This window comes from Pholis gunnellus, assembly GCF_910591455.1.
Source record: "Pholis gunnellus genome assembly, chromosome: 21".
Lineage (NCBI taxonomy): Eukaryota > Metazoa > Chordata > Actinopteri > Perciformes > Pholidae > Pholis > Pholis gunnellus.
Window position 1 is genome coordinate 11379984 of NC_136548.1, and position 228730 is coordinate 11608713.

The 228730-nt window shown below is 41.1% G+C and overlaps 14 protein-coding genes across 22 annotated transcripts in view; 7 read left to right on the forward strand and 7 right to left on the reverse strand.

Annotated features, from left to right (window-relative positions):
- LOC306713124 (pleckstrin homology domain-containing family S member 1-like) overlaps positions 1–8405 on the reverse strand; it is a 12031-nt gene extending 3626 nt beyond the window's left edge. The window contains exons 1-14 of one of the 6 annotated variants that reach the window (XM_079182720.1): positions 8346–8405; positions 6795–6879; positions 6290–6327; positions 5478–5575; positions 5257–5375; positions 4981–5115; positions 4312–4387; positions 4170–4199; positions 3295–3348; positions 2378–2449; positions 2114–2232; positions 1871–1921; positions 1625–1750; positions 300–413 (exon numbers count right to left, since the gene is read on the reverse strand). In XM_079182720.1, the coding sequence (XP_079038846.1) occupies positions 300–413; positions 1625–1750; positions 1871–1921; positions 2114–2232; positions 2378–2449; positions 3295–3348; positions 4170–4199; positions 4312–4387; positions 4981–5115; positions 5257–5375; positions 5478–5575; positions 6290–6314 (1019 nt within the window). In that variant the 5' untranslated portion in view covers positions 6315–6327; positions 6795–6879; positions 8346–8405. Of the gene's footprint in view, positions 1–299; positions 414–1624; positions 1751–1870; positions 1922–2113; positions 2236–2377; positions 2450–3294; positions 3349–4169; positions 4200–4311; positions 4388–4980; positions 5116–5256; positions 5376–5477; positions 5576–6289; positions 6328–6794; positions 6880–8345 lie in introns of all 6 variants that reach the window. The other 5 variants (XM_079182719.1, XM_079182722.1, XM_079182721.1 and 2 more) reach the window with 5 other exon arrangements.
- Positions 8406–8658: 253 nt separating this feature from the next.
- Positions 8659–11165, forward strand: LOC306713265 (E3 ubiquitin-protein ligase TRIM21; the record flags this gene model as incomplete). Its single annotated transcript, XM_079182918.1, has 5 exons — positions 8659–8670; positions 8817–8912; positions 9787–10014; positions 10237–10405; positions 10588–11165. The coding sequence occupies 5 exons, from the start codon at positions 8659–8661 to the stop codon at positions 11163–11165; spliced, it is 1083 nt and encodes a 360-aa protein (XP_079039044.1).
- Positions 11166–11959: 794 nt separating this feature from the next.
- casp7 (caspase 7, apoptosis-related cysteine peptidase) lies at positions 11960–20147 on the reverse strand. The gene is made up of 7 exons (XM_079182054.1): positions 20041–20147; positions 19731–19846; positions 16930–17081; positions 16723–16851; positions 15106–15281; positions 14640–14778; positions 11960–14547 (listed from the first exon to the last, which is right to left on the reverse strand). The coding sequence occupies exons 2-7, from the start codon at positions 19844–19846 to the stop codon at positions 14321–14323; spliced, it is 939 nt and encodes a 312-aa protein (XP_079038180.1). The 5' UTR covers positions 20041–20147; the 3' UTR covers positions 11960–14320.
- A 653-nt stretch (positions 20148–20800) lies between these two features.
- On the forward strand, positions 20801–40240 carry nrap (nebulin-related anchoring protein). Its single transcript, XM_079183040.1, has 43 exons — positions 20801–21020; positions 21779–21873; positions 22060–22147; positions 23422–23574; positions 24077–24187; positions 24337–24444; positions 24586–24690; positions 24844–24951; positions 25048–25155; positions 25255–25362; positions 25756–25872; positions 26976–27080; positions 27261–27368; positions 27610–27714; positions 27875–27973; positions 28108–28212; positions 28336–28440; positions 28571–28678; positions 28817–29014; positions 29120–29224; positions 29314–29412; positions 29501–29605; positions 30321–30428; positions 30629–30786; positions 31383–31536; positions 31626–31730; positions 33083–33181; positions 33398–33502; positions 33648–33755; positions 34058–34171; positions 34272–34469; positions 34646–34750; positions 34939–35037; positions 35132–35236; positions 35351–35458; positions 35704–36015; positions 36095–36199; positions 36678–36776; positions 36917–37021; positions 37137–37244; positions 37699–38010; positions 38811–38966; positions 39099–40240. Exons 1-43 carry the CDS (start codon positions 20955–20957, stop codon positions 39420–39422), a joined length of 5496 nt encoding a protein of 1831 aa, XP_079039166.1. The 5' UTR covers positions 20801–20954; the 3' UTR covers positions 39423–40240.
- A 1905-nt stretch (positions 40241–42145) lies between these two features.
- habp2 (hyaluronan binding protein 2) lies at positions 42146–46372 on the reverse strand. The gene is made up of 11 exons (XM_079182217.1): positions 46281–46372; positions 45969–46079; positions 45396–45512; positions 45138–45254; positions 44874–45048; positions 44423–44514; positions 44084–44339; positions 43834–43976; positions 43584–43721; positions 42634–42776; positions 42146–42532 (listed from the first exon to the last, which is right to left on the reverse strand). Exons 1-11 carry the CDS (start codon positions 46291–46293, stop codon positions 42374–42376), a joined length of 1464 nt encoding a protein of 487 aa, XP_079038343.1. The 5' UTR covers positions 46294–46372; the 3' UTR covers positions 42146–42373.
- Positions 46373–47524: 1152 nt separating this feature from the next.
- Positions 47525–94225, reverse strand: dnmbp (dynamin binding protein). Of its 2 annotated transcripts, XM_079182521.1 has the most exons (17): positions 93912–94225; positions 82720–82874; positions 81672–81794; positions 71332–73608; positions 55232–55446; positions 54649–54748; positions 54186–54333; positions 52878–52895; positions 51740–51939; positions 51518–51648; positions 51325–51429; positions 50820–50948; positions 50372–50707; positions 50064–50249; positions 49751–49949; positions 48952–49637; positions 47525–48643 (listed from the first exon to the last, which is right to left on the reverse strand). In XM_079182521.1, exons 2-17 carry the CDS (start codon positions 82862–82864, stop codon positions 48458–48460), a joined length of 5184 nt encoding a protein of 1727 aa, XP_079038647.1. In that variant the 5' UTR covers positions 82865–82874; positions 93912–94225; the 3' UTR covers positions 47525–48457. The 2 variants fall into 2 exon arrangements, with proteins under 2 accessions (XP_079038647.1, XP_079038648.1); XM_079182522.1 differs by lacking the exons at positions 71332–73608; positions 81672–81794; positions 82720–82874; positions 93912–94225 and adding an exon at positions 64210–66075.
- A 4344-nt stretch (positions 94226–98569) lies between these two features.
- cpn1 (carboxypeptidase N, polypeptide 1) lies at positions 98570–112324 on the reverse strand. Its single transcript, XM_079182238.1, has 9 exons — positions 111905–112324; positions 109458–109654; positions 107633–107788; positions 104281–104457; positions 104043–104154; positions 101776–101915; positions 101054–101153; positions 99167–99285; positions 98570–99015 (listed from the first exon to the last, which is right to left on the reverse strand). Exons 1-9 carry the CDS (start codon positions 112137–112139, stop codon positions 98905–98907), a joined length of 1347 nt encoding a protein of 448 aa, XP_079038364.1. The 5' UTR covers positions 112140–112324; the 3' UTR covers positions 98570–98904.
- A 2889-nt stretch (positions 112325–115213) lies between these two features.
- LOC306712912 (integrin beta-3-like) lies at positions 115214–130399 on the forward strand (the record flags this gene model as incomplete). Its single annotated transcript, XM_079182388.1, has 15 exons — positions 115214–115286; positions 115872–115957; positions 116724–116928; positions 117072–117324; positions 118665–118827; positions 119077–119238; positions 119396–119491; positions 120184–120273; positions 120750–120884; positions 121876–122320; positions 125161–125383; positions 125477–125577; positions 125799–125918; positions 128964–129130; positions 129707–130399. 15 exons carry the CDS (start codon positions 115214–115216, stop codon positions 129773–129775), a joined length of 2388 nt encoding a protein of 795 aa, XP_079038514.1. The 3' UTR covers positions 129776–130399.
- Positions 130400–131229: 830 nt separating this feature from the next.
- LOC306712856 (serine/threonine-protein kinase tousled-like 2) lies at positions 131230–142204 on the forward strand. 2 transcript variants are annotated; one of them, XM_079182293.1, is made up of 21 exons: positions 131230–131681; positions 132589–132683; positions 133951–134022; positions 134547–134619; positions 134740–134777; positions 134985–135077; positions 136195–136302; positions 136822–136914; positions 137258–137368; positions 137466–137602; positions 137695–137847; positions 137986–138052; positions 138191–138288; positions 138401–138482; positions 138694–138785; positions 138937–139026; positions 139553–139722; positions 140318–140456; positions 140583–140694; positions 140784–140891; positions 141011–142204. In XM_079182293.1, the coding sequence occupies exons 2-21, from the start codon at positions 132591–132593 to the stop codon at positions 141182–141184; spliced, it is 2103 nt and encodes a 700-aa protein (XP_079038419.1). In that variant the 5' UTR covers positions 131230–131681; positions 132589–132590; the 3' UTR covers positions 141185–142204. The 2 variants fall into 2 exon arrangements, with proteins under 2 accessions (XP_079038419.1, XP_079038420.1); XM_079182294.1 differs by lacking the exon at positions 134985–135077.
- Positions 142205–142235: 31 nt separating this feature from the next.
- becn1 (beclin 1, autophagy related) lies at positions 142236–146864 on the reverse strand. 2 transcript variants are annotated; one of them, XM_079182295.1, is made up of 12 exons: positions 146728–146864; positions 146375–146503; positions 146196–146260; positions 145510–145568; positions 145264–145354; positions 144983–145119; positions 144696–144890; positions 144452–144598; positions 144135–144284; positions 143962–144022; positions 143719–143861; positions 142236–143214 (listed from the first exon to the last, which is right to left on the reverse strand). In XM_079182295.1, exons 2-12 carry the CDS (start codon positions 146499–146501, stop codon positions 143046–143048), a joined length of 1344 nt encoding a protein of 447 aa, XP_079038421.1. In that variant the 5' UTR covers positions 146502–146503; positions 146728–146864; the 3' UTR covers positions 142236–143045. The 2 variants fall into 2 exon arrangements, with proteins under 2 accessions (XP_079038421.1, XP_079038422.1); XM_079182296.1 differs by having other exon boundaries at positions 146832–146862.
- Positions 146865–147146: 282 nt separating this feature from the next.
- On the forward strand, positions 147147–166021 carry LOC306713483 (uncharacterized protein). Its single transcript, XM_079183196.1, has 21 exons — positions 147147–147224; positions 147747–147836; positions 147966–148019; positions 148119–148199; positions 148287–148375; positions 148451–148487; positions 148802–148920; positions 149083–151629; positions 151827–151906; positions 152851–152977; positions 153193–153223; positions 156035–156105; positions 156449–156654; positions 156737–156824; positions 158064–158141; positions 158314–158354; positions 158824–158907; positions 160937–160994; positions 163028–163101; positions 163579–163636; positions 165842–166021. Exons 2-21 carry the CDS (start codon positions 147763–147765, stop codon positions 165934–165936), a joined length of 4092 nt encoding a protein of 1363 aa, XP_079039322.1. The 5' UTR covers positions 147147–147224; positions 147747–147762; the 3' UTR covers positions 165937–166021.
- Positions 166022–176382: 10361 nt separating this feature from the next.
- On the reverse strand, positions 176383–202257 carry LOC306713530 (rho-related GTP-binding protein RhoN-like). Its single transcript, XM_079183260.1, has 5 exons — positions 201957–202257; positions 200811–200898; positions 183051–183160; positions 179845–179979; positions 176383–177388 (listed from the first exon to the last, which is right to left on the reverse strand). The coding sequence occupies exons 1-5, from the start codon at positions 202062–202064 to the stop codon at positions 177134–177136; spliced, it is 696 nt and encodes a 231-aa protein (XP_079039386.1). The 5' UTR covers positions 202065–202257; the 3' UTR covers positions 176383–177133.
- Positions 202258–205602: 3345 nt separating this feature from the next.
- On the forward strand, positions 205603–218817 carry LOC306713383 (synaptic vesicle membrane protein VAT-1 homolog). Its single transcript, XM_079183055.1, has 6 exons — positions 205603–206195; positions 210917–211124; positions 214258–214428; positions 214571–214660; positions 215347–215585; positions 216545–218817. The coding sequence occupies exons 1-6, from the start codon at positions 205812–205814 to the stop codon at positions 216731–216733; spliced, it is 1281 nt and encodes a 426-aa protein (XP_079039181.1). The 5' UTR covers positions 205603–205811; the 3' UTR covers positions 216734–218817.
- A 2633-nt stretch (positions 218818–221450) lies between these two features.
- Positions 221451–227070, forward strand: LOC306713428 (putative phosphatase phospho1). The gene is made up of 2 exons (XM_079183109.1): positions 221451–221519; positions 223498–227070. The coding sequence occupies exon 2, from the start codon at positions 223534–223536 to the stop codon at positions 224305–224307; it is 774 nt and encodes a 257-aa protein (XP_079039235.1). The 5' UTR covers positions 221451–221519; positions 223498–223533; the 3' UTR covers positions 224308–227070.
- The last annotated feature ends 1660 nt before the right edge of the window (positions 227071–228730 follow it).

The following is a 228730-nucleotide window of genomic DNA, read 5'->3' on the forward strand; positions in this document are numbered from 1 at the left end:
CAGCATTCCTCTCCGGGTTCTCATTTAACCCAGTCACCTTTTTCTTCTCTGTAACCATGACAAAGCTGTTTTTGACTTTCTGATCAGCAAAAGCAGACAGTACCTCAGTCTGTGTTTCAAATGTGTCTTATTACTATTAAAAGTAAAGCAACTATTGAATGAGTACTAATGATAACTCTATGCTTCAGTTGATCATTACACCCCACATAAAATGTCCCTATTTGTAGTGTATTCTTACTACAAGAGAGGTGATAGCGCCCACTTGGTGGTTACTTCTTTGGATTCAAGGTCAATCTCACCTTTCAATAGAGCTATGTGTCTGCACATTTTGTCCCTCCAGCATTTCTACAGGAGAGATGGCATCGTTGTCACTGGAGCTGCTGCTGAAGTCTGACGTAAAACGCCTTCTTTCGCTGCAAAAGCAAGTAACGGCATGATGGGATTATAACATCAGATATTGGCGTGTGTTACATTCGGTTACCAGTCGCTGATGAACTCTTGGTTAACATCTAACAAAAGTCCATAAGCCAGCTTGGAGAGACAGTGGGAATAAACCACAACAAGGCTTTCGCGGAGCAGGAACCACGGCCAGCGCTCTACGGTGAGTATGAAACAACATCTGAATTATTCCAGATGTAAAGTTGATTCATAACAACAAGTCCCTCCTCGCAAGGGTATTCCAGCTTCAGTCTTACTATGTCTGGTATGACTGTTAGCTCATGGTGGCTAACTTTAGCTAATGTTTGCTAAGGAGATCAAGATATTGTTTTATAATGAGCACCACTGAGTTGGTGTCACGGTCCTGGTATTTTTCTTGTAGTCTGCTTTCTGCTTGTTTAACTTCCTGTATTTGAGAGTTTTCCCGCCTTCTTGATTGTTGGCCACGCCCTGATCAGTTACACCTGTCCACTTCGTCCTGCACTCACCACACTTCCTGCTCACTCCCCTAATTAGTCAGTCACCATTTATAACACCTCTGTTACTTTGTTGCTTGTCAGTTCGTCTATTGTTGCTGTAATGAGTTTTGTTTCCATGTATCGGCCAGCTGTACCTGCCCGTCTTTTGAACCTGTACGACTTTTTCTTTATTAAAGTATGTTGGCAGTATCTGCTCGTCTGGGAGTATGCATTTGCGTCCTTCCCGCCTGTCCTGCTTCAAGACTTTATGACTGCCCTATCTTGTGTTACATTTACACTACAGCTTAATATTTACAATGATCCCATACAAGGTCTATTTACCACATATTTACATGGCTCAATTGTATTTAAATTTGCATGATCAGTGCCACCTTGTTCGGGTAAAACCTCTTACACAAGATGAAAAGATATGCATTTAGTCAAGCACACAAGTTGCCAAACAGGCTCTGCGGTTTTGCCTTTCTTAGATTCTTGACTGGTCTCTTGAGTGTCAACAGTTCTGTGCTGTAAAAGTAACGCCCTCATTGTTGTCAGTTTAGGTATTTGAGGCAATGAGATTGCATTTATCTCTGACGACTGAGCTATTTCTGTATCTAGGGCACGGACAAAACACGTTATACAAAGAGCATAGGGCACTGAAGACAAGGTGAATACACACGGCCCACAAAAAAAATAGAAAGCAACCTTGCAATTAATCTCAGCTCTACCTGTACTCAGCTGCTGTCTCCTCATCGAATGAAGGCAGTGGGGAAAGCTGTGTCCTCAGCTTGTCAAAGACTTCAGTGACAGACCTCATCAGGGTGCCTGGGGTAACCTTCTCACCTTCAAGGTCCCTAGAAACATTTGGCACAATGATCTGCTTTCAGTCTTAACAATAATAAACAATTATCATCATTATTGGGAAACCTGATTTGTTTTTTTTAGAGATCTTTCACTCTGTAAATCAAACTTACGCTGCCTGTGCCACTCGTGCTTTCTCTCTAATTTCGAACATTGATTCATATCTGCAAGGGACAGATATTCAAAACAACAGACAAATAATATGAGATACTGTAGAGGTCACAATTTCAGCTTGTATCACTTGAACAAAGTAGAACTAGTGAGGATGAATGGGATTCTTTTTGTCCATTTATAACTGGAAATAATAACATGTATCGGATCAATACACTGTCGCATATACAATAATCAACACTCACACTGAGTCCAAGCTTCTGCGACGGGTCGAGGCATTTTTCTCTTGTGTTAAGTAGGCTTTCGGATAGTCATAGATTGGATTCAGAGGCTCTGATAAAGGCCTTTTGGCATAATCTTCACCCTGCTGGCCAATCACAAAGTAATATGACATACTGTAGGCAACCAAGAGATCACCTCCAATTCCCCATCATCTGACAACTCTTAGAGAAATCATCCTTTGAATGAGATTTGTGTTCACTAATTACAATCAAGTTAAGATGTCACACCTTTGATTTTTCAGAGTCGGTATTCAAAGCATTTGAGGACGGATCAGAGAACGACCGAAGTTTCAACTCTGCCTGTGAACGAAAACACACACATTAAAGCACCGTAAGGAAGAATTATGAGATATATATATGTATATGTTGCTGTCAGCCCATTCATCTCAGTGTCCCCAGGTTAGATGCATTGGTTATACATTAAGCGATACTCAATTATAGATGGGTCAGGTAACAGTGAGTGAATGAAGACCTGTATTTGAGATATTTTGGGGTTATTTCACTGAAATTGATCCGAATTTCCGATAAGAACAATGACAGCACCTGCCATAAGTTCACCTGGGTTTATATTTAATTTGTGTTAATAATTCTTACATTTTGGGAGAATTTCTGGCACTAAACCGCCGAAAACACCCAGAATGGAATGTTCTTATGAGTTAGAGCCCTATTTGTATTTCTTTACTATGATGGCTTAATGTAGCTACAGGTGGTTTCAACATTCTATAGACATGGAGGGCCTTCTCAGCGGAGTGTTTAGAGCGTATGCCATATAACCGGAACGTCCCGGGGTAAATTCCAATCTTGGAACCTGTGTAGCATGTCACACCCCTCTCTCTCTCTCTCTCTCTCTCTCTCTCTCTCTCTCTCTCTCTCTCTCTCTCTCTCTCTCTCTTCTCCTCTTCTACAGTGTCCTCTGTCAAACAAAGGTGGAAATGCTCCCAACAAATATTTGCAATGATGTAAACAGATCAACAGTGAGGATACATGGATTCACGTCTTTCCCCACACAAAAAGAAACCAACGCACCAAATATATTCACACAAAGGAATGCCGTTGACTGATGTCGTTTGTACCAGACCGACAGTATGCATGCATTTAGAACATTTAGCCAAATTGATGCAAGGCATGCAACATTGTGGACCGACCTCAACAGGCACAGCTGCAGATTTCTTTTTCTGCGAAGGGTGGTTTGAAAAAACCTGGTAAAATAGGAAGAAAAGTGTAATTCCAAAAGTCAAATAGAAAGTGGATCAGTGGTTGCTTGTTGCACTCGCGAGGGACACTGAGGGGATTCAGACCGAGCAAGCGTTGTGACAATCGAGGAAGAGGTGGATAGCAGGACATAAAGGGTGAAGACGAGTGAAAAGAAGATAAAAGCAACTTGTCGGATGACAAAACTTGTTAGCATTCATTTGAGCCAGGTGACAACAAGAAATGTGAAAAAAACATGAACCTAAGTTCAACATTTTGTAAAATATGCTTTTTTTTTTCCAAGAGAAGATTGATATCACTCTCATATCAGATGGAGCCAACAATCTGTTAGCTGAGCTTAGTTTAGCAGAAAGACTAGACTGGTTCTGGTCAAAGGTAACACAGTCTGCCTCCCATGTCTCATATGTTTGTTTTCATTGTTTTACTGGAATTGTTTCTTATCCAGGAGCACTGACTTCCTGGAGTGTCCTCTGGTTGTCTTGCAACTGTTCCCAGCCATAGTTCAGCACATACTTCACTGTAAAAACTAACTTTGTTTGTTTGTACTGTTCAACCAACAAGATGTAACCTGATAATAGAGCTGGTAGGTGGTTTTTTTTTAGCCTTTGGTCACAGCCGGGCGAGCTATTTCCCTGTTTCCATTCTTACTGCTAAGCTGAGCTAGCTGGCTGTTAGTGCCTATGTATTGTAATAATATAAGAGTGCCATCGATCTTCTCACCTATAACTGCCTATAACGAAATGACTAAACGTATTTTCCAAAGTATTGAACAATTCCTGTAAATGTGGTTCGTCCTTTAAATATTTACCTCAAGTGCTGGCTGCTCATTAGACATTTCCTTTCGTAGAAAAACAAACAAACATGATAGATAAAAACAAATGCAGTGTAAGAGACTCTTGGTCTCAATAAGCTGTTACAAAACATGATAAAGAACTAGAATTTCAATGTACCTCTGAACTCATACATTTATGTGGCCGGTTTTTCAGGGCTTCAAACAGGTCGGAGAACCAGCCGTCCACTTCCTCACTAGAAGCAAGCGGGGCAAATGAAACACTTAACATCATTTTGAAATTATGGCTGTTACGTTTATTTTAAAATTCAATTCCGGAATCAAATATAGAGTAGAAATAGTGAACATTTAAGCAGCAATTTGGTGTGAGCAGAATGGAAGGCAAAGCCATTATCAGCTGATAGACAATTACTAAACAGAAAAGCAACATCATAACTAAATTTTGATTGTTTGAGCTCCCAAAATAGTCGATGGTGTGAAGAGCATGGGGGAAGTGTTTTATGGGGTGTCAGCGGGGGCCTTGAGAAGTGAACTGGCCGACCCAGCTGTGTGGCCTGAATCCTGGTGACCTTTTAAATTAATGCAATCCATGCATCTGTCACGAAAATCCCAAACCAAACTCTTAAAAAATGTATCCTGATTTAAATGGCTGCATTTCTGCACGATGATTTGGTTGGAACAAAATGTTGTTTTATTAAATACCCAGACAAACTGTGATGAAATAGTCCAGGCTGTTGATGACAGGGTTTTAATTAAGATTTGAAATTAAAGTTTTTACAGTACAGTGTAGTAAAATGCATGGAAGAAAAAAAAAAAACAGCTGACTGACCTGTTCTCACCGACGAGGAAGTAGTCCCGCTCAGCTGCCCTGATGTAGAGCACACAGGATGGGGAGCACTTGAGGTTCTTCTGGACCCAACTCCATCTCTGGTGGTCTTCAGGGCTCACATACAAGAGTGAGATTCTGACAGAGGGACACAAATGACATACATGTTGGAAAAAAAAACTAAAATGTAATGCTGGATCTTCTCTCAAAAACAAAGCTGGTTCAACTGCATTTGAGCGCCATTAAATACGGTTAATTAGTGAATTTGTGAGAACATACTGTGATAATTCAATCCCTCCAAGGGGCTTGTCCTTGTCCTCTGGACTCCTGAAATACTTCAGGAGGTGCTCTTGCTCGCTGACTTTGAACAGCACAAAATACCGCATCTTCCATGATTTCTGCAGGAGAAACATGATTAAAAAAAGAGAGAAAAGAAATGTAATAAAACGCACATACACACATAGAGAGCTGCAAATCATCCATCATGCCAACTCTGTCACCTCTGTCTTCAACCGTTTTTGGGGAGGAGACTTGAGCAGGTATCCAGATCTTATTTCCGTCGTACCTCCGATCGGTTTGTAGAACACCGCATTTCCGCCTAAGGTCACAAGCAAAGCCAGATGTTTTGGGATCAATTTGTTAAAATCGTTTTTGTTTACAGAAATATATATATATTTTTTCTTTTTCTCTTTTTTTTTCTACAGTCATTCCACAAACGCACACACACATGACAAACCCAATAAATCTCATAACACAGTTCCCCATCTAACCCCTTGATCTATTGTGTGTGGTGGCTTGTTGATGAAAATATACCCCATAATGACCTTAATCGACCCCTCACTCACCCATTAACCGGATCACACACAAGATGGACACACACACACACACACACACACACACACACACACACACACACACACACACACACACACACACACACACACACACACACACACATCTATATACATTTTAGCTGGACCTCCGGTTCTCGCTCTTACACTCATCCGTCTAAACCTGTTATTCTCCTCAGTTTGGTTTTGTCCCCTTTGTTTTTGTCCCTGTCTTACTTTGAATAATTTATTGGATGGTATATGTGTTCATGTTCTTGTCTTCACTTGTTTTGTACTCACTTTTCGACACAATAATAATACTAAAAAAACATTAGCACATTCCAGGTTTCCTTCTCAAATAGATGTTTTGTGACTTGACAAGATCAGCTGTAAAAACTGTTTTTGTTTCGTAAGCAGTACCAAAGATTCCAGTAAATAACTACACTTATCACCTAAATCAGACCTCAAAGAAGATTACCTACTTGTGCTCTTTTGGCTCTTATGCATTGTGACACCACACCTAAACAAAAATAACACAGGAATGTATCAGTCTCTGTCACCTCAAAACAGCATAAAAATATCCATAAGGAAATAGTTCACCTTTTGAACTAACAATGCAGGTCTTAAATAGGCTCACGCCTCGGTCAAAGCAGAGAATGAATAGAGCTCTATACACGAAACACAGGCAACGTTAAGGGTTATGTTCATTCTTATCTTTGATTTATAGATATTTTCCAGTAAAGGCAAATCTGCCGTTATTGAAAACAAAAACAAAGTCTAAGTATCTCAGGCCTTTGTCAACTTTTACACAATTCAGCACTCACTTTTCGAAGACGGAATCAAACATGTGTTGGCAAGTGGACGCATATTCAATTTCGTATCACATCACAAAGCAATACGGCAGGAAAGACAAATATTTTGAACACATGACTCACTATATACGCTGGCTCTAACAGCAAAAACAACACATAATATTCTTATTCTTACCTGTGGAGCACCTTGAGAGATACTGCTCACCTCGCTCTCTTTGACTCAGTGTTGCAGCATGAGGAAGCTGGATGCTTCCCGGTACCTGTTAGATAGTAAAAATATACTCATGCCGGGAACTGGAGTTTCTGGTTCCTGGAGTTGCTTTAAGGTCTACCTGCGCTGTTGTTTAGCTGTAGAATTCCATGCAGTGAAATGTCTTTGTGAAGAAAGACAATGAGCATTTAAGGCAGGCACCACATTAAAGAGCTCTGGAGACAAAAGAAAAGATTGATGCCAACTATTGACACCGGATGCTTTATAGGTTGATATCTCATGAAGACTAATGAGTGTAGCAGGGACAGGGACTTAAATGTTCCCCAAAAACAGGTGACATTTGTAGGGTAATTCTGTTCAGTGGGTTATTCCAGTTCACAAATATGTCAGATTTAAGGAAGTCAGATAATTACTGGGCCATTTAAACTCCTGTATGTTTTTTTTAAAGCATCTACAAATAACAGTTTATGAAGACGCCAAGTCATCACTTCATGAACTGTAGATGTGTTTGTCTCGATTGTATTTATTAAAATCTGTGACAGTGGTCACAAGTGAAAGCTCACTGGCATGGACTGATATCCACTTTAACAAACTTTAACTTTAACCCTCTTATTTAGCTTTCATAAGCACTATATAAACATTTGATAAAGGGTTGTAACCCAACATAATGTAGTTGTAAGCATACACAGATACATTTTAAGTGTTTAGTACAGAATTTGCCTCTGCTATACAGACACAGTTGACATTATTACACCTATATTGTCATTCATAATCAGTTTATACCCCAGCCTTTATTTCTGGTTGGTGAAAAAGTAATTAATAAACACATATATCTGTGTACAACTACATCATAGTGTATTATAAACCATTTATTAAATGTTTACATAGGGGGGGTAAAGGGTTACCAATATGTTCATAGCTAGGCTAATATTCAGAAATTGGAGCATAGAAACACATGATTTGTTAAAAGATTAACAGGTGCTTTATAAGAGAAGCAACATTTCTCACTGACGTTTTTGGAGGTAAAATCCAGACAGTTAAATGATCTGTTTCAGATTTCAGATAATGAAGCTGAGGCCTTTACATCACATTCTCAGCGTCTCTCTCTCTATAGTGGTTGTCTCAGCAATCATTGATTTGGAAATTGTCCTGCAAATGGGCATGTCAGTTTGAACAATCAGTTTCCCCGCTTGCACATATGCACAGACCATTTGTGCTATGCAAAGGTCACACGGGTCACGGTAAGGAGTTTTAACAGGCATTGTCTGAGACTAATGTAACTGGCTCAGGGTGAAGATGCACTTCAGTCACCGTGCCCTTGTGATCAAGCACTATATGTGAATCATCCATGAGATACAAAAGCAACATCAATCTCCCTTAAACTTCACAAACTCCCCCAAATGTGCATCTAGGCCACGAGCACACACACACACACACACACACACACACACACACACACACACCTACACACATACATCAAGGTCAGAGTCATGTTGGTATTAATAGAGTTCTTACGGGCTTCTTTTTTAGTCGGACATGGATAACTCTTCCTCAAGTCGGACAGTTTGCCCTTGCGTTTGCCCTTCTCTGCCCGAATCTTTGTTTCCTCCCTGTTCTCTTCAGAGTTCAGATTCATGTCCTCTCCTTAATAAAACAAGGCATGTGCTTGTAAGAGCACCAGGACAGATATCTCAAGGCCAAAATGTGCCCCCCCCCCCCCCCCCCCCCCCCCACAACATAGCCTTCACGTGTGTGACAGGCCTATAAAAACCCTTGTGGTCGTGTTGCCACCAGTCAGTGGAGTTTAGTCTGCACTACTACACAGAAAATGAGCAGTAAGGTAGGAGGGAAGGCCACACATGAAGTAAGCACTTTCACTTTTTTTTAGAAGAAAAGCTAATGCCACTATTGACCCAACGCCCTTTTATCTGCAGTTTTTGATATTTTTATTTGTTTTCATGTTATCTGCCCGTCTGTGTTTCAAAGGAGATTCTCCTGAAACATCAGCAGCACCTGCAGAGACAAAGAGATGGCATCGCCCATAGAATGAAAAAGCTGGCAGCTAAGCAGGTGGAGATAACAGTAAGTCTATTATTATATTTTCTACCAGTGTTCTGTTGTGAGTAGAAATACAATATAGTGCAAATAGCTGACATCTGTCACTAGCTGATAATTTATCACCTTAATTCTTAGCCTGAAGGCAAGTAGCCAACACCTACAAAATCATACATGGCAGTCTCTGCACCTGTTCAACTTCGGAGACGAGGTACAGTTTGATTAAGGTCCACGCTGTTCCATCAGTGTCACTGTGTGTGAGCATTATGTTTCAAAACAGCCCTCGGGACATAGTCCTAAAAACAAGATGTGTGTTGTGTGACCTGAGGAGATGGGATTTATAGTTTGTTGTACTTGTTTAATTTGATTGTAGCTAACAGTGGTGCAGCACATTCACTCTCAAGGTTAAATGAGTTCCATCAACAATGGATTATTTCTTCACATAAAACTGGCTTATTTTGGTTTTGTGCATTCTGTGGACTCTGCTGTATGAAAACTTATTCTGTAGATATTATTCCATACGAGCCAACATACTTTGAGCTGAACTGATAATAAACTAATTGTCAGGATTTGCTGTTTTTCTTCATTTTATTTGATAGTAAATTGATTATTATGAGTTTTAGACTGTTGATCAAGCAAAACAAGCAGTTTGAAGACATCAACTCAGGAAATTGTAAAGACCGTTTTCTATTATTTCCGGACATTCTTAGACCAATCAATTGACCAATTATGTGAAAAAAAAGAAATCGGACTGGAAATGAAAACCATGCAAACCACCATTGCAGCTCTATTGTGTTCAGAGGTGATTATATCAGTGGTTCACAAAGTTAGGTTTGCTGATCATATACTGTAATCTGCTAATACAAATGCATTTTAACTCCCATGGCCCTCTCATTCTTAGAAAAAGACCAACGCAGTGAAGGAGAAAATTAAGAAAAAGTACGCGGACATGAAGCGAGTTCTGGATGAGGATCTTAGGATCACACTGTCCCAGCTGGACACCGAGTACGAGGCCACAGAGAAGTTAGTGGAGGACAGGATAGAGGACTGCTACCACCTCACTCAGGAACTGGACCAGGAACTTTCTAACATTGGCGCCCAAGTAAATACACAGAAAATTGATATTCAGGTTAAGACAAGGACAAGTTCAAAGACTTCAGATTTCATGCAACTTATGTTGCTTTTAATCAATTGTACTGTTTGCCTCAAGCTGTTTTGGCAGTAACGATTTATTCTTTTTAAACCTTCTACAGAATGCAGAAACAGAAAAAAGGTATGTTTACATTTTAGGAATTCAAAGCTTGATACAAATATGAATTTACAAGCACCTAAGTTTGAGCTCAGCAAGTAGAAACTCTTTGTTTTGTCTGAAACTAGAATATCTAAGACTCTGAAGCTGACTGACCCCGACATGATTCAGATGGATGAGTTCAAGAATGACCAACTACTGAGTCTCACCATCAACCTGCTACTGTTCATCAGATCCCAGGTCCCTGTCACCAAGAAGCTGTTTCAGATCTGTGAGTTCACCTAAAAAAAAACAGGTAGATTGACATGTGAGGCAGTCTTTCTCCTGGCTATGTCAAAGGTTACAGTTACTGCTGATTATTATACGCTGTTTGTGTTGATTGTGGACTTGTGGGGAGAACATGATGACTGGTTTCATAGAAGACACTGAATCTTCCTGATGTCTGTCACACAGATGCAGCAGACGTTGTCCTCGAAGCTGAAACTGCCCACCCAAAGCTGATCATCTCTCCCAAAGGCGACTCAGTCACCTACACGGACACCTGGCAGGATGTCCCAGAGACCCCCACCCGCTTTGACACCACCCTGAATGTAATCAGCAAGCAAGGCTTCAGTGAGGGCCGCCAGTACTGGGAGGTGGATGTGAGTGGGAAGACTTACTGGGAGCTGGGGCTCACCTACCCGAGCATTCCGCGCAAGGGCCGAGAGGAGGACTCCTGGCTGGGCCGAGGCAAAGAGTCTTGGTGTGTGGAGTACTTTAATGGAGACTACACAGCCTGGCATGGTGGTGTCCAGCATGAGCTGCCTCTGCTGGCAGGAAAGCAGTTCACTCGCATCGGGGTGTACTGCAGCTTCCCCGGGGGTTTGGTGTGCTTTCTTGGGGCTGATACTGTGACCCCCCTCCACTGCTTCTGCGCCGGGACCTTCACTGACACCCTACATCAAGCATTGTGTCCCGGTCACGACAACGAAGGCACAAACTGGAAGTCCCTCAAGATCTGCGATGCCTCTCGATCAGCTCCTGTTCTCTGAGGTGGAGCAGGAATGCCTCAGCGGCACAAATGGACAGGAATGTGTTGCGCTGTGGGACATGCGCAACAGTTGCCTGATCTGACGTTCTTAACTTGTGAAACCAGATCACCTGTCAGTAATGTGCGTGTCAAGCAAGGCTAAATTTGCTTGAAGGAATTAACTTTTCACGTTTTTCTTAATACAGTAGTAGACACACCAACGCTAACATGACGTTAGAGCTGTTGTGCATACTGCGAAGCGTTTATTTTCAAAAGCTTTTTTTAATGATGAATCAGGGGAATTGAAAAAGACAGTTGAGTTGGCAAAGAAAGTCTAATTAAGAAATAGTAATACTTTGGTAAGATAGATTTGCTTTTGGACAGTCGATTAATAAGTTGGATCAAATTGTACTTCAAGGTTAATGCTGGTGATATTCTACACTTTCTTTTCTTATGGTCAACAAATCCACTGAAAGTACCACAACCAACAATGGGTTCGTCCACCGCACATTTTGTTTTATCAGATGTTACTTTTTTGGTATTTTTATGACAGCTGGAAAAATAAAGTAAAGAAAAATAACAAATAACAGAAAGCTGAGGATGTTTGTCTACTGGTATGGGTTGCTGAAAATTACACCTAACAGTGGTTATAACTTTTTATATGGATTTTCTTTTTATATATATATATATATAAGTCTAAACTACTACATTTTGAGTGTCTTCAATATTTGTTTTCGGCAATATTCAGTGTAAAACCTGTTTTATTGTGTCTGTGTTTACAGATGTGCAAGAAATATGAAACAAAACTCATTAGAGAATATTTATGTTTAATACAATAAAGTGTTTACATAAGCATTCCTCTGTTTTTGAAGTTAATTATACAAGGTATTGCCCCAAATGAAAAATAAATTGGGCCTGATTAAACTTTCAATGTAATTCATTCATTCATTTTTCCAAATCTTCTCAAATATATTCCTGAGGACAACAGCATTTAACACCAGAAAGCATTTTAAAATTTTCCCCGTAAAAATATTTTCTCTCCCTCCCTCAATTCCAATCAAAAACAAGTGGAGCAAACACTCCTTTCAGCACAGGTTGGGCACCACACCGCTGATCAGAGATCCATGTGTCGAGTTGTGGCTGTATTGGACAAGTGCACTTGGTGTAGAACGGGACATGTCTATAACTTAAGCCAACATTGACCAACATTCTGGCAACTAGAAATATGATGTAAAAGTGTTATCAAAAAATAAAATAAAAAAAAACTGATTAAAAATACAAGTGAAAAGGGGAAAATAAAATGACAAATTAAAGCTCTTGCTTAACTTTTCCCCTGTTACTGACACATGCAATGGTGTGAATAATGTAAAAACTTTGCAGCAACAAAGATTGTGTATTGCCGACATGTGGATTGTGTATGTTCAGACTTGTCACCACCAGTAATAGCTGCCTCTGTGATTGACAGACTTTGGCACATTAACACAGCGTATTTGCAGTAACAAACTTTGTGCAAGTTGAAATGACCATCAGCAAATGTCTACAATATAAAACATATTTTATATTTTACCACAAAACTCCATCATAATAATAAATGTACTAAATTATGCAAAATTGTTTTAAAAAAACTTTTTCTTTCTTGATGATTTGGGTCTTTCTAAATCAAAGGTCAATTAAAAAAAAAATACAAATAGGAAGACTTTGCTGGGTATCTCTTACCAGAGTGTAGTGTATGTTATGACAATGTACAACACTAATATACAGTGAAATGATGTGGTTTGGGCCCTAGTCCAGCTTCACAATATAATATTTCCCAAATTCATGACACAGTTTTTGACAGTTCTCTTTCTAGTGTAAAAATCATACCGCATGTGTCCTTTTATTCATCAAAGTTAATAAAGAGGAATGTCTGACTTTAAAGATTAAAAAAAGGGAAATTCATAAACTGATTTGTTGGACCAAGACGAGTGCGTAATTTTGATTGTATGCAAATATACGAACTTCACTTCCTTTGGAGTGAACAACAAGCAAGTGAAGTCTTCAACATCAGGCTAATAAAATTGGCAAATTGCAAATAATCCTTGCTTTTGTGGGAGTGGACTATATACTATGCACTTGACCCAAGATCTCATAGAACTAATCACAACACAGCAAAAGATCACACCTTCCTAGCCATACGTATATGACATTCTTTAACATTACAATAACCCACGTCATGGGACATTAAAGAACCTGAGGATGCCAGCATGCTGCTACCAACTTAAAACTTGCTAGGAAGGCTGAGACACTGAGCCTTTGGCAAAAGTATCGTCACATGTTTCTGCTCATTGGAGTGTTGTCTTTTTTCTGTTATCTCTTTTTAGGTATCTGACAACTGAAAACATTGAAACACAGATAGCTGAAAATGATCTGATCCATTTTCCAGATGCTTTTCCCCCTCTCATGCATCAGACATGGTTTGTAATCAAGGCCGCTCCCTCATCAATTCCTATAGTGATCAAAGGGTTTTAAACACTCTAATCACTTTCCTGGTGGGTATATATATATATACTTTCTATAGGCTTTTAAAACATTCAACTGTCACCTGGTTTCCAATATATTTTACTGTGCAATGATAATTACACTTTACAAATGCTTTGGGCTGCATTTGATCTCTCAGACCACTAAATGTTAATTATTTTTAAACCCATTTCATGTAATAAATACAAGAGCCATATTTAAGTGGAAGACTCCTGTCCACTCTCTACAGTTCCTTTTCGACATCTATTGCAAATGCTGGAAAATGGAGAGACTCATATTCAGATATGATTCCCCCAAACCCACAAAAAGTGGCAGCAAATTTTTCCGGGCTGGTGGAACAACATGGATATTTCACATGCCTGTCAAAAGAAGATCAGATCAAATGTGACGCCATTATTCCGAAGAATAACCTGAAGAAGAGGAAGAAGTTTCACCATCAGCACATGAACGCGGAGTGCCACTAATAATATTTTTCTTTCTCACGGAGTGCTTGTTTTTCGGGCCCAACTACACATGTAAAATGTCGTATGTGCTCCAAATGTGCAGTGTCATGCTGGGCCTGAATCATCCCTGAATGCTTTTAACGCTAAGTCGCTACCTGAAACGGTCAGTCAGTCAGTCGGTCAGTCAGTCAGTCAGTCAGTCAGAAAGGGCTGGCGTTCAGTTGAAATACAGTTCTTTCGTCAGCATAGAGACCACGCAGGGAATCTGCTTCTTCTCACTGAAGCGTGGGTCTTCAGACCAGGACTCAAAGCTGGTGGCCACCATGTAGTTGACCCGTGTCAGGATCTGCATTATCTCCAGCTGCTTGCCAAACTCGTTGAGGACGTTGCAGAGCGCCTGAACAAACCAGGAGCCGCGCCCAGGGTTCCTCCATGAGTAATAACCTGGAAAATCAACATGAGTCAGCACTGAAACTAATGTCTGTCTCAACCGATACATCCAGCACAGCACTACTTAAACGTGAAACTGTGTTTACCTGGCACAGTAGAGTAAGCAAAGAGGAAATCTGCCTCTACAGGGATCTTATGTCTTGGATTTGCATCCGTCTCCAGGGTATCGTTTGGCGGACCCGAATCTGTCTGTATACCGTCATCAAATTCGGAACCCCGGCAAGCCTGGTGAAGTAAATGAAATGACATTTCATTGTGATCCTGAGTAGCTTTCTCAACGATGACCTGGTGAAGCAATTCAAAATTAACTGTTTTTAAAAGCTGAGATGGGGCAAAATGTAACACATTAGCTATCATCTGTCCGTGGGCAGCAACTGAAAGCCTTTTTAATCTGTCTTCTCAACAAAAACACACGTTTAAGTTACATGTTTGTTTGACCATTTGGGTCCAAAGGGCTGAACGTGACACAAATCTACAAGATAATTTACAACTGTACAACATGTTTTTATATCACACCATCTTTCATAAATGAAACTCTTCAGAAATTCGTACCTGGATGAAGAAGAGTTTTGGCTTTCCGACTAAGCTTTTGCACATGTCCCCCCTGAACAGTGAGGTCATGGACTTGATGGGCATGGCTCCGTCCGTTCCGTAGATCATGCCCTCCTCACCATGGCTTAGCAGGATACAGGCGAAACACGAGCTGTCACTATGGTCTTCCTCCGAGGCTGACCCATACACACACAGACAAACACTCAACTCTTAGCTCGGCTCAGGCCTCATTAAACTGAGATATATTGTGTGAAAAGTTGACATTTTAGGGATCCGGAAGGGAACAGAAATGTGCCGGTTAAACTGAATGCCAATTAGATTTAGACTTTTGAATTTCTGGGCGCACTATAATGGGACAGGATATTGACACTCAAAGAAAGGTCAAGGGGTCACCAAAATAATTAGGATTAACCCGAAGAGGACCATGAAAGGCTGTAGCAAATTTCATGGCATCTATTCTGCGGTTGACGAGGTAACTTGCTTTGGACGCAGCGTTTAAATGAGGGTCGGACCTGAGAAAAAAAAACTGACTATCAGCTAGCCTCGCTGCTAGCTGGACAACATATGTGCAGATTCAAAAGAAAAGCCATTAAAATGTCATATCATAACACAATAAACAAAAAAATCCATTTGTTTCCCCAAGAGCGTATGGCCTGAGAGGTGACTTGTCCATCTTATTATTAGACCTAGCCAGTGGATGTGCAAGGGCTCTTATCAGTTACACCAAAAGTATTGATATTTTGGTCAAATTGGTAGCAAATTCATTAGGATGTGTTTAATTACTTTTACAACAGCCCCAGCGGCTGTCTGACCTGGCGGTTTTAAGAAACAAATGTACTATAACAGCACTCAAGAGTCTCTTGAGTGCAAACTTGTGCATGTAGATCCCACTGCAACCTGCAAGCGAATTAATCCGGCAGAGCTAATGTCTGTCTGGTATTGAGATTCTTAACTTTTCTTAAAATTGAAACATTTTCACATGAATAAAATAGGGTAACCAAGATGCTGTTGAAAGTACTATCACTGTACTATGTTTTACTGCCAGTTTATTAGATACAGATACTTAAACTAATCAAGTGAGGTACAACAGTCCTGCAATAAATCCTGTCTTCATGAAGTTAAGAATGATGAATGTTGTTATTCAACTTGTTTTGATTCAGTTGTATTGTGCCATACTAAGACATGTTTGTCCATCCAATAATATATCAAAATGAGTAGATTAAATATAAGGAGTTCTCCTCTTAACGTAACAAAATACAACTAAACAGCACTACAAACTGGAGCCTCTAAAATGACCACAAAGTGAAATCAACTTCTCTCCATTATCACCTTTGCGGTGGAAGGATTCTATGCAGAAGCGTTGGATTAGACCGCATTAGTTTTGGTGTATTAATAAACTGGCAATTGATTATATGATTGTTTACGGCGTGACTAGAATGTCAGTATGTGTATGAAGCAAGAAACCCCCCTTCCACCACTGAAAATGTTTTTACGGCATCTCCAAAAGCTTTCCTCTATTTCTTATTTGTTAGGATCGGTATTGGCATCGTATTAGTTCAACATTGTTACTTACCCCCATGAAAGAAACATGTAAAGTGTAAGGACTTCACTACTCACCCTCTCTGAGAAGACTCTCCATCTTCTCACATGTCTGATCATTGTAGATGAAGACATCGAAGCCCAGGCTCTTGAAGCATTTGAACAGCTCTCCTGCGTCTCGGTCCGTGCCGTTGCGTACATTCATCCCTGCCGAGACAATCTGCTCAGATTACGCGCTCTTTTTGAACCAGGTATACACTGTGTTTGAAACATGTCTCGCCGTACCTGTCTTTTCATCAAAGTTTTTGTTGTTGATGATGATGCACTTGCCCACTCGTTGGTGGCTCATCTTATACTGGAATGTTGGTGAAACGATTCTGTAATGGCTTTCAGAAGAGTAGTCCTGCTCCCGCGTCTTGCCATCCTTATTCTTCTTACTAAGAGAGTCAGGGAGAAACAGGGAATCACGGACAGTTAACACTTCATGGTAGCGTTGTTTGAAATTTAAATTTCTGCAATTTTATCTACTTTTGAGCTGTACTTAATGCTAAATGTTTTAAGTTCAGCTGGTCTTTTGAAAGCCTGCGACTTGTGTGGACATAAAGTTGATGTATACAAGTCACATAAATCAAATCTATGACATTATTACACACAAAAACACACACAAAAATAAATAAGAACAGTAAAAGGGATGTAAATAACAATGATGATAACAACAAATGGACAGGCCATTTGATTTTTCAACTTCCGTAATGTTAACTTTCTTATCTTACATGGCAGCTTCTTGCAAAAGTGAAACATTTTCAATAAAATATTCTCGACTCTTAGAGAGCCAAGCCCAAATGTTTCCACACGTAACAGTTACTTCATCATAAGCAAATGTCAAGACTTCCAATGCAAAGAAAACTCACGTGAAACTGACTCACTCTGATCCACTTACTCAGAAACCAAAGAGTACATACATTTTCAAATAAGGCATTAAAGTCACAGCCACATTTGATCGCAGTAATCCACCATCGGAAGAAAGAAGAAACTAGAACATTGTTGCTCAGTGCAGATACAAAAAAAATCCTAACCACGTCAAGGCAGATCGAGCGAGAGTAAATCTTCCACGGGAGGCACTTCTCAAAGACCTGTCATATTTCCATTCTTTAAAAGATGCATCCAGACAGCAAAGCCAACAGTGACCCGTTAGGGGCTCAGAAAATCCAGGCTTGTTCCAGAAGAGCCTCGTCATCAAGTTACTCAAACACGGGAACAATGCACGGCAATGCGCACCAACTGTCTCATGCACATACTCACAGGCAGCCCAGCCATATACAAATCAACATGTGATCCAGAACTTTTTGCAGCCCCCCCCCCCCCCTGCTGTGGGCTGGGCATGGCAGAAAGAGTAGCAGGTGGGAGGACGGTGAAGAGGAATACGAGGCGGTTGTGTCCTTCTTACCTGGGTTCGTCATTAAGCGCTACGCCACTCTGCATCTGAAATGCGTTGGGTTTTGTCTCCTTTTTTTTTTTTTTTTTGCCCCCAAAAAAAGTTTGTTTCTCCAGATCTGGCAGCTTAATTTTTGGCTGTGTGCTAGGATACTGACATGCTCTCTGTACTGGATGGACACCTGACTGGGCCAGCGGGTGCTGAGGACAGGGGCGGCGCACTGTGAGCCCCCTGAGTCAGCAGCCTCGCCACCACACCAGTGCTTTCTAAAGGCCTATTCACACATGGCCCCTGTGCCTCGATGCCTGCTGAGGTCAGACAGGGCAACAAGTTGCTCCTCTGCTGACAGGGACATAATCCACCTGTACCGGCACACATACATGTGAGAGCCTTATCACCATCAACTTTAGAGCTGGATGCACAAGAAGATGTACAACTAAAAAACATCTATTTCTGCTTGCTAAACACCTCAACATATGCAATAGAACATCTTAGTTATCAATCATTACAGTCTTGGTTGAAAGCAAGATTTAGCCTAAATCCAACCAGTTCAAAAGATACTTTCTAATGAAAGACACACACGCAAGTACTGTAGATAAATTGGTATCAGTTTTATGTAATACTTCTAAATATGGAGGTCATCTTTGCTACCAGATAACCACGACTAAGTGGCAAACAAACAAACCATTCAGCAGAGTAGGCCTACGTAACTCCTTGATATACAACGTGTTGTCTATAATCAATTCAGCCTATTGGGCACTTTTATTTGGTTGCAATCTAAAATGACAGATGCTTCTTTAAAATGTAAATGCCAGTCAGAGCACACAGGCTCTTGTTTCATTACCACTGTCTGGGAGAAACAGTTGACAAATGTTCCCCCACTGCAAAGGTTCACAGCGCCACCTTGTGAATCAAACAGGAACAAACAGAGTCACTGTCACACTTTTAAAGCGGACAGAGGGCCCACATTCTATGTTATCATACTGGATGAACATATCCACAATTTTAGACTTTGTTGTAACACAGTCTAATTTTGAGCAGCCACTTGAGGACTGACATCGGTCCCAAAATTGACTTTAACATCATTTCAAAGCTCCTTGCCCCGTTACACTAATTAGGCTATCCAAAACTGGGTTGCTGTGTCAAATCAAGGGTAATAATTTGATATTTTTCAAGCTTTCAAACCAGTGGCGCTCTCGTGTTACACGCAATCTTACCACAGTGACGTTTTTCATCTCTTGTTATTAGTCATTGTGAATAAGTAAATGTTTGAGTATTTAAACATGAGTGTGTGTGCACATATAGTTTATTTATAAGTGGTATAGCACCACAGCAATAGTTCTACAACCATCACTTGAGAAATATGTGCATTTAAGATATGAGAAATATATAATTGGCTAAACAAATCACAGTTTCAGATTTCAGATTCTCCTAAACTGGAGAAACAACTGCACTAAAACAATGCCAGGGGTGAAAATCGGAACAGAGGAGGAAACTGCCACGAAAGAAAACACGAAAAGGCGGAAGCGAGAAAAAACAAACAGAATGTGAGATAAATAGGACCACAGCTGCAATATTTTGCAGGACTTCCTCTCAATGATGTATGTCTTCACATCTTCAGACTACTGGAAATGTTGAAAAAGGAAGTCACCCAAAGATCAGAAATCTTCCTCTGCGGTCAGGTTTGGCGTCTGTCTGGTCTCCCGTCAGCTCAACTTCCTCCACTTCAGCTCCAAGATCAGTTGGCTCAGCAGGTTCTCCAGCCATCTGCAGTCAGGTTAACAGATGTATTTACTGTATATGATGCCACCAGTTTAATCCCCTGTTACATCCAACTTGTTAGCCGAGTGTCTGATTAAGTTAGCTCAGCGCTAGAAACGCGTCAGCCAAAAACAGTTTTCCGTTTAGAAACGGTTAAGACAGCATGAACGTGCACTCGTTCGTGTAATATGTTATGTCACCTTAAGTACTGCACACAAGTTGATTGTGGATCTTTTTTTCCTCTCCAAAGGTTTTCGGCCAAGTTTCTGTTCCTTAGAGAACTTGAGAAAGCGAAAGTACGCTGAACGTATTCTCAGGAGTGCGTAATTACGCCAGAGCGCTGCGTCAGAGCCCTGCGTCATATTCATATTAACCTATGAAATTAGCATGTTATCAAACTCCACAGTTTATCAAACATATCAGGTATGATATACAACTGTAATAAGCAGAATAAAGAATATGCAGCCTATGCATATGTCAAATATTGTTGATAAAACATGAGAATACGTCATAAGAGTAAAGAAATAGGCTTCCCCATACCATTTTAGTTGGCTGACTACCATAAAGTCCCTGATTTACTGAAAAATACTGTATGTCTTGTACTTGTAACCCTAGTTTACAGAAGTTCCCTAAACCCCGATGTTACATTTAGATGTTCCCTATTTGTTACATGAAGAAGCTAAGTAAAACTATGACATAATGTATTACGTTTTTATATGTTAGTGTCAAGGCAAGATGCCCAAAGTTGAACTAGCTGTCCAACTCAGGATCATTACACACATACACTGACATCTGACCTAGCTGTCTCTCTCTGTAACTCTCTCTCTCTCTCCCTGCAGACAGACAGCTGGACTCAGCCAGTCTTCTAGCATGGTACATGGAAGGGGGTTGGTCCATCGGGGGACATGGTGTCAAGTAAGAGACAGGTTTAAAGGTTCACAGTCACTGCGCTAAGTTTACCACCACCAGAGATATACTACCAGGACTGTCCGGGAATCACTGCCAGTTCCTCCACTAAACTGTTGCCTGTCTGTCTGACCTGAACATTTCTCAGTAGTTCACGTCTTCTGATATTTTTTCTGAAGGTTTTTGGGGAAAAGGACAAGCGTTCACCATGCAGTCCTGTGCCAGGTGTGGGTTCGTGGTCTACCCGGCTGAGAAGATCAACTGCATTGACCAGGTAACACACAGAAACATTGTGATCGCGAGAAAGTCTGTCGTGTTTCTTTGGGCATTTAATCTTACAAATACATTTCAAAATAGTTCAAACTGCTGTAAAAGTAACAAGAGAGTCAGTAATTACATCAAGGTATGGTACAAACGTTCTAAAGACCTGAGGCACTGGATTTTTATATTTTTAATAAACACATTTGTAACTTGAATATGGGAACATTGAACTTGTTCCAAGGATCTCTTCATGTCAACACGTGTCTTGGTGTGCAAACAAATACAGTTTCTGCCAATAAACTGCTTTTTAAAAACACATGAAGTGTATATAAAATGACATAATTCTTAAAGTAAAGTTTTAAATGTGCTATAGATACGAGCATACACGGAGTAACATTCAAATCGCTTCGTTAAAATATCTGCAGCATGAAAGCATCCATGTAGCTCTGAGTGGTGGCTGCCATATAATGTTATTTTTAAAAAGGTTTGTGAGGCGAAAAGCAAGAGGTATACAGTTTATCATTCACATGAAAGATATATTTAAGAACAAGTCAGCGTGACCAGTTGATGATGCTGAATAATGTCGTTATTTTGGGCCTTGTTCAATGAAATTTGTTTTGTTGATTTGACGTTATCAGAAATGACCTGTCCAAGTTTTAAACTTCTTCTGTCGTCAGATAATAAACTAGATTGAAATCTGAATTTACAGATTCAAATTCTGTTTGAAGGACCGTCTAAATTATCAATGTGATTTGTCTTTTCCTCTGTCAGAACTGGCATAAAGCGTGTTTTCACTGTGACGTCTGTAAGATGGTGCTCACTGCCAATAACTTTGTCAGCCACATGAAGAGGCCATACTGCTCTGTGTAAGTATTACCAGTATCACCTAATTACATAAGTTATTATTTGAGCATTTTCCCAAAAGCTGATCAAAAATCTATCTTCAGGGGACATTTGAGTGTGAAAATAGATTCCATGAATTTGTTTCCATGAACTCAAAATTGGCGATTCAAATGATGACCATTTAATAAAAATATGTATCTTCCATTTAGACACAATCCGAGGAACAACACATTCACGAGTGTCTATGCGACCCCCATCAACATCAACGCAAAGAAGCAAAGCAAGGCGAGCAGTGAGGTGAGATGATGTCACATGCAAAAACACACGAGCAGCAACATGAGACAAAATATTTCGGCCTTGATCTGAGTCAAGGTGCATTGTTGACATGCTGACATAAGTCACTGTCTATGCCATGAGGTGAAATGAGCATTTATCATTGGTTTGTCATGAGATTGCTATTCATAGTGGTCATTGTGTTGGTTAAGGTTTTAAAAAGAGATGGATCCATTACAACTGAATTTAAATAGACCCGTTTACATTGTTTTAAAATCCCCAAAATGTAGTCAGAAATGGACAATTCTGGTTTACAATTCATCACCCAAAACCAGTGATCTGACCCAAAGCAGATGTATCCATTACACTCAGAGAGAGAGGTGGTCGGCTGCTCGGAGTCCACGGTGACGGCAGCGGTGTGGAATGGACAGTGCTGCTCGGGTTATTTCTGTTCCCGTGACAGAGGCGAGACAACCCCCTCTGCTTAGCCCGCTTCATGCTCGGGGGGCTAAAATTATACGTCAGGAGTAAAAAAGCCTCACATCCCTTCTTCTCATCTGCCCTGCCACCTGTTCCCGTCTCTCTGTAGTTCATGCAATGTGCTTGTGCTTAAAGCAGTAAGCTAGCAAGCCCATCAGCTACTGCTCTATGTCACTACAGAGATACAGGACTTGTTGATATTTGGTCTGACCATTCGGAGTAACCCACAACCTTGTCTACTTAACACTCTCAAATATTGTATGCTGTGGTTAACATGCAGAGCTTGTCTTTTCTCGACTTATTTTCAGTGAGTTTCTGTGAGTCATACTAAAAGTCCTCATAAAAACCTATGTCTCATGTTTATTGTTAGCTCTTTAGCGATGATGCTTCAGAAATGTTAGTGCTGTCTCTTATGCCGGGCAATGAAGCTATTCTAATATTAGTTTTGAACATTTTTACAGCTTAAGGATCATTAGCAAACAGCTCAGAGTTTCACAACTCAGTGCTCCTCTCTGGATCATTCTTGGCAGGTCCGGCTTCTTTTTAGTTATTAATAACAGCACACTAATTTTATCCCTTCATCGTGAAGAATGTGAGCTGAGGTTGTCGGGTTTAAGTTGGCAACGTAAGAATAGAGGGATGTTTGGCTCTGTGGATCTGAAGTCAGGGTAATATCACTGTATGCTGATTTTCTTTTCATTATTTTGATTTCATGCATTCGACTAACAAAGTGGATGCTGTAAACACACGACTTACGATTGCATGCGCAAATGTGCGCTGGCCTTGGCTTAATGCTCGTCGTCTGTGTGCACTTGCAGCTGAAGTATCGCGAAGATGGCGAGCGCTTCATGTCCACCTTCCACCATGACCTGAGGTCCATGGAGCTGGAGAAGGCTCGCCTAGCCAGCCAGATGGCCAGCCAGATGACCAGTCAGATGGCCAGCCAGGTTACCAGTCAGATGGCCAGCCAGGTGAGCTCCTGGTAGAACTGTCCCTTACACTTAAAGAGAGTTTCAGCCTTGATTATGATCTTTCCTGAAGCAAACAATCCTACTTCTCTTTGTGTTCCTTGTACTGTTGTCCTTCTTTGCAAACAGCAAAGTTATTGTGCGCAGTGATCCCAGGTCTAACTCCAAATAATAAATAATAAAATGTGATTATGTTGTGGAAATGTTGGAAACTGTATAATTTCAGTGATCATGGAGGAGGGTAGTCAAGGAACTTATGTTATCAGGCGGTCACAGTTGGTGCATTGAACCTCATCTTCTCTCTCTTGTCTGCGCTGACAACTGCGTAGACAAAGATTTATTTGCAATGTATTAAATTGCCACTTGTTACCATCACTTCACAAAGGATAAGTAAAGCAGGGTTGTGTGGCTGATTTAAATAAGGTCCAACAGGCATGAAAGGTAAAGTGTTACATGTCCCGTGAATGGCTGGAAATGATCAAGTGTGTCCCCCATATCCATACAGGCCTTTCAGTCTCAGTCTGAGTTCTCACAGCAGCAGACATACTCATACTCAGGCATGGTGACCAACCAGGAGGTCGTAACGATGTCTCAGGCCGAGAAGACCCTCAATGATGTGAGTACGCTTTTTCTTCCTTCTTTCCTTTTTTTATTTTTCATAAAACCTAAATATGGTGTCTTTAAATAGATAAAGGAGCCCAGTTGCTAGTAGCTTTGCATCAATATTGGTGAAGTGTCTTGATTGATTTTGTGATTATTTGGCAGGTGAATTACACAGAGGAATATGAGCAGTCAAAAGGCAAAGGAAGCTTCCCTGCTATGATAACACCAGGTTACCAGGCTGCTAAGACAGCCAATACTTTGGCCAGCAACGTAAGTGAATTTCTTGGCTCACACTCTTCTGGACCAAAGAGCCAAAATCCAAACTATTTGTTTTATGTGTCTCTGTCAGTGGTTGTTTGAGTTTGACTTTATAATGAGCCAAATTAAGTTCTTTGTTTTCTTTATTTGCAGCTGGAATATAAAAAAGGACACGAGGAGAGAGTTTCAAAGTACACCACGTTTGTTGACCCCCCAGAGGTGCTTCTTGCCAAGAAACAAGGACAAATTGTTAGCGATGTAAGCTGTAAGCCTTTCATGATGACTTTATGATATCTTGGTGTGTTGTCTCTCACTTTGGACGAAATGTCGCAAACAAGACCAGTTGAGTATAAGGCAGTTTGTCCTATAGCCTTTAGGTAAGTGCCTAAATCCCTGCTTTTCTTCCTCCAGTATGCCTACACAGAAGAGTATGAGCAGCAGAGAGGTAAAGGTAGCTTTCCTGCACATATTACACCTGGATACCAGATGTCAAAGAAGGCCAGTGAGCAGGCCAGTGATGTAAGTACAACAAATTTACACGTACATGTATGCACACAAACAATCTGGCAGACCCCCCTGATAATCGGTTGTTAATGGATTTCATGTCCCCACCAGATTAAGTATCGTCAGATGTATGAACAGGACATCAGGGGTAAAGCCAGCTCTGAGGCAGGGCTAGCTGAAGCAGTTCACGCCAGAGAAAACGCAGAGAACTTCAGCCAGGTATGGAAGTTACTCTTGCTGTTTTTATTAATATATTTACTAAAAACTTCTAATTCCTGTATCTTTTTGAATTACAAATGAGCTATCTTCTGTTTACAGATCGCCTATACCGAGCAGTATGAGCAGCAACGAGGCAAAGGAAGCTTCCCTGCCATGATCACTCCCAGTTATCATCTTGCAAAGAAGGCTCAGGAAAATGCTAGCAATGTGAGTATCAACCTGACGAATAAACACAGTGCAGTGCTTAGTTATAAACACTGCAGAATATTTTTGATGAAGATACAGAAAGCCCTTCATTAGACTTCACTACATCTTGTGTCGAACACTAAAGTGTTTAACCATGTGAGCTGGTTGTGAATGCTGTCAAAACATAACAGAGTGTGGAGTGTGAGAGCTTCAGCTTCATCCGTCATTTGGCCTTGTCATCACTCATAGATGAGGGACTACAATGTGAAAGCCTCACCATGTCGTCATTCTTAAAACTCTCCTCACCGACTAAATTAGACTCTGTGTGTGCGTGCGCCGCTAATCTCCTGATCCTACAGAAACACAACATGTTGTCCTCCAATATGCACTCAATCACCTTTCATGCCTTTGCAGCTAAAATACAGGAAGGACTTAGGCAAGATGAAGGGCACCTCACACTTCCATAGCCTGACATCTGAGGACAATCTTGCCCTAAAGAACGCCCGGAAGATCAACAAGATTGTCAGTGAGGTGAGCTCGTTTGTGACCGATTGTCAGGCTTTCAAGGCAAAGATCGGACCTTCATTTATGTAGTACTTTTGAATTTTATCTTATTTTTAGCTCGATAAGGAAGCATTTCCAGGTAAACATGTTGCTGCTCAGTGCATGTGTGTGTTTAAGAGCTTGAAATATTGGATATACTGTGTCAGCTCCCAGCAGACATAGAGCCACCCAACTTGCATTTTCGGCATCTCTGACATGCCTGTCCGGTGTGGTTACAGCTTACCTCCAAGGCCACGGGACCTCCCGTCAAACTAATATTACCTCACACAGGAAAACAGTGCATCACTCTTGAGCAACAATTCCGAGCCTTGGGAATATGACTTAGAAATGTCACAATTCCTTTTGTTTGTCCGTGAGCAATGATCTGATTGAATGCTTAAAGGTGACAAAGGTCTGCCTGTGTTGTATTTGAGTGGTAACGCTGACATGTTAAATGGTGTTCTGCTGCCATTTTTAAGCTCAGCAAAGCATATGTATTTGGATTAAAGGTTTGTCTCAGTGACTCTTGAGTTATGACGGAGTGTCAGTGATTGTGACTGTATATATTTACTATATTTAGCACATAAGTGCCACAAAGGACAAGCTCTGACTGGTCAACAGCAAAAAAATACATTTTCTATGACAAATGTTTCAAAGAAGCTGCTGTAATTTTTCATTTTAAACTGTGATGTACATAGCTATAATAAGAGACATGCTAAATGGTTACACCTGACAATGTTTCGTACTGGGCTCTGTCAATTCTCCGTTAGATATAACTGGCTCAGTTATGCAACAGTTATATTCAAAATGAATTCATTCAACTCACTAATTCATTTCAAATATTGTCTTACTACTCTCTTATTATATTATTTATTTCAGGATTTATGTTTCCTACTTTATGTTTTCTTATGTTATTTGTTTTTTTTGATTATTTGACTTTTGTTTACTGAGGTGAGATTCCTCCTATAAGCCTCAAGGTTATTTAAAAAAAATCTCCCCTGCTCAACTTGCTTCTTTTCTTTTGTTGTTGTGTTTCTGCTGCTTTGTGTTATCATGCAAACCAAAATAAAAACCCTCATATTTTCTACCAGGTGGAGTATAAGAAGGACTTGGAGAACACCAAAGGTCACAGCATCAATTTCTGTGAGACACCACAGTTTCAAAATTCTGCTAAAATCCTCAAGTTCACAAGTGATGTAAGTATGACAGGCAACATAATGAATTTCACATTGTTGTTTGTGTAAATGTATAGATTACAAAAAAGTACAAGTAAACTATAAAAAACATCTGTTTGGCCTTACTGTAAATGTCATAAGGAAAAACATATGGACAATCCTGCATACTGATTTTTCTTAATCTCTCTATGCTCTTCAAAGAACAAGTACAAAGAGAAGTACATCAGCGACATGAAGGGCCACTATGAAGACTCAGGAATCGATAAGAAGACCATGCATGCCATGAAAGCCAGGAAACTGGCCAGTGATGTAAGCCTTGTTTTTCATGGACTCAATTTATAGATTTATACAAATGATCAACTCCAGTTTTGCTTTCAAGACCCATCATGACATATTGTATTTTAAATAGCTATTCGCCTTCACCTGCTATCCTGTTTTTCTGACAAAAGAGCACAGATATTAGTATTAGATTTATTACATAATCCATGGGCAGATGTTTAACTTTAACTAATGGTTGAATTATAAAACTAACTGCTCTTGTAAATTCCAGATTTCTTATAAAAAAGGCTGTGAACAGGAGCAGGGTGAATACAACTACCCAGCCACGCTCACACCAGGCTACCAAAGCCAAAGGAAACTGGACCCACTAAAAGACGTGAGTTCTCTCAAATTGAATCCCAAAGTGTCTTATTTAAGCTAAATTGACATTAGAATAACAATGAAAAACATTACACTTGTAAAACTATTTTTACAGTCCGTATCATCTTATGTGATACATTCATTATTTGTGTAACTTGTTTCCTATACGACTGCAGAAGAACTACAGGCAGCACATCGACCAGGTCAAGTACAGCCAGGCAACAGACACACCTGAGATTGTTTTAGCAAGGAAAAACGCTCAGCTGGTCAGCAATGTAAGTAAACTGCATTATATTAATCACTGCCAAGGCTTGATAATGATCACACCAACCTCATCAGCACCTTTCAGCTGCAGACTGAGCTCTGAGCTGACTGTAGAGTTTGAACGTGCGATTCATGTGTCTTTTAGCAAAACTACAAAAAAGGCTATGAAAAGACCAAACATCAGTACACGCTGTCCCAGGACCTGCCCCAAATCAAAGCGGCCAAAGCCAATGCTGCCTTGTGCAGTGATGTAAGTTAACACACACACACACACACACGTACTTTGCATGCATGTACACGTCCGAGCTCATTCACATGGTGGCAGAAAATCACTTCTCATTCTTCAAGTGATCATTTTATTGTGTTACTCCAGATTAAATACAAGGAGGAGTGGGAGAAGAACAAGTCTAAAGCCTGCGACATGTCAAATGTCATGAGTGTCAAAGCTGCTAAGGCTTCCCGTGACCTCGCCAGTGACGTAAGCAAACTCACACTCTTGTCTTCCGCAAGGAGATGCAATATAACGTTAATGCCTGAGCAAGATGTGGGTTCAACAAAAATGTAATAGCTGGCAAATTAAATTAAGTCCCAATGTGCATGTGTTTCAGATTAAATACAAAGAGACCTACATGAAGAACAAGGAAAAGGCAGTGGGCTTCAACATGAGCGACTCCAGGACTCTGCACTCTCTTCAAGTGGGCAAGATGAACAGTGATGTAAGCAGAAGTCACTTTGATCATTATTTACAGGCATTAAAATGCATTTTTTTTTCCACACATATAACACTTTTTTTGCAGCTGCAGCATACGTGCTGACTCAAAATGAATCTTTCTTTTTAATCGTTACCACTTCAGATTGAGTACAAGAAGGGCTCCAAGGAGAGCCAGTCCCAGTACAGCCTTCCTCTGGACATGATCAACCTGAGCCACGCCAAAAAGGCTCAGGCCCTCGCCAGCGACCTGGAGTATCGCACCAAGCTGCACGACTACACCGTCATGCCTGATGACATCAAGGTCATGCAGGCCAAAAAGGCTTATTCCCTGCAAAGCGAGGTGAGAGACGGGAGAAAGGAATGAGACCTAGTCTGCTATTCAGATGGTAAATGCTATAGAAAAAAAGAACTCCTCTGGTTAATGACTCTTTCGGTTGCTCAACAGAACCAGTATCGTTCAGACCTGAACTGGATGAAAGGTGTGGGCTGGGACAGTGAAGGATGTCTGGACATTACCCAGGCCAAGAAAGCTGGAGAGCTGCTTAGTGATGTCAGTAATTGTGTGTTTGTGTGTGCATCTTTCAGTTTGTTAATTAACTTAGCAACACTGTTTATTTACTGTACTCTGCTGCCTCACAGACTAAATACCGGCAGAAGGCAGACAGCATCAGGTTCACCCACGTGGCGAATGATCTCTCCATCGCACACGCCAAGAAGAGCCAGGAACTGCAGAGTGACGTAGGGTCTTCACTTTAAAGCTGTAATCGTATACATTTTAAATTTGGTGCACTCTTTTATGATATGTCTACATGTGTTTGATTTTCAGCTGGCGTACAAAGCAGACAAAGAGCAGATAATACACCAGTACACCATGACAAATGATGAGCCCCTCTTCAGACAAGCAAAGGCAAATGCTAACCTTCTTAGTGCGGTAAGTTTAGTGAAGTGAGCAGATATATGAGCAGAGGAAGTTACAACAAAATAAAGGAATTGTTCAGATTATAGACTTAAATATTTGTTTTCTAACATCTCTTTATCTTTGTAATATATTTCATTGAATTGATCACACATTGCATACTTATTCCATCCATGCAGCCTCATAGTATATACCTTATTTTGGTTAAGTATTGGACATAATCATTTTTATTTTTATAATTTTTTTATGATGATGATGGTCTGGTATACCTCAATAATGGCTTTGCAAAAATAGACTGGATTTGTTTTTTATGAGAATACGGTCATTATTTTTGATCAGTGCACTTTAACCTTTACCGTGATGCTCATGTCATTTATATCTTATGTTTATTATGTAAAGATGATGCAGATCACGACCCTTTACTTTAATTGTGGCTGGTCAACAGTTACATCAGACAGTTCTGATTCAGAGACCTCACTACTGGTTCAACACGGCATGTGTCTTATCTATGAGCTTCAACACTCTTTTTATTTATTTAGTGTTCCCATCATGCACAAAATAAAGTTGATTATTCAAGGACTTAGTCCATTAATAAGAAATTAAGAAAGAAAATCAAGCGAATCCTAACTGATTTGATGCACTTAAACTGCCTCACTTAATTAGACCCACACAACCTGTCTGTCTGTCTGTCTGTATGAAGTACTCTAGATTTTTACTTATTTCTTTTCAGAAAGTGTACAAGAGCAACTGGGAGAAGCAGAGGGAAAAGGGCTTCGAGCTGCGTCTGGACTCTCTCTCTATACTCACCGCTAAAGCCAAAAGAGACCTGGCCAGTGATGTGAGTTATTCTAAAAAGAGTCTGCACCCTTAAGGTTGGCTTGATGAGAAAAGTAGATTTTTTTTTGTGCAATAATGTTATAATATCATATATTATATACAGTATATATAACCTTGAATAGGTGCAGATTAGTACATGCCTGTAAAACAAAAAGCTGATTCAAAGACTGGCTTTTTGGAAAATCCACTACTGTCTTGCAGGTCAAATACAAGGAGAAGCATGAGAAAAACAAAGGCAAGGTGATCGGCATTAAGTCCGTCAGCGGTGACTCTCAGATGGCACACTCCGCTCTGGCTACCAAACTACAGAGTGGCCGCTATTACAAGAAGGACTATGAGGACACTAAGAGCAAAAACAGGTGAGGCTCTAGTCCTTGATGGAGCATTTTTAATGCTTGTCTCCAATCTTGGTCCATCAGACCCAGATTTTAACCTTCACACCTGAGACACAGGGAATACAGGTAACTGTAGTTAAATTGTTGTTGTTAAATTGCTGAGTGCTGTGATGATTTTAGGAGGTCTAAAATTCCTAAAGAACATTGTCTAAAAGAGGTAAAGGGTTTTAATTTAGCATTCAAGGTCATATTAGAGGTAAGTATTGTAGACTTTTCTTAAAACATAGATCCAATGGTTATATCTGCATTGTTAGCAAACTCATCAGTAACGAAAATTTCTGACATTGCAGCCAATAACGTGCCTTACGGTCATGCCAGCAGTCAATTTGACTCCTTTCAAAAATGTTGCAAGCGCTTAGACACTTTGACTTACATTTAAGATTTGCTGAGCCAAAAGACCCCACATGCCTTCAACTTGTTAAAGTCCAAATGGAGATTAAATGCTGTAGTAAGCTCCTTTTTTAAGTGGGAATGACCCCGATGACCAGAGAGCACTGCTTCAGCATAAAACCACGAGAACTGGCCTTTAATCTTGTGTCATTCAAACTCTATTTACCCAGCGTTCATCTGGATATGCTGAACATCAGCCATGCAAAGAAGGCTCAAGACCTGGCAACTGAGACCAACTACAGGACCTTCCTCCATGAGTATACGACTCTGCCAACTGACATGAACGTCGCCTGGGCCAAGAAGGCCTATGGACTACAGAGCGAGGTAAGTCTCATATAACAACTTGTTTTATGCTGAAATGATTAATTCACTACAGGACTGTAAAAAGTGAAAACTGTGTGTTTTTTATTTAGAACCAGTACAGGTCAGATCTGAACTGGATGAAGGGCGTCGGCTGGGAGGCCGGAAAATCTCTGGATGTCCAGCAGGCAAAGAAAGCCGGAGATCTTCTCAGCGAGGTAACTTCCCAGAATGCACTGCTGAAATCAGCTGCAGGTTAACCTCTGAGGTTGTGGGTAATATTAATTAAAAAAGGGAATTGTCCTCACTTATAAGGTTAAATGCTTTCCCACAGCAACAGTTTCCGTCCTTGACCTTTGTTCACATTTCATTTATTTCTGGAAATTATATTGGAAGTCAAATGTAATTCAAACCAAACCATGCAGTGTAAAATTAACCGCACTGAAGTGCTATTTATGACTAGAGCACTATGTAGGTAAATTAGCACAGAGAGCATGAGAAAAGGATAACCACGATTGTGTAACATGTGACTGTAGGGCACATATCAAAGTGTACAGCTTAAGTTAGAATACATTTAAAGAGTGGCGGACCAATCGTGGTCGGTGGAAACTGGGTTAAGTACGTGGACTCCACTCGGCTCTAACAAGTGAGCAGAATGATTATAATAACTGAAGCTGTTACATTTAATTAAAGATTCAACTTCACCAATTAGTGCTCCCTCTCTCCTTGTTGCTTTCGCTTTACAAAATTAATTTGGTTTGAAAGTCCACATTGCTTACAGTGCATTGGTACATTGCTTTATTTTAATAAGGTATATCAGGAAACGCAGGATGGTTTGTGCCATCAAGACGTTCTAAGGGAAAGCTGTTGCACATCCCCCAGTAATGTCAAGTGTCCAGTTTCTTGTGCATTTGGAAACAGGGCCCAGCGGCTTTATTACAGAAACTTCAAACCTCTGATATCTTATCTGTTTATGAATCCTAATAATTTCAACAAATTTACACGAGAAGTCATTTTGAATCACTAATGATTCAAGAATCTGTTGGATTTCTATAGATATTATAATCTATCAACATTATTGTCCCGCAAACTCCTTAAACCTTTTTCCTCTTTCTCATCCACAGACTCTTTTTATGAACGCGTCTTTGTAAATGCACGCAAATTGTGCTTAAAGATATGTCTGTGACACATCTAGTGCAGACTGGAAAACACCAGCCTCTATTCAAAACCTCTTCATAAGCAGCCACTTATTTTTAACCTCACTCCAGTCAGGGTTTCCAACAGTAGACCATGAAACGACAGACAGAACGTAAATAGAACAGAGCCTTGAGTTACTCCTGAGCAGACTCCTATATATGTATCATATAGCTACTAAATATGTCTCTGTAAAAATATGACCAGTTTCCTTTTGTTTTATTTTTGCCAGGTAGTTAATTTGTTAGTACACTTTTTTTTGCTATGATATTGTGCCCTCTACTGTTCGTCAAATGCATGTGCACGCATTTCTTTTTAATGGCTTCATCTTACCAAGACAATCTTTTGACATTCGTCACTCATTTCTTTAATCTAGAGAAAGTACCGCCAGGGTGTGAGTGGTCTGAAGTATACCAGCGTTGAAAACACTCCAGAGATGGTCCAAGCCAAACTCAGCAACAAACTGGCTGTTGATGTAAGTGCAGCTGTCATTTGTTTAATGTACCGGATAACTAAAACAAAGTACATCTGATGCATTTGTGTCCCCTAGAATATTCTGATTTGAATGTATTTTTGTGATCTTGAACTTTGCCAAACTTAGCATCTCTTCTGCACTAATGGCCTCCCATAAGTACTGTAAATATGAAGTATACATTGGATGCTCAGCAATGCCTCTCGTTCTCTTTTACAGAGGTTGTACAGGGAAAAGGGTGAAAACATGAAGCACAACTACACACTCACCGGAGAGCTGCCTGAAATGGTTCAGGCCAGGCTCAATGCTATTAACCTCAGTGAGGTAAAATCACACTCGCAACAACTCACACATACACACATGTGAAATCCATCAGACTGCCTGCCAATCAATGCATCCAGTCAGCTGACTTTGTGTGTGTGTGTGGCCTTCCATGTTGAACTGAGTTTATACATATGTGAATTTTCAGAGCTGTTACAAGGAATCTTGGAAAAAGGTACGTGATGGCGGTTACAAGTTGCGTCTGGATGCCATTCCTTTCCAGTCTGCCAAAGCGTCTGCAGAGATCCTCAGTGATGTGAGCTTGCAACTTCTTGTTATCGTGTCATAACATTTTCAGCGTGGGCCTAAAATATATATTTGTCTGCAGAATTTACAGATTATTTTCTAACACACAAAGAAGCATTTTTAATTGACATGACATTCTCAAACGAGAGAGCTTCAAACTACAGTAAAATCTTGTCTATGTGATGGATTAACAGCAGATCACTGATACATTTTTGGGTAGTTGACTATTGAACAGACTGACGGATTGAAACGTTTTACACAGCATCTCACTTAACTCATCTTACTAAAATTGTGAATTATTTGTCATTTTAGCAAAAGTACAAAAAAGAATTTGAGAAGACCAAAGGGAAGATGATCGGACTGAAGGGACTGCAGGACGACATGAACATCGCTCACTCGGTCCATGCCAGCGCGCTGCAGAGTGATGTAAGTGCTTCTTAACTGTAACTCAGAAGATAAAAAAACAAATTCAAAAAAAGATATTAAAATGCAAACACCTCTCCTCTGTACTTTTGTACCTCTCCAGCTTAAGTACAAGCAGGACTCTGCAAAGGAGCTCTCGAAGTTCCACCTGTCCATGGACATGCTGGAGGTCTCCCACGCTAAAAAGGCCCAGTCGCTGGTCAGTGATCAGGACTACAGGCTCAACCTGCATCAGTACACCTCGTTTGCTGACGACATGAAGGTGGAGGCGGCCAAGAAAGCGTACGCTCTGCAGAGCGAGGTGAGACAGAATAAAAAACTATTATTTTTTTGAAGTTGCAACATTAATTTGTGACGTACACTTATTCAACCAATGTTTGATTCCTTTGATTAAAGTGTTGCACACCTTAGCCTTCGTCTTGTTTATTCCTGAAACATTTTAGGAGCAATAACTTTTTTTTCATTTCTTTGTCACAGAAAGTGTATCGCTCTGACCTGAACTACCTGCGTGGTGCAGCCTGGATTGGCACCGGGGCTCTGCAGATTGAAGGCTCCAAGAGGGCCACAGACCTCATTAGTGATGTAGGACAACTTATTTAAAAAAAAAAGTTCTCTTGCCTACATTTGGGTCTAGATCTTACAGATCTACAGTATATAATTGTGAACATATCTTGTGTGCTGATATTCATAGATATATTTCTTGATATTAACTGTTGAGTTACTTGTTAAGAATACTACAAACACTCACTTTGTTGTTTCTTCTGAAACAGAAAAAGTACCGCCAGCAGCCGTACACCTTCAAGCACACCTCTGTCACAGACTCTCCGGATATCGTCCATGCCAAACTCAGTGGACAGATCACAAATGAGGTGGGACATTGAGCTTATTGCTTTAGTTCCATTCCAGTTGCTGTTGTTTCCCGTTGTTTCAATAGTACACAGCTCTTTTATATTTCTCTCGCAGCGTTTGTACAAAGAGAAAGGGGTGAGTGACCAGCATAACTACACTATAACAGCTGAGAGACCAGAGATCATGCAAGCAAAGATCAATGCAGCCAACTTCAGTGAGGTACTACAAGTTCCTGTGACCTGTGCACCATACAATATTCCGTGGGCTTTTCTTTTTCACAGTGTGTGTAATTTTAAGGTTACTGATCATTGGTTGTTTGTCACTCTGCTCCAGATCAAGTACAGAGAGTCCTGGAACACTCTGAGGGCTCAGGGCTACAAACTCACCATGCAGGACATCCCCTTCCAGGCTGCCAAGAGCTCCACAGGCATCGCCAGTGACGTAAGAGCAGACTAGACTCAAATACATGAAGTCAAAAAATGTGACTAACATATGCACCTAAAGTGCACCACATGCATATACCAAATACCTATAATGCAACCACATACAGCAGCACAACATCATTTTAAAATGATCATAGAGTTGAATCAACAACCTTTCAAAATGTGCATTCGAAGCTTCATAAAAGTAGGATTTACAACATTAAATTGCAGTAAACTACAGTTATTACCTCTGTGTGTCTGCAGAACAAGTACAGACACGACCACCTGCTGGAAAAGGGGAAGCACATTGGGTCCAAAAGCGTCTTGGAAGACCCGCTTCTCCTGCACTGCCAGCAGGCGGGCCGACTGGCCAGCAACCAGGAGTACCGCAAGGACGCGCTGACGTCCAGCGGGCAGTACCACCTCACCCCAGACATGATTCACCTGGTGACGGCTAAGAATGCCCAGGCCCTCGCCAGCGAACAGGACTACAGGAAGAGACTGCATGAGTACACAGTGCTTCCTGATGACATGAAGGTCAAGTGGGCCAAAACGGCTTACGACCTGCAGAGTCAGGTGAGAGTTGTGGATGAGGAAGGGGAAATTACTGATGTGATTATACTCGACTGACACATTTTATTGTCTTGATGCCTAGAATCTCTACAAGTCAGACCTCAACTACATGAAAGGAGTGGCCTGGGACGGTGTGGGTGCACCTCAGATGGTGTCGGCTATGAAGGCTGGAGAACTTATAAGTGATGTGAGTAAAGTGGTATCTAGTCTACCATCACATACAGGGCTGTAGCCAGAAAATACAACCATGAGTCCTCCAACACACGCCTCACTGACTTCTTAATATTATGATCAGACAGAAAAAATATATCTACATCTTTTCAGACTGCTGAAACATTTGTTCATTTATTATTTTGTTGAGCTAAATCTGGTCTAATTATAAATCTAACTTAGAATTAAACTCAATATAAGTTGCTAAATGGCCTTTCCTCTTTAATATTTCCAACATTTTGGTGATGTATTTGACTTCTGGAACCCAATTTAACTGAGAATTGTAATGCACTTTACTTTTTCACAGACCATATTGATTTCTTCTAGATTAAGTTCAAGGAATCTAGCCTACATTACGTTTCACTTTAAACATGACCTATTACACACTCAGGGACTAAGTCTCAGCCATCTGTATTCCCTGCTGTTAAAGTGTGTGTGTGTCTTCCTTCATGCAGAAGAAGTATCGTCAGCTGCCAGACAGCCTAAAGTTCACCTCAGTGACTGACTCTCCTGATATTGTCCACGCTAAGACGAGCTATCAACATTGCAGTGAGGTGGGTTGAAAAGATAACCATACTCACAAAATAATACAAAATCTCCCTCTAAGTTTCTGTTGTTTTTACTGTTAACTCCTCAATAATTGTGGGTGTTGTGCGATGAATGTTTATATCACTCTCATGTCTCTACACTACAGAGGCTTTACAAATCTGGAAAGAATGATGACATGCACAAGTACACTTTACACTCGGATGATCCAGACTTCGTCAGAGCCAGGATGAATGCCCAGCAGATTAGTGATGTAAGGCACACCTCAGACACTTTCTCACAATCCCAAATGCAAGCAAATGATTATAAATCCACATCAAAAGATGCCAGTATGACATTTCTATCTTCAAAATTCTTCTTCCATGAAGAAAGTTTACAAGGCGTCTGGAGAGCAGGTGAAGACATCGGGCCATGACCTGAGGCTGGATGCTATTCCCTTCCAAACGGCCAAGGCCTCCAGAGAAATTGCCAGTGATGTGAGTTCATGTGATAATGCAGTTTGTGGAAAGATTTGACTCAATTCAGCCTTTCTCGAAGCACATATTAGGATTTATTAGCAGCTCTTACTGTCTATGCACCTTTTTGTTATTTGAAAAGTGCATTATAATGTAGTGAAAACACAGTTAATCTTTCATTTTCACTTTCTACTAAGAGCTTTATTTATCTACAGTCATTTTCAAGATTTTATGTGTACAGTGGCCTTTTTATTGCAGCACAAACATTATTTACTTCAGAGGTTGGAAAGTTTAGCTCACGTATTCTGGATGTAGCATAATCAGCATAATCAATATATTAAACCCATTTTAAGGCATATCATTCAGGAGTTACTCTCTGTAATCCCTTATCCATAAAACTAAATTTAGTTACAACTTAAATGATGCTGTAAAAGTGGTATTACAATTGAAAACTGTATCTTTCTGCCTCCCACAGTTCCGCTACAGGGAGTCTCACCTGAAGGAGAAGGGCCAGCAGGTGGGGCTGCGCTGTGTGGAGGACGACCCTAAGATGGTGCACTCCCTGGCAGCCAGCAAACTCCAGAGCAACCTGGAGTACAAACGCCAGTCCAAGGAGGACCGGGGCCACTTCAAAATGCATGCCAATCAGCCCGAGTTCCTGCAGGCCAAAAAGAGTCAGGCTCAGGCTAGTGACCTCACCTACCGCAGCAAGCTCCACGACTACACCTGTGACAACGAGCAACTCAATGTCAAGCATGCCAAGAAGGCCTACAAGATACAGAGTGATGTGAGTCACACTCCATGTGTAGAGTTTATTGTAAAACCTTTTTTTTCAAGTGGCTTTGATACAGCCAGTGTCATCATTTAATTCACATTTATTCACTATATATATGAGACACTAAATCATTTTATTAATCATGAAACTTGATGGAGAAAAACTGCAATGAGGAGAACCGAGACCCCAGCCTCTATATGACATTGACTTTATGGTAATTTGATTAATTACAAATTGATTTAGTACTATTCACCCCTAAAGAAAACAAGTTGTAGTTTTAGCCAATCCAGATGTCCTCATAAAGCAGCCCTGTATCAAAACCTATACTTTAATACCATATAATTCAGAGGATTTTATGCTTACATGGTGCATATCTGTTAAGCATCTACAACCACTCTCATGTGTGTCCTTTTCAGTAGACAGCCCCAAATGGTGAAAAGACAAAGTTAGCGACTAGCAGATGAACACAGTGGCGCATTTAACAGCTAAATAACCAGATACATGGATGCCCCTCAGGAGTTGGTGGAGACCAAAAGCAGAGATATGAGCAGAGTGAATATAGGACATATTCATCAGGAGGCCAGAAACACACCTCCATGGTGAATGCGAATGTTGCTCGAAATCAAAGGCAAATAGGCAATTGTTTCTTTGCTGTATGCCACAAACTCACTGACGTACAGTAAACCTTGGGCAGTGTAGTATTCATGTGTAGAAATGCCGGTTGGTTTAGGAGATCACTTTAATTTTAAATATCGAGAGGGTCTTGTAGGCCTTGATTCCTAAAATATAAATGTTGCTTCCTTTTGTTACAGGTGGACTACAAGTCAGACCTGAACACAACCAGAGGAGTTGGCTGGACCCCTCCCGGCTCCCACAAGGCCGAGCTGGCCCGCCGGGCTGCAGAGCTGGGGCTGGCTGAGGGAGTCACCACTGACGAGGCTATTGCAAATTATCAGCACATGATGATGGTGAGGGAACATGAAATCTAGTAATTTAGTACGAATAAAGTTTTTCTATATGGAAAAAACAATTCACGTTCAATAAAGTGCGCAGGTCCTTTAAAAATGATCCTGTTAACGTTCTCCACGCCCTTCTTTCAGATGCATCGCCAGCAGCAGATGGAGCAGATGGAGCTGCAGCAGCAGCAGCAGCAGCAGCAGCAGACTTCACAGCAGGTGGAGACCAGCGAGGAGACTAAACAAGGCGTCAACATGGACGCCATGGAGGTCCTTCACGTCAAGAGGAAAAAGACCACCCAGACCGTCCAGAAAAAGTCCACCAGCACCATCTCATCCTCGTTTAAATCCATGGAGAAGAAATCCAGCACCACCACCTCCTCCTCCTCCTCCTCCTCATCGGCTGCCATCCAGAACATAGTGAAGACATCTATGTCTAGTAAAGCTGCTGCGATAAAGGAAGAGTGAGTAAACCCAGATTAGTTTTTATAGACGATAGTGTTTAGAGATGGCCACTTTCAGAAAGTGTGGTTAACTTTACAAGTGTTATTTGTGGTATCTACTTTGACGAAATAACTGTTGTGACTCTGTAGTTACATGAGATGACACATCGATGTCTAACGGAGCTACTGCAGGTGCAATAATGAACTGTAAAAGGAAGTTGAAATGATTTCTGAGGGTATTACGCATGTTGAATCAGGACAGGACTTGTCAAGTCAAAAGCATTGTCAATGTATGTGGTGAGCAAAAAATGAGTTCAGAAAGAAAGAAACAGATTGAAAGTAAGGAATTGTTGTTTTTTTTAAACTTAAATGGTTTTAAATTACCTCTAAAGAACCATGTTCAACACCAGCTAAAGGAAAACATCAAGAATACCAAAACAGATTTGAGTGTTTTCAGGACAAAAGTGATGCTGTGTGAAATATGAAAGTTTGAATTCTGTATATCAAATGTGTTTAGAAGTTATGTAGCTGGGCTAGCTGTATTGCCGGCACTGCAGAGGATTTTTTCATCATTTTTTATTTGATCTTTAGAGATGAACACAGGCTGCGAGTTGAAAGGAACAAGGCGCAAACCTTGTTGCAGTTTTCTTATGAGGTCTGCTAATCTAGTGCACTTTGAGCTAGGCTCAGTGAGAAAGAAGTAAAGGCCTCCTGAAATGATGTGTGATCTACATTTTGTCTGGCAGGTTCAGCTTTTTGAGTTTGTATCGATGCCCCTTTTTAATAACTCAAAGCTGGGCTGGGAGTAAATATTTGGTTTTATTGCTGATAAAATAAACTTTTCAAGGCAAACTGAGCTTCAGTCTGTTTTTTCCCTCCAGGGCAAACCGCACAGTTATTACTGAACTAATGTAGTTCAGTTGATCTTTCTTTTGATCCAGCTGGTAAACGCATGGACTTTGGCGTAGACACCAGGCTTGTCCCTCTCAGCGCAGCAGACACCCCAGCTCACCACACCGGTGATATAGTGTGTGCCATTTTGCTCACACACCAGGGGTCCACCTGAGACACCCTGTAGAGTTTAAAAAAAGGCAAGTTAATAATATTATCTGTAGAGGGCTTCTGAGGAAAGAAATAATGATGCCAAACTGATGCCAAAATAGGGATGTCTAAAACATACAATCTTCAAGTTTTGTATCATGTTTCCTTTCTTTAACAATGATGAATTTAATATCAATAGCTTTGAAAACAGCCATGTGAATGTATTAACAGCCCTTTCATGCATATTCTTCACATTCATAAACATACACACCTGACAAGAGTCAATACCTTCTTGCAAAGTCCCTGCACAGAACACGCTGCTGTCCAGGACATTTCCGTAGACCTGAGGAGTTTTCCATCGCTCATCAGAGATCAGGAAAGCACGTGCGTTCATCAGCTGGCTGCTGCACCTCTCTGAAAAGTGGAGTTCAAAGAGCGAGAAACTGACACAAAAGAACTCATTTTGACATGTGACAGTAGGAAGAGCAAAGGTGTAACTAATAGACTATAATGATGGCTGAATTCCATTTTGCTGCTTCAGTTTCAGGGTCCTGGTATTGTGCATGCTGGCTATTGCTTACTGGGTCACTTGGTTAGAACAGAACCATTGGTAATAGTAACACCTGTGCTTTTCCTACTTTGACAAGTCACAATGTGAAAAGGGGAAGGTTTGCTGAGACTCCAATTGCATTAGTTAGAGCAAATGGGGGCACTTAAACAATCATTTATCATTTATTTAACCTTGTCTTATTTGGCTATATATAATGCAACTTTCTCAGCAAATTTCACTTTGCGTCCAGTAATCGTGAATAAAATCGCCAGTATTGTTTGAAATTATTTTATCTCATTTAGAAAATAGACCAAGAACAACTTGTTCAAGTCTCTATGTCACGTGTAGCACACCAACGATAAATACTTAATTAATTCATCCTGAGGTGGTACTCCTAAGGCATTCAAATGCAACATACTCTAAGCTCATGATGACAGTTTTATGCAAGAAACACTGCATACAATACGGTGGAGTAAATATTGACTGGCATTATGTTCAGAATTGTAATGTCATTTCCTGTTTGTGTTTATTATTAAATTACACTGGGCCAGAAAACACACTTGCAGCTCGATCTAATGTTGTAGAACTGTCATCGCAGAAAAATTATACAACACTGCCAATGGGCATGGGCAGAGAAAATGTCTCTTTCACATGGTGCAACCCTTCAATCTGTACAGGTAGAAGACCTTTTATTTGCAGAAATGGTTGGTGACCATGAACCATGAAGCATGGCTGCACAGTGGAAGTATAAAGCAAAGAACGGTGCATTACCAGGTTACTAGTACACTTGTCCTACTCCTCGTCCAGTTGAGACAGCCATCAACCCACAAATAAAACCTCCAATTTGTATTCATGCATTTTACAACCCTGTCTAGTCCCCCCTTTTCAAATGTTTACCTATTCACTCAAACTCTTAATTGAGGTCCAGAACACAATACTTTAACCCAATGAATAAAATATTAAAGAACACCTTTCCTCTAGGTTACCTGCATCAGGACAGACCTTAGTGCTATTTGTGCAAGAGTTTGTGCTTGCCTAACGATAACCGCAAAATCTAGCCCGCAGGCTTTGATGAAACCCCCTTTGTACACATTCCTCATTATCAAAGAGTCGTTTGTTGCTGAAGATACATTTAATATCATTCGAGAGGCATTTTTTCATTATTAAAGATGTTTCATTGTAAAGATACTTGAGATTGTTTCACAAAAGTAAATATTTCAGTATTATATGGTTGGGAACTTGTTCCCTATCAGCTGAAATCTTGGCACGCCTGTGAGGTAACGTGTCACAAGTTTGGCACTCTGGGCACGGAGATCTCAGAACATTACAGAGTCAGTGGCATCATGTCAGAAATTCTCATATACATTATGGGAGCATGTATATCCTTATAAGAGTAAATGACGAGTGATCCAGTCAACAAATCTGCCGGCGTTGGCGTAGACACCGGGCTTGTTCTTCTTGGCGCAGCCGTGGCCCCAGCTCACAACACCAGCAATATGGTGGGTCCCATTGCGCTTACACACCAGAGGGCCACCAGAGTCACCCTGCAGGGACAGAGAGGAGTCATTATCTCTTTTCTTTATTCTCATGAATACAGTTACAAGAATATATAATGTAAATAAATAAGAAATCACATCTCACAGACCTGGCAGGAGTCAACACCTCCACTTAGGTAGCCTGCACATAACATGCTGTCGTCCAGAGCGTCTCCGTAAACATGGGGAGCTTTACATTTCTCCTGAGAGATCAGGCGAACACGAGCTTGCAGCAGCTGGTTTGAATGGTATTCTGAGAGAAGGCGGAGAGTCGAATCAAACTGACTGTGTGTTCAAATGCATTGAATGACACGTTAAGCCTTAAGGGATATAGTTCGAGAAAGAAACCGCTTTCATGTCGTTAATGTGGGTGTTCTACTGCTTCAGTATATACTCATAAATTGCTTAATTTGAAATATCATGAATGTTGACAAATATGTCAGGTTCTGCAGGCACGTTTGTCTTTTAAACTCAACACTTTATTATTGTTTGTCCTCGCATCAGATATGATCACATTCTTCACTAGTGATCAAACCTAAATCTGATGCAATATCAAATATTTGAAGGGCTCTGTGAAGCCGACTTTAATTTAGCTCCTGTGGCTATTGAGTATGTAAGTTACTGTTTATTTTTTCAGCAATTTCTTTTCAATCTATTCAATAATACAGTGCTTCTTCTTTGTCATCAGTTTGTAAAAGAAAACTCTATAAATAAAGTATTAATATTACAGCACTTGAAACCAAAAATGAACGAGCAAAAATACGTGACCCTGTTTTCCGATGTAAATGCGTGACATAGGTCTAGGTGAATTGGATGAATATCCATGAGCTGCCAAAGTCCAAAACATTTTCCATTTTATTGGTTTAATCTCATAACTGGCCAGTTTTTTTTGTTCAAATCAAATATACTTTATTCGTTTTGACTAAATATCAACTACCAATCTGCAAAAGCTGACCTTCTTAACTTAAACTGATCATGATGTTATGACAGTATGACAGACATGCAAAACAGTTTGTTAAACAGTCTGTAATAGACGGTGCAAAATAAAAATGATACTTACTATTTTCAGTCTCACCCCATCCTGAGATCACACACTCCGTCCCGCTGTTGAAGAGCTGGTTTGACAGGCAGGCTGTCTTTACATAGCGGGTCTCTTTGGCACAGTACGGTCTGTCCATGACTTTCAGCTGAAGCATGGCTGCACAGGAGAAGCACAACGCAAAGAACGATGCATTACCAGTACATTTAACTTCCATTTTTACGTACAATCAATAATTACATTTATATATGCAACTATCATTGCACCTCACCAATATCATTATGAAGAGCGACGGTGGACTCCCTGTAATCCTCATGCACGATGGCCTTCTCCACAGGAATGACCTGTTCGTATATTTCATCCTTCTCTAGGTCCACTCCTCCCAGCATCACCTGCATTTCCACTCCACTTTTACTGGACAAACACCAAAAGAGTTAAACAAAGGTCAGGTGTGTGTCCATGTAATGAATGAATTCACATCTGAAACTGCTTTAATACATCAAATCAACACTGGAGCTTACATGCAGTGTGCAGCAGTCAGTACCCAGCAGGACTCGATGAGGATGCCTCCACACCAGTGTTTGAAGGGATCTGAGGAGCCTTTGGATCTGATCTGTAGGGAAACCTGCCAAGGATTAGCCCCAGGAGGAGACTTCAGCCCTCTAATGATCCTTTTCCCGGGGTTGGGCATCCCACACTGGGAGAACTGGGCAGCAGGGACGTCCGGCTTGGCTGGAGTCGGATCTATTTCATGAATGGGCGGTGGGGTGGCTGGTGCTGGGAGGGATCAAAATGAGATATGCGGAGGCCAGGATCTTTCTCTGTGTGTGTGTGTGTGTGTGTGTGTGTGTTTGTTTTACCTCCGGAACATTTCCTAACGTTACAAAATTTCCACTTCAGTGTGCCGTTTTTGTTGATATAGCACCAGGGCTGATCATCTCCATCAGGGTTCCTTGAATACAGAGATTTTAAAACGCGTATTTAAAAGCTCAATAGCATTAAATTATACATTAAAAAAAAAAGTTACAACCTGGCGGCCCAAAAGTTTTTCTTGACTCTGAATTTTAACAGCCTATTACTTACTGTGTAAAAAAGACTTTGATTAACTTAACAAACCAGTTACTGACCCTTTGAAAGCGTGCCAAGAGTTACTAAGAACGGCTTTGAAGAAGCTGCAGAGTTCATCACTAAACGCAAGGTTACATAAACAGTAGGTGCCTCACATGTACTGTATTGACATTTACAGACAGACAAACATGGTAATGTCAACATGAAGTACATGTGCAATATTTACACAAGACAACTCCTCACCTGCAGTAACTGTGTGGTCCAATTCCATCAAAGCCTGGATACTGTTTGATGGGATCTGACCATCCTTTCTGCACGATGAAATAGGAATTCCAGTCCAGACACTCTTCCCCTTCAACTGTTACACTCACCATGCCGCGGTAAAACTCTCCATCCTCTTGGTAACAGTCGTTTGGTCCTAGGGCAAAAAAATCAATTTTCTTTTTTTTGCCAAAACACACATATGTGTGTTTTTTCTATTTAGGACAGAGAGAGAATTGTATTCACCAACTTCGCAGAACTTTCCACTATATCCATGAGGACAAGAACATTGGAAGGAGGAGCCTTTGGGACCCTTCATGCAAGAGCCTCCATTCTGACAGGGATTGGGCCTGCAGCGAGAAGCTGTGAACACAGGCAAGAAAATCAGCTTATGATGTCCAGTTTAAAGGCATCGATGCAATATGACTTTGTGAGTGTAATATAATGAGAAAACTAAATCAATAACATGCTGCTCTATATTCCAATATGAATTTCTAATCAGACCTTTAGTGCAGTTGGGTGGTTTGTATGGATGCTTGCACTTGCACTCGTAGAATGGAGCAGCAGATGTGACCACACAGCTTCCATGGCCACATTTCACGTTCTTGCAAACATTAGTCACTGAAAAACACACGGTGCATTTAGTTTACATGTAATAGTACATGTAGACCTGCTATCACTATTGCTTTGTCTGCTCTCATTTGCTTAGCTTTTTGTCTGTTTATCAGCCTCCTAGTTTTACCTGTTTTCTGTAAAGCAATTTTATGTTGTGTGTTAACTTTCTGCTTAACATCGTTTTGTATTAATTGTCTGCATTGTGCATTTTTCTACTTATATTGCTAACACGGTCTTTTTGTTACTACTGGGAGGCATACAAGTCATATTTATTTTAATCCTCTACAAAGTAGCTTTAACTTAAAGCTGAAACAAAAGGAAAAAAGTAAAATCTGTGAAATTATTATTCTCCAGGTATCATGATGCTTTTACCTTAAATCTCAGAATTCATTAGGTTAGCCTTTAAGTGCAAAACATTGAATATTATAATTAAGGCTCTCCTATACTTGATCTCAGTCATACTTGTCTGACACGTCTTCCCTGAGTACGGCTCAGGGCACAAACATCTGAAGCTCCCATCAGCAGCGTGGTCACAGCTCGCTCCGTTAAAACATGGGTTTGGATCACAGGCATCTAAATGAAGACAGAAACACATCAAATGTTTGCAGTAAAGACCTAACATGAAGTCTCACCAGTTACCACAAAGAGCAATTGATTATGTCTGCATCAGTGGATGTCTCGATCAATACATTGTGAGGCAGAGGGGATATCTGACTTAGTTAAACTACTGCATGCGTTCAGCAAATACAGGCAATCAAACCAGAAGTAATTTACCTGTGAAATCCATGAGTTCATATAACCAGTCATCTAGAGACAAATCAAAGTCTTCTGCAGGGATGTCGGGGGTGTAATCGTAATAATAATCATAATCTGTGAGGGAAAAAGAGGCATTTAGGCATTCCAGTCATGAAAGACTGAGTCAAGTTTTAGTTTACAGCAAAGTATAATTAAGTTGTTTTTTTTTACCTAAAGAGTCATCTATTTCTGTGAAAACCTGTGAAAAACAAAACATTCTTTATTAAGTTGACTCAGTTTAAGTTTTGCATCTCTTCCAAAATATTAATAAAAATGGAGATTCCATGTTTCAGAGAAACTCTTAACTCTTAACTCAAATACTTACATACAAGTCCTGTCCGAGGGCAGCGATTAAAGCTATGAAGCAGACAGTGTTGATGTAGACCCTGGCCATGATGGGACCAGTGAACGTCTATGGTATTCTTTTTGCACCGACAGTCCTAAATAATCTCTCACAAACACAGAGACCCCAGAAGACGCCACCCACCTGTTAATCATTAGTACGCTACATTGATTTTACAAGAGTTGCATGTTAAAAACGCACTGTGTAAAGTTCTCCCTCATATCTTCTGTAAATAGTTTGTAGTCATCAGGTTTGATTTTTGTCAACATTACTGAGTGTTTTTTCAATATGTAAGAAGGGAATTGCTTCGCTAAAGCGAACAGCTGAAGTTTTATCACAAACTCTGGTCTACAATTTACAATTTTTATGAAATGCTTAATGTTTTACAATATGTAAAATACCATGACTCAGTAATGCACTGTACATACATTTTTACAAATTCCTATTATGCTGTAACATACTGCACGACTATTAAAATGTGAAAGTAATGCTACTATAATTAAAGGGACCATACTGGTGTTTTAGTTAATAGTTTTCCTTCTTAAAGAGAATATTAGTTTTTAGATAGTATAAATGTTGTTTTGCTTTCTTCCAAGCAACCACTCTTAGTTTCATGTTAACACAACAATGCATAAACATGAGCTTGCACAGATATGCAATGTATCACATTTGAACACAGTAAGCATGTTTTTCTTTGTAAAATGTGCATTATTATTGCATGGTAAAACAGCTGAAAGTCTAGATTTTAAAAGTCTATCTTTGTTAACTACTGGCAGCTTACATCACTTTGTTATTTGTCATTAACAAACCTACAACTGGAATGACCCTGATCTTGCACAGCAGAGGAAAATCAAACAAAAACATTCAGTCGGACTTTGATTTGTTAGCTGAGCTGTTTTTTTATTCAGTGATCACTTTACAGTGGGTGCAATAGCATATTCTCAATGAACAGCACTATATATAATGTACAGAATGTGGAGAAGTCAGAGTTCAGATCAGACCACAATCTTGCTCTTGCTGTTCGTTACCCTCCTCTTACAGGTACACTGGGTCATCGCCTGTTTGCACAGTGTCAACTCAGTTAAAAAGTGTACTCAGGTTATTGACAAGTGGAGTGCTAGTAAACACTTTATCATATGCCATATGCCATATGCTTTACCCTGGCATTTAATTCATATGGTCTATATTCATATCATACAACACTCCAAATACTTCTTGATGGCTGCACAGACACTTCAAAACTTGCAACCACTGGATAATCATCATAAGTGCCTCAAACCTTGATTGTTGAACTGTATGGTATAGATTCATCTAATACTCATTCGTCATTCTAGTGGCGTAATGAACCACATGCAGAAACAAGTCCTTAACACAGTGCTAAGCTCAGTCTGTTTACATACCACTTGGTGATTGTTGAGAAGAACCTGTCTGAACCCAAAACATTCATATTTCCATTGCAATCTCCCAATGCGCTAACCTTTAAGAATGTTCTCTTAAACATACAATTCACTGTCTTCAGCACCAGAGAATATGGCAAACAATCTGGTGCAATTCACAGGTTTTCCCCTGGAAACAAGAGGGAGTAGGGTGCAGTTTCCAGTAAGTAAAAATAATATAAAAAGACTATAAATATGGGCATATAATGCTAACTTTTAGGAGCAGAGTCAGCAGCAATAGTCAGTCCTTCTCACTATCAAAGTCCATGACAACAGATCAAAAATAAGTCACAGATGCTTGTTCGACGTTTTGTTCTGTCTGCTCGCAGAGTGAGACTTCTTCCAAGTCCAAGTACAGTCTCAGGATAAGACTTGCTTCATGTATATTCTGATTTGCGGATGTAGTTGGAAGGCACGTAACCTCGCCGGCCTCCTGCCTCCCCCAGCCACCAGTCACCGTTGCCGTTCATGTCCTTGAACTCCAGTATCCGCAGCCGCTGATTGGCTGAGATGCTCAGTTCATTGGGACAACGGGCGTCGAAAGAGTAGAGAGCGTAGTAAATCTGAAAAACAAATGAATACAAACAATGTCATCGTTAGTTTGTGTTTTATCTTTTTCTAATTTAAAAGCAGAATTGATTAACATGTTTGGCCCATCTGGTGGTAGGATGAAGGATGGCCGTGACAGACAGCACTGCACACCCCACTGCACCAATGTTTACCAGGATTGTTTCGTGTTTATACAAATGGGATACTCACTCATCAGAATAACTCACATTAAAGTTTAATGCTAGTTACTACAGTCAATTTAATAAATGGTCTGCCCTTGTTTTGTTATGGTAAATGTTTGAGCAGTCACACTAAATCTCACCTGATGACTATCTAATTCACTCTCATCTTCTGGTTCTGGTTCTGGTTCTGGCTCCGGCTCCGGCTCGATGTACTCCTCTCTGGAGTTAGAACCTTTCTTCTGGCCACTACTATCTCCATTTTTCCACTGGTATGAGCTGTAGGTTTTGTCCGTGTGTCCATACCGCTGTGAGCGATTGTTTCTGAGTGAAGAATAAGAATCTGTCTCCGAGAGGTCCGACATTTCTTTGTGGCTGCTCAGACTTGCGTAACTCGCATCGTACGTGTCTCTGTGATTGCCTGAATGCCGGTAGGAAGGCTCCGTGTCTCTGTGACCGGAGGAATTCCGATGCGTTTGGTCTGAGTATTCCTTGCGATTTGAGGGATTTCTCGGCGAGGAGTTTATGGAGTTGCTCTGACTGGCAGACTCAAGGTTGGGTGCATCTCTGTGCTGACTCCTACGAGATGAGGCAGAGTCTAGCGACGGGTGCGGCGATGAATGAGTTTGGGGCTGCGATGTGGAAAAGCTGACGGTGGCCGCGTCCTGGTTAAAGGTCAGTGTGCTGTTGCTGTTTTGGCGGGAGAAAACAGGCGAGGAGCCGCCGTAGCCTGACTCATTAGACGATTGGCTCTCGATGGAGACGTCTGAATGGCTCCTGCGTGGATTGTAGGGTTTGAGGAAGGAGCTGTACACAAAGCCATTGCCGGCTGCAAAACAAAAAAAAGCAAGAGAAGACATGGAAATAGATTTTATTGATGTGTCACAAGTCAAAATATGATAAATTAAAAACCGTACAGTACTTGCAGCACAAATGACCTACCTCCATTATCAATTAGCCAGCGGTTGTTGCTACCCATGGGGTCCTGCTGCTTGATGACACCCACAAGGTCTCCTTCTAGTATAGAGATGTCCAGATCCTGCGCTGCATTAAAGTTTCTCTCTGCCTGGAAAAGTTTCTCGGGACCATAGCGTACCAGAAGTCCTGCACGGTGCTCATCGGTCTGCATGATGTGGTTGGGCTGAAAGCGACCAGGACAAGACTCACGGTTAGATCACGATCTCCTCGTGCATTATTCATTACATGTGTCATTAATCATAAGGTATGGCACAAATGGAATGAGAGCTCCACTCACAGGCGCCAGCAGCTTTTTAGAGATCTGCTTCTCAAGAGTCTTCTTCTCTAAGGTCTTTTTTGCGGAGGTGGCTGGAGGGAGGTTCTCTGGGCAGAAGCTAAAGCTCTGCAGAAGTTGGAGAACTCGACCGTACTCTTCTTGGAACTTGGCGATCAGGTTGCCCTCTGTGCCAGCTTTGCTAGAAAACTGGAGACAAAGGTAAAGAAACAGTCTGAGTTATTTAAAAAAAAAGGTTTTCTAATCAGTTCCCCCTATTCATAAGAAAATGTCCCTTTTCCTTCAAAACCCTCGTAAACAAAGTTACTCACGGCCTGGAGGAGGGGCCTCAGCTCTCCCAGTGTCGTTTTCGTGAAGTGCTTCTGGGATTGAGCGAAAGCTCTCACGCAGCCAGTCAACAGCTCCTCTGCTGCACCGTGGAACTTGGGGAGCTCGTCCAGAAGTTGGGCGTTGAGCGCCTCGTAGTTGTTGCGCGCCGCCTGCAGCTCATCCTGTACACGGCGGTCCTTGAGTCGGTCAGCGCGCTCCTTGCAGTTGTCGTAGTCCAGCAGCTTGTCGAAGCGCTTTTGGATGAGTTTGTGCGGCCCGGCGAACATGAGGAGGAGCTGGGTGAGCGGGTTGATGACTAAGGCCTCTGTGCGCTCCTTCTGCTCAGGGAATGGGGAAGAGGGTTGACAGACAATGTGATGTGATCAGAGGTCATTCCCAATGCACTTTTACAACAACTAAGTGAGGCAAAAACAGAGGAAGAAGACTTACAAATTGTGTGAACTGTTTGTCGCTGATGCTGCGGTGAGCTCTCTGGAAGCGCTCGGGGTCGAGGACACTTCGCTCTGTGTAGATGTCACAGAAGCTGATGGCTGCCAAGACCTTTACAGATGCTGATTCCTAGAGAGATGCATTGTATTGCAATCCATGTTGTTCAAAAATACAAGTAGTTCAAGACAAAATATTTATATATACACTTAAGTGGAATATGTGTTGAATGCACTGATTATGTTAATTGCATTAAATTAAATACATTTAAAATTGTTCCCTTCTGCAAATTAAAAAAATTCTTTACAGTACTATTTTTATGAACAAAAGTCTCATAAGCTTAATATAATACTGAGTCATATCAGTATAAATGATATAAATACATGTAGAATTTGCAATCAAAATGGCATGAATCAGACACAGTGTGTATTTCTAAGTTGATCTACTTCTGATATGGTCTAAAGAACAAAAGACACTCAGTTTAGTTGTTCCTGTTCAATGCTCCTACCCGTATATGTTGCAGGTACAGGGAAATGTCCCGGATAAAAGACTTGATGAGTCTCTCCTGCAGCCTGAACTTCTTCTCAGCCTCATCAAACGCTTCATCTTTAATCTGAGGACAAAGGTAGAAAGAGATCAGAACCAGCATGACGTTTTCATGCACAACACCACTCGGGTTGGCAAAATGAGCAGTGATGTACCTGGGGTGAAATCCCGGTGAGGTGTTTGAGGTGGCTGCTGACGCGGTTGGATTTTTTGATAATGGAGTGCATGCTCAGCTTGGAGATCTTGTCGATGAACGTGTCCTCGTCGACTTTCCTGTACTTAACCACTGTGGGCAGCAGAGGGAAGACAGTTCAGACTCTGTACTGGATAAATACTTTTCCAAAACAGCAGACTTTAAGTATTTTTTTTTTTTTTACCAAGGTCCTTCCTGCGCTTGTACTCATTGATGTTTACGTTGATCTCTTTGATGGCCAGCAGAGCTTGAGTCAGCTGGGGCCGGTCGTGGTGGCTCTCCGGCGTGGCCCCCAGCAGCTCCATCAGCAGCAGCGGGTAACGCATCACCCGCTGCACCGGCTTGATTAAGAAAGAGCCGAGGTTGATGTAATTTGTTTTCCCCCTGAAGAAGGGACGGAGACAGCAGATAGTGTTTGGTTGTCGGGGAAAATGAGAATATGTGAAGAGTGAGAGACTCTCATGCCACTATCACAGTCACAGCTATTGATTTATGTTCCCATGGTCATGTAACACATGATCCAATGATATGTAACCATCATCACATATTCACATATTCTGACGATGATCAATACAGTTTTGGGGAGACATAAAAGAACAGGGAAGGCACCATGAACAAGAATATTGATTTGCTTAGCTTTTAATGCGATCGAGAGGACAAATTCATTGAGCAACCAACTCAACTGGTTGTGTGATCACTTTCTTCTAAAGTAGAAATCTTTTCTCATTATTAAAAGATAAATTCTTGCTATTAACATAACAAGGATAATAAATTAGTGTTTGATTTATGGCATCTTATTATCAAATTCAAGATGAACCCATTTCCACTTTCCAAACAGTAAAACATGTCAAAACACATATTTTTCATATTATTTATGGTGTTAGAGGTGGATTTTTGGTGACCAGATTTTCTCTATTCCCCATAAAGAGAACTTTCAACACTTCATGTAACAACATTCTCATAATATTGAGAAAAGATCAGTTAATGCAAAAATGCTGTTGCTGTTTTAATCCAGAAGATGGCATTAGATGTTTCCCAGAATCAACAATTACTTTGCATGTCCACAGAAGAGGATGCATATTTCTCTTCACAGTGTGCAGAATTCACATGCACGTGCAAAAACACAAACAATAAAATATGAGTTCATCTCAGTCAAGCAGAGAGAATTGAAATGGCAGCATAGATGTTTTAAGAATCCTCCACACTCAGTGCACACAGACACACACACACACACAGAGGTAATTTCCAGGGGGGGGTTAGTGAGCAAAAGGCATGCGATTCTCATGCTGGAAATCATGACAACACTCGTTATGGAGACTTACCACTCGCGATACATGGCCCTGTTGAAGGGAAGATTGGAAAGAGATAGAAAGATAACAAAAACAGGATTTAAAAAACCTAGGACCTGATGATAATTTTCATGAATGTCACATTTTTCCACAAGTGTTAAATTCCGCAGTACGCGTATGCAGAGACTAAATCCACACAATTGACTTGAACTTTGCGAGGTCAATAAAAAAGTCAAGCCAGCTGCACCCACGGTTGTTATGGTTTTGTTTTGTGAATTGTCTCTTGAAGCTGGACAGAAGCCCAGTGTGGCAGTAAAACCTGGCAGTTTCTAGTAGGTGGCAGAACACGTGACCTTTTTAGAGCTCAAAGGGCTGCAACATACGCAGACACACTTTAGAAAAGACGATTGCAACATTGTGGTTAACTTACAAAAAGACAGGAAAACTGTATTTCAAGAGCAAAAGTACATCTAAACAAAGGGTTGACAGCACACGCAGCTGTACAAGCTCCTGATCCTTTTGTTTAAGAAGACTCCCTCTTGGAACCAGAACCCTTTTTTTTCTACAGCTTCTGGTCAAACAAAACCTGTGTTTATCTTCAAACACGGATTGCTGACTTTAATTTACAACAGCGTAAAGTCGAATGTATGAGTCACTGATGGTGAAACTAGACAGGTGAAACTAGAGAGGGCACATTTTTGTCACTGCACTACTTCACTGAGGAGCAGTCAAACTGCTTCATCTAATAGGGTTCCATGTGTTGCATGCACACAGCAGGAGTGGAGTAAAGGTATTTCCACGGACTGAAAAGGTCCTTCTTATGTTTAAAGATTTACAGCAACGGCACCTTCTCTATCAAAACTTGCCCATGAATCATAGTTCAAAGTCTGCTGAAGAATCCCCGTCATAAATTAAATCCATGCGACTATCAGCTAAAGGAGACCTCACTGTGGTCTTGAACTCATTTACAACGTGACTGCAGTGCCTTACATGTCTACAAACTCCATTTCAAAGTTATTATTCTACTGTAAAACCTGTTTAAAGTGACATTTTGAAAAGGGTTTCATATAACGCATGCTGGAACAATACAGCTGCCATTACTACAAACAATAAGTGATCCATAACCTTTTATGGTTCATGTTTTATTTCAACTGAATATTTATATTAGTGGCCACTCTTGCTTTCATGTTCTCATGCTTTTACACACACAAACATGCAAATCGTTGGTAACTCAAGTGCAAAAGATTGTTTTTAAAGTGAAACACACAGGTCCAAGCTGAACTCTAAAACTAGTGAGCGACCCCCTTTTTCAGACACATTTCCCTCCTCTCAGTGACTCACCTCAGTCTCTCCAGACACTCCAACACGTGACACTGGATGTTTTCGTCCTTCTCGTAACTCTCGAGCAGAGAGATGGCATCATCATGGTTCTGGCAGTAGATCTTGTAAACGTCTTCCAGCTCCGCTTTGAAGTCAAGGAATATCGTTCCTGAGACCAGAGGGAAGAGAAACGTAAGGTCATGTGTTCATTTAAAAAGGGAAACAAGAGAGGAAGAAGGAGGAGGATACTTACACCCAAACAGACAAAAAAGATGAGTAAGTCTGCAGACATATCAATTTGGGGGAAACCTCAACTATGAATTAAACTTCCTCAAACGATTTCAACGTTCAAAGTCTTGATATTTGACAGATGATAGTTTATGGTTGAAACGTGAATAAAGTACAAAGCACAGCAAGGAGGAAGAAGTCGCCGGTAAAAGACTTGCGTCATAGGATATGCATCTTTTAAAAACTGGCTTCTTACCAATAGAGTCTGTGTCCTGCAGTGTTTCAAACAGGCGTTGTGACAAGTCGATCACTGAGCTGATGTTGCCAAAGAGCCCGTCAAAGTCCACATTCTTCACCTTTTAGGAAATGCAGATAGACAGTTTTAAAACAGTGATAAAAGTTCCTCTGTGCTGTTCAGTGAAAAAACACTTTATGTTTTTCTTTTGAAGCATCCCGGTTATGTTTTGTTTCAATAGACTTAATTTAGAAGCCTAAAAAATGAAATCACATCCCAAATATGCTCAAAACTGTCACTTTAAATGATCTGATGTTTTCTCTTTGCCCTTGTTGTCTCAGTAAAACTCTATCTGTTTCTCTTGGAGCTGAATAATATTTCAGAGGCACCTCGTATCAACATAACCCCACAAATCCAAACATATGAAATATAAGTGTGTTAAAATAAACGTTTGTGTGCTGTGCTGTAGAGAAAGTGACACCATCCCTTGTAAAATGAAAACAAACCCATATTTTACAGTGTTTCAGACTAACAGTGTTTTCTACTATATTTCGAGCCATGCTCTTAACGTACGCCACCTCCCCTGCGTCTAACATCTCTTTACCTGCTTCCTCTGCAGGGGCTCGATGATCTCCTCGACACACATCTGCAGGTCTTTGATGTAGTCCTTCTCAGTCTGCAGCAGCTCCTCGATGACCTTTGACCTCTTCTCCAGCATCCTCAGCTCGGGATCCTCGGTGCCTGTGCCGGCGGCGGGGGTCGAGTCCGAGGTCGGGGTTGAGTCTAGCGGTTTGGGCTGGGACGACAGGAGCGTCATCTCTGGGGAGACAGGGAAAGGAGACGAGATTTAGGCTCCGTCTAAACTGAACTGAAAATGGTTTTCAATGTTAATCTTCTCTTTTATCATTGTAATATTTTTAATAAGCAGTATTTAGGATCAATCTATCAACTTCTGCTGATTAGCTGCCATGAAATTGGCACAAACACAAAGCTTGTTGGAACAAAAAACACAAAGGGATTATTCTAAAGATAACAGAGTATAAAAAGGGAAATAGAAAAACGTTCCCAGCCCATGTCTCCATTCATTGTTTCCAAACATACTCCTGCCCGCCCACCCACCCAGCCCACCCTTTACTCTTCCTCTTGTCTGACTAGCTTTTGATCAATGTCTGTCCTCTCACTCCCAGAGGGCTGATCTCTGGGGGTGCCTGGGACTGGAGGGAGAGCCTGGTTCATGCACCACTGCTTTTTATGAATGGACCCAAAACTGGAGTGGACTCAGGCTCTTTGTGTGTGGCACAATGGCCTGTGACAGCAACTACAGACGTACAGGCTCTCAGGGACCGAGCAGGCATTGAAGAAGGGGCAGTTAGAGGGGGACGGAGGGTAAAAAAGAGATAACAGCACTGGAGAGTGATGATACATGTTGTATATGTTTCTAAAGTGAGACATGAAGCTCTTAGGTTGAAAGGAGATGTCTCGTGATATTCTTCTGTTATTGTCAACAAATCCCATGAAAAGAAAACTGAATTGTTTGTGTATCCAAAGTCTGAGCTTAGTCCTTTGTGCCATCGACCTCCATTGCCGTCCAAAAACTCATCAAATCAATTAAGCCACACTGTTGGGACTTGCTGACATGTTCCTTTATTACCATGAACATCAATCCCACATACACGCATGCACCAAATCTGCAGCTGAAAAAAGTCCCCCAAAATGTACTCCTGTTTAAGTAACGTTTGCGAAAACCTGCAGTTTTATAATATAAGTTACGCTCTATAAATTCGGAGAGTTTTTATTCAAGGCCCATTGTTTAAGATTTACGAATTCAGTAGGAACAAATGTCTAAGGTGGTCATAAAGTCTCATGAGACGGACTAACACCGTGTTAATGTCTCTTCATGGATTTGTGGACAAAATATAGATTATTAGCAGCCTTATCCTGGAAGTGTGACTACGAAGTGTTCTGAAGCAGCAGAAACACGTGTGCTACAAGTTAGATTGATATATTTTGATTGGATCAGTGTGATAAATTACCATGAATGAATCTGTGGAGAGGAAAACACTGCTCTAGTTCTGTTACATCTCAGTAGCAGAGGAAGCAATATGTGCTGCGTTGTGTTGACGGACGACGGTGACGTCACCCTTGCTCCTTGAACAGATGCTGTCAGGGGCTAATGAAGTTAACTCTGCTTACCCTCATTACACCATGCACTTGAAAATACTTACATGCCACACACACACACACACACACACACCTGTTGCACCGTCACAGTTTTGTTTGAATCACATAAAAGCAGTTATTTGAAATTTTTGATCCAAACTGTGAGCACTTCTCACGAGAGTATCGAGTTAAGATCAAACGTAAGACCTTGCAAAACTTAGTTGCAAAGCTTTTTACATTTTGATGCAAACAAAGATTTTTATTTCATGACCCGACTGTGTGTCTGATCCTCGGGCCACCTGCCTTTTGTCTCCCCCCCCCTCCACCCTGACCTCATCTTTCTTTCTTCACGTGACTTGGCTAAAGCTCGACTCAGAGGAGCTTTTCTCCCCGTCACTGCTGCTCTGCCAACTGACATTACTCCAGCATTTCCCCACTGGTGAGAAAGTAGCTCACTAATGGGTTTTAAAAGTCATACAGTAGCAACACAACACAAAGAGAGGCTGAAAACAAAAGACTCAGAATATAATTGGAATCAATCGGCTCATTCCCATGTTTGATCCTCCACACACACACACACACACACACACACACAATTACATCACATGCTCCACTTCACATGGTTAAATACGCAGCTATTTCCATCATAACCAACCTGCGAAACAACATGACCAGAATGTGACCCACTTCTATGAAATTCCACTTTTCTTTGTTCTGTGAAGTATTATTGTATAGATGGAGGGTACAGGCATCTTGTTTGCACAAACACACACACACACACACACACCAAAAGGCTTGAACTATAATACACCTCATTCATTTCAAATCTGTTGTAACTACTGCAAACTGTGATTTTTAGTGTTTGAGAATTTATTCAAAAATATTCTTTATCTGATTACTGGTTTTGAAAGAAATACATTACATTAATTAGCCAATCACGCAATCGCAGGTTCCCGTAACATGAGGTGGAACATAACACTGTCAGCCTGTGGAACTGGATCTGCCCGTGTCACTCAGTCTGCAGTAACAGGAAACACCCACTTAACAATCACTTCTAATGAAGCATTAGCATCTAATGAATCACACACCCGTGACTGGATGCCAACAATCTGAGATTAATCAATCAGTGCAAACAACAACAAAACATGTTTGATTAGAAGAAAACTGTTTGATTAGATCTGGGTGCGTATGTTTTGCGGGATCATTATGTGTTGTACTTAATACAATAAGCCGTGGATGCATACAGTATATTTAATCACCCACACACACACATACTGAAGAAGTGACATGGATGTAACTGTACGATCAACTCTTTATGGGGAGCAAACATCCAGAAGAGGAAAAACAGGGATCATGACTCTGCAGGGGGCTAGGAGGTGTCAGCACAGAAAGCAGGCAGCAGGAGGGTTAATGAATGAGCGCTGACCTGGTTACACATGTTAGAGAGTTTGGAATAATAAAACAAAGACACGCCTGTGTAATGTCTTGGTATATAGGGGGGGGGGGGGGGTTATGGGTAATACAGGGGATGAGAACTGATTATTAAATCCATTGACGCTGTCGATGAGGCTCTGATGCTCAGACAATTTTAAAAATGTTGAAGTTAAAACCACTTGATTGCCATCACCACTCCTTTATGTTCCACAACACTAAGCTTATAGTTAAAAATACACCGCAGCCTGGATCTCTGGGACGGCCACAACAGGGAGTGTGCTTAATAGCACTATAAATCGGTGCGCCACACCTCCAATCTTCCAACACTCAGTATGACTGCAGTTATAGTCACACACTGACACATCAGCACGGGTCATCGAGGATTTAACAAAAGACAACGGTGCATATCTGGTGGCGCAATCAAAGAACAGCCCAGTCAGAATGCATTGCTTAAGGTTGACCAAAGATTAGTGAGATTGTGACTGTGACTTATGGTTAATATGCATTGTCTAATTTATATGATAGCCTGTGTTTTTCGTTCGTTTGACCGAACGAAAGTTTTACTTAACTTTTACCACTTTTTCCAGCTTCGCCTGCTTTAATGCATGCGATGATGTTCATAATATTCATTTGGATTCACAAAAGAAACAATGAATTTTCGGGAGAATATCCCTTGTAATGTTTGCTCTCTCCAATGCACTATAATTCGCTGCCCCGTACACAGACAAAAAGAGAAGACGCAAGGGTTTCACGCACCTGCTGCTCGGAACTTTCTTCAAACCCCTTCAAAAACAAGCACACACCCCTACACACACACACACATAGTGGTTCAAACAACGACACCCATTCTACGATAGTCCATTGTCAATCTGAAGTCCAGCTCCTGAGCCTTGTAGAGGACTGCGTGTCCCGCTGCAGAAACTCCATTCCAGACCTCCAATTACCATGAGAATGGATGGGAACCCACCATCATTAAACACACACACACACACACACACACACGCACACACACTTACACGCACAGACACCACGGAGGACGACCACTCTGGCAGAGAATAAAACCTGGAGCTGGACCGTCGCTGCTTGTTGCTTCGAATGAGATGAGAAAACAGGTGTCCTGCTTCAACACGCTGCATCCCAACCACACTACATACTAATGGACATAGTACACGGTGTTGGCTAGTATGTAGTGTGGCATTGGGACAATGCACCTGCTACGCTAGCCTCTATCCTCGCCTCTTTTAAAGTTTATGTCTGACATGACAAACATCTTTGCTGTGGCTAACTTTATATCCTGACTCCACATGTTGGTTGTCTGTCCTTCACCTGTTTACGCACCATCAGGTGTCACATGAGATTCAATACTGAGCTTAATTAATCTATTTGTTAAAAGGCATCTAATTGAATGTCGTATTTCAGATATTAACGTATGATGCCTTGTTTATCTGGTCAGATTTTAATGCTGCTATTATATAATACAGCGCACAGCTAAATGTCTGAGCTGTTACGCCTCATGAACTCACATTTGGCTACTATAACATTTGTTCGGGGGTTTACTGAGTAGCATGGATTAAGTCCAGTTCTTTGATTAATCCGTTTCATGTTTCACAGTTTACTGACACTCCTCCTCTGCTCTGAGAACCTCAATTCTATCAAAAATTACAATGCCTATAGATGCCACATCTTCCCCTCAATCCTCCTAAATTATCTTGCACTTCAGCATATTTTCAACTCTTTAATTTCCATAATAATCCAAGTAAACCTCTTTACAGAAAATGTCTCTCTCTTGAACTGTGACTTTGTTGCCCGACCGTAGCAAATCCAGTTTTCAAACAATACATGTCTGAGTTCATGGTCTGCAGTCAGCGTGCTCCACTAAAAGCCGTGTAAAGTCAAAAGTTTTGGCCTGCACGGAGCGCTCTGAGGTCAGACACACAATCAGTGCTGTGTGTGTGCGCTCTGCTCCAAAGTTCACAGCCGAATGCACAGTTGCCATCGCAACCCAAATAGCGGGGGGGGGGGCCTCCTCACATCGAGCCAAGTTTTGTAGAGCAAGGAGTGGCTTTGCTGACATGATCACATGGGAAACTCTGCGTGAGTGTGTTCAGTTGGGTCATGAGAATAAGTTGATACACGCTCCTAAGACTCCTTCTTTTACCGAACAAGATGCAAGCCATGACTTGTAATTAATACGTTATGTATTAAAAAATAATCTGTGGCGCTGGCAACCGGCATAAGCAAGGTATGTCAGCACAGGCAGAGTAAATATTAGCAAGACTCTTAAAGGGCATCAAACTGTTGCACAGGTTGACTTTGTGTCTTAGAGAAAGAGGCAGCGCTTATTTAGTTTCTCTGCAGAAACAAAATCTTCATTTTTGAATCAGCCAATTTTGTCCACATTTCTGCCATCAGGTAGAAGTTCCCTCAGAATTGAAGAAAGGGGAGTTCATTCAGTGACATACAATCCAGTTTATCTCTTTTTAGGGTCAAATGTCAAAAAGGTCACATTCCTGCTCCTGGCAGAATCTCTCAGCAACCTTTATGTAGCATTGTTAGGAATTTCTTGTAATTACAGCCCTCCATTCAGTCATTAAAAAAGCAGGTTGTGTGAGACATGTAACATTCAACATGTGATTTTCTCAATCAATCCTGTGTTTAGAGATACAACTCTTCTTGTCTGCAGGTGGATAAGACCACAGTCTAATTAACAAGTTGAATAAATAAGTTGCTACAATGCTGCATGGCAAATGGGACCAGGAGCGGGATCTCTGGCTTCCTTGGAATTTCTCATCTCGTCTCACTTCTATGACGAACAATGTCCAATTACTTCAAGAGACCATCAGTTTTGCATATGTGCATAGAGAGCCATCAAGAGAGGGACCTATTCAAAGAAAAAGCTGTACCGTCTTCAAGTTAATGGAGAAGGAGAAGACAATGGGTCTATTGGGTCTATTGGGTCCCACAGGTGCTTTGTTGATACAACATATACCAAAAAATACTTTAAATACTTTTAAATGGTTCCAAATGCAAAGGAGAAGCTGTACATTGTATGAAATGTTCTCTATTTTATGGCCATTTTGCATACAGTGTGATGACTCAGAGACTTTTACCTTGACTGTCTGTGTTGCTTCAGTGCAACCTGAGTGTGAGAACTTTCTTGAGGCTTTGAGATGACTGAACTTGCAGCATTATATCTGTTGCTCATTGTATGACAAGTAAAGACAAAGATCTGCCTGAGGGCTTTATGAGTTTCCCCACAAGTAAACAAGAGAATTTGCCTAAAACTGTTCTGGGCATTGTGCAATGATCCACCGAAAGGTAGCCTTTCTTTATATTCCTTAAAATACAACCACACATTGTATGTATTATTGATATCATCAAAAAGGTAAGCTACTGAATGTAAACACTCTCTAACAAATGCATGAATGCTATATGGTTCACTATAACATTCTGTTTAGTTGCTCTGTACAGCTGTGATGTTCAAAGTCATGTTAGTTGCACTGGAGTTGGACAATTTGAACAATCTTCAACTAATAAAGCTATCTGACACTTCATGATTATTAGAAATCATTTAAAAAGACAAGCAATAAGGATGAACCACAAAGAAATGCATGCACAACATGTGAGTGTGATCACCACTGACTCATGCAGACTTTTGGACTAACGAGCTAAATGTTTTTCTTTGCTGGCCAGCAGCGAGATAAGACGTCTTTAGAGCAATGTTGTCAGGCGATTTGAGATCTTGTTTTAACCCCTAACTCCCCCCGCCCCACCCTCGTACCGCCGCCCACCAATAGCACCGACTGCTCCAGGATTACAGAGCATACGCTGCCAGATCATAGCTGGATGACGACACTGTCCATACAGCAGAAGACAATTTTCTTTTAAAGTTCAAGAGTGCGACCATAAACAGAAATCCAGTTGCATACTTACACCCAGACACACACACACACACACACACACACACGCCTATTTCATAGGTATTTTGTTTCAAACAAGAAATAGATTAGACTGTTATGCTATTTATTCCTGAAAAAAACAGCAACCATTTTGCCAATTTTGTTGCCTTCTTTGGTTAAACCTACAAAATGTAAGCCTGTAACAGCAGCACACGCACGCACACACACACACACACACACACACACACACACACACACACACACACACACACACACACACACACACACACACACACACACACACACACACACACACACACACACACACACACACACACACACACACAAAGTTCATAACATAATTATAACTAGACCCAAACTGTAATGTTACATGTATGTCATCTAAAACATTAGTTTGTAGCTGCAATGTACTAAGCTCTATAGATTTTTCTGACCCAGGGAGAGGTCTCATATATCTAAAACGTGGTTACTGAGAACAAATGCCCTTAAACACGCTCAGAAAGCCTCGGCCATCACCTCAATGTCACTGAATCACGGCGTAAGCGCTGCAGCGAGATGGCCTAATGTTTTTAGCCGTGCTATCTAATGCTTTACTCGACCAAACCCCTGACGGAGCTGAAACAGTTTAACAAGATTAAAGGATGACAAGACACTGCAGAAGGCAAGCATGGTGCATGTGTGTGTGTTTAAAAATGGCGTCATCTCTCAAATAAGCCTCTGTAGGACCTCGCAAGCACACACACACACTGAGATTCAGTCTAGTCTTGCAGTGAAGGAGTCAGCCTAGTGCTGGCCACCGCCTGGCACCAGACAGACCCCCGCCATCCACACACCATGCTGACGCTAGGGATTAATACTTGGACTCCCGAAATGGATGTGTGGTGGGGGCCAATGTGTACTGTGCGTGTGTGTGTGTGTGTGGCCGTGCATGTGTGTGTTTCTAGGTAACTGGGGGATGGGTCACGGGGCGCCACCTGCTTCTTCTCAGACACAATGAAGCGAGTCAGAAGAGTGCTCTCTCTTTCTTCGATTCCTCATGAAACACACTCAAACACACACACAAGCACACCTACTTTTAGATGTAGTTTTAGTTTGTTTTCATGTTGACAGATAACTGCACTGTCGAAGCTTTTCTCAGTGTTAAAAGGTGATACGATCATTGCCCTGGGGCTGAGTATTTAACATCAACACTTTGAGTGCAGACCAACTGAAATATGTAAGTAAGCATCACATGGCGGATATTTTCTCATCTAAGTCAGGAAACTTGTATTACTTTGGACTATATTTCATTCATACGTTTTTTGTTTGACTGATGCAAGGCACAGTTTAAAACTTTCTCTAAACCTTCCCTAGAAGTGTCAAAATGTTAAAGTATTTATAGTCCGCAGAACTTCATAACAAGGTGGACTTTGTAACATTTAGGTTTAGGTGTTTGTAGAAAATAGTTTAGTATACAAGACATACTTGCAATTATCTCTAAAACAGGGCAACTTCACTCATCATGAACTGCTTTATAAAGATAGTTTTAAATCGTACCCCTGGCTGAAAACAGCCATCAACTGAAGGGACTTGTTGTGGGTGCACATAGCATCAGTGAGGAAGACTATGGCAGCAAATGAGAGAGACTAAAGAACACAAGAACCCACAAAACCTGTCCTGCAGGTCCTTACGCCTACAAATTCCTGACAGTTCACCTTCCTGTGAGATAGGTGATACCGTCATATGCGCGCACACACACACACACACACACACACAGGTTCCAGCACACACTTTCTAAGGAAGTAAGTCAGGCTAGTCAGCACTTTGAAGCCCCCAGCATTGATTAAAAGAGCACCTCTGGAGGTCACCAATGATAAGAAGTGAGACACCAATGACTATCGACCTCTCTATCCTGTTTTATCTAAAGGGATTGGGAATGAAAAGAAGCTTTGCAAACCATGTTCCCTCTTTTTTGTCAAAATCTGTTAAGTGAAGTGGAGTTGTACCTGCGCATTACATACGTAACCCATGTTGTGCAAATACAGCATGTGGAGTATATTCTCTCACATGACAGTATCCTTGTGTTTACCTTTGTTTTGTTTCCTGGTAGTGGCGAAATGGGACTTTTGCAGGGAGCTCGGGGCTGTCTTCCTGTAGAAGCTGTTACGATCTAGCGAGCCCATGTAAACAGGCTTGCGACCCCGTTTTGAACCAACGCTCCCAGCGCTCGAGTCGTATCCCCTTTCCTGATCTTCACTGTGCCGGTATATAACGGGATCCTCAAATGAGCGCATTTCCCTGAGCGCCAACTTCTGGTTCTGCTGCTCAACCCATTGCTCACAGTGTGTCTTGGGATCTTTTTTAGGGTATTCCTCGCATGGCGAATCTACGGATGTTGAGCGCAAATCCCGATATCTGTCTCTGGCCTTGTAGTGGGAACGATCACCTTCCCTGGAATTGTAGCGGTCTTCATCCTCATGGTCGTAGTTGTCCACAGTCCTCCGCTCACAGTGCCCCTGTGCTCTGTAGGGGTCTCTCCTTCTGGGCTCATCTTTCCTGTCATCACCTGGATCCTTGTACCTCTCCCTGTAACCACTGTGCTCGTCCAGTTCAGAGTCATACTGGCCCCTTCCTTTACTAGAGTAAGTTCCCTCAACCCTTCGATTATAGTCATCTCTGTCTTTGTAGTTACTTTCTCTGCGATCATATCGATCCTCTGCGTGCGGGTCATAGTAACGGTCCTGACTTTTTCGCTGATCATAGTAGCGGTCCTCCTCTCTACGCTGGTAGTGTTCCTTATCTCTATAGCGATCGCTCTCTTTAGAATCATAATAATCCCTATCATGGTCATCGTACTGATCATTGTCCCTGTAATTGTCTCTGTGAGCGTAGGTGTCTTTACGATCATAGGAGTCTTCATACTCACTGTTGTATCTGTCAGGTTCTCTGGAATCATAATTACGGTGTTTCCTGTTGTCATATTGCTGATTTCTGTCGTCACAGCGCTCGTATTTCCTGTCATAATGATCCCTGTGGCTGTATTTGTCCTTACGATCATACTCCTCCAAGTCTCTAGGATTCCTGTAGTCATAACGGTCATTGTCTCTGTCCCAGTCGTCCCTTCTTCTTCTGTCCTCGTCCAATTTACCAAACCCTTCTTGAGTTCTTAAGTCATTATTGGCTTTTTCTTGTGGCACTCTGCTGTAGTCCTGGTGGCTGTAATCCTCAGGGCCCTGGTAAAAACAATTTCCACCTTTCCATTCAGATATCCTCACATTTAGGTGACCGTCCTCTGAACCAGGGTGGAAGTAAACGTCCCGGTCTTGGGGCCTGTTCTCCGCCTTGTGCAGGTCATCATACTCCCGACTGGGTTGCTGGCAGACATTGCCCTGTCTAACGGGGGCTTGGTTCTCCCATTGTGCTGGCCATGGAGCAGGCACATGCACTGGAGGTGGCCCCGGCCCACCTACAGGCACCATCATGCCGCCATGTACTGGCATGGGGCAGCCTGGAGCTGGAACTGGGTCACCGGGGCTTGGCACCATGATGTGACCGGGAGGAACAACTCCATATGCAGGATATCCAACCTGTTGCTGCTGAAGCTGAAACTGGTGTAGTTGTTGAATCTGTTGCAGATGGGCTATCCTCTCTCTCTCTCTGGCCCAGCCAGCATCGCCCAGCTCGTCCACACTCTTCCCTCTCCTTACCGGGGCACCAACGGCATAGTTCCAATCCACTGGACCAAACATGACTGGGTTGCCATACACCACCGGGCTCTTCATGGCTCTTGCTGTTTAAAATCAGCCTACCCGGTGCTGAGACAGTTTCCTGTTCAACGTGGCGTCGTCTTTCTTTCCAAAGTCCTGCATTCCATAACAAAGCGCTGTGGGAGACTCCACCTGTCAGGCATATTGTCTGTAACTCTCCCACTTGTTTTCTCTGTCTCCTCTCCAATGCCTCAGCAGGACTGCCTGGCCCAAGCACCTCCCAACCCTCAGTGTAATCAAAACGTACCCTCCCCGCAGCTATCTCAGCGAATCGTGGAAGGAGAGGGGGGGAAGGTTATTGAAGGAGGAGCCTCCTTGGGTTAATGATTCAGTAGAGTCACATGAGTGGAGGATTAGCCCAACAGCCCCTCCCATTGTTTCAATTGGCTAGTACCTCTGTCTGCAGGAAAACAATCTGCCTGTAGATTTTCTTTGATGGAAGATGAAGACTAACTTCACAGTATGCCTTTAAGGGGCCACAGACTTTGGCACCAAATGTTTTTTTTTCCACCACCATGAACAATCCTCCATCCTTCCTTCTATCCTGTTTTCTTTGTGTTTGCTATTTCCTGCTGGTTTCACTGCTATGTTCACCAGGTCATTAATGCAGCCTGTGGTGACAAAAGCTACTCATTCCTTTCTGTGTTTACAACCAGCTCTAACTTACATATTCTAACTTCCAACACCGGTCTAAAAGATATTTGTGGGTGAACTGAAACAGCTCAGTCTGTCCGTTTAACTTTGCCCAACATTTCAGGAAGGAGACAAAATGTACACATGAAGACATCAACATGATTTGGTTTGAAACTAGTTGTATTTTGAAGTATTGCTCGAACGCAGAGTGTGACGTAGAAACAAGTGAAGTGAAAGATCTGCATATCTATTATGTTTAGATGACTGTAGAGAGGGAACGATTTTTGAGTCTTTATTAGTCCAGAGCAGCTTCTGAAAAAATAGCTGCTGGTGTGTACAATGAGCTTTTGTTGAGGACTGTCCTCACTCTCAGGAGAGACATGATCTTTTAGTGTGAGAAAAAAAAAAAACTCAGGCCTATTCATAAAGCCGGAGTATAATATATCCCTCCCCCTCCTTAGCGCTCCATGAAAAAGGGAGGCACTAAAGGGACAGGTTTAAAGGAATTGCATACACTCAAGTGCACGTGATACACACAGACACATACATGTCGGATAGTGTCAGTTTACCATCAATTCAAACGATCTAAAACTAAAGCCGGAGAAAAAAAAGTGAATAAATAAATAAATAAGTGAATAAAAAGTAAAATTCCTTTCCTGGTTTGATTAAACTGGTGTCAAGTTAGCCGAGTCCAGATAAACCTTCTGAAAAACCAGGAAAAAGAACTAGGAAATCAGAAATAGGGTAATTAAACTTGAAGACAATCTTTTACCAATATCAAGAAACAGGGAAGAGACTAAACAATAATTTTGACTCAAGCAGGCTTTATATTCTCTGTATACACTACAAAATACCCTCTCACTGAATGATTGTATCTTGCACCCTTATGTGTCTTGTTTACTAGAAAACTAGTAAAAACCTGCTTGTAATTCTTTCTTTAAGTCCAGTGAAATTTGCAAAAACCCATTTGCAGTGCATAGTTTCACACGGTAAGGCTGAGCATAGAAACCTTACTTAGACATTTTCCTTTTCTTACGTAATGCTGTTTAATTATCAGTGTTCAACATCTCAGCTTTCAGTAGCTTAGCACAACCGAAACTGTGTTTGTGTACGTGTGTCGACTGTAGGAATGTCAAATACAACATTCCTCTTTGTGGCTGTGAAGAGCTTGATCGACGTTCGGTACATCTCGGAAAAGTGGTGTGATGTCCAGGAAAAAGGTCATATATCAGGCTGTCTGCAGCCTAGAAGTCTCTATGTTTGTACGGCTGACTGACGGGAAACTTGAAGCCGCAACAGAGCCTCAAAACAGTGTTAAATAGATCAGGCTGTGGTGTCATGGAGGCTGATGGAGGCGTTCTAATAGTGGGTTTAAAGAATTAAAAAGGAGGCTGAAGGTCAAAGAGCTTAAACAAGGAAAGAGGAAACACAAAGAGATGGTGGAGACAGAACAACCTGCACCAATGTGTGAGAAAAATCCCCAAGTCCTACAGCCACACACACACACACACATAGCAGCTAATGTTCAAATAATCAGACAAGGTATGAAATATATAGTACTCCACTCATCATAACCCTCAGACTCTTTAATGTTCTCTCTTAAATGAAAATAACAATGAAATTAAAAGATACGCTCTGTTAGCATATGTATGACTTTCTGTTTTGCTTCAGTATCACACCTCTTTCAGCTTCTATGAGGACTTTGAACTGGCCTCTGCACTGTTACTCCCTGCCTTGCAACAATAAGCTGCCATTGTCTTCCAAATGTCACACCCTGCAAAAGCACGGACAAACACTCACTCCTGGGTGTGTGTCTGCGTGTGTGCGTAGACACATAGCAATAGGATAACAAACACATTTTATGCAACAAAGATCCCGAGGCTATGTCTGATGCGCACATGTCTTCCTCTGAGCTAAGGAACAAAAAAAGGAAAGCAAAGGGAAACACAACATCCGACTAACAAATCCCACTAAAAAGATTGTGTGTCCGAGTAATGTGTTGAGAATTACCATATCAAATATTCTGCAATGGGAGTGTGCTTGGCTGTTTTTCCTTGCATATGCCGAATCTTAACTCTCAAAAATCAAGTCACTATCTTTAGTCCATTTCCACATCTAACAGTGTCGCAAATGCCAAAGGGAGACTGATTGAACATTTGATTTTATTACTGTGAGAGGAGGGTGTGAGAATTCCTGTCGTGTGATGACTGAATGGAAACTATGTGGTTGCATGACCCTTAGAAGGTATGGCCTTAGAGGCACCTGTTGCCAATGGGATGAGTTTCCTGCCCTCAGGCTGATACCTGTCATTGACAGCCATAAAGATCATCTATTGAGAACCATTGGAGATTGACAGATACAATCTAACAGGATATGAGTCATTTGAATGCAACAAAAATAGAAATAAACACAGGCATTTACTGATTATTACTTTACTTCTATAATGTCTAACAAGATTAGGGGAACAGTATTGAATTAGAATAGGCTGGAAACATCTGGTAGTAATCAGATTACCTTAGCAAGATATGTTTAGAGTAGGTAAACAATAGCCTCCACTGTGGCTGACTGATTAGTTTTTGATCCCCAACCATTAAGACACATTCAATTAGCATGAATTCAATGGGAATGCAATAGAACTGAAACTGTGAGTACAGTGTAACATGAGACACATTAACATTAAAAAGAAACCTGCTAGTTGGCAGTGAATAGACTCAAAGCTTCTTAATAACACGCGGGTGTGTAAAAGTGAGAAATAGTGAGCTCTGCTTTCGGAATGTGAAGACACAATATCATAAAATTAAAAAAAAATGAGAAACTCATATGAACAAATAACAAGATATGAGTTTTTAGTTAAACTGCCAAATGAAATACCTTAAAATTCAAGTTAATTCACTACACTGATGAAATTATAATAATGAAAGAATCCAATGAATTAATCCAATCTACACATGCTACTGAAATTCGATTTAATTTTTCCATTTAAGAGAAAATTGTCAAACAAACAGACATCATGAAGCAGAACAAGCCACGGTCACACTTGACCAATCAGGGATAGATAATGCAGTGACTTTAATGTGATAGCCACCACTGTACAAAGAGTATCACTGATGGGTAACAAATTATTTTATCATCTGATGGTAAATATCCTCATGACAAGTTCAGCTTTTTTTTTTTTTTTTTATCACTTTTTTTAATAATTAGTAACATCATGTCTCTAATGCGGTCATAAATAAAAAGAATCGCCCAATAGTTTACAACTAATTAATATTTCCATCCTGCTTCCCTCATAAGGTATTGCATCCATACAGGCAAAGTCAATTTGAAATCTGTTTTAGTGCCTTTGAGCAAGGCACTAAAACTACTGCACTGACTAACTGACCAGTGAGAACTGCTACTGTAGCAAGCAGTTCCCAGCTGTGGCTCTGAGAAAACGTGATGTTGCAAAAACACCCACAATGCTCGGCCCACCCTGACAACACTGACTGATGAACACCAGCTTGAGCTCAAGCCTACCTGCCACTCTGTTGGACCCGGCCTGCTGATGGAGTCCAAACAGCGTGGAGAGATGTGCCACAGGCCATGTCACCGCTCGCCACAACCACACTCTGGGTCGCGCTCTCGAGTGGGCCATTCTCTGTCTGTCTCCACTACTGCAAAACTCCCAACACACACACACCTGATGTATTCCCTCTCCTCACAGAACAGATGATGGAGGAAAAGGTGGAAACCGTGATGAAGGTGAAAAAGGACATTTGGATAGCGGCAGAGGAACCAAAAGAAAGAGAGAGAGAGTGGAAAAAGAGACGGAGGCCCACGTGCTTTGCCTCCCCTCTCACTATGTGCCGGAATGCACCTCGTACCTACGTGAAAAAGTGTTGGGCTGCCAGAGACAGTATGAGACGGCAAAAACAAATCTCAGCTGATTAGCTTTGGCGCTACAACTATTGTTGTTGGACCCGTTGACTATCAATTCTTAAAAACGTAATTAAACACGAACAGTACCCGACAAGGCTTACCTCAAATTCACAATTTCCTGTTACTCCACCTGAACCCTGCAGCAACACGCTGATTCTGCCACATTCAATATACTTTTCTAAATTGGCATTGTAGTGAGACAAAGCAAAATATGCACGCTCACACAGAGTTATGATAACCCTTCATTTACATACACAATCCTCTTTCCGCTGATCATTGTGGACAGTAAAAAGGATTGTCTTGTTTGCATAGTTTACAGTGGAATTCAAATAAATAGTGTGTGTGTGTGTGTGTGTGTGTGTGTGTGTGTGTGTGTGTGTGTGTGTGTGTGTGTGTGTGTGTGTGTGTGTGTCAGGATAACAAGTCAAAAAGCAAATCTGGTAAGCACTAATGGCTCATTTCTAGATTCCTGCGATATTACATTTTAGTCTTCGGTGACTGAATATTACGTTTTGAAGTAACCTGCAGGCAACAGGCCCTCAGAAGTAAATTATGACATCAGGCAAAACAAATTCTACTTTATTTGTCTTTTCCAACTAACCCTTGCAGCTACAGTAGCTCACTGACTTCCGAAGGAAAACATCTACATTGGTGGACGTGGTCTGCCATCTTTGATGCTGCTTGCCTGAAAGCTGATGATGTTTTTTATCTCAGTTCCTTCATGTGGTAGTTTGAGTCCACTGATGAGACATTTTAAGTGATCAAATTTCACACACCCGAATCCGTTTACAGGATATTCTTGTGTTGACATCAATACCTGCAAAACGGTTTGATGCTTTAAAACATGATTAGAACCTACATTAAATAAAACAAATTATAACAACCGACAGTCTCACCTTGTAGCTGCTGCTGCTCCAGGGCCAGTGTCTCCAGCGTGTAGTTGCAGAACTCCAGATTCTCCATGGCTTGCATGCGGGCTGTCTCATCCTCCTCCTCCTCCAACATGTTCCTGAGTTCCTCCGCTGTGTGTGCATAAGCCTCCATGTCGTGCTCCACCTCTTGTAGCCGAAGCAGCAGCTGGTACCTCTCCTCCTCTTCCCTCCGTCTCTGACTCTCCAACTCCATCTCTCTCTCGAGCTCTTTCTCGGCTTCCAGCTGACACAGGATTTCATGTTCCTGGGCGGCCGCAAGGTCACCAAACTCAGCCCTCCCTTCTGTTATTTGGTCGAGGAGGTTTAGGGCTGGTTCGTCAGGGGCGTAGAAGATGGTTGGAGGAGCAGTATTTTGTCTCGGGCAGCGAGGAGGGGCGCGCGGAGCAGGGCGGGCTGGTTTGTATGCCGGCGGGGCAGAGGGACGAAGGACTCTAGGACGAGGAGGGGGAGGACGAAGGGTCCTGCGCCTCTCTAGTGAGGACGAGGCAGAGTTGGACTGCAACAGCTGGGACACCGGTGAATGGGAGGAGCCTCGCATGATATCGCTTTCATCGCCGTAGTCCATTATGGAAAAGTGGCGCAACATACGTGACTGCTGGCTCAGGTCACCTACGGAAGACGTGTCCCTGGGTGGTGCACCAGAGCTCACGTTAGTATCACTATATGAAGAAGTCAAGCTTTTCTCAAATTCAAAAAGCTGCTGGGATAGCTTGGCCTCCAGGTCACCTGCCGAGGTTGCCAGGGCATCTAAAGTGATGGATGTCGGCATTATACCATTGGAGCCACGCAACGTCAGCTGGGAGCGCTGCCGTGCCTCAGCGCTGCCCGTCATCATATCGGCATCACTGACGCTAGCATGGCGTGTTAGCTTCTTCTGCCTATGGCCCTCAGCAAGGTTAAATAACGCCTTGCCAAGACTGCCACTCCTGTTACTTGAGGTGCCACCATCTTTTCGTGGCCTCTGGTGGTATCTGCCGTTTGCAGACCCACCAGACTGAGAGCTAGGGAGGGTGAGGCTATGAGTTAATTTGGGCTGTAAGGATCGAGTGTTGCCGTTTGTATAGCTCGACCGGTTTGTGCCAGAAGATGGGCCGTGGTGCCTATGGCTACCTGCAGGCGGGCTAGGCCGAGATGGGAGTCTGGGCCTTGCTGGGGGAGTGGATTTGGGTCTCTCAGGCCCTTGCTGCGCTGGGGCGACAGGTCGACGTGGCTGAGAGTCAGGCCTGCTACCCCCATCTCTCTGTCCTCTGCTGTCAATTTGAGCTCCAGTTCTTTTGTTTTCACTTTGCCACCTCTGCTCCTCGGTCCGCTCAAAGTAGTCCAGGTCCCACACTGTATGATCCTCATACGTCCTCCATTCAGGATCATTCTCTGACCCATTAGGACATGCGTGACCTGAGCTGTAGTCAGAAGCACAGCTGTTCTCCTTGTCTTCTTCTTGTTCAACATTTGTTTCCTCTGCCGTTTTCTGCCCGTCGTCCTCTATTTTGACAAAACGATGAGGAAAAATACCGCGTCGCCCTCGCAGCTCCCCCTCCAGCCAACCATCCTCCAAAGTGCTCAAAAGACGTATGCGATCCCCCATATCAAAGTCCAACTCGCCTGGTTCAATGGCCCGAAACTCATAAAGTGCCACTACATAGACACCACCCTCCTCTTCCTCCTCTTCTTCTTCCTCTTCTTCCTCCTCCTCCTCCTCCTCTTCTTCTTCTACTACTGCCTCCTTCTGCTCCTCGTCATTTCTCCGAAAAACCTCTCTTTCTTCTACACCTTCCTCCTCTGTCCCCTCTCCTGCATCGTAGGGGTCCTCATAGCTACATTTTTCAGTATCATTGGTCAAATACTGGCAGTCCACAGGCTCCTGAGGAGATCGGAGGGATCCCTGGAGCTCCACAAACCCCTCCGGGAAGATGCCCCTGCGGCCATCCAGCTCCCCCTGGAACCAGCCCGGCTCAGGCAGGCCGGTGATGATGATCAAGTCCCCCTCGCGGAAGTCCAGCTCCTCATTGAGCTGCGCGTGCAGGCTCATGAGGGCCCGGGCCTGGCCCAGGGCGTAAGGCGGGAGCTCTGAGGCCTGGGCCTGAGCTGAGCGTTCAGACAGCTGCCTAGAGCGACCTGAGAGGGTCAGCTCCGTCACACATGATGTGGGGAAGAGACCGCGGACGCCCCAGGCGTTACAACCTCGCTGCCATGTTTCTCCGAGGTCCGTGGACCCTCCAGCCTCACCGACTACCACATCACCTACAGAGAGAAAGAAGACAGGGGGATCACATTCACATGTAATGATGAGAATCATGTTAAAGGAAAATGTTTTAAGTTAAAGTTATGCTAAACCAAATGTTTCTATTATTGCTCAGTTCCACCAGTTTTAGTTTTTATCCCGCTGATTCTATTACCCGCCAATTACATAAAAGATACATACAAAGAACACGCCTATGGGTGCTGCTTGTGGGGCCGCCAACAGACGCACCTGGCTTTCATTTTTTCGCACGCTTTGCAGAGCTGGAGATAAATACTTAATTAAACCAGACTGAACAGAACTAGATTGAACTGACTTGACTCAACGTGAATATAATTAAAGAACTGCAATGAAGTGCTCAGGTAGCTTTAGTTATCTCCAGATTACCTTCATTATTGCATTCTTAATAACTTTGCTCTGCTGCTAATATATCTGGAGAACGAGGGATTATAGAAATGTTGACCAATATATTTACTTATGGAATGTAATATAGGTTTACAGGATGTTTACTTATAGAAGATATTATATGTTTGCAATAAGTTTACTTGTAGGAGTCTTTTAACATAATCATTGGAAGTGTTGAACCAAAGTACAGTCACATCGTTATGGGGGTTCTGAGCCATGAGGCAGAGAGATCAAAGGGGACACAGAGGTGCTGGACAAATGGCCAAGGAAGGAGGAGGAGAACCGGAGACAACTGAAGGGAAGCAGACGGCCATAAAACAGAGAGCACTCCTGGGTAAGACCATGCGGTCCCAGGTCAGAGGTGATGTCAGAGGTGATGTCACAAGGGGTCTAGCCATTGAGATGAGCAGTGGATCGATGAAGGAGGCGTCAGAGCGATTGGAAGCCAATCACTGACCCCAGAAGACGGCCTTTGTGTTTTACGACAGATTTCGGACACTTTCCGACCATCAAAGGACATAAAAGGACTGTTTGCGAGGACGTGCGCCGGGCCATGGTAGTTCGCTTTGCAGGATCCGACTTGGTCGGGCCTGTGAGGGGAGTTGCACGTGGTCTCTGCTCTCGAGATGCATACTATCGATAGTGTATTATAGATTGTAATTGTCATCATCAGTTTACAGTCGTCATTGTTTAATTAAATACTGTTTTGAATTTGGACCGGATCGAGTTACTTTATGATGCGCCTGCGCAGAAAGAAGTAAACACAGCAGCGGCCTTGCGCTTCCTCCACCAGTTTCAGCCTCAACAATTTGGCGCCCAACGTGGGGCAAAGAGGATTCTGAGAAGGCTGAGGAGACGTGGATCGGTGGACACTTTCGAAGTGCGCACGAACTAAAGGTACGCAGAGCCGTTTTAATAAAAATCTGCATAGGTAGACTAGGAAACTTAGGCGAAAGTGTCCCGCGATTGATGTCTCCTGAATGCTGGACACGAGGAGGAACGCAAGCCGGTAAAGTAGAAATTTAGAGTGACTGTAATACTGTATGAGGTGCATTTGCAATCTGAAATACTTATTTAACTAGTGTTGTTAACGCTATGAGCTTCGGGCTCTAGATATTGTTGCGAAATCCTACCGGTGAGGTCCGTCCAGAAGTACGGTCCGTCAAGAGAACGGAGCGTCAAGAGAACGCAAGCTTTGAAGAAGCTAATATAGCTACGGGCTAATAGAGTGGCATAAGCGGCTCTGAGTGTCGAGTGATCTTCGGTGAAACGACGACTCTAACGGGAAGGGTACAAATTGAATACGAGCTTAAGAAGCCGAAAGAACGGGTCACGTTTTTGTTAGCTCCACTGGTTGGAAGCTAGCTGTCGCGAAACGCTGGTATGACTGAGTTCTAGGGAATTAAGACGAACCGTTCGCCAGAGGGCTAGCTATCTGGATGGCTAGCCGCTCGAAAGCGCAATAATAACTGAGTTCTAGGGACCAGTTCGCTAAAGGATTTTGCACTTTGGATTGAGGCTCAATCGCTTAAAAGCGCTATAATGACTGAGTTCAGGGGAATCTAATTTGGGGGTTGGTAATAGGTAATGAATGGGGCGAATTGTACATAATATTGTTTTGTAACGGCTGTATTTTGTGATAAATGTTGTAGTGTTGTTGAAAGTTGTGTTGTAAGAAAGGGTAACGTACGGTGTGAATGAATTGTTTGAAGCCGGGAGCTAAAGGCCTGCTCCGGTGCTTACTATAGATAGTTGGATAAACGAGGAGATTATAAAATAACCGGTGCATGTGGAGAAGTCAAAGCACGGTCTAGCAGAAATATAGTGTGTGAATTCGGCACGTTATTGAGTTCAAACTATGGTGCTTTGTGTAACGTTTTCGCCAGTTAGCTTAGCTTGTTTCGTTAGAAGACGAAGCGAGGTAGCTGCTAGCATTAGCTACAAGCTGTTTCCGGTCACATCCGGTTGAAAAACCATAGAAGAAGAAGAGAACTCTGCACAACTAGCGGTTTGGATGAGTAATTGCATGATGATTACAGAAAACTCCATTACCCAGAAAACCTAGAGATGAAATCTGTTTAGAACTGCAAAATAGTTAACTACAATACGCCACCCAGTAGATTGGTAGATCGATTACAAAAGTAAGTTTTTGATGACAAACTTGTAGCATTCATTGTTTTTGACTCTATAATCTTTTAACTTGCATAGTGACTTCAATTGTTGCTTAGCATCAACACAGCATTTTAGACTACCGTAGATAATTTTACATGTACTTGTTCGATTGGTAATTAGTTTCAATTCAATAATTTAACTTCAGATGGTACGTTTAGCTTTAATCCAATATTTTGACTTTCAGTTTTAATTCAATTTTATTCTACAATTGTTAACTTTGATTCATATTTTAACTTGCATAGTTGATTTAGACTTTGATTCCAGCAGTTGTAATTTTTTATTTTATATTTTAATTCAGAATTTTAATTTTCATAATTTTTAATTTTACGATTTTTAATTGTAATGAAAAATAGAAAGATACTTAATCTTTCACTCAGTCAGGGCTACAGTCAGAATAGAGATTCGAGGGTAGACGGAGTAGAGAGTTTATTGAACGCTCCTAGCCTGCATAATGTTTACATCAACTTCGGCGAGAGGCTCATTTTATAGCCAAGTTGACTTAGGAGTACCAAGGGGGGTGCTTAATTAATTTAAAGCCAGAAATCAGATTTCTTTGAGATACTGAAATTTGGAAAATTGACTCTGATAAAAAATTGGTTTGTTTGTTTTGGGTTTTGTTCATTTTGGGGTTTTGTTTTGTTTTGTTTGTATGTTTTTTGAGTAAAATTGGGATTTAAAAGTGCACTGAATCGGGACATAGAATATTTTTGGTAATATTCATAATAATGTTTCGATAATCAAATAATTGGGAGGGAAGCAAATTGGGGTTCCTTGAAAAGGCAGTTTTTGCCTAAGGAAAATTGTGATCAACTTTGAGTGTGCTTGGAGCAGAGAAAAAGGTGAAGCAAATACAAATATATTGATGTCCAAGAGGGAAAGAAAGAAATGTAAACCGTTAAAGCAGAGGTGGAGAGAGACGAATGCAGTGGTGAGACACACACACACACACACACACACACACACACACACACACACACACACACACACACACACACACACACACACACACACACACACACACACACACACACACACACACACACACACACACACACACACACACACACACACACACACACACACACACACACACACACACACACACAGAGAGAGAAATCTAAGAATTGGATTGTCATTTTTAAATTTGATCTCAACATTGTAGCCAACTACAGATTAGTGATGTATTCTAACTTTTACTGCTGAACTTTGGGTAGTTTTTTGTTTTGTTTGTTTTTTAGTCGAGGTACATGGTCGAGTGAATCCTGATCTGGGATTCCACTTCGCTGCCGTATGCTCCTCACCCACAAACAACATGGACGACACCACTCAACATGCCGAGGATGAAGAAGATGAACGAGACTCATTCAAGATCTACAGTGTCAGCCCTGACCGAAGACTTTCCGCCATCCATGAGCCTGGAAAACATCATACAGGAGAATTGTGTGACATGGACAGAGAAGTTTCAGCAGCACAGATGCAAGGATGCCCAGCTGATAAGGTATCAGGCCATGAGAGGAAGCTGAAAGGGGGGGCAGAGACTTTGAGACTTTGACACACACCAACTGAAGCCTTTGGGTGCCATAAAAGTGGCAGCTTGAACATCAAAGAAGAGGCTGCTCATCCTCCATGAACAAGGAGTGGGTGAAAGGATCGACAATCAGCAATCAGACTGGGGGGGTGCAGCAGGCAAGCGGAGTGGACCCCTAGTGATGGTGATGCACACAATACAACAAAGAGGGTGAGTTAACTTTAGATTCTTAAATAACAAACTCGTACATTTAATACACGCATTAGAAACTAGACAAACAACACTCATATCCACATAGCGCATGTATTCGAATGAAATTGAAGGATTTGGAAAGTTAAGACAAGTCACGTTAACTATTAAGGTATAGATGTTTGGAATGTCACATGCAGGCTGATTCACTTCACTGCACAGCACATATGTTACGTGAACTAGAGGAAGTATGACTTAGAGAAGTGGAAAGGTTATGTTATAATGAGTTTATTGGACAAAAAGTACTGCTGCTGTCTCTGTTTCTCTGTCTCCCACACAATCTGAGTTGTAAGAGGGGGAGATGTTCTGTTACGAGGCCCAGGAATGCTGTGATGTCTGACCTGCAGCAAGTCAGACTCAATACACTGACTTCAAAAGCACAAAGGATCCTGATAAACAACAGTAATAAAGATTGAGAGATGCATAACAGATTTGTTTCTCTTGAACAGGAATTTCTGCAGCTGATGCCTGTAGAATTGTGCCTTAAGTGTGCCTGCAAAAATATTCCTTACGTGTGATATTCAATTATTATAAAATTGTGAATGAATAAGCCTAGACAATTGACATGTGATCGCTTCCATTGTTACGCTAAATTAGTTTACAGCAGAGATAGCGTGGCAAAGGGGGGATAATGTAATGTCATTTTGGAATTTTGTCTGTAATTTTTGATTTTGTTGTAAAGATAGATCCACATTTTGAATTTAGTAACGTCATGAAAAATCGCAACCTTTGAATCAAGATACGACCAAAATCCAAGTCTTTTAACTCAGTGATAGGACTTTAGGAGATAGGACATGGAAGGAGATTGAATCTTATACTTTTATTTTGGTAACTGTACAGTGCAGGTTATAATCTTGATGTATGACTAAATTGACACGAGTGAAAAGCAAATTCACCACCGTTGGACGACGATGAAACACCTGGAACTAAGTGGCCTTAGAGGCACAATGTGTTGTCTACTGTTTTTACCATGTAAATTGTAACACCTATTCTGCTTACACATCATGACACCTGTGTAAAGAATGATCCTTTTCCCTACACAGCTTGTACTTATTTTAGAAATGCTACACGAGAACTGTTAGAAATGCTTTTGAATGTATTAGCCTCAAGAATTGTTAATGCAGATGTTCAAGTGGATTCCTGCAGAGATTGGTTGACAATTATTGAAACAGATATACAGGGCAACAACCAGTTATGAGTAGATGATGCATTGATGGATACAACTGTTTAATGTTCAATTGTGAGGGATTGTGTTATTCCAGGGAATTGATTAATTCGCTGTGAACAGCGAATTAGGGGGGATTTGTGGAGAATTTTAAGAATTAAAAGCATTATTTAGTAGAATTTATAGCACCCCTAGTGGCGAATGAAATTGTCACAATGATGAGAATGTAAATTATGTTAAGAGTCACAATATATTTACTTATGGAATGTAATATAGGTTTACAGGATGTTTACTTATAGAAGATATTATATGTTTGCAATAAGTTTACTTGTAGGAGTCTTTTAACATAATCATTGGAAGTGTTGAACCAAAGTACAGTCACATCGTTATGGGGGTTCTGAGCCATGAGGCAGAGAGATCAAAGGGGACACAGAGGTGCTGGACAAATGGCCAAGGAAGGAGGAGGAGAACCGGAGACAACTGAAGGGAAGCAGACGGCCATAAAACAGAGAGCACTCCTGGGTAAGACCATGCGGTCCCAGGTCAGAGGTGATGTCAGAGGTGATGTCACAAGGGGTCTAGCCATTGAGATGAGCAGTGGATCGATGAAGGAGGCGTCAGAGCGATTGGAAGCCAATCACTGACCCCAGAAGACGGCCTTTGTGTTTTACGACAGATTTCGGACACTTTCCGACCATCAAAGGACATAAAAGGACTGTTTGCGAGGACGTGCGCCGGGCCATGGTAGTTCGCTTTGCAGGATCCGACTTGGTCGGGCCTGTGAGGGGAGTTGCACGTGGTCTCTGCTCTCGAGATGCATACTATCGATAGTGTATTATAGATTGTAATTGTCATCATCAGTTTACAGTCGTCATTGTTTAATTAAATACTGTTTTGAATTTGGACCGGATCGAGTTACTTTATGATGCGCCTGCGCAGAAAGAAGTAAACACAGCAGCGGCCTTGCGCTTCCTCCACCAGTTTCAGCCTCAACACCGGTCAGCCAGAAGTCATGGGGGTTACATTCCAAAGACCTGCGGCTCCACCTCCCATTGTGTCTGGGACCAAAACTGGAACACAGCCAATAAAGACCACGGAAAATCATACTGGAAATGAACATTTAAACTCTCAGATGGCCAGTAAAAACTGTTTCCTATTTTTCCTATGATCCAGGAAGTGTTATTATGATGTTGTTGAGTTAATTTGTTCACAGGTTAAACCAAAATAAAATATGTATGTATGATAATAGGACACTAAAACATGCTTTTAATGAACAAGTCAATTCCTAACGCTTCAACTACAACTAATGACATGACAAGACATCAATGAAAGGTGTTACCGATGTAAAGGAACTTTGCAAACATCAGGGTTGCATGCATGAGGTTTTTGTTGAAAGACAAAAATCAGAAACAAGTAATGTAATCATAGGAGAGAATTCAGGAATGTAAAAAGAGAAGCCAGTCTACTAGGTTTTAGTTTGGTATTTGGGGACATCTAGTGGGGAGTTCTGGAGACGTTGTGTGTTGAGAGTTTATTGAGTCATTATGTGGTGCTGTTGTAATGGGAAATCCACCAAGGTTTTATCATATCGTACATCTTTAACCACCAGAGAGTTCTTTGTGTTTTGCTCAAGAGAACAGGACAACATTATTAAGTTTTAAATGAATTTGCAGAGAAATGTCTATCATCCCAGACTGTAGGTCTTTTGAATGACACATTTAAACAGCAGCAGGCTCAAATAGATGTAGAGGGCTGTAACAGAACTGTAAAACTGACAATTTAAGATTTATTGTAACTGATTTACTTAGAGTTCAGGTTCTAAATTACTGTTAAAAAAACATGTAAAATGCTCAGGAATGGAGACGGAAAAACAAATCTTGCTTTTAAAAAGACATCTTTCTTTATCTGAATAAGATTACTCCATTTCTGAACCCTTTCAGTCAAGAAAGACTTCACAAAACAAAAAACGAGGTTTAGAGTTAGAGTTGATTATGTATATTTAAAATGAATGTTCTTAAACTGAGATTCCCTTTCTAGGAGGAAGCCATCATGGGAAATCAGCGTCTTGTCTCCATTCACTATGATCCCTTTAATCAGGGCATGATTTGTATAAATAATTAAGTTTTTAGAGTCAATAATTCTGTTGTACAGTTATTAATATAAAAACTTAGTTTGATTTTTTATATCTGGCAACATTAAGTGTGTGTGGGTCCCAGTTTGTGTCAGTGGAGACAAGGTCACAATGTCCAACACAACTACACTACAACACAAAACAAACAATTTACCTGAGCACAGCGACATCAACAAGTAGCGTTAAGCTATGTGAGAAAACACGACCCGTTAGAATTGAACAGAAACAGTATTTAGAACAAAGTTGTGTTACAGACAGTATCCTGTGCAAAACGATTAACAGATAACAAAGCCCATGTGTGCTCTGATGAAAGTCTTTCTATTTTATGACTTAGACTCATAAAGACGAGGAGTGGTTCATACTTTATAATCTTTATTCTGTAAGTCATGATTGCCTGCATGCAGGATGTCCGTACCTCTCTTCAGGGACAAGTTGCCCGGCTCGGCTGAGCTGAAATCATTGGTGCACACAAAGAGTCTGTCTCCAGGCTTGGTGCTGGGGATGGTAACCTCTTCCACGAAGGTGCTGGGAAACTGACCTGAAGACGGGACGGGACGGGACACAGAGGGACGAACACAATCTGATGACTACAGTGAACACAATGAAAAACATCTCCAACATGTGCCTGACACCTCTGTCTCCTCAAGACAATGACAACAAGACTGAATCCAGATGTGTCTCGTGTTCATACAAGAGATATACATTGTTAACTGGATGTAGTATCTTCATCCTAATTTCATAATTTCGTAACAGTACAGGGACAAATTCAGGTATTGTTTAGTACTGCAATCCTCAAATCTTATCAGCAAGAAGATCGTCTGAACAGGTTATAAACTGTTCTCCTTTAGTTTCCAGTTTTGGTCTTTCCAGGAAAGTCCTTCCATAAATGTATTGATATCATCTGTGTTTTCCACGTGTGTTTCTTCTCCTCTGAGGGATTCCCCTTTCTCATCTTAAGTGCCTCTTGGAAAACCAAAAGGCAGAGAAAGCCAGGAAGCAATGATGCACACTTCTCGTCTTACCCAGAATGCACTGTGTTTCCTCTGCAAATTGTACGATCAAACATCAAGCGGTCAGTGAAACAAACACTTTTTAATGTGTAAGAACTTATTTATGAATTTTGAAAGTATACTTAATTAATTCCTCACATTTCAGAGTAGTTTTCATTGATTATTCTCAATTATTAGACCTGATCAAGGGCAGGAATGTTTCACTTGTAATCCCAAGTGGCCATTCATGTATGTATTGTGTAATGCATTACAAAACTCAGAGAGGAAGTAAACCAGGCCGTGTCAAACTAGTATTAGAAAGCATTGCTTTGCTCACACAAATTTAAAAAACAATAAGTTTCCCATATGTCTTGTTGCTACATTTCTTTGTGGTAAACAAACTGCAACTCCTTAATAGAGATATTCAACCACAAAAATCTATTTACAGTAAAACAATAACACCTGACGCCTTACCTGTGACGCCATCTTTGCTGCCAAGCAACCAGAACTCATCCACGACACCGAGCACCTCGATGACATCGCCGGTGAAGAGCGGCAGCTCCTCGGAGACGCTGGGGAGAAACTCAAAGACGGCACGCACCACCGATCCTGCTTCCATTACTCATAACCTGTTGAGATGATAAAAAAAAGAAGAGATGAACAGATCATACCAAAGCTGTGTTATATCAAAAATACATGAAATCCTGGAGACAAGTAAAAAAAAAGTTAGGATTAACAACAAGATGCAGAAGTCTTTCCCATGAGGGAATGTGTCTCCGTTTTCTAACCGAGGCACACTGGTGCTATTCAAAATCCTCGCCATACAAATCAACAAATGCCTCACGGAGAGTGAGCTTTTGTGAAACAACCGCAAATGAAAGGGGGAGTGAGGGCGTGAGAAACCTGCAATAAAAAAGGAGACCGATAAGCAAAAGAAGCTGTACTTAAGACATTCCTCATCACTCTTCTGTCCTTCTCCTGTTTCTCTGCTTCCTCATGAGGGTTCAAATGTACACTAACTACGCGTCTGTGTATTCTGGGTGACTGGTAGAAGCAATACTTAACACTAGATATATTTTTGGTTAAATGAAATGAATGCGCCACCTGAATAAATTATACCCAGTTTCGGCTACTGATCTTAGCTTTATTTTGAGATTAAGGACTTCATTTAAACGTGTTTCCTGCAGTACAATGAGGGGTTCAAATCCAATTCAGTGGAATACAATAACATTTACCAACTGCTCTTCTTAAAGGAGCATTCAGGTCATCCAATTATGATTAAATTCCCTAAAAATGTGCATATAGAGTAAAAGTATGTTTAGGTGTGCTGCCTACTTCAATTTGCAGCAAAATGAGTGAACGCGTACAAAACAACACAAAATGTGCATTTAATAAGTATTCTACTAGCTCTTATGTATCATTATCTGTAGACAGGCTAACCACAGGTGGGGATGGACACGCTGAAAGAGACAGGAAATGGGAGAAGAGGGCTGCAGTTTGCCCAAGTCAATGGAGCCTCTGTTTAGTTGGTCGACGGAGCCGATGGGGGGAGGAACAGGACTCTAGTCCAGTTCAGTGCCACGGCTCAGGTTATCCTTCATGTGGCTGCGAAGGTAGATAGAGGGGGCAGATGACCAGCGTTCACAGAACAAATAAATAGTGTGTGTGTGTGTGTGTGTGTATATGTAGGTTCCTCAGTGAAGGTTAAGCAGTTGGTGCTCACAGTTCGAGGAAGTAGGTTGTGGAATCAACACCACATGGTGTTAAAGCCACAGTGACACCCAAGACAAGGCAGTAACTAATGCAAGTCAGAGGGACGTGTGCAAGTAGAGGCTGAAAAACACAGCAGGCAATGAGCACAAACAGGCGGTACATGCATGTATTAAATGGAACAGAAGCCATGTTGTTCTTTGTTCATTTGTAGGTTATGCTATTCATCAATACAAAAAAATATATACAATGTGAGGCGTACTTAATGTCCTTTCTCTTTAAGAAAGAGCAGGGTGAACAACATGAGGCATACTGACTCATTAAATCATCTTTCTGCATTTCCTGAGTTCAAATGAAACAATGGCTGCCTGTCGGACACCATGGCAGATGTAACATGTCCTGGGATGCACACAGGTGAATCACATATCACCCGTCTTTGAAGGATGGCTTTCATGAAACAGTGAGTGATAATAAATTTCCCAATAACTCACAGCCTTATCCGTTGTGTCCAAGTTTACGACACAGGTTCCTGTAAACCATTTTAGAAAGATGAAGGTCTTCACAGAGATGCCTGAACTTGTGTGTTTTGCAGGCAATAAGTAAATAAAGATAACTCATCTCCCTCTGAGAGACGTCACGTTAAGACTGACTGTGGTTCTCCTTTTGACGAGCCATTCACAAATAAAAGAAGGTTGCTCACACAAGCAGAGGATTTCTTCTCAGTGTTTCGGGTACAGCCAGAAAATGTGTCGTGCCATGAATAAAAAAAAAAAAAGAGCATGACAGAAAGTCACACCATACAACGGGACATTCGTAGCAGAAACGCGTCACAAACCACAACCACTTCCAAGTTTTTACAGCGTTGAAAATGGAGACGTGTGTCTTGTGGCAATGTGACCAGCCAATCACAGACCAACATGAAAGGAAACAGTATGTTGTTTTTAAAACAGCGATGGTTGAACACTTGAAACACCTTTTTTATTGTAAAATTACAGTAAATTACTGTAAGTAATAGTAAGCTGAAATATACAGTATCTCGAAAGTAATCTAAGCCTACGGTCATTTGCTGATACAACAGTGCCACCAAACTTCTTTCCACACCCGACTGCAGTCTCCGAGCCGCTGGGCCGCTGCAGCTTTCTTCAAGTTAATCCTGAGATCTGCATCCAGCCAGACAAGCTCCTTAGTGGTATTTATGGGTCTGTCGGTGTGTCAGTGGCCCCTGTGCTCGCTGACTTTTACACCCGGCGGCGTGATGGAAACACTGTTTCGTTTTTACAGCGATAACGTGGTCACACATAGTCGTTGGAACATGGTTGGGTTAACATTTTACACAGAACAGCTGACACGTAAAATAAGCTCGTAACTTTTAAAAGTTTGACAAAGCAAATGCCTTTTTAGTGCTAAATGAATCTAGTTCTCGCCATAAATCAATTGAATTGTGATCGCATTTATTGCCAAAAAGCAGATACGAACATGATTCAGTTTCATATAGTGAGATAACAAGTGTAAATGCTGCATCAGCATTTAGCTCAAAGCATCACAGTAAACAGCCTGGCAGAGCTGCTAGCATGGCTGTAGACTCATGTTATGTTATGCAAATACTAAATATTGGTGTCATTTGCTAATATAATGCTATATTGGACAGGGTTGTTAAACTGGGAGGTAAATAACAAGGGAACCAATGTGCAGTATAACTAGCATGACAGACCAGTACGCCATAAAATTAGCTCGTAATATTATAACAATTTCACTGCATCCTTTAAGGACTGAATATTAACTTAATCGCAGGTATGGTTTGTCCAGGATGCGGACTAAAAGAGGCATCATATCCTTTGTCCCAAGCAGAATTCAGTTGCTTAACAAGCTTTGAAGACATGGCCTGAACTCTCAAATTTTTATGATGTTATATTATGTACTGTCATAAATGTTTTTTGACGTTGTCTTGCTATTCTTTTATGCTATATGTGCAAAGAAAATGACCCAATAACGGTTTCATTCATTCATTCATTATTTTGCTACGTGTTTGGCATCAATAAAATGTGACATTTAGCCGCACTGCTGCCTTTTGGACCAGCATGGCACAATGTTGCGGTTCAACATGATATCACATAACAAAACAGTGGTAACGCATAACAAAACTCCTTGATGAACTCTAGTTCAATGTCTGAACATCACTAGAAAGCCTAGCTCTACTTCAGACATGTCTTGACCGATTTAAATAAGGACAAGTGTGATTAGTTTTCATTTCTATCAGCCAAGTCTGGTTCATTATTCTCTTTGTAAGTCAATTACACATTTCCACTGCACAAATTCAATTAAGTAGCAGCAAGCATTAATCAGGGATCATCTCGCCAATGTGTAACACAAAACAATCGTGAAAACACTCCAGATTTATGCCAGAATTATGCCGTTCTTGAATCCAAATAATACATTTTAAGTACAAAAAAAGTACGCAAATAACTCTCTTCATCTACCTCTCATTGTAAGAGCATACTGTGCACGTTTCAGTGTGCGAGTGGCTCATGCTGACTCACACCAGCACCAGCTGAGAACCATTTTGTTGGATTTAAAAAAATTTAAAAAAGAGGGAAAAACCGGATCACATCAGGAGTAGCAGGCAAGTCTGGAGGAAATGTTTCAACCACGTCGGTAGAAGGGCTGTCCTCACTCAAGAAACTCTTAGTCGACTAACACGCATAATGATTATGTCAACTAATCGATAAGAGCCGTCTCAGGTCACTAGACGCATGCTGTCTGCTCTGTTGCCTTTTTCACCTAGGCCGCCTCAGCTCCACCCACAATCCACCTCTCACCCTAATCCATTTTTATGGATTAGCCGAAGAGTGAGGATGTGTCGTCACGGCCAAGATTGAGACGTCTGGAGCCACCCGCTTTGAGCTTTACGGCTTTTCAGATACCCATGGGTGGCGTCACAGAGGCTACGTACATATTCTATACACTCTATGGTTGCTAGCGTACCAGATCAGATTACTGCCCTTCCGTCAATGGAAGGCATTGCTTACTGCAGGACACGTGTTGGAAAAGTACAAGGGGCATTTCACACAGTGAAACAAGACTTCCTAACAAGTATTAAACAGGTGTGTCTCTTCCACTAGGGTTTATGAGGTCTTGATAAGCAGTGGGACTCTGATCATGACAACAGAAAAACGATTTTAACAGGAGATAAAAACACAAGACAGCACTCTGCATCTTTAAATGGTGTTTATCAGTCATCTAAATGAAGAACTTAAGACAAAAATGTAAGTCTTCTCCAACTTCAACAACACCGATGACATAATACAGGAACAGTGCGGGTTGTTTTTAGATGGAGAAGGTGAATGAGACAGTGTGACTGGGACTAGTGGGCCACTTGGCACCTTCCTGGAGAAAGTAACGGGATTACGACAGACAGCCAAGTCAACAGTTGTGTGACACACACACACACACTGTATATATATATATATACACACACACACACACACACACACATACATAACAGCTGATAGTGGGACAAAGCACCAACTGTCTGACCTGAGACATGGCCCTGCAACCATCATCACCCTCCACTAAACCTATGCCTGCGCATTTGTGTGTTTCCCAACATAACTGATCAGTATATATATACAAGGATAAGCATGTGATGGAGGGTCTGCAGTAGTAGTAGTGGTGCTCACGTTTTAAATGAGTTGTAGTGAGAACGGTTTCCATGTTGTCTCAATGTCTTTTCATCCTAATTAACGCAAAGTGATTATGCAAACCAATCTACATCAAACATATCACACATTATTCATTCATAAAGATAATCTGAAGAGAAAGACATCACAGTACGCTATACTAGACCACTCATTGGGGGCTAAACTATTTACCATTTCGATATTAAAAATGCATTTTAAAAAGAGTGCAACAGTGTCTTAAAAAGCTGTTGCATGTGACAAAATAAAAACTTTGATAGGATATAATTACAACCGCCACTTTCAAATTTAATCAGCTGTGGCGAAACCACGAAAATAAATTGTCGGCTGCTTTCCGGTGAACGTGCTCTCTGTTTAACAGCATCTGCTCTATTTAAGCTTACCCAAAATGGTTTTGTTCCACTAATGTTGACTGTGGGACCTCAACTTTGTTAGCTTCGCCAAGGAGGTTAACTTTTAAGTTTGGTTTGTTTGTCTGTTTGTCAGCAGGATTACAGAAAAAAACGGGCGTGATTTTCATGAAACTTTGTGGAAGGTTGTAGCAAAGACCATTAAATGGAAGAACCCATTAAATGTGCCCCTTCTTGTTATTACTGTATGTAGGTTCAAACGGCTCCTCCTTGAAATTTGCTGCCAGGCATCTCCGGTTGTCCTGTCCTTACAGGTACAGCAGGGTGTGTGTGCTGAAACACTGTGTTGACTGTGAGCACAGAGTGGAGGAAGTGGGATCTGCTGACTGCCTGTACCTTCTATTGAACCGGGTCATCTGATAGCAACAATGAAACCGCTGCCTCATTATCTGTCTGCCTGCCAGGACGAGGCTCACACTGATGCACGACCAATGTGCCATTCATCCTATTCAGATACACTGGAGTGGCACACTGGCACGTGGGTGTCAGCACACACACACACACACACACACACACACACAGAGACTGGTAGAAGCCTCTGGAGTGGGCTGGGTGACAGCTGATGTCTTTTGATACTGATTGTTTACTGTGCAGAAGTGTAGTCCTCCCGTCCAGAGTGCTGAGCCCACTAAAACGCATTCACCTCGAAACAACATCGCCAAAACAGGTGACCAGCCAGTGGACGGTTCTGGATATTAAAAACTGTGGGACATCTGTTGCTTTTCTTTTGGCCGTCTAGTCTTTCAGCACATGTGATGTGTGTGTGTGTGTGTGTGTGTGTGTGTGTGTGTGGGGGGGGGGGGGGGGGGGGGGGGGGGGGGGGGGCTCTGTGTGGCTGACAGTTGTCAACACAGGTCATGTGGTTTTCTAGCCATCTGTTTGTAGAGCCAGTGGCTCACACACCCCCTGTCACATAAAGACATAGCCAATTTGGATATCATTATTTTTATTCCATTGCAATTAAAACGCGAGGAACCACAGCAGGAATGAATACGTGTCATAATTTGTTGAAATGGTTGAGATCTGAACCAACATAAAACTTTATGCTGTGTGACTGCTAAATAATGTGTTAAACAGTACACACACACACACACACGCACATAAACCCATATGAAAATATTCAGTTTGAGGCATTTGTAGTGCTTGGTGGTCGAGTCCTTATACGAGGGCTGAATGTGCATTATGGATTATATGTTTGGACGATAAAATGTCTTAAAAATGTCTCAAAGCTCAAGGTTGCTCATTTTGTCTGACAAACAACCCAAAGATATTCAGTTTACTATCACATAAGTGACTATTAATCGTTTACTAAATGTATGTCTCCACAGTGTGCTCTACACAGTTATTGTTCTAAACAACAAGTAAAAAGCAGGACAGTGCAGAGAGCAGTCTGGCTTTAAAGTGCATTTCAACCAGATGAGGCAGCACTACGTGGCCTCAGCCAGCTGGATGAAATGAACACATCTGGCAAGCTGAGACAGAGGCCTAAAGATGCCAAACTCTGTTGAAATATTTGGCGAAGCCGTCTCATCCCGCTCAAACATTCAACCAGTAAACACACACACTGAGATGAAAGAGCACGCAGACATACAGTACTGTACGTTAAAGGTCCAGCTCTGCATTTCAATACAAACAATCCCTGTAGTGGAAAAAAAAAAACGTTTTTTGACACAATTGTTTACATAAAGAGACAGTAAGGCCTGTTCCTTTTTTTTAAAATAGCCTAAACAGAAAGCTGTCTTCTGTGGTTAGGCTGACGTTTGCAAATGCATCGGAACAATATTGTCCTTTACTCACAAACGGACATTTCCTCTCAGTGTTGTCCACCTTGAGACAGAAATCCTTCCCTGATTGCAGCTACATCAAAAAGTCAGTAAACATGAATCTGTTCACATCTGTACTTCTGACATCTGTACTCCTACAGCCGTCCCGTATTGTTTGCGTCTCGTCAGGACAAAAACGTTGTTTTAAAAGCAGCAAAATGTGTTTTTATTCTGCTTACTGCCTTATTTATACGAGTTGAAATACTGTCTGTAACGTCTCTTAACGGTAGAGACGGCATTGCAAGATGAGTTACTGCTGTTAGATGAATGTAGGGGAAAACCCTGGGTGGGTCCTTGGAAAAAGACTGGAAACACGCTTTTTGGCTCATCCTCAGCTCTAAGTCCACCTTCGTCTGAACATTTTCATTCAAGTGGAATATCTGCAGTTTGGTGAGCAAACCGGCATCCCTTTAGTGGAATGTGCTCATTATTCAGACTCCATTGCATCCTTTTTCTTCCTTTCCTTCGCTTCTTTTCTCTCACATATTTGTTCCTCCATTCCTTTCTCAAGCCTGCACGTGTTGAATATTAATGACCCTCGCACATATACACACACACACACACACACACACTGGGTGGAAACACTCTTTTGCATAAACATTTCCACAGCGAGGAGGACGGCTCAGATGTCTGAGCTCAGAGGGCAGAGACTGCGTTGTCAAGGATACACGGATCTGTTTGGACAGCGGAGGGTTTTCCCTGAGAGAACCCTCGAGGTGCCCGAGGATATGCCGCTCCTTTAAAACATGGCTGAGCCCTAATAGTTTGCATGTGAGCTCTTACTTAAGTCATCTCTCCCTGCCTGCAGAAACACGATCAATTCACGGAGGGTGAAATCCACCCAAACACTAAATTCTCCCATTTTCCTCCCCAAACATTTGGGTGGATTGAGGACATCGAAAAGAGAGACTGCCAAGATGGCAAAACTTAGGCGGGTTTGATGAGTTTTCAACTCTAGGGACAGCTCACTGGGACTGGAATAACTGACGTAGAGGACTGAAATACCAGCTCCATATGAATTCTTCCCAAAACACTGCAGTGCCGGTAAAATCCATCTTGAAATGGTCACGTAAGCAACAATCAAACCATGAGAACACAAACATGAATCGCTCTGTGTCAGAAATAACTGTAGATGATTAAATAAAGCTTATTAGGGTGTAAAGTTACAACAGAAGTCTCTATGGTCCATAAAACTAGTGTCTTAACTGCTTTCCACAGAGATGCAGCACATCCTAAATATTACAACAATTACATTTTCACAAGATCATAAAACTAATATACGTCTTAATTGTTAGATTAGACACTCACTTTAATTTGTAGGATGATTGCAAGAGCAAAGTCCAGCTTCAAGTTTCAAGTCCCTCACAAGTAATCTTCAAAGTATCTTTATGTACGTTGCGAAATATCAACTACATATGGCGGCCAAAGGATCATTAGCTGAGGCATTTATAAGCCTTTTATGTCGATCAAAACAAATGCATGCTACTTATTTCAGTAATTCATGCAGCACCATGCTACTCATGACAGTGGCAGCTAGCAGAATACTGAGCCTTGATGAAGAGCTGCTCTTGTTTAGTCTGTCTTCTTGCAAGCATGACGTCTGTCTTCACGGCTTATTGCCTCAGTCTGAAACACAACTATTTTGTCTATGTAAACGATTTCGGTTGGGCCTCAGCTCATTCAAAAAAAAAAAAAAGACCAAGCACTCTTCTCCATTCTCATTAATAACCTCAACCATATAATTAACGTCAGTCCACATTTCAGCTCAGCCTCACTGTGCTGAGATATATTTTTATGATGTCTAATGAGCAATGTTTAGGCGTCACCCTTTTCTCTGCAGCCTCTGCTCATACTGGCACTAAACTGGTCCTAACTTTTCACATTCAGTTCCAATCAAATTCATTTTCATGCCTTTTCAGCCAAGCTAATACTGCGCCGCCAGCAAAGAACGTGAGGAATGTCCCCGTTTAATGTCTGAGAAATGCCTTCTCTCTAGAGTGACTGAGTGTTACATCACTTTTGTAATGTTCCCGTTTGTCCCATGCGTCGTCAAGATATTTTTAAAAGTGCTATTTTGCTCTGTTTGATATCCTGTTCTACTGTTATGCCTTGGGTTGGTTGCAGTGATCATCACATCACAGTGATTCCCCACGCTGCTGTTACAATAAGCACGATGACACGTTTACAAAGGATTTATTGGGGAGTTACTGCATAATGTTTGTGTCATGTCACACACGCAAACTGACACAAACATCTCAGGTTTCTTTGTCACCAAGTAGTGATAGAGGAACCTGATACAAGTGTTGAATAATTCAGTGTAGTGCATCCAAATACCTGACTCTGAACTACACACACATGCAGCACAACAGAAAAGAAGAAGGTACCCTTGATTGAGGCTGATCGTGGTTCAAGAAGCAGACTTCAGGCGGTTTGTCAGTTATGACTCAGAAGAAGGAAAAGGTCAAATACACATGATAGTTACAATTACAGACTCTTTCATTTTCATTTTCACATAAAGATTGCAGGTGGGATCTCTGCCGGCGAGGAACACATTCACTCCCTTCGTTTATGAATGTGGAACAGAACATGAAGACAAACGGGGAGGATGATGAGAAACTGGCGTGCAGTGGAGATTCAAGCAAGTTCTGTCGCTATTTTCCAATTTCAAAACCAAAGCTCCAGTGTGTGTGTGTGTGTAAATGCTGTCATAAAGGCACATACTGTATTGTGCTAATATAACAAACATGTGGGAAAATGAAGGATACATATCATATTTGGCTCTTGCTCTTCTAACAGTGTGTTTGGCAGATTCGTCCTGATAATGTAATCGTTTGCCTTTGATTACGTTACTATGCATAAACAAATGATCACGTGGTTGTCAGTTTCAGCAGATTATTACATTCGGTCCGTATTGTGCATCGGCTTTGCAGCACACTCCAAGTCTGTTCCACTAAATCTGGATAGCTGACTCAGTTCAAGTGACAGAATGGACATCATTTAGCTTCAGACTCTTTGTGCCAAGTGGCTGAGTCAACGACACAAAAGACCTACAGACTCCTGTCAGAGCTTGAACGTCTGCAGACCCTTTACAGTCTGTAAAATACAATCAACACTACGTAACAACACTTATTGGGTCTTTACTTTAATTTAGCATTTTGTTTTGTCAGGTTATTTCATTTGCCAAGTTAAACAAAACAAAAAAACAGACATTGCCGTCTGGTCATTGTATCCTTTAAGCCAGAGAACACACACCTCTAGCTGATTGTAATAGTATGCAATACAATGAATGCCATGTCATCGGATGGGACAGAAGATAGTATAGAATCAAACAGAATATTATAAAAATAGAATAGAACAGAACAGAATAGATTAGAAGAGAGCAAAATTTGATAAAGTAGAACATATCAGAGTATTTCAAAGGATAATAGAATAGAACAGAACATAATAGAGCACAATATAATCTAACAGAACAGACAGAATTCAACAAAATAGAATAGAAAAGAGCAGAACCAGTCCTGAATATCAGTGTGCTTGAGACCAGACCACCACAGTGAAACGTGTGTGTGCGTGTGTGTGACCAGAATATTCCCTCAGTGTGTGTGTGTGATGTGTACTATGTGTGTGTGTGTGTGTGTGTGTGGCTCTCACATGGTGGAACAACTGACAGCAGCGGCCACAGGTGACAGACAGACAGCGGGGGGGATTATTTGGTCTGCAGCGCTTGTGTTCACTGCCCTCACTCATTCAGCTCACGGCATTAGTCAGTTAGCCTCATTGCTCTCTGTATTCACACCAAAGGCTGCATGCTCTGAGGACAAACCCTGTTCAAAGCACGCATTACGCACTGTCAGCACCAAACAACACAGTGCAAAACTCTTCAATTATGTATCATAGAGGAAAATGCACCGTTATTACACTCAGGCAATGTTCTGTAGAAGCTGTGTCATTAAAATATGCATCTCTACTCATACTTCATCCCATGATCGACCTATAGAATATGCATTATGATAAGTCGTGTTGTTCCTTACCTATAAAGAGTCTGAACGTCCTGTGGAAAATGTGGGATCGAGCCAGTCGGAGAAGAAATCCAACTTCTTCAGCCTGATGATGTGGTGGCCGAGTTGCTTTTTTTTTCTGCGCGACTCAACTTTTTTTGGAGCGGCTACACTTCCCACAGGTTTGGAGCTGTGCGCGCAGTCATTGTTCCCGGAAATAACGGCTTTCTCTTGTTTAGCGTCAAGGCCCGGGCAACATGTTGACAGTGTGAAAGTGACCCGGTGGTCCCGGTGGCTGTGTCTCGGTAGAATCAGCTGTCATCACGTTAGGAACGGGCGCAGGCGGGTCGCTTTGCGCTTCTCTCCATGCCTACATACAACAACGCCACCCACTTTTTCCAGAGAGACCCGTAGCTGGCCTCACTAATGCCTGACTGAAAAAAAGAAACAGTGTGCTGTTGTTTACTTGATTAAACTTAAACTTTTGCAGTTACTGCATGTGTTAGTGGCCAAATATCCAGTAGTAAAAGTAACTACAGCGAGCTAAATAAATAGTAGCCTTTACTATGAAGCACAAATCGGATTTACTTGTACTTTGTAGGGAAGTATTGCACGCATGATCACTCTATAACATCTGATACTTTATCATAGATTAAACCTCCCAGTAGAATTAAAGTTTAAACAGCTATTACATAAAAATGCTGCTTTAATCACTTATATTGATCAAATAATGTAATATTTATTATTACATTCACAGGATTGTTGCAGACTAATTTTCTGTTGACAGACCAATCAATTAAGCTCTACTTTAAGTACATTTAGCTGATAGTACTTCTGTACTTTTACTCAAAGTGACACTTTGAATGCAGGGCTTTTACTTATGGTTGAGTATTTTTGCATTAAGTGTACTTATTGAGTACTTCAAAAATAAATCCTCTCAGAAAGCAAACCCTCATTATTAATCAGGTTATGTCTACTTAAGTTTAAAGTAGGCTACTAACTTTCACTTAGGACCAACTTGCTCTGCAGGTTAAAAAAAAAAGTACTTTACCTTTAAATATTGATGAACCCCTGATAAAGACGAGTGGGCGATTTACCAGATTTACATGTTTCCAGTGTTGTATAGTTTACCAACTCATGATATTCTAACATTAACCAACTTCAATAATAATGTCATCTATTGCAGGTGAAATTGATGTGACGAGAAAACAGCAGACCCCTTTTTGTTGCAGACAATGAGCCAAAATCAACACGAACATTTCCTCGATTCATTAGCTCATTCCTGTGCAGGTCAGCAAATGTTTGGACTGTCCGCTCCACCCAGACCAAACTCAGCATGCAGATCAGTCCAAGCTTCAACATTTCTGACACTCAGCAAGAAGGTGTAACCAGTGTTCTGTTTTGTGTCTTCCATCTCAAACTGCAGCTCTTTCATTTGGAATCATCAAGACAATGAAACCCTTTTTTTTTAGAGCGATATAATCACAGTCATTGCATGCAGGATTGCACATTTTCTCAGCCATGGCCACAGATGTCTTGCGGCATGATTCACTCCATCTAGTTGTTTTTTTTGTTGTTTTTTTTGCTGCGTCTGCAGTAATGACAGCTTCCTCATATCTGTTCTTGCATGTGCAGAACAATAGCAGGAAACAACGTCAGTTGGATGCTTTTGCCTTCAAGTGTTGGCACGGAAAAGGAACAGATACAGGAAAGGTCAGATGAAGACAGGCTCAGTCACAAACATACTGTACCTTCATGCTCTGCTGTGCACATGGACATAGTGTATATACAGATTAGCTTCATCGCAATACTGCACACATGGTGTCATGCATGGTTGAAATCTGACACAACAAAAAATACTGCAGGTATCAACTTTCAGAAATGACTTTAAGCCTGAATATTGATACTGTCTGAGGGAGTTCATGTTAAGTTTATGTAAAACTGCACATTTTTATAACATATCAAGCTTTTTTTCATGTGTTAACCTTGTGGTTTTACTGTCCTATAACTTTTTCAACACAAAACCTGAAAGAATTGAAGTTACTGATGGAGAGTCATCTCATCAAACCCTCACGTTCCAACATTGCTCCAGTAAAGCTCCTAATGCAACAATATTATGATCTGTTTAGAATGTCCTGGAGATTATATCAACTAATATTTGCTTGTTCTGTATTGCTTACCAATAATTGCTAATATCAGTATCTATTCTTTATTGATTTGTTGGTTTATTTAATAGAGATAATACAGATATATATTATCATAGGGAGAAGCAATGCAACAGATGTATGGAATCTTTTTTGGTCAGGCTTTTGAATTCGGGTTCAATAAATTAAACAAACAAATGAATAAAACAGATTCAGGATCAGAGACACAGAACAACTGAAATGGATTGTTTGCATGTACTGTACATGACTTTGTGTGCACTGACATGTCGTTGCAAGAGCTTGTGTGTATGATTGTAAGTATACACAGTATGTAGACGTACATGTGACAAGTATTGTAAAAAAAAAAATAATATTACCAATATTATGGTATGTTTTCCTTGTATGTCTGACTAAAAAAAATATGGCAGTATTGTACACATATATACATGGAGCCCTAACTTGCTTTACCATAATGCCATTACACTTTCCTCTATGTCATTGTATTGTCACTGTCCAATGAAAACCATTTATCTCCAAACTGCCAAATTTTCCAGCACAACAGAAAATGATGATGTTTACAGATTCAGGCATTTTCTGGATGATTCATTTCCAGAGTGCTTGTTCTGTAACTTCCGATAAGTCGGAGATGTCTGGCACTGTGGGACCACTGGTGGGCTTCATTGACGCCACATACACAAATACTATATTGAGCCCACACACACACACACACACACACATACTGCCACTGAGAACCCTCCAGATCAGTGTGTGTGTGTATGAAATGCTGGCTTTGTCTTCTCTCACAGTGGTCACTTTCATTCAGGGCCAGTGGGTCTGTTGTTGTCTTTCAATATTTGCTGCCAGTTGATCGTCGCTATAATGCTCTGTAGGCAGAGAATACATTGACTGTCGTACAATCGTCCTATTGTGCCTGCTCTGAGAAACATTAGCTGTGACGACGTGTTGGAGTAGGCAGAAAATGAAAGTTATTGTACTCCTTTATTGTAGTTACTGGACTTATAGTCGAGCTGATGTCAGTAAGTTAATCACTTGTGATCGTTACTCAGTTTTCTCACGACAGTGGGTTTGATGCCACATGACTAACGTCAGATTTTGGTTTTCATGTTGACAATGGCTCCTCTGACTGTTACTCTGCTTGACTTTTAGTCATTTAAAAACCACTAATCTATCATTTTCTGTTGCTGAATATATAATATGTTACTCTAGCTATGTAGCTGGTAGATTGAAATGTTTTAAAATAAAGTTCCAAGATTAATAGATATATTGTTATCAATACATTAGTAGCAGAGCAGTTGTATTTGGCCTGGTAGTGCAGGTTGTGTTAATTGTTTGGGCTCAACAATTCTGTAAACTTCATCTTCAGAATGAGAATTTCACATTTCGTTATTAGTGTGAGTCCATGTTTGGATTCAGGGAAGCTCACTGTCATAAATTCACAGAGTGCCCGGTGAAGTGCGCTTTTCCTCTTTCCTGTTCGTCAGCGAGAGGCTATTGTTGTATTCTGTAGTGTTTGTGAATGGCACATGAAAAACAAGTTGAGAGATCCGTTGTTAAAGGGTCCAGTTTGTTGAGGGCCTGGAGGATTATTCTCTGGATGAGGAACCATACTGTGAAAATACATGGTTCACATGTACTTCCTGTCAAATTAAAAGTACAAATAATTCAAATAGCACACTTTCCAAATAAGGATGTACTAGCCTTGGATTTGAACACATTCATACAACAGAAAAACACATCTATGAAACCAAACCAAAGCACCGATAAGGACAAATATGTCCGTTTATGTTACTGTGCATTTATCTAACAGATGTTTGCTGCCACCTCCAGGGAGCTATAGATCACATGTCTTGTTCTGTATCATGCAATGATCAGCAGTGCACGTGGAGTGTGCTTAGAATAAGTTCTAGGACTGCACCACCAGGAAACAGTGCTTTCCTGTTTGTTTTCCCCGATCCTTGGATGATGGAATCGGCTCAGCAGACAATTGAAAATATGGTCTGCACCTTCAGTTATTCATTAGACAGTAGTGATGATGCACAGTGGATGAAAACATTGCTAGTTGATCAATATGACAAATAATAATCTTAACAGAATACTGGAAAGGATTCAGAAGCAGACGTTTGTTTGGTTAGACAGAAGCAGAATATTTTTTTCCCCGAGATAGCTCAAATTAAACTTTTTAGGAATGATCATTTACAGGGACGACCCTGTTTGGCTTGCTTCCTTGTGCAGCAGGGACATCTACTGGGGTACTTTTGTAAAACAGCCTGAAAGATCAGCAGGAAAAAGTTTCCAGTGAGTCAAGCATGATTTTCAGAGGATCGTCTTAAACATCGCACTGAAATATATATAAATATAAAAAAAATATTCTCTGCACTCTGTTTTAGGGTGGATTGAACAATGATATATTATTATCTGCATCGTTGTTATAATAGTGAGCGAGGAAACAATTCTGAACTTCATTCAAGCGCCTTGAAGACCAATTATATACGATGAAATAAAGCAGAAACAGAATATACAAAGAAATGATGACAGCAAAAACATTACTTTATTTTCACTTTCAATTTTCATCAAATTATAGTAATCAAAATCCAAAAAGTCCCTTACAAATACAGGATAGCTGTGTTCATACAAATCAACACTGTTACATAAATACACCAGGTTTGCAACATGTTCTTAATACAGACACACACAAAAACAAACAAAAACACAAAGGTTTGAAATACAAAGGACTACAAAGGTAAAATTACATACATATATAATGGTCAATTTCCCTTTCCATAACGTGTGTGTGTGTGTGTGTGTGTTATGTGGGATCTTCAGTATATGTGTATATATGCTTGTGTGCTATTGTCCATGTCTCATCTGGGGCCGAGTTTTAAGGGGGACTTGGGAGATGAGAGGTTCTTCTTGCCGTTGTGGGGCTTCACTTTCAGGTTTAGTTTTGGTGCCGTTTTCAAGTAAAAGTGAAGCTGTGAGGGAAGAGATCGAGAACAAGTTGTGAGGGATCAATACAGAGTCTAGAATACAAGAACGTACACACAATTATGAATCACAAGCTAGGTCTGGGTCTCTAAAAGAATATTTAGACACACATATATGTCAGTACATATAGAAACACACCTGTATGGCCTCCGCTGGTCCCACTGTGACAGTGCTGGTGGACGAGACGTAACCTGGTGCTGATGCTGTCACAGTGTAGGTGCCTGGCAACAGAAGTCTGAAGTAGTCGCCATCCACTCCTGGAGGAGCACATATGGGAAAAGATGTGAAAACATGCAACTAGTCAATTTCAAATGTTAAATTACACAGCGTTAGAAGAAGTATTCAGTTCCTTTACTTAAGTAAAAGTAGCAATGTACGACCAAAAAATGGTCTGGTATTGGCATGAGCAGATTGTGAGACAATAGGCGAGACAATAGACCACCCCTTCAACATAGGAGCGAGACACGCAGACTTCAAGTTTTGTTGTTGTTTTGTGTCTCTTTGTAGTCATCTTCTTTTTCATTGTGGTTGATTTGCATCTCTTTTGAGTCTCTTTGTAGTGATTTTGTGTCTCTTTATGGTTGTTTTGCCCCTTTTCGTAGTCATTGTGAGTCCATTTGTGTCTCTCTGCAGCTGTTTTTAATCTCTTTGTAGTTGTTTTGGTCTCTTTGTATTTTGCTTTTGTCTCTTCCTGGTTGATTTGTGTCTCTTTTAGTGACATTTTGCAGTTGAAGGCTCAACACATCCAATCAAATAAAAAACCCATCAAATGTGTCATTTGGGTAGCATCTGTGCTATTTAAAATGTTTTCAGATCACTGTAAAACTGATTTTTAATTACATGTCAGGTATCAATTTCATCTAAGAACTAGTTTTGCCTTTAATTTGAAAAATCAATCAATGAGACCTCTAAACAAGTTCCCGTTCGTGTGCAGTACCCCATGTATCCGCTAGATGGAGACACAAACCGTGTTTTCACATGGAAAGTTGTCCCTTCGATGCCTGACTCAGGAAAGCATGGCGCAAATCCTCTTTCATGCCGTTTAAATGAATACCGACGACGGGAATCAACTCAAAGTTGATCCAAAGACATTAAAATAGCAATTAGCAGCAGTTGATTTGCCCGTGAGCACAACTTTTGATCACAAAACAGCAAAGGTAAGACATCATTTATGGTTATGGCTGAATAAAGGGAAGTTGATCTGTTCTGTCCTTCAGCTGCAGGTTCACTGGGTTTTGGTCGTATGGTGATAAGGTTTGTACCGTTGGTATCAGTGGAGTCTCAGCCTTCATGATGACATATCGTCTGTGTGGGTACCATGAAGTAGCAAAGCTGATAGCACCACTCGTGGCCATGCACCGTTAGCTTGTGATTGTTGTGTGCTCATTAAGTTAAACACCAATTAACTGTTAATTGGTGTTTCAATTGTATTTCTTTCAGGTAAAAATGGTTATCATGAGCTTTTAGCCGAGCGGCTTTCCTTTATGTTGGTATGCAGGATGAATATATTACCCACTGTTCAGGAAACATGGCCTCTGCAGCTATGATGCTGATACAGATGCTTTAACATGTAAACATCATTTTAAAGTTGTAGTCGAACAAGGTGTGCCTGGTTTGAGCTAATTTAAATACTGTTGGGAGGTTTAATTTACTGTCTAATAATGCATCTGAATGTTTTCATTTAAGAATCTTGTAGCTTTTAGAAACTATACCTGTCAAATAGAAAATACAATAAAAAGAATACAATGTCCCTCTAATGCAGTGGACTATAAAGTACCTCAGAGTTGACTCACGGTACTCGGGTAAATGTAAATTGAGTGCATACAGTTAGCACTCTTTATTTTAATGCATTTCCACCGTTGCCCACAGCTTGTTCTATTCCAGTGTGAGGATGGACTGCACTATTATAATGCAGCATTAGCAGATCGTCTACCACACACACACTCGCATACTTCTTCAACCCTGCAATTAAGGAGTAAAACACTCCACATCTGTTTAACGGACACCCCTCCAGCCCCTTCTCACCGCTGGTCACATCGTGGTTGACGCCAGCCACCGAGACCTCAGCGTTGCCTATGGGGTTGTTGTTTTCATCATACACCATGCCTTTTATCCCATGATGCACCTGGAAAACACAAGTCATTTGTTTTTATGAATCATGTCATATGTGAAATATGTGTTAGTGTAGGCAAGTCTTAGCTTTGTGTTTGAATACTGCAATGACTTACAGCATAGGTTATAAGTCATACCAGGTTGTAAACTACATATCCAGTGAAACTTGTGTGGAACTATCCCTGCAGTCTGCATCAGTCGAAACAAGACCGAACAACCCCTTCCATTTCAGTCTGTGTAATCAGTGCTGCAGAATAAAAGGTTACGCATTTCTGAACCGTCCCTTGAGGCTTAAGAAACACTAATAGTGGCATTACATTGCCGTATTTTATCTCAGCACTCTGACAATCTTGGATGACGGATATTTGTCTTTAGACTAGGGCCTCTTTTCATACTTGACAAAGGCCTAAAGTCAGTTTTCATGTATTAAGCTGAATTTCAAGCAGCTCATTTAAAGTCACTTTATCCAGGGAGTCCGAGCCAATGTTTACAAGAAGCCAGAGTTTTGAACTTGTGACTCTTGGCAGTTGGGTTTTTGTGTGTAACTGTATGTCTGCGTATTTGTGTTGTGAGTTGTAACTGACCAGGAATTTGCAAAATAGTGAGTGTGTGTGTGTGTGTGTTTGTGTTCTGACCTGTTCAAGGTATGAAACCAGTGCTTCTCGGTTGCCCAGCCATTCTCTGGGCAGCGCTGCTGCAGGAGGAAACTTGTCACAGCTCAGCTCCAGGGTGATCTCAAAACAGTTGGTGTACAAGTAGTTGAAGTCCTGCATGCCTGAAACACACATGAGAAGACTCTACTTTAGATTTGAAGGGAGGAAGCTTTCTTTATTTCAATGGGTGGTTTATAGACGGTTTACATGGAGCCTCAGTTTGCCTCTTTAAAGAGTCATTCAGATTTGTAACTGATCATTTCAGTCCATCTACATCCAGACATTGGAGCTTTTACTATATTTTTTCACCTGGTCAAACAGATTCTTCCAAACCACTGCATTTCTCTGTTTTGACAGATCTTAAACATATTTCAGATGGACCGATTTTACACCCAACGACAGAATTGCTTTTTTAAAACCTGAGCTTTTGACGTATGCATATGAGTCTATGATTTGGAGGGAACGTTCAAATCCATGTTATAGACCATGACATAACGCTTGGCGGAGAAGGAGCCGGTTAAATAAACATAACATGCTCCTGCTGAATGCAACCATGGGCGTTTTGATCAAATTCAAAAGCTTGCATGACTGCACCCAAAAGCTCCACAGATTCACATTCCAAGGAATAATCCAGACGAGTCCAGACCGGGATTTACACATGAAAGACACGGGTATTGTTATTGTTGCAGCTTAACTGAACTGATTTTGACTATATGCCCTGACAGTCTGATGAACTTGGTGTGCTGTAGCTTCCAAGCATTCTATGGCAAAACAATTCTCAAATAAAGCAAACGGGGGAGGATGAGGACTGCCAGTGCCTGAGCTCGTATAACTCCTGATGGCCTGTAGGCGGCCAATGCCAGTAAATAATATTATATTAAATCAAACTCCAATAACGTATTTACTGGGCATTCTGGCTGCTTTCATAGTCCACTAAAATATCAGAATACACCTAAAAGAGTCACAGTTTTTTTCCTAGGAGCAAATGGTAGGCAGTAAATCTGACATGGTTAACTGCTGACGGGACACCCGGGTGACACTACTCTAAAAATACAGTCAATACACTATAAGTGTATATTTAAATTTGCTCCAAGATAGCACTATTGGCTTATAGTTGGTGTTACAATTGGGTTGTTAAAAAACAGATATGTGTAAAAGGCATGTGTTTCTGTGCATCCGTGTGAAAGTAATCTTGAGTTATGTGGCAACATTCGGATGACTGATGGGTGTACTAGTGATTTCTGCTGCACTGACGGGTCACCAGCTTAATTGTCAAACAACATGGAAGGACGGATGAATTGTTACTACAGTTGTAGATTCAATGTAAAGATTTCATCCCATTTAGGGACTGTATGAAAATGATTGGGGTTTGGAGGAAACTTTCAAATATAAAAAAAGCAAGGCCCTCCTCAGCTTTATTAAAATGTCCAATGGACCCTCCCCTTTCTTACCAAAAAATCAAAAAAACAAATGAAAAACCAAAATGATATTATAGTGCTGAATTTCTACAACTTGTTTAATCTAGTTGGTGCGTAAAAAGGTTCCTCTGTCAGTGCTAAATAGGGGCATAAATACTGTAAACTTGTGTATTATCTGGAAACTTTTAAACAACCAAATTTCACACTAGAAACAACAACAATATAGTTTTCTCAAACATCCCAGCCACTCTATGTTTGAACCACGAGCCACTAACTTCACAGTTATTACCGCTGTCAGTGCAGCCAAAGGAAAGGCCGAAACAAAATTTAAATCTGACATGAATATTTAGAGGCTGTGCGCTTCCAAAAGACCTCCCCCTCAGGAGACTACCCTAATTCATACAGTCCCTAAGGTTGTTGCTGCCATGTGGGCATTTTACAAACTTGAGCAGCTAAACTGAGGGGTCAGTGGAAGTGCAGCTGTTGGTGTGGAGAAGGTGAAGAGGTTAAAGGCAAGAGCAGACCACGGAAAGAGTCCATGACGACACCGGGAAAGCTTGCCATCGCGAGCCACTCAAGGCATCTCATTCACGCTGAAGTCTATGCCAGCGCCCGCCATCGTTCATGCCTCTCTTTGAAAAAGGAATGATAATGGACACTCCAACACTTTACATTTTAAATCAGTTTTTAAATCAGTTTTTTGGATGTGGAGCTAGTGAGTCAGTATAGCGCTTATCTATCTATAAAGATAATAGTAACATGCTTTTTCTTCTCAAAATGTGTGTTGCTTTCTCTTCAGGCTGCTCAGGAGCCAGAGTGTGTGTCACTCACCTTTGGACAGAGAGTACCAGCTGGCCCCGTTGGTGATGCCCTCATCGAAGAAGTCCCCACAGTTCCAACCCTTGTGCATCCAGCTGTGAGCGTACGAGTAGGTCCTCGCCAACTGTCATCACACACACACATCGCACATGGTGCCCAATCATGCGCATGTTATCACACACAGACAGCGATGACATTTGATGTAGGTAACATCTGGTGAGAATTTATTTTTTTTAATCTGCAGCCCCACCTTTCTGAAGATCTTGTCGTCCGGAGTGGCCGCGTACGTGGTCCTCCCTCGAATGCGAGAGTCTCTCGACTTGTCGAACGGGTAATTGGCGACCACGGCTCCTCCGTGGAGGTTGGCTGACAGGATAAAATTGTAGTTCTGCATCCATTTTATGACCGCCATAGTCTCTGGTTCAACCTGTGGAGTATATAGATATCACTTTTAGGGATGATGTACTTACAGAAGACTCATTGCATTGTAGTGCAGTAATGTCCTTCTCAAGTGTTTAACTCTTATTCTTTTTGTAAAATATCGTCAAAGTTTAGTCTACACGTTTTTTCCTAATCCTTAGTTTCAACAATCCAAGGCCCTCTTAGTGCCTGTTGGATCTACTGTTGGATGTATATTGTCATCTTGATCCCAGACTTTTCATAAACAACATGAGTGGAACTGAAGACATCTGGTTTTCTTTTCACCCAGAACCCCTGGCTTCTCTGCTTGGCTGGTTATCTGGACAAATCCTAGTTTTCTCTGCTTTACCATATGCAAATATTATCCTCTGTGATCCCGGCCCTTTTCATTTTCAAGCACTAGGCTTATCTCTGCTTTTCTCAAGCCCCCCCCCCCCCCCCCCTTAACTGATTCCTCAGCTTTACTTGCAGTGTTCTTTCTCCCTGATCCTCCAACGCTTCAGTGTATCTCATTTGATCCAGACTGGAAATGAATCGGGCATGGGTAGCATTTGTTAAAAGGCCTTCCTTTTCTGTTTTCACAACTGGTATTCAGGGAGAATGCTGAGTTTACAAGATGACGAAACATTAGAGCTGCAAGGATGGAAACACAACAGTTATTTCAAATTTACAACATGCAAACTATTGTAAAATCGTCTCCCATGCAATCTCGAACCTTTAAATTCCTACTTTAGGCTGCCATTTATTTTCTCTGTCAGTGCCAACTATCCTCACACGCTCCAAGCCGTATATCCTCCTGCACGGAGACACGGAGTAATGCCTCTCCTTGAATAAGGTATGTGGGACAATAAACACAGCCGGGTTCAGCTGAAGAATAATCAGAGACTACTGGCCTTGAAGTGCAGACTCCTGTTTGAAAGACTGGCAGGTGTTTATTGTCTGTGGATCTTTATATACACTCCTGCGTGCTTGAAGTCAGAGCTGTCACCATGGTGTTGGGTTACATATGAAGGACAAACACACACACACTGAAGATCTTTTAAGAGTTAAAAAAAACAAAAAAAAATGAACAGATAAAGGGATTTCCATGCAATTTTAAACAAATACAGTGAGACAGACAAGGTTAGTTTTCACACTGTATGAGCAATGTTCTCCACACGTGAATCCATTGTCTGCAGGTTATTTTAACGCAGGAATTAAAATATCCCATGTGTAGGTCAACTGGGAGTTTCTGAGTTATTGTAGCTAAACTGAGATCAGTCTGCTTGCCTATAAAGCAAAAATGTCTAAATTGGCGTTTAGTATGTGAAGCAGTCTCCCTCGCTGATGAAAAAATAGTTTCTTGTTCTATTAAACTCATTCCTCTGGATGAAACAGCACCAGTTGGCTAATTAAAATGTAGCGTGGCTGTGCCTGCAGGCGAGCACAGGGGGCTTGTTGCTTCATGCAGCCTGTGAGGATGTAATCCCGACCAGCATGAATGAGGTATCTGTAACAGTGGCACAGTTACTCTTTTGTGTTTGCCTTTCAGGAGGCAGTCATGTGGGTAGACAGCCAGCTCGCGACTGGGAGGACTGGGAGCGTTTTAGTTTTCTCAACACATTTGTAGCCCAGGAACTAGTAAATAGGAAAAAAGTTAAAAATTAAATAAAATCAGTAGCTGTATATATAGCTGTTTATATGTAATATTTTTTTTAAAACAAATAATAATACCACCAAAATAATGCTGAATCTAGCATTATAATCTGATGGAAACAAACACTGTTGACTTTTCATACCTCGGGGGAATGTTTTATTATATTTTTTACAGATAGATATATTTCATAGTTATATAATCCAGCCGTCACAACACCTGGTGGTTTCAAGCGGAAGAGACAAAAGGCCGGTCCAAATAAGAGGAAAAACGTCACGGAAGTTAACCTTGAGAACAGTAGACCTTGTGGAGTCTGTTGAAGATAAGAAGACGGCAGACGAGGCACCCCCAAGGATATGACCCTAATCCTTAAAACGTACTTTTCAGCAGACTATTAGCATTAGTTTGACAGCACACACGCTCACCCCTCCCTTCTGTCTACATTTCACACTGCAGTGATCTGAAATAATAAGCGCAATACTGAAATACATAAGAGTCCCCCAGAACAGAACACTGTCTCTACTGCAGCCCAGCACAAATGCATCTGTACATTTTTTTAAATAAATGACTGCTTCTTATATTTTTTATGAGTAATGGACAAGACATGTAGTTGCAAAGTACCTGACTGTTTCTGCCAAGTTAGAAATATCTGAAGGTTGCAGGTAACAGTTACACTGTGAGACCGCAGAGTAGGGCAGTTCAAAGTCTCGTGGCGGTGACGAAATGACAAAAATGTTTAGCTCAAGCTGAAGGTATTTGTCATATACGTATATCTTGTGAAAGAGCTTTAGAGGACTTCTGTATGCCAACTTTATTTAGTCATCTTCCGCTGATGTCCTTTTTAAAGTGTTAAAGCTTATTCTGAGCTTTGAATTCATCGCCTGTGCTCCAAAAAATCCATGTTTACATCAAACAGATAAGAATAAATAAAATACTCAAACTCACATTATTTGTAAAAGTTGCGAGTTTGGATCTAAAGGATCTAAGGGATATTTTCAGTCATGCTTTTGTTCCACTTTGTATTCTCAGTTGGAACTAGTCAGGCTGCCATTTCGCCCGACTGTTTCATTTAGCAAAGACAAAGGAGAGCGGCCTCTTTCTGACCCAGAGGAAGAAAAGCACCGTCTATGTGAGGAGCCACACGTAGGTCTTACAGTAAGATAAGCAAACACAACCATCCAAACGGGTCAGATAGTATACAGGCGCACACAAACATCCACATGAAACACACAGCTTACGAAGCGATTTACTGGGTCTACTCACTGTTTGAATTCATGCCCAGTTTCTTTTTATTTAGTGGCTCTGGAGTCTGATGCAGGACAAATCTCATGAAATAGTTTATGTCAACAAAGCCAAGATAACTCAGCTGTGTCACAGTTGCTCATTATTCAACTCCATATTCAAACGCTGACACAAGCATGAGACATGTACTCATCCATCCTGCTCTTTCCCTCTCTCCCACACGAGCGCATACATGTATTTGCACACATATGCACAGACACATAGACACGGATAAATATCTCCCCAGTATTTATCCAGTAGCACTGACCTGTTGCTCCCAGTTGTCCGGCAGGGGCAGGTGGTGGTTTCGCCCGTTTGTCTTCTCGTAGTAGTACATGAGTGCGTTCAGGTCTGGAAAGTTCCGGTTCAGATCCATTTCTTTGGCGTTCCCTCGACCCACCAGGTAGCCGTTGAACTCTGGACCCTGTTCACCCACAGACAAAATATAAAGTTTCTCAAACAGCAGCTCCTGTTGGGTTACCTTGTTTTTTTCCAGCAGAGTGATTGAATAATTGTTTTGGCTTCTTGGGTCTTTCAAGCTATTTTGGGCTTCTTGGGTCTTTCAAGCTATGAGTTCATATTGGCTGGAAGCAGCAAAGGAAAACTGGTTTGAGTATTCCGCAGTCTGTGGTGTAACAACAGTAAATTCTTTTCAAACAGGTTTTTTTTTTATGTATACAACATTTACTTCACAATGATTTCATTGTTTTCCAAACTCAAATCCTTCCAGTACATCTTAAAAGGATGTTGGTATTACACAAACAAGAACAAATCCAAAGACAGTAGTGCAGAGTATTATAAATATAAAGGAAGACACAGAATCTAAGGATGTCGGGACTCATGAGATTTTGTGCTTTTGAGTGAAATGTCTCTATTGGATGGATTGCCATGAAATTTGATACAAACATTCATGTTACTCGTAGGATGAATCCGTCATGACTTTGGTGATATTTGTCCTCTAGTGCCATCATCAGGACAACATTTTACTAATGACATTCCATCAGCCTCAGCTGTACGTTTTGTACAGTGTTAATTACCATGCTAACATGCCAAAAGACGATGGTGAACCCATAGATTTGAATCGTGGTGAACATATACCGAACATATACATGACACATATATGAGTTTCAAGTTGTTGACAATGTCATTGTGAGCGTGTAAGCATGCTGAGTCTGACGTGAGCACTTAGTGGACGGCTTCTTTACTGACTATGAAGCAAAGATGCTGAAGCCTTTTTTCTTTTCTTTTTTTGACATCTGAAGCAGTTCCAAAAAAACGATTTGTCCCAAAATAGAGAGGCTCTTGTTGGAATTGCGCAGTATTTCCATGCAGACTTTCTGACCTGCTTTAAGACAACCGAAAGAACAGACTGAACTCTGTATGGAACTACTTAAATCTTACCATTTTTGATGGCATGGCCACAAAAACAAAAATGTTGTTGCTCAATCTGTACCTAAAATCAACGCTATGAAATCAAGCAACCTTCCCATTATTGTCCAGATGCTGCTGCTGCATACAAACATCTGTTGATGCAACAAATTATAGTGCTTTGTTCGTGTGTCGTCTGAGGGACGACACATGGGGAGACCAGTTGCACATGAGAGAGGGACAGTCATGTGCAACTGGTCTCCCCAGGACATATAATTAGTCTCAAAGAGATTGTGCACATATGTGTGTGTGTTTGTGTTAAAGGAGGGGGGGGGGCTTGGTGTTGTTTCACGGGCCACATAATTGCCTCCCGGTAGAAAGCTTGGGGCTTTCTCAGGGAGCTGGTGGGATTATTACCGACATTAGCAAACAGTGGAAGATTTCATTAAATAACTGTTTTATCACTCTTGGTTGCATGTCTTCAGTGGATATAAACAGACACTCGCATACCTTTTAGATATATGTTATCTGATGGAGACAGATAAGATGTGTGTGATTTAACTTGCAGGCGTTAAGCTTTCCTGAGGGAACATTTCCACTAGCAAGAACACAATCAAGGAAAAAAAATGTGGAAACTTGTGCAAATGATTGCTGAAGAAAAGGTGACCAAAGATACAATTTTCAGGAAGCCCGGAGCATCACATGTGTGTCAGTGTGTACATCACCTGTTTGGCAGCCGTCTCGTAGCCATCCGGGTTCATGGAGGGCAGGATGTGGATGCGTGTGTCGTGGATCAGCCTCATGATCCGCTGGTTTCCGGCCCGATACTCCTCGCACATAAACTGGGATAACTTAATGAGCAGTTCACGGCCGAGCACTTCGTTGCCGTGCATGTTGCCCACGTACTTGAACTCTGGCTCCACTGGGGAGGAAGTGGAGAGGGGGGGGCATGAGGTCAAAAAGCCACACAGAGCTGCAGAGCGTGACATTTATAATGACTGCCTGATCATGCACGCTAACATACACACACGATACAGTAGACTCAATAAGTAGGCTGTCTTCATGTTTTTAGTTCAACCTGTGAGTTTTTTATGAGTCTTCATGGTAGTAACTTGAGTTTCTATTTGTTACAGGATTTAAATGTCCCACTTTATTATTCTATGCATTTTTTTTCCTTGTCAAAATCAGACACCATCATTACCCAAAATGCAACTTGACCGCCAACACGTAGATTCTTGTGTGTTATGCTAATAGCAGCTAATGTAGCCTCAAGCAGATATGAGTAGCTACATTTTTATACTTCTAGTCTTTAGCCTGAAACACTGACTCAAGTGACATCACTTGAGGCAATTTATCAGACTTCTCTGGAGCCACAAAAGGCTTCATACACCTTTTCACATACAAAGGAGTACTCTCCGAGACCTGTAAACAGACTTTCAACTAAGTTTGTTTTCCATTCTAAAACCAATAACTCCTTATTAATGCATTTACATTATTGGAATTTCTTGATACGGTAGTTCTCAAGGTTCTGACAGAGGTGAGCTCTGGGGACGGAGTCTGATTACAACTGATTGAATTATTTGGATAAGATCATCTGGCATGCCTGTGGGTATCTGCCACTGATTGGATGAGCCGCCTATCCAAACAGTCTCCCTCTCTGTATAGGGTTCCCTCCTCCCAGGGGTCCCTTCATTAATCACTGCTGCAGCGTTGATAGAACGAAGGACCCCCAAACCCTGCAGCTCCACAGAGCCACTGCTGAACACTTTTGCTTAAAGCTAAAGGTAATGTTTCTTGTACCCTATCTATATGATTTTACACTAAAAGCATGGTGCATATAACACTGTATTATTGTTTTTGTTTGCACGTAAGTTGCCCATGAGAAAAAAAGTAATTTTAGGTTTTTGGGCGGTGGGGTACTGTGGGGAAGAGCAGATACTTCCAAATGTATGAACACCCTTCACTAATTGCTTGAGGCACCCAAATGGCAGCTTGGGCCCTGCAATTCACCTCCTTTTCTTTAACGTGGGGCCAACTGGCCTCAGGTTCAGAAAACAGTGTTGGCTCTAGCATGCAGCTTCAAAACACACACACACACACTCAGCAGCATGCGAAAGACGTGAACTTCCCAAAGGGTGCAAGGGGGTTGACCCAGACACGACTTCAGGTCACTCCCCTCCATGAAGTGCACAGTTCCTGTTTTTCACCCTTGGTCATCTTGCAACAGAACAGGCGTACATCCTTCTATTCTACTGGAGGAAGCACTTACGTGTGCAAATGCAGGAAAAAAATGCAAGCTCAGCCGCAGCCAAGAAAGCATTCCCTGCAGTTGTCAAGTTGTTTTTTCAAAGAACCGCCATTTAAAACATCTTTTTCAATCACCTACATGACCCCTTTAGCCTGTTTTCAATACAAACATTTGCAATGACGAGGTTATAGTTTTCAATTTGTAACCAATATGCAAAATAAACACCTGGAGGGCTGATTCAGTGGTTAGTTGGGGGGGGGGACACGCAACTCTTTTGCAACAGCGGTTTCAGGGTTAAAGCCTTGTTGACTCAAAGTGAACTTTCTGTGTCATCTGCTCAGCTTTGACTCGGATGGCAAAACTTGAAATGAATCACAGATGTTCACTCTGTTCACTCATTTTCACTTTAAGTTTTCCAAAGATTACCGCCACAGATGTTTATCAAAGAAGGCAGCGTTGGATAACTTGACTCAAAATCAGAAACTTGTATTTCATCTCTTGGAGAGAAAAAACCAGAGCCCCCACAGACTGCTCTGTCTTGTGCCAGCTATGTTCTCACTCCCCACAGCAAGAAGTGCAAAACAAATGGGCAGCCAGTGACTTGTATAACCCTGTGCATTTGAAATCCATAATCAATATAAATCCATTCGTTGTACATTGTATCATGCTTGTTTCTCAGCTTCAGTGGCGTTTGACAAAAGTGTAAGCTTGCTGTCATATAGAAATTGTAACTCATGTCAACTGGTTTTCACATTTTGATTAAAATCTAATATTAACTTGAATTTGCTGTACGTCTGTTGTTATGAGTGTTTCCTAACTGTACAGTTTGAACATGCAGATTCAGATAAAGAAATCCTTCATCAATACACATTTTGATCTTATTGCGTGCTCATCCTCGCAGGGCTGTCAGCAGGAGTTACTCACATGCTTCATGGATGCCCGGGTTATCACTGAACTCCAGCACGTAGAGGTGGCGCCCTTCTACGCTGCGCCCGATGCTGTAAATGCGTGTGATGTAGGGGCACTCGCTCTGCACTGCAAACAGGGCTCGCACCATGTCCTCGTAGCAGTGATGCTGGAAGTCTGAGCCGCACACCAGGAGCCCCATCAGCCCCAGCAGGAGAGCAGCGACCCAGGGTAGAGTCCGCCCCCGCTGCATGGTCCCTCAGCCCAAGTTGTGCAGCACCGGAGTAAGAGGAGAGGTGTCCGGAGGAGAGACTTCCTGCAACTATGCAAAACACTTTCAGATGTATATTTATCTCCTTACACACCAAACATACTGCTTTCTGCTTTCTTGTCCTCTTCTTTCTCCTGCTCTCCCTCTCCTTGTGCCTCCTCCCACATACAGTCCTCACACTGAAGAGCAAGTAAGGACAGCCCCCTGCTCCTTCTTTGTCTCACTCTCCTCCTCCAACAGCTGCTTCTCTCCCTCTCTCTTTCCCTTTGGGTGCTTGTCAAGTACATGCTACTTGCTTTATTGGTGCTTAGAGTACTTCTGCTTCAAGTAGTTTGCCCCGCAGCCCCCTCGGCTCTGTGCACACACAATCTGAATTTCATTCTGTCTCTGAGACACCCATTTTCTCTCCCTTTCTTTGTCTCTAACTCTTGTTCTATACTCCCTTCCTGGGAAAGAGGGGTTGTTTCCACGGCACTGCGCTCCCCAACCCCTGCAGCCCTCAATCATCCATTCATTAACTCTTAAGTCAACACACAACCCCTGTGTGTGTGTGTGTTTGTGTGTGTGTGTTTGTGTGTGTGTGTGTATGTGCGCGCGCACGCACGCACGTGTGCCTGCACTCCTCAGATGAATCAGTGTGGGAGCTCTTTCGCAACCTTTGGACTTTTTATTTCTTCGAAGCACCATTCACACACACACACACACACACACACACACACACACACACACACACACACATGCTCTTATGGCCCAGAGAAGAAAGACCAAATGCTGCAATTAGACTTCTAAAATACACAGGTTGATGCCAAGACGCATGCACCCCCCACAAAAACACACAAAACACACACACACACACACACACACACATTTACTGCAGAGTATGCAAGGGGTGCTGTCAATCAAACCTGCTGGAGAAAAGAGGAGCTTTTTCCTCACAGCATGTTGTGCAACCGCTTGTGGAAGTTTCAAAAAAAGAGAGACGGAAGGGCAAACGTGAAGCAAGAGAAAGAGTCACAGATGGAAAGTTGAGTAACACAAGGCTCAAGAGGAAGGAGAAATGTCCAAAAAGAAACAAGAAGGATGGAGAGAAAGCAGGAGAAGAAAAAGACAATATGGTTTCATTGCATGAAAATGTGCTTTTCTGTTATTTTACTCAAGATGTTGAGCAGGAACTGTGCTTCTCACATCTGCAGATCCTGTGCCATCATTGCCCTTCTAAATGACAAGCTGAAGTGATTCGGGACTACTCTGCACTTTCCTCATTGTCTCTGCTGGTGATTGTTTTTCTTCTGCTTCATTCTTTACATCTGGTAAGCCTCAGGGCTCCGCTCCAGTTGCCAGTCCTGTTCACATCTCACTGCCATGCCAACGACGCTCCGCTCAATGAAACAATCCCAGCAAGATGCAAATAAAACGATTGTTGAGCAAGAACTAAATGTTCCACAACATCCTTGTCCCTGGCCCTGAATTGTTAAAAACATTTCAGGAGTTCAGCTTGACTCATAATCCAAATATCATAGATAAAGTCCTGGTCAAAGAATTTAACTTTGAATTTGAACCTATGTAAATGAGTTGAACAGAAATATGTGGCTTATTGTAAGGAAATGACATCTGGTGGATGTAAATTGTACTACAACCATGGACACCATGCAGGGTGGTAACATCCTTCCTATTTAACCATTATCACATATATACACCTATAAAATCACATATGTTTGTTGTCCAGTCATTGTGAATCATATTAATAATAATTCTAAGTTAGCTTGTTCTGTACATAACCACAGGTTTGCACCTTGGTTGAAGGGGGCAGCATGTCACCATAATTGATGTGTGTATAAATCAGATCCGCCTTTCTTCCCAAATGCAAAGGAAAACGAAGAGGGGAAGTAAAGAGGTGAGGAAGTCAAAATGTCGCCGGCAGAAAAATGTGTGACGACCACTCTGACTAGCTTAAATTGGCTTCAGGCAGTATTCTTGCCAATTAAAAATCTTTATTTTTAATCAACGTGGTAGAGCCATTTATAGCCTGTGAAAAAAGTTCTGTCAGTATTTGGCCAACAGAGAATCTAAATAAATAAGTGGGAAAGCACCCATTTTTATTACAAACAACAACCAGATGTATGTTTAGTGAAATAAACCTTAATCGTTCTCTTGAAACATTTAAATATTAGGCTATTATCGGTCCGTGTTTCATTTTCCAACACATTTATTGAGTAATTATTCAGATCAAATAAAAAGGCATTTTATATCTAGTGCACGCTGCAGTGTTCAGACTCGTCTTTACAGCTAGTGTCCACTAGTGGGCAGTGTATACTAATGCAAAACTCGAATAGACTTGATTACAGATCATGCTTTCTTTATATTAAGCCTATTGTTTATTTGCACAGCACAATAAAAACACTTCTTAATTCAGAGGTTCAGACAATACAACCTATATTTATTCACTGACAAATACACTTGTATTCACTACTAAATGCATGGCAACACATTGACATGTGTTGGTATACTATAAGTAGCATAATTACAGTACATTGTTTGTATTCCACTTTTACCATGAAGCGACTTCTCAACTATAGAGGCCTATAATAAAAACAGTGGGGACTGTTTAAAAAAACCTATTGGTTGTTGTTTTTATTGCCCAAAGGAAATAAAAAATGCAAGGAACATTTATTTTCGTATTGCGGACATTAAGGAGTTAAAATGAAGCTATTATAATGTTATGATATATGTTTATTACTGTATATACAACTTTTAAACACATACCAGAGTGCACAACAACATGCCAGCTGGTATGTCACATGTATGATGCTCAGACCCTCCACCAAAATACAACCTCTAACTCACAGCTTTTTGGATGCTGCGCTTTTCCCGCCCACTACACTTAATAGTATGATGATGAGAGCCGTGGATGCGGGAGTAGGGGAGGGGTGGCGTTAAGACATTTTACTCTATTTGGAGTTGTGTCGATTGCAGATGAAGAACGTTTTTTCTTGTGTTCTTGTACTTCCACCGCAGCTCGTTGGCAGGCTCCGTCCTCACAGAGAGCGCGCACCAGGATGGGTGCTCTCCCGGCGCGAGGGATATTATGGATGTGTGTTTTGATGTCTACTGGAATAACAGGAGTGTGCGGTGGGTTCTCACTTTGGGTTACTGCTGTTGTTGTTTTCATGTTGTTGTTTTTTGCCCGTGTAGCCAAGAATGTGTTGTAGAGGAAAGACCCATGAGACAAGTTTTCAACTCTACTGAGACTCAACTTGTTTCTATACCGGGAGAGAATATGCATGTCCTAGTCAGATGTCCACTTTAAGGTGTCAGGGCTGTTGTTCTAAATTTGGCATGCTTATTTTGAGGATTAATTTGGCTTGTTATGACACTGAGGGAATGGTCAAAGACGGATCATATGTGTAGAATTAATCATTTTTTACATTATATCCAACACCCGAAAACTTCTCAGATGGGTTTTATTGAACCAAAATGTTATGAAATGGAGGTTTAACGATTTCATTTTCTTAAACAAACTCTCTATGTTTGTCTTGTTCTCTCTGGCCTTCATGTTTTTACTGAGACATAAACCTAAACTTACTTTGCCACATCAAAACGTCAACCTTCTTATAGAATTATTCACAAATAAGTACAACAGGTAACCCCCATATAAGGCGAACATTAAAGAATTGCTGTATATGTTGGAAAACCTAACCCAGCTTTTGGTTACAGGTTCAATTGTCTGCACCTCCAGAGGGGCCAGCACATGCAAGCAATGTCTGGCTGTGCACCCCAGCTGTGCGTGGTGCTTCCAGGAGGTGGGTTTCTTTTTTCCACTTCATTTCTTTCAAGCAATGAGCCTTCTGCCGGCCGGGCTGGTGCAGGGTGGTACAGAGCTCCTTTTAGGCCACGTTATCTGGTTTAGAAGATTTTAACTGAGAACATCAAATAGGTTCAGGTGAAAACAAATGTCTCTTTAAAGTCAAATCTACCCTATACACCTTGAGTTATCTATAATCTGTTTGGGGTTTTTATTTGATTCCTGGCACTTAAGACACAATGACTGAACTCGTGTGACTGCATGCGGATATCGTCATATGTTCTGGTTTAAACTAATGAGTGCAATGATTTCATATCGGAAAACTTGGAGTCAACATACTCAACCTACTCAAAGTTTTCCCAAAGTGACTTCGGCCTGAGCACTCTGGTTTATTGCTGAGACTTCTTTATATTCAGAATCACCGGCTGAACTATCAGACTGTGTTCAGATAGGATGGGCATTTAAATTTCATGTGGAATTTTGCCTTTTAAGTCCGGAGTTTGTTGGAGAGATGTTGGAGTGCTTCTTCACTCCAGGAGATTTGTTTTATAGACACATATTGTTGGGCTTTTTCAGGACTGGCCCATTACAGTTTAAATGAATCCAATATGCCCATTTTATCTTAACAGCTTCATTACAGATGAGAATTCTTTAAATAAATGACTATTTGATTCCATTCCTAACACATTAAAATGCTTCCAAAGCAGCGAGGAGGTTGCTGGAAACGGCTTTTCTGGATAATATGTAAATTCCTCTTCTGCCAGGACTTTGGCCAGGGGGTTGCTAGTTCCTCCCGCTGTGATCTGAAGAGTAACCTGGTGGCAGCGGGCTGTGCTCCGTCAGCTCTGGAGTCTCCGACCAGCAAACTGCAGGTGATTGAGGACCGGCCCCTCAGCAAGAAGGCAGCGGGGGCCACGCAAGACGTCACCCAGATAAAGCCCCAGAAACTGCACATCACCCTCAGGCCAGGTAGGGTTTACCATCTGAGTTCGTGGGTCTTGTGTCTGACATACTGAAACAGAGATTTAGAGGGGAGTTACATACAATAGAAGTTACGAGTAACATCACGCATTTCTGTGTAAAAAATGGTGTTTCTGTATCCCACTTCCAAGATGATGCCAAGCGCTTCACAGTGAAGGTGCGTCAGGTGGAGGACTACCCTGTGGATCTCTACTACCTCATGGATCTCTCCTACTCTATGAACGATGATCTCTTCCGCCTCAGGACGCTGGGCAAAGGCCTGGCCGAGGCCATGAACCGCACCACCAGCAACCTCCGCATGGGCTTTGGGGCCTTTGTGGACAAGCCGATCTCGCCTTACATGTACATCTCCCCCAAAGAGGCTGTGAAGAACCCCTGCTACAGGTAAAAGACACGTTTTTCAAGAGCTTCATGCGTTATTAAACCAGCTTGGACAAAACAGTGGGCCTCCTTCACCTGTTTCCTTGTCTGAATATAAGTACCTAAACTGAATCCAGATCTCTTTGTAAAGGAACGTTTATTTTAGTGGCTAACAATGTGTTACCTTCTTAATAGGTACCTACTGGTGCTGATTTCAGCGGTTGTTTATGCCTCCATGTGGGAATAGCTTCATTATGCAGATGACGTCATTTTTGTTAGGACACTTAAACACAGCGTTGCAAACACACTCAGAGTCACAGCACTTGTTAAAGGCTTCCAGTGGCTCCCTAGTGCTCGGTCAGCTCCTCTGAATCAACCGCGGCTGATCTGCCCAGAGAGTAAGAACATCCCAATGCAAAGAGCCGTGACTCCAGCCAAAGGCTCCTCGGAGGTTGTTTTGGTGGTTTACGGTCTCTTGGGGGTCATATACTCAAACACTTTACACACAGTCTGCCGAGCTCCAGCCTCCAGGAATGTTTGGATAAAAGATAAGACGAGTGGAGAATTAAATATGGAGAGAAAGAGGGGTCCACTTTTTGACCAAATGCACATTTTTGAGAAACTAACATCTCTTCAGAACAGAAACATTTACTGATGAACAGGAGAATTTACTTTAAAGTCTGTAGAGATGGTAACGTTGGTCTGCGAGTCAGTCCATAACTTTGGTCCAGACTGAAATAGCTTAACAACTATTTGGATGGATTGAAATGTTGTACAGACATTCATGGTCCCTAGGGGATAACCCTTAACAACTTTGGTGAGCCTCTGACATTTCTTCTAGCGCTATCATGAAGTCGACATTTGATGTTTTGAGTAAAATGTATATATTGAATATCTATGAGCTGTACTTTGAGTTAAGTGCTAATATGCCAATAATACGTAGAGCCTCAAAGAGCTTCGAGCACGGCTGCAGACTCTTAAGTCTTGTTCTTATTAAAGGTCATATTAGGAAGATTGAAGTGAAAAACTGTAAAATAAAGAGCTGTCATGTTAAGACATCACCTGGGATGTAACTTACATATATGACACAAAAGACTTCTACAAAATTAAATTGGAAAATGAAACTTATTTATGTAGCTTACATTTAAATATTTATTTTAAGCATATAAATCCAATTAACCTGATTGTTTGATATAACAGCTGACCCCTCAACAAAGTATATTATCAGTAATTAGACAGCTCTTGATCCTTTGTAGAGGTCACATTTTTTTACAATGGTATATATAAACAGACATTCAGATGCATGAGCAAGCTGCCAGCAGCTCGGCTCAACCCTGATCACTGGATCTCTGTTTCACTGACAGCATTAACACCACCTGCCTGCCTCAGTTTGGCTACAAACACGTTCTGTCCCTGACGGAGGAGGTGGGCCGCTTCACAGAGGAAGTGAAGAAGCAGATGGTGTCCAGGAACCGAGATGCCCCGGAGGGAGGCTTTGATGCCATCATCCAGGCTGCTGTGTGCAAGGTGGAGAAACTCACTCACTTTCTCACAAACATAACTCTGATTTTGTTTTACAATCTTTGTCTCTTTTAACACACAAACATTTCCAAAAGACGAAGAAGTAGCTGATACAATTAAAACAGAAGTTAATCATAAAGAGCTTTGCTGCTTTAGATGAAAGTCCACCAACAAATGAAATCCCTCATCCAAAAGTTGAATTAAATAGTTTGAGCTTCCTTCCTTTTTGCTGTTTGGTGGTTTGATGGGAGCTAGGAGGAGATCGGCTGGCGCCCCGGTGCTTCCCACCTTCTGATCTTCACCTCGGACGCAAAGACTCACGTGGCTCTGGATGGTCGTCTGGCTGGAATCGTGCAGCCCAACGACGGGCAGTGCCACCTCAACTCTGACAATATGTACAGCATGTCTACCACCATGGTTAGTGTGTACTGTAAGTGTGTGTTCGGTGCACAGACAGTATGATAGAGAATCAGAGCCAATGGAACCCTTTGTTTGAATGAGTAAAGGATTAAAGGGAACATTTCAGTGTTTATGTGTGCAAGCGCTAACCACACCGTCCTGTTTGGTCCCACAGGATTACCCATCTTTAGCTCTGATCACAGAGAAGATGTCGGAGAACAACATCAATCTCATCTTTGCTGTCACCAACCCTGTGGTTCCTCTGTACCAGGTCAGAGCAGATCCAGCACTTTACTCATCAAAAATGTAAACTAAGCAAACATTTTAAAACTGAAACTGAGAGGATGGCATCCCCCACTCGGTAATCATCTCATCTTGAACATAATGTAGTTCAAGTCTTCAAAACCTCACTGGTTTTAAACTGAGATTCTTGGATCCTGCATGAATGGAAACTCAAAATGAATCACTATAATACGCTGTTCAGACACGGCAAAGTTACAAACTCAGTTTTTCCCAAATTGGAAACACTCACCTAGTGAGAATTAGAGGAAATAAATTCATAAATATAGTCATTGTTCATAAAGGAAAACGAATTCAAGAACATTGGCTGTGGCATGAGTTAGGGTGTGACACACTTTTTTAGGGCGTTTGCTGTCAACGGTAAAGGTTTGGGACAACTCTCACAACTATCTCATACCATGAAACCAATGCAACCAGTGTGACATAATGGATGAGTAACTGCTGCACGCATCCCTGTTTGTACTTTCTGCCTGCTTTGCTTTTGAACTGGGTAACAAAGAAAAAACTGGGAACATTTTTGACATTTTCCCACAAAAAGGCTTCTATCTACGTACGTATTTGTAACTGAAGAAACATCAATTATTGGTAATGGTTTATTGATAGTTTCCCTGACTGTGTAGAATGGCAACTGTCTGACAGTCTGTTTGTCTTTCTGTCTTACAGAACTACAGTGAGCTGATTCCTGGCACCACAGTAGGAACACTGTCCAACGACTCGGGCAATGTTATCCAGCTCATACTGAAGGCCTATGCTGTAGGTCACACACACACACCCCACACACACACACACACACTTTAGACTAGACAGTGTTTCAGGCGATGACATGTGTTTGCTGACACAAACCCACAGTGTCTGAGTCATAGATGTGGTCGGGCCAAAGTCTAAGGAGGTGTGAAAATGACCAAATGTGGGAGACGCCTGGCTGTGTTTCATTGTTTATGTTTTATTTGGGTTTATTATGCAAAGAACAAGTTTATTGAATGAAAATGTATTTTAGGTTCAATCCTTGCCGTAACTTTGATGTACATGTATGCACTTCTACGTCTCTACACCCAAATTAATGTATAGGCTTACTATTAGAGCAGGAGATTAAGTGATGTGCACACAGACGAGGAGAAGAAAAAAGTATTAAGACCTAACATTCGTTTATGGCCTCGAGATGCAAGCCGATATACTCATCCTTCCATGTGTATGTGTTTCCCTCTGTTTTCCTTCATCGGTGTTGCCAGAAAATCCGTTCCAAGGTGGAGCTGGAGCTTCAAGGCGTCCCGGAGGAGCTGTCCCTGTCCTTCAACGCCACCTGTCTGAACGGAGAGCTCATCCCTGGCTTCAAATCCTGCTCAGGGCTCAAGATAGGAGACACGGTCAGTCCATGCCCCGCCCCATTTTTGGGCGTGTAACCCCTTTAAAGTGAGGTAATGTGTACTTTAGATAAAATGGTTTGCATAATGAAATAGCTGTAATAATGGCATCGCCTTGAGCAGATGCAATGCTTGTTTTAAGAAAAAAGGATGCAATAGACGAGATGGGTTACGACATTTGCACAGTATGATAACAGTATTATCAACTCTCATACAAACTTGTTCACCCCCATTCCAACATGTCCTATCTGTAGTAGACATAATCATGTCTTGATTTCAAAAATAACATTAGTTAGTTCCATATACTATTTTTCACCTTCTTTATTTGCCTCTTTCCATTTCCCTTCTGGCTGACATCTACACGTCTTTAAAGTAGGATCTTCCCTATTTCCTTATGATGTCAAAGCAGATGATGGAAAAAGTGTATCAGCATTGTCTCTGAGCTTGTCTTCCTGAAATTGTTTTTTCTTCTTTTGCCAACTCTGCCTAAAGAGTTCTCCTCGTTCCCTTTTTATTTTTTGCATTTCTTCTTTATCGCAGCTTCTTTGGCTCTAGTCCTTTTTCTCTCTTCACTCCAGGTGACGATTTTTTGGCCTCCACACATTTCTTTCTCTCTGCCTCAGCCCCTCTTATTTTTGCCATATATGGCTGTCTCTCCAGATGTAGTAACTGCCTACTTTTGGACATTTACCAGATTTGGATGCAGCGCTCTATGAACAATTACTTTGACGAAATAAATATGGAGGCATTCCCTGTGTCAGGTCTTTGTGCTGTTTTCACCGACAATGATTAGACAATGCTCACAATTTGAGCGGCTATTAAATGAATAATAATTAAAGTGTTGTTACATTTGATATAATCCACTATAAAGCATGATTGGTTTTACCAAACGTGGTTGCAGAAAAAAATAGACAGGGCTCTAAACATGTTTGAACCAAATACTTTTCTCACCCAAAATGTACCAAGTTACAACTCACTCCGTCCTCTCATCCAGGTCTCTTTCAGCGTGGAGGCCAGAGCTCGAGGTTGCCCTAAACAGAAGAAGAAAACCTTCATCATTAAGCCGGTGGGCTTCAAGGATTCCCTCTCCATCACCGTCAACTTTGAGTGCGACTGCAAGTGCCAGACCAAGGCCGAGCCCAATAGCCCCAAATGTAACCACGGCAATGGCACCTACGAGTGTGGCATCTGCCTGTGCGACCCGGGTCGCTTAGGGCCCCACTGCGAGTGTGCAGAGGGTGACTACAACCCCACGGAGCAGGACCGCTGCAGCGGACCCGCAGGCTCTGGAGGATCTCAGTCTGCCATCTGCAGCGGCCGTGGTGACTGTGTGTGCGGCCAGTGTGTGTGTCACAGCAGTGACTTTGGAAAAGTCTGGGGAAAGCTGTGTGAGTGTGATGACTTCAACTGCCTGCGCTACAAGGGGGAACTGTGTTCAGGTGAGATCTTATGAGCTTCTTTTATAATTAACTGAGCCTGAGCATCTCAAGTGGAATCATAGGCTGATAGGGCTGAAACAATAAGATGATTAGACAGGTGACAGAAACTGAATTGACAACTAGGGCTGCAACTAATAATTATTTTTCATTATTGATCAATCGGACGTTTTTGATTAATTCATTGTATTGTCTACAAAATGTAAAGAAAAGTGCAACATTCTGGAAAATGTACTCATTCATATTATGAGTTTGATTAAAATAGATATAACTCTCCAGTCTGAGAGTCAAACAGGCTGGAGTCAAACAGGCTGGAGCCAGCGGCCGATTAGCTTAGCTTACAATTATGACTGCAACCACGGAAAACAGATAGCCTGGCTTTGTCTAAAGGCAACAAAATATGCCTATAACACCTCCAAAACACACTTATTAACACATTATAGCTTGTTTATTTAATCAAATACCCTTTTTTGATGGGAGGTTATATGCTGGACTATTGTTTTGACCAGGTGCGGTGACTTATTGGTGTTTCCCCGTTAAGTTAAGCTAAGCTAAGCTACGCTAAGTAAACTAACCTGCTCCTTGGTGTATATTCATATTTAACAGACAGACAAGAGGGCGGTATGGATCTTCTCATCTATCTCTTTTGCAAGAAAGCCAATAAGCGTATTTCCCAAAATGTTAAACTATCCCTTTAACATTATTTTTACATCGCACACGACGCAATCTGGGTACAAATGTGGCGGAGGTTAAAATGGCCCACTGACATTCATGAACATTGTGTGTCTCTGTGGTGGAGTTTCAGAGAATGCGTGCACCTTGGCCGTCGGGGGAGGCAGTCACCGTTCACCACACTGACTTGCCACCCACCTCATCTGGGAAGAATTACATACAATAACAACTCTCCCCTCTGCCCGGGACATGGGCTCCATTCACAATAAACACATGGTGTGGTGTGTGCACCGTGTGTGAGTGTAAGCTCAGGTTGTATGTTTGTGTCAGCCAGGCAGAGCTTTTGTGTGAGTTTGACTGGATTCATGCACAAAATAAATCTTTTTTTAAGTTTAACGGTAGCTCTCTCCGGTCAGAGGGGACTCTCACTATTCTGAAAGTTTCTCCGCCGCGGTTGAGCTTTTTCAAACAGATAAGCTAACTGGCTACTTTCTTGCAGGTCGCTTCATCTTTAAACCCGGTATCGGTCTTCTCATCTTACTCTCAAAAAGGAACAGAATAAGTGTACTTCTGTAAATGCCAAACTACTATTGTAAGGATGGCAGGATTTAAGTGTCGGAGGAAGACAGGAGACACAAAGAATAGCAAGAAAAGGACAAAAGGAATAGAGATCAGGGAGTCAAAATGAACAGGCCTCTCTCTCATTGAGCCAATGACTCTTATTGATATGTAAAATACATGAGCTGGCATTGATATATTACTCAGGGGATATTTAAAATGTGTTAATTGCAGAAGTTTTGGCCCATACTGCCTTGATTCATCACATCATCAGATCTCATATATCACTCAAACCCTCCCCTCTGCTGCTCTCACACAGAAATGTTTTTTTTTGTATTCCCCAAAGCCCCTGGATTAACATGAAAATACCTTTCTGCTTACTCATTGGCCGGTGTGGTGTAATGGGGCTAAAAATAAACCCATGTTTGGTCAGAAAAGGGCTAAGTGGGAGGGAACTGGAAATGTTCTGTGTGTAAAACATGGTCTGCTTTTGTCATGAAATACCTTTTTCAATGCGAGGACCATGGTCCATGTTCTTCCCCCACAGAATGGTCTAATTAAAAGCCAGCGGTCCTGTGGTCAAGTGGTAATGGCAGTTTGCTCATTGATCATTCTTTATACAGTCAGACTGTTCCAAGTGGCTTACTGTCTCATTGTTTATCTGCGCTTTGTTTTGCAGTGATAGGCCACAATGTTTTCTGCATTGTCACTCTCTTGCATGCACACATCACACATACAAGGAAAAACAACAAACCAATGCACACAAATACACTCACACACACTGAATCATGCATCCAAATATAAAAGCCTCCCAGACACCACAGACACACAATTAAATGGGTTTTAGGACTCTAACATGACTTATCGCTTCTGCTTTCCAGTGGTCGGGATCAAAATTCAAGAGCTCTAGAATTATAGAGCTACGAAATGTCTTAGCAGGACATATGACTAATTTTGGAATTGAAAAAAATTGGTTGTTGAATTAAGGGTTTAAAGGCAAAGCAAAGGTAGATATTGCTCAAGATAGAGAGGAACCATGTCATTTCTCAAATAAAGTTAAAACACGTCATTGCAACAGGAAAATACAGATATGTATGACACAGGCTTGCGGTATATTCACTCATAAGCCTTTAACAAGTCATGGCCAGGCATTGCAAACTCATAATGACCAGCCAATTATTGTTCAAACCCACAAAGCTTCTGGTGGACTTCCCAAAATTCCCACGCGTGTCAGTCAGGCTGAATTTTAGAGAAATATGTATCAAATAGTGCATCAATTTCTATTTTATGGAATGACGAAGCCATAGACACATGGAACTCATATTAGCCGATCAAACGTAGGTTGTTTAAAACAAATGATGCACAACAACTGAAATTACATTCACCAAGCACTCCCGCCCCTTTCCTCCCTCTTTCCTCCCTCTTTCCCAACTCCAACTACACCCTGGTTGTCACACAGAATTTAATTTGGTCACATTATCCTCTTCTCCTTTATTGTTTATTCACTTCCTCTTTCGCTGTTTATTTCATATGCCACCCTTCGGTGTGTGGAAATGGAAATCAAACCAGTAAACAATGTTATAGTAGCTCCTGTATCCTTTCCTCCCTCCTAGGACACGGTGTCTGTAACTGTGGCTTTTGCCAGTGTGCCCCAGACTGGCAGGGTGAGAACTGTAACTGCTCCAGACGCACTGACACCTGCATGTCCAACCTGGGCTTGTTGTGCAGCGGTAGGGGCCAGTGTGTGTGCGGGGCCTGTGAGTGCACCCAGCCCGGTGCCTACGGAGCCACATGTGACAAGTGCCCCACCTGCCAGGACGCCTGCACCATGAAGAAGTGAGTCTGAACACGTAGTTATAATGTTCGGTGTCCAGAAAGCTGTTTGAAATGAGCTGATGGACCGATGGATGTATATTTTTCTTCTAAAAGGGAGTGTGTGGAGTGTAAGCACTTCAAGAGGGGCAAGCTGTTTGACGACAACACCTGCTCTCGAATCTGCAAGGATGAGATAGTGCTTGTGGATGAAATAGGTGAGAAAAACAGTACACTTAATGATGGTAAAAATGCCTTTTGATTGATTATGTCAATGAAAAATGGTCCAAAGTGAGCTTATAAAGTTCATGAAAGTTTCTTTGTAGACAAAACTCAGTTTACGGCGTTCAAACACAACCAAAAACATCTGTATTACGCTGCTTTTTAAGATGTTGTCATGACTAACTGATGAACCATTTTCTCTTAATTTTCCACGCAGTGCTCCATGATACAAATGCTGTGAACTGCACATACAAAGATGAGGATGATTGCGTGGAGCGTTTCCAATATTATGAGGACGCCAGTGGCAAGTCCATCTTGTTTGTCGTCGAAGAGCCCGGTAAGAGAGGAACATACTGTAGGCCTACATGCATACCTCACCTAACAAGCACATATTTTAAGCACTAATCAATATTTTTGATTAGAAAATGTATTATCTTTCATAACCAAATGGCATACAGACAAAGTTGCAACTAGCTGGTGAGCTCAGTGGATCATTTAGCAGCTGCAGTAATGAGACAGATATTTGCCCTCAGGAGATGTTGAGGACCAAACCCAGAGCTTTTACTCTGGTGGCTACGAACACCACTCCGAATGAATGCTCATGCTGTTCTATGTGTCTGCTGGATGTGTAATCAGGCAATTGTTTGTTAGCTGTAACAATTTTATGCAAAGCTTATTTGTCAATGTTGTGTTTACAGGTTGTTCCACTGCCCCGTGGCCAGAAATAATCTATCAATACTGCTCTGAGAACAGTAACTTATTAATATGGCAGAGTTGATATGTGGAAATGGATGAAGGTATAGTCACAATGACAGATAGACAGTAAATCCCAGTGCTGGACAGGTAAAATCTACAACCACAAATGCAACACCAGCCAAACAAGCAAACTTCCTTGCTTTGTGGAATCAGTGTTTCAAGTTGTCACTTCCCCGCTGCCTGCCCTTCATCTGCTTGTTAAGTGGCCAAATAGAAAGAGCGTGGGGCGGTAAAACAGCCTTTAATGGCCACCAGTGCCCGCAGAGAAAGTCTGCCCCTGGGTCTGCCTTTAATGAATGTGTGTGTTTAATTTAGGCGCAACTGGGTAGCAGAGAAGTACACCAAAATTTGCCTTGAACACAGCGCACCCCGCTGTGTCAAAGAGGGTCGTAAACAGCTGCCCAGCTCCTCTTGGAACCCGCTGACTCTACATATCCTCCAGAGGAAATCATGAGAGGGAGAGAGAGGAGACTAAGTAAGCAAAAGAAACGGAGAAAGAACATTCTTAAAAAGAAACATGAAGTTGTGTTACAAAGGAGAAGAAGAAGAGAAAAGGGGAAGATGGGAAACAGACACCCTTCAAAGTTGACTAAGCCTTTTTTTAAATTTAGAAGTAATGTTACAGAAATAATATTGTAGCACCAATCTGACTTGATTTACATATAATCCATAATGTTGGCGGCTTTAGGGATCAAAAGGGTCAGTTGAAGAGCAGGAAATAGAGGAATGAGGAGTAAAGCTTTGATGTCAGCTGTAAAATTTCACCTTGGTTGCCCCACTACGTTACCCAACACTAATAAGCACATACGTGTGTACTACAGGGATCACACACACAGACAAATGCTTAGATATTCAGACAAACATGCAGTCTGGCAAACAAACAAGTACGTTCATTTGGACCAGATGTAACTGATGACTAGAAGTAAAAAGACATGTTTTGAAACAATGAGGAAACTAAATTGCTTCCATGTGAACACAAATATTTGTTAATAACTGTGCAACATTCAAAATGAAAGCAGCTATAATTAATATTTCTATATTGACAATGGATCAGAAGACTACTTGTATGTGAAAGAGAATTATCCCAGAGTTTAATTGCAACTGACAGCATGTTGTTTGGTTTTCCCGACCCACAACTTAAAGTCCCGGTGAAATGGAAGCTGGAGCGTCTTTAGCCTCGGTATTGTGACATATTCCACAATGAAGGGGAATATTTGAGCAGTTGTAAGAAGGATTTGAATCAAAATCCTTTTCATTTGATTGGACTACTAAAATGTTGGTGTATAGTGCGATACTGAGCTGCAAAGCTGCCGTGTGGCTCCACACACACCTCCCCTGGCACTAAAAGTTGCAGATTGATGATTTTATTGGTTGAAACTGGTTGGTAGCAGCTTACTCTTCATATTTTGTTTCACAGGAAGAGAAGATGATTGAATTTAGTTGTTTTTTTCCTGCATATATTGGAGCACAATATGACTGGGGGCATTTCTCATTTCATCTCATCGGGTGCCCAGATAGAAGACTCCAAATGAATCCAAACGGCAACTTGTTGCTAACAAGTTTGAGATATCAATTTAAAGATGATGATAGGCCAGCTTGGTTCTGCTGCCCCCAAGTGGCCAAAATATCAGTAATTACAGTCCAGACATTTTTAGTGAAAAAAATGTGGGACAACTGAGTCCACTTCAAACCAGTAAGAAGAGGACAGACAAAACATCTGAAATAATCAAAATCACTTATAATACGATGCTGTCTGAGAAAATATGTTTTCAGGGCCTTTAAAACACAGGTTATAATCTTGATCTTCATTCTCCTATAGCCTCACAAATCCAGCTTAATGTCCCCATCCAGGTTTTTGCAAAATGATTTAAGTTTAAAAAACATCCATTGATAATTAATTAAACCTGGAAACTAGGGGCCAAACCAATCAGAGTAACTAATGAGAGTGTTTAGATGATGATGTGGCTTGTTTCCTCTTAACAAATCTATTTAAACTAGATGTTGGAGACACTAGGTTTATTCAGAAAAATGTTGGGTGATTAATTGAGGAGAAAGTTTTCCCGGAACAGCTAATGATGGGAAAAAGGACGAAGGAGGGCTCAACAATTAATGTCTCATTTCAGTCTTCATGCTGTCAGTCAGCTATTGCACAGCCTTCTTGAAACTCTGCAAATCAAACTCTTGTTGAGTTTTGCCAGACCACAACGAGGGAAGGGAGATTTGTGGCCTGGCTGTGTGTGCTATTTTCCACTTCAGCCCATCCTCCTCTATGTTCTTTGGTATTTAAAATCACCATTGCCTCCATCCCCACTGTTTTGCTTGCCCTATTCTCTGGCTTCACTTGCAGATCTGATAACCTTAAAAAGCATGTTATTTGTGCTAGAAGAAACCACATCTCCGGATTTTATTCCATACACCTACCAGCTTGACATGTGGCAATATGTCTCGTCTCAGAAATTCAAAAGCAAACCTTTGAATCTGAAAATGAATGGCATTCAGAGGAGTAATCCTCTGAAAATCTAATCCATGTGGAAACAGCCTTATGAAATCAGACTTCCGCCTGGCTCCTGGCTTATCTTCTATCTGCACTTTACTCATTCATGTATCTCATCTTTCTTCCAACCAGACTGCCCCAAGGGTCCAGACATTTTAGTTTTGCTCCTGTCGGTGGCAGGAGCCATCTTGTTCCTTGGCTTGGCGGCTCTGCTTATCTGGAAACTTCTGGTCACCATCCACGACAGACGGGAGTTCGCCAAATTTGAGGAAGAACGGGCTCGTGCCAAGTGGGACACGGTCAGTGAATTTAGCATGAGGCTAGTAAATGCTCTGATAACACTGAGATATAAATCAAGGTCCAGTCAATGTTCATTTAGAGTTGCATTTTAAAATATTGCACTGAGATTTTGTTTGAGGCAAAAGAAACTCCTTGGACTCATATATAAAACATGGCATGGCATCTTCACACACTCTCACACACACACAAAAGGCCACACACAGTCTCTCGCGCTAGATTTCTGGAGATGTTTTTTTAATTATTTTGTGGCATGCTGTTTCTCCCAGCAGAACAAAAGACTGCCAACGGAAGGGCTGGCTTTAAATTAGCTAACGCTAATAAGCCTTTACTAGTAACAGGCCTCTTTGTGGCCTCAAAAACACCCAAATCCCATAGACCTGAAACCAAAGAAGCACAGGATTTTGAAGATGCTCACTGAGTAGCGGAATTGAAATCTTAAATCACACATTCATGGTTTTTTTGGGGGATTTTCCTAGAATCCCGAACCACAACAAGAAAAGCATCTCTAATTTATTTTGTGTCTGTGAACTCACCTTAACTTACTGTATGTTTCTTTATGTGTATTTGACTAACAGGGACACAATCCTCTCTACAAAGGAGCCACATCTACCTTCACAAACATCACATACAGAGGAAAAGACTGATGCTACTGAACTGAACGAGGATGGAGAATAGTAGACTTTTACTGTCCTTTTTGGGAAGGCACCGAATCATGTGCAGGCCTCTACTGTCACAAGACAATAATGAATAATTATTTGTGTTTGTAAATATGTAGAAATGATTCTGAGGACACGTTTTATCAGGGATTTGTCATAAACACCCATTTATACTGATAAATAAGATATTGTTTTGATTTTAACTATTGGCAGCAAGATCTGTAGATCACTCTGAATAACTGATCCAGAGAAACCACAGCTATCCACATGACTGGATACCACTGAGGCTTAGTGGGAAAATATATTTAAAAAAGTGACGTGGGTGAACTAATCCTTGAAGTCAGTGGAAGAACACAAGATGTCTTTAATTCAGTCAAGTGCCTTGCTAGAGATATGGTGTGGTTTGGAGTAAACTGTTGATTTACTGAAATGAGTGCAGTTTCTTGTGTGGACTCTGAGAGATGAGTGTTTTCTCCCATGTGCTTCAGAAAATGCAAATATGTCATGTTCAAGTTCTTATGAGGTGAACTTTACAAGCGCATCAGGTGTCCAGTTTTGAGATGGGAAAGACAATAGCATGGCTAAAACATATTGAAACATTTTAGATCTAGAGACAAGATTTTCTCATTTATAACCAAATTCAATGATTTGAAATTACACAATCTATTACAGGAATTTGGAGACACATCTAGATCGTGATCACTTGCTTAAAAATGATTATACTTAGATCTGTGACTAATAAATTATTGTATTGCTTCACCATGACTCACCTACGTGTACTTTTTGTCTGCAATGCTCTGCTTCCATCTCCTGGGCTTTAAATGCAAGTAAAGCTGGCTAATGGTCGTTGTGCAAAGAGAAGATCATCTGCAGTATACAACATGCAGATCTCAGATGAAATATATCGCATAGGCTACATGGAGCAAAGTGGGCTACTTGCAGATTAATTAAATCTGTGGGATCAAAGCAGTGCAGACAAAAAGCACACTGACAATAATGAGGTTGCGCGAAAACCCAGAGACCAGCCAGTATTCCTATACCTATACCATGGATGAAAATGCACTATCTATGCAAAATGTAAGATAGATGGAGGCCTATTATAATCATCCAAAATGGAAATTGCAAAACAAGTAGAAAATAATAATGCAATCTTCTTCTACAAGACAGTAGGACTATGTAGCTTAATAGTGCTGGACCTAGTTGATTGTGTAGTATACTTTTGTGGTGAAATTCCAAAACAAATCTGTCAAATCACCACTGATGAGCCTGGGACTTTTGGGGGTCCCTGGGGCCCCTGGCAGTTGGCTGTTGGATTACCAGCCTTGCCTATCGTTGATATCCTCTGCTGGTTCTGACCTGAGCAGTTTACATTATCTGTTAAACAAACGCATGGGAATCATATAAAGCTCTCCCTGGAGCCCTGTGTGGACTTGCAGCAGGGGTTAATGATCTTTAATTAAAGAATGGACTCTATTATGGTGGCGGAACTTCTCCTCCCGGTGTAAACGTTACATCGCTCTTTAATGATGATCGGAAAACCCGAGTGAAGAAGAAATGTGACAACACTTGCTGCGAGGCTTCAGAGCGTTGACAGCTCCAGGTTTGCCCGTGCAAGGGCAACAAAACGGACCAGGAAACCCCGAGGATCAGGGCCTCCTGTCCGGATGACACCGGCAGGACCCAGCAGCCACACTGCTCTCCTTAGCTAGCATTAAGCTAAGCTAACAAATGTCTTCCCTTGATTCGAAATAACTGCAACGCTAAATGGATAACCTAATTTTGACAACTTTATTTGAGATGTGTGGGAGTTGTTAAGGAGTTTTCGGCCACCGGATGGACGGACAACATCCTCTGTAGGACTGCGAGTGAGTGAAAACTGCGAGAGGTGCTCCAGGTGAGACTTCTATTGCAGTTGACGTTAGCTTGCTAGATAACCTAACGGTAGCTAGTCTAGGTAACCTACCACGTAGCCTTAGCTAGCTGTCATGTAACCACTAATATCCTAGCCTCAAAAAAGTAGTTATTCTACTGTTAATTGGTTCACAGTAACTTGATGCGTTTCGCTTTTTTTTCTTAAAAGGTTCACCGGATTTTGATCGGCATTATAGCATTCTCCAATGTTAACCAGCTAACGTTAGGTTAGTTAGCGTTAGCCGAGTTAGTCAACATACTGTCAGTAACAGTAACGAGTTTACCATCATCTGTCAAGCTGTCAGTTTAGATGAAACATCGGTTAACTTAAATAAAGTTGAGCCTATGGCTTTGTAATGGAAGTTTATATGAAGCAACACATTTTCTCTAGTTAACAGACTAGATAATTAAAAATTATTGTTTTTTATTATTTAGTTATTGTTATTGTTTTGGGGTGACACATCGTTTATGTGCCTTCAGATAAAAGTCTCTCAGATTTAAATTAGTAACGTAATGGTGACAGAGGGGAATTATCTCCCTCACCAGTAATGTCCAGATCCAGTGGCTCCTCACTCATTCAGTGAATCTATGGTTTGTCATTTTGAATTTCCAATATGCATTTTATGACAGGTGCACCTGCATCCCAACATGCTGGAAAGAATAGTCATTAATGTCCACCATATACCAGAATCTGTTATAACATGTATTACATTCTGCTTGATTTCAATGTATTATTTAAAATAAACATTTCCTGTCAGCTTTCTTACACATAATTAAATTATGATTTTTTTTTTTTTTGTGCTACTCCCTCTTCTCTTGTGTGACAATAACCCAACCCAGTTAGTCCAACAAGTCACATTTGCATTAATGATTTGTGTCTCTCTTTCAAGGCATGATGGAAGGACTTCACAGCCAGGCTTTAGGCCTGGACCCACGCAGGCAGGAACTGCTTGAGGCTCGCTTCACTGGAGTTGGTGTGGCAAAGGTTAGCATCCCTTAATATCATAATAGTTGTTTTGATGCTCAAAATGATCAGCTATTGTAAATATGGACTGTTTGTGCAGATGTTACACTTCAGATGTAATGTATCAGGAGTTGCTTTGAATGTATTTTGTTGTTGAGAAATTTAAACGAGGGTTCCTTGTTATCCCTGCAGAAATACATTGTGAGATAGAAAAAGAGTAGATGCGAACATGAGCAGCCGGTCAGCTCTGTTATGTTAGTCTAGTCAGTTTAGAAAAAGCTTGGAAGTCGTCTCTATTTCCAGTCTTGATTGATGCTCTGTGTTCAAGAGCTTCCCTCGGTGGAATGATCTTGTCTCCCGAGCGAAAGCTAAAACAAGACGAGCTCTGTCTTGGCTGACATGGGAGCTGGCCAGCAGCTCTTTGTTTCAGTGGAGACCAGTGACACTGAAATGGCAGCGCAGCTGAAGCTCCCAGCGTAGGCTGCGTGCTATGCTGCAACCCTGCTGTTGAACTGGGTATTACTGTGTGTGGGTGTGTGCGTTTGACAAAATGGCAACCCCTGAGAAAGCACTCGCTATCATTCCGGCTCCGGCTTACAGTGTGGAATGAATTGTTCGGCCTTGCTCACTGTGGTATTAAGAGAGCGAATGAGTTAAGGCTGCTAGTATGATGACTACAGTCAATGTTCAAGACATTACAATGGACATGTAGTATATGTTAGGAGAAAAACTTTGAACATTTCTTGCTGTATTTGTGACCTTGAGCAGGAGAATGACAGCTGGCCTTTTTAAAAGCATTATCTTCCTGCACCAATTAGCCTGCTGTTTGTTATTCGTCTCTTCAGGCTGTGCAGCTGGCCATTAGTGGGATGATGACACCAACTGATTTTACCAAGAGGATGTGAATACGGGATTAGTAGATTCAAAATGTGATGCATGTGTATTATACGCTCGTAGCTGAGCGTCTTAGCTTAATGACAGTCATTTTAGAGCTATAAGTGTTCGATGTGTGTGCTGAAATTTCGACAAAAATAAGATGCAAGGAGTGGAAAAATAACAGAAGTAACTTGTATCACAATTGTAAACTCCATCCCTCTTTGGTGTACATGAGTACTTCATCCACATTTTTGTAGAGAACAGCATTTTCCATTATGCTAGATATTGTCATGTAAATAGCTTACAAGTCTCTAATTTCCAGTCCTACTCACAAGGATCTACGTACCAGTGTAGCGCATGACTAAACAAGCAGCTCTAATGTGTGTGTGCGTGTGTGTGCTCTGTGTTCCAGAGTTCAGCCAACAGTGAATCATCCAACCAGTCTCTGTGCAGTGCGGGATCACTCAGTGACAAGGAACTGGAGGTTGGTTGGGGGTGTTTCAATCAAAAAAAATCAAGTGACTGTGTCCTCGTCTGCAGGCCCTCTGACCATGTGTGCACTTTCTGGCTTTCAGTGGTATCCCTCGTGATTGTTTGTGATTTTGGACAAGTGGTCAAGTATTATGTATGCAGTGGTGGATGCTAATGCTTGGGTACAGTGCAGTGTGTGTGTGTGTGTGTGTGTGTGTGTGTGTGTGTGTGTGTGTGTGTGTGTGTGTGTGGTTCATCTATTCATCCATATGTCAGCAACCAGGATTTTAACACATGAATTGAAGGTTCCAGGTATGAAAAGTGCCAGTGACCGCATAAACAACCCAAATACTAAACATAAAAAAGAAGCTGCTATAAATCTTACTGCATTGTGGTGATACGTTTCTTTCTAGCGAGAGGTACAATTATATACACATAATTAAAGTCAATGAAGTTTCTTAATATAATATAATATAATGGAATACATTTTGGTGTAAAAGTCTAAGCTAAGCTGTGCTGCTTTTTTGCTCACGCTAGACACCAGAGAAGAAGTCCAGTGACCAGAGATGCAGGAAGAGAAAAGGAGACACCTATGACAGCAACAGCCAGGGTAAGTCTGCTTACTGACGGAGAGAACATATTCCAAAATGTTCAGCTTGCCTGTATGTGTATATGCTTAGGAACATAGTATAGGATCAAATGATTACAATGTTTTACTTTTTTTTTGTAGGAAAAGGGAGAGGGCACAAAATAAGTGATTATTTTGAGGTGAGTACTTCGTCCTGGTGACTGGTGTGTTGTTTCAAATCACTCTCAAACTTTGGTGCGACGTCTTCACCCTCACGTTCCGCCTCTGCCAGTACGGTCCTTCATCACATTCTTCCTAAATAACAACTCTGTCTTCTTTCTTTCTTTCTTTCTTTCTTGTCTTTTCTTGTTTTTTTTCACTCTCTGTCACCCGCCCTGTGTGGCCAGTTTACTGGTAGCAGTGGCTCTGGCACCAGTCCAGCCCGGGGCCTCCCCATGCTGGTGCGCTCCTCTCCCCAGCACTCACTGTGTAATCCTCTGGTGAGCACCAGCATCCATCTCCATTAGCCTTCTACTGCTTTGGCTTCTCCTCAGTTGGTTTGCTGTTGGTTTACCTGCTGGTAAAGCTTTAGCCAGTGTTAAATTAGTCTCTGTCTATTTTCTCTTAGTATCGGTATCCTCTTAATTGGAGAGGGTTGGTTAGGCATGTATCAATACATTTTGTTTTATACCAAAGTGTTTGGTTTGTCTGGATCCCTTCAGCCAGTGGAAGTGATGCACATTCATTTGCATCGGGGTTGTGAAAGAGATACTTTACTGAAATATTTTTGACTTTAACAGAAATGGAAAACAAGCACGAAATGGAGTGAGTAGCCATGACAGGTCAGCTGAGTGTGTGTGTGTGGTTATTAACTGGAAGGATGAATGTAGGATAAACTCTGACCATTGGCCGTAGTTACAAACAAGCTAACGTTGTTTTTAGATGTTACTTTGGTTGTAGGTTTAACTCAATGAGCTGGCATGTGAGGCAGGGAGGACGAGTACAGGAGGGCCATGTGTACATTATGTAAAACTGGTGCCTGCACTTTCAAATGTATAGTGGCTTTTGCTGACCATCTTGTTTATTAATCTAATTAAGAACCTCTTCACCTCCCATTTTCATTCCCCTATGTTAAGATAACATCCTCATCACTCATACACAACCGTGTTCACTTCCTTCTAAACAGCGTCTTCCAGTGTATATTGGTTTTATGTACAATTGTTTTTCAAGAACTTGCTATCATATTTGAATTTGGTCCATTAAAAGACCCGTGTAGTGACAGATGTACGTGCAACAAAACATATTCATTAAAACTGTGAGATTTGACAGCACTCTATAAAGACCTGTTCTTTCTAAACCCCTCAGGTCTCATAAAGCAAAGTCATGCTTGGCAAAAGAAATGATAGAAGTGAAACATTATTTATTTATTTAAATTTAACAACTCAATACCTGAGTAATTGTTTAATAACATTTTCAATTTAGCTATGTTATTTGTTCCTTTTGAACTTTTTCAGCTATTTTATAATTTCCCTTTGCTGTCTTTATTACATAATTGTTATGTTTTCCCCTCTGTGTCTTTCTACCTTTCTCTCTTTTGTATGTCTCTCTGGAATGCAGTTTCAGCAAGGCAGTCCTTCGTCCACAGGCTCCGCCCACACAGACTCTTCATCTTGCAGCTCTGTGAAGACGGCCCCCACACACTCATGCTCACACAAAGCCATCCAGGTAAAGCACTGGCTGACCTGGGCCTCAACTTAACACCAACTTTTCAGATTCTTCCTTCAGTATATTTTCCGTCACAATGTTAAAGCCCCTTTTTGTTCGGTTTTGAATTAAAGCACGCTTTGTATCTGGCTCAGCCTTTTACATTTACCTCTTACAAGAACCGATGATTTTTGATGCATCTTCACACTTTGCTTTGCCATTTAAAAATGACACTAGTTGCTCAAAATGTGCGAGAATTAAAGGTCACATTTCCAAAGGCCTCGGTACCCACACTGCAGTTCTTCTGACACAATACTTACAACAAACATCGAGCTATCCTTGCAAATTACACTAATTGGCCTAATTAAAGGTCAACATTTTGAATTCACGTCTACTATCCAAGACACCAACGTCTGATTTTGATACATTTAAGATGATGGTGTGTTTTGTTATCGACTGGCCCAAAGGCGTGTCTGCATCAGTTGAGTCTGATGAGATGTTAACTGTTGGCTTGTCGTCGTCTTCGCCCTTCTTCCTTAGTCAGAACTGACGCTGCTGAAACTGACAGCACTGGAGAAGGACAAGAACTCTGACCTGGAGAAGAAAGAGGGGAGGATAGACGACCTGCTGAGGGTAGGATAAGAACATATTTCAAATCTGATGAGCTGAACTTAGTCTGGTCTGAATATGAAAGTAGAATATTAGGCCCATTCACAAATGCCGTTAATAATCACTTCACAATCTTGACAAATGTGCTTCCACTTGTCACAACCAAGTAATTAACCTGCACCAGACCGGTTGCAGCTCATATTAAGGATGTGCTCGTTAATTTTCAAATGCCATATTTTGCTTAAAATACATTTGGTGTAAATGTCAGCAAGCATCAAGTCAGTTGAAGAACAAAACAGCCTTGAATCCATGTCGTCATTAGAATTAGATGTCAGAGTGATGATGTGTTTTGTTGTTTTTTTTGCAGGCTAACTGTGACTTGAGGCGGCAGGTAGATGAGCAGCAGAAGATGTTGGAGCGCTACAAAGAACGGCTGAACAAGTGTGTGACCATGAGCAAGAAGCTCCTAATCGAGAAGGTGGGTGTACATACAGGATGCATTTGCACAAATATGTTTGTTCTTTTAAAGAGACCGCTTGTGTTAGCTTGATGAAGCGTGCATCTTTTTCCCGTAGTCAAAGCAGGAGAAGATGGCTTGCAGGGACAAGAGCATGCAGGATCGCCTGCGTCTGGGCCACTTCACCACCGTACGGCATGGAGCCTCCTTCACCGAGCAGTGGACAGATGGATATGCCTTCCAGAACCTCATCAAGTCAGCATGCAAAGAGGCACAAGCATATGTTTTGCATTTACTCCAATCTGCACACAAGGGTGTTCACACGAGATTGTTCTTACATGTTCTAGGCAGCAGGAGCGAGTCAACATGCAGCGGGAGGACATGGAGAGGCAGAGGAAGTTGTTAGGGAAGAGGAAACCTCCCTCCATGGCCCAGACACCTCCACCCAGCCTGGAACAGAACAAACGAAAGAGCAGGAGCAACGGCCAGGAGAGTGAAGCGTAAGATTACAAATAGTAGCTCGATTACTTCACAAGAGTAGATGCAGATCTGTAATAAGGAGGCTTTGTATTTCCTTATCCATTTGACCTGGTTATAAAGTTATAAATTACAAACTGTTGCCACTTTATCTCACACAGGTTGTCACTGGCAGAATATCATGAGCAAGAGGAGATTTTTAAACTTCGAATTGGTTATCTAAAAAAGGTACAAGTTCATCATTTTAAAGCAGCCTTTTCATTGTTTTTGGATTTGTTTCTAACCTAGAGACCGATAGTACTGCTCGTACCTGTTTCTGTGTATCAGGGGTTGAGGTAGATGATAGATTTGTGTGGTTGTACGCAGGAAGAAGCAGAGATCCAGGCTGAACTGGAGCATTTGGAGCGAGTAAGAAACCTGCACATTCGGGAGCTGAAGAGAATCCACAACGAGGACAACTCGCAGTATGTATCGTCTCAGTTTAACATGCTTTTCACAAGTTCTGTATTCTGCTTTTATCTTAAAAACACAGTTTGAAAGAGACAAATGTTTAAAAACAAAAGTCTTTCTCTATAGATTTAAAGACCAGCCCACGCTGAACGACCGATATCTGCTGCTACATTTACTTGGAAGAGGTGGCTTTAGTGAAGTTTTTAAGGTAAGCTTGTGCCATTTAACCTTAATAATATAATATAATCTTTTCCTCTATGTTGTGTCTTTTTGAGTAACATAAGGTCAGAATTTTATTGGGATGTGACTCACACTCTGTATCCAGTAAACAGCTGCTGATCCAGCGTTCAGTGGAACGTTCTGGTTCTAGTCGGCTTCTCTCACTTTGTGTTTATTGATGTGGTATGTTTCTTTTGCAGGCTTTTGATTTGACAGAGCAAAGGTATGTGGCCATTAAAATCCACCAACTTAACAAGAACTGGAGGGAGGAGAAGAAGCACAACTACCACAAGTGAGTCTGCAACTCTGTGCACGCCGCCTGCTCTTCTTTCTTTGCCTCATTGGAAATGTTTCTATCTAAGATGAACTTTTACATCTTCAAGCTTGAAGACTGTTATTTGTGATGTTTTTACAAAGTTACTAAATGGTTAATGTCCTTTCAGACACGCCTGTAGAGAGTACCGAATCCACAAAGAACTTGACCATTCTCGAATAGTCAAACTCTACGACTATTTCTCACTCGACACAGACTCGTAAGTGAATCATTTTACATAAAGATTATAAATGTCAAAAATGCAACTACAATGCCTGTATGTGCCACATTGAAGTGCTCAACGTCATTCTATTTTTAGAAAAACAACGTGTCTTATGTAGTGATGAACCTACAGAGACTAAGCACCTGAATCTGCAGCTTCTGCAGCTTCCACACCGCTTTACAGCGAGTTTCAGTGCATTCCAGTCTGCAACTGAACTGTTTTGGTTTACTCTCATCGCTCTCATGCGGTTGTTTTCTGTGTAAAGAACACTGTACACTACGTTCTCGGTACCAAATGGCAGACCGACAAAGTTAGCAACTAGCTAGTAAACACAGTGGAGCATTTAGCAGCTAACGAGCCAGATATATATTTATATATATACCTCAAGAGTTAAGACGGATCTAAAAGGCTGCAGGTGTGGCCAGAAACATTACTCCAACTTGTTTGCTACAAAGTTTGCCAAACCAACTTAAAAGGTGATGAAAACTTCCCAAATGATGGAATGTTGGATTACCGCTTGCAGGTTCTGCACAGTGCTGGAGTACTGTGAAGGCAACGATCTGGATTTCTACTTGAAGCAAAATAAGCTGATGAGCGAGAAGGAGGGCCGCTCTATCGTCATGCAGATAGTCAACGCCCTCAAGTACCTCAACCAGATTCACCCCCCCATCATCCACTACGACCTCAAGCCCGGTATTTGTCTTTTTGTCATCCCACTTCAGTTATAGAATAGTGGAAAACAGCACTATTCTCTGTCTATAGAGCTACAATCAAAACTGAATTTGCCACTTTTGAACAATTCTACATGCTATCTTTTAGGAAAGGTTACTCAGGGCTATGTTCACATTACAAGCAAAAAGGCCTATTAAATTGAGCTATACGTTAACGGAGTCAGGTAGTAATGACTCCCAACAAAACCTCCGTTTTATGTTTTTGGAACAATGGGCCATCGGACCAATGATTAGTCCAACATGTGTGTTACGTTATTGGTCGCAAGCGAGGCGTTTCAGGGCAGAGATCCGTTGACACTGACGTCAGATACGAGTCACTTCAAACGTGAACAGTTGAGGCAGAAAGATCGGATCAAGGGAGGACAATTGGAATTGAGGATTTAGCCCCGTAATGTGAACATAGTCGAACATCAAACGAATCTGGGTCAGATTGTAATTAAGATCAATATTAGCACATATGTTTGTGTATTGAAAGATGTATTTATTCCTCCAAAAAAGGCCGTTTACATATGTTTGTTGTTTTGCTTTAACGGTTGCTTTTACTGTTGTGGTTTTAGGAAACATCCTGTTAGTTAATGGCATAGCTTGTGGAGAGATTAAGATTACTGACTTTGGCCTGTCCAAGATCATGGATGACGACAGCTACAACTCTGCAGATGGCATGGAGCTGACCTCTCAAGGAGCAGGGACCTACTGGTACATAGAGACACATTTCACTGCATTCAGCAACCAAGCATTCATTGAATTCACTTCCCCTCTTCGTTTGAAGATGGTGCTGAAAGAACCTCTTTCAGTCTCATGTTGTGGTCGTGTGGCTCACAGGTACCTGCCTCCCGAGTGCTTCGTGGTGGGCAAGGAGCCCCCCAAAATATCCAACAAGGTGGACGTTTGGTCAGTAGGGGTCATCTTCTACCAGAGCTTATATGGACGCAAGGTAACCACTTGCCTGCATTCTTTGACAGGGATTTTTGTTGTGAGATTTGTCAGCTCTCTGTTAACCGTCTCCCTTTTCTCTTCTTCCAGCCGTTCGGTCACAACCAGTCACAGCAGGACATCCTTCAAGAAAACACCATATTAAAAGCCACTGAGGTGCAGTTTCCCCCCAAACCCGTGGTCTCCACGGAAGCAAAGGTGTGGCATTCATTTCTTTATAAAACTCTAAAGTCACTGCACTGCTCCCATGACACTTTACGCAATATACAGCATCACTTACTCGGTTTCTTACCCCCCCCCCCCCTTTCTCTTCATAGGCCTTCATTCGACGTTGCCTGGCTTATCACAAGGAGGACCGTGTGGATGTGCTGCAGTTGGCCAGCGACCCCTTCCTAATGCCCCACATTCGCAAAGCCCTGGCCAGCAGCACACCTCAGGCACCTCCTCTTCCCTCCACCTCCGGCTGCTACGGCAGCAGTGCCTCCAACTGAAACGGGCTGAGAGAAACCGGAATAAAACCCCGGTTAAGGTCGAAGCCACGCAGAGACGTTACACACTTGATCAAACTCCTCCTTTGCTCTCTTTGTTTGTGAGCGGGCAGAGAGCACGATGGGATGTAGGGATCCTAAAAGTGTGAATGGAACCAAAATGATGGACGACGTGGTGATGTAGTAGGAATTGTGACCCACCACGATCATCCAAGTGCTAAAGAAATGAAGGGCCAGTCTGTGGGCTCAGTAGAACCCAAAGATTTGCCCATATGCATGCACTAACAAAAACCTTTCAAGGGGCTTTTTTACCTGATAAATAGTAAAAGCACCCGAAATAATTGCACAACCGACAGGCTGAGAAGTACGCCATGTGTGGAAGATCAGCTGCCTGTACTGTGTGGAAGGTTGGGAAGAAGTATTAATGAAATTTCATCCCATTCTGTTTAAAATGCACCATCTATCAAACTCTTTTTCCAGAACTAAAGTGGTCAGTTTGAAATATGTGTCCCTATAGGTTTGAACCTGGGACTTTTAGGAAGGGCTCCTACAGCTAGTCAGGAATGACTGATGACCACAGTTGAAGGTCTACCTTGATGACACGGCACTATTAGAGGTTCATAAATGACTAAATATTTTACTGGGTTACTGGAAGTCAGCTTATTTTAATTAAGTCCATATTTTTTCATGAAATGTACCCCCTCTAATGTTTCTGTTAACCTTATAGGGGGGCTGACTGAGTGAGTGCTGTAATGAGTTAAGGTTACACAGAAATAATTATGAAAGCATTAAAAAACATTTGATTAACTCTGTGGTGTCTTAACTTGAAACTTGAAAGTGGATAAACAGTACACATTTAAGAGGTGCACTGATGTTTGTTTTACCAGGTTCCATTCTGAGTATTTATTTATTTATTGAATCATTTATGCTGTTGCCATTGATATTCCGTTACGTAGTTTCATGAATGTGTTTCAATGTTCGCAATTACATTGTGTCAAATGCATTTAATCTATAAAAAAAACTTTCCACAACATTTTTTTTTTTCACAGCATGAAATGTTTTATTTACTCAAATCCCACCATCAAAAGTATCCATCGTATCTAAAACAGACCCATTTAACGTCATGGTGCAGAGTACGAACACAAAGGAGCTGTATCAGTGTAGCTCTAAAAACAACGGTTCACCTGCAACGTATGTACGCAAGCGGCAAACGCAATGACTGCATTCGAGGTGAATAAAATACTGACACTCTTGTTGAATACTACACAGTGTTAGTCTATTACAATGATCTCTTACAGCTCATGTATCTGGAACATTGACAAAAATATTGTTCTCACTGAAGAAAGTTAGTGATTTCAAAGGTGTGCAGAGCAAGGAAACTTGAACTTGATTTAAGTGGTTAGAAGTGAATTTGGTGGAGATTTCTTTTAAATTACATTCTAGTCTGAAGACGTGCGAGGTTGTCTTGATGCAACGTCAGCGCTTTAGAAAAAGCCAGATATTAATTAGGGAAGCGGGCGATAATAAGAAATAAAGAGACTTCCATTTGCAATAACATGTAGTTATCTCACTCTGCTCGATAAGGGAGACGTGACAACAAACCGGGCTGTCTTTCATGCTTCCAAAGTGGGCCCCCAATTTATCTACAAATACAAATTATCCCGTCTTTGTAACACGTAAAAACACAGACAATCTGGACTGAAGATCTACAACATTGCTTCATGCTGCTTTTGTACTGAAAATGGTACAAACAAATCCACTTATTTTTTCCTTTCGCCAAGTAAGTAATAAGATTCACACAAAATCCATCCATCAGAGGAGCATACGCAACATACGCAACATCACACCGCATTGTCCAGAAAGTCTATTTGTTGTAGAACTGTGACGTGACCCAGGCCAGTCCCCACTTCAGGTTGGTGAGCATAAACTTGAGCGCTTTGGTCCACTGCTCCTCAGAGTTGAACTGCGTTTTGATGGAGTAGGAGCCGCCGCTGCCACCGGTGTCCTCGATCTTGCCCTTCTCCACGTCCATCCTGAGACACGGAAGAAAACAATAACTTCTTTCAGTGTGACAGATGTTGAGTTTCTGAAGGTTTTCGGGCCACCGTGGCCACCAGGCCGGTCTCTCTGCTGTTCAGCTCGTTAAAAGAATGGATTTGGTGTGATGTTTCCCCAGTGTGTCGGCTTCAATGTGTGTGAAGCACCAGGCCAGAGTAGGTGTACTGTACATTTCTCAACTGGACTCGGTGAGATTTGACTGTTGATACTGTGAGCTTTATAAGGCTCGTTACAGAAGTGTTTTTGTTCATGATGAACTGGAGGCCACGCTTTAATAATTAAAGCGGTTTTATAGCCAAAGCTTTCCCAAATGTCCCTTACTTGCCACAATAGCGTAATCAAAGCCGACAATTCTCCGGCTAGAATAAATCAAGGTAATGGTTTAGAATGTGCATTCAAACTTCATTAATATTTACAGCTTGCACACTCATATTTTATTTTCAGAATGTGCACATCGTGCCGGTCTGCGGGTATCTGACCTGTATGGAAGGCAGAAGCCAGTGTCTCCTTTCTCCACCTCCTCTTTGAACTGCTGGACACAGTCCAGGAAGGCCACCATGGCGTGGTCGAACTTATTGTCCCAGAAGAACCTCAGGCCACCTGAGCAGTACAGAGGAAGTTCCTGGACAAACACAAGACAGAAAGAAAGGGCAGAATTGGAGCCTGGAGGAGTTTTTTTAAAATGATGGGAGAGCTGTGTTTGAAACTACTGTATGAATTACCTTGGACTTGTCTGTCAGGGACTCTAAGTACGAGTGGTTTCCGTATGGGACAAGACGATATCTGAAGAGAGAAGTGCTATTTCAGCTTCATTTTTGCACCGACTTGCAGAGTATTTGTAATAAACCGTAATTGTGAACAACTGTGGTCAAATAAAACAAACAACAATGTGCACCTCTGGAAGCGCAGCCCCATTTTGTTGGCCAGAGCGTGCAGCAGCAGCACCGTCTGCCCCCAGGCCGCATTGATCTCATTCCACTCCACCGGGACGCTGGGAAGTCGACCCAGACGGAAGTTGTTTATGGTTCCAAACTGGCCGCTGTGCCTGGACGAGAACAGAGACAAACAATTCTCAGTCAATGGGCATTGACTTTGTCCCGGAGGCCCATATTCAATATTTGCTGAGTCATGGTTGATTGGTTGACAGAAAAACACAATTATTTGTTCTTAGCATACACAACAGCATTTTTGTGTGTGCGTGGCATAGCATACCAGATGTGAAATGTGGCATTGAAGACATTGGTCTTTTTCAGGCGATCTAGCTGAATCTGGCAGTAACGCATCTGGTTGTCGACACTCTTCAGCTCATCATCCAGCTCCAGCTGTTGCCGTTTAAACTCGCTGTACTCCTTCTGGTACCTTTTGGCACGAAGCAGTGGAAAGAGACTGAGCCGTTAGCTGCGGTCTCATTGGTAGAACTGTCACATTTTAATACACAGACCCTTGGGTCACTCACTGTAGCTCCTCTGTGTCCAGCTGCTGAGAGTGGACCCTGCTCTGGCTCAGGTCCTGGGCCACAGCAGCCCTCTGCTCCTCCACTGTCTCCAGCTCCTGGACCAGAGCATCCTCCTCCTGCTTCAGCTGATGCAGCTCTGCCAGCAGGGTCTCCTCTCCCTCCACCTGCAGGTGTGACAGCAGCTCCAGGCACTGCCTGAAAATACATAAACATACAGCGTGTCATTACACGCACACACTTACTGTTTATGAGTAGGCATTTTGAATATTTGCTGTGCACCAGCTCACTTGTAATTCTGGCATTCGTTCTCCGTGATGTTGAGCTGCGTGTCCAGGTGATCAAGCAGGGTGTCGGTACATTCCTCACACAGCGGGTGGTCCACGTCTGTCTGGCCCGACATGATGTCAAACAGGTCACTGGTCACCTGGGCGGGATCAGAGCTTCAATGAGTCCACTTTAGCAAACTGCTTCGTCAACCGCCTACTTGTCTGCTATTCTTGCCAAAATCATATGAGCAGAGGAAACTGACATAATGGAATTTTTTCAGCAAAGTGAAAGTAGACTTTACCTTCAGCCTACGACTAAGATTTTCCATGGTGCCACCATCCGATGCTTCTCCAATCAGTGTGAAGCTGTTGGCGCTCTCTGTTGACATCATCCTGTAGGGCAGGATTAAGTGGTTCAGTCAACGTCGCTGCTGGATATGCTGCATTTGCAAGTCTACCCACAGCTCATTTGACAGAGGAACATAACAACCAGGAGATAACCAACACGTATAAATTAAAATCAGTATCAGTAGGACTTGAGTGCTCACCGTGCGGGAGGGATGTATTTTCTTGACACTCCACCTTGCTTGTTTTCTACAAAGGTCTCCTGGAAAGAAAATATAATTGTGAGACACTTATGCTTGCTAATACAATATTTTAACTTAATTGAAATAATGGATTGCTTAGGTCTTCTAAAAGTCTTGCAGATTAGTGATAGGGATACAGATTACTGTATAGCTGAAGTACAAACAGAAACATGACGTTAACACGCTTTAGTGCTGGTTTCTTTAAAATATGCTGTAACTTTTTAGTAATTTAATTTACATACGTTTTTGCTAATTGGCCAAAACCATAACACTTAATCATAAATTATGTGATTGCTGTAGTTATATGTATTGGCCCACATGTAACTTTGCCACAGACAAAATATCAGTTCCCCTTACGTCACAACTTGTGATGCTGGCAAGTGTATTGTGTGATGCAGCGGCTTGGAGCGCAAGACAAATTTAAGTATATCTTATCTTTGATATGCCTATAGAGAGCGGATATAAGGGTTACTGAACTAGAATGATGGGTTGATGGTAACAGTAGTTGCTCAACACAATAGCTCGCATGAATTCCACTTATTTGGAGTCACAGTCAGTGTAATCTTGTGGTGAAAATATCCTGACAGAATACTACTACTACACACACAAACACACACACACACACATATATATTATGCTGTACCAACCTCTGGTGCTGTCTCCCCATCAGTGCTGTCAGCCCGTTTGCTGGGAGTCACTGTGACCAACGGAGCTGAGGAGGAGAGATGGATTCATGTCAGATGGAGCAGTTTGAACGCCACTACACTTCCTCTCCCAAGCGTTACATTTTACTGCACCGCTGACTCATTCTCCTGGGTATACATACCAATGAGTTCCTGGATTGTGACCCGATCGAGCACATTGAACGAGGTGTCCAGTTTAAGCGGCTGACAGCACCGCTGGCACACGAAGCTGACCTGCATGGTTGTGCTCGACGACTTGGAGCCCTCCATCGCTACAAGAACAAAAACACTCTGTAAATAGCGAATATGTAGTGATTAGTACTAATGACAGTTTGACTGCCAACGTCTCTATTTAACAGTTAACGCCAGCGATTGTAGCTTTCTTGCTAGTTGACGTTAGCTGTTACTAAACTGCGAAGCAGCTGGCTAGCTGACGTTAGCTTAGCAGCTAGCTTGTGTGTAACATCGAGGGTGCACAAACATAACATGGACTCACTGTCACTTGTGAAGAACGAAAACTATTGCATAATAATCCTGATTTGCTGGCGTTTAAAATTAGATCACTTCTCATGTATTTAGCGTGACTGTTGCATTTTGCACCTCGGGACTTCTCTTTCCACTTCCTTGTTGTTGTTTATGGCGGAGGTGACGTCAGATTAAGCGTGAAAAGTCACGAGGAAAAACCACCTCGATAGACCGTAAAAAAGTAAGAAGCTATTGATATTAATGATTTATATTGAGCACAAAGTCACGTTGGAATATATTTTTTTCATACATGACAATTAAAGCTAGTATTTATTAAGCCTGGATCATGAAGGATCAGTTTTGATGGGGACACTTCTATGCAGTATGTAGTTAACCTTCCGGCCCAGTAGGCGGCGCTGTAACAACAGCTCAAAACACAGTTAAACAAAATCAGAAGAAGACGATAGTTGCGGGAAAACCGAAGCGGATGATTGTTGTGTTGACAAATCCAAACTGTAAGAAAACAAGGTACATGTGTCTTATTATTACTATTTACAACGAGCCAGGGCTATTTCAAAGACGCTTGTCTACTCTTTAAGTCGAATATTGTTCTGCTGAACTATTCGTGTTGATTGTCTCAATCTCAGAAAGTCAGGAAGGTTATAGTAGTAAAACCTCCCCAAAACAAGTCATAGCAGCTGACGTAACGTTAGCCAGTCTAATGTTTAGACTAGCTGACTAGTTCAGCTTCTGACACCATATATATGAACATTAAACAGTCTTTATAACAGTACAATGTACTTACCGAATATTACCACTGAGTGTTAATTCTGACTCCTCACTGGAATGTTGTGCTTAATCACATGTTTGCTGTTAGTAACTGCAAATATAACCATAGCAAAAATACCTTAATCCAGTATTCATATATATATTTCACCTGTTCAGGTGTGTCAACCATTTGGTCCAGTCACACTTGAGTGTATATGTTTTCCTAACATTGGCAGTGTGTTGTTTACAGCCTCTTAATGTGCTCTGATGTTTCATTTGTAGCTTTTAAAAAAACACCATGAAAACCCCAACGACCACCGATGTGAGGAAGGGTATTTCAGTCCTTTGGGAGACGCTGCGGTGTCCCATATGGTGAGTGTCATGCTGACCCAGAAGTATAATAAGCACATTCTTCTGCACGGTTTTTGGTGGATTAAAAGATTAGGTTCGTCATCTTGTTAAACTGTTCTTTACTGACTTCATACTTTCTTTCACGTGTAGCTTGGATTTAATGACTGAACCTGTTTCTACTAAGTGTGACCATCAGTTTTGCAAGTAAGTATTGTTTGATTACTCCTCACTTTGTCAACTGATATTTAAAAAAACGTTTTTTTTAAGAACTCACAAACAATATTTGTGTTTTCTTTCCCCCAGATTTTGTATGATGAAACTTCTGGACAACACCAAAAACAACAAGGCTGACTGTCCAGTGTGTAAAACCATAGTAACCAAAAGGTTAGATAAAAATCAACAAGATGACACTTAATCATTTTATAATACTAACTCATTATCATAAGATGTGTGTATTTTTTACTTCGACAGGAGCTTGCAGGAGAGTCCTGGGTTTCAGAGACTTGTTGCAGGATTGCAGGACATGATACAGGCATATGAACATGACACCGGCACCAACTGTAAGAGTAAATCACAGACTTCTTCAAATGAACTTACATTACATTTTCGAACAACATTACCTTTTATTCTTTCAGACTTCACTGGAATGTCCCAGCAGAAAGCACAGCTGGGGTAAGACATTTGAACATTTAACTTGTCTGTCACTTGAAATAACCCAAATTTAAAAAATATGTTTTAAAAAAAAGAACGCACATCCAGACGATAAATAGTAGGCGCTGGACAGAGGACGTATAAATGGAGTCTGCTCACTAGAGAATGCTCTCGTGAAAATATATCACCAAGTGATGTTTCGAGCACAGAGCTCTTCTTCAGACAAAGAATATAATACAGACCTTCAAATACATACTAGGCCAGGCATAACACAAATGCTAATTTATTCATAATATTAGCTCATCTTGTTCTCTCTTGTATTTTGCTCGATACAGAGTCACAGATGCTGAAGCTCCTGAACGTTGTCCTTATAAGTCATCCGGAGATACACCTGACAACGTGGAAAATGTCGACAATGATGATCCTTTAAGGTCTCACTCCTCGACTATAGCAGGTAAAATCATGAGTTTTATTACATACGGTGCTTCACATTTTCACCTCAAATTAATTGGCAGATTTACCTTAATTTAAAAGCTGGTTGTATTGTTCATTTTGAAAGTGTGTTGTCTTCTAAAAGGTTAATTATTGGTCATTTTCCCGTTCCTTTTTTTTTTAGCCCAGAATGGATTTGCAAAACTGATGGGACTTGAAGACACAAGTCCTATGACGACAGAAATTGAAGGCCTGGACAGCGGACTTGGTGAGGCTCCACCCACTTCTGACAGGAAAATGCACAGCCCTGCGGATCATTTGGAACCAGTGGAAACAGAAATGTCAGAAGTTGTGGAAACGTCAACAAACAAAACTAGACGCAAAATAAGATTCCGCAAATCGGAGAAAGCCTCCCTTCCTCCACCATTAATTCCAGACGAGGCCGAACACCAACCTTTAAGAAAGTCCTTAAGGAAGAAGCAGAAAAAGGATTCAGAGCCCGACAAGATTCTGGAGGAAAAACAGAAGAAGAGTCTCCAGAAAGTCGCAGAGTGGCTCATGAAGGTTCCAACTGAAGGAAGTCTCGAGTTAGAGAAACTCAACGAAGACACGGACGATTCTGACAGCTGTTCCTCCGCTTCAACTATTGATGTCAAAATACACAACAGTGAGCTGAATCCTAAGAGAGAGGAACGTGCTAAAGCCCTTGAAGAGCAGGTGTTTGGTGCCGTCTACAAACGAGAGAGAAGAGGGAACAGGACCACCATCTCTCCTCCACTTAATGTTTTTATCGAAACACCAACAACCAAAGAAACACGAATCATCACCAAAACAAGGAAGAAGAAGAACACTCTCACTCCGGCTGATTTTGTCAAGAAGACGAGCTCTGAAGATAAAAGCGAAATGGAGGAAGAGCAACAAGGGATAGAAGAGGTAAATGACACCAGCAGTGATGTTGTCACAAAAGCAAAACAGACGGATGATAAAGACAAATATGGGGAAGAGTTGAACGATGATGCTCCATGTCCTGCTTCGGATATTGGACAACAGCTACCAGACAGGAAGTCAAATAGAAGGACACTTAACACTCTGCAGCAGGTCGACAGTGATTTGCAAGAGCAAGCTGAGGCCAAGTCAGAAAGTGCCGAGCAAAAGAAAACTGAGAAGAGGAAAAGTAAAAACATGAGGTCAGAAAAAGGCAAGTCTGCTAGAGTGCCGAAACCTCTCGTTCTGGTCGGAGTTAAAAATGGAGAAACCAGTCCTAAGGCTCGACCGAGGTCGGAAGAAGTCCAAGTTCATATTGAGAATTACCCGAGCAGCGAAGACCAAGAAGTCCCTCTCATGAGAAGCACCAGGAGAAGTAGGAGGCTTCAACTCTTCGCTGACGAAGTCCAAGAGGGTCACAAGAAAGCAAACTCGAAAGCCAAAAAAGAGGAAAAAGACGACAATGTTGCAAAGCAACCCGAGGAAGCTAAAGGTGGAGCATTGGACGATCAGGCATCATCTCAGAATGAAGACATGACGCGGGTGGCTGAGAGAAACGGATGTATTTTTGATCAAGAGTTGGAAGAAATAGAAAACATGGAGTCTGGCGAGAGAGCATCTTATTCAAGACCAACAGAAGCTGTAGAGTCCATCGCTGAAGTGCCAGATGCTGAAACGTTGTCTGAAGCTAACGCTGCGTGTCATGTCGCTGTGGTCCCGAGCTCCACGAGTCCAGCGACGGCTGTGGTAGATCCAACGCTTGAACGTGACGACCGAAACAATACTTGGTTGGAAACCGTCGCTCAACAGGCAAAATGTGCTGATGAGGAGGATAAGAATGACAGTGAAGTGGACACGGAGCAACTGCTCAAGAGCTTCAAAGCCACTAAGAGGAAATCTTTCCTTCTCGGCCGTCCAAATGTGAAAAGACGCCGTGGTTTAGACGAAGAAAACCTGCCTGGTGTTGGATCTACAAGAAGTCAGATCTACACAAAGGTACCTGAAATCACCAACCACGAGGCGTTAAGAGACAATGAGAACTCATCTTGGAGTGATTTTATCTCCCCTTCTAACTCACCCGCCCACACAAGAAAGCCAGTTATTGAGAAACCAGATCCAGCTGTGGTGGAAGCCTCGATCCCTGACAGCAGTTGTTCAGGTCAAGACAGCGCTGGTGGTAACTGTCTCAGTAGTGCCCTCCCTCCTAATGAAGTGTCAAAGCGTGATATTGAGAGTCCTCACGTGTTAGACTCTGGCCTCTGCTTCAGAGACGTGGAACACGAGGAGCGAAACGAACCCTCAAAGTATTCTCAAATGGCGGAGGATCAGCCGGACTGCTCCGTGAGGGATGCTGGCAAAGGGAAGGAGATGGGAGACGGCGCTAAACATTTTTTAAATACGGAGTCTTCTTTAACTCCCGACGGCCTCGGACTACCAGTAACACAGATCGTACAAGAAGCAGCGTCGTACAGCCACGGCAGCGGAGAGCTGAGCTCCCATTCCTCCGTCAGAGACGTGCCCAGGAAGAAGACGAGGAGGCTCGAGTCTTCATACGAATCGGACTGCAGTGACGAGGGATTACCAACTTTGACAGAGATCTTCAGAACGTCAGCTCCTCCTGCTGTGACAAAGGATCAGGGAGGCTCCGGGGAAGCCGATGGACGCGAGGGTCCACCTGCGTGCCCCAGCCCCGACTGTGTTAATTCCAGCCAGGGGTCTGTAGACCTGTTTGGCACGCCGGAGGAATGTAAGTTGATTCTCAGTAACCAAAAATAATTTACATTTTTAAGCCTTGCAGCCTGCTGAGATACACAATAAGTCCTCATATTTGTCACGAAGAAGTGCTTGCTCTTGTTGCTTCCCACTCTTCTAATTTGTGTATTGTGCAAAAGAAAAAACCTAAATCTCAGAACACAAAGCATTTTGATTATTCCCTCTCTGCAGGTAATGTCCCAGTGAATGACGTTAGCGTTTCCTCACAATTCGAATCATCACAATTTTCAAGCGAAGTGCTTGTCACACAGGTAAATAGGAATTATGTTCTCAATCACTTTCTTTCTTTCTTTCACAGCATGCTGTGTGAAATACAGCCTCTATTGTAAACGAGCAACGAAGTCCGTGCACGAACAAGCTTTGATTCCTTGACGGAAAGTTTCCATTAATTCAAACACGGAGCATTTTTTTGAGGTCCGTCTAGTCGTTGGCTTGTTCAGCGTTAACCTGGTCGCACTGTGCACTGTCACGTTGCGCCCCATAGAGGGCGACCCCTACACTTTCCCAAAAACCCAGCTGTCAGCCCGGGATGACGGACTACCTCGCTCTGTGAAAAATGTCCCCCTCAGCAGCTTTCTAAATTGCATTTCATTTAGGTTGGAGGAAATGCCGCTTAGAAGATGATTCTTGTTTTCTACCTCATCCATCTTCCAGCGCGTTCACTTTTATCTGTCGACCGTCTCTGACTGCGAGTGGAAGTTTCACGCCCTGGGGTTTAGCACAGGGCCCAGGATTACACGCATTTGAGACTACAGAGGGTCGGTATTACTGTCTGTTTAATTGATGCACTTTGCGCTGTCAACTTAAAGGATGAAATTCAAAGTCTTTGTCCAGCGAAGCGTTGAAACACACTTCTAAGCTAACAGACCCCGTTGTTTCAAACCGGCACCAGTCGGAAAAGCTGTTGTCGCTTCTCTCCTTTGCTTTCTGATCGCCCTTCATTTATCTTAAATATTATATAATCACCTTCTCGCTCTCTTATTCTGACATGCGTTGTCCTCACTAAGTGCTGTCTGGCGGAAAAAGCACTCATTCCCTTCCAATAATGAGTGTTAGTCCCTCCTCACAGCTTGACAGATTTGCAGCGAGCGCGCGTGTCCTTTCCTTTTTCCTCTTATTCCCCCTTATGTGAATAAAGTGTATGACTCGTGTTATTATAAGATGTTCTACTTTACTTAGATTGCTCCCCTTTCAGCAAAAGATAGAAATGCAGAAGGAGCTGGTGAGGCTGGAGAAGATGATGGCTCTGGTGTCGGAGGTGCTGCAGGAGAAAGAAGACAGTCCCGCCAAACAACAAACCAATCAGAGCAGACAAACCGCAGGTGTGCAGATAAGAAATGTGAAATGTTTTCTTTTGGAGCTCACACAATTAGTCGATTGACTGATTCAATATATACAATTGCATCAAAGCAAAGATACTTGATATCTAAGGATTCTATCATATCTCAGGTAACCCCAAACCCAAGTCTTTCTTTTGAGTTAGTTTAGTATTAGTTTGTGTAAACATTGAGAGCTGATGATTGTTTTGTGTCCACAGAAGCTCACAGACTCCTCCACAGATCAGACCGGTAAGTAAAACCTGGCAGACTTATAGCACTGCAATCATCTTTTTCATGAATAAAATGTTTTTATTATAGTAAATTAGAAATGAACCGTTTCATTTGTTTGGCTTTGAACACATTCTCAATATAAATAACAAAAAAATAGTTAAAGAATCATAAAAACCCGTCATCAACACACAACATTGTGAGCAAGAAAATAAGTACAAAACACAGTACATACAATAATACATATGTGTGCTTTATTTGAGCTTCATTGCTTTATCTCTGCCTTATTTCCTACCAAACATTAAAAACTTGCCTCTCAACATTAAGTCATTGTTTGCAGTATGCAGAAAATGATTCGAGGAGCTGATGCAGATGGAACAGTTTGAAACCAAATGGTAATCGTTTGTGAATTGTCTGTATTCATCTGTCTGACAGTATGGTCTTTGTAAACGATGGGGAGATTTGTCATCATTTGTGATCCTTCTGGTCCTTTCATGGGCTTCGTTTTTTTTGTATTTGTGGTAATTATCAGTGCCTACAAAGTATGTGAGAGTTTAAAACAATAGTTCGACCTTCTGGGAAATACGCTTCTTCACTTTCTGGCAGAGCTTCAGATGGAAAGATCAATAACACCCACATATCCACTTATATATATATGAAGCTACAGCCAGCAGCCGGTTAGTTTTTGGTCACTAGGTCAAGTTAAGTGATCAGCAGAGACGATCCTTAAAGTCAAACCTGCCTTTGATAACAACTGTAATTAAAGATAACCTGCACCAGTGTGTTGCCTTTCTCCCCTCAGAGGATTGTATACATTGTTAATACATTTTAAATTGAGCCATATTTCAATGCCGCCACATTAAACAGAACAATAACTGGGGCAAGTGGCATGTAATTGGTCTCTTTCAATCTGTAACTGAAGGAGAAAGTTAGCGGGTTAATGTGTGTGTGTGTGTGTGTGTGTGTGTGTGTGTGTGTGTGTGTGTGTGTGTGTGTGTGTGTGTGTGTGTGTGTGTGTGTGTGTGTGTGTGTGTGTGTGTGTGTGTGTGTGTGTGTGTGTGTGTCTGGTTCTCAGAGGGTGATGCATCTCAAGAGGACAGGCGGATAATCTCACTAATGAACCCAGAATCTGTTTACGCTGTGGAGAATAAAAAAGTCATTACTGACTGCATCTTATATGTCATTTAGAGCACTTAGAGGGAAACTCGCGTCGCCAGTCGCCACAGTAATTTATCTCTCCCGCCTGACTGCTCCTCTACCAGCCTCTCGCCTCGCAGGGTTCTAAGTGCTGTCCTCCAGGCGAGAGGGAGGGAGAGAGAGAGAGAGGGTGAGATGGAAACAAGGAGGGCTTTAGCTGTAAAAGTTCTAAATGAAAAAGTAAATACTCCATGAGAGCACTGGTGAAATTGGAAAGAATGTTTGGCACTGGAGTGTATGACGAGTTTTCAGTGAGCCATTATCGCTTTGGTGCAGGTCATTTAAATGCAGGCATGCAGCCAGTAGTCAGCTTTTGCGTAACGAAATAAAGCCAAAAGAAAACAAAGGGAGGGGAACTTCCAAAACTTTGTGTAGCATGAGTTCTAAAATGTCCTGTAATCTACAAATAACTGGATATTGGGTTTCTGCCAGTACAGAGTTCTGATCCTACATCTTTCTACCAAATACAACTGCGCAGTGCAGTAAGAGAGTGTGAGGACAGTGGCTCTAATCCAGCATATTTGATGAGAAATGAAACAATGGCTATAAGTTTATATTGCTGCTGTTGAGCTTTAGGGAACATAATCCACTTATTTTAGGACAGTGCAGCGGTATAATGCAGGCAGGTCTTTCTGCGGGTGTGCAGTACAACAGGAAACGCCGACTACGTGACGTGCCCTCGGAATGGTTGCGGTTCATTTCGGTTTAGGCACATAAGACTACTTGCTTAGGTTGAGGGAAAGGTTTGGCTTAAAATAAGTAAATCCCAGGAGTTATCTCAGGAGACTGCAGATAGACACTTCTCTAGTAACGACCCTTAACACACAGACAAGACAACCCGGCTTTCTTTTGCTACCAAACGGTTTAATATTATTGATCGGCTCAGTCAGTCACTCGAAATGAATCAAAGTGTTGTTTCACTCACTGAAGAAGGGACTGACGGCAGAAAGGCTCCTGAAAGCAGCAACAAGTCATTATGGCTTCAGTCAGTCGGACTATTTGTTCAAGTTTTTTGGGTCGAAGACTTTAGACAATAATTGACTGCAAAGGGTTTGCAAATCTTCCTTTGAACTGCTACTTTCTCTGCCCTAAAACCGGGAGATGATGACTTTCTGTTCATCCAATGTGGACGCAAACAACTTTAAATTAAAGAAGCGAGTCAGCATTTTAACCATATAGTGATAGTTTTATTTCAAATATTATTAACACTGTGTCAGTGTGCCAATGCTTCCTGACTTCCAGCCTGCACTCAAATGAGTAAAACCAGTTTAGATATGTTTGACCATTAATATACCCTTTCATTTCTTGTGTTCTAGTTGTGTTTTGTAGTATTATCTATCGTGCTGTGTTAGACCAAATCCAATCCAAATATTTCCCCAACTACAGATGCAGTCCTCTCTTAATGGTTGTGACGTACTTCACTTCCAGCATGCAACAAAATACTAATACGTTCAAATGAAGTTCTCCGACAACAGCAGCACTTTACTCTATGCATCTACATTTTGAAGAAAACAGGAGAAAAAAAGCTAGTGACCCTGCAGATCAGCGCGGGACATCCCTCCAGTTGCTTTGGCAGTTGAACTACAATCCCCACTATGTTTCCTTCAGAAGTTAATGCACACGTCTCTCCTGCAGAGAAGCTGCTCCAGAAGTAGAGCGCGAGCCGAGCACAAGACCGTCGGAGCACGGCAGCGTCGCCGAGATGGGTAAGGCTACCGGTGAACGCTTTAAATGCATTTCCAGAAGCACATGAGCGGAAGACAGAGACGTTGTTTTTAGACTACTGCAAACTATAGAGGTCTATTTGGCAACTGCCACTTGGAGAGAGGAGCTCTGTATTGCTTCTCAAAATGTTTTAGAACGCCAGCGAGGTTCAGCAGCGTTTATGTGATTTGTTTGGTGCATTGTAGCCTGACTGTGAGATTAATGAAGGTTAAGCTCTGTGTGACAAAACTGTGTTTGTATAAAGATATCCAATATAGGTCTGATCAGTCTAACTGTTGCTGACTCTTTTGTTTTTATTTGTTTTGCTTTGCTCTCTGTCTTCAGCCGTGCAGAGCGCCGCACACACGGGGCCGGGCGTAAAACGCACCGGAGCCTCCAAGACACCCTGCTCCAGTTCAGCCGCCAAAACGTTAAAAAGCAGCGCTTCACCGTCAGACGAGCAAGAAGACAAAGAAAATAACACTCCTCCGAGAGATAGGAGTAAAACCAAGATGGTGCTAGTGTTGTCCGGATTAGACCCCAAGGAACAGGTGCCCATTCAGCAATCCAATCAATGATTGTGTCCATTTAGTGCTCCATAGCAGGATACTCTAACCACCGTTGTCTCTTTAGATAATGGTCAAAAGGTTTACCAAGCGCGTTGGTGCCCGTGTGGCTTCTAAGGTAACCCCGGAGGTGACCCATATCATAATGCACACAGGTGAGTGTTGGTGTATACAGTAGCCTCTTTCACACATAGCTCCCGGTAAATCACTGGCGTAACCTTTTCAGGCGTTTTCACTATTCACACATGCACTACATTTAGGAACATTGCCGGTGCCGGACTAGAGGGGGCAAGGGACAGTCCAGCAGATGGTGATGCAACAGCAGAAGTGTGCGAGAAAGGTCCAATCACCTGCGGAAACTTTTGGTGTTAAGTCCCGGTTCAAACACGTCATCAGCGGAGTCTTTCTAATTTGTTACGGACGTAACTCTTCGTGCAATGTTACTGCATTCATTCGGTTCTGTCCCTGAAATGTTACGAGGTCTTGTGGTGGGGAAATTGGCGCCGCGGATATCGATCCCTGCTCCCATTCACGCATGACCCCGTGCAGGAAATGTTATTGAACATTTCAGGGATAAACTGCATTTGTGAAAGGGGACTGATGACCAAATTGTTCCTTTCGTTGGGACTGTAACGATTGTGAGTGAATTGGACTTGGCTTGATACACACTAGAACAATTAAAGCTGCTGTTGGAAAATCCACTTTACCTTCTTTCAAGGACCTGTTTTTCAATATTTTCCTGAGCAGGAACATTTGCATTTCCAGAAGTAAGTTTTCTTTTTACACGTAGTTTAACAGCTGGTTTTGTGCGTCTTTTTAAAGCACTCCTAAAAAGATAAGCTCTCTGTTTCTCCCTCACCCACGCAGCCTCTCCTCCATTCATCCGCTTGTTGCTAATTACCCTCTCTGATAGATTATATTTAATTCCAGAGCTCGCTGTCTCCAAAGCACCACAAAGCACTGTCACTGTTTTAAGAAGCCTTATTTTAATGCCAGCTGTTTCCTGGGTAACTCAAAAGTGGGAACGCGGGGACTCTTGATCTTTTATGGTTAAAGGTTGGAACGGAGCAAGAGGTGTCCCATTCCAACCATTAGCATTAAAAACAATCACTTGAAGTTATGTTTAAGGCGCATCGATAACAAGCACTTAACTCGTGCATGGAATGCAAATCAATGGATAATCACTATATTTCTTGATGGAAGAATAACCCCTGACCCTGCTGACTGACCGGGATTTGTCTTTGTGAAGATATTCTCCGTCTCAGACTTGATGCCGTTTAAAAGAGCTGTGTGTTCAAATTCAACCTAAACGTCACATTTAAACGTGTCAAATCCCGGTGTGTTTATGTGTGCACATGTACTCTATTCACACTTCTGTTTCGTCTCTCTGGCAGACGAACAACTGGTGTGCGAGCGCACGCTGAAGTACTTCCTCGGCATCGCAGGCAGGAAGTGGGTGGTGAGCTTCCAGTGTAAGTCCCAAAGATCACCGACGCGTTTATAACAATTACGCTAAATACAAAACGGCATGATGCGGAGGGATAGGCTGGAATAAAAGGAGCGTGACGTAATACAGTCGCCGCCAGAATAGTGTTTGTGTTCCTGACAAAAAGCTCAACGTTTTCTTTTTCCCCCTCTCCGCAGGGATTTCAGAGTGCTTCACACAAAAGGAACTCTTAGATGAGGTATGTTCGTCTGCCTCCAAGTTTGTGCACCGGTGACTTCCTGTTATCTCTGTATGTCTCGATGTCGAATTAAGGCTGCGTGATGAATCTCTCCATGCGGTTTGTGGCGATACCTCATAGATTATTTGTCATCCGCTTGCATTACTAAGCCCTCCATCTGTTTCTGTGCTATGCAAGTACAACCCTCTGCCAAGCTTTGTTCAGCACCTCCATTCATTTCAAACCATTTCTCCGTCATCCAGCCCGGTTTTTGTAGAGATGTAGAGATGGACTCCATACAATTATGAGAGGAACTCTGTCAAACTGAAGAATGTTCAGCGTACTCTTGGGAGCATATGTCACCCTTAAGATAAATCTAATTATTTTAGCTTACAATCAGTCCTTTTTTATGAGAAGAGAGTGAATAATAAAGGCGTTATACCGCTGTGAGTGAGGATCACGTACTGAAGTCATTTTGCTTTTCCAACAGAGAGTCTTTGAAGTGAGAGGTGATGTGGTGAATGGACCCGACCACCAGGGCCCCATGAGAGCTCGTACCAGTGAAGACAATAACGTGAGTGCCTTACAAACCAACAGATTGGCTATTATTCTGTGTTTATTCCATCTAAACGGCCCCCGAAGGTGGAAGCTAAAGTCAGTCCCCAAGAAATCACAGAGGCTGTGTGCGACTCTTTTCTTCCACCTGCAGCTGTGTTACTAGATACTGGCACTTTAAAATAACAGTTAAAAGTAATACAATAAAATGTGATTTTGTTCCCGTAAGTATTTATCTAGAACATTGAATATGTATGACTAAATTACCAACAATCACATTTTAAAGAAAAAAAATGAGTTAAATTGAATTTATATATTTTTTATTAAAGCTAATGTGCTTCATCAGGACTGTGGATGTGGTTTGATCAGCTTTGATTGACAGCCTGGAAACTTCTCACATTTGATTCAAATGTTGATAAACAGCGTAATAATCCAATTAGCTAACATTCAAATGAAAATGTGGTTTTCAGCTTCGCAAAACTACAAGATAAGGAAACGCGCTCATTGGCAGTCATTACATCATTTCCTGTATATAACGGAGCAGAGCAGAACATACAGTATGGAGTGAAGAGGCCGCTCTCTTCCTCACAATATAAATGCAGATAAGGCCTTTTATCAGAATGAAATGCTTGACCTTTTCTACATGTTTGGCATCAATCCGTTCTATCAGCATCTTAACAACACACTATAAACTGTAGACATGTCAACAACAGTCATTTGTGCTCCTAAAGAAGCGACTGATTTGAAACCGGTTGATTTTCTTAGCACACAAACACCTGATTCAAAGAAAGAAAGAGAAGAAAAACAACAACATCCTTGTAGTTTATGAAAACACTGTGTCCAACCTCAAAGAGCAGTCTGACTCAATGAAGAAAATCACATAAAGTGTCCCAATAACAAACGGCACTTGAACCCGTTTCTTCCTATTGCACCAGCCTCTTAGCTCGGGCCCTGTTGTAAAAGGTAATTTTCCTCTCGGTGTGCGGCCAGCAGGACCGGTTCTGTTGCCACTGAGGGGGAAAATTAGAAATGGCTCGATGTCATGTTGGCCGTATCGCTGCCTTTTGAAGAACTTCCGCTAATTGAATTAGCTAGTCATTTCAGGCTTATTTAAGCGGCTTCAACGCAGCGCCGGCACTCTTGATGGAGCCGGACAGATTGTCCCGTTCATACTCACTTTCTGTCACCGGCGCCGCCGTGACGAACAGACTAACAGATTAAATGGTGTGCCGGGACTCTCGAGTCTGTCACCAGAATGTTGATGTGCAGGAAATCAGCCGAAGAAACTCTTGAGTGAACATGTTTATAAATATGTGTGTGTGTGTAGGGTTTGCAAGTTATCACATCACGCACACTAATACCTCCCGAAGGACATTAGGTGTTGTCTAAATTAAAAATCTGAAACAGAAACACTTTTTCATCTCACCGAGCCCCTCGGGCTCGTGATTACTGTGGACGGACAGGGAGCTGTGAGAAATTAGTATTTCTCTCTCCAGCAGCTTGGACATTTATTTCCCAAACTCTTCCATCCAGCCACGCGCCGTATACGAGGCCGGGATGGGAGTCGCACATTTCCTTTCTGTAGTTAAAATGGTTCAAGGAAGCAATTTCACGTTTACCGTTCCACGTTTATTGACCCAGAGTGCAATAAAACGTTGCGCTCCTGGTGTAGGTCAGGCCGTTGTTCTTTATATGCTTCAAGCATGATATTACCTTGGTAAGATGGCTTTTGTTCGCTTTTTTCTGTTCAACTTATCCCTGAATTTACAGTATTACAGCCACAGCAGAAAAAAAAGGAGCAAGGTCTTGTTTTTGAGTGTTTGCACAATAAGTGAGGAATACCTGTTATACATTTGTGAGGTATGCGTGGTGAAGTGTTTTCACCTCTAGCAGTGGAACCCTGATCGAGCTGTTCACAAACAGTGTTATTGAACGCTGTCCGAAGGTTAAATTCCCTGAATCAATGTCCTCGTTTCCTCGACTGTAGAAATTTCGTCTCGCAGTAGATCGTTTCAATTTCTAAACTTGTGACTTCTTTCTCTCTTCAGTTGCTCATGAAGGGCTACAACATCTGCTTCCAAGGGCCTTTTACAAACATGACAACAGGTAAATCACATCGGCAACATGACATGTCCAAGTTTTCTGTGTACTCTCCAAGGCCCAGAGGCTGAGACGTCACATGCGAACCAGTTTTATATGTATTAAGATGTTTATCAAGACAATATTAGAAAGTGTAAAACTATTACAGCGTCATAACTGTAGTAGAGTTCCTCGTTATCTTTGCTGCCTACTCTTCCTCGATGCAGTATTAGTAGACTCGTTTTATTGAACAATAGCCACTTCTTGTCACTTACAATATCGTACGGGTCAGTTTTAATACCATATATTGTCTGTAATGAGAGACTAGCTAAGATAAAGTCAGATATATTGCACAATATCTGTCATACACTTTATAGCCGTCTCTAATTACTTTTATTTGTTGTCCCCATGTTGCACAATCTTGTTTGTTTGTCTGAGAAACACAGCACTCAAGCACCACATGAGTTGCAGCACCTAGGTACTGTTTGAATGTACACTCGACACTTTAATTTGCATACGCTTTCAAAGGAAAAAGACTGCAAAAAGCTGGGTATATTTTCATGGAATTGCTGCCTCTTTCGGCTGCCATCATGCTGTTTGCACCGTTCTCTTTTACTCAATCAGGAATTGCTTTGCTCAACCGCACTTATTCAGTTTGCTTGATGTCTGTGTCCTGCAGGACTCCGATATTCAGACACCCGCCTTGCTTTAGAAGAGAAAGGGTAAAAAAAAAAAACAATAAAAAGAAAAAGTTACGGTAGCTCACAGAGGTTTTGACTGACGCAGCTTGAAACGTTCCGTTTTTTAACCCAAGCTGTCATTTTTGGCGCTGGAGAACAATGACGAGAGTGTGGGTGGATTGAATTCACCACTTTTGGGTTGTGTAAGACATTCTCAGGGGTGGAAATGAGCCTCCAGTTGTGGCCAAAGTACTTTTTGCTGTTCTCATCTTCTAAAAACCGGTGTAAATATCCTGGTCAGCCTGTTTCGGCCCGAATGATTTAAACCGTTAATGACCTCCAAGTTGAAGGTAGAGAGGAGTTTGGTTTGGTTGCCCTTCCTACAAAGTACTTTTTGCTTTCCCCTTCCAACGTGAACGAATGGACGGATAGATCATGGGTGAAGGTCTCAGGAGGCACATTGCTTAAAAAAAACCCACAAGGCAGCAGTCCTTGGTTTCCTTCTTCCTGGGGCTCCTAAAGTGCTTCTGCTGCATCCTCCCGCTGAATCGATGAAGCTTTGCTAATGGGCCGACATCTGCTGGCTAGCGTGTGGCGTTTTAAAGACTTTCCCCTACATGGCACAGACATGATGGTGGAGTCTGTCTTCTTCAGCCCAACAGGATTCCATCCATTATTGAGTTGCTTGTGTTTGTGTATGTTGAATGATGAGGTTACCTGAAGCTTACGCCGCATGTGGATTGAGGTTTACCTGACACGAGTGTTCTCGTGTTCAAGGTAACAAACGAGGGAAGCTGTTATTGAGGTTTTAAAATGAAGCTTTCCGTATCTGTTGTCTTATTCTATGACGTCATCGCCCGAACAAAATATAAAGTCCTCGAAGAAGATTCCTCAAAAAGTTATTCGTCGGATTAAGTGAGTTTAAACGGAATTAATTTAAATGCAAAAAAAACAAACCAAAGAAAAAGCGGAGCAGCATTCAAATGTTGATTTAGGACTCAATGTCACCATTTTAAATTCAGCTTCAAAATATTCAGTACAGCCGTAGAAGCTGTTGATGTTGATTTTAGTTTTTTTTACATTTGTGTTTAAGACCTGTTGTATGTGGAAATACAAGCAAACCTTTTCTCTACTAAGTTAAAGGTGTGTTGACAGATGGAGTGAGTTATTGATTTGAGTGGAGACTTGGGTATTGATCCGTTTTCCATGTCTCCGATCAAAGGAAGCTTGAAATGAGTCTGCTCGCTCGGCATCCTCTCTGGTTTAACGGTGGTGTAGAGAGATTTACATTTAGGTGTGACCAACATACCTTTATCAACCATGGTTTTTACCAAAACAGTCCAGATTTAAAAGCCAACTGTGTGTGTGTGTTTATTCTAGATGAACTGGAGTGGATGGTGGAGCTCTGCGGAGCAGCTGTAGTCAAAGATCCACTTCTCCTCGACAGTAAACAGGTAAGCGGGTCACGTATTGGGTCTTCACGTTGGTTAGCATCCTTTTAAAAAATGCTGAAAAGCCGGGATGATTGTTGTAAAATCGGGGATATTTGAGAGTTTGTAGGTGAGTGATTAACAAAAACAAAAGCGCCTGAACAATTCTTTGACTCACAAAGCTGCAGCCTCCATCATGTCTATTATTTGCCTGCTGTGTTTTATTTATTTAAAACGTCTTTTAAATTCTTCATGATTCATTCAAGTGTCACATTATTTATAACGAAGACTGACTAATGCTGAAATCCCCACATCCAATAACCACTACATCCATGTTAACAATCCTCAAACCAGCAGGTTTAAAGCATGTTACATAATCTAACAGGCAGGTGTGAAAATATTATTTATTTCCAATTTGTCTGCCTTTTAAATATATATGTTCTACTTGTTGCTAATTTGTAATTCTAAATTAGGGATAATTTATTTTGTTTTGTTATGCAGATCTCTCATCAGCTCGTCATTGTACAGTCTGGATCAGAGTTGTCGTCCACAGACAGCAGTGAGTCTAAAATTACATTTTCATCTTCTGCTTCCTCACACTTTCCATCATAGTAATTCTCATTCAATCTGTCTTTCTCACACACACACACACACACCGGCATGCAGACACTCGTACAGAGTTCATAAAGATAGAGATTAGACTGATAGCAGCAGCTGATTGAATACCTCAGGTCTTAAGGCTGGTACGAGCTTAGACCTCGACACAGAGTCAGACAGGAATTGTGTGTGATGGACAGTATACCAATATATCGTACAACCTTGGTACATTTTGATTGTTTTCTCATCATAGTCTTAACATGTTGAATTGTCCGTTAGGCGTTAGCCGCTATGCCGCTAGCATACGTTAAGCAAGTTTAGATAGAAAGTTAGTCAGTATTGAGAAGACACGATGTCAACGCAAAGACAGTTTTCAGCCACTAAGTCCATTGTTTTCCTGTATTTGGACACTTGAAACGGCATCAACAAAGAAACCAAGCGGAGGCTATTTTAATTGATTTAATGCAAGCAAGAAGATTTATTGAAAACCTTCTGCTCGACCCAGTAAGAGTGTTCAAGTGTCCTTTTAAGAAAAGTCTAATAGCTAATACGCTCTTGTCATGTTTTTAACAACCATTAGCAGCAACATCTTTTTGAGAAAGGTGAAGCTCCAGGCTGAAATTTACATGATTCATTTTTCTAAACTGATCTAACTCGGGTAAATTATTTCTTTATTTAAGTATTTGTCACCATAACCACTTTATATCTTATTTAATTTATTTTTCTGGTGTGTGAAAACACTGTGGTCCTCCTCAAAAGTATTTTTCACATTATCAACAAGGTTATTAGAATTTAGATCTTATTTAGAAAAGGCCTTTAAGGGCAAGGCAGTAAATATGTGAATACATAATGGGGACTAAACAGTTTTCAGTATTCGTGACTAATTAAAAATAGTTCGAGGTCAGTTTCCTGATCTAAATACGCCGTAATGAATGGACGGTCCCCATAAGCGTAGACATTCTGTGCATGTCTGTGCACCTGTCTGCCCATTAGTACATTGATTTGAATGCGTTTTGTGGCTGCGCGAGGACCAGTTGGAGAGTGACAGAACGGTGAAATGGCAGGCGCCGCCAGCCAAAATGAGACAGGGTGCCGTTCCCAACAAGAGCGAGGGGAGTGACTTGCCAGGAGAGGGAGTGTGAAGGAACCTAGGCAGCAGGAAAAAAAATGGCCAAGAGAAAATGTCAGATCGGAGCTGGGGGAAATGTCGAAACAAGTTGGCTACAGAAGAAAGACGCCGCCGTGGCACGAGGCGAGTTGACAGTTTGAAAACAGAGAGGGAGCAAGTGGCTCTGAATCTCCCTCCTCCCTCCTCCTGGCATCCTAATTTGCACTGCTGCATATTTAAAGCAGCTTTTCCTCTTCCACGTCTTCTGGCACTCATATCCCAGGTAATCGAGTAGTCCATTACCCTTCCCGCTCTCCCCCTTTATCCTCTTCTTCTGCACCATTGATTGAAATCACACACATCTCTCTCTCTCTTCCTCTGATCTAATGGAAATTTGTGTGCACACGCTCCAGATGATGTTTTATAAGACATTTCAGTTCAGGTTATTAATGCCTTACAGGAATATGCTGCTTATTGTTTCAAATGTGTGTGATCTGTGATGATAGGTCTGATGTGTGTCTAAAATAAAGTTAAGTGGATCGAATAAGCAAAGATTGTTTTATAAGGTTAAGTAAACCATGAATATTTCATCAGCCGCGTTTCTCAGAATACTGAAATGTTTTTAATGTGATATCTGAACTACAGTATAAAGTACATGTTTATATGGAATTATGCAAAAGGTGAAGATGTCAAGTGTAAAGGTTAGTATCATTTATTTACAAACAGCATAAAAACCTTAAGCGACAGAATAAAAAAAAAAGATGTACATAATAATACTAATAGAAATAAAATACACACAAATATATAAAAAAGACACAATAAACAAAGTAATGCAATATTAATTAACTGATAAAAATGATTTTAAAAAAGCAAACAGAAAGAGCTTAATTTGACATTAATATTAGTTAAACACCACAATTTCTACCGATGTAGAATTATTTTAAATGTTGTCTTAAGCTCTTAATATGCAGGTTAGTGTTTCATATCTGTGTGTACTTCTTCCAATTGTTTCGGGTGTACATTGTACGCAGACTTACTTAAAAACGCTCTGCCTTACAGGTCTCTCGAGACACGCTACTGTCGTGACACGTGGTTGGCTGTTGGATAGCGTGGCAACCTACACCCTCCAAAACTACAGCAAGTACACAACATGAGCGGAGGATCCAAGTGCAGCGACAGCCGTGACCCATTTCACAACTTCTGTATTTTAATGTCCAACACTGCATTTAAAACGGTCATCCATCGGTTTTCTTTACAAATCTCTTTTGTATTGTGTTTACATGACATGATGTATATAAAGTTTAATCAACACAAGATGCTCAAATTGAGTCTTTTCTTCGTTTTGTATGTTTTATCGCACAGGAACTAGAGCACACATACGTCTATCAGTGCAGCTCACAATAACTATATTTATTAGAAAACGTAATGTGCCCGATGTAGCAAATCTGGACATAACCGATAATCTTTATTGTTAGTTGACCTATGGAAATACTATACTCATGACTCGTGACATCCTTTGGGGTTACAGAAATGTACAGTATTTAGTACTTGTATGTCTCCTGTCTGATCTAATGTATTTTAATAAGCTCTTGTCGTCCCTGTTCTGCAGTGTTTCCGCTGCTGTTTCGTGGCTCTGCGACTGTTGTTTGCAAATCCCTGGTGTATTCCAGCTTTCTGGTCATGGCGGAACGCCTGTAGCCTTCCTGAACATGGCTTGAATAAGGCAACATGTTCCGCACACGGTTCTCTTTAATTATTGAACAGCCATTGTGAGGGCATAGAATAAGAGAGAAGAGATTTGCAGGAATGTGCCGTGTGAGCCGTCTTCATGTTTTCATGTTACCGTGAGAAGAAAATCTGTGCGTCTCAGGTTACGTCACAATGAAACATTGCTGTCGAAGATTATGCAGCTGTAACGCTTGCTTTTGTGCAGCAGTTTTTAGGTGAAAGGTCTGTGACAAAAGTATAATCAATATTATTAGTTAGTTTAGGGACTTAGTTAAAATACATTGAAATCCTTCTTCCTGGTTGAAATGTGATGATGCTAAAATAAGGGCTACAAATCCTGGTTATTTTCATTATCCCTATCAAAATAGTTATTTATTATTATTTTAATAATACTGTTTAAAAGTACAATTTAAAGTTTTAGTTTAACAGATTAATGTTGTCGCCATCCTCAAATTACCAACGTTTATTTCAACTCTGCAGTGAATGAAACTTCCTTTTAGGCTATTTATTCTCCTCATCGTGTATTTTTACGGGCAGCAGTAACTTTTTGTGTGACATTTATTTTTGTGATTTACTATTTCACTAACCAGATGTAATCAGTTGACTATTTGAGAGGGGATGCCATCCCTCTTGTTAGCAAAATGACCAAAATACATGCCCAGTTAACCTGCCACCCCCTTCTCCGTGGTAACAGAGGGGCTGTTTAGTTGAATATTAGTCTAGTCTGCCTGACTCATTGATCCTTTATCTGACTGGGGTTTGTGCAAATTACAGACCATGTCTCTGAAATATCAGTAGATTAGCTGTGCTGTGTATTGATAAATCCACGTCCGTGGTGCTGAAGTAGCAGACAGATTTGTAATTGGGACTTCTTCTCCCGAGTTTCTTCTTGGATCCATAATATTCTCTAAACTATATAGAGCGGTGGGGTGATGTGGTTCGCTAGTTGCGGGTGAACAATATTGTGTAATAATGTCATCAGACTCCAGCATCATCCTGTGTGTGTAAAGTGAACTATACCTCAAAATCAGGGTTTCTCAGTTCATAACGTAATGTGAAGATATTTACCTTATTGTAATTACAGACCTCGTATAACTGGTTTGAGACAGTGAGCTGTTTCTTAACAGCTGAACAGTCGGCTAAGCTAACCGTCTGCGAGCTTTACATTAGACAGATGTGAGAGTGGCATTAATCGTCTCATCAAACTCTGGGTAAGAGCGTAATAAGCGTATCTCCCAAAAATCTCAAACAATTTCTATGAGTTTCAACATTCTGTAAATGTCAAGTGTGTTTCATTCACTTTTTCTCTCCCACATTCATGACAAACAAGATCACATATGTAGACCACGCATATGGAAAACATCCCTCCTTAATAATGCATGTTTCTACTTATAGCACTCACTCAAGACCCCTTAGGATGTGTTTTTGGTCCGCACAACGGTGATTGTGGTCGATGCAAAAAACAGAGCTAATGTTGGGAAGTCATATCTGCAAAAAAAACATAACTATTGAAACAACGTGGAAATGAGTGAGCGTTTGAAGGGCGGCGATATTGCAGAAAAACATATTGCTCCTGCAGCGACGCTCAACTTCTCTAGCAGAATGAGCTTGGAACAATTATGACTCAAGGACATGAGTCAACTTGAATGACTGCCCCCTATAGTAACTCCATATAGAGGTTGGCTGGAGGGCTAGAGTGGCGATTATAAGCAGTGTTTTTAGTGTTAGAGTTGGTAGTTTCGAATACATCTGCTGAAGAAAGGGTACTTTACAGTACATGACAAAAATGTGCCTCCAGACACATTAAGACTCTCTTCTTTAACAGCGTTGTTTTTTCTACAAATGAACATCAACAACTCTTTTTGCAATTTGTAATAGAGACATTTGGTTGCAGGATAAATAAAAATGCTGCATTCAATGTCATTCATTGAAACAGATATCAGAAACCAGGTGGCTTAAAATAGAGAAAAAGCCCACACGAAACAGTAATGTCAGCGCGTTTGCTCCGAGGCATTTTAAATGCCAGATGTGCGGTGCCAGACGCCAGAGTGCCAGGGTGCTGCTTTCCTCCAGTCAGCTGATTTTTCCGGTGCCGAGCTGCAGCGGAGAATACATTCAGCTCAGTTGCTCTGTACGGGAGCTGAGGTTACAGCATGATACGGACTCAACGCTCACAATGCAACACTGTTCCCTTTCTTTTTCCGTACAATTAACAGCAATGGTATTAGCCTCTGAGGGTTTTGTTGGTTTGATAAAGGGTTGGTGACCCATGGAGAGTGAAACCTGATGCTCAATTGTCAAATGACACAAAGATTTTTCGATACAGTGTCCGCAATAACCCCAACCCATCTAACAGTAACCATTACTAAGACACTGACACTCAAAATGAGACTACTCTTCACAAAACAATAAATCCTTTTATTCCATTGTTATATTCCATTATTATTTAATAACTTTATTCCAGGCCTTGAAAATAAGAACAAGACTAACTACTATAGATCCATTAGTCTACAATCATGCTTTAGATCTGTGATGCTGTGCAGCTAAATGCTAATGTCGGCATGCTAACAATAATGCCAACATGCTGATGTTTGCGAGGTACAATGTTTACAATATTCACCATCTTAGTTTAGCATGTTGGCATGCTAACATTTGCTAATTAGCACAGAACACAAAGGCTGATGGGAATGTGATTAGGTTTGCAGGTATTTGGTCATAAACCAAAGTGTTGACGATCCAATAGTTGTTGAGACTTTAACCTGCTGGTTGCACAAGATGAAGAACCACCAAAGTCATTAGGATACATTCTATTGCAATGGTCAATACTTGTACCAAAATTCAAAGCAATCCATCCCATAGTTACCAAGAAATTTCAGCTGCAAAACGTCCAGAAGAAAACAAAATGTCAACCTCATGGTGGTGCTAGAGAAAGGCTTCGACCTCTGGGGAAAATGTATTTATTTTCAGATTTCATGACAATCCCTCCAGAAGGTATATAAATAAAATCAGATCTGGGAGGTAAATTTGTAGTAATCATTGAGGTTATTTACAGTCTATTTGTCACAAGGTGTAGTTTCTCTGTGTAAAGACGGCTGTATTAGAGCCTCTTTAAAAGTAACTGATCTATGGCTGCATGTACTTGTAGGTCTCTGTGTGAGACGTAGGTTACTTGTTAGATGTCCGCAGTCGTTGAGTCTCAATGCCTCGGCATGCACCGACGTATCTCACCGTGGATGATATTTCTGTTCAAACGTTTAATTGGGGGAAATCAGCACAAAACAACCTGCTTGGCCATCTGGAATGTTTCAGCAGGCGTGTTGGTTTGTGAGGCTGCACATCCGTGTACGTGTATGCAAACATGTACAAGCAGATTGGCCTTTGCTTTAGACACCTAAGGGCAGTAATTTACCCCCCGGCTAAATTCAGGATGAGCAGAGTGATTGTTCCTTTTTTTTATTTCACAGTGACGCAAGAATGTGTGTTTGCCTGGGGTTCTTCTGCACGGTGCAGTGCAGTGTTCATTTTGACAAGAATTACAACATTTTGTTTTTAGTTTTGGTCGCTTACTGAACAGAGCAGTTGGTTTAAAGTCACATGGTATTCTTCTTGCTTTGTTTTCGTACTCGGTTTTAATTTTAGTCAATGTTGTAGTCATAATTGTCATGATACTGCATTGGATTTTGCTGAAGGATATTTCTCATGGCTGTAAAAGTTCCAATGAGAAGTAAGCACACCTTGAGCTATGTGTTACTGCCTTACCATACTTATTTTTTTATAACATAGATATCATTATTGGTTATCGGACACAAATAATTTTTATTACCTGACTTAACAGACTTATCGTTTACTGAGGTCTCTCTGATTAAAAAGAATTATAAAAATGTATAAACTGCGTTGTGTTGGCAGATGAAAGTGATCATTATCTGATTCTATCATTTTTTATTAATGTGAGAGCAAACGCACAACAAATATGGACTGAAGCAGATTATTTTGTTAGATAAAAACATTTTGGGAGTAATTTCTTGTTTTAAATAAATTTGACTTTTGGACTTGAACTGGAGTTATTGGAAATGTTTGGATCACACAATACGGAAACAATCCTACAGACACTACTGGAAACACATTCTACAAATGGTATAATATTCACTACTGAGCCTGGAACCGGTACTACAGCTGTATCTTCACTCATCCCCTCTACTCCACTCCATGTATGTGCCAAGGCTAAGCCTCGGTGCACTTGAAAGCAAAGCAGTGGGCCACTGAAGAGTGATTTTAGGGGAAACACTGATTTGTGTTTAGATTTCAAATGTCAACATTATGAATGATGCTTCGCATTTTTCGGCACAGCCTTTTCTGGAACCGAGCAGGTCTGGTAACGATGGTGAGTATGAGAAACAGTCTGAAGTCAAGCAGACCGATGTTGAGCACTCATGATGATGCCATTATTTTTATAGCCTACCTATCAATTGTTTTTAAGCTCAATATACGCAGACAATAGTTCACAGTAATGTCTCCCATTTGTCTGGTACATTGAAATCTTCCAGGAATGGGACCATAAAAAACAACTAAACCAGACACTCTTCTCGAGTTTGGCCAACCTAGCGAGCCGCGATCGCTGCGTTCCATCTGAGTGGTAAACTTAAAGATTTAGCCATGATTTTTGTTGTACAAATGACAATTTAGTCATGAAATGACATGAGTTGACTTCAGCAAATAGCCTATTTCTCATGACATTTTTCTTTCCAAAAGAACAACAGAACCCAGATGTCTGTTGTCATGTCTGAGGAAATTTGGATGGATGGATTCATTCAGACTTTTTATGGGTCAAAAGATCAAGTAATGATAATAATCAAGTAATAATCATCATATTTATTGACAACGGAGATTATTGCTCGTTGCTGCTCAACATTCCAACCCTTACCGAGTATGATTTCTCGTTTGTGATGTGTCATAACTCTACAATGTATTTATATGTTAGTCATTACAGGTCATCGTTGCACAGCATGGTGGAAATACCCAAACTGACCCAATTTTTTATTAAATCTAGTATTGTGTGTGTTTCTTACAAGAGCAAAAATAGTTACACTTGTGAGAACGAAAAGATAAGAAGGCGCCAGCTGTGTTTAAACACAAGTTAGGTCAGACAATTGACGTCCACATTGGTTATTGATGCTAATTTTAGATATTTTAGCTGTTCATGTGCACTTTACGCACACACCCATGTCAGCTCTCTGTAGTCAAGCTGCTATGAGTAATGAGTGCACTTGTCTGTGATGACGGATCTCACACTTGTGATCCTCATTAGTTGCTGGCCCAGTATTTTGGTCGCACCCTTTGGCTTCAAACCAAACACTGTCTACAAGTGTCTCTTCAAGAAAGTCCTTAAGGCCAGGCCATGAACAGGGAAACTCTCTAGAAAACCAACCGGTTTGGTTTCCTTCCAAGCAAGTCCACACTGCCTCCAAAACCTTCTGTTATGTAAAACCAAAATGTACATAGTTGGAACACACTGTGAGTCAAGCCCTCCAGTATGAGATTTGTTTACTCCTGTTTAAATTTGTAGGAGTTCCACCATAGTAAAAATCCAATTACAGAAACATCCCCCTTTTTTATTTTGTGTGTGTGTGTGTGTGTGCGCCATATGCATGGCTGTATGTGCAGCTGCATTCTGTTTTATGTGTATGTGCTTTCACTCATCTTGACTCCACCAATTTGCCGCCTTCACTGTTGCGCAGAGAGAACAGAAGGAGAAGACTTAGCCTTCATGGACCAGGACACATATATTTTTAATCTGCTCAATTTTACATACTGTTTAAATGGGTCCTGCATTTTTAATGACTCACTCTCTCCCACTGACACGGCAACCATTATCCTGGCATTGCTATTGTGTTGCTTGTATTGGATGGTTGACGCTTGTTGCCAGCCTTATTTCACCCAATTCCCTTTCCTTGCGATGGTAAAAGTGGGTATTTGAGTAAAACTGAAGTGATAGTAGAGCAGAGCTGTCAAGCCATCTTCCACCCTCTGAGCATTAGGGTGTAGTTTTATGGCAACTGACACTGTGCAAGCAGGAAAGACATTAAAGATGCAGAAGGGTTGAGCCTCAGTGGTCACTGATCAGTGATGCTTTATAGTGGAATTAAAATGAAAAATGCACCCCCAGCAAAGTGTGTTTGTATCAAGATAATGGTGCATATAATAATAATGCAAGATAGAGAGAAGATGGAGGTAGATTCCTGTCTGGCTCAAAAGTGCATAAACAAACTTCCTTCCATTGCAGTAAAACCATAATACATTTTACATCACCATTACGAAACTTTTCACATCGTCGCGTGTGACTCCACATTATTTACATGTGGCTGGCTCATCTCACAGGGGACTTGCAATGCAGGTCGTCGGGTGGATTTGGAACCTGAACGTTGTTGTTAGAGTTGATTGTTGCTTCTCTGTAGCTCTTTCACTTCACATTCCAGGTAAATGCTTTGTGATTAGGCGGTGAGATTGAAATGCAGCAGGGACAAGACTGAGAACTCCTCTAGTTGCTGGTGACTCCTACCTGAGGTCAGTGGTTCAGTCCCTCCGAAGCCGCAACTGCCGAAGCATCCCTGAGAAAGTTACATTAGTCCAACTCTACATCCCAAACGAAAAGAAAAAGAGAATCTGCCTCTGCTGGAATAAGACACAAAATGAATTAGGTGAATTTAAGTGCCTTCATTTTAAAGTTGATTCTGCAAGATTCCATGCACAAGTTACAAAGTTATAAGGCATGTATACAGACTTTTACAGAACTTTTGTATTAGCCTGGCTCACCATGTTGTTGGGTGTTTTGTTCACTTTGTTGATCACATCACTTTGAAAGCAATTATCTTCAATCTCTCCCTCTCTGATGTATATCAACCACTCAACTGCACTCTATATATTGTATTTCTTAAAAGCCATGTCTCCAACGGAGTACCTTTATGTTCAGGCACGCTCTTGTTCTTTGATTTACCAACACAACTTCCATTAGTAATGCTATGTCTGATGAGACTCAACTCAGACTTTTATTTGACCTTCTTTACATTCGGATTGAGGCAGGCATCTCGACTTGCCTAGCTGATATTTTCAGTGAAATGTCTGCACGCTAAATTGCAAGAGACAGGCAGCATTTGTAGCCATGTGAGTGGCATGGCTCTTGAGATGGTAATGTCAATCATACAGACATTCATGTTTCCCAGAGAATGAAGTATACTGACTTTAATGATTCCCTGACTTTTCCTCCAGCAGCATCGTGATGTTGACTTTCTTTGTTTGTTTTTTTAGCAAAACATCTCAATAAAGTACAGCTGAGACTGATGGGAATGTCATTCATTTTGCAGGTATTTGGTTATAAACCAAAGTTTGGACCTCATGATGGGGTTGGATGTAAAGTTAAGGGATTACCAGAGTTATTACAATTCATCCTTCGGGGGAATAAGAATATAATTTCATGGCAATCCATCTAATAGTTGTTGAGATATTTCAGTCTGAACCAAAGTGGTGTACAGAATGACCGACCAACACTGTCATCCCTTGAGCCATGCTGCTAGCATTAAGAAAAACTACAACCCAACATCTCCAGTCACTAGTCTAGCTGATGCACAGGGCTGTACCATTGCCGGCTGCTTACAGGTTTATCTTCACTAGAACAACCTAACCTCTCCATCAAAAATAATTTCATATACCTACAGGTCCCTCCGTTTTTTTATTTGTTGTCTGACTTCAGACAGTAAAGCGATGGCACTCACCTATTCTCCTTTGTTGGCTAAAAACGTTTCAAGAACTATGTTACATCAACTTCTTGTCAGTTCGGGCTCTCTTTCATCCTCCTCCTCCTGTACTTGGATTGAATCCACTCTGCTTCTCCATTTAGCTATTATTCATTTCCTTCCTTCACACTAGTCTCAGGTTTACAAGGACTTATGCCAGGAACTTCATTATATTCTACTCATTGTGAGTGCATCTGGCTTGTTAGCTGAATCTGAAAAACACTTTTAGCATAATCCATTTGATTCAAACTGACCACTGTAACTTTGAACACACTTGGCTGTATTCTGCATATAGTACGACACATAACCTGTATGCATAATGATAAAATGTAAAGCTGGAGGTCCTTTGAGGTCTTTGACAGTGGGATACAATGAGAAATATATGAGAACAATGTCCATGTGGGAGTCTAATGATCTTTTTCTCTTTGTGGTTTTATATCTTACGCCTTCTGGGACATTTGGAGTTCATTTTTCCACGTACCGTCTTATTTCAGCTGCTTTTCTCACACGAATCCTCTCGGCTAAATGGGAAGCATCTGGCAATAAATGAGAAATTGTTGCCGTTGATACACTAGAAAGCGTCAGCTACAGTATGCTCTGCAGTCACTTCACAGTATGACTTAGCTGTGGAGTGGAATGCCATTGAGGCAGGTGAGGCTGCAAGGACAAGAGTGATGAGTGTTTGCCAAAGATGTTTGCTCACTTCAGCTGAAGGCCAAAGGAGAAACCGCAAAGTGACATTTTGACATTCTCTGTAGTATAAACAAATATTTCTTCCACCAAAGCAGAGGCTGACCCAATGATTCATGCTGAGGTTGCTCTAGCCTGCAAGTTTCTTCCCTCATTTTACTGGTCCTTCACAGGGCTGCAGCTCGTATGCAGAACTGGAGGTGTAGAACTAGGCTTTGTATGTGGATAATAAACTAGTATTTAATGCACTATATTCAAAATTACACCACACTAGAATCATTATCCATGAGTCTGACCAGCTATAATTATCCCACACAGTATACTGTATATATGAACGATTGTTGCTACTCCACCTGTGTGGTCGCTCTCTCCCCCCTGACTAGCGGTCTACACTGGCCTCGCCACGGGTATGTGGTGCGACCTCGCGCTCCCTGCATGGCGACATGGCAGCGATGCTGTGAAATGTCACTTTGCCGTTGCTCACAGAGGCAGCGAGTTGCTGCAGGGCCTTATCCATGGTGGTGGGAAACAAATGGAACAAGAGTCACTGTTAAAGGTCAGACTTCAAGGCTCGTAAATATAGTCCAGTACAGCTGTATGCATTTGAAGTATGATGGGATTATATTCCCGTTATATATGATGTTGCTGAATAGTTTTAAAGAATTTCCGTAAGTGTGAAAATAATGGCAGTATAAAAATGTTTTGCGAATTAAGCCCTTTTGAAAAAGCATGGTTACAAGGCATTCTTTCACTATGCCAATTTAATGACAAAAATAGGTGAATGTTGTAAGTACCAACACAACATGTCACCAAAAAGATTATTTTGATTAGTAAATGATATACTGTATGTGCCAGTAACCTACTGCAGTCATTAAGTAGCCAACAGTGGCAGTTTAACGCATCACTTGACGTTAGCACAGAGCAGTAATGAATGAATGGTTTGCTTCCTCTTGAAACTAGCCAGATGACACTTTCATGTAGCGGCCAGATTCAATAAAAAAATTTAAACAATTTAGCAATTCCAGATGTTAATTATTGTTATACAACAGCTTTAATGGTACCGTGACTATTCTTCTGGCCCTAGCAAATTTGACATGGCTAAAACGCGACACCAAGGCGATGAACATACCCGCTAAATATGTTAGCAATATCACTGCGAGCACGTTAGCATGCTGATATTAGCATTTAGCTCAAAGACTTGTTAAAAAAGTAAGATTATGAATGATTCATATGTTTTAATGTGGTTTGTTGATGTTTATCGTCGCATATGCTATTTGCGATTGATATACTTAAATCTTTTAAGCACAACAATTCAGTTCACAGTCAGTGAATATTAAAGAAGTCCCAACACTCAGCTAAGCACTATTTATATTTTTATTTCATTATCACATGTACAACATAGCAGTCACCCCCTTCACTCCCTCCCTGACTTTCCTTCCCAGTGTGGATTATTAGAACACTTTTAATTTCACAACACTTCAGTCTTATGTGGTGAGTGATTATTCAGTTTTCGATATTAAAAGCACTTGTGGTTAAAGAAAATGTGTGTCATCTCAGCCCACCAATTTTGTCTGTCCAGATTTTCAACTTGTTATATGAAGTGGAACAGCAAAGTTTATTCCCTGACATTTAAGAATAACTCGGAACAGTTTGCGTGCATTGTATTGTGCTTCATTTACTTTAACACTTAAGAGAGAATAGCATTTCAAAACAGGAAACAACGTAACAGAGGTCAAGACCAGCACTGTAAATGCTGGTTCCTGCTAGGTAATTTCCAATTATAATTTTTTTTAATAATTTTTCATATTCAGTTTTTCATTTCCTTACCAGCCTGTTTGTGTCCATGACAATTTTTGTCCACTTGTTTTGAATAAAAGCGTTAAAGAAAAACAAGCGTTTGCCACCACAATGACCTCCCCCGATAAGAACACGGCCACACAGAAAAAATAACAAGGAGAGTTTTGCTAAAGATGGACAAACAATTCCTCAAAGAACTCCACAATATAGCATTGGTTCTCGTTTTTCATCATATTGTCCTTTATGCAGTGCAAATATCTGACAAGAATTTACCAATAAATTAAGTTCATGTGCAGTATGGGTTCATGTCCATCGGCGCACACAGGTCAGGCCGCTGGTTAGGCAGGTCCTACATGAGCACACAGCTTTTGGCCCGGTCCTTTCTAATGGCGGGTGGGTGCTCATGAATCTCAGTCCGGGGCGGTTGCTGGGAGACCCGCTTGAGACCTCGACGTGAGCCAGCACGTTTGAGCTGAGGCCGATGGATACGGGACACAGACGCCAGGGTGGTGACGTGGAAAACGTCACGGACGCTGTTCTCTGAATACTTTGATGTGCACTCTGTGTAGGCCACAGCTCCGATCTGCCGCGCCAAAGTAGTTCCCTGAAAATACAGAATATGGGTCAGTTAAATTGAAGAATAAACAGTGAGGACGCAGGTGGCACATTCAGCAGGCTATTTGCTAAATTTTGAGCTGTTTCTTTCCACTTGGCAAATGTAAATCTGATATTTAGTCTCCTTTTTAGCTCTGGGTTTGGTCACCACCAGCTCTTGAGAGAAAAATCTGTCTCTTTAGCTGCTATTTGCTTACTTTGTTCTCTGTTTGTAACTCTGAGCTTACACGTTTTTTAGCCTGCAGCTCATCTTGTAGCTGATGGAAAAAAAGCTTGATGAGAATACTGAGACGGAACCGAAAAAAAGGACATTACAAACAGTCACTTTATCAATTTTTACTGTGAAAAGATTAGTGCATTTATCCAGCCGTGTGCTTCAGTTTGTGCTTGTTTGTAGTCCAAAAAAGGTTGTCTCACCGAAAGAGCTACTGAGTGCTAGTACTTAGAGCGATGACAAACAAAGTGTGTGTATGTGTGTGAGAGAGACAGAGGGGTCATATGGTGGAATTGATGCTTTTTGCGTTCTAAAAGCCCTTAAACCAAGTTGAACCTCTGGCGTACTGTTGGAAGCCTCATGTAATTCAATAGAGTCAAAACATTTATACAGTTTTATTGCCAAACAGTACTATGAGTGCTCAAATGCTGAGTGGACTTTGCAACACCCTTTAGAAACTTTCTCTTGAAGTTCATTATTATCTCCATTTGTTACATGCGGTGAGATTATCCTTACCTCATCCTTTTGTGGATATAAGACCATTGCTCTTGGTCATGTACAGTAAACACTCTCCTCTTAATAGAAGCCTCTCAGAAGCATGATAGCTAGCTGGGGCATACAATAAAAAGCTAAGATCCTCCGCACAGCAATGAAATATTCATGGCATATCTGTGCAATTGTAAAACTCGAGCGTAAAAGCTCAGCTTATTCCCAGTAGTGGTTATCACCATCTTAAATCTGGACTGGTTGAACTTCTATTTTGTGCTTTGGTTTTGCATACCTGTACTGCAACAACTCTGGCTCTGTGCTTCGGTGTATCTTATAGTAAGAAAGGGAGTAATCTAGTTGTATTGATTCAACCAATCCTTCTTTACTGGAGTGTGTCATCAATTAGATTCATCAACTTCTTTGGCAATGAAACATCAACACTGTGTGACGGTGTGGGTGTTCAGCCATCAGTGTTGGAAGTATTCCGTATTGAAGGAGTATCAAGCAGTCAGGTGTGGTAATAATATTCCTCTTCTATGAAAAACATTAAAGGCTTGAGCTGTGCTTCCAGGAAGGCTGCATTATTTTCGCATTAATGGAAACGTTCCAACACTTCAAGGTTCTATTTTGACGCCTTTAAGCCGATTACAGCAGTAGTCACACAGTTTGTATGCGGTTCATTCTGATGAATGCACTTCCCCTGGGGATCACATCCGTTGGTCAGGTGGCTGAAATGTAAGGGGTCCCAGTTTGTGGCTGTTTGCAGTGCAGCCCTTTGAATGGGGCCCATACGAGTCCATCTATTTTCAGCATGTGCTCTATTTTCCATCTTTTTCTATGAAGTATGGCCACAGTGACGTCAGTTGTTTGACTACAGAAGTACTGTGCTTACAACGTTCTTTAATTAGGAATGCACTGGAAAGTTAAAGTATGCATCCAGCCAAACGTGTCCTCATAGTGACATTTTTAGTCGGATTGGATGGGCGAGAAACAAAGAGTTTCAAAGTTGAATTGTTGCTGTTACAGTTTTTTGTTAATTTGGAGCTAATTATCCAGAGAAATTAATTCTGAGATCTTGATGGACCAATTCTGATGCCATTACTGACAGGAAAATGAGGTTGTTTACCGTTCCTTTGTCGGAGGTATGAGAAAATATTAATGTGTTGACAAAAGGCTGCCAAGAAGTGTGAATTCACATTTAAATGAAAATAGGCGATTGAAATTCATGCGTGCCACGTTCATTGCTCCAAGACACAAACAAAACAATTGTATTATCGCACATCCGGCTGTTTGTCTCTATCTTTGTTCAGTCCCAGCTCTTTTATCCTCCTAGTGTTTACTTATTTGTGGAAGTTATGATCTGAAGCAAATGTCATCCTCCCAATTCATTTTCAGAAGTTTTGTTTACAGTATGGGCACCAGGGAGCAGAGCAATGGATGTAATTTGTCTGGAATGTTACAATTAAATTTGTACGTCAGTCAGTGTTACTATAGGCAAATAAAAATCGCTGCAGCGGAAAATTGGAAAGGACTGTACATTTAAAACCATATCCAAAGGATGTTCCAATTATTATAATGTTAAATAAATTAAATCGATACTGTTCAGGTCTTCACACATGCAAAATTAAGTTTGCATTATTAGGATATGGTTGCAGGAACAGCAGTTCATTTCAAGCTAGGTTTGACACCCCTGCTGCAAACAGATACAGAGAGATGAGCGGGGTTTTCTCTGCACTCCTCACCTGCTCGTGGGTGACAGGAATGAGTCTGTGTTTGGAAAGCTCTCTCATGACGTTGAGGTCCGTCCTCATGTCCAACTTGCAGCCGACCAGCACCACTTTGGCATTGGGACAGAACTCCTGCGTCTCGCCCTGCCACTGTGTATTAAAAGACAAAAACATGAGTGCAAAGGGTCAAAGAAATACAGCCCAAACTGTTGCCACAAAGCTGGATGCACAACTTGGGCAAAAGTATTATATTTTGTAGCATTAAGATGTTCTGTATTTTGAAAGGGGCCTAGTGCAAACCCTGAAAAAAGCTGCAGTATGTGGATAAAGGTATATATTTGTTGGCTATATAACGTGGCAGTATATTCAACTTGAACCTAGGAATGGTTTATTTTATCGATCAAAGTGTAACTTAACATTCCCCTCTTGTTTTTGCTGACCCCAGTCTTTAAAACAATATTCTGTTTGTCCCAACGTGAGCTCATGAAAGCAAGATGCTCATGGTCATAAATGCTGCAAGAAGACAGAGAGAAAGAGACACCACAGACAAACAGATTTGACTTTGTCTCTATCGTTTTCTTTCTCTCTGAGACTCTTGTCATAATCTCCTCACACCACGTCACAGACAACCACTTTGAGCGTTGCTGCTCCATTTGTTCTGCCTTACAAAGAGATCTTTTCTCCCGGATGCCTGTGTCGCTGCTGTTGCGGGCTGCAGCGTGTTGTGCAGTTATGCAGAGTGAGCTGTTGCCTTTCAATAGGCCGCTCCGCCGAACAGTGTGCAACTGGTGAATGGCAGCAATTTAGATGAGTCACAAAGAACCCAATGGGAAGAGCAGCTTATTGTTTGTGTTAATTTAAAGAGTTGGTAGGTTGTCCCGGATAAAGAGCAGAACACACACAGTCGAAGCTGAGTCCGGTTTGTCAAAGGAAGAAAATGGACTCTGGTTATTTTCGATAACTTCGGTGACAATTCAGTTTTCCAATATACATATGCAATCCAGGTACTTTCAAAATACAGATTTGTTCTGGGAGTTTAACGCCCTCTGAGGAGTTTAAATTATGCGATTACACTAATAATACACGTGTTGCGTTATTAAGGCTGATTCTGATATTTCTGATAAACTCCCATTAAAGGTCCCCAGAGGAAGAATCCTAATGACCTGAACCCATTATTTTTCCTCTAGCGCCTCCATTGACGTTAACATTTGTGACTTTAATTGAAACGTCTTTTGAATTGAATTGCCCTGAAATTTATTTGCTGAACATCAGCATGTTAGCAAATGTGCATTTTGAGCAAGTGAGCATGCTAATGTTAGCGTTTAGTTCAAAGCATTGCTTTACTGAAATACTGCCACATAGAGCCACTAGCATGTCTGTAGACTCTTTGTCTGGTTAAGACTATTTCCAAATGTGACTGGGATTTAGAATTCTTTGTCAAAAATTGCTGAAAACACAATTTAAAAGTTCAAGTAATATAGAGACTGTGACATTTTTGTAGACCTGTGATAAACCCTTTCATCATCATCCAGTGAGATTGTGTGTGTGTGTGTGTGTGTGTGTTAGTGTCCATCATCCTCTGCTATTTAGCTTGCAGTGTTTGTACCGCTTCTGGCTTTCATATGGACAAGCTGAGCGTGATTTATACTGCAGCCTTGGAGGTTGGATATAAAGATGGTCTCATCACAACAATCAAACATTTCCTTCACAAATAACCTAATATTTCAACCCAAACCCTAAAAATACAGAAAAGAGATAGAGAGCCGGAGATGCAGCGGTGCTGACATACTCCATGTGAGAATGATATTTAGAAAAGGTGAGAAAATGTCGCCAGCTGCAAAGCAAGGGTTGAAGCGCTATAAAAAGGTGATAGCTGGGCAGAGACCGGTGATAGCCGGGCAGAGGGTAACATCTTAGACTGGGTTGTGCTAGATGAGAAATCAAACAAGTGTTTGAAGAGAGATTGGACTGAAGAGAACAAAGGATATAAAAAAGGAAAAGGGGGAAGTGATAAGGAGTCGAGGGGCATTTTTGTAGCTTAGCAATACTGAGAAAAAAATAGTCCTTCCAAGAGGAAAATTGAAGGGCACAAGAATTGGGAAGTGGAAGGCTGTCAAAAATGGCAGGAGAAAAAGTGCTATGTGCTGCAAGGGAGTTATTTGAAGATGGAGGCGAGCAATGCCAAAGTAAATGGAAACAGGACAAAGTGGCACTTAAATAAGACAGAATCAGAATAAGTTCCTTTGTTTTTTATCTTAACTTTGAATAGAGTAACCCATCAACATGTCTCTTTGGCATCCTTGGCATGCATTGTGAGATCAGTTTATTCACCACTATTACTAAGGTCATCTAATAGGGCCAAAGTTCAAGTTAGTTCTCAAGTGGACCCCCTGTAGATGTGAGAATTTGTCCAACATAAAAGATACGTGTTTTTGTCTCGTATTGATGATGTCATTGATGAATGATGGCGCTGACTGCAGGAATGTCTATTGACTCAAAGGTCAAACGCTCGGCACAGATGTTCATCAGCAGTTAAAACTAAGATTCATCAATATCCAAAATGCTACTAGTTCCTTGCTGATTAAATTACTCAACACTAGGATGGATTTGACTCTTGTTATAAGACGAGAGACGTATATAAGTCTGCATTTACAGTAACCTGCATATTTGATACTTTGGATTGAGCTGCAAACCGTGTGATTAAAGAACGACTCGCTCTAGCCACTGAGCCGTTAGGCTTCTATAATCGATATTTCACAATAACAACGTATCAAATGACAATGGAAAAAGGGTCTCTCGTAGTGATAAACCTACAGATTAGTACCACCCGAATCTGCAGGTCCCCTCAGCTTTAGAGAGCTATATAACGAGTTCCGCTTATTGTTTATCTGTGCCTCGTTTTTGGACCGCAGTAGGCAGCTGTTTACAGGGAGAAAGCCCTAAAAACCCACTGCACACTAACTGCTCAGCCCAAAAAGGCAGTATAGTAGTAGTGCTTAAAAGAAATCCTTTCATGGCCAGTACAGAGAGGAGAATCAATGTACGCATAACTATCTCAGTACACAAGGCATGTGAGTTATGTGTTAAGATTGAAACTATCAGAACCTAATCGTTTTAAGGCTGCTATGATGCCTGCAGTCCCGATAAAAAACAAAAAGTACCTTGAAAACCATGTCGGCTTTGTCAGGACACATTCACACTTCTGTTAATGCGACACTGACCTTTTTCAGCACGCTGTCCAGTGTTTCCGGACGGCTGATGTCAAAGCAGATGAGGACAGCGTCTGAGTCAGGATACGCTAACGGCCGCACATTGTCATAGTAGGCTGAACCTGTGGGCGAAAAAAAAAACACACAGACATCACCAACGTTTCCTGGTGGATTATATGTCATTTAGTTACTTTGCAGAAGAGTTTTATCACAAAATGAGTCATTACAGAGCACCTTTGGCGGTAATAACTATGATTAAATGTAATTACCGTGAACTAAGCCACTCTGCAGATGACAATGAGTGGGTGTTATTCACCGCTTTCAAAACGAACAGAGGGGCCTCGTCCACAACCCCTGGTCTGTTCGTCTGACAGTCTTGAATAAGCCAACAGACAGACATGTGACAGTGATATAATGAATGGCTCACACAAAGCGTCACCTGGTATTTCAGAATGGCATGTTTTTATGCCGGGGGCCCGGGATGAATTGAGCATTGTGACCTGGGCAAGGGGAGACATTCCTATCCTGAGGGGACACCATTCCCTCTCCGTTTCCCTCATTGTCTCCAACACTACGTGTTATTGTCACCGTGCACAGGGCTTTGGCAACTTTACAAAAATGTGTTTGACAGAAAATTCCCAGAGAACCCGACTGAATCTGAGCTGCTGCCACACACACAGCACAAACAGATAAAAACACAATTTACACATAAGTTATTTTCAAAATAACCCAGCTTTAAATTTAAAACATACTAAAGGAGATTTTTATTTCTCTTAAAAAATCTAAATGTTGTTATGTGTCAAAAAAAAGCATTTGAGTATTTTTTTACCTTCTCTTCTCAACAGCAGATATTTAATGACTCATTTAATTGAACTTCCCACTCTGCATATTGCATTTCAATCGCAAACATATCACACCACGGAAGCTAAATATGTTGTAATTGCCATTTCACTGTGACTTTAAAACAAAATTACAGGTTTTTTTACAACTCTTTGTATTTTTGACCACCTTTATTCTGTTGATGATGATCTGGAAGTTAAAATAAAGATACAAGTACCAAATAAATCCTGCATAATACTATATACAGTTTAGTTAATTATTTTTATTAAATACATGATTTGTTAATAACCTGTCTCGTGTTTTCACCAGTTTTTTGCCGTTAAGTCATAGAGTAAAATGTTATCATAACCGATAATATGGATGACCAAAACTATAAAAAAATATATTTTTCTTTAAGCTACGAAGTTGTTTTTAAATTTTCATTACACAACACCTGGAGGGCAATATACAAGTATAGTATATATGCCCAAAAAAGCAGCTACATTTACCACCATCTTTGTCATGCTGTCAAAATCTGGCCCCAAAGCAAACCATGTGTTTGTGCATGTGTGTTATGTGGTCAGAAATGTCAAATGCCACAACCATTTCACCCCGTCTCTCTCACTAATCCCTGCTCCTGGGTTTCACACATACAGTAATAGCACGCACACTCTCTCACTCTAACTTTTGTGTCTTGCTTTTTACGAGGCACAGATCTAGTCTTGACACAAAATGAGGATGATTAAATTAATAAAAGGTAAATGGAGCAAGGGTGAGTGGAAGTGTATCCGACAGTCCCCATAAACCACCCGTATAGGTCTCAACAGCTTCCACACTCGCTCACTGGCAACAGTGATCCGACAGCTGTAGCTCAGCTTCACACCGTCGGCTCCACCTCTGCATTAGATGGCAGCTGTGACAAAGTGTAGTCTTAAAAAGTTTCAGTCTTTGCTCCATTAAAAGAAAACTGGAGTCTAGAAAATTCGGGAAAAAGCCATTTTCAGACATTTCTATTTGAATGTCACTGACGGCGTTCGTGCCGATGTCATTAGTTATTAAGGCTCCGACAGTAAAAGCTCATCCGTTAAGTCTGTGTTTCTGTCTTTGTGTAAAACAACAACAAGAGATCTCAACCCACCTGAAGCTATACAAACTGTATTTATGAAATACTGCTGGCCTAACCTGGGCAATAGGACAGGATGCAGTAAAATAAGTCATTTGCAGAGTTGCTTAGTCAGCACTTTTGCAAGTACACCGGGGCCTATATAGGCTACAGCTATGCAGAGTAATGTCTTTTGGTCAGCTGTTATCAGTAGAAGTTGTGCCGACTGCTCCAAAATACTTAAATAAATGATGGATTTGTCTACAAACCTACACGTTATTATACAAACAGACACAACCAACTGCAGATATGTTAGTTTTTTCCATATTTGAACATTTCTTCCTTTGAATTCATCTCAGGACTGACTGGCACTTATTCCTGAGTATCAGAATAAGGATATTCCAATGATATGTTTGACACAATTTAGAAAAGTTATTCCTTAAGAAAGCATTTCTTTTTCAACTGAGGAAAATTAGGAAATAAGTAATTTCATTTGTTTTGATTAAAAAAAGATGTATTTATGTATTATAAGCTGCTTAGAGCTAGTGTTAGGAAGTTGAACACAATTCCATCTATTTCACATGGCTGTGAAAACATCTCCTTCAAACAACTGTATTTATTCAAGTTTCTCGCCAAAAACTACAATTTTAAGAGGTTACATTTGAACACATGATAACGTTAGAATTTACTTTGAACTAATAGTCATTTTAATGCATCATAATGTACTTCAATGGAACCTCCGTTAACATTAGCTGCTAGCTCTGTTATTTAGCCAAGCAGGACTGTGCTGCCCGAATGCTAAAAGCTAACGTTAACTAGCTTTTCTCCGCCCCATTTCAACACGGATTTGTTGTTCACAATATAGCATTATTAGGTAAGAAATAGGATGCGCAAGAGTGTTTAACCACAGGTGTGTGGTACTAGTTTGCTCATGGATAGTACCGCATGTGGACGATTTACGGATCTGGTAGCGAGTGACACGTCTCGTTGTTTCTCTGTCGCGCAAATGAGCTGATAAACGATATGATAACATGTTAAGACGGGTTTTCTTGTAAACAAACAAAGTTTCTGTTTACATTCAGTTTAAAACTGCATAGGGCACCTTTCAGTTGGTTGGATTAACAACACGTTTGTCTCATAATTAACATTAAAACAAGGAAGAAATATTAATGGTTGTGAAATTACAACTCAAGCTATTTTCAACATTTTGTTGACAGAAAAGGTTAAAAAATGTGCTTCAAGCATACAATGTGAGTCAGTCTGCCATCATATATACAGATACAGACATTTAAGTTTCTCCCAAACCTTTCCCCCAAGGTAAGAAGCAGTATAAAAAACAGCATGGTAGAAAGCTTTGTGAAACTCCGTAATGCTTTAATGTCATTTTAAAAAGCCATTTCACATCACCTCCTTCTACTCTTTGCCATTTTTTCAAGCAGAAACAACGAAGGTGGAAATATATACTCACTGTCTAACTGTCCAGGGTGCTGATCAGGTCATCATGTGTCAATGCACCAAGGGAATGTGATCCCCTGCAGGCATGTAACCCGGGATTCATCTAGCATGGGATCAACATCTGCCAGTGTTATCTAATGCAGCAGAGTGCTACCTGCTCTTGAGTTTGCTTTGTCTTTGGACTGGCCGCTCCCCATTAAGACAACGTGAGTAGTTTATTTAGCAGATTGCTTTGCTCTGGTGTAGTTAGTTGGTATTTCTTCAGCAGCGTGTAGTTTGTTTATTGTTCTGCCAAGTCTTCCTCTGTTCAGTCTACCTAGCCCTGCCAAAATAAACAAGCATCAAGAGATTCAAGTCTCTCTGCTCTTGAATCCTTCTCCTCCTTTCATCAGAGGTTCCAAAAACGGATACATCCCCAAACAAGCTTTGAATTAAAGACTTAATCTGTCAAAGGCTTTTGGTTTGTGACATCAACCGTCCCGACGACATACAGCAGGTTGTACAGATGTCACAAATGTTATCTTATAGGAGTAGTTAGCCGACATACATTTTGGGAAATACACTTAATTGCTTTCTTTCTGTGAGTGCATGTCTGCGGTTGAAGTCGCTCAAATCAATATTTTCATTTCAAGAATGGATCAAATGTCTACTTGTATGTGAAAGAGGTTGCTCACAGTGCTGAACCCGCAGATAATTACCACTCGACTCCTCAGTTTCTCTCAGCTCTGAAAGTTTTAGTGTCTTCTGCTGCTTTGGTGTTCTGGATCGCAACTTAAGTGTTTTGGTTCGCTCTCCCAGCACTCATCAGCATTTTCAGCCGCAGCATGCAGCTGTTTGCAGTAAAAAGTTCTAATAAAGTCACTGCACACTACCTGTTCAGCACCAAACGGCAGACAAAGTTGAATATTTCCCTCAGAACATGAGCAAATATTGGACATACATCAGGTAGGCCAGTAACACAACTCATAATGAATGCTAGTGTTACTCTGTATGTAGAGGCAACGCTAACAAGTTTGTGACACAACTTAATAAGGTGTTAATCAGTCAGTAAAGTGGCCAAAGGTTCGTCTCCTTGCTCTTGTTCCATACGTAATGCACAGATGAGACGAGAGTGGTATCAATATTCTCATCTATTACATATTTACCAAAATATAGAACGATTCCTTGAATGCTCCGTGTGTCAAATTATTTCAATAGAGGTCTATCATGTCATCATGAAAGTGAGAAGAATTGAGACTATGATACTTCATTATTGTCATATTATTACCAGCCGCCACAGTGACACTGGTATTGTTTTCACCTTGTGAGTCTGTGTGTAAATACCCACCGTAAAATGTGGTCCTGGAGACTCACTACTGTAGCAGTTACCACCACAGAAGCGGTTTTGAGTACTTTGCCGGATGTTTACGTGTCTGTCTGTGGTCAGATCACAACCGTGCAGGATGCGGTCATTCAACTTTACTAAGTGTGTAAATGAGATTCAAATGAGGCAGAGTTCGAAGATGGCTGTGGTTTGAGCAAGGAAGCCAGAAGTAGGGGCGCCCACACTATGCCCCTGGTCCCATTTTACGTCGCAAGATGCTCTCTAGTTATTTGTTTTATATATTAAATACTTGTGAAGAAATCATTCATGCTTGTAAATTAATTCGGCTCCACTATTCCTCATAAAGCTGGTATTAGCATAATCTTGGATAACGGTAGTGCTTACTTGGCTCTTTATTATACACAAACGCACACAGACTGCAACCCTCAAATGTCCATGATGTCAACTAATCCATGTTCAGCACTCGAGCAGCAGCTAATGTGTATTGATCTGTGAGCTTTTTTTGACCCTCTCTGGGACTTGTAGTATGATGCCCCTCATGGGAAGATTCCTGCTGTTGTAGCAGCAGCACAAAGAAACCTCAGCCCATCTGTCTCTGTCTGAAACCCTCTGATCAAGAACAAACTCACTGCTGTACCGCATGTATGAAACTACCTCAAAGGACTGAGGGTCTAATACTAATACTTCAGGATGTAACAGACAGCATACAGGTATTTAAGTTTCGTTTGAACGGAGCCAATTGAAACATGTGTTAGATGTGTTTCCGCTGTACAACGTTTTCACGGTGACGCACAACAGTCTGGGAAACAACAACACCATGCTGTTACTCCACATGGGGTTGTCAAGCATTTGATGTTTAATTCGTACAAAAAGCCGTTTCCTTTTTCCCCTCTTGTCTGCTTTTTTTGCTCGCACTTACAGGTTGGGGAGTGTATACTGTCCATGCCCTCTTGTAATTTTATGTAATCAACTTGAGTGCAGCTTTTGCCAGATACATCTCTTAGATTCAGCGGCTGCTTATAGAAAGCTTCGCCCCCTCCTTAAAGGGCTCATGTAATGTTGCCTGAATGATATCTTCTAGGAGAGCTACACAAAAGTGTCTCACAGTAATGCGACACCTGAAGCCAAACTACATGCTTTGAAAATGGAAATGCACAAAAGCTGGTATGTAATCCACTCTAATGACATGACACTGGGCTGGATTACAGGAGTGGACAGGTTTGTGTATCCTGTTCCTGTCAACAACATATTATTGCTTAAGAGTGAGATCCTTTCATTGTGCCATTTGATGTCAGCTGAAGTCTGTAGGGCACACCGTCATCATACAGGAATGCAAATGGTATGAAATGAATGAACCACTGAGGAGTAGGACTGCAACTAACAATTATTTTCATTATCACAATTTTCTAGAGCTGAAAGCGACATTTTCAAATAGCTTATTTTTGTCTGAGCAACAGTCCAAAACACAAAGATTCAGTTTACTTTCTCATACAAGACAAAGAAAAGCGTGCGTGTTCGTCTTTATAACTGGCCGATAAATTGAATTGCATGAATCTCTTACCAACCTAAATTTACTCTCATCATAGTTTTCTGTAAATATATTCTCTGAATCCCATAAATACGATGATCGACAACCAAAGACGCCCAACCAGACATTCCTCAAAAACAGTCCAGACGTTTTTTAATGGTCATAATTAACATTAAAAGAACAAAAGAGAAGATACAAAAATACACTGTGTATTTATATGTATGACTATGTTTGAATGAATGAAGTTTATATTATTAAGTCATGCATATTACTATGCTCAGCCTGCGGGGGCCTACAAGACAACCGATATTAATACAATCCGGAGTAAAAATTCATAAATCACTAACAAATCCTGCACTGTATAATTTTAATAATAGATACATTTGAATGAATACTAATTAAATAGTCCATCATGCCTTCTTTTAAAAACAAAGTTAAACAACCGATCCAGCTTTTTACTGCTCATACTCTGGAATACTTCTGGGTTTTGTTTTTGGCAAATAGACTCTCACTCTTAAATCATCAGAATATGTACAAAAGAAAATAGTTATTCATGCAGTTGAATACTCATTCTAAACTTTACACACGTAACCAGGCTAAAGATGAACAGAATAGTATATTCCTACATAGTTTACTCAGAAAACATTTCCAAAATCTATAAGTCTTAAGCCGTTTACGATGTAAACACAACATCACATCATGTTCATGTCAAACCCTTCAGTGACACCTCATGGCTTGTGCAGAAGCATCTGCATTTGTTTCTCATTTATTCAGGTTTTTTTCTTTAATTCATCACCCGTCTGTAGAGTTCTGACTGTACTGCAAGTTCAGCTCAGACGAAAGCTTTTTATGAAGTTAAGTTTCTTGATGAGCGACCTTTAATGAGCCCCACTGGGCAGGTTTCCTAATTATGAAATGAAGGGAGGCATGTTATCCATTCTGTTAAATGTGGTAAATCTTGCTGGTGATTTTTTTTAAACGTTCCGGAGATATCTTCTGTTTCTCATTTTGTCTGAACCTGTAAAACTCATTATTAAACATCCGCTCTTGTATTTTTTTTTTTTGCACAAATCCAAGAGAAATGTATATTCTTTGCTTAGTCAAGCTCAAAGCTGTAAAGAGACTGATAAGAGACTATCAGACTTCATGCTGTATCTTTCAGCATTCACGGCTCTGCGTGATTCAGTGGAAACATAAACACACCTTGAGATGTTTGCACAGAAAATCATTATTAATCCTCACTCACGACATTTATGTCTGCCAACTTCCATCACAGCGCTGTAATGATCATTAATATTGACATCCTGTCCCAATCATGCCCTTCTACAGAAATAGTGCCTGTTTTTATTTGGGGGGGGGGGGTCATCCAGATGCTATGATGTCATGCTACTGATTAATGTATTTTTCTTCCATGCACCACCGGAAGATATAGGAAATACCTCCCACAGAGAATAAGCATTACTGCTACACACTCGTGCTGTGTGAACCGTGGAGACAATAAGTCTGCCTGGTAAATAACAAGAGAAAGCAGCCTGTTCGTTCAGATGATTATCATACAGTAATAGAGTCCACTCAGTAGAAACCCATGCACGCTCAGCGGGGATAATCACTCAGCGACTATGCATAAACACCTTGAGACCCCCTGCAGAGCCGGCTTGCTTTCCCTGCACAGAATTGCATTGAAAGACGTATGCCTGATATATTTTTCTCCATTCTCTCATTTTGTTTGCCATGTCATTTAAAACAAGCCGTCCAGTGAGCCAGAGTGACCAGATCACATAATGGATTTCTGACAAATGTTAGAATTAACATGTTTCTTTAAATACAATGAGACTGTTAAGCTTATTTTTGGTGAGCAAGTTAGTGTCTTGTTGTTTTTCGTAGTCTCAGTAGAAATAAAAGCTTACAGTTTAAGCAGGCACTCCTTTCACTAGTTATGAAGAGTACTACTCAGCCTGTGAAAACATTTGTATAATGTCTCTGGAGGAGCTTTGTGAAGTTTAAAAGATATAAAGATATAATACCTTATCCTCCATGTTATCTTGGCGTGGGCATGGAGAGTACAAATATATAGAAGGAGAAAGCCTGCGTGACAAGCCGTTTCAAGTTAAAGAAGTGGCCTTTTGCCAGGGCCGATGCCAACAATATGCTATTCAGTTGCATCGTGGGGAATGTGGGGTCCAGTCTATTTTTGTTTTTGAGTCGTATATCGACCTCTGCTTTCATTTTCATTTTTTTTTTTGTCTCACCCCCAAACTTTATGGAAGGGCAGTACTAAATCATAAGAATAACCTTTAATATTATAAAAGCAAAATAGTCTCATCCACTGAGGAAACGCTTCTGTTGAGTGCAAAACAAATCTTAATTATATGACATTACAGGATATTATTATTTCTGTCATGTTTATGCTATATGATAAATATATGACATTTTAACAGTCAATTTAACAACAGCATGCTCAGAAATCTCAAGAGGATAAGTGCTTAATTTAACTCGAAGTTTGATTTAACTTCATGGTGAAATGAAGCGTTTTAGCTGTTCATAAATCATGGATTAATGTAACTGGAATATGCTGTGAAAACTCCTCTGCTTGAATACCAAACAATGGTCTGAAAGGCAGTGTGGAGCAATGATTGATGCTGCTTCTGCCAGTCATATCAAGAGGCAAACAGTCTTTGCACAATGTGCTTGTCTGCAGTGTGACAACAGATTTGGATTTTCCGTACCACACAAACGTTTTCATATTTATGTGGTTGACTGAAATCTCTGATGAAGACATTGATGAATTCAATCGTTGTTTTAATATTCACGAAACAGATACATTTGTTTTATCTTTATTTTATTCTGTATATTGTCCCTTGTCGAAGACGTTTGAATGATATATCCAGGATGTCAAACTGATACATTGAAAACTTTTAATTACAAAGACAGAGATTGAAGCTAAAGCCTACAGCTCACAGTGTGAAAGTGAACCGCCACATAAACCTGTCAGTCGAGACAGAAGACGATGAAATCAAGGAACAACACTTGTGTTTACATTCCATATACCTTCAGTAGCGAGCAGAGCGTAGACACGCTAGTTAATGATGTGCTTATACTCTGCTCGATAACCAACACTTTAACTTGACTTAAACTGGTAATGACGTGTTTATTGAAAGTCTCGGGAACGATCGGGCTAAAGGTCCCTCAGGTTCTGTCTAATCAGGTTCTCACGTCTGTTTTAAAAGAATACTCCCTCCCTACCCTTTAAGTGCCTTTTTGTATGTGAATTTCTCACCATGTTTCTTTCACTCTAAATTGGAGTAAATGGAGGTCAGGTTTAACAACAGCAAAATGATATCAAAACATCCATTTACAAACTCCAGCAGACTATAATCCAAGTCTCAGTAACAAACATTCATTTTCACCAAAATGATTCTGCCACTACCGTCTCATGCACGGCCGCGTAGCGCACCAAGGTAACGCGTGGTGAGTAATTGATATACGAAAGCTCATTTTCAAGTTGAAGTTTTCCTTTAAGTCAAGTTTATTTCAATTTGACTGAGACCAGTAACAGAATACCAGGCTGGATTTCAGTGAAAAATGATACGTGATGTTCTTGCATGTTTCTAATTCAGTTAGCACAGAGGGAGAGTGCTGCCGGTGCGCAGAGTTTTTTCCTGAAATCAGCAGTAATCCTGCAGGATTCCTTCAAATTAATGACAGGGGGACATCTGGGCATATCCCCTTCACATTAAAGCTCCCAGCTCCTGTTGTGATTTTATATGCTGTCTGAGCAGCCTTATGTTCCAGTCTGCCGCCCTGATTCTGATGTTCAAACCCCGAGAACACATGGAGCTCTGATCCATATTTCTTGTTTATTTTGTGCGACTGCACCTACATTCTACGTGCTTGATAGGAGTTTTAAAGGCCATACAGCCAATAGGAAAAGAAAGAAAAGACTTATTATTATAGGCGTATAATATTATACGCCTATAATATACGCCTGCAACAAATTCTGTTGCAATTCAGAAATTTGTGAAAAGCTAATTGGGTTTGAGAAGCACCGAACTACAGAATATGATGTTACATTCCAGGTAATCATTCTTGTCAAGCAACAATGAATAGCCTGTCCGTGAGATGGGTTTTGTTTTCAACTGTACAGTAGAACTCACGGTATATCACAGTAGAAATAGGGTCACCATCTCCTCCAGCCCTCTCAGTAATGGCTGAGGTGTTGGGAGGTTGAATGGAGTGGTCGTAGCTATGGTCTTGCATTATAGATAAGGAATGGAGGGGGTCTTAAGTGGATGGATAGACCCCTTGAGTGTCCTCGTGTGCTTTTGTGTCTCAACAAAGTGCCCTACAAAGTCTAATTACTTTTTTTTCCAGTCGCATAATAATAACAACTGAAGCCATTATGTTTTTAAACCACTTTCTAAATGACGAATGACTCCTGTGTGTATCTCTACGGCCCGATAACATTTAAAAATGCATGTGTCCGCTGTCTTGTTGAAAATATTTTACTGCAATGAATATGGTCAAGCCGACATTCATTTTACCCTCTTTGTTTTACAACACCTTACAGCCCTGTGGTGTCTAGAGGGGAGGTTAGCCAGTTATGGTATTCAATCAGTCACAAAATACAGCAGTGTTTGTTGCAGACACACTTCTACTGAGTGCACCTTTCTAGCTGTGCCTCTCTTTTGTCAACTGTAACTATTCCTTTTTTGAACAACTTTCTGTCCGGTTGTATGTAAGCTGACATATTTTTGGAAGTTTAGATGAGATGGAAACAGATGTTTCTGAAAATATAGCTTGGGAAAGGACTGTTTCTGTTTGGATAACTGGCTCTAAGAGTACAGACTTTCAATCAATGGAGCGAACGGATTATGCTCTCCAGCTAAATTATACTGGACAAATGAACTATCGGCATGAATCAAGATGTAAAGTAAAAATGTCTGATTGACAACCAGAAAGAGCAACAGTAGCTGACATATAGAATATATGATGTGATTCAAGAAGAAGGTTAATGGACGTTGCAAAGCCCCCCCCACAAGTCCACTCTAAATGTGTCTTACTGTGTCTTTGTGTGTGATCAATATTTAAACATGTCTATACATTATGTTTTGTGCTGTGTCGGGTTTGGTTACTTATTGTCTTTACATTTTATTTGAGTGCACCAATGAGCGCTGAAACATAACTTAAAGAATAATTACACAAGTCTGTATGTAACACAAGTGTTGATGCTGGAGAGTCTTATACCTAAAAGTTAGCCGCCCTGTGTGTTCATCCAGACTTGCTGACTCTCTCAGACAGACTGCTCAGTTACACATGCACCAGCAGCTGAGAGACAGACCGGGCGTCCCCCCCCCGGGAATGAGAGCGGAGACGCATCTAGGCCATTGATTTTCAATGTACCCTTGGTCTTCTAATGGGCTGCATGAGCAGAGGAGAACCAGACCAGGGTGACTGGGGCAAAGGCTCACAATATGTAAACCTACTCGCACTCATTTAGTCCAGCATGCTTTCTCCTACACATGACTCTGAGCACTTAAAACTCAGCTCTCCACTTTGACACTATATCCTTCTGTCTCTTCACTGTCTCTATTTATGTATTTTACCACTCCTCTAATCTCTCAGAGCACTAACCCATACGCTTACTCGCACAAACATACACACAGACTAAAATCTCAGTTCCTCTAGCTCTCTGCCCTTCTATCCAAAAAGCCTCTGAAAACGCTGCAACGCATCCAGCTATTTTCTCCGCTCATTCCTGTCATGGAGCCAGGTGCCACTCACACACAGATGTTCGCTGGGAGCACATCTAGGTAGTGCTTTCAAGGAGCCAACGTGTAATTGGTGTCATAAAAGCCGCTCATGAATGAATGATGCATTGTTAAGGCAATCTCTTCCACAGACTCCGTGGACCTGGGATGGATAGATGGATGCAACAGGGTCTCGAAAGTGCCAGCAATGTTTGCACGGTTTGTGACAGAAAGAGCAGCATGTGTCTTGTGAGTGCAAGCAAGCATCCGTGTGTGTTTAAAAACCTGACACGCTCTTATTGACTTGTCGAGCACTCAAGGAAATATCGCAGACGATTCAGGTTACGAGCTCCGGAAGAGAAAGCGGCCTGGAGGGCAGAGTTCAAGGGCGGCAAACCTCAAGAAGTTCCTTTCGTTGCTCACTGTTTGAAGGTGTGACACTGTAGGTTCAGCCGATTGCTTTATCGACTGCCACTTTCACATTGTCGGTTGTGAAACCTGTATGTTTTTGGAGGCTTGTGTTTTTGTGGCAAGAGTATCCTGAGGGCAACAGCTGCTTTTTGTCGTCTGGCAGCCACAGAGACAAATAGATATAGAGACTTGAATTTATTTGCAGCAACAGTAAAATGCGCTGGTTCTTTATGAATCCAGCCAAGCCAACAAAACTTCAAACCCTAATTTAAAACCCTGTTATGTAAGTAACAGCGTCATAAACAAAACAAATTACTCAGCATAACTGAGGCTACGATTGAAATAATGTCGCTAAAACTAATTAAGAATCCTTCTGGCTACTTGGGGGTAAAGGAAACAAGTTACAAACACAACTCTAACATATTAACACCTTAAAGCTATAGGGTTGGTAATGATGAGAATCTACTGTATACACTAGGAATTAAAAATCATCCAACCAAAACACCCAGTTCAGTGTTGCCAACTCTTTTCCTATTAAACGTAGCTAGCAGCACTAGCGTCAAAAGTTGCTAAATAAAATAATTAAAAATAAAATAGACAGTCTGTCCCTTCAGGCTTGCCTTCAAAACTGCTCCCCCCCGATTATCATTATGAACATAAACATATCCTAATGAACGTAAATGAACATGGCTATTGTTAGTACTCAGCTGTGACAGAATACACGCAGATAAACACACAGTTAGGCCGTCCGATCATTTCATTTGGGTTGAAGGAAATGATCGCTATCGATAACGTATTTCTTTCTCTTTTTTTGTCATTTGATTTATTGATTGCTGTCGGGATCTATTTGATATGGCAAATATATTACATGGCTGCCTATTTAAAAGCGACAGCATACCACACGGCTCTCTTTCCCCACATTTAATACATACGTCAAAATAAAAAGATTGTATAATGTGCTTTTCCCAAAGTAATTGTTTTACCACCTCCATACTTTCATGCTTGACAAGTCATGACGTGCGAACTCATAAAGCTATAGAAGGCGAACCAGGACAGGTCTGTTTCATTGCCAAGTTTAATATTATTACACAACATATAATTAGATTCTAGAATTGTGATTTTAGGACATATTCATAATGAACCTCTGGGAATTAATTAAGAATCTAAAAGGTCACCCCTGGAGTCTGTCTATTAATCTAATTTATGACCTTTTTAAGAGCCACATTGGCAAATTGGTAATAATTGACCAGATGCGTGCAGAATTACTCTGAGAGCACCAAGTCAGTTTTTTGTCACAGCCCATAAAGACAGATTAGAGTGAGTCAGACGTTGTATCCGAACTGCCAGGACACACCGAGCTAAGGACGGAGGAGGCATGGGATTTTCAAAGGAAATGAGAAAAAGATCTAGTGAGAAGTGTAGGAGAGACATAAAGACAGATGGAGAGACTGACAAAGAAATTGCAAGCTAAGCTAATCAAGTGCAAGAGTGCTGAGAGGGCAGTGCCCCAATACAGTGGGACTCCTGACCTTGGCTAGTTGGAAACAGAGAGAAGAGACTGGTGAGAGGTCTGCGGCCAGTGTTATACAGAAAGAATGAAATTAAAGAAAGGGAGAGAAAAGTGCAGAAAACGGAGAATCAAGTCATGAAAACGGTTTTGTACTGTAGCACATGAGGGCGGTTGGGATAAGATTTTAAGTTCAGTCTTGTTATTTATTTTCATTTGGTGACCAAAGGTCCCTCACTACACACAACTGCTGTGTCATCGTTATTAACATGGCTTGCAAATTGAGAGCAATTTGTTTTTTTGTTTTATGGTCAATTGCCTTTTGATGACTCCGGGAGGCACATTCAGATATTGCAGAAGCTTCTTACAAAGGAGAATTTGACTTATTTCCTAAAACGTTACGAGCAGAAATCATTTTTTTGTTAATTTTTAATTGTGTCCCAACAGGCAGCACCATAAAGCATAAAACCGACTAAATTAAACGCAAATACAAAAATAAAGTAAAGAGTGTTGGTGTGTGATTGATAGATTTTGGGAAGGACTAGCCCGGGCCAGGGAGGAAAAACTCGTGCACATGTGCAGAAGCAAACCAGAAGTGACAAAACATTTTTGGCGTATGCGCTAGTTGAGCAATTTTCATTGGAATGAATGGGCGCTATTGCTACTGATTGGTTTGGGCAATCTTCCAAACAGAATTGGCTAACATCAACACGATGTCAGACTGAGAAATGAAGTGAAACAAAAGGGCAATTCAGTCTGATTTTCAGGCCTGGGCAGAGTGTCATTTCAGGGCTGGCAACTGCACCGGGACCCCAGACCCTTAGGGGGCTGGAAGCTTCCAGATCCACCATGTGGCGATTTTGGTCATTTTATTATTTGCAAATTAGTTTGCTGATACTGTATGCACAATATGAACTGAAATATTAGTGGCCTTCAAATGACACCAGCATTACTACCTCATAGGCCTTGTCTTGAGGAGGGAGTTCAAATCTAGTTAAAGCCCTTATTGTACCTTATATTGTGTTTAATTGATAATATTCCTAAATTAAGTAAAAAAATAAAACACAGCTGGATTTCTAATTGCTGACTAATATACGCACAATGCATACAAATTCGGAGAAAGGTGAGTTTGGTTTGTCAACTGCTTTTCCAAGGCCGAGAAAGCACTTTGAAACTCATCTTGACTAATATTGTTCTGACTCTCGATCTTGACTCAGCATGGAAGACAGAACGTGAAAGCGATGAGGATGGCAGAAAGATTGAGACAATAATGAAGGGTAACAGATATATACACAGAGTAGACCGAGGGAGGAAATTACTTTGGCGGGAAGACAGAAAAAGAAATAGAGTTTATTAACCTACGAGGCAGGGAGTCTGGAAGCAAGCATGTAAGGATGTAGAGGCAAGAGGGTGCAGAGGCAGTGGGTGGTGTAGCGAGATTAGGAATGAAGGAGACAGGGGGCAAGTGTTTGGTCACACAGCAAGTGCCTGATTAATTAAATCCACTGTTTGTTTCTGCACAATGACGAAGCAGCTCGGAGGCTCGTTCTGGCACCTTGCCTCACACTCTCACTCCTTATCTTCTCATCCTTCCTTCTCTAATCTGTTATCCTCACTGGAGCGCTGGCCTTGTATCATAAAACTGTGATGACTTTGTGTTCTTTCATCATCTGCATTTGCATCCGTTGGTTCTCTGAATCTACTTACAACAAATCTCAACGAGCACTTTTTAAAATAATTTCACATTACTCACACACACACACCAGCAGACGTATGTATATACTCAAACACAACTGTGATTGCGTAAGAAATAGCAAATGTAAGTGAGAACAAAAGTTCAGAACTCAAGGGTTTTACAGCGACTGTTGCAGCAGCAGCACACACACAAAACCATCCTTGTAAGCACGCCGAGTGACTGTAATCCCCCTATTCAGTTATTAGTGAGGAGAGGCAGGTAGCAGGGGGAACTGTGGTAATACTGATGTAGGTGCCAATGCACCTGTCCGCTGGGGCAGACCCAGAATAGCTCGCAGGGACGCTGCGAGGCAACAGACACACGTCTTCTCTCAGAGCTGGAGGAAGCCAGCTCAGGCACGGATCACCTGCCATAATCTAGATCACTCAAAGTTTGTTTTTTGACAGAAATTCAATTAATTTTCTATATATATGTATATATATATACATATATATATAAATATTTATTATGTTAAGATAACCAGCTGCTGCCAGGCTTCAGATTTATTGTGAGAGTGGTATCGATTTTCTCATCTGACTCTCGGCAAGAAAATAACAAAGTATTTTTCAAAATGATGACTCCTAAGGGCCTTCCTTTATCTCTATAACTTTAAGTACAATTTAGCATATTCTTGAATATTTTTTATTTATTACTGCTTTATAAATCAATAAAAAGCTATTAATAAATTCAGTATTTGGGCTGTCAGGTTGGAAAAAAATCAATGTGGCTGGTGTGTATCCTCCCATAAAACCTTTATAAAGTATTTCTTATTAAACTTGTTTTTACATTTATCTTTCACAGGAGCACACGCTCACATAGAAAAAGATTTTTGCTAAATGTAATATATTGGAGAAGGCTTAGGGAGGCTTTGATGACAAAACGGCTTCCATCTTATTCACACAGGTGCAGGTATTCACACCTGGGAGAGCTATGTCCACTATGTTCTACTGTATGCAGGAGGATGCCATTATTATGACATAATAAAGGGGAAAAAGATGAATTGAAATTGTTTTGTGGGGTGGAGTAAATTACTGTTTAAGCATTCCTTCCGTGTAATTGTCATCCACCACACAGCTCAGTGTGTGTGTGTGTGTGTGTAGGTGTGTGTGTGTGTGTCTGTCTGTGTGTAGGTGTGTGTGTGTGTGAAACAACCAGCAATTTCAGAGGGTGTTGTTCAAACACAGTCGAGTGGCCTCACCCACAGGCAAACCAACAGGCAGCACCAGCCTCAGCAGCAGCAGCTCTTAATCTCCAGCTTGTCTAGCTGGTCTTTCCGTATGTCTGCATGGGTGGAGGTTAATGGAACGCTGAGAACTAATGCTGCTCTCCGTGGTGGTGTGAGAACAAGTTTTTTCGGGTGTCGTTATGTGAGCGGAAATGAAATATGAAAGGGCCTGAAGGCTGACAAAGGAAGAAAGTTAGCTTGCATTCGAAAGAATCTGACTGTTCGAGCTCCACGAACTCTCGGCTGCTGAAAGTCTCAAAAATGTAAAATAACTTTCAGCCACAGTGTGGTCTAAAAATCCGCACTGTGGCACGAGTCCTCCTCGCATATTAAAGTTAACCTCGTAGTTCTGAACAGCTGGCCCAACGCCATATCACCAGTGGACAAACAATTCAACAATCAACATTTGTTAACTCAAAACAACAAAATCCACTTGTTTAAAACCTGCCATGTTGCATGGATTTGGCCATGATGTCAAACTGCAACCGTAATAAAGTATTATTTGAAGTGTTCATAAGAAATTATTATGCCGTGACAGCTACTTGGAGCAGGCATATGTTGAATGACAAGTTGTTTATCATCTCCCAGAGTTTACATAACTAGGAAGCGGCTGTTCAAATGAATTCTAAAGGTGATGACAGGACTAAAGTAACAAAAACACCGTGTCTGCTCGTGATGAATTAAATTGAACATTGTGTCATTCAGTACTCCCAACAGATTATCCTGACACACTCTTAGTGGTTGCTAATGTTTCTGGCCCACAGCCTGGAAGTTGTTGAACGCTCCAAAGAGTCAGCTGCTTACGAGACTGTTAATGTAACTTGTTCATGGGCCGATGATGCGGCACACCGCTCATCATCACATTGGCATCTTAATCTCGCCACACAAAGGGGTGAAACCAAACCCAAGTGCGTCTTACCTGAAGTGTCCCACATGTTGAGCTCGATCCTCTGTTTGTCGATCTCGAAGCTGGCTGTGTAATTCTCAAACACGGTGGGAACATAATTCTGAAAGGAGACACGTGTGGCCAAAGTTAGATGAAAGCTCACAGGGGTGTTGTGTACATTGTGAAATTCAGTTTAGATGATGTAAGAGTGTGTGTGTATAGTACGAGGCTAATTCTGAGCTTTGATTTCATTATCCTCAACAGTTCAACAGTTTCGGTTGAAGTACAAAGGATATTTCAGTCTGTCTTCTACTTTGGGGTAACATACAGTGTACCATATGTTTGTTATTTTCAATACAATATATGCAAATTAATTATATTTCCCATTGTTGTTAATTTATTGTCATTAATAGACAAAACATAAACACAGATTTTATTTATTCATTCAAAATCTCACTTGATATTGTCCAAAATGTCAACTGCTCATTTAACACTTATCTGCAAAATATTTAAGGTCCAAGTAATTAATTTGACCTTCTACCTTCCTGCTAACTTATTTTTAAACTGTAAATCTTTAAGATTATTATGTGAATTATCTTGTCTTAATATCGCGTTTAGTCTCATGAAAACATTGTAATTGTACATTAAATTATTCGCATGTTGCACACACTCTAGAAAGGCAGATGTTGATTCAGTGTGTTGGTTAGAGGCAGTTCAGCTCACTGGTTGTTGCTGTGGTCAAATCAGTGATGTTTCAGTATTTACTGACGGACTGACGCGCGCGATGCGCAAAGGCGCTGCAGAGCCCATATTTATGTGGCAACTGAACGGGCACGAGTCTGAAACCTGAAAATGTAATTATTTAATCTGTTTTGACCGCAGAGATCAAGCTAAATTATATTATAGAGAAAGACATAACCTGCCTAAAGAAAGCACCCACGGGCATGGCAGCATCTAATTTAAATGACATCAATTAAAAAGGACTTAGAATAAATACATGTGAATAACATCTTGTGTGTCATCAGTCCGTTCCCATATGAGATGATCTGGTATCAGAGGTGATATCAGCAGGTTTTGAACTTTCACTGGAAATGTCCGGCTGGATGGAGACTAGTCGTGCCGTGTGGTTTTTAGGGACTTTACTTGTGTGTGTATCTTAATGAGTTACTTCTCTCTTACCTCCGGGTACGAGTCTTTGGCAAAAACGTGCAGGAGAGCAGTCTTGCCAACCTGCGTATCGCCGACCACCACAATCTTACAGCGAAGTAATCCCTTATTGCTCTCCATGGTGCCCCGAGTATCGCTGCGTGGTTCAGTTCCGCTGCCTACTTGTCATTTAGCTCCAAACAGGTTAAGTGTCGAAGAGCAGCTCTAAATGTTGTAAATGTTTCTCCCGAAGAAAAAGAAAGTCCGATCCAAAAACTTCAGCACCGCAGTCTAATGTAGTTTCAGCTACATGCTCTGCGTAATGCTGCGCTCCTCTGCTCCACGGATGAGGTGAGGCGCACCGCCAACTCCTGTCAAGCCAGCGTCTCTAAAAACGTTTTTCCTGTGCAATCGTTCAAAATAAAAGAGTATATATTAAGATATATAACGTTATATGTATCTGTTGAGATGGACACAACATATTCGTTGGCTGCAGGGTAGATTATATGTAAGCTTTCAACACATATTGTGATTGCCCTGTGTGCATCAAAATCAATAGTAAGATTTGTATTTTGCTCGTAATAACCAAATGTAACCAAACAGCCAGAGACAAAGTGTCCTGTCCCAAAAATACTGATACGTTCTCAGGCCTCAGTAACACTCCAGCTAAATAGATTGGGTAGAGAAATTAGTTAATTAATTATTAATTTATTGTTGTTTTCAATTGTATTTTCTTTGCTGTTATTTTGAAGGCAAAATCGTCGTACTTCCGGTCTTCCCGTGGCTGTCTCTGCTGTCTTCTAGTCTCAACCAGTGACATGCATTCATATCAATGGTCTCTCAGAGTGTGGATGTGTTTTATTAACATAACAGAGAATATGTGACATATTTTTCAATGTAATGAAACCTTTATGAAATTCTAGTAATCTGTATTTTATTTTAGATGTAATCGTGCTTTATCATTAACACAATGACCCACGTGTTACACAGTATAGGCTGGTCATGTAGCCTATACTTCATAAATACAATGACTCTCTCTCACACACTTTGCTTTTCAAGCATGTCATAGTCCCTGTACAGTTAAGAGCTTTTAAAATTCAGTTTTAAATCAATGATACTGGATTTACTGGCATGTGAACCTGTATAGAAACCTGCATCCTGATCGTTTGGTAGTCTATGAATAACTATTAGTCATTTAACTACATTATTGACTTTAAATAAATTGTCATTTAAAATAAGATCAGTGAGCCAACTCAGAGACAGCTGAGGAAAGTCTTTTAGCTCCATCTTCTGGTCAAAATAAAGTAGTAAATGTATTTGCCACCAGCTACATTGTAAGTGTAGTCTGTTTTTAATTTAGTTGTTTATTTTAACTTTCTATTTTTTTATTAATTTCAATGTTACAGCAATACTGTATGTGCAATTGATAGTAAAAATGTGACTTTTGTGTTGATATGATTTTAATATTCCTGGCAATGTTAACATTTAATAGTATCATCATGTCATCAGTTTTTTGTTTTCCATCCTCTTTGCAATGTTGAACTTCTAGATTCTAAACTCAAGTAAACATAGTAAGTACTACTTGTAAGTGTAAAAGCACAGAAGCGTAATGAACCAAATGTGCCTAAAGTATCAAAAGCAAAAGTTGTCATGCAGCAGAATGGTTCCTGTCCATGTCATAATAGCATAATTCTAATTGTGATGGGAGGTCAAGGCTAGTTTGTATACTTTGGGGTCGTTTATGTAATCCAGTGCATCATAATTTATAAACTCATCACAGATTTTCGATGTAAACTCTTAATCTGCAAAGTAACTGGTGACTATAACTGTCAGAAAAATCAAGTATAAATCATCAGAAATTGGAAATCCTTCAGTAAAGTACAAGTAGCTTAACATTGTATGTGTTGTATGTGCTTGCAGCACTTTTTTAGATTCATTGTTTCTGGAAACATTTGAATAGGTTTCAGTTGTTAGAGTTGGTAAGACATATTGTCGCGTATTGTCAAATGTTCTCCTTTTTCCCACATTTTAATTGAGTTCATAGGGAGTTTAGAAAAAAATGTGAAAAAAAAATAAATTCAAAAGTAAAATATGTCATACACGTTATTATGGCAAGAAGCTTTCAGACAACAATGTAGCTGACAGCGGCTCTAACATGGAAAACTTCTGTTAACCAACAAGTGGTCACATGGTGCATTCAAAAGCATCCTGAGTGTGACTAGTGTGTGTGTGTGTGTGTGTGTCTTTAAATGTCAGTGACAGCTTCTTCAGAACTTGAACAGGGGAAAGGGAAGTGTGAAACTGCAACTTCAGACCTTACATGTGGCTTTATATTATTAAAAAAGGAATTTCCTGCCCTTTAAAAACACCTCTTATCTATCTCACCATCCCTCCACTTCCTGTCTGTCAGACTCAAACATCATAACAAGATATGAAAGCAGCTCCAGTTGCAGGGTGCAAGAAGTGTGCACAGACAGTGTGTGGGTACAGGTTGGGTGACGGAAACTAATAATTGCCATGAAGGAAAGGACCTTATAAGTATTTCCCAAATTGTCCAGTTGTGTCAGGAGTTTGAAAAGCAAGCCTACAGACGGCAAAGACCTTAAATACGTTAGATTTTCTTTCTTTGAGAATAACGGATTACAGGGTCAATATATAGACGTTTGTGACTCTCATTCTGAAATGAAAGTCTTGTATTTAAGTTAATTTCTCATAAATAACGAATAAATGTCACAAACTTACATACAACTAACCTCAGACATGTGCAAAATCGACTAAAAGCTTTTTGTTGCAAAAACAAAAGCTACATACTGGAGATAATCATTTATTTACATTTGTGTGCACCAGATAGCTGTAACATTATTTAACTCTTGAACAGCAGATGGGAGCAGAACTGCTGCATGTGTTTCCTCCAGCTGTGACAGCTTAAACCCATCCCATGTCTTCCTCCCAGCGCTCCAGTGTCCGGGGTTTGAAGCTCTCCGCAGCTCTCTGGCTCACATCGCTGAGCTTTTTGCCAACGAAACGGATCGGTCACTTTTTAAACTGCGTCAAGCCAGCAAGAAATAGGTAGGAAAACACCGGAAGTGACAAGACTTACCATTGAAATAAAAGCTTTTTCAAGTCAGTTTCATTAATGGAATCCTGTTCACAACAAATATGGCTCATTCTAAAGAGCACATTTAATGTCAGTTAGCCAAGTGAATGTCGGCTGATATCACATTTGGCTATGGAGCATTAAAAACTGTGACATCTTGCTTTATGTCGATTGCAGATTAAAAGGAACTTATTCAGTTACACTCACAGAAATGTTGCTTGATATTTAGGTTAATTATGGAAATCTGTGGAAACAGTGCAGCCACACAGGGGCAAAGTAATTATTAAACCATAGCTTACATTGTCTGAACGTTTTTTGTGGCTGACAATATTATGGTGTTTTGCGTTTATTTTCCTGTGAAAATCAGTGCGAAAAAAATAAAATGAAATCAGTATAGTCTATCATGTTTCTTTAATCTTTTAAATATAGCCTATACCTTGTTTACACTATAGCCTACTATACTGTTTGGATCCATTTAATTGCTTTTTGGTGACAGGAAGTTTCTTATTGTGAAAATCAAAACCAGAATTCATGATTTTCATTGACGTTGATCACTTGTTGAGCGGAGCGCACGCACAGGAAACCCCGCAGTGACAATCTAATTTCACAAAGGACACGACTGTCTTAACTGAGGGACCTATTTTTTTGTCCATTTACCACACAAATTTGCATCTAGCAAGACTGTTTCATTTCTGTATTTTTTGTTCTTTTTCTGAGAGTTGACGCCCAAACAGGCTGAACTATTGATCTGAACCGAACACCTAGAAGGGCTCCCATCACAAGTGCTTATCATGTCTGGCGAAGAAGCTCCAACTCTGCAGCAGCAACCTGAACAGGAGGAGAAGCCCGACGAACCTCCGCCGGCGGCCGCTGCGGAGGCACCGCAGGAGTCGGTGAGCAGCCCTGCAGCCGAGGAGAAGCTCCTCTCCTGGCGGGCTCTGGTCCTGACGGGTCACGGGGGCTACGAGAAAATCAAGCTGCTGGTGAAGACGCAGAAGCGGCCGCAGCTGCAGGCAGGAGAGGTCCTGGTGCGCATCAAGGCGTGCGGGCTGAACTTCGCCGAGCTCCTGGGCAAACAGGGTCTGTACGAGCTGCTGCCCGCCCCGCCTGTCATCCTGGGCATGGAGGGCTCCGGGGTCATTGAAGCCGTCGGGGAGGGAGTGACGGACAGGAAGGTGAGTGGAGGCCTGCCGAACGCACTCACACCCACTAAATGTCACTTAGACCACGAAAAAATGTCAGGCATGTGCTGTGGAAGCTGCTGGGGAGGTAGTTTTGAATTAAACTGTGGGTTTACTGACGTGTTTCTGTATGAAGTGTTTCTGGACTGTGGATAAATCTGCTTCCTATTGGTTCTCAGTGGCACATGGTTTGTCACTCCTAGCCAAAACGTGCTAGTAATCTTTTCCATTAAACACCAAACCAGATTTTCTGTTTAAGTAACCCCATTTCTAATGTGAAAGTTATAAATACATGAAGAAAACCTGTTGGCCTTTTCTTGGCAGACTTCTGAAAGGGACAGCCGTTATTTCAGTTTATTTGAAGAAAAGTCCACAAATTAGTTCCTCTTATTATTCAGTAGGGTCATAGTGAAATGTATGCTTTTAACACTCATACAATGCCCGAATTAATCAGATTCTATGCTTTTGGACTGGACATTTTCTTTCCTTCTTGAGCTGCTGACAAATGTCTATCATTACTCAAGTATTACTCAAGTAATTAGGCCTGCGTGATTATTTGTTTTTATAGAGAAGTGAAAGACGCCTGTCACAATGTGCTACAGCCCAAGATGATGAGATTGTTTCTTTTGTCAGTCCAACAGCCCAAAACCCCCAAATATCCAAGATTTCAATGATAGATAGAGCAGATAATCCTCACAATTGAGAGGCTGGAACCAAAACACATTTTTGCTAATATTGCCGATTAATTGATTATCAAAATAGTTGCTGAATAGGCCAATTAATAACTGTTTGCACTAACCGCCCTTTTCTATGTTTTAAAACATCTCTGTTCAATATGTGTGTGTGTGTGTGTGTGTGTGTGCGCACAGTGAAAAAAAGCAGAACCCCTTCATAAATAACGTCCATTAATGTAACACGGTGTATTCATGTGTGGAAAGAGGTTTTCTCACTTGAAACTGTAATATTCTGGCGTTATGAATAGCTACAGTGTTTGATTTATGCTGTGTCCTTGAAGTGTGTTTACATTCTCCTCCACGCCACAAGATTTACCTTCTTGATAAAGAGCTTTCCAGAGGTCGAGTTTTATAGAGTTTCAATTCATTAAGTATGAAGAAAAGGAACAGAATATGTATATGCTACGTGTCTATTCCTCCTTTTAAATCCAGTCAGCTGCAGACTGGTCTATTTGAAGCAGACAGGCACCTGATTCCCTGCAGTTAAAGCACATTTTCCTGAGATACCGCAGAGCTGATCCCAGAGCATCCAGAGGCCACTGGTTATTTTTTCTCCATTTATTCTTACTACAACATATGGAAGATAAAAAAAACAACATAGTGACTCATTGCAAGCAACCTCTATGACTTTATGCCACTGGCTTTTGCAAAAACTCTCCAGTTTTCACTCTGAGTTTCAGATTTGTTTACTTGGTGCAAAGAATCAAAGCAGCAGCATTTGAAGTGTCTTATGTTCTGCGTGCCGACACTCATGCATGGAAGACATAAAACACTCATATTTGAATGAATAACAGGATTCTTCAGCTGTGTCTTTGGGTTCATAAGAGCTGCGTTATTTCTTTTGTATGTAAATCTCAGCAACAGATGACTCCCGTGCAGACCTCTGGGACCAACTGTTTTTTTTGTTGTTGTTATTTTCAATAATTTCATCCTTCCATAAACCGAAGAAGCTTTTTTTTTGTTTTAGGATCTAAATAAGTTGAACCATGATCTGCTGTTGTTGCCAATCATTCATGAGAAGTGAAACATTCGGGAAGCGTTGCACTGTTAATCATTGTGCGTCCTAGCTCCAGTTTGTGCCTCTTGTCTGTTAACAGCAGATTAGTGTTACAGTCGCTACGCGATTAAAACAAAAAGCTAAACCTGTTTCCCAGGTTGCACCTATTTTTCCTAAGCCAAACAAAGATGGCAGCCATCAATGACATGTCCTCGCTCAATTTGCACGGAATAGTATTTCATCCAGATTGTTGGAAGAGTCTTTTTGTGAACTACCTTCAGAGCAGCTGCAAGTCTTGTTTAATAACCTCAATTAACCACCAAACTCATCTGCATAGGACCAGTGAGTTGTCGTGACTTCTGTCATCGAGGATGTCTAACTGCTATAGTTGTTGCTTCCATTTGTAACCATTCTGCTCGCGAACACGAGACCACATTAACATGAGGCGCAGTAACCATATTTAGCCGTAGCGTGAACAAGGCCATAACTTCAGTTAGTCAGGCTGAATAGTCAAATGAGATACTTTGAGGTCAGTCGTCGGTCCTCTTTTAATCAGACGCATCTTTTATGGGCTATTATTAGGATTTATAGGCCGTTATTTAGTTTAAGATAAGATAATATTATATATGCAGACAGAATCATTTCTGTATTGCACAGATTTTCCGTGTTGTTAGTGTTAACATGTGTGTTTTGTATTACTGAAGTCCCTCCGTGTCCCTCTGTGTCAGTATGGAATTTCCCTCCTCCTCCACCACCTCACTACACTCCAGCCCTCCTCTCATTCCTCCACCCTTCTCTCCATTTTCGAGAGCAGTAATCCTATAGGAGGAGTGGTGCGCTCTCAAAACCCCCCTTCTTTTTTTTTTTTATTGGAAGTAAGCAGCAAAACGCCACGTGCAGCAGTGCAGGAGATTGTGTGCATTTTATTAAGGATCCCAACAAGGTTCAAGATGTACAAGCACTAAGTATCAACTTGAGATGTGAAACCTGTGAGGGGACTGCAGTGGGATGCACGGACACAGCAGCAGCAGCAGGCTATCACATGTTTACAAAGAGAGGCTGATCCTGTTGTAATCAGGCCAGATCGAGCCGGGCTCCAGCAGCAAGGCCTCTCCAGACGAGGACAGGAGGGCGTGGCCGGTTGGAAAGCAGACGGAGCAGATGTGTGATGTAGGGTCTCATTACAGCGTGCCTCTCCAGTTTCAAGCATTGACAGTTATGCCTCATAACTTGATTGATATTTTTGGAAGACTGAGCAGTAATTTCTGTGTTAAATTGTTCAAACTGGCCGCTTTGAAAGAGATAACGCCAGCTGTTCTGCAAATGAACTCTTTAATCTGCTTAGTGTTGTGTGATGAGAGGATGTGTGGCAATGTGTTCTGTATTCAGCTCAGTATATTGACAATTATCTGGTCATTTTAAAGCAGATGCCCTGTGTTTATAGTATCGTGCATTGATATAAACGGCAGTAAAATTGTCTGGCTTAGTTTGCTGGCAAAAGTTTTGTAGTTTTCAAATAAACAGCAGGTTTCCACACAAACTTCACTGTCCTACTTCAAACATCACTTCAGTTACCTCAGGTCATGTCAGCATTCCAGGAAGTGAGCTCAGCCTTTTTTTTTTAAATTGACTATCATGAGTTTTTTGAGGTCACCCAGTGGGTGGCTGAAAGTGTTTCATAAGACCAGAGGTTGAGAAACATTATCAACCCCAAAAAGCAGCGTTTGAGTCATCCGAAGGTGGAAGTTAAAGCTGGAAGTAAGCGCTGTTGGGGTTATCTCACTTAAACAGACATATGCAACATGTGTTTGTGTGTGAAGGTTTTTATTGTCTGTGCATGTGGGTGTAAATGTTTGTGTGTGTGTGTGTGTCTATTGTGATGGGTTTGTGTGCAGCAGGAAGTGGGTGTGGCTCAGATCTCTTGAGGCCGTTTTAACAGGAAGCAGTGCAGCGTTCACAATCGGACTTCTTTCCTGAGTCCTTCACTTTTTTTGGCAAATTTCGCATCACCAGTGATACTCGTATAATAGCACGTCCCTGTGGTAGAAGGCAGGACACAAAGCAGGAACAACATTTCCCATAAGCCCCCTTGTCTGAGCTCATTTGAGCAGAAACAGATCAGGTACATGCAGCAGTAAATATTTGGCAGACTAATCAATAAAGGAAATAATCATTTGTTGCAGCCTTTTTGTAGTTAAAATGTCGTCGTAATGAATCCATTAAACATTTCAAGGAATTTGAGTTCAGTTACTTGCCGAGTATCACAAGGTGACTCTTAAAACCATTACCTTTGTTAGGATAATTATATGTCGACAGAGCGCAGCAGTAAAGTAATAACTTGCCCTCATGTCACTTAACAACAAAAATACATCGGATGGATTTAGTGACTATATTTTTTTATCGCACTTTCACATTAAAATAAACAGCATTGCTTTGCGTGTCAACATAAGACTGCTCCTTATTCACAGTGCATCTCCTAGAGGCAAAGCAGAATTGTACCCAAAATTAAATCAAGGGAGCGCTGCTTGTGCTAGTTAATAAAAAGTTGAATCAAAATAAGACGTTTTCGTTTTGAGAGTTCTGCTCTCTGTCGTATAACAATAGAAAACAGACCGGCAACATTAATAAAGAAACATTATATTGCTCGTGTACTTTGGACTGCAGTTTTTCACAGGCTGCCGCTGAAGGGTGAAGGCACGCCACGGCATGACAGCTCCCCAAAAGCAAAGCCAGAACGTCTCAATCGTCTGGCTGTTAGTTTAGGAGGCGCTTGATTTGATATGCAGCCGAGTTTTTTTTATGAGAGAAGCACATATTTTCAACGTCAGAAGCCAAAATTGTGATTGCAATTAATGTTAGATTAATTGTGCAGCCTATCATACTCATAGCCTTAAAGAGACAGGACCAGGGTTTTTTGTGTGTTTTCTTCTATATCAAAATTGTGCAAAACTAAATAAATGTATTTACTGTCTTTCCTTCCTCAGGTGGGGGATCGAGTCATCGCAATGAGCCGCAACGGCATGTGGCAGGAAGTTGTTGTTGTGCCCGGCAACCTCACCTTCCCCATGCCCGAGCAGATGAGCTTTGAGGAAGGTGCTGCTATCCCCGTAAACTACATTACCGCCTACATGATGCTGTTTGAGATGGCCAACGTGAGGCCGGGCAAGAGTGTTCTCATCCACATGGCAGCAGGTAAGACGCACGCAGTGAATACTGAAAACCTAATGCAGTGAGTGTATTAGACAATTCACTGTATCGAATTGGAAAAAGATATCAACAGTATAAACATTCTACATAATAAATCAACCAAAATTGTGCTTTTTAGACACGATGACCGCCGTGATTTGATTGTGACGTTTAACAAACATCTCCTGGGTAACCTGTCAAGAGCCACACAGCTCGTTCACTCCGGGTCACTAATCACTGCTTTGAATGCAGCCGCATGTCAGTGCCGAAAAATGATCAGTCGAGAGTCCGTCTGTCATAGGTGAAGATGTAGTGTGTGTGCGCGTGTGTTGTGGTCTCATAAAAGCTTATTCATAAAATGTAAAACCGGATCATTATCAGGCATGGTTGCTTTGGCAACACCTGACATTTTAAAAAGGCGCCCCGACACTGTAACAAGTAAATATGTCTCATTTTGCTGTTGAGGATTTGGTGTTTGAGTAACCAAGCTGCGCCGGAGTATTCTTGTAATCGCAGAAGGATGGAAATCATTTATATGCATTTTCTAAAAGTACTAAACGCGGAATTGAGAGCATATCCGTTGAGTCTCTATGGCTCTCAACATGGCGACGGCCGAGCCGGCGGCTTGCAGCCAACGATGCTGAAGCTACAAAAAAATCAGAGGTGCACCACCAAGTGCTTCGTCAACTTTCGGAGCCTTCACGCTCGATGCTAAAACTGTGATGGAGTCATTCTTTGTCGCGCTGGCTTTGTGACGTCGAGCAAAAAACGAGCTTCGGCTGCGACCTTCCTGTCAGCTCTGTGACGGCCGCGAGCGAGCCGGTAGGGCACGCTCGCATGCAATGAGAGGCATATTTCAACAAAGCAAGGAGAAACTAGGATTACAACTCACACAGAGGGAGAGCGACTTCATTCTCTGCTCAGGTAGACATTACTCCACTGTATCTCTTCATTAAAAAAATATTTCTTTGCTGCTATATTAATGCTCTGAATGTCGAATAGAGAACCTTTTAAATAATGTACTTTGAACCTCAGCTTTTGCTCATGAAAATATAAATTTGGACATCTACAATTAAATGACTGGGTAAACTCCATCCCCTGATGTTGAGCACGTGATATGATTAAAAAGCTCCAGAACAGCTACTTAATGGGCCTTTTATGGTGGGATTGTTTAATCAACTGCTGTTAAAAAACTGCTGTGCAGCCACGCATTGTTCAACACCATAGAACTTTTTTTTATTACTCTAGTAGAGACCCACAACTTCCCAAATACATCAATTATGTCCAGCTGAAAATATGGTTAAATATGGATGACATGATTCAAACATGGAACAAGCTGAAAGAGAATAAATCCAGTACATGTGTCGACTTTTCAGAAGATTTTTCAGCCTTTGAGATACTTTGATATGAAAAGGGGCAAGCTGGATTTTAATGGGTTAAAAGGTTATACATGCACAGTAGATTTCCCAGTGGTGGGATTATGGTCATACTCAAATTCTAATGTCTCCTTTGACAGTTGTGGTATTACACCCAGTTCTTCAGTGGTTTGTTATGGGATTTTATGGGGGTTGAAACCTTGAAAGACGGAGGAACAAACAGCTGAAATAGTGGACAGTGCTTTCTACAGTGGTTTCCGGTTGGCCACATTCTTATTTTAGCTTTAAAAATCTGAATAAATTCCTGATAGATCATACATGACCTGTGCTGTACTATATTATGTGCTTTGTTCTGTTTTTAACCTGAGCAGTAGAGGCACACCCTCAGATGTTCCTCTCTTGAGGGTGTGACGGCAATAAAGCCTTTCAGACGGGCGGTGAAACATCTTCAAAACACTATAGTGTGTGTGCTTCAGTTGTTTAATGAGGGTAATTATGAGCTTATTGTGTGAGTGCTTGGGATTTTGACACGCTGTTCGTCCAAAATTCAGAGCACAGATACATTTGAGACAAATATTTCAAATGAAAAGCCTGATTTTTATTCACTAATTGAGACAAATATACACAAACATTTTCTGAAATAAAACCTAAAAATCATATCTGATGGTTGTGGTTAGAAGAATGATTTGTTCTATATTATGTCATTTATTTAATTATTTAAAGCCTTTATATTGTAACAATTTAAAGTGTATTCAATATACTAGAGCTTTGCTTATCAACTTAAATAACTCCATTGTCTTTTCAATGAGTTACCATTCTTTTATAACAATAATCACAACATATTATAAATTATTTTATAATGACTTATAGGGCCAAGTATCGTAGTACGTCATAATTGCTGGTCTTTTTTTGCAAAGGATCATAATTAATTATAATATTTTATAATTATCACTGTCGTAATGCATTACAATGTGATTATAAGTTACTCTCAGTGAACTGTTATAAAGAATTATTAATTATGAGTGCTTTTAACTAAGATTTTACAGAGCAATAAGCAAATTATAACATATAAGTATGTTTATAATGCTTTAGAGACATGTGCGTCATAGTGTTATCACAGTTCCTCATGCCGTTTTATTTTATCATCTTTAGCTTTTGTTTATTTGAAGTTATTTATCATATGTTTATAAGATAGCTCGGTGTTTATCAACCACACTCGAGTCCAAGTATACAGGTCAGTTAATATCAGCATCCACCATCAGGGTCCAGAGCTCTCCTGCATCCCCCCCCCCCCTCTCTCTAAGGCCACATTTCAGTGTTGACTGTGTGTGTGTGTGTGTGTGTGGGTGGCTGTCAGCTGACATCTATGAATCAGCCACACGAGGCCATGGTGGAGGAGAGGGCAGGAAGGATTACTGGTGAGCTTGCACACCCAGGCAGCCATCATTGTGAAAATCCTTTCACTGTCCAGAAAACACTGTCTGCTGTTGCAGCTGTTTGTTCCTCAATCTTTCAAAGTTTCAACCACAATAAAATCACATCACCAACCGCTGTAGAGTTAAGTGTAACGTCACTTCTTTCACTGGAGGTATTAGAAATGAATCTAACCCAACGCTGTTATCTACAGAACACGCAGTACTTTTTAGTTTAACCCCATTAAAATCCAGTCTTCCCCTATATATGTCCTATTAGTATCTCAAAGGTGGACATTGAAATGCCTGCAGTTATTTTTCTGACTTCAGTTTGATTCTGCACATCTATAGGTGGTGTTGGTGTCGCTGTCACCCAGCTGTGTCAGACTGTGCCAGATGTGACTATTTTTGGCACGGCATCGGCCACCAAACATGAGACTATTGCCCAGGGCGGCGTAACTCACCCCATCGACTACCGCACCAAAGACTACATGGAGGAAATTCGCAAAATCAGCCCGAAAGGTGAGAATACACACAACTGCTTGTACTGCCAGTTGTCGTGTTTCGGCACAACAACAAAAAACACACACATTATTCAATTTAATGGTATAGATTTAATTTCAGTGTCTTTTGTTTCTTCAATAACAATTCTGTCTCTCTGCAGGAGTGGACATCGTCCTCGACCCACTTGGTGGTTCAGACACGCAGAAAGGCTTCAGTTTGTTGAAACCTTTGGGCACGCTTGTCGTCTTTGGTAAGTCACCTGGAAACAGAAACTAAATGCGTTCATACATTTCTTGAGTCCGCCTAAATGTGATTGTTTTTTTGCCTGTATTAATAATTCTATCAAAAATGAATAGACTTGAACGAAAGCTAACAAAGGTGGAAATTAAGTACTGTACAAATGTAAGGTACTTTACTTGAGTATTTCCATTTCATGCTACTGTATTACTTCACAGCAACACTTTCATCTGACTTTGAAGATTTAATTTTTAGATAAAAAAATCTATCAGTTTATAAACTGTGACCCATTTTTGTAGATTTAACTACAAAACTAATAATACTTTTAACTTTTAAATTACATTTTAAAAACAGGACTTTTCCTAATATTATTTTCATATATATATTCAGTATTGTTACTTTTAATTCTTTAACGTCTTACACTGCTAGACAACAATCTTGTCATTACTTGGTGTGATTTTTTACATAGTAGCCTTAAAAGGGAACCGTATTACCTTATTCCACCCTAATGAAGGAGCATGCAGTGCAGACTGTAAACTATTACTCAAGAAAACAAAAATCAGCTTCAGCTCAGGTGCCAAAATTGAATTGGGACGCAACTCAATTGAAGATGTTTTTATCGTGCCTAACATTCCAGAAGACAGATATAAATAGCTAGAGTTTTTATTATGTACACTGTTCCATTGTTCGTCATTCTAGGTGCAGCTAATTGTGTGACCGGCCAGAAGAAGAACCTGTTGGCCATGGCAAAGACCTGGTACAACCAGCTCTCTCTCACCGCCCTCAAACTGATGCAGTCCAACAAGGCCGTCTGCGGCTTCCACCTGGGCTACATCACTGATGAGGAACTCATCAGCAGGACTATGAGCAAGCTGCTGGAGCTCTACGATCAGGGAAAGATCAAGCCCCGCATTGACTCATGCCATCACTTCGAGGAGGTTGGTTTAACCACGTTTTAAATCTAAAATGTGAAAGAGGTACTACTTTTTTAAGCATGCTTGATTGCACTTTCTGGGCTGAGGTGAAACTGAATCTACCTCTACAACTCTTAGAAATGAAAAGATGTATGATAAATATGAAAACAAAAGCTTAGCTTGGCACACAGACTGGAAGCAAGGGGAAACAGCTAGCCTGGCTCTGGCCAAAGGTAAAAACAACTCAAGTTTTATACTTTTTTTTTTTTTTGCGGATTAAACAAACAAGAGTCAGCCTAGCTGTTCCTCCCTGTTTCCAGTCCTAATGCTAAGCTAAGCTAACCAGCTGCTGGCTATAGCTTCATATTATTAGAGTGGCATCATCTTCTCATTTAAGCCTCGGCAAGAAAGTGAATAAGCTTATTTCCAGCTATGTTGAACAATTTCTCAAGCTGCATAAGCTCAGCTGCTCAGAGCATTCACAGACATCAGATGGATGTACGTCACTCAGGAGGAGCTCCACTGAAGCTTCTTCCGCGTCACAGCCTTGTGTGTTCCTCTTTTTTCCATTACTGAGCAAACCTTGATTCCCCCCTCCATCAGATGAGTCGGTACTTAAGGGCCGTTGCTAGGTGACGGGTCTAAATTGTTGCCGTGGCATCGACTGCTTACGGGGATATCTCTGTGTTTCTAGTTACTATGGCTCACTTCAAGGACGACCAGGAGTGTGATGCAAAACAAACTAAGCTAAGGCAGGAAATAATAGGAAGTGGAGATGACTCATGGCAGAGACACTAAGCGTAGATAGCCATCGTGTTCATTAATCTTCCATTAGCGTGTGTATCATGTAGTCACTACAAATCTGGTGTCAATAATATTGTCTTTAGGAGACGGAAAAAGCAACACAGTAAAAAAAAATGCATAACCTAAAATTAAGTAATGCCCGTTTTGCACATCCGTTTTGCTCCTCTGTTTTCTGTCAGGTGACTGATGCCATGAAGCGCATGCACGAACGGCAAAACATTGGGAAAGTCATCCTTCTCCCTGAAGCGAAGGAGGAGGAAGCGAAATCTAAGTCCAACCCTGAGCCGGTAGAAGATGTGGAAAAAACTGAAGCTGCCGTCGAGGAGAAGGAAGAAGAGGCCGCGGAGGAAGTTAAGGCAGAGGATTGAGTAAGAGTGTTTATTTCAATGATGTTTTCAAGCACTTCCTGAACGAGTTAACTATTGTTCGCTTTTCACAAAGAGAAGAAAAACAAGATGCCATGTAATCTTTTGATTTTTGTCAGTATTTTCAAATGGTTTTGAAGATTTTGTGGTGTAATGTGTCTACAGTGTAGTTTCTATGTTGTGAATACTTTGGGAAAGTGTGTGTGTGTGTGTGTGTGTGTGTGTGTGTGTGTGTGTGTGTGTGTGTGTGTGTGTGTGTGTGTATATATGTGTGGGATATATATATATATATATATATATATATATATATATATGCTTCACTATATTGCAAAATGATCACTTATCAAAGGTCAACCGAAAAATTCAACATTTCCATTAGAAGATAACCGGCAAGTTTATATATTGACAATAATTTTGATTTTCACTTTGTTGTTCATTGTTTTTCAAAACAATTTTGCAGCTTTCTTCATTGATTGTGTTGCTGATGCAAGGCACTTTTTCCTAACTGTGAAGAATAGCATCATCTTGTCATTGGTAGAATTTTGATGCATTTGAGATTTAAATAACGGCTTCATACATACCAGCCCTGGTTCTGATTCTCTGTATACTAACCTGAAATACATTTCCCTTTTGTGCTTTTTCTGTTTTTTTCTCTAATCGGCGTCATCAAATCTGGCAACGTAATTTGAATGTAATCAAGATAAATTACTGAGTTTTGTTAACTCCTCGGATCCAGTTACAGATTATTAATTTGATGAAGTAATGAGTAACTGTAATCAAACTTGCCAACCCTATTTCATCAGTAAACATTAGCGTAAGGCTTGTTAGGAATAGTAGTGATCGTTCTAGTTTCATGGTGTTGTGATGCAAAACTCAAATTCCTCTTTAATGAATGTTGTTCGACAAAAGTCTCTCTTTGTATTCTGGTTCAAATTGTTATATTTTTCTCTCATTTTTGTGCCAAATTTAAAGTCAGCTTTCACTACTGCCACCAAGTCTGCGAATAACAATTAGCGGGACTTCCCTGTCTTGGCACTCGTTTGAGTTTTCTTGCAAACAATGTTGTGGAAACTGTTCGGCAAGCCATGTGAAGGCATCTCACCTCGATTGATTTAGCCGCTTTCTTAAATCCTACATTGCCTCTTCAAATAAAAAAATATAAGTGTTTACAGAACTACAGTACAGTATGTGTTACTTAGTCATTCCTCTTATATATATATAGGGAGTGGGTTATACAAGAATGGATACAAAAATGGGATGGTGATTTGCTTTTATGCACTTTGTATTTCTTTGCTCAATATTTATTCATCTTGAAGCTCGTAAAGTAAAGCGATGAATTATTAAATTTCCATGTTCTTCACAGTAATAATTTGTATGTTTTTGCATGTCTGTATCTTTGAATGGATGATCTTAAATAGCGGGCGCAGTATGTTTCGTCCAGCTGTGGGTGTAATTCAGTGCTGTGACGCAGAAAGACGCTACAGAAGCACAAGAGAAGAGTTTTCCCTTCATCCGCACCAGAGCAGCTCGTCACATTCCTCTCCCCACACTCTCAGTCCTGCTTTCTGTCTCGCTCTGTGGCCCAACTCTCTGAAAACACTCTCTCCCTCTCCAGCGTATCTTGTTTTAAGAAAAGCTCTGAGGAGAGAGTAAGAACGTTTCACAGAATATGCTTTAATATTCTTTACATTTGTGACTTTTAAGTTTGACTCTGTTTCCTTCTCCTGGTATGAAGTAAGATCTGATGTGGACTTTGAGTGGGAACTGAAGTCGGCTCATTGTGATTATGTGAAGTTCAACTTGTTACAAAAATCCCAGTGGGCGTTAATGTTCGATTTAGATTTATACTTTAAAACTTTATTTCAGGTTGTTGCTCTCACCCAGAAGCTTGATGTTTGCCTTTATGGCCGATGGAAAAGTTTAATTTAACTACTGAAGCAAATTGAGGAGTTTAAACTGAGCATGTTGGAGATTGTGCTCCAGATGTTAAAGGGCAATTAGTGAAGATAAAACATTAAAAAAAAAAACACTGCTAGATTGTCTTTGCATATATTTCTGTGATGCTAAAAGGTTTGACACATTTATTATGATTGCAGCCAGGAAATATAACTTCAGAACTACATTTTTCTTTTGTTAAATGTAACATTCAAAAGTGGTTAAAATGTGAAAGGAGTCTCATATTTCCCATAATAATTTAACAACAATATACATAAATGGATACAGTATTCCCCCATGCGGTGAGGGACATCTAGTGGTGAAATTGTGCCTTCTGAATGTGTAATTAAAATACTCTCTACAGTGTTGCCTGTGAACAAAATGTTCTGTAGCCTGCCTTGTTAAATGTAAAACATAATTACAATCGAGCCTCCTCACTTTCTAATAAGACATTACATTTGTTTCATAATAAAATCCTAAAACATTATAGCTGTTCAATATGTAATGACCCCTTTTAATAGTAACCCATTCAAAGATTCTCTAATGCTTTATTACTCAAACATGCAATGTTTTTGTACATATAATAGATATGATTATGATCATTCTGTGTGCTGTCTGTTAATCTCTAGTATGATGTTGAAGTGAAAGATTTGACGTGTTGCTGTATTCATGATGGTGATCAAACAACGCTGCCTTTTCATCATTTTTATACACACTTTATGCACATTTGCCTTCTGTGTTAAATGGCACTAACCTGTCTGTATTATTAAAGTGTTATCACATTATGTTCCTCTAAGCTTCCGAATTACTCAATTGATTCTCCGTTGACCCTCATGATTGTGTATGATCAACTTAAATGAAGCCAAGAAAGCAAACTACAGATTTGTTCACATCGCCGTGCCATTTAAATTTAACATTTGTTGTGTTTTGTATCAATTGTCCCACAAAGATAAGTTGCCCCAACCTGGAAACATTTTTTTTTGGGGTTGACTTAATACTCTTAGACATAGGCCTACTTGGCGACCAGCAGAGGTCCTCATCTGGTCAATTTTTGTACACGTACGCTCAGCTTTTCCAAAATATATGCGGGAAAAACACATGACAAAAACTAGGAGAAAATAAACTGGCCTGTGAATATGTTTTATGCCACTGTAAACTGTATTCAAATGTTGTTTTGCTCAATCTCGGATACATACTTTTGTCATTAAATGTTAAAACTACTATACGTAGACGTGTAAAGTGAACATGATTCTAGCCGTAAACTGTGCCGCGGTCAGTGGAGACCTGGGGCTTAGCCTTTGAATCTTTCACATCAATCAATAATGTATAAAATACGTTTTTATTATGACTTCAAACACACTGTTATCCGTCACTAAACCACGCTCGTCTCATAAATATGCACTGCCAATGATCACACGGTATTGTTAAGTCCTTAAAGATAAGGGATATTGAGCACAATACATGCGCTACAGTGTGTTTCTAAAGGGTAGAGAGGCTGAAATGTTTTGATGTAGTGATAACATTATGCTTAATATCCCCTTGTTCTATCAGCAGAGAATGTAACTCTGGGCGTTTATCTTGTTCTTGCATCACTCCGGCCCTTTGTACAGCAGATACTTTACACAGTTAAGGACATGTCCTAGTCTCATGCATGTAGCAGCAGAAATGCCTCCATTTATTTTTAGATGGACATTTCCAGCACAGGGCAAAGTGATAACTCGTGTTTTTCAGAACTACAACACGTGCTCCTACCACAGTGTAACATTGGCTGTTTGGATTGTCAATTAAGTGAGTTAGTAGGCTGTTAATATTGTTGCTATTGCATCAGCTTGAGTTGCACTTTGAATTCAAATTCACCAGATAACATACAGCGCTGTACATTATGGCATAATTACGTCATTCATCCTTGAGTCCAAGTGCAATATAGAGCAGAATATACATTTACTTGCAGAACAGAGGTCTCAAAGAATATTTAATTCAGCCAATGTGTTTCCAAATGAGTGTTGTAATGCCTCTTCACCAACAAAAACTGGTCCTTATACTCTTTGTAAAACTAGAGTAGTGTCTGAGCTGTTGAATTAGATTGCACCAGCTTGTATAGAGGCACCTACAAAAGTGGCCAATAGTGGAAGTACTCCGATCTTTTACATTAGTGTAGCAGCAATACCCCAGTTGAAAGTAGTGGCTTCAGTATAAGCAGTGTAACAGAATGCCCCTTTCCATAATAATATATATTATATGATTGGATGATAAATACTGATGCAGTCATGTTGGATCACTTTAATGTTGCAGCTGGTAAATGTGGAGCTGAACTACTTCATGTATTTTGGATTAATCCATGTTTGTACATCATAATGCATTAGTTGATTTATATTTTGTATTAATAATCTGAATCCACACAAATTGTAGTGGAGTAAAAAGTCAAGTGTTTTTTTCCAAAATGTAATGGAGAGGAAGCCTGTAAACTATAGCATTTAAAGTAGGCCTACAGTAGAGTATGTGTAGGCTACTTTTGCCTACTTTCCACCACTGAAAGCGGCCAGGGAGTGTATGTTTTCGGCAGCAGTGACCATCACTGCTACAAATTAAAGTATGTAGCTCTGGATAGCCAAACATTTGCGTTGTTTCTGTTGAACTCCGCTATTCCTAAAGCGTCAGTTGAAAGAGCGCTCCTCTCTTGGTCTTTTAATTTGAAAGGTTACGTCGGAAGTACTGTGTTCACGCTTGGTCATTTGACACTGGCTTTAAAAGGGAATACCCTCTGCACTGCTGTGGGAGACTTGCCGCGTCACTGGGATGCGGTCGCCGGAGCCGGGCGTCTAGCCTACCATATTCGCTCATATGCCCACCGCCGGTAGGCCTGATCTTCCTTTTTCTTAATCAGCACATTTCTCCCCCCCCCCCCCCCCCCCCCCCCCCCCCTGTGTGATTTTGCTGTTTGAATTTGCCTTTTAATCTTTTCCTCTCGGACATACACCCGGTCAGCCTAACGACTCCTGACAGAGCTCTCGAATGACTTTCAGTGATAACCTCTCGCACGGGAATAGCTGCTCCGGGGTTAAAATTAGATAGCTTAGAGTGTAAATATGCTCTATAAATAATGGAGCTGCTGTGTGGTGACCAGGCTGTTCGCCCACTTGGCACGGTGCAGCCAAACTGCAGGTTACAGAACATTTACATTAGTGAGCGTCAAACCAGCTGGTCTGTTATTATTACATCAATGAGTTGACATTGTCAGACAAACGGTAGGCTATGCATGCATTTGAACCAAGTTGAATTCCCTATTAGGTTATTGTTAGGCTAAGGTCTTGCTACAATGGTGTGTTGATTTAAATAACTGGCTTGTACAGGTTGTGCTAGATGCATGTGAAAACTAGACACAGCTATTCTGGCACATGACCTTCTTATATCACAATCTTAAGCTTGTCAGTGGTATGTTCCTTGTCAATATCCATTTCATGGAATTGTATGACTCTGAATATACTGTTTTGCAGCATACTAAAGGTCTATGTATAGGTTTGTCAGTCCTGTACAATTTGTTTCCAGTGGTGGAAGAAGTACTTAGACCTTAAATAAGCTTCAACAGTATTATAATACCATTAGGCAATTACTAGTGCTGATTACTGATGTGTAAATATAGCATTCAAATGTTGTAGCGGGTCGAGGAGTTCATTTTACACGTTACTTAATCTTAATCTGCAAACTGCCTGAAGTTGACAAAAAAGGCTCTTAGTCAGACTATGTAACAGATCTATGAGCCCTAAAACATTAATGTTATGCCGTTTTAACAATAGTCATAGACTTATCATATAATCTTCTCAGCTTTATGGTCCATTTGAACAAATTAGCTATTTTCATGAAATCGATTAACTTATCCGGTGTTCCTTTTTAGATTTACCACCTTATCAATTAGGCGTAAAGAACTCAACGTGGGACAGAATTGATTTTTCAATCACAGGAAACAGTGAAAATGATTAGATTAGCTTTAGGTATCTCTCCAGCTATCCTTGGCTAGCCAGAGTGCAGTCACTGCATTTTGGCAAAGATTCTGGTCTTCGATCCATTTTGACCAAATATATAGTTACTGTGTTTTATGTCTGTAGGGCAGTATCGTCCTTCAGCCTATACAGCGTAAAGGTGATTCATAATGTCCCCTAAATGTTCTGTATTAAAAGTATAAAATAGCTTGTAATTGTAAATTGATCAAAAGAAGTAATTGTACATTACTTGAGTAGCTTTACTATTTCACGCCTCACTAGGCTGGTTTGACGTCACCACTCATATCTGTTCCATTTATGGCAAAGGTATGCTGTGATGTTACAGCTCTCTCTTCACTCAACTTACAACAGAGAGCCTTGTGCTACACACGTATCTGCCATGCCTATGTAAGATCTGGAATGTATAAATAAAGTTTTATTCCGTCCAATCCAAAAGGAATGATGGAACGTCTTAGTGGAGAACTATGATGAGTATAAGAAGTGTATGACTATGTGTTGTGTATCAGATGCTGCAGGGTTCTAAACAAAGACAGTCTGATATTTCCAGAAAGTGAACATTTAGATTGTTTCTTTCGCTAAGTGCACTGTGTCCACGTTCAATTTAACTGCAGCAACTGAAGAAACATCCAAATGAACAAATTCTCTTAATTACGCTATAATCTGTTGGGGAAACATATGTTTACAAGTGGAAAGGAATGGAGCAGAGTAAACAGGATGTTCATGATGTCATACTAAATGGCATCCTGCCAGCAACGTTTTATTTTTAGAGAAGGGTGTAATAAAACTGTGAAATGCTCCTCAGAATCTGTTGTCCTTGGCATCTCCTTTTCTTAGAGAGGGACCACTCACCATTTCCTCCGCTCACCGAAGATGACGGCTCCATCCAACCAAAACCATGCGGCGCCGCAGCAGCCGCGCTTTTTAGTGTTGTTCGACTTTGACGAGACCATCATCAATGAGAGCAGTGATGATGCTGTGGTGCGCGCTCTGCCAGGCCAGCGGCTTCCTGACTGGCTGAGAAACAGCTACAGGGAGGGGCACTACAACGAGCACATGCAGAAGGTCTTGGTGTACATGGCGGAGCAGGGCGTGTCTGAGGACTCCATCCATTCAGCGGTGGAGAAGATCCCACCCACACCTGGCCTCGTGAACCTCTTCCAGTATCTGCAGGGCTATCAGCAGGACTTTGAGCTGGCCGTGGTCTCCGACGCCAACATGTACTTCATCGAGACGTGGCTGGAGCGGGCCGGGGTGCGCCACCTTTTCACCAAGATTTTCACAAACCCGGCCAGTTTTGACGCAACTGGCCGTCTTGTGCTGCTCCCCTTCCACTCCCACTCGTGCCCCTGCTGTCCCGACAACATGTGCAAGCAGGTGATCCTTCGGGACTATCTGACGGGCCGACAAAAGGAGCGCGGTGGTGCTCCCTTCCAGAGGGTATTCTATATCGGAGATGGGGCCAATGATATCTGTCCCTCTCTGGCTCTGGGGCCCCGGGACACAGCCTTCCCCAGGAGGGACTTCCCCATGCACAGGCTGCTGCTGGAGATGTCCCAGGCAGCCAAGTCCAAGGCAAACATAGTTCCTTGGGTCAGCGGCGAGGACATAGTGGACAGCCTGAAGAAAATAATGGAAGAGAGATGAGGTGTGTGTGTGTGTGTGTGTGTGTGTGTGTGTGTGTGTGTGTGTGTGTGTGTGTGTGTGTGTGTGTGTGTGTGTGTGTGTGTGTGTGTGTGTGTGTTCCTCACCTAGGCTACTTTTGGGGACCCATTTCAGACTAAAGGACAGTTAATTTGGAACAAAAGTGTTCCGATTCAAGGAATAAGCTGATTTTTAGGTCATTGCTTAAGGGTGAGGTTTGGGCAAGTCGTGATTAGTGTTAGGATAAGATTCCAGGACAAACATGTAAGTCAATGTAATGTCCCCAAAAGTTATCTCAGTAACGTGTGTGTGCGTGTGTTTGTGTGAAAGAGACAGGCAATGAGAGGGGCAAATATAGCAACGGTGCACGAACCCCAGTCCTGGTGAGCTGCAGCATATGCATGATTTTAGCCCAGCAACACTTGGCACAGTCTGTAAAGACGTAGCCAATTAGTGTGCATCTGTTTGAATCACCTGTTTTTAAATTTATAGTTTTGAGATTTTTCTTGTGGAGTTAGATATTGTGATGTCTGCACGATAAATATGTGGCTGGTGTCAGCAGCTGGTTAGTTTAGCTTAGCATAAAGACTGAAAATAGGGGGAAACAGCTAGCCGTTTCTCCTTGTTTCCAGTCTTAATGCTAAGCTAAGATACCAAGCAGCATATTTTCTGTAGACACGAGAGAGTGTTATAGGTCTTCTCATCTAACTCGCTGCAAGATGTGAATAAGTGTAATTTAAAAAATGTCAAAGCTATACCTTTAATGCTAGCCTAAACACCTATTCTCATAATAAGTAATAGGTTTTAGTATGCAGAATTAGAACTTGATTTCCATTTGAATGCAAATACATCCCCGGTCAAGATAATCATGATCAATAATGGAGAAAAGGCAAATGATGCTCTAAGTTCTGGTTTTTGAGTCTGAAAGGCTGAAGATCAGAGTAGATCTTAACCAAAGTTGTGTCCATGAATGTAATTTAGTTTACGTCTGACTATCTCACTGTATCTGACATTGTTGAGCAATCCTAGCCGTGAAATTCTGTGTCACAGGTACTGTGTAGGGGTTTCAGTGAGCCAGAGCAACAGCTTGAATCTACTCCACTCTCGGTGCTCTCTTGTGTTTGACGGGCTTATTTTTTTTAAAAACACTTAACACTGCATGAAGGACCTCGATGATAGACACGTAAGCAGGATCAGGTGTTGCAGCACCGCATGGGACAAAAGACCACACATGTTGTGTCAGACAGGGACGAGGACGGCATAGAGCAGGGATAAGGTGTCTCTGTCCACCACTCATTACTGATACCTAATCTAGGCCTTGATTATACAACAGTGATCTACACCAGCATGAGACCCAAAGGGAACGCTGTAGCCATACGCTTGCACTTTGGTACAACGTTATACTCTGTGACTCTGAAACAATGAAAGAAAAGTCTAATGCAAAGTACCAATTGAAGAATTTTAATTGTATTTGTGTAGTTATTATTAGCTCGCTCTCACTGTACTTGTACCCTTTTAACATTCACAGTGAATATTAGTATTGATAACAGATAGATTTAGATCGAGGAGGATTTGCAGCCTCTGTTTGAATGTATTCCCAGTAAACAGCAGTGTTGTGAGTGAGTGACGATTATCCTCTAGTATATTTGCATACTCAACTCAACACGTAACCTCATTCGGCCCCACTACATCTATGACATGGCCTTGAAAATATATTTAAAAATAAGGAGCACTTGTATACATTGAGATGATTTACAGGGATTTTGTTTTAATTCAGGAAATTGTGAAATATTAAGTCTTGATAAATATATTTTTCCCATCCTTTTTACAAAAAGCTGTTTAAATTATGATTCTTCTTGGGCATGCATACTGTACATTAGCTACTGTACTAAAGCCTGTTTAAGGTAAAGTTAACACCCATATTGGTCCTGTCTAGTAACTTTAGGCCAGAGGTAGAATAGGTGAGTGTATATTTGCATTCGTTTTTTACCCATATCCATATACTGAACAGCAAGCCATTGCAGATAATAATAAGAAAGTTTGTGTGCTGATGAAAAGCCGTCAAAAAGATAAGTAATAAACTTGTTAATTGATGAAAAACTTCTAGCCTTAAAAAACAACGTTATGCTGTAAAAGTGCTGGCATTTTCTTTTTCAGTGTTTTAGTTTCTCAGGGAGTAGAAACACAAGCAAACACAACGATATGTGTTTATGAAATAGGTTTATTTGCTGCTCTAAGATCAACATGTTCATTTATGATTCAAAAAATATAAATGTTTATGAGAAGTAACCAATGCAGCTGGAGTGTGATCCTGAAACTCTTTGAGATCAAAACCTAATCCATTAATGCTTTGTGAGTAGGAGACTGAAGTCATGTGAGTTTATTATATTAAAAATGTAACAGTGGGTCATTTAATTAACTCTAACTGTCTGTGTACCTGTAAAACTTCCACAGAGTTTTGTGCAATAATTAAATGCTGTATTCTTGATATGATGTAAAAGAGAAGAACAGGAAGTAAAACTTTTGACGTTTTCAGGGATGTGAATCAACACCAGATCAGCAAACTAGTTTTTTTTTCTTTTTTTTCAATGAAACTTTAAAATGGTATTATGGCTTCACAACAACCAAATAAAAGTATGCGTTGTTGGGACTGCTTGACTAATATGCTACTTGTTTTCTGTATCCTGGGTGTGAGTGTTTGTAATCAAAGATCCAGTTATGTGTGTAAAGCATCAGTGTAACAGGAATATAAAGCCATTATCTGATTCATCTGTTTCTGTTGTGTGTTTCACAGCCGCGACTATAAACTGCTAGTTTCCTCTTGAGGATCAATGAGGCTCATCATAACTTATCAGTTTCATTAAAGAATGATATGGACAACAACGATCTCACCTCAAGCTCCGTTTAGTGACTGTTCTAGAGCTTTCACATGAGTTTGTTTTCACAGAAATGTCAAATTTTCACTTTTTGAGCGCTTGAAGGACAGGAATAAAAAATGTAACATAAAATATGAATATGTATTGTATAAAATATATATGTATATGTATTTTTTTATTTCTAATTAATAAATATAGAGTACTATATATGAGTAGATTAGTTGATTGACAGATTGATATCCCCCAAAAAATCCTTAGTTGCCTCTCAATTGTTAATATTTTCTGCTTTTCTCTGTTTTATGTCATTATAATTGGAATAAATTTGGGTTTTGGACTGTTGGTCAGAACAAACAAGACATTTGAAGACGCTTTTTTTTATAGCCTAAAAACAATTAATCAATTAGTTCATTTGAATTGAGCAAGTTTTATGATTTTGATACCATCAAAAGATCCAATTCAGTTTTTAGACCTTAACTCAGAATTGTTTTGTCAACAGCTGTTTCAAAGGCAAAGAATGAACTTTAAAACGCAACATTGAAATTGTGTCGTGGGAAAGCCCAATGGAGTCTCAGTGGAGAGGGCCATTTCCTTAACCAGTTGGGAAGGGAACAAATGAATAAATACTACCATGAACTTGTGGACGGTTTTAAGTTCATGTTTTGGGAGAGACAATGTCAAGCCGGTGTCGAAGACATTAGAAGAGAATGGGGGAGTGATTTAGGAAGAAGGGACAAGGAGAAGAAGGCCCACATGACGCAACCCGTCCTCTTGATTTCGCAGCAGAGGCAGTAATAGTAGAGAAATGGAGGACAGAAGAGACCCGGAGTAAGAGGAGTCATCCAAACCACTTTCTCAACTTGCAGGACTTCAGAGAGCCAAAGGACAAAGTGAAGACAGAAGGGAAAGGATTAGAGGACAAAGGATGAGAGTGCAGACAGAAAAGAGGAGGTGGAAAGAGTCAGCAGTTTGAAAGGAGGAGAGGAAAGATGGACAGAGACACTGAGCAGTGATGATACGAGAAGACGTTAGAGGTGAGATGAATGAACATGTTCCACCAGCACGGCCGGGATAGTGACCTGCAGGGGATGAGGCATCGAGTCAGCGTTGGTTGCGGTTGAATCTCACACATGAATCTCTGACAGAGCTGCAGGCTAATGAGTTGCAATGTTGGTAATGTAAGCAACATGTTTTGACAAGGAGGAAGAATGCTTGGTTGCATCGATTTTACTTTATTTCTTTTAAACCGTCCATCGTACGTTTGACACTGTTATAGGAGTGCAATGCTACATCAGTGGCGTATGCTTTTAACCGAAATGACAGGAATAGAAAAGAATGAATAGAACATTTTAAGAAGTTACTATTAACTTATAGGCTTTTTGCCAATGTTTTTCATCAAAACTAGAGAGAATCAAGGGACAATAGTTTCCTCTGTTTGCCAAGCTTTTGCTTGTTTTGTTTAACGTATTACATCAAGCTGGGACTGCAGATGTAGATACACTAACGTGTCAAAACAAAGTTACAAAGTGCTGCTCATGGGAAAACCATTTACC

Bases quoted from the DNA above. Each gene is read 5' to 3' on its own strand.
- LOC306713428 (XM_079183109.1), top strand. From the start codon at position 223,534: ATGACGGCTCCATCCAACCAAAACCATGCGGCGCCGCAGCAGCCGCGC.
- LOC306713483 (XM_079183196.1), top strand. From the start codon at position 147,763: ATGAAAACCCCAACGACCACCGATGTGAGGAAGGGTATTTCAGTCCTT. The intron at 153,224-156,034 runs GTAAGTAAAACC...TCTCTCCTGCAG, and splicing joins CTCCTCCACAGATCAGACCG to AGAAGCTGCTCCAGAAGTAG. The intron at 163,637-165,841 runs GTGAGTCTAAAA...TCTGCCTTACAG, and splicing joins GTTGTCGTCCACAGACAGCA to GTCTCTCGAGACACGCTACT.
- habp2 (XM_079182217.1), bottom strand. The intron at 45,255-45,395 runs GTCTGATTAGAA...CTGTGTTCACAG, and splicing joins ACCACCCAACTGCACTAAAG to CTTCTCGCTGCAGGCCCAAT. The intron at 43,722-43,833 runs GTGAGGTGCAAT...TCTCCTGTGCAG, and splicing joins CGCTCTTCATAATGATATTG to CCATGCTTCAGCTGAAAGTC.
- dnmbp (XM_079182521.1), bottom strand. From the start codon at position 82,864: ATGGAAGCAGGATCGGTGGTGCGTGCCGTCTTTGAGTTTCTCCCCAGC. The intron at 51,430-51,517 runs GTACATCACTGC...CTTTGTCCTCAG, and splicing joins TCACCGGGATTTCACCCCAG to ATTAAAGATGAAGCGTTTGA. The intron at 50,949-51,324 runs GTAGGAGCATTG...GCATCTCTCTAG, and splicing joins TGTACCTGCAACATATACGG to GAATCAGCATCTGTAAAGGT.
- LOC306713383 (XM_079183055.1), top strand. From the start codon at position 205,812: ATGTCTGGCGAAGAAGCTCCAACTCTGCAGCAGCAACCTGAACAGGAG. The intron at 214,429-214,570 runs GTGAGAATACAC...GTCTCTCTGCAG, and splicing joins TCGCAAAATCAGCCCGAAAG to GAGTGGACATCGTCCTCGAC. The intron at 215,586-216,544 runs GTTGGTTTAACC...GTTTTCTGTCAG, and splicing joins CATGCCATCACTTCGAGGAG to GTGACTGATGCCATGAAGCG.
- LOC306712856 (XM_079182293.1), top strand. From the start codon at position 132,591: ATGATGGAAGGACTTCACAGCCAGGCTTTAGGCCTGGACCCACGCAGG. The intron at 134,778-134,984 runs GTGAGTACTTCG...CTGTGTGGCCAG, and splicing joins AAATAAGTGATTATTTTGAG to TTTACTGGTAGCAGTGGCTC. The intron at 135,078-136,194 runs GTGAGCACCAGC...TCTGGAATGCAG, and splicing joins ACTCACTGTGTAATCCTCTG to TTTCAGCAAGGCAGTCCTTC.
- nrap (XM_079183040.1), top strand. From the start codon at position 20,955: ATGCAGTCCTGTGCCAGGTGTGGGTTCGTGGTCTACCCGGCTGAGAAG. The intron at 24,952-25,047 runs GTAAGTACAACA...TGTCCCCACCAG, and splicing joins CCAGTGAGCAGGCCAGTGAT to ATTAAGTATCGTCAGATGTA. The intron at 30,429-30,628 runs GTGAGTTATTCT...ACTGTCTTGCAG, and splicing joins AAAGAGACCTGGCCAGTGAT to GTCAAATACAAGGAGAAGCA.
- casp7 (XM_079182054.1), bottom strand. From the start codon at position 19,846: ATGGCTGGAGAACCTGCTGAGCCAACTGATCTTGGAGCTGAAGTGGAG. The intron at 17,082-19,730 runs GTGACTTCCTTT...TGACTCTCTTAG, and splicing joins GGAAGATTTCTGATCTTTGG to TAAGAAGAATAAGGATGGCA. The intron at 14,548-14,639 runs GTAAACACAGTT...TTGATTTTCCAG, and splicing joins TGCTTACTCTACTGTGCCAG to GTTATTACTCATGGAGGAAC.
- cpn1 (XM_079182238.1), bottom strand. From the start codon at position 112,139: ATGCAGCGGGGGCGGACTCTACCCTGGGTCGCTGCTCTCCTGCTGGGG. The intron at 104,458-107,632 runs GTCAGTGCTACT...TATACTCCACAG, and splicing joins CGGACAACTGGGAGCAACAG to GTTGAACCAGAGACTATGGC. The intron at 101,154-101,775 runs GTCAGAACACAA...TGTGTTTTCCAG, and splicing joins TGGTTTCATACCTTGAACAG to GTGCATCATGGGATAAAAGG.
- LOC306713530 (XM_079183260.1), bottom strand. From the start codon at position 202,064: ATGGAGAGCAATAAGGGATTACTTCGCTGTAAGATTGTGGTGGTCGGC. The intron at 200,899-201,956 runs GTAAGAGAGAAG...GTCTCCTTTCAG, and splicing joins CCAAAGACTCGTACCCGGAG to AATTATGTTCCCACCGTGTT. The intron at 183,161-200,810 runs GTAAGACGCACT...TTTCGCCCACAG, and splicing joins CAACATGTGGGACACTTCAG to GTTCAGCCTACTATGACAAT.
- becn1 (XM_079182295.1), bottom strand. From the start codon at position 146,501: ATGGAGGGCTCCAAGTCGTCGAGCACAACCATGCAGGTCAGCTTCGTG. The intron at 146,261-146,374 runs GTATGTATACCC...TCTCCTCCTCAG, and splicing joins CACAATCCAGGAACTCATTG to CTCCGTTGGTCACAGTGACT. The intron at 144,285-144,451 runs GTATGCTATGCC...GTTCTCGTCCAG, and splicing joins AATGCCACATTTCACATCTG to GCACAGCGGCCAGTTTGGAA.